At 45.1% G+C, this 288,358-nt stretch overlaps 1 protein-coding gene across 1 annotated transcript; it reads left to right on the top strand.

Moving 5' to 3' along the window:
- Positions 1-108,962: 108,962 nt before the first annotated feature.
- On the top strand, positions 108,963-238,862 carry VIL1 (villin 1). The gene is made up of 20 exons (XM_088472416.1): positions 108,963-109,064; positions 122,038-122,136; positions 123,204-123,278; positions 124,425-124,621; positions 127,849-127,957; positions 129,869-129,979; positions 130,270-130,469; positions 134,772-134,850; positions 139,105-139,203; positions 142,414-142,567; positions 151,872-151,972; positions 154,562-154,699; positions 156,633-156,791; positions 168,606-168,785; positions 175,136-175,281; positions 183,217-183,361; positions 210,865-211,053; positions 223,352-223,420; positions 227,231-227,371; positions 238,464-238,862. Exons 2-20 carry the CDS (start codon positions 122,062-122,064, stop codon positions 238,575-238,577), a joined length of 2,481 nt encoding a protein of 826 aa, XP_088328542.1. The 5' UTR covers positions 108,963-109,064; positions 122,038-122,061; the 3' UTR covers positions 238,578-238,862.
- Positions 238,863-288,358: the final 49,496 nt, after the last annotated feature.

Below are 288,358 nucleotides of genomic sequence, written 5' to 3'. Positions count from 1 at the left end.
AACTAGCAAAATAGACTCCAGGGGGGTCCCCAAGTATGCCCCAGGTGTTTTTTCAATTGCAGGTGCTTGCGGAAGGTGGATTTTTCACAATTTTTTTGAATACACTTTAGCAACTTTTAAGTATGCTACCCCCCATTTTCAAGTACCCCAAATTTGTTGGGACTAGTTATTTTCTTCAAAAAACACTGCTAAATGGTATTCTTCACCACTTCTGCAAAAACGCTATATAGCACCCTTTGAGACCATTTAAAGTGGCCAAATACCTTCAGCACGGCTATTTGGGGGTCTCCATACTGATCCCCCAGTGTATCTTTTGGGGGGTGTCAGGCTAATTTCCCCAAAAATGACAGAACTTTCCGTTTAAGTTTCGCCGGGTCCCATTTTCGCGTCCTTTCAAATTGAATACGGGGATACGTGGGGACGAGCGTGATACTTTTCCGTCTGCAAAATAGGTGAAGTAGGCGGAAAGTCTGGGAGGCGAAAAAGTATCGTGGGTGCGAAACATATTGAATACGGGCCATAGTACTGTATCTCTTACAAAAACAACCTTATTTTATGCCAGACCCCTTCCATGAGAGCACAGCTCCCACAGCATGCATTCTGGCCCACTGGGTACATTTGGTAGCAGACCACAAGGGTTAGTTAAATCAGCAGATTATATTTTAATTAGTTGCTTATTTCCTTTGATTTATTCGTTTACTATGGTAAACAAAGACAGTTTTAAATATTTAAACTTCTAGTGTTGCCTGAGTGATAAAAATAGAAAGTAGCTTTATAATGCGGGCGTATAAAGCAGCTACTTACTAGTTCTTCTCCATCTGGGTGAGGGAGAAGCTCAGTCTCACGATGTTAAGATCACCACTGTTGGCCACTTCGACACCCAACCCCCTTCTGTGCAACTAAATGCCTCTTCCCCTGCTAGTTAAATACTGTAAATAAAAACCAAGCATCTAGATGGGGGTCCAACCGCAGAAATGTGTACAACTCTGCATACGGGTAAATAACTACATTTAGTTCTAAGCACATAATACGAGAACATTTATGGACTCTGCATTGGCCCCACAATGATAAATCTGTAGCTTGGGACCAAATATATTTGAAATCAGTCAACCCAATAAAACAATTTAAGATCTAGAATAAAAGCTGATATAGCTTCTAGAGGCAGCAACGATGAGGGCAAGGGCACAGATTATGCGCCCCTTACTTTTTCCCTTACAGTGCGTCTTATTTGTACAGCAATGTGAATAGGAGCACAAGTAGCTTCTGCTGATTAAAATTATATGCATCATGCCTATATTCTGTGTGCGACTGTGGTTATGAAGTGAGTGCATAAATTAGCCACTGCGTCCTTGTTCGCAGCAGGAGAGCCCTCTGTATGTCTGGAGACCCTCTGTGTCTGCAGCATCTTAGACTTACTCAGAAGGCTGAGTTTTGTGCTTGAGTGGCGGATGTGAGATGCTTTCAGTGGGCGTCTCTCAGCACTGGCCGGCAAGTGAGTCATTAGCATACATCTCTGAATCAGGCCCTGAGTCTACAGCTTATCATTTCTATGTAAAAACTTTTTCTTAGTTGGTGTGCATAAATGTGCAGTATCTTTATATTGCCACAAGATGTCACTACAGGTCAATAATGTTAAAGAGCTTTCCTCAACCTTAGACTTTTACATAATATGACCAGCAAAATCAAAGACTATGGGCCTGATTCAGAGCCGTTCGCTATTTGTGGTCGCTCGTTTAAAAACAAGGGGTGGCTATTCAAATGATCCGTACGCACATTTCAGTCTGTTCACACCTCTAAGTCTGAACGAGCGAGCAAAACATACGCTCGTTTATTTGTTAAAAACGCCCCCTGGCCGCTCGCATCCTACGTCATGTCCGCTATTTATTAGATTAATCGAGTACATCGACCAGCGTATGAACTGCTCGCTATTCTTGTGGTTGGTGTTTGCTACCACAAATTTGCGAGCAGTTCTGGCTATAAAATAACCCAGTGACGTGGTCAATGACGCTGCTGTTTTAAATATGCACACCCATAAAACGCCCGTTTTGACCTTTAAGCACGCCTGCGTTCGGATCTCCACTCCCCATTTTCAAGCACCTTCCCCTGTTACCACCCACATACGCCTCATTCTGTCACTCAAAATAGCAGGCCCTCGCTATATTGCGTACCAACGATTTTCGGCCGCACTGACTGGTTCGCGCATGCGTACTAAAAACCGTACGCATGCGCAGATGTGCAAACATCGCTCGGAACGAGCGTACTGCCGCTAACGAGCGGCTCTGAATGAGGGCCTATGGCCCCTATTTATCAATGATTCATAACCCCTTTAGCGCTCGCTAAAGGGGTTATGCCACCCTTTCTTGATTTGACAAACAGCGGTAATCTGTTTGTCAAGCATCACACTCACCATCTTTTAGATGGCGAGAGTGTTGCGGGCCCTATTGCTGGCAATGGAGACCCGGCGGTGCCTTTTTGGCTTCAGCAAAGCCTTCCAGGCACTGCCGGATCCCCGTTTCATGCACATGTACAGGGGGAACACTGGAGCCCCGTCGCTGGCAGCCAGCAGCCCAGCGGAGGACCTCGTAGAGGAGGAGGACTTCGCAGGACCTCACCGGGTGGGTAAGTATTGGTAAATAAATACCTGTAAATCTTTCTTTTGTATCACAGTGATACTAAATGAAACATTGCGCTAGTGTTTACCATCGTTGATAAATGGGGGCCTACGGACCTGAGGTGCATACAGTGTCAATGCCACACTCTATGTTTTCAGTCTGCACATGCATCCGAGTCACACCACCAGGAGAATGACACAGAGAATGGCAATTTCAGTGGGCATTTCAGGGTGGCTAGCCAGACGTGGGCGTGTCATGGTCAGCGACTGCATCTTAAGATACATTTACACTGACACCGGCTGCCATGTTCAGATGGAAAATTGCACCTGCCATAGAGCTGATGCAATCTCCAATAGTGCATCTGATGGTGCTACTGATGCGGCCCATGGTGCGTCTTAATACACACAGCAGCAGATTAGTGCCAAGGGCGTGTCTGTATAAATTCCATCAGCTGCAGCATTAGTATAAAGATGCAGCCATCTGGCTGTGGTTTGGATACAGCAGTCATGTGCTACCACACTGGACCCAGACTGTCTGACTAGTAATCACCTGACTTGACACAAAATGGCGGCACCCATGTTTCCAATGCAAAGGATTTATAGAAAACATGTCCTGCAGGGACAGGTGAATGATGAAGTGCTAGAAAGCGAGAGCGCTTAGTAGAGTAACAGGTTTTTGTTAGTCCGGTTTGTGACAACCAGCTTACCTGTACTCCTTTTTCCAGCCATGTTACAATTGATTCCTCCTAAAGGAAGCTTGGGGCTGTCCTGTCACAAGCTCTTCTAGTTACAACCACACCTGTGACAACTGCCCAGATTATCTGGGGTGCAGAGTCTTCCAAAAAACAAAGAAGGATGTTCAGGTGGCAATGTCCACTGAGGACAAACTATTTTTGGAAATAATGGAGAACAAACTAGTGTGTCGTTCATCACATCTTCAGATCTACCTGCAGTGCAGGCCAATCTGAAGATCCGGCGACCGACACCGTTCTTCTGGAAGCGGCAGAGGAACAACATATTGGGCAGTCGTACACCAGATTGTACAGTGTGCACGGACCGCCCGATATATCGTCCGGTTGCACCTGCCATTGCTGGGTACACACATCGTCTAGTGTGTACCCAGCATAAGAAGACTGCACAGATCGTGGTGATCTATGAATGCTTCTTTTTTCTATGTATTTCATTTAAATTTTAAGGTTCTATTTGCATTTGGTTTTGAACAGTAAGATCAAACTCAAATGTATTTACACCTGTCAAAACTGACTAACATCAATTTAGATTTTTTAAATCAAAATCGAGTATTAGTAAATGAGCTTTTGGCAGTGCATCACACAGTCGATTCTGAATAGATTTCAGTCAATTTGAATCGACCCCAACATTGACCTTTAGTAAATGTACCCAGGGCCGATGCTACCATTAGGCAGCCGCCTAAGGGCGCCAGCCACTGGAGAGCGCTGCTGAGTCCACAAAAATACATTTAATTGCATAATTCATGACTGTGTGGCATATTATGAATTTGCGGCAGTGTTATGAGGTACATTATAATTTGGTGCTTTGCTGTGTAGCATATTCTATATAGTAAATTCTGATTTTGGGACACCACTGTGTGGCATGTTATAAACTGGGGAGACTGATGAGTGGCATATTATGATTTGGAGGGAGCAGGGGCAGTTGGTGAAATCTTGCCTAGGGTGGCAGGAAATCTTGCACCGGTCCTGAATATACTCCTAGATGTGAAAATCAGAAGAATGGTGTTTATTGTAGTAAAAGGATCCATGAAGCAATTTAAATTGAATTTAATGAATTAAGGTGGCAAAACTGTAATACAAATAATAGAATCTGATTACTATATGCACTTCATGTAATGCAAACATAAACACATGCAACAAATACAGTATAAGTTATGACAATGGGGTCAATCCAATTAGGTGCGAATTGCGAGTAGCAAGTTTGTTTCTTGAAACTCGCAGACCTCGCAGCGAATCCGATTCGCACTACTCGCAGCGGAGGTTTGCAAATTGACAGCCAAATGAGATTTGAGAGAAGTGCATGAAAAAGTGGGGAGACCATCCTGGACCCCACAAAATGGATCATTTTATTAGCAGGACTGTATAGAAGGCTTTTTGTGGGCATTGGTTGATTTGTGCTTTTTTAAAACAATGCAAGAAAATTATGAAACACTAACTTTTTTAAATTAATCTGAAACAAATTAAATGAAAAATAAAGTAGGAAAAAAAGGTGATTTGAGGGTACTTTGAGGGCACCTTGAAAAAAAAATAAAATAAATATATATATATATATATATATATAAAAAAACACAATTATTTTTCAATTAAAAATATTGTAATTAAATTTGGGGTGCCTAAACTAACAAAAAAGTTGATTTTGGGGTAATTTGAGGACTTTTTTGTACCCCCCAAAAATGTCATAATTATTGGACTAATTAAGCTAATTGGAAACTTCCAATTGAATAACTAGTCATTAGGGGGGGTGTCCAAGGGGTTCAGCACAATGTCCCAACATTTTAACCTGAAGATAAAGATTTTCCTTTCTATCTTTAAAGGTGCCTACACACTTGGCGATTTTTTATACGATCTGGCCGATTCCGACGCGTTGGAACAACAGATCGTGTAAAAAATGCCCAAATCGTGAGTCCCCACTCACGATGCAATGCTCGTCCCCGCTTTTCGCACATCGCATCGTCAGATCTGCCATGCTGTAGGGCAGTTCTGTCAATTTAGGACAGATGCGCTGGAAAAAGTCTGGATGCAGGAGAGATCGTTTAAAGATTGGACACAAAATCGTGTGCAGAGCTGCCGGAGAGAGTTTCAAGGGAAATCGTGCACAATGTCGAATCATCAGCAAGTAAGTGTGTAGGCACCTTTACCCTCAGGGAGTTGCGAATGGAAAAATGTTAATTCAATCTGCTTCAGTGCGAGTTGCTAATTGGATTGCAAAATAAATTCGCTATGCGAATTTGAAGAGAAAATAGCAATTCACACCTAATTGGATTGACCCCAATGTATGGAAACCACATGAAATACATACATGAGAAACTGCACGGTGTACTGGTTATTAACACAACAATCCCTAAGGTCTGAACTGACAGCAGGCCAAATTGTTGCAAATGTCAGGATTCTTACCATCGTTGCTGTTACAAAGCAGAGAATATAATTGCACCTCTTGAAATGTTAGGCCTGTACTATCATCTGCCCAGTGTGCATTGGGAAGCTGCTGTACGATGAGAACCTGAGAGGTTCAAATTAAGCAGTTATGAGACTGACCACTAGGTGGAGCTACTACAGAATAATGGTGCATATACATGCTCAGATATGTCAGATGAACGATTTTACCAACGATTTGAATGATTTTAGACTGTATTAAAATCAATAGAATTGTCGAAATATGACTGCAAACATATCAGATCTCATATATTGTTATCTGACCAGTGGGAACGCACATCGTTCATCGTTGCAGGCTCACATGTCAGATTTTCTTTCAGATATGAACAATTGAACGATTTTTAAAATCATTATCATTCAGATCTGACAGAAAATCTGACCGTGTATATGCACCATTAGTGTATAATACTGCAAATATAAAATGATGTTGAAAGTATGAAACTTGACACCACCCCTAGCACCAAAAGATAGATCACTGTAAGCAGACACACCTTCTGCACCTATTATTGTATTGTCCATTTACCATGATAGTCCAGAATATATTGTTCTGGTAATAATGTATGATATACAGTATGAAACCATACAAATGCAAAAAAAAACATACGTAATAATCTTAATAGCTTTGCACATGGCTAATCTTTGCTTTATTCCTCAACAGGACATACACTAATAATAAACTCGTATTTTAAATGGCTATTGTTAGATAAACTGCAGTGCATTTAATTAGATGATAGTGGATATTGTACAGGGTAAAACTATGTACCACAAGTTACAAGAATAACTCCTAATACTGAGTTTTAAACTCAAGTCAGTTTTTGGAAGAACTTTATTCAAATGTGAAGAGTTCTAGTACCCAGTGTAATGATTTTATCCCATCAACAGCCACTATTGGTGGAGTCACCCTCTATTTTCTTATTTTATTGTTATGTTGAATCTCATTTTTAATTTACTGCAGGATCTAGATGCACTTTTTCCATTGGTGTCAATTGTTCAGAAAAAGTACATCTCATGGCACATATTCTGTGTTATGGTCAATGATGTCCCAATGCTCCCTTAAGGTCTGGGCTACTGAAGAAGTTGACCAGGCGGTATAGGCTCCATTGCTCACAGCTGAAAAAGGAGAGGTAGTCCCCAGCAGCAGTGGTTTCTAATGTGAATGCGTAGTGCAAAGAAAGTTACACAGAGCGCTCACCTGTGCAATCTATATAAAACTCAATCTCAATGTAAATATACAACTGTAAACCTATGACAATGAATATGGAGTGCCTCACAAATGTATAACATCAATTTATTAGAAAATAGAAGACACAATGCTCCAATAGGTAGAATTGTGGATTAAATGTAGCATGGGACTGTGGGCCTGATTCAGAGCTGGGCGCTCTGACAGAGAGCTTGCTCTGAATCAGGGCCGGCCTTCTTTTTTATTAGAGCGGCCTCCTGGCCGCTCGCATAGCTGTGGGTGACCACCCACAGCTATAGCGAGCGGCCAGGAAGATGGTCAAGACCATCGCGACCATCGGGCTTGCGACGAGACCCTTATGGTAGGGTCTCGTTGCCGCAAGCCCAAGAGTGCTTTCGGCTCTAACAGAGCCGAAAGAACTTCCACTGACATCACTTGTGATGTCAGTGGGGCCGGCCCCAGACGGTAGGCGTTCCCATGGGAACGCCTCCGTCTGGGCAGCCACGCCCCCGGCCCTCCCACCAAAGGGGGCATGCTTTCACTCAACATCGACAGCACGCCCCCTTTGGTACGAGACCCAGAGCGACGGTTTGCCCGTCGCTATCCGGGTCTCGCACATGCGCACGACGGAGCCAGCTCCGTCGTGCGCATGCGCACTGGGCCACCATTGACCCGCTTGCGAGCGCATAGCGCTCGCGAGCGGGTCTGAATCAGGCCCTGTGGTCGGTGTGTGGCCCGGGAGATTAGTGGGCTCTTTTAGGGAGCCTCTATCTGTAGCCTTCCTTCATTTCTCTGGGCCACAGTGTTCAGCTGAGAGAATTCCAGACCCCTTGATGATATGCTAGCCCAGGTGTGTCTGAGGGGCACCTCTAGGTCTCAAAGTAGGTGGTGAGTGAGCCCCTTTAGAGGGCTACTTGCCATATGGTACTTTATACCTACGTTACTGTTGTGGTGCTGGGTACCAACAACCCTCCTATTGTGTACGCCCTGGGGTGGTTAAGAAATCTGGATATCCAGTTCCTTTCCATATGCTGAGATGGCATACGTTACCCCAGCATAGGTGTATTCAGATATAGGGTATGGTGTCACACAATGTCAATTAGGTGTCTACAGTCACGGCGTCCCGTGCTGAGTCCATGTCGAGGGAGAGAGAAAGTCCCTGCTGGACACAACTGATCCTCCTGTGTTGCTGGCCACTGGTGGAGGAGAGGGTGCCCGGATACTGATGGTATTGTCTGTATCTCTGGAGCCTTTAGAGTCCCAAAGCTGCATCCGGCTGAGAGACCTAGCGGTGCTGTAACAGAGTGAGCTGCACTTCCTGGTTCATTTGGTATTCACCATCAAAGTCTGTGTGTGTCACATATCCAACGCATTTCAGCCAATCACGGCCTTCATCAAGGGTGAGTGTGTGTCTTAGAGGGTTCGGCTAAGTAGAGCCATCCGGCCAATCCCTATGCTGGCGTAGTGAGCTGCCAGCTTTCTGAGCTTGCGTCAATGGCCCGTAGTGCCATAAAATGGGATCTCATCTAAGCAGTCAGTGCTAGGTGATTGCATCCTGTTCCTCAGAACCTGCATAGCATGCTCCTGTGATAGGTAGCAGTATTTTTCTACTTATAATAAAATCAATTTCTCTGATTCCATCGGAGACACTGGAACATTGGTGTATAGATGTTGGTGTGTGGTGCATGGCACTTTTAAACTTGAATTATTTTGAACAGGATTCTTCCCCTCTATACCACAGATGGCCTAGTCACAGACCTCAGTTAATTCTATCCTAGCCCTAGACAGAGACAGGGAAAGAGAGAGAGAGAGAAAACAGAACTAAACTGTCCCAACAGAACTATGGACAGAAAAAAAGGCACCCAGTGGAATATGCAGAAATGGATTTTACAGTAAGTATACAAATTCTGCTTTTTCTTCCACTGGGGGACACTGGAACACTGGGAATGTCCCATAGCAATACTTACAGCAGTGAGCGCTCTGTAGAAGCGCAAAAACCTTACGACCAAACCTCACATCTTTGGACATAAAGGTATCAAACCTATAGAATTGTCAGACATGGACAGATAACAAGGTGGCTACCCTGCACAATGGTTCAGTGGAAGCCCTATAACATGCAGCCCAAGAGGCGCCCACTGGCCTAGTAGAGTGTGTTGTAATCTTGGGAGGAACCGCCCACCTAATGTAAGCCTACCGAATGACAGCTCACAGCCAATGAGCAAACACTCATTCAGATGCCAGCCAGTCCCACATGTGAAAGTCATAGAGGACAAACAAATCAACCATCCTATGCAAGTCTGAAGTATGCTGAATATAGAACTTAGGGCCTTATTCAGACCCGGTCACAAGCGCTGAGCGCTCGCAACCGGGTCGATGTTTTCCCACTGGGCATGCGCACATCGGAGCCGGCTCCGACGTGCGCATGCGCGAGACTAGCACTCCGTCGCTACGGGTCTCGCACCAAAGGGGGTGAGCTGTCGATGGTGATTGACAGCTCGCCCCATTTGGGAGGCGGGCAGGGGGGGTGGCCAAACAGGCGTTCCCGATGGAACGCTTGCCGTTTGGGGGCGGCCCCACTGATATCAGCAATGATGTCAGTGGGAAGCTTCCTGCTCGATTAGAGCAGGAAGCTCCCTGGGGCTTGCGCTTGCCGAGACCCAACCTTAGGGTCTCGTCGCAAGTGCCGATGGTTGCGATGGTCTTGATCATCGCGACCATCACCCTGGTCGTTGGCTAGGCTGTGGGTGGTAACCCACAGCTTAGCTAGCGACCAGGAGGCCGCACTAAAAAAAAGAAGCGGCCGCACTCATTCAGAGAGAGAGCGATCACTTCTTGCGACCGCCTCTGAATGAGGGCCTTAGTCTTAGGGCCTTATTCACATCCGCATGCAAATGCCATTACAGCTGCGATCTCTCACGGATCACAATTGCAAAAATATGCTAATGACTCACTCGCTGTCCAGTGCTTACAGATGCCCACTAAAAGAATCCCATATCCGCCGCTCACTCACAAAACCGTAAACATCAAACGCAGATCAGACGACCATCAGCCTTCTAAGTCTAAGCTGTCGCAGACATAGACGATTTTCAGACATGCAGAAGGTTCTCCTGCTGCGGGCAAGGATGCAGTAGCTACTTTATGCATGCCCAGAAAACATTGTTTAAACACAAACGACACGCAAGAGTTTCTCAAGCCATCCCCCATTACCTCCCCTAAACGTTGTCACTCAGTTTGCGAGTGAATCCTCTGTGCAAGAGTAATCACAATTCAATCGCTGAGTATGTGCAGTGCAGCTTTTGGGCATGCACAATGGCTAACAATCTCTCAGTTTGTGTATACATTTGCATGCAGATCTGAATCCGACCCTTAGAGCACAAATAACACCCAAACATTGAAAAGAATCTCAGTCTATAGGGGACTGTCCCCTCATTAAAGCATGTGTCTTTTTAACACCATCTTCTGTAACAAGGAAACTTTGGCCCTGACAGAGCGCTCGCTCTGAATCAGGGCCGTCCTTCTTGATTTTCAGAGCGGCCTCTTGGCCGCTCGTATAGCTGTGGGTGACCACCCACAGCTATAGCGAGCGGCCAGGAAGATGGTCGCGATGGTCAAGACCATCGGGCTTGCGATGAGACCCTTGTGGTAGGGTCTCGTTGCCACAAGCCCTAGAGTGCTTTCGGCTGAAACAGAGCCGAAAGCACTCCAACTGACATCACTTGTTATGTCAGTGGGGCCGGCCCCAGATGGTAGGCGTTACCATGGGAACGCCTCCGTCTGGGCAGCCACGCCTCCAACCCGCTCACCAAAGGGGGCGTGCTGTCACTCAACATAGAGACCTTTGGTACGAGACCCGGAGCAACGGTTTGCTGTCATAAAACACTAAAGAAAGAAAACAACAGCACTGAGGCCCTGATTCAGAGCCGGATGCTCTGACAGAGCGCTTGCTCTGAATCAGGGCCGTCGTTCTCTTTTTTTAGAGCGGCCTCCCGGCCGCTCGCATAGCTGTGGGTGGCCACCCACAGTTATAGCGAGCGGCCAAAAGATGGTCTTGACCATCGCGACCATCGGGCTTGCGACGAGATCCTTGTGGTAGGGTCTCGTTGCCGCAAGCCCTGGAGTGCTTTCGGCTCTATCAGAGCCGAGAGCACTCCCACTGACATCACTTGTGATGTCAGTGGGGCCGGCCCCAGACGGTAGGCGTTCTCATGGGAACGCCTCCGTCTGGGCAGCCACACCCCTGGCACGCCCACCAAAGGGGGCGTGCTGTCACTCACCATTGACAGCACGCCCCCTTTGTAGCGAGAACCGGAGCGACGGCTTGGCCGTCGCTATCCGGGTCTCGCGCATGCGCACGACGGAGCTGGCTCCCTCGTGCACATGCACACTGGGCCAACATCGACCCGCTTGCGAGCGCTCAGCGCTCGCGGGCGAGTCTGAATCAGGCCCTGAGTTCCAAATCCGATAACCTTCTGGTAGAGGCAATGGCAAAAATATAAACAGTCTTCCATGGCAAAAATTTGAGATCAGTGGAATCCAATGGTTTAAAGGGTTCCTGACGTAAGGAACAAATAACCAGATTGAGGTCCCATGGAGCAGTAGGAGGAACAAATAAAGTCTGTACATGCAAAAATCCTGTGTAGAAAGGTTTACACCTCTTGCATCAAGGCAAGCCAATGCTAAAAATATAAAGAGCTTACACCTGTACCTTAAGGATACCAAATGTAAGCCAGCATCCAAGCCCTCCTGCAGAAACAAAAGAAGAAGACGACGCAAGCAAAAGATAGATGTGGGAAAGTCTTAGTCTTGCACCAGGCTTTCTTTCTTTGAGCATCATCTGGATGACACCCTGTGGAATTCCTTTGAATCTCAAGGTGGTGGGCTCAACAGCCACGCTGTTAAATTTTGCTAATGTAAAGTGGAATGTACGAATGGACCTTCAATGAGCAGTAATGATCTAACTTGTGGAATAGCCAAGAAACCTTCCTGTTGATGTCTGTAAAACTACCTATCGACAACCTGGAAGACACCTGAATGAATGGACCACGTAGGGGAGGGGGGGCGATCTTGAAGGTTGAGGTAATCAACTTCCCAATCCTCGATCCCAGGAATAAAGTGGGCCAATTTGGCAGCCCCATGTTGTTCATCTCTTTCATGGGCAGAGAACTTCTCGTGCTTCTTGGGTGATTCAGATAAATGCCATTTCACGGCAATGGGGCTTTGTAGATTCCTATCGAGACCTTGGAATTAGCTTTAGTAATGTAGAAGAGTGGACAAAGCTTGGGACCTTTATAAGGCTCTTCATAAGAACTAATGCTACTGGTTAGTGTTTGGATGACTGACAGTGAACAGATATGGGTTTATGATTAGCCTGAGTAGAGATTGAGCACTGGTATAGTCTGTAGGTATACAGAAGGGAGTGCCAGTAGCACGAAGAATACATTCTACAGCAATAACTGGTCTCAGGATTGCAGTACTGCAGAAACAGGTCATAGGTGTAATTGGAAAGGAGTGCTTGTAGTACTTCTGATAGACTGCAGGAGATGTAGATATCGAGTGCTGAGCACAAATGGACGCAGGCTGTAGATGATATTAAGTCTACGTGCTGTAGAACACCATCTGAATAGGTGCAGAGTACAGTAACATTACTTTAGATAAATAAATATAATGTTTTGCTGAATGCTGTATACTACAGTCTGAATCAGATGCAGGATACACTTGATAATGCAGGTAACTCTTGACTGAAGGCCTGATTCAGAAATGGAGTGTTTGGTGCTGCATATTCGGCCACAGTGAAAGTTGTGTTAATGCAGTAGGAGGCCAGCTTGACTGGAACCATGGATAATGTAATTAGCTCTGTTTGCATAAGAATTATATGGCAGTGAGAACTGCCTTTGATGATAGATGACAGGAACAGGTAACGCTGGAGTGGAACCAGAGGGAAACTTGGAGGAACCGGACTGGGACCGGCAGGAAGGCATGTTGAGCTGGATGGGATATCAGTAGGTAGATTTGGTGCGACTGGGAAGCTGTATGGAGAATGAACTTGGAATTGACTCTGGACTGGAGTAATGTGGAATGAACTTGGAACTTGGAGTTGGTTCCGGACAGGAGCAATATGGAATGAACTTGGAACTTGGAGTTTGCTCCGGGCTGAAGCAATGTGGAATAAACTTGAAACTTGGAGTTGGCTCCAGGCTGGAGCAATGTGGAATTAACTTGGAGCTTGGAGTTGGCTCCGGGCTGGAGCAATATGGAATGAACTTGGAACTTGAATCTGACTCCGGACTGGAGTAGAATGGAATGGGTAGCTTGGAACTTGGAACTGACTCTGCACTGGAGTAGAGTGGAATGAACTTGTAACTTGTAACTGACTCCGCACTGGAGTAGCGTGGAATGAACGTGTTGCTTGGAAGCAAAGGTTTCACACTAGGAACTCAGGAACACAGATCATGCTGCAGCAGGACCTCTGGATATGCCAGGTATTGCTGTTAGCAGGATTTCTGAATATGCCAGGTATTGCTGTAAGCAGGATTTCTGGATATACCAGGTACTGCTGTAAGCAGGATTTCTGGATATACCAGGTATTGCTGTAAGCAGGATTTCTAGATATACCAGGTATTGTAGTTAGCAGGATTTCCGAATATGCCAGGTATTGCTGTAAGCAGGATTTCTGGATATACCAGGTATTGCTGTAAGCAGGATTTCTGGATATACCAGGTATTGCTGTAAGCAGGATTTCTGGATGAACTGGTCTAGGAACCAGCAGGAGCAAGAGCCTGGGATACCCTTGTACTCAGAAGTAGCATGAACTATACACCACAGGAAGTAACGAGATGTTCAGGCCCAGACTGCTATCAGAGGAGGATGTATATACCCTGGGTCTGGCAGGAATTGGTGGATAAGGTCAGTTGGTCTGGTAGTAGCACTCTGAGTGGTGGAGGGCACAACATGCAGAGGGAGCAATCATCTCTGCAGTACTGAGAGTCAGAACTACGCCTGTGATTCCAATCAAGGCTTAGCAGTGCTCACAGACAGAGGAGGGCCCAGGTGAATAATCACTGTGGAAAGGAGAGCACAGTCCAAATGCATACACAACACAGAAGTGTTACAGCCAGTATGATTTAGAGCAGATCTCCCAGGCGAATTGCACACACAGATCCATGGAGCAGCTGGCAGAGGTAAGTCTCAAGGCAAAAGGTAAAAACTAGCCAGGGTTGTGACAGTACCCCTCTCTTCATGGGTGGACTCTGAACACCCACATAAATACAAAAGAGGACATGACAACATGAGACACCAGGAAAACTGAAAAACTTTCTTCCAAACATGACATTCCAGGAGCTTCAAACACAGGGACACCATAACTCTTGAAAACATCTTCCCAATTCTCACATTTTTTCGGGATACCTGAAGTGGAAATTCTTCAAAGGAGATAGATCAAGACCTTCACCGATTCTTTTTTTTTTGCTGCGAGAATGTTTTGTACCAACTAACGGACATGGCATCTCTGGTAACTCCTGTGGAAATACATGACTGGGAAGAGCAGGGTCAAATGACAGATGGTCTTCAGGGAATGGACAGTTATCGTGTGCATGATCGAACTCAGATTCCAAGTCAGCATCTAAAAGTAGAATGGAAGGCTTAATAGGACTTGAAAAATGATAGGACTCCTGGGAGGAACTAAGCTAAACATGACCAATTTTGATGGTTTTAGATGGTTGCTTCCTAAAGGTTCCTCAAGACTTCTTCTCCTGGAGCGATTGATTCTGTACCTTACAAGCGGCTTATTGGAGCCTAACCTCAGAGTGTGACCACCTCTCACTAGAAACTTTGTCAGAGTCTGTATTTTGGGAGGTACAGTTGTAAGAAGGGGACAAGGATGTGTGCGCACATCTCATGTTCAGGGATGCCGATTCTATAGTGCCGCTTTCCTTGGATGCTTGGAATTCAGCATGCTCGCCCTTGAAAACTTGACCTTCAGAGGAATGGAGGACTGAGCAGAGGATGATTTCTTGGTAGAACAAACAGACTGCTTGGACAATATTTTGGAACTGGGAACTTCGTTAGAATAAAGATTGTCAATAGACTTTTATTTTACAGGTTTAGGACCAAATTTTTTAACAACAGCTTCACTGAAAGTCTTTATGTTTAGAAGCATTGGATCATTAGACTCGATGACAGAATTGGCCCAGTCAAACGCCTTATCACTAAAGGAAAGGAAAAGGAACCTAGCAATGTTCATAGGAGTGATACCACAAGTTGGATCTGTTTCCATGATCGCAGAATATTGTTTCAGTAATGCATAGTATTGCGATAAGTCCCCATCAAAATAATTGCATGTTGATGTATCCGACGAATTCTGTGTGTTCGAGGATTGTGGAACACATTCAGGTGCAGGGCTGGAGGAAACTTGAGGATATTCCGATCAATGAGGAGTCAAAATAACTGAAGCTGACAGATGTTCAGTATTTGGACCAATTGATGGAACTGGAAGAGGTCCAGAGGAGCTAGAGCCAGTAGCATCAACAATCAAAGCAGGGAACAGATTACAGAGATTGTCGTCCACTGGAACGATATTCTCAGGAGATGCTGAACAGGAACCATTATCAGAATTAGTAGTACAAGACACTCCTCCCTGAGAACTGGAACCTGAAACCCGCTCCTGGGGTATGAGAATTTAAATCTCCTCCTGGAGTATGGAAGTCAAATCCCTCTCCTGGGGTGCGAGACTTGAGACCCCCTCCTGGGGTGCAAGACTTGAGGCCCCCCCTGGGGCTGAGCCTCTGGAGACCCCTCCTGGAATTGGTGATTTAGACACCCTTCCTGGGGTTGCCAACTGGAGTCCCCTGCTGGGACAAACAGAATCCGAAATGGGACTGGAACGGGCAGAATCCAGAACGGGACCAGAATGGACAGAATCTGGAATGGGACCAGAACGGGCAGTATCTGGGCTGGGACCGGAATAGGCAGAATCCAGGCTGGGACTGGAACAGGCAGAATCCAGGCTGGGACCGGAACAGGCAGAATCTGGGCTGGGACCGGAACTGGCAGAATCCGGGCTGGGACCGGAACTGGCAGAATCCGGGCTGGGACCGGAACTGGCAGAATCCGGGCTGGGACCGGAATGGGCAGAATCCGGGCTGAGACCGGAATGGGCAGAATCCGGAATGGGCAGAATCTGAGCTGGGACCGGAACAGGCACTGAGACGTTGACACTTACTGTTGGAGCTGCAAAGGGAACAGTCTTTAATGAAGTGGTCAGAACCCCCACAATAGAGACAGAGCTGTAAATCTTGCGCCACTGGCGTTCAGCCACAGAGAGCATGGGGCGCGGGTAACTTCGATGTCTCACTTTACTTGGTATGGAAGAATCTTTGGTTCTTAGAGATTCCAAGGTAGAGATTTTAGTTGAAACAGAGGTAGCTCTAAGAAACTCGGGAATGTTCCGAAAATTTTGATGAGTAGAGCTTGTAGCTGTTCCAGCAGTTGATGGAAGGTAGTTAGGGGTTCAGGTATGATTTGAGTATCATCTAGCCGATTAGCCAGGATTTGCAAAAGCTGTAGCACTTGATGCTGTACCGCCTCCTGTGAATCCAAGCGAGCGACCAGGTTACGGAAAGCATTTGGTCCAATATTAGGTGCTTGATCCGCCACCATCGTTAGACCTGAACATGCTGTCACAATTGGTGTCTCAGTGTTACCTGACTCAGGTGTTGAACTGGATTCAGCGGAGACCGGCTTAACTGCAACCATGGATAATGTAATTAGCTCTGTTTGCATAAGAATTATATGGCAGTGAGAACTGCCTTTGATGATAGATGACAGGAACAGATAACGCTGGAGTGGAACCAGAGGGAAATTTGGAGGAACCAGACTGGGACCGGCAGGAAGGTTTGCTGAGCTGGATGGGATATCAGTAGGTAGACGGTGCGGCTGGGAAGCCGTATGGAGAATGAACTTGGAATTTGCTCCGGACTGGAGTAATGTAGATGGAACTTGAAACTTGGAAAGTCTGGAGTAATGTGGAATAAACTTGGAACTACTATGAATACCTAATGGTCTATACACCCTAAATGTCGCTATTTAACATTGTAAGTCGCACAAGAAATATTTGCTTTCCAGACTTTGATTGTGGTTCCAAAGCACAAAAAGATATTATTCACCAAAAAGGCATATAGTTACATGCTGTGATCTAAATACAATTAGCGCAAGCAAATTATACAATCACAAGGTACAGTCGACACATACGCATGCGCTCTGGATCCAGATTTCCCGGCATCAACTATGAAACCTCCGTCAACAGAAAAGAAAGATGACTAACTACCGGATTCAAGGTGCTTGCTTATGTACCCTTGCAGAGATAGGTAATACAATAGAACGAGTTGGCATAATCCTATTGGTTCTTCCTCTTGCCTCTTCTGTAACGATGCAGTCCATAGGCCAGTTTGTACAGTATGGGTCCAGCCCTCCAATGGCTCTTTGTGTGTGTTTTCCGGCCGAAGTCTAAACTGGCTAATAAACATTACATTACAGAGTACATTTCAATGCCTAACTCGCTATGATCCATAATTTGCAGACACATTTTGCGATCTCCCTGCCAATGGAACCAGAGAACTGCAAATAAACAGTGGTTTAGAATAGCACCAAACACGGTCTGCTTATCATGTACTAAATATTAGATCTTAAATATAGTCGCTTCATTACATAATTAATAATGAATAAAACCTTGAATATTAACCTTAATGCTAGGTATCCTTTCTATGTAAGTGTGCAATGTGTAAGTGTAAAGATATTAAAAAAAGACGCTAGTTAGCGTTGTGTGTCTATGTGTTTGTGGAGTACACTGTGGTACGTGTTTTGCAGGATTGTTCATATTATATGTTTTAGGAAATGTATGTATTTATATAATGAGGACTTTTAACATTGTTCTGTTGCATGGGAAATGCACGACGCAAAAAAATAACATTGCCGTATGTATTGATATTGTGTGAGATTCGCTAAAATGGCGTTGGGCGGCCATTCGCAAAATGGCATCTTGTTGCCATTCGCAAAATGGCGTCGAGCAGATTTTAATTTTAACAGATTCTGTCTCAGCCAATTATCTGGCTTCGACAGTCCACCCTTTGATAACAAACAACACGCTATCACACTCTGATTTTAAAATTTAATTTAGGCTTACACTATGACATATTAGTTAATGTTATATTATGGGATGGCACAAGGTGGTTCTTAAACCATCAATAATGTGTCTCTAGGAGGGACATAAAACTACCCTTATATGCACACCACAGATCTTGGGAGATCATGGGAAAGATGTGGGGATGCATCTAACCCAGGGGTTCCCAACCACGGTCCTCAAGGCACACTAACAGTTCAGGTTTTAAGGCTAGCCATAGCTGGGCACAGGTGACTTAATTAGTACCTCAGTTATTTTGATTTAACCATCTGTGCTTAAGCATGGATATCACTAAAACCAGGACTGTTAGTGTGCCTTGAGGACCGTGGTTGGGAATCACTGATCTAACCTATACAGTAAGTCTTGCAGGGGATAGGGACACATTATTTAATATGTTTAAAAATAACATTTCATAATACATTTAATGCATGGCTAAATCTATGCATCATCTGATGGTACATTCTAGTTCAGGGTTGTAATGCAGTCCTTCATTTACCTCAGTATTCATATTGTTACTACTGACCACCATCATAATTTCATTCCTTTGATTTACCTCATCTTTACATTTTCCACATTTCAACACAGTAGGAACACATTTGACACATAAGCCAATTACTATGATGACAACCAATATGAGGATCAGGAGTTTACCTATGCTAGCAACTATTTCCTGGACCCACTCTCCTAGACCAGAGAACCATTTCCCTGGGTTCAACCAAGAAACCCATTCCTCTACTTCAGTCACTGAAGCATTATGGTTCTTCCAAAAATTCCCATTTTAACTGCAGAATTTCGTCCATATTCCAGTCTATCACCTCCTTGGGGTCACTAGTATCGTTTGTGATGTATGTGCAACACTTTACACCAAATTGAGTGACTGAGGTCACACAGTACCCTCCAGTGACAGCTGTTAGATAATTTAAAACTAGTCTATGTTGCACCAGTTCTTTCTTGTAGGCCTGTATCTCCTTACCTGTGTACCTAAACGTGTCATCATACATCTCGGTGATATTATCTATTAATTTAGCAAGATCTTGAATATATCTGAAAATTAGAGTACCCCGAGCAATCTTGGTGGGATCCAGTGCTACTAAAACTTGAAAGCCAGTTGTTTCACTAATTAACTGTGTGGCTTTATGTACATCACCAGGTATCATATTTATTTTGTCTCTATGTTCATACTGTGTGTGAAGATATGGTGATGGTGTGTTTTTATGAATACCAAGCATTTCACCATGTGTAAGGGTCATAACCTCTGGGAGTACTCTTCCCAGATAACACAAACCTTCGGAACTTGGAGAGTGCCACTTATATGCTTTCCTTCCACATATAAAATTTACATCATCGGGGAGAACATAAGGAATAGAATGCATCATGATCATCCAACACATTTCCCTAACAAATGATCCTATCTCAGGTTCTCCCATCTGGCTAACACGCGTTTCTGGTTGTATAAACCTGGCACAGTACCCTTCTGGTACTCTGCCAACCATTTCTTTGATATTACTTAGTGTGTACCGATACCGGAAGTGTCTCCCACTTAACCTAATTATGCGTAACAGTTCAAAATTTATAGGCTCATAATCAGCTCTTAGTGAGAAGGTCATTGTCTGGTTATTCCCAGTCACCTCCCAACTTCCTGGTTTATTGAAGTTGGTGATGTTCAAACATAAAAGTGATTTATCCACTGGTACTGGTGGAGTTTAAAATGCGGTGGTTTGGACATAAGAAATTTTCCATCCAGCATCTTCCCTTGTTGTAATTCTAAGACCTCAGAGACATTTAATGGAAATGGCACTAACCCTACATTATGCTTCCTTGAGGCACGTGAGAGCACACCCAACAGTCAGTCTGGTTTAAAACTTAGCCCACCATGGTATGATAATCCTCTAAAGTATACTTACCCCAATACTGGTTATACTTAGGTTGGCACCGTTGGATGCAATTCTCATCAACTAGGGACCCACAAAACTCACAAATACAATAGTCCTCAGACGAAAGACCTTCACACTGTCTCCGAGTTTCAGACATAACAGATCTCTTAACAATTACTGTACTGGGTTTGGTCAGATACCGCCCTTGTGACTGTATTGCTCCTTCTCCCAACTCCACACCATAGATATCACCATCAGCTCCCCTCTCCATCCTCTGTCCTCCATCACAGAAACCAGAGATCCCGAAACAACCCATGATGATGAGAACTCTGGGAGAAAACACAAAGATAACCACAGCAGACCACTCCATTGCTGAAAACAATGATCTACAAATTTCTTTAGCTCAGGTATCTCATTGTAACCTTTAACCCTCCCGGAACAGACTCGCAATTGACAGGTCTACGTTATCTGCCTTGATTCCGCCTTGTCTCTCCACCGGTTGGTTGATCTTCTTACAGTGCCACTTTCAAGGAAGTTGTACTTGTCAGCAACACCTGATAAGGACCTTCCCATCAATCTTTCAAACAACCTGAATGCAAGAAATTTCTGATCATAACAAATTCTCCAGGTTCAACATCATGACAGTTTGTTTCAGGCATATCATGTGACAACAATTTCAGTTTCTGCTGTTGCTGCTTTAACTGTTTACTCATTGTTATAAGATACCTTACAGTAACCTCGTTGTTACTTTTCAAATCTTCCTGCGGACTTATAATCAAAGGGGGACAGATTGAGAGGGGGTCTAGGAGTTGTCTTGATACTGTGGAGGACAAATGGTAGTGCTTCTGGCCACCCCAGTGCAGTTTCTGCCATGATTTTACTTAATTTATTTTTAATAGTACCGTTCATCCTCTCCACCTTGGCACTGGCTTGCGGTCGGTAGGGGGTGTGAAGTCTACTATTAATACCCATCAACTTACACATGTTTTGGAAAACAACACTTGTGAAATGAGTACCCCTATCACTCTCAATAATTCTAGGTATACCGTATCTGCATACAAACTCCTGAACTATTTTCTTAGCAGTAAATGCAGCAGTATTAGTGGCAGCTGGGTATGCCTCAACCCAATTAGAAAACACATCAGTGCACACTAATACATACTTGATATTCCTGCAGGGTGGTAATTGGATGAAATCAATTTGTATTACCTGAAAAGGTCCGTCAGTCGGAGGAATGTGGGATGGATCGGTAGGGATTGTTTTCCCAATGTTTTTCCTCAAGCAGGTCAAACAGGACATTGATCTCTTTTCCACTTGGGAAGAAAAACCCAGTGCACACCAGTATGCTCTCACCAATTTGCACATACCTTGCTTTCCCAAGTGAGTCACGCCATGTGCTGCCTCAGCCAGGCTTGGGTAGTACACCTTGGGAGCCACTGGCTTACCTTGTCCATCTCTCCAGAGTCCAGAGGACTCTTGCCCACATCCCTTGGACCTCCAGACTGCCTTTTCCTGAATGGAACACAAATTTTGCATCTCAATTAATTTCTGCATATCAATCATTTGAAACATCATTTGGTTAATTGGCATGTTCACTTTTAACCCTGCTGCCCATTTGGCAGCTTCATCTGCCCTGTTATTGCCCTCATCCTCACATGTGTGGGCTTTACACTTAATTACGGCCACTGCCTTAGGCAATTGGATCGCTGTTAGTAGTACTTTTATATGTTTTGAGTGTGCGACTGGTGTGCCTGCTGCTGTCATAAAATTTCTCAGGCGCCATAGAGCACCAAAATCACGTACTACCCCAAAGGCGTACCTAGAGTCAGTGTAGATATTAGCAGATTTGCCTTTTGCTAATTCACATGCTCTCCTTAGTGCCACCAGCTCCGCCACTTCGTCCGAGTGAGGTGGACCAAGAGGTTCAGCTTCTATGATGTCTTCGTCATTTACCACAGCATAACCTGTACATAACTCTCCAGTGTCAGTCTGTCTATGACAACTCCCATCCGTGTAAAATGTCACATCTACATTTTCTAAAGGTGTATCCCGTATGTCAGGTCTTGCAGTAAAGGTCTGATTCAGATATTCCATACAATCATGTGCATCAATATACCTGCAGAACTCACCTTCCGCCAGCGACTCACCTCTCTCCACCCTTTGTGCATCCTGAGGCTCATATGGTAAATACGTTGCTGGATTTAATGTACTGCACCGCTTAATGTTTATGTTTGCAGGTGCTATTAGGGCTAGGTCCCATTTCGTGAACCTAGCTGAGGAGACATGTCTGGTTTGAGCAGAATTTAGCAAAGCATATACAGCATGGGGAGTATAGACAATCATATCATGGCCTAATACTACATCCTCACTCTTACTGACCAATAGAGCAGTTGCTGCTACACTGTAGTAGGCTACGGGTCTACTGGCATCACCATGTTTTTTTGTGAGGACACCTGCTGCGCAACCATTAGCTTGCATACAGTACAAAGCAAAAGGTTTTTCATAATCAGGTATTCCCAATGCAGGTGCTCTTGTCAGAATATCCTTAAGGTTAAGGAAAGCCTGCTCTGTTCCTCTGTGTGTACGACATGATCGGGCTTTGAGGAAGAGACTAAGTCCTGTCATGGTAAAGCCAAAATAGAAAAACCTGGGATCCACATTCTGCAGTATCCACACATTCCCAAGAAGGTACGGATTTGCTGTTGGTTCTGCGGCAGTGTCATGGTCTGTATGGCCTGGATTCTGACAGTAGTCAGATGTTGTAACCCCTGGGTTAGGCAGTGTCCCAAGTATTTAACTCTGGACTGGCATGGCTGTAGTTTGTCCTTAGCAACCTTGTGCCTGTTTGCGAGTAATGAAGCAATAAAAGTTTAGTATCATTTAAACATGACATAAATGAATCAGAACACAACAATAAATCATCCACATATTGTATTAGAACAGATCCATTGGCAGGTTGAAAAGATTGTAAACAGTCGTGTAAGGCCTGGGAGAAGATACTGTGGCTGTCTATGATGCCCTGGGGAAATCGTGTTCATGTGTATTGTACCCCCCTGTATGTAAATGCAAATAGGTACTGACAGTCAGGATGAAGAGGGACAGAGAAGAAAACAGAACAGAGGTCATGGACAGTAAAATGGGTTGCATTTTGTGGGATCTGCATGAGGATGACAGCTGGATTCGGCACTACGGGGGATTGGCCTTCTACTACCTTATTAACCTCTCTAAGGTCTTGTACCAGCCTATAACCCATCCCACCACTCTTCTTCACAGGAAAGATGGGACTGTTGGCTACACTCGCTGTATGGGCTAAAACTCCCAGTTGTAATAACCGCTCAATTATGGGATAAACCCCTAACTCTACCTCCTGTTTTAACAGGTACTGGGGAATTTTTGGAGCTTGCCTACCACTTTTTAGATTTACCATTACGGGAGCTACGTTTGCCATCAATCCAGTGTCCTGTCCATCTTTGGTCCAGAGGGACCCTGGTATCTGGGATAACATTTGTTCTACTTGACATGGATTTTTATCTAAAACAGTAGAGTGAAATATTAACCTTTGGGGAGTGTGCAGTATATCCCTTACCTCATGCGCAACTCTCTCTGGGATATCTAGAAATATACCATCAGGGGTACAATAAATGACACATCTCATTTCACATAACAAATCCCTTCCCAGTAGATTAATAGGGGCTGCTGCTGCCAGGAGAAAGGTGTGCCTGGTATGCAATGGACCGATAGTAACCTCTGCAGATTTGGTTAAAGGATAATATTGCACTTTACCCGTTACACCCATTCAGGGCCGTTTCTAGGGGCGGGCGACCCGTGCAATCGCACGGGGCGCCTCCACCCTGTCACTGATCTCAAAATACGCGGCCAACGTCCAATCACCGCCTCCCTGCACTCGTCATGGGTGGCACTGTCACATGACAGGAAGCCGCTCTTCCCGCTCGGCGTTCATCACAGCAGCCGCACTGACACTCTGGGCGCCGGCTAAGAGGGAGAGACCTTCGTCCTCCGCTCCACCACTCCCCCCGGGTCGCAGCCGGACTCTGAGTCCTGAAGGAGGGCCCGCTTCCCTGCCCTGTCTGGCCTCTGCCTCCGCTCCGTCTGCTGCCGCCTGCCGCTTCAGATTGAGTCCCGTGGCGGGCGCGGCCGCCGCCTCATTCAGGTCTCAGCGCCCTACACAGTGACTGAGTCACATGGTGCCCCGGCTGCCCTACCGCTCCCATCTGCCGCAGTGCCGCACTCCGGACTGGCTGGCCTGGGACAAGCAGCTTCACCAGGTAAGGTAACCCTCCGCGAAGGGGGAGGGGGTGTAGGCTGCTTGTGTGTGCGCACTGCGCAATATCAGTTGGGGGGGGTGCAGGCTGTCTGCAGCGTGTGTGCGCGCAATACCAGTTGGTGAGGGGTGCAGGCTGTCTGCAGCATGTGGATGTGGGTGTGCAATATCAGTTGGGGGGGTGCAGGCTGTCTGCAGCATGTGGGTGCGCAATATCAGTTGGGGGGGGTGCAGGCTATCTGACTCTGCAGCATGTGGGTGCGCAATATCAGTTGGGGGGGGTGCAGGCTGTCTGACTCTGCAGCATGTGGGTGCGCAATATCAGTTGGGGGGGTACAGCCTGTCTGCAGTATGTGGGTGTGCTGTGCAATATCAGTTGGGGGGGTGCAGGCTGTCTGCAGCATGTGTGCGCAATATCAGTTGGGGGGGTGCAGGCTGTCTGCAGCATGTGTGCGCAATATCAGTTGGAGGGGGTGCAGGCTGCCTGTCTGCAGCATGTGGGTGCGCAATATCAGTTGGGGGGGGTGCAGGATGTCTGCAGCATGTGTGTGCACAATATCAGTTGGGGGGGTGCAGCAGGCTGTCTGCAGCATGTGGGTGCGTAATATTAGTTAAATGATTGCCCTTTGACCATTTTTAGATTTGGAGCACTTAGTGCAAGTGATGTCTTTGGAACTTTTTAGTCTTAAGATTTCAATATAGAAGTTCTTGACCTCTTTCTTGTGATTAGTGTTTTTGTCTTAAATAACCTCTTAAGTACTACAACATTTATCTTGGTTTTGAACTGAGGTTTTATTTGGAGCACTTAGTGCAAGTGATGTCTGTGGACCTTTTTGTCTTATGGTGCACTATAGAAGTTCTTGACCTCTTTCTTGGGATTCAAGTGTTTTTGTCTTAAATTACCTCTTAAGTACTACAACATTTATCTTGGTTTTGAACTGAGGTTTTATTTGGAGCACTTAGTGCAATTGATGTCTGTGGACCTTTTTGTCTTATGGTGCACTATAGAAGTTCTTGACCTCTTTCTTGGGATTCAAGTGTTTTTGTCTTAAATTACCTCTTAAGTACTACAATATTTATCTTGGTTTTGAACTGAGGGTTTATTTGGAGCACTTAGTGCAAGTGATATCTGTGGACCTTTTTGTCTTATGGTGCACTATAGAAGTTCTTGACCTCTTTCTTGGGATTCAAGTGTTTTTGTCTTAAATTACCTCTTAAGTGCTACAACATTTATCTTGGTTTTGAACTGAGGGTTTATTTGGAGCACTTAGTGCAAGTGATGTCTGTGGACCTTTTTGTCTTATGGTGCACTATAGAAGTTCTTGACCTCTTTCTTGGGATTCAAGTGTTTTTGTCTTAAATTACCTCTTAAGTACTACAACATTTATCTTGGTTTGGAACTGAGGGTTTATTTGGAGCACTTAGTGCAAGTGATATCTGTGGACCTTTTTGTCTTATGGTGCACTATAGAAGTTCTTGACCTCTTTCTTGGGATTCAAGTGTTTTTGTCTTAAATTACCTCTTAAGTACTACAACATTTATCTTGGTTTTGAACTGAGGTTTTATTTGGAGCACTTATAGCAAGTGATGTCTGTGGACCTTTTTGTCTTATGGTGCACTATAGAAGATCTTGACCTCTTTTTTTGTGATTAAAGTGTTTGTCTTAAATTACCTCTTAAGTACTACAACATTTATCTTGGTTTTGAACTGAGGGGTTTTTTGGAGCACTTAGGGCAAGTGATGTCTGTGGACCTTTTTGTCTTATAGTGCACTATAGAGGTTCTTGACCTCTTTTTTGTGAATAAAGTTATTTAATTTTGAACATGATAAAAGATGAACAAATTTTGTCCTGGGTGCATGCATAAAGTAATTATTAATGTGCATTTAATACAAGTGAAACATGTTGACTTTTTATTTTAATTTAAGAAGTATATATTAATAAATGTAAACTATATAATATATACCAAGTGAACTTGAATAAAGATTATAAATGTTTTTTTTGCAACTAAAGGCTTTTGACTGTTTTGAATAAACTATCTATATTTCAAATTCTATTACATTATTTTTAAACAATTTTGACAAAATCACACAACAGAGGTTTTAGTGAAAATATTATAATGGGGGGGGGGGCGCATTTTGAATGCTCGCACTGGGAGCCAAATTGGCCAGAAACTGCCCTGCACCCATTGCTGGTACTGTTTCGCTGGTCACCTGTAAATTAGATGGAGATTTTATCACTGATCTGGTCGCCCCTGTGTCTACAAGAAAATAATGTTTAGTGCCAGCTACATCAATTAACATTACAGGTTCTTCTCTAACATCCCTAGTTAACCTGACTAACTGTAGACTAAGGTGTGACCTGACCCCTAGAGCTGACTATCTTCTTCCAGCACAGCATTCACTGCTGTGACGTGAGCAGGTGATGGCTAGAATTGTCCTTTCTGTTGTGGGTGCCCCTTCTGTAGGTATGTCGGTGTTCCCTGGTTTGGTGTTTCCCATTTCTTAGCCTTACAGAACTTACTTATATGGCCCTCCTGGTTACATCTATAACACCTTCGTGGTTGATGTGTTGTGAAAGGTTGTTGTTGTGTGGGTTGGGGAATGAGGAAAGATTGTGGTTGTGTATAGGGATAAGGGTTTGGAGGTTGTGTGGGATGAGTGTATTGTGGCTGAGTGTAATTAGAGTGCTGCGCTGTTATTTGCATTCCTTCCAGAGCTTGAATAGTAACAACCATTAGTTTCTGCCTCTGTATTTCTCTCTTCCTCAAGATGTTTTTATCATGTTCAATTGTAGATTCCCTGTGTGTGTCTACTGTAACTCCCCTCCACCCAGGAAGTGAGGTCTGAACCGTGGCTTTTAGAGTGTCCTTAAGACCATCCAATGTGGGTTATATTGTCCCGATTACCTTCATCAGTTATGGGACTATCTCCATCCAATACACAGGCCGTGATAAACTGTTTCACGTCGGTATTGTGCGGAAGACATGCTCGTAATACCACTCGCCAATCTTTGTTGGTTGGCTCATGAGCATTACCTAAATACTTTACAAATCTCTGGCACTTTGCTAGTTCTTTCCTAGGGTCAGGGAAATCTGTCATTATAGAGCATAGTTCTGCTCTTGTCCATGGACAATGCATCGCTACATCCCTTGTGGCCACTACACCATGTGCGTCTGGATTCCCAGTGGGAACAGTTATTGTCCGGACGGGATGGATGCCTACCACACTGCTACCTTTGGCCTGATTACCTAGTTGAGGGTTCAGCCTACTACTACTACGTATGGTATTAACAACCTCTGCTACTGTTAAAGTGGGTGTTAATATTTCCTGCACTGGTGGGCTACCTCCATCTCTGGTACTAGCGGGGCAGCTACCTGTGCTTGCTGTGGTGGTACATTTAACATTTGTGTAACATGGGAGAGAGCGGACATCACAACAGGTTCATCATCTGCATCATAAACATGTTCCTTATAGTTACTTAGAAGAGGGTACAAGTTACTTGTTATATTTTTATGAGTTTTTAGATTGACTGTACCTTCACCCCATCCACATAGGGCGGTGGTGGTGCGAGTGCACTACTGACATTACCTTCCACAATGCTACCTTGCTGTGCGTGTGCGCTACTTTGCAGCATGCACGCAACATTATTTGCATGCACGCTCCCTTGCGTCATGCGCGAGACGCTAGTTTGCGTCGCGTGCACACCGCTAAGCCACATATCCCCCTCGTGCTGCCACAACTTCAAGCAATCATTAAACTTTATCCTTTTCTTCAGAGACTTCACTAAACATATACTGTCTCTGAGATTGTTCAGAACCTCCGAATCAAAGCTACCAATCTTAGGAAAAGGTGTTCTACATTTCTTGGTCATTTTGACCCATATGTCGCAGTACGCTGTAGCGTATGCACCATGTTACTTTTTAAACATAACAAACCTAGCCGATCCTAATGGCTCTTCCATCTGCAGCACATCATCGACCATTACTAGAGATTGCTTCGCACGCATCTGGGAAAATGCTTAGCAATTTCTAGAGAATTTCGATTGATGAACAATTTTCAAAGAGCTCCATTCACGCACTCACTCCTGTTATACCCAGCTGACCTGCCTGGGGTTACAGTCGGCTTGCACAACGAGGAGCAGACTAACCACCTATTGTAAATTATTCTACCTGCGACGGTATTAAAACCGAGCTTCCGCCGCTCGCTCCTTCCTGCTATTCACCACTTTCCCCCTTAAGTGATAGGGTCCATGTGCATAAACGAGGAGTTATTACTGGTGATGAATTTAACCCAAGCTTCACCACTAGCTTCCTACTTTGAGTTAACTCCCACTGATAGCATCTAGAAGTTCCAATAACCCCTAACCTTGCCAGCAGTTTCACTCCCACGACACCCACTTCACAATCACGAACCTACCGAGTTTACACTGAGGTTTAACAGACAGTAACCTCCACTTACACTTAGGTTTAACAGACAGTAGCCTCCACTTTGCAATCACACGTTTCAATTAAACACTCCTTTTCTGCACAGAAAATAAAACCCTTTTTCCCTTAATATAGCAGTATAATTCAGAGGTTTTAACAAGCAATCATGCTATACATACAATTACCATTGAACACGTGGCAGCAATACAGGAAATATGCATACGCTATTGTGCGGCTTCCCCTTTTTAACACGAACCTTTATCAATAAAGGAAAACAAACTTTTTCCTTCCTTGTCCCTGGCTTCTAATCAGAGCTCCTTGAACTCACACAATAATGGATAGCGGTCTCTCAGCATCAAGTGGTAGCAGGTTTTCGAAGGCACAATGCGTTCTTTCCTGCGTATGGCGCCTCAACCCTTTTATGAGGATAACCATGTGTTACCATGTAAATTGGCAGCGTGATCTCACTCTATGAGCCCCCAACTATGACTACCTAATGATCTATATACCCTAAATATCGCTATTTAGCGTTGTAAGTCGCACAAGAAATAATTGCTTTCCAGACTTTGATTGTGGCTCCAAACAACAAAAAGATATTATTCACCATAAAGGCATATAGTTACATGCTGTGATCTAAATACAATTAGCACAAACAAATTATACAATCACAAGGTACAGTCGATACATACGCATGCGCTCTGGATCCAGATTTCCCGGTATCAACTATGAAACCTCCGTCAACAGAAAAGAAAGATGACTAACTACCAGATCCAAGGTGCTTGCTTATGTACCCTTGCAGAGATAGGCAATACAATAGAACAAGTTGACATAATCCTATTGGTTCTTCCTCTTGCTTCTTCTGTAACGATGCAGTCCATAGGCCAGTTTGTACAGTATAGGTCCAGCCCTCCAACGGCTCTTTGTGTGTGTTTTCCTGCCGAAGACAAGTCTAAACTGGCTAATAAACATTACATTACAGAGTACATTTCAATGCCTAACTCTCTATGATCCATAATTTGCAGACACATGTTGTGATCTCCCTGCCAATGGAACCGGAGAACTGCAAATAAACAGTGGTTTAGAATAGCACCAAACACGGTCTGCTTATCATGTACTAAACCTTAGATCTTAAATATAGGCGCTTCATTACATAATTAATAATGAATAAAACCTTGAATATTGACCTTAATGCTAGGGAACCTTTCTATGTAAGTGTGCAATGTGTAAGTGTAAGGATATTAAGAAAAGACGCTAGTTAGCGTTGTGCGTCTACGTGTTTGTGGAGTACACCATGGTACGTGTTTTGCAGGATTGTTCATATTATGTTTTAGTAAATGTATGTATTTATATAATGAGGACTTTTAACATTGTTCTATTGCATGGGAAATGCACGATGCTAAATATCAACATCGCCGTATGTACTGATATTGTGTGAGATTCGCTAAAATGGCATTGGGCGGCCATTCGCAAAATGGCGTCTTGTTGCCATTCGCAAAATGGCGTCGTGCAGATTTTAATTTTAACAGATTCTGTCTCAGCCAATTATCCGGCTTTGACACTTGGAATTGGCTCTGGACTGGAGTGATGTAGATTGAACTTGGAACTTGGAGTTGGCTCCGGACTGGAGCAATATGGAATGAACTTGGAACTTGGAGTTGGCTCCGGGCAGGAGCAATGTGGAATGAACTTGAAACTTGGAGTTGGCTCCAGACTGGAGCAAAATGGAATGAACTTGGAGTTGGCTCCGGGCTGGAGCAATATGGAATGAACTTGGAACTTGGATCTGACTCCGGACTGGAGTAGAGTGGAATGGGTAACTTTGAACTTGGAACTAGGATCTGACTCCAGACAGGAGTAGAGTGGAATGGGTAGCTGGAGACTTGGATCTGACTCTGGAGTAGAATGGAATGACCTTGTAACTTGGAACTGACTCTGCATTGGAGTAGCGTGGAATGAATGTGTAGCTTGGAAGCAAAGGTTTCACACTAGGAACTCAGGAACACAGATCATGCTGCAGCAGGACCTCTGGATATGCCAGGTATTGCTGTAAGCAGGATTTCTGGATATACCAGGTATTGCTGTAAGCAGGATTTCTGAATATACCAGGTATTGCTGTAAGCAGGATTTCTGAATATACCAGGTATTGCAGTTAGCAGGATTTCCAAATATGCCAGGTATTGCTGTAAGCAGGATTTCTGGATATACCAGGAATTGCTGCCAGCAGGATTTCTGGATGAACTGGTCTAGGAACCAGCAGGAGCAAGAGCCTGGGATACCCTTGTACTCAGAAGTAGCATGAACTATACACCACAGGAAGTAATGAGATGTACAGGCCCAGACTGCTATCAGAGGAGGATGTATATACCCTGGGTCTGGCAGGAATTGGTGAATAAGGTCAGGTGGTCTGGTAGTAGCACTCTGAGTGGTGGAGGGCACAACATGCAGAGCGAGCAATCATCTCTGCAGTACTGAGTCAGAACTACACCTGCGATTCCAATCAAGGCTTAGCAGTGCTCACAGACAGAGGAGGGCCCAGGTGAATAATCACTGTGGAAAGGAGAGCACAGTCCAAATGCATACACAACACACAAGTGTTACAGCCAGTATGATTTAGAGCAGATCTCCCAGGCGAATTGCACACACAGATCCATGGAGCAGCTAACAGAGGTAAGTCTCAAGGCAAAAGGTAAAAACTAGCCAGGGTTGTGACAGTACCCCCCTCTTCATGGGTGGACTCTGAACACCCACATAAATACAAAAGAGGACATGACAACATGAGACACCAGGAAAACTGAAAAACTTTCTTCCAAACATGACATTCCAGGAGCTTCAAACACAGGGACACCATAACTCTTGAAAACATCTTCCCAATTCTCACATTTTTTCGGGATACCTGAAGTGGAAATTCTTCAAAGGAGATAGATCAAGACCTTCACCGATTCTTTTTTTTTTGCTGCGAGAATGTTTTGTACCAACTAACGGACATGGCATCTCTGGTAACTCCTGTGGAAATACATGACTGGGAAGAGCAGGGTCAAATGACAGATGGTCTTCAGGGAATGGACAGTTATCGTGTGCATGATCGAACTCAGATTCCAAGTCAGCATCTAAAAGTAGAATGGAAGGCTTAATAGGACTTGAAAAATGATAGGACTCCTGGGAGGAACTAAGCTAAACATGACCAATTTTGATGGTTTTAGATGGTTGCTTCCTAAAGGTTCCTCAAGACTTCTTCTCCTGGAGCGATTGATTCTGTACCTTACAAGCGGCTTATTGGAGCCTAACCTCAGAGTGTGACCACCTCTCACTAGAAACTTTGTCAGAGTCTGTATTTTGGGAGGTACAGTTGTAAGAAGGGGACAAGGATGTGTGCGCACATCTCATGTTCAGGGATGCCGATTCTATAGTGCCGCTTTCCTTGGATGCTTGGAATTCAGCATGCTCGCCCTTGAAAACTTGACCTTCAGAGGAATGGAGGACTGAGCAGAGGATGATTTCTTGGTAGAACAAACAGACTGCTTGGACAATATTTTGGAACTGGGAACTTCGTTAGAATAAAGATTGTCAATAGACTTTTATTTTACAGGTTTAGGACCAAATTTTTTAACAACAGCTTCACTGAAAGTCTTTATGTTTAGAAGCATTGGATCATTAGACTCGATGACAGAATTGGCCCAGTCAAACGCCTTATCACTAAAGGAAAGGAAAAGGAACCTAGCAATGTTCGTAGATCCTGGCATGGTTGTGGATGAAAATACAGAAATGGTTACAAACAACAACCAGCAACTGAACCACACATCACCAGAGCCTACACCTACACCTCAACAACCCCCTTCTGTTGAGGAAATAGCTTTGTCCCTTGATAGCTTTAGAACTAAGCAGGTCTTCTTTATGGAGAGACAAACATAACAAATGGATTCCATAAATCATTTGTTAAAAAAATATCTAGTGCTAACAGAGTGGCGGAGGGTACACAAATTAGAATGGCTAACAATATTGATTTAAGGCTGCTTCACCTCACTCAGGCTATTCGGTCACAGACTGAGGCACTTATAAACCTTCACAGAGAGTTAGTAGGCCAGAGGGGCCTAATAAAGGCTACATCAGCTTCCACTATTAGTAGTGTGTGTACAACTTCACTTAGTCCATCACCTACCATTCCACCCCGGCGCAGTGTACGCACACATGGTGGTGTGCTTAAAGCAATAGTTAGAGGTAGAGTAGGTTCAGTGGCCAAAAAGTAAATGTTAGACATGTTACACTATGTTTAAATTGTTTGTTGCACTTTTTGATTGCTATGCAAGTTTGAATGCAGTATATATATATATATATATATATAGAGAGAGAGAGAGAGAGAGAGAGAGAGAGATAGAGAGAGAGAGAGAAAAAAAAAAAAAAAGAAAGTGTAACAAACCTTCTTACTCAAACTCAGTTCAAGCGGTAGGGTGCATGACCATAAAAGATTTAAATAGAGCTGCAGTCCAGAACAGAGGATCAGCTCACCAAAGTTCATGCAAAAAGAGAGGCCTTTATATTGTACAATAAGGCATATGTCCCACAATCAGTTCCACAAATGTGCAAATAATGCATAAAGTGCAATTTCCAAACAGTGCTTCATATTGTAAAATTGGGGTCTGGCAGCCCAAATGCCCGACGACCGTTTCGCTGCACATAGGCACCTTCTTCCAGGGGCAGTGTGCTAAACAAACAACCCACAGAACTTTATATACTCATCTGGCCACCCATCTCCTCCCTCTACACTCCTCCAACATGCGCTCACCTGTGGCAAATGCAATCAGACACCGGGAGCTTCATACAGGCTATATCGCATCCACTCTCCAAAACCGGAAGTGCCACATTACCGAACTTCCTGTCTGAGCTTGGAACACAAGCCACAGTAAATGTTGCCAAGCAAGATCCGGCTTGCTATGTAAACTAGTCGTATCCTGGCGCAAGCTAAAGTTTATGCTATAATAGAGTTTACAAATAAGTACTAAGGTGTTGACCACCCACTAAAATATTACAGATATATTACTATTGGAGCGCATGATGCCATGAAAGAAAAGGGGAAGGGTCTAAGTGGACAGATATCGTATCACATATGAAAATTGTACACTAATGAATAAAAAAGGAAAGAAAAGAACAAAAACATGAGAAATTACTTATTATAAGAAACAAGACAAGTTGAGCTCTTCATTTAAACCAATGTACAACTTTATTTAAGTTGTAGATTTATCTACTTTCACACTGCAGCAGAATTTTATAAGTAATTTCTCATGTTTTTGTTTTTTCTTTTTTCAAAATATATATATAGAATGCAGCATTTTTCAAAGATAGAGCTCAGTCCCTCGTGTAATTTTAAGTAATCTATTTGTAGGTATACAACTTGAACACATACACATTCTCTAAGACTGTGTCAAAAATACGTGAAAAATACTGCTGGATGATCCTCTAACGAACCTCATTCCCGCCCTCTGTATTGACAATGCCCTCTGATGGGAAAGGGTCTGGCTCCTCAACTGCTGCAGGTCATCATGGCCTTGCCCAAAGGCCATGTTATGGAGCATGCAACACGACTGGATGATGTCACACACTTTACGCACATCGTAAAAGAGGATGCCAGGCGACCGGTCCAAGCAACGAAACCTGCTTTTCTAAAGTGAAAGGTACGCTCTATTACTGACCGTTTAGCAATGTGTGCGTTGTTGTACCGGTGCTGTGAAGGGCCTTGTGGTCACAATAGAGGTGTCATGAGCCAAGTCTGACACCCATATCCTGAGACACCTGAATGATTAAAGAAGGTGTCTAAATGATTTAATTAAACATGCTCAACATTTTAAAAATGCTAACACTTTGTTTAAATGTAAAGATAAACTCAGTACTTATTGCGGTTCTTACATTTTGGGATTGGCAAAAACATGCTAACAAATAGAAATACCATCAGTACAGCAATAGAGAGAAACACACACCTATTACAGCTTAAATGTAAGATATTTTATACAGGCAAAATAACATACCAAGTAGCCAGCCCTCCGGCATGTGTCCTTCTTAAAACCTCTCCTACAGGGCTGACTGGCACAGGATATAGGCATCATGGGAAGACCCTGGTTAACCTGCAACCACACTGAGAATCTTGAGGTTAGCATCACAGATCACCTGCACATTAAGGGTGTGGTAGCCATGTCTATTTACATAGTGTGACACAGTTAGGTTAGGGGGTCCCTCTCCTGGGTAGAGGACTCCTTCCTTCACACACAGCAGCTGGGAAACAGTACGCCAGACTGGATGCAAGTACAAGCTGGTCGGCGCCAGTCTTTATTGTGCAATGTCAGAAATAACACAAAGAAAACATAAACGTAAATCCTAGCACTGTCGGGACACTAACTTCACAGGTAGTTCCCTCACTACCAGAACCTGGCAGGGCCTAATGCCCTCACCAGCAACAAAAGCACAGCACAACACTACAGTTAGGTTTTCAAGTGTCTCTGAGCAAACTCCCTGTCTGCTCTCCCAGGTGAGACAATCAGCCCTCAACACACTAGGCTTATATTGGCCACTCTCAGGTGGAAACCCTAACAAGCCTGTTACACTGCAGACTTTCTCCTGGGGATTTTAAACACATAGGACAGGAATCTGGGATAAATGTCCCTGCCACAGACCACTTTACCAGTGATCCTATCACATATCCCCCCCCTTTGTTTTGACCTATGGGGCGGAACAACTGAAGCCCCCAAACAAGGCCCCCTGGCCTGTGTTCCACCGAAAATGTAAAAGTTTGTAACGCCCACTTTATGGCCAACGCCTCCTTCTCCACTGTGGCACCGGGTAGGCATCGAATTTTGAAACACTGTTCAACTTTCGGAAGTCATTGCAGAAACGCACACTCCCGTCAGGCTTTGGAATCAACACAATGGGACTTGACCATTCACTATGTGATTCTTCAATAACCCCTAACTCTAGCATATTTTTAATTTCTTTCGACACCGATTCTCTTTGTGCTACTGGTAACCTATAGGGCTTTAGATTAACTTTAACCCCTGGGTCAGTGATGATGTCATGTTTAACGACCGAGGTTTTCCTAGGTACGTCAGAGAACGGCACCCTATTTCTAACCAGAAACTCCTTGACCTCTCGTTGTTGAATTGCCGACAGGGTTTTTGCCACTGTCACTTCGGGAACTAAGGGCCCTGGACTTACTGGAGGGGCTCGGACGGCCGACAGTACCGTTCTATCTTTCCAGGGCTTTAACAGATTTATATGGTGTATCTGTTCCGGCTTTCTTTTCCCCGGCTGGTAAACTTTGTAATTGACCTGTCCCACTCTTTCTAAGATTTCAAAGGGCCCTTGCCATTTAGCCAAAAGTTTATTTTCCACAGTGGGAACCAACACTAACACTCTGTCCCCAGGAGCAAAGGTGCGTAACCGAGCATTGCGGTTGTATACCCTCTGCTGTGCCTGTTGAGCCTGTTTCAGGTGCTCTCTCACTATCGGCACCTCTATAATAGGCAATGGAACTAGTGGTCCCTTAAAACGTGGTCTGGGAGCATGATACTGACACTCAGGGCAGGATGCGCAAAAGTCAGATACCTCTTTATGAAGCCCGGGCCAGAAAAACCTCTGCATTATTCGCTCAGTGGTTTTCTCTACCCCTATATGACCTGCCGTTATACGACCATGGGCCAGATCCAACACTGTTCTTCTGTAGGCTTTGGGAACTATTAGTTGTTCCACAACATCTTCCCCCTTCTTAGTCACCTGATACAACCAATCCTGACACATTACCATGTGGGGATAGGACAAAGGACTATCAGGGTCTATGGGTTTACCATCAACTACTTTTACATTCTCCCTGGCTTTTACCAAAGTAGGGTCATTGAACTGCTCCACGGCAAAGACCTCTCTTCTGACCTCTAAATCAGGCAGATGATCCACTGGCCCAACAACACTTCCCACCTCAATGGGAGGCACATCAGTTGGCGGGCCACCGTCACGCTCTGCATTCTCTAGTTTCGCCAACCATAGTAGGAAAAGGGAATAACTCTGACTCAGAAGAAACTCCCTCCTCCACTATATCGACAACCTTCTCAAGTGGACCGGGGTTGTTCACTTCTGGAACAAAACGGCTTTCCCACAATTTCCAGAAGTGAGCAAAGTCTCTCCCCAATATTGCATCGTACATCAGACCAGGTACCAAACCCACAGAAACTATAGCAGAGCCACATGGTGTCTCGATGTTCACCTCGGCAGTAACATAATATCGATTATCCCCATGTATGCAGGTCACAACAACAGTTTTCCCCTTATACCTCGAGGGGTTCACCAGCTCAGCTTTTATAAGTGTCACCAAGCTACCAGAGTCCAACAGTGCCTCTACTCGGTTGCCATCTACAGTGAGTACACACATGTGCTTATCAGTCTCAGCCTGCCGGTCAGCCGTACAGGCTGTCTGTGCAAAGAAAGACCCCCTGCGGTAGACGTGAGCAGTATCACATTGCATAGGTTCAGTTGTAAGTGAACAATTAGCGGAAATATGGCCGAAGTCACCACACCGGAAACACTGAATCATATTAATGTCTAGTCGTTTACGGGGCAAGAACCTTCCTGGCCTGGCAGGCCTGTCTCCAGGTTCTACACCCTCAGTCTTAGGTACATCCCACCGCCCATCACCCTTCTCCCCTGGAACAGTCTTACCAGTGTCTGTGGGAGTTCGCCGGTGCGCCATCGGGGCTTGGTGGGGCATACTCCTCAGCTCCTCAGCCGCCACGTACCTCTCCACTAGCTCGACCAACTGGTCCGCGGTCTTAGGGTCTGCATGGCTCACCCACTTGCACAGAGTCATGGGTAATGATCGCAGGTACCGGTCCATCACGACCCTTTCCACGATCTGTGGTCCCGTCAGGGTCTCGGGCTGTAGCCATTTTGAGGACAGATGGACGAGGTCATGCATCTGTGAACGTGGAGGCTTGTCCATATGGAACTCCCAGTGGTGGACCCATTGGGCACGAACAAAGGTGGTGACTCCCAAGCGAGTTAGGATCTCCTGTTTTAGTTTTTTATAGTCCTTGGCATCAGCCAGGCATAAGTCGAAATATGCTTTTTGTAGCTCCCCAGACAAAAAAGGTGCCACCAGACTTGCCCACTGCTCCTGGGGCCAACTCTCTCTTTCGGCCGTTCTTTCAAATGCGGCGAGATAGGCCTCCACATCATCGCCCGAAGTCATCTTTTGGAGGAAGTGACTGGCTCGTACGGAGTGAGTGGTGGTGGGAGGACCAGTATTAACATCTCTGGGCCGGGCGACCAGGTGCTGTACCACCTCTCTTATGGCCTGGCTGTTTTCCGCTAAGGCCTGGCGGGTTTCCTCAATGGCGACCTGTTGAAGTCTGTTAGTCTCCTGCTGAGCTCTGGTAGCTTCCTGCTGAGCTCTGGTAGATTCCTGCTGAAGTTGGTTCGTCTCCTGCTGAAGTTTGTTCGTCTCCTGCTGAGCTCCTGTAGCTTGGAGCAAGGCCTTAATAATTTCCTCCATTTTGTTATGGGGTGTAGGTTGGAAGCTGAACCTTGCCTCTCTGAGCATTGGCTGATGCCTCCTCTATGGGACTTCAAGGACACAGTGTTATTTCCACACTCACAAATTGGGTGTCTGTCCCTTTAACTTTTAAACGGAAAGTTTTCCTCTCGCTGCAACTTCAGTGTGTGTGGTTGCCCGCATTCTCCACCATATTGTGACACAGTAAGGTTAGGGGGTCCCTCTCCTGGGTAGAGGACTCCTTCCTTTCACACACAGCAGCTGGGAAACAGTACGCCAGACTGGATGTAAGTACAAGCTGGTCAGCGCCAGTCTTTATTGTACAATGTCAGAAATAACACAAAGAAAACATAAATGTAAATCCTAGCCCTGTCGGGGCACTAACTTCACAGATAGTTCCCTCACTACCAGAACCTGGCAGGGCCTAATGCCCTCACCAGCAACAAAAGCACAGCACAACACTTACAGTTAGATTTTCAAGTGTCTCTGAGCAAACTCCCTGTCTGCTCTCCCAGGTGAGACAATCAGCCCTCAACACACTAGGCTTATATTGGCCACTCTCAGGTGGAAACCCTAACAAGCCTGTTACACTGCAGACTTTCTCCTGGGGATTTTAAACACATAGGACAGGAATCTGGGATAAATGTCCCTGCCACAGACCACTTTACCAGTGATCCTATCACAATAGACATAGACATACCCCCTCAAGTGCGGTGACCTGATCCCAATGTGGGTGCAGTCTATGGCTCCCAGCACATTAGGCAATGCTGAGAGCCGATAGAAAGCTACCTTAAGGTCCTGCCACTTGGACTTACAACGAGGGAATAAGATATATGTTCGACAAAACGTATTCAGGGCAGATAACACTTGAGATAAATGCCTAGAGAAAGTGGCTTGTGTAATACCCAGCACTCTAGCGCTCACTGACTGAAATGAGCCAGTGCCAAAAAAATGCAGCCCATACATTTATGCAGCCCAGGCACTGCATAGTTGCTACCAGCCAAAGGCTCCAAATCATCTCTCACCTACTCATATAGGGTCATGAGGTTTGTGCGGTTCAATCTAAATAACTGAACGACCTCATGATCTGAGAGGGAGTCCAAGTTCATCCTTAGTCTATATCCTCACCTGGCACGTAGCCTAATAGGGACCTGGATCTGGTGATGCTCCTGCGCCCTCCTCCTGCACAGCTCCTCCATAGAATGCATCCCACAAGCATACAGCTTCAATGAAGTCTCCATTTCTCAATCCCTCACAGGTGCAATGGCTGTAGGTGTGATTTATATAGGGATGTGATTATGATTTTTGGAGTTCACATGGGTAATTTAGCCTCAGATTTTTATAATTTATGAAAGTGTCATTAAACTCGCTTATCTGAACCTGGTCTAATTATTTTGTAGTCTAATGTCTAATGTGCAGAGAGATTTAGATCTGGGAGAGGTGTGTCCAAACTCACATCTAAATTACAGTGTAAAAAAAAAAAAAAAAGCTGTCCAGCATTTGTGGGCCGCATGCAAAAGCAGCCAGTATTTGCTCTGCATGCAAAAACAATAAACATATTTGCTTCTTCAATGGAACTTCAGTCTCATCAGACTAACACGTTAGGGGCCAAATGTAATTTTGCTATTTTCAAACTTGCATCCAGATGTTTTCCAATTTTAAAGATACATTTGGCAAGTTGTATCTTTAACATTGGAAAACATCTGGATGCAAGTTTGAAAATCGCTAAATGTTGGAAACATGCAAAATTGCCTGTTCTCGCACCCTATTACATTTGGGCGTTATAAAAAAATGCTAATTTATCGTCAAACTCGCAAAAAACACAAAATCACGACTTATTACATTTGGCCCCTAACGTGTTAGTCTGATGAGACTGAAGTTCCATTGAAGAAGCAAATATGTTTATTGATTTTGCATGCAGAGTAAATACTGGCTGCTTTTACATGCAGCCCACAACACTGTAATTTAGATGTGAGTTTGGACACACCTCTCCCAGATCTAAGGGGGTCATTCAGACCCGCTCGCGAATAAAGTTCGCTCGCAAGCGGGTCGATGTTGTGAGAATGCGCATGCGTACGACGGAGGGAGCTCCGTCGTGCGCATGCGCGAGACCCGGCGAACGATGAGAAATACTTCGCTCGGGGTCTCGCACCAAAGGGGGCGTGCTGTCGATGGTGACTGACAGCACGCCCCCTTTGGTGGGCGTGTCGGGGGCATGTCGGCCAGACGGAGGCGTTCCCATGGGAATGCCTACCGTCTGAGTCCGGCCCCACTGACAGTAATGATGTCAGTGGGAGTGACTTTGGCTCTGATAGAGCCAAAATCACTCCTGGGCTTGCGGCAGCGAGACCCTACTGCAAGGGTCTCGTCGCAAGCCCGATGGTCGCGATGGTCTTGACCATCGCGACCATCATCATGGACGCTCGCATAAGCTGTGGGTGGTAACCCACAGCTATGCGAGCATCCATAAGGCCGCTCCACATTTAAATAGGACGGCCCTGATTCAGAGCGAGCGTTCTGCTCAGAGCGTTCAGCTCTGAATCAGGGCCTAAGTCTCTCTGCACATTTTACATCTGCCCCGACTGCAGCAGCATAGTATTACCAAGGTGCACAGTTATTTGCTCTCTTTTTACTTTGCTCCCAACCCAAAATTATCCCCAAAATCTTACAAAACATAACAAAGAAGATCTATTTCCCTGTAAAACAGAGCACATGTACTGCTGGGAATGTCATTTTTATCTAAACACTAAGGCCCTGATTCAGACCCACTCGCAAGCGGCTGTCCGCTCGCAAGTGGGTCGATGTTGTGCACTGCGCATGCGCACGACGGCGGGAGCCAAGGGAACGCCTACCGTCAGAAGCCGGCCCACTGACATCACTAGTGATGTCAGTGGGAGTGATTTTGGCTCTGATAGAGCCAAAATCACTCCGGGCCTTGCGGTTGAAAACCTCAACTGCAGGCTCCGGCTCGCAGTTTCAATGGTCGCGATGGTCAAGACCATCGCGGCCATCAAACTGCACGCTCGTATAGGCTGTGGGTGGTAACCCACAGCTATACGAGCGTCCAGCGTACAGCTCTGAATGAGGGCCTAAGCCCCGTTCCCAAAATCTTGAAATATCTGCTGTTTATAATTGTTTGTCTCCATTTTTAGCCACAAAATATGGCTATTTTGCTTTATTTAAGTTGTGTTTATTACCACGCAGGTCCACAAACCAATTCTCGAGCCTCACCATGAGGCCAGGATTTCTGGATTTCCTCACATGAGCACAGGCATATATATCAGTGTGCAGTGAAATTGTTCTACCTCTGTTTTATGAGGGTATTCACAAAACATGTACTGTCATGTAGGCCACAAGACTGGTTTAAATAATATTCCAACACATTATGATAATATCGGGGATGATCCTATTGACATCACTATTTTTCCACTGTCTATTTAAATGGAACATCAAGAGGCTGGGAAATCTCAATTGTGGCCCAAAGTTCCAATGCCTTGACGTAACTTCAGAAGTAATGTTCATTGTTTTGTGCTTGTGTTAATGAGCAGATCTTTGTATCCAGTCTCAGTAATTATTAGTTTCCCTCATTAGTGCACATAATAACATGCAGGTCACTGAGGCAGAATTGATGCCTTCTCAGTATGTTCCGCTCTGATGCTTGTACCTTGGCTGTAAATGTCAGTAAATAACTGACTGACTTCAGCACACAGAGAGAGGATCCATGCAAACTTTGCTTAGCCATTTAATCACTGAGACCGTCCTCAGATCCAATATGCACTGTGGAGGATAGAGACAGAATCTAGAAGAGGTAAGTGTTCTAATGGCTATGTTGTGGCTGTTTTGCATGTGTTGCAGCGTGCGTGTGCAACTTCTCTATACAATGCGACCTGGGAGAAGTGCATGAAAAAAGTGGGGACATCATCCTGGACCCCATAAAGTGACAACTGAGTTAGCAGGACCATATAGAAGGCTGTTAGTGGCCATAAGGGAATTAATGAAGGTTTTTAAAAGGTGTCAAGGATGATTTTTGTACTTTTTATTAATGGTTGACCAGTGACAGCAAGCAAGTGTTTTACAGCAAATTAAGGTCTTCCCAGCAGTTTGGGGTACTGAAAAATGTCTGTATAGTAGTTTTTCAGTGTTTTATACAAGTCTGTAAAAAGTTAGACTAAACACTTTTCTCTGATACCTGCTGCGATCCCTCCATTGCCGCCAGCAGCTGCCTCCCCCATAGGTTTCTATGGGGGATGCGATGCTGCCAAATGTATCAATATGTACCATCTGAAGATAGCGTTAGCCGCTGTAGTCTATGAGGACTTACTGCATGTTAGCCGGCGGAGGGATCTCCCAGATCCCTCTGCCGGCAATGCGCGCCACTCATGTGCAGTCCGTGGGACTGCGCATGCGCAGCAGTCCCGCATGCACTCCGGCCACATCGCAGGGACGGGCTCCTTTCGGAGCCCATCACCCTGCATGTGCTGGTACATACATTCAGCCGCTATGATCACATTTTGCAATGTGATCATGGGCGGTACTGGATGCCCTGATCCAGGGGCTGGCTGGCAACTTTTAGTCTGGGGGGCAAATGCATGCAGGTTGCCCTGGCAGAGGAGTAGCATGTAGCTAGGGTGCCCGGACCACGTGCTTAGACACCCCCCCCTCAAGTGTTCCAGGGAGGAGGTGGGTCCATATGGAATTAATGTGAAGTAAAAATAAAGATATGGGGCAGCCCCCTGTAGTGGTGCCTATATGCAGTGCCCCCTGTGCCCCAAGAGAGGACCCCCTTATACAGGCCACCAGTAGTGATCCTCCTATGCAGTGCCCCTTATACAGTGCCCCCAGTAGTGGTCCCCCCTGTGCAGTGCCCCTTGTGCCCCCAGTAGTAAGCTTCTTATATTGTGCCCCCAGTAGTGGTCCCCCCTGTGCAGTGCCCCTTGTGCCCCCATTAGTAAGCCCCTTTTATAGTGCCCCCAGTAGTGGTAACCCCTATGCAGTGCCCCCAGTAGTAGTCCCCCCCTTGTAGTGCCCCCAGTAGTAGTCCCCCTCTTGTAGGCCCCCAGTAGTAATCCCCCCTTGTAGTGCCCCCAGTAGTGCTCTCCCCCTTGTAGTGCCCCCAGAAGTGCTCTCTCCCCCTTATAGTGCCCCCAGTAGTAGTCCCCCCCTTGTTGTGCACCCAGTAGTAATCCCCCTTGTAGAGCCCCCAGTAGTGCTCTCCCCCTTGTTGTGCCCCCAGTAGTAGTCCTCCCCCTCCCACAGTACATACACACGCGTAATAAATAAATAAAAAAATCTCCGCTCCCGCCGCCGAATCTCCGCTCCCGCCGCTGCTGCCATCCGCTCCTCCGTCTGTCCTCCCGGCTCCCGGGCCGGGCCAATCTGCATTATGGGAGAGATGTCATATGACGTCATGACATCTTTCCCATTACCCACTGCAGGAGCTGGAAGATGGAGCGGTTCCTACAGTGGTCGCATCGGCAGTCATTGAGAGTCTAACAGACTCTCATTGGCTACCACTCAAAACAAACACACAGCTGCCGGAGCTGGCAGCTGTGTGTTTGTCAGTCACAGTGTAGCGCTGACCGAACTCCGTCCGGCAGCGCTACACGTGCGGCGCAGTCTGTGTCGCAGAGACACAGATTGCCCGCGGCCCGCATGGCGCTGCGGCCCAGGGGGCACATGGCACCCTGCTCCCCGGCCCAGCCCCCCGCTGCCCTGATCGCATTGCAAAATGCAATCATTAATAAATGGGTCCGAGTTAATGTGTAAACTTCACAGCAAGATACAGTACTTATGTTGAGAAATCCTTTGATATAGAAAAACAATCACTTAATAGCTAAGGCCCAGCACCAGCGCTAATAAACACACATGAAGTATTTGTGGCTGTCTCTTCCCTCTCTTGCGTCATTTCCTCAATAAGTCACTGGGATTCTGTTCTTGTTTTCTGTGAATATAAAAGGCAAAACATTGTTACATTTAGCAATAAAATTACAACTGTAGAGCAAAGTGATACATAACAGTAATAGATAAAATTAGAACTGTAGAGCAAAGCTATAGATAACAGTAATAGATAAAATTAAAACATTTTCTATATTCACAATTTTGGAAAGTTGACTTTATTTCAGATACCCTTAACATACAGTACAGTGTCCTAATGATTTGTTCCCAAGGCCACACTTGAAGCAGCCATGTTGCTGAATGTAGTCTATAAGGTACACAAGTCCGTTTTGTGAGCAACTCTAGAGGTATTTTTTATTATATTAGCCAATCATACATAAGTTTGAGCAATTACAGGCAGTTCAGAGGTGTATGCATCTCTGCCACAACTCCATAGTGCATCTGATTAGGAGTTACTGCATGGTCACCGGTAGGCCAATTGTGTTGTGGGCGTGTAGATGGTGCTGTAGGTTTATCGGAGTACTGCGTATGCAGAGATAAGGCTGATATCAGAATGATCTCTGGATAGGGCTGGTGCTGATAGTGATAGTACTTCTACAAGTGAATAGATGGGGCCAGTGTGGAAGCACAGATAGGGCTAACTCTGCATACAGGCAGAGATCTGCAGTTATTTCTGAGCACACAATGGGCGGGATGCAGCAAAGGTAGAAATGTGGTCAAACCCCCAAAATGCGGGTTTGACCCGCACTCCGGGGCTTGGTTGCGGTGGTTAAATGCCATCATCCTGATGGCGTTACCCTATAGAAGCCTATGGGGTTCTATCAGGAGAGTGCTGAGAGGGATCCAATCGGATCCCACCCAGCACCCCTGCGGCACGTGCGTCCTTCTGTGCATGCAGAAGGACGCCAGAGGGGCTTCTGGGTCATAGACCCGGAAGTCCCTCCATCACAAAGGGACGCTCCTATCGAGAGAGTGGTCCTTTGTGCACTTCATAGTGTGTAGCTGCGTTGCTAACGCTGGTATGCAGGCGAAGTATGGCGGGTTGCATCGCATCCCGAATGCTAACGCCGGCATGCATGCGAAGTATGGCGGGTTGCATCGCATCCTTAATGCGAGGCGTCATGCATACTGCCCAATGTGTGCTACTCTGATGCAGCCTCTATGACATTAATAGGATCTAATGACACTACAGAGGCATAACACACATAGGGACCCATTATTCATTAAATATTTGCAGCATATTCCCCAAAACACCCAATTTCGGGGGATAACGGCAAATATTTAGGGGTCTATTTACTAAGCTGTGTTAGGAGATAAAATGAACGGTGATAAGGTACCAGCCAATCAGCTCCTAACTGCCATTTTTCAAACAGCCTGTGACATGGCAGTTAGGAGCTGATTGGCTGGTACCTTATCACCGTTCACTTTATCTCCTAACACAGCTTAGTAAATAAACCCATTAGTATCCCTCAGATGTATTATATCTGATAGCAGCCACAACCCCCATAGGTTTCCATAATCTGCTATCAGACTGACCAAGCTCCAGAATGCAAAGCATTCCAGAGTTTGTCCCCCACAGCTAATGCCATCTAAAGATGGCATTGTGCTGCTGTAGTCTATGGCTGCACATCGCATAAATTACCAGGTTATGGCAAAGGTCGCTGCGCATGACTGGTCTGTAGACAGTGCATGTGCTGGAGTCCCAGCACAGGAGGGAAGAGACAGCTGACATGATCACTTCACTCCTTTCTGGAGCCCCTGTCACTGTGGGTGCTCTTTAATACATGTGGCCGGTATGATCGCTGCAATGCGATTATGGGCACTAATATAACTCCCAGATCGCAATGAGCATGTGATCACTGATAAATGGGCCCCCTAGACCTTACAAGAGTATCCACCCGAGGCACTGTTATAATCCTAGTTACTAGTGTACTGATTCATGACTATAAGCCCATCCCTTACAATTTCTTTGTACACAGGGCCTGATTCAGACCCACTCGCGAGCGCTATGTGCTCGCAAGCGGGTCGATTATTAGGCAGTGCACACGTGCGGCATGAGCACTGCGTGAGCCCCGGAGCGAGCGAGAAATCACTCACTCCGGCACTCGCATCCAAAAGGGGCGGCTGTTGATATTGATCGACAGCTCGCCCCGTTTGGTAGGCGGGTCGGGGGGGTGGCTTGCCAAACTGAGGCGTTCCCGAAGGAACGCCCGCCATTTGGGGGCGACCCCACTGACATCACGAGTGATGCTCACTGGGGCTTGCGGCCCCACTGACAGAAGCTCACTGGGGCTTGCGGCCACGAGACCCTACCACAAGGGTCTTGTCGCAAGCCCGATGGTCGCGATGGTCTTGACCATCTTGACCATCACCTGGCCGCTCGCATAAGCTGTGGGTAGTCACCCACAGCTATGCGAGCGGCCAGGAGGCTGTCTTTAAAAAAAGGGGGATGCCCTGATGAGCGAGCGCTCTCAAAGAGCGTCCGGCTCTGAATCAGGCCCTCAGTGTGCATGCAGCCGGTTAACAGTAACTCATGTGTTCGTGAATTATTACTACACATACTGTATATCATGTCACTTATTTCTTACAGAATGTTTTTTTTTATGTTTTTTGTTGATATCGTACATCTATTATGCAACTGAGTGGAAGGTATTGTTCTCTTTTGTCAGTAAGGGTATACAATCAGGAAACCGGCTGCCTTAATACCGACAGCCGGCTACCCGACTGTCATATCCCGGCGAGGGTGAAATGCCAGGCGTCTAGATGTAGATGCCTGACATTTCCCCGACGCCGTTAGACAGGCACCAGGCATCCCGATCGAAGGGAGGGGGAGGAAGGGTTAGGGTTAGGCACCTCGGGGGGGACTTAGGGTTAGGCACCCTCCCAGGGGACTTAGGTTTAGGCAGCGGGGAAGGGGGGGGTTAGGGTTAGGCACTTGGGGGGGGAGGTTAGGGTTAGGCACCCCTAAGGAGGGTTAGGGGGTTAGCTTAGGTTAATTTATACTTACCTTAGCGACGATCGGGATTTCCAGCGCTGTCGGGCTTCCTCTGCCGGGAACTCTGCTTTTGTCGGCCAGGCGCTGCCGGGAATCAGTATTTCATACCGATTCCCCAGTAAGTAAGTAAATCCCACTGTCTGCTCCAAAGACATAAAGACAAGAACTCAGCTCTGCATAGGAAAACAAACATCCCCTCCATGATCAGAACCTTATCTGAAATATCTCCCCTTCTGGTAGCCTCCAGAAACTTTATGTATATCATTCAGAATATTTTTTGCATATGTGGTTACTTGTGTTATATGTTAATTGGTCCTTTATCCAGTTCAAAAACATTTTAAACAGATCTTCAGACTGTGCTGTCTGCAATTTGGCTGCCTGACACTGTAGTCATTATTGCAAATGTTCAGTCCATAGGTTACTGTGTGTTTGAAATGCCAGATAAGAGGCTCATAAATTGTCAGAGTAATAGGATGTGTTGTGGTTAATATTTGGCCAGATATGTATCAGTGATCTGTCTTTTATGGCTGGGAGAAGTGATAATAGAATACGCTTTACTAACGGCAGTGTAACAGAAGCCCCAGTATCACATGCTGTAGTTGTGTAATGAGGGCATAAGGTCATTATTTTAGGATGGCCTTACAATTATGTCCGGCAGGTTTACATCTCCATCTCCCTAATGATGTATTTTGGCCTTCCAAATTATAAACTTTATATTTTCCACAGGGTGCTTGAGGGTCTCTTGTACAGATACAAGTGTGAGCCCTCCTCCAGTTGTCTTTCCTGTGGCATTGCCCTGCACCTCTCCATCATTGGACATGGTTACATTGTTAATAGCGGCATGTGGAATCAGGCATGACACGTTAGTAATGTGATGTAAAGCAAAAGCATCAGGTTCTAAATCATCACGGTTACAATGCTTTAAATCACATTATTACCATGAGCCTGATTCAGACCCGTTCGCAAGCAGCCGCACGCTCCTGATCGATGTTATGCAATTTCGCATGCGTATGCATCGCAGTGCGTGCGCGCGAACTAGTCCGAGCGAATGGGAAGCAATCGCTTGCCCAGCAGAGACAGCCCAGCTGAATGAGTAACAGGAGAAGCCATTTTTGGGTGGTAACAGGTGCAGGCCACTGGAAACGGGGGAGTGGAGGTGAAAACGCAGGCGTGCCAGAGCATCTTAACGCCATTTCAGAGGTGTGCATAATTAACAGGCAGCGTCATAGTACACGTCACCTGGTTGAATTATACACTGAAGTGCTCGCAGTGCTTGTGGTAGGGTACAGTCAACCGCAAGAGCTGCGGTCAGTTCCAATGGAACTCGATGTACGGATGGTTGTATATACTTCCTGGAGATGAGGTTCGCTAGTGGGCAGCTAAAGACAGGCTGGTGGGCATTTGCATACACAAAGTGATCGCACGCCAAGTCATAGTGGGCGTGCTTATGCCTTGCCGTGCGATCGCCTGCCTTGACGTCACAGCTGAATTTGCATACTGGGAGTGAGCGTCCGCATCTAGCGAGTGGGTCTGAATCAGGCCCCTTGTCAGCATGCTGGGCTCCACATGTCACTGCCGACCTTATCACTATCCACAATACATACTGATCCCTCCATCATGCCTCTCTGTTCAGGTTTTCTTGTTGATCTTTTATTTTTATTTGAGTCCATTTTCTAATTTCCAGATTTCCTGGTCTCTACCTGATTTATCCCTGTCAAAATTCGCATTGGTACTGTAAATATAACATGAGAGCTAACAATACTCAGCACAGAAAACAAAAAATCAAAGCTGAATACGTAACTTTACCCTATTTCTAAACATTTCAAGAATAAACTTTCTGGAGAATAAAAGGTCTGGAGAAAGTACCAGCAGCAACCATGATGCTGCACCTCCCCCTTGCACCTCTGGTGCTCTGTGAAATTGGCTCTGCTGTGTTTGGTAGTTCAGCAGCATCAAGTCTCTGGACTACCAATCACAGTAATTACTTCTTCAGGACATGCAACTGAATTTTCCACATACTACCCACTTCCTATAATAGGAGATATAAAAAGTCGGCAGGTATGCTGTATACACTACCCAATAATCGTTTAGTTATAACGATCCTTTAATCTCTTTAGGGGAATGCTAATTTATTATCAGAGATCGGGTCGAGGTCCATACACGATGCACTTTCTGAATGATGTCAATATGATTGGACCGACATAGCGCGTGCAGCACACACTATGTCGGGAGCCGATCTACTGGGTTTTAGTCCGAACGTCAGGCTCTAGTGCTGCCTACACACTACACAATAATCACCCCTATCTGAGAGATATAGCCATGTCGGGCTGAGAATCACATAATGTGTACCCAGCTTTAGTTTTGCCGGATTCCTGCAGTCCCTCCCACAGCTCATCCAAGCAGAGCTGCTGTGCGCCGATTTATAAAACCAACAGCCAGTCACAGGAATAGGAGGAAGAAACACAATATAGGACTGATTGCAGGGAAATACTTAAACAACAACAATAAAAAAAAATCTATAAAAAAGGATTCAAATAATCCAGACCCCATAGTGACCAGTTGACCATAGGCAGGAGCCCAGGTTGCATTGTTGGTTATCTGGCACTGATGCTGATATATTGTTGTGTGTTACTGTCACTGCTGGCTTGTTACTACTTAATACTTCTACTGCTGTATACATTAGTGGCCATTACCTCTATTCGTGACTTATTAGTGAACCTTATGGTGCGTTCACACACAACGATGTAAGTAATGGATGATTTTAGTAAACAATTTTAGGGCCTGATTCAGAGCCGGACGCTGTTTGCGGACGGTCCTTCTGAAAAAGGGTCCGGATATTTAAATTAAGCGCTCGCTCTTTGCGGTCTGTTGACGCCTCTATGTCTCAACGAGCGAACGAAACATGCGCTCACTATTTTGTAAAGACGCACCCTGGCCGCTCGCATCATACGTCATCTCCGCTATTTATTAGATTAATCGAGTACATCGAAAGGCGTATGAACTGCTCGCTATTCTTGTGGTAGCATTTTCCTACCGCAATCAAGCGAGCAGTTCAGACTGAAAGACAACCAAGTGACGTGGTCGATGACGCTGCTTTGTTAATTATGCACACCCTTAAAACGGCCGTTTTGACCGTTTGGCACGCCTGCGTTCGGATCTCCACTCCCCGTTTTCAAGCACCTTCCCCTGTTACCACCCACAAATGCCTCATCCTGTCACTCAAATTAGCAGGCATTCGCTATTTTGCGAGCACATGATTTCCGACCGAACTGACTGGTTCGCGCATGCGCATTACAACCCATACGCATGCGCAGATGTGCGAACATCGCTCGGAGCGAACGAGCGGCCGCTTACGAGCAGCTCTGAATCAGGCCCTTAGTTCATTATTTCAAGGGAAAACTGAACGAAAATCGTTTACTAAAATTGTTCATTTACTAAATGTAATGAACGTTTTTTGTTGAACTATAAACGATTTTTGCATATTACCTTACTGAAAATCGTTGAGTTTGTCAGTCTGACTGAACTACAAACTACAAACATGAACGCGCATGAACGATAATCGTTCATAGTTTTAACTCAGAAAGTGAACGATATTTCCAACGATTGAACGAAAAACAATATCGTTATCGATAATCGTTCAAAAAATCGTTGTGTGTGTATGCACCTTTACTGTTGGCATACTGTATACAATGTAATGTCTATATTATGCTCACCAAAAACTCTTAAATTAAAAGTCAGGTGTAATATGGGAGAACAATATGTTCTTGTTTTTGCTAAATATTGACCAAATTCCTATTGCACAGTGAGCAGGTCCTCTCCAGCTACTACGATAATTCCCTCAGCATATAATAAAGTTGCTACTTGTCTTGAAAAGATGAGACTCTGCACATGTGTAAAAATCCTAAGGTTAATTGTGCTGAACTTCTGATTGAATTAATGTTTAGCTGTTTATCGGGACTGGTCAGATGACGACAGTCAGCTTAACGTGTATTGCAACACATGCATCTAAGGTTCCCTGTTTTTAATACAGATTGCATTTTAATGTATCTAAATAGCATGAAAAATATTGTAATGTTCTTTGATATATTGCCAAAAGTGATGCAAAGGATTAATTTCTTTATGTGTGTAATGTTATATAAGTTGAAATATGAAGTAATAAAATAAAATAATTTGTTCAAATTGAACATGTGCAGCGATTTATTTGCACTTTCCTACAGCAGGGTCTGCTAAAGATACAGAACATATCCAGCCCCTCTAGGGTAGAGGTTCTCAAACTCAGTCCTCAGGACCCCACCCAAGTCACATTTTCCAGGTAACCCAGCAAGTGCACAGGTGTATTTATTACACATTGACACATTTTACAAGAGCCACAGGTGAAGCTAATTATTTCACTTGTGATTCTGTGAGGACACCTAGAAAACATGCACTGTTTGGGGTCTTGAGGACCGTTTGAGAACCTGTGCTCTAGGGGCATTCTACTCATATGTGCATACTTCCCAGTATCCCTATGTTTTTTGGGCAGTGCTAATTTTTGGCAGCTAAAAGGTATGTGGCATGGAAAGAAGAGGGCAGGATCCAATGTGAAGTGGGTGTGGTTTGTTACATACATGTAATGGTGCATACACACGGTCAGACGGGGGGACGGTCAGATAACAATAACGATTGTAATCTGATCGTCCAACACATGCATTAACCCCCTAATGACTACAACGACCCGCGATTAACAATCGCGGGTCCCTATAGTAAACAGGCTAACCTGGTCGATATCGACCAGGTTGGCCTGCGAGCACGGACTATGGACGATGGTCGATAATGACCATTTGTGCCCGCGCATCGAACATCATTTGCAGGAGGGGCAGAAACTGTCAGATTTTAACAATATGATCGTTATCGTTAAAATCTGACAGGTTATCTGACCGTGTGTATGCTGCATTAGGCATGATTGATTGTGTCCCAAATTTCCATTTGATAATGTATTTGTCTGAGGATTGCTCCAACATTCAGGAAAAGTGGATAACTAGGGGCCTGATTCAGATCCAGATGCAAATGCCAATGTTTGCGCAGATTGAGCGATTGTTAGCCATCGCGCATGTGTGAAAGCCGGCACTGCACATGTGCAGCAATTTATTTGCAATTACGTTCACACAGAGGATGTTCTTGCAAACACTGACAGGTAGTCAGCATTTGGGGGGCGGTAACAGGAGGTGACAAGGCAAACGCAAGCATGTAGGGATCATTTAAACTTATTTTCATGTGCGTGCATAAATTATCCATTGCGATCTCCTTCGCAGCATGAGAGCTCTCAACGTGTCAGGAGAGCTGCAGTGTTTGAGACAGGTCAGACTTACTCAGAAGCTGTGTGGCTGTCCGATCTGCGTCAATGTTGCCGATGTTCACGCTGTTGTATGCCGTGGGATAAATATGAGGAGGCAGCAGTGGGTGTCCCTAGGCTTGGGTAAGCTTTGGAGACATTATCATATTTTCGCTATTACTCTCCGTGAGAGATCGTAGCTGCGTTGGCATTTGCGTTCCAATATGTAGGACCAATGTTGGTACAGAAGAATGTCTTGAAGGTTGTAAGGCGGGGTACAAACTTGAGCAACGGCCATTTATTCCGACATTGGAACGAATGCCCTTGAATGTGGATTGCTCGTACACACTTAAACGAGTTAATGAACAATGGAACGATAACTGTTCTGTCCTTCATTAACTTACTACAGGTCACTAGCGTTATCGCTAGGTTTGATGTGCAGCACATCAAATCTAGCGACCATCACTAGCGACCGCGGTAGCATGCAATTGCTCATACACACTGAGCGATGTAAGCGATTTGTCGTTACGAAACGACAAATCCTCCCAACATCACTCTGGTATGTACCCAGTTTAAGACTACTCAAATGCTATGAAATATGAACAGATACAATTATTCTTCATTAGTTCCTAAAGGCCACAACTTTCACCCAATCAGAAATGTTCTCCAGTTATTCTTATTTGCACTAGAATCTCTTTGGTTACTAATTCCACTCTAAGACATTTCTGCTACAGTATCTCTCTTATGAAGTAAGAAGATTGAAATGTGTCTTTATGGAATGTTCTCTATTTCTTTACTAATAATAATAATATGAAGTTGAACAGTCAGATAAACTGGCACAATAACCAGAGAATGACTGTCCCTTTGAGATATAAAGATTTATAGCCGTATATCTCTTCCTACATATGAGATATAGTGAAATACCTCAGATAGTCAAGTTCACAGTCCGAGGGCTCGTCTAATGGTTTACTAGTCACCCACCTTCATGAGATCCAAAGTCAGTCACCCTATCACTCAATAAAGATAGGTGTGGAGAACCTAAAGAAGTACAGTATTATATAGTATGGTTTCTCTATTTGTTTATAGAACATTGTTTATAATAGAGGCAGTGCCTTGATTTAAAAAAAGAGCTATGACTTATGTTCATGTTTTAGTGACAGTATCTCTACACTATCAGATTTACGACAGTTTAAGAGCCTGGACAAACATACACACTTTTCCATAGCATTTTCCTCACATACAATGCCTGTCTACTTATTTATAAATATTTTCTGTAATACATATTTCTGAATATACAGTATTTTTTTGTCCATAATCTTGAATTATATTGCTGTAATATATTTGTATGACATGTGGCCTGGATTGAATGAAGCCTTAATTGTTGCAGGTGTCATAATTGGAAGTTTACAGCTAGTCTTTTGGCTACGAATGACTGAGTATAGTACTGTAATTCATCTTACAGCAGCCTGCAGCGTAGCTCTGGCACTGCAGGAGAGATGGTCGGAACTACCTTCATCTTCTGGCCAGAAAGTTAACATAGGTGATGCCATCCAAAGTCACCTGAAAATGACTAGTGAGTGTTAAACCTTATTATGAAAAGATGGGCACAGCTGGATAATGTCGCATACACTTTTCCCTCCTTAGGGCTGGCCAAGATGGATTTCTAGAATTCCAGCAGCAGGGCTGGAGCTGATTTAGCACTTTATATTATACACGAGTCCAAAGCCTAAAGATCAAAATGCTTACATACTTGTGTATCTCTTCACTCTACTGATGTGTTTCTCCTTACCTACATAGAATGCTCTCTAAACTATATGGCTTCAAGCAGACAGATTTAAAAGGTATTCTCTAGTATGTATACAGTATTGGATGATTAAAAAATGTTTTTCAACATAACACAATGCCAGATACAGTATATGTTATATACTGCTTAAACAGATTCCATCATACAGATAATGCAACATAAACACACATTGAGGGGCCTATTTATCAAATAATATCCCCTGGAAGTACCATGGTGATATTCAACAGCAGAAGCAGCCCACATTCAGTGGTGTAAGCCTGTTGTAGCATATAGGCAACAGTCTTTACCATAGGATCCCTCCCCACTGCTGCCCACTTGCACATTCGCCTCCAGACATCAGCGCCTGCGTAGTAGTGCATCAGCTCGCCAAAGTAGAAAGTAAAGTGATCGCAGATGCGATCACTTTACTTCTACTTATCGCCGAAACACCCGGGCTTGTCCTGGTGACTCAATAATATTACTTTCAAGCAAATAAGGATTCTTTATTGCTGCAAATTCCAGCTATAAGGAATCCTTGTTATCAGAGGCACACCATAAGAAATTATAAATATGCCACTGAGTACAACAAAAACAGATACAGCCAATGTTCCGTAGGCTGGTCTTGTTCACACAGACTATGAAGGCAGCAATCTCACAAAGTTTTTTTTTCTTTAAACATGAAGTTAAGTAACTTTGAAGCATGTCTTTTCATTTTTCTTAGCTGTCCTAAGCATCATAATCTCCTTTTCAAAATCTCACTGGAAGTCAAACAAGTATGACTGCAGACAACCGACTCTCAGTATGACACATGATGGCAGAGATAGCTCTGAGGGCATTATAAAGCCATTCTGCTCACGACATCATGTGCCATGTAACTGTGGTTTCCATGGTAATCACATTATGCTGTACAGAATTACAAGTCATTAAAAGCGGTCTGAAGAAACAAACCAAGCAAAAATGTAATTTCACAACATTCTTCTCATAACGTAAAACAGTGATGTATGTTTAAAAAAAAAAAAGAAAAGCTACATTTTCCATGAGATTACTGCTATAATATTAAGCACTGATTCACTGGATTGATTGAGGAGTTCAGAAAACCGCCCGGTGAATACACAGTTTTACTATTATGTTATGGATCTTGTATTTTCAATAAAGAGGGAGAAGTTGGAGTTATAAATGATGGGGCTACAGGCAAACAAACAACACCTGAATAAACATTCATCTTTAGGAAAATCTTTGCTGCTACAACTGCACTTACAGGAACCCACTAGAATTATCATAAATGAGACCAGTTTTTACCTGAAAAAGAAACAAAATATCCAAAACAAACAGATTAAATAAAACTTCACACTTGTTTTTTTTTTTTAAAAAATCTGAAACATTCAGTTAGGGCAGAACACTACAGTGCCAGGAGCCATGGCGAAAGTCCTAGGGGGTATTAGCATCACACAGTCCATCCTCCATCAGACCTGCTCTGCTCTTCAGCACGTGTGTGCCTCTTCTGCACATGTGTGCCTCTTCTCCACATGTGTGCCTCTTCTGCACGTGTGCCTCTTCTCCACATGTATGCCTCTTCTGCACGTGTGGGGACCAATACATGCACAGTGATGATGTCCTGTTTTGTCTTTGCTCCACTTGCAATGAACTAGTAATGGTAAGAAATACTGCCATTGCATGGAATACATTGAGCATGGGCTCCCTCTCATCTATGGACCCACTTAGCCAGTGTAACCATGCAACGGCGATAGCTCCACCACTGCATCAAGTTAAGGCAATAAGTCCGATCTCTCTTCTGAAGTCACAATAACAGGGGTGAGTTAAAGGTATCCATACAAAAGGGTAAAACATCAGGAACAAAAACACAGGATTATTGTGTAAAGAGTTTGGTTTCATCCTCTGCTTTACCCAATGAGGATAAATTTAGGGGACAGAGCCTATTTAGTAACTGACATCAGACAGGGTTAAAACTTGATTGGGAATCTGAATATACCCACTGCCAGCACTGCTATATAGTGCTTGGTGCCAGCGATACAGGTATACCAATAGAAAGGGGCACTGGGGGTATGTAAGTTATTGGGAAAATTATAGCTCTTCAAAGACATATATTTATCACATATCCATGTTAAACACTTTACATGTAAGTAGGGGATGTAGTTAAAATGCTGGTGGACAGGATACCGGCCATCGATATACCGACGCCGGAATCCTGACCGCCGGCAAAATGCAGACGCCACTATCCCGAATTACATCAGGATACCGGCATTGGCATCCCGAATGGTGGAATGCCGAACGTCCTGTCGAAGCCAGATGACGACGCCATTTTGTGTTGCCCTTGACGATGCCATCTTGCGTCGTCAGCACGAAACCATTGTGTGCGATGCTATATTTGATGATTAGTGTTGTGCGTCTGCTTTGCTACCGCTTATTGTTGAAAGTCCTACTATAAGCTATATGCATATTAAATAATACATATAAAATATACAAGATGCACAACGCACAGTTGCGCTGTTTATCAATGCACAGATAAGCACAAAACACATAGACGCACAACACATACTAGCGATTTTACACAATAGTCTCACTCTCACACATACAATCTCTTATAAAAAGGTTCACAAGCATTAAGCTTAATGTTAAAAGTTTTATTAGCTAATACTTATGTTATGAAATGTAAAGTATATACTGTTTAAGGTATAGAGACTAAGAGACAAGTCATGTTTGGTACCATTCTGAATCACTGTTTATTTGCAGACTTCGGTTCTATCGGCAAGGAGATCGCATCATGCGTCTGCAAGTTATGAATTATATGAAATTAGTGCTTAGAATGTAGATCTGTATGTAGTGTCTTTTACTAGTTTAAACCAGTTCTTCGACGGGAAAGATACATAAAGAGCCATTGGAGGGCAGTGGACCTACATCTTATCAGAAGAACCAAGAGCAAGAACCAATGGAATTATGCCAGCTCATTTCTATTGTATTGTCCACTCTCTGTAAGATATATAAATTAGCGCTCTCGGTCCTATAGTCAGTCATCTTCTTTCTTTCTTTGATGGAGGCTTCACGTTTGATGCCGGGAAATCTGGGTCCAGAGCGCTAGCGTATGTATCAGCTGTACCGTTGTATTTAATTGTATCTTGTGCTAATTGTGTTAGATCAAAGCATGTAACTTTCTTTTTATTGCAATAAGAACTTTTGTGCTTTGGAACCACAATATAAGTCTGGAAAGCAATTATTTCTGTTTAGCGATTTATGGGTATTCATAGTCCGGACGGAGGTAAGTAGCGCACTGTGCTGTACTGTCCCCGGGGATGGAGGGGGTTAGGTTTAGGCACCACCGGGGGCATGTTAGGGTTAGACACCCCAGGGCAGGTTACGGTTAGGCTGCAGGGAGGGAGGGGGGGTTAGGGTAAGGTACCACTGGGGGGAGGTTAGGGTTCGGCACCCCCGGGAGGGTTAGGTTTAGGGTGCAGGAAGGGGATGTAAGGATTAGGCAAAACTGGGGAGGTTAGGGTTAAGCACTATGGAGGGAAGGTTAGGGTTAGTCATCACTACTGGAGGGTTAGGGTTAGGGGGCAGAGTGGGTTAGGGATAGCATACTTACCACCCCTGTCAGGATCTGGACTGTGCGGGGTTCCGGCATCGTCATTTGAAATGGCGGCTATTGAGCCGCCAGTATTTCATACACAACCCATTAGTAGTAGGTGATACCACTTTTGCGCTCAGAGTTGGTGTGCAATTTTCCTCTGTGACTAGTTTGTCCTTTAGTCTTCCAGTTAAGTTTCTTTTGGTTACTTATTATTATTATTATTATTATTATTATTATTATTATTATTATTATTATATTATACCTCTCTAGAAAAATTAACAACACATGTGAATAGGCCCAGATGCTATATGTTGCTGGACTTTGTACATGGTTGGTCTCCTTCCTTATATAACAGTCCAGCTTAAAAGGAGTAGGGTGATCCCAGATCTATTGCTATCCTCCTTGGCAACAGTCATATATTTACCAGAAGTGACTCACAAGTCCAGTCTTTCCTGTGATCCAATGGTAAAGGTGTATACACATGTAAGGATTTTCTGTCCAACCATCCAACCAGTTGATTGGTTGGATTGAAAATCTGGTAACGTATGGGAGTAACTGATGATCAGCAATTATTTCCTAAATGCCAGAAAACAGATTAAAATGGCCGTCAGACAAGTTTGTTAAATGTTTGATCTAAACAATTTGTTCAAACAACAGTTTTTGTCCATTTTCCGGCATTTGGGAGCAAATTGCTGATTGTCATTTGCTTTCATACCATACCAGATTTTCTTTCCAACCAATCAATTAGTTGAATGGTTGGACAGAAAATCTTTACGTGTGTATGCACCATAAGGGTCTAATGTGGAATGTTATTTCTCTATGGTCATCACTTACTCACCAATGGGTTTGGCTGCATTCCTGCAGCTTTCTTAGTGGGTAGTGGTGGGTGAATGTGTGATTACTAGCCCTTTTATACCCCTGGATTCTAGCCCAGCATTTACAGGCTTTTACTAAGAATTCTTTATTTATATAGCAACTTATTTCCCAAAAGGACTCAAAGCACCTTACATTATTGTAGAAGGTTAGTCAACCATCTAGGGTGTGCTCAGAATTCAGTGCTATAAAAGAGCTAGTAATCACACACAATCTCGCCCACTACCCACTAGGGATGGTCATCAAAGAGCAATATTGCTGTGCATTTATATGTTTATCGATGGCATTCATTATTGAATCAAGATGTAGATGTCCATATTATGAACTCTACTTGCCCACCATAATGGTTTCCATCAGTATAAAATAAATGCTTGGAAAATGATAAAAGCCGTGATGGAGTGCACAAAAACAAAGAAATTGTAAATTCAATGATGTGGGAATCAGGGGCCTCCTATAGCTGTCAACCAACAAACTGATATTATCAAGTCACTTGCTGGTCTGATTCAGGACAGTAAAGAAAAAAAAACAAGCAAACAAAACATTAAAACTAATGTTGCGTCTATCAACATTGGGGCTGATTCAGGGTTGTATGCTATTGTCCGCTATTCTGATGGGTACGGAGTTGAGCGATTATGATTAAAGCGCGCATGCATCAAGGACCATTACCGTAGTCACCAGGAAGCGTTTGGGAGAGGTAATGGGGAGTGGCAGCAAGGAATGCAGGCGCGTCAAGGTCATTTCGGGGGCGTGTCTCACCTTGAAACTGCAATCCCATACGCCAGGAATATGGCTCCGGCATCTCAATGACCACGTCTATTCTGCGCGACCATAGACTCACGTAGGACTGCAACAATCTAATGGTCTGCGACCGATGCTGTGTCTTTGTATGCAGATGCTGTGGCATTTTACGTAGATGGTTGGATCTGCAAAGCAGCAGGTGGGTGTCTCAATACATCTCCCGGTGGCTGTGAAATTTACATATTTTTGCATAGTATCTGCATACATATTCGGAGCTGCGATGGCATTAATGTACAACGCTAAGACCCATTGTTCATCCAGCACAGTGGCCTAATCACAACAGTCATCTCAACATATGAGGTACGTGGGCTGGAATGTGAACTGCTGATATCATATGAGGCAAATACTAGACTCCCTTTGCAGCACATTGATTGTACAAGCCTCCCAGACAGGGGTTGATTCAGATTCACATGCAAAACCACACGCAGCTGCGTCGATTGGAGGTCGCCCATCTGTGACTTTATGCAAAAGCCGCTTAAAACTCCTTCCCTTGTGTACCTCCATTCAGCTGGATGTGCAAAGACTGAAACGCCCACTTTTAGCGCCTGTGCTCATTGTAATACCAATCGGTACATTCTTATACGCCACCATCGGTCTCACCATCAAAACTTGCACCAGCCCTATGGCAGGTGCAGGTTCTCCATCTGTGCATGGCCTCCTGTGCTCTGTGACTGCAGCCATTTGCATTGACACGCCTGTTACACTCCCATAATACACCCATTGAACTGGCCATTTTACATGCACTACTAGCCACCCTCCAGTCACTGCTCAGGACACCCATCACTTTTCAGCCACATTTCTGTTACCGCCTGAATTGATTGCAACAGCACCTTTGTATGTACACTCTGTGTAATATAAATGTCCCCTCAAGTGCAATTGCAAATACTCACTGAGCTACGTGACCATCGGCATTTTGTGCAGCTCAGAACCAGGCCCACAGTCCTCATGTGGAATACACCACATACTAAGAACCCGCCCAGGTGAATGTGTGCACTGCTGACCCTAAATAGAGCACTACCTGTCTGCATTGGATAATTTATATCCATCTCTTTATTGCTGAGCTTCTAAATTGTATAGCAAATCAATATAGATGTTGTCAATGCACCAATCACAGAGGTCTGTAATGTTAATTGGAATAAATGTGTCACCTGATGGTATGACAAACCCCTCGGGTTGGAATTGGTGTGGCCCGCTGATCATCACGTCCACTACTCCTGGAGACACTTGAGCATTGATGTGCGGTACATCGATATTTCAAAATATTGTTGCTTTTCCAATTATGATTGGCTGTCATTGATGCACTGGTGTATATCTTGTATCATTGCAGAATATTGACCCAGAACCTTTGATTGTCCATCCCTACAACCCACTTAGGACCACAGAGAGAGATAATAAGATAATTTTGAGTGGCAGTCACAGGACCTACAGTACAACCTTTCCAATGCAAACAGTGGTCCAATTAAGCCCTAGGGCCTGATTCAGCAAGGCACACAGTTGCTAATGCGCATGCAATAGGCCGATTGTTATGTACTATGCATGCGTATGTATCGCAGTGCGTGTGCGCGAACTAGTCAATACGATCAGGACTTAAATCGCAGTGGCTACGCAGATGACCCATCGCAGAGTGATTGACAGGCAGTGCCGTTTGTGGATGGTAATGGGGAGTGGTCGGCCGAACGCAGGCGCGCTAGTGCGTTTGAACGGTAAAGTGGGTGTGTAAGGTACAGTGGGCATGTAAGGTAAAGTGGGGGTCCTTATGTAGTGCTGAGATTACATTGCGATCGCAATGGATTAGCTTACTATCGCAGTGAGACTGTGTGCGTAATTGCTATTGCAAATTAACTTGTTGTTAACGGTTCTTGCTGTTTATTTCAAACTACCTGTATTTTATATGTTGGTTGATATATTGGTTTGTGTTCTGAAGCAAATTGAAAAATAAGGCTCTCTGTAATTTTCTTAAAAGTGTTGAACTTACATTGATTACAAATATGCTAGAAAAGGACACATTTCACTTGTCACAGTTTAATAGATCCAACACTGTTTACATATAATACAGGCCCTTGCTGACAATAATGTAGGACTACAAAGTGCCTTGGAATATTATAGGACTGATGATATGGAGCCTTCTGTACCCTAATTTGTAACTGTTGCACACAGGTAAAGGAGATGTAAGGTGAATGTAAAGGCCCCCATACATCAGAGATTGATTACAGCAATCGTGCAATTTGCAATCGATTGTGTATAAAAATCTTTCCCTTTTTCAATCGACTGTGGAAAGAGTTTTATACACAATCGATTGCAAATTGCACGATTGCTGCAATCAATCTCTGATGTATGGGGGACCTTTATATACTGTACTTCCTTCTCTTGAGTCTGTTCCGTGTTGATGCTGCTTAATTCAATATTATTTATAGTATCTCACCTTTAAAAACATTTACTATCCATATGGCCATAATTACTTTGTTTGTACATGCCCTCATGCTACCCTATTATAAGCCAAGGTGTTAATATCATTCTGATGACCTTGAATGACACAATAATATATATCTGTGCATGGCCGTAGACAGCCAGCCTGGGCCCGGGTGAAGGGGTTTGTGACCTATTCACAGGAGGCATTGCCACGCCCCCTCAGAAAAAGACTGTTTTGCGCGCTGGGGAGGATGGGGAGGGGGGTGCTGTGAGCTCCCCAGCCCGGCGCACACCCGGGGGGGCGTGTTCAGTGTTATTGCTCCACCTCACAGAGAGAGGAGACTGCTGCTGCTGCTGGGCTGCTGACATGTAGTAGGTAGGGGGGAGTGGTGTTGGACCCAGCCCCCCCTGCTGGGCCCCTCCAGCAAGCCCGAGCCCCTGTAATTAGTACCTGCTCCCCCACTTCTCGGCACCCCTGTGTCTGTAGTTACAACTAGGGCTAGTGCAAGCTTATTCGGCACCCTAGTAAAAATGTCAAGCTTCCTTCCCTACTCCACCCAATACCCTCGCACACATACCTTTTGTAAAATAAAAATAACAACTCTTATCTCCTTCTGGCTGGTTGGCAAGGCTTGCAGTCCAGACATACAGATGCCTGATGCAGAACATTGTACATGCTCAACTGCTGTCCAGGGGAAGACATATTCGATTTCAGAATAAACCAATAATTATAATACAGGAACAGACACTTTTACAATGATTTGTTTTAGCCTGATTTATCGAATGCAGTTTTTCTAAATATTCAGGTTCTATCTTCATCGGTAAGTTACAAACAAGCGTATTTAGTAAAGGCAAGCCCTTGGGAAACTGTTGAGATAACCGATATTTAATACATTTAAAAAATATGTGTGCACAGGGACGGCTCTTGTGATGTTCGACCAGTGCGGTCGAACAGAGGCACCACCCTATAGAGGGCACATCCCTCCCAAATCCTGATTTCAGCGGGACAGAAGTGTCCCGCTGTTCCACCTGTGGGCAGAAGCAGTGGCGTAACTAGGGTATTTGGAGCCCCTCCCCCATGTGCGTGTGGGGAAAATGGGGGTGGTTACTTAAAAATGGGGCGTGTTAACATGACACACACCCCTTTATCGTCATTCTGAACATTCCTTTCCATATGCACATTAATCCCAGTAGTGCCCCTTATACAGTACCCCCAGTATGCAAAGTCCCCAGTTGTGGTCCCTCTTATGCAGGCCCATAGTATTGCCCCTTATACAGTACCCCCAGTAGTGGTCCCCATTATGCAGCCCCCCATTAGTTCCCCTTATACAGTACCCCAGTATGCAATGCCCCCAGTAGTGGTCCCCCTTATGCAGCCCCTCATTAGTTCCCCTTATTCAGTGCCCCCAGTAGTGGTTCCCCTTATGCAGTGCCCCATGTACCCATGTAGTGCCCCCCTATGAAGTGCCCCAAGTAGTGGTCCCCCTTATGCAGTTCCCTTTATATAGTGCCCCCAGTAGCAGTCCCCCAATGCAGTGCCCCTAGTATTGCTACCCCCTTATGCAGTGCCCTTTATATAGTACCCCCAGTAGTGGTCCCCCCTATGCAGTGCCCCCAGTAGTGGTACCCCCTATGCAGTGCTCTTTAAATAGTGCCCCCAGCAGTAGCCCCCCCCATGCAGTGCCCCCAGTAGCGGTCCCCCTTATGCAGGCCCCCAGCAGTGATCCCCCCTTATCCAGTGCCCCTTATACAGTGCCTCCCTATTTAGTGCCCCCAGTAGTGGTCCCCTAGTAGTAAGCCCCTTATATAGTGTCCCCAGTAGTAGTTTCCCTTGTGCCCCTAGTAGTAAGCCTCTTATATAGTGCCCCCAGTAGTAGTCCCCCCCAGTAGTAGACCCCAGTAGAGGTACCCCTACCGATGCAGTGCCCCCAGGAGTAGTCCCCCCAGTTGTAGTCCCCAGTAGTGCTACACCCTCAGTAGAAGTCCCCCCAAGTAATGGTGCCCCTAGTAGTAGCCGCCCCCCCCGTAGTGCTGACGCGCTCTGCATTAGGGGTGAGACGTCATAACGTCTCTCCCATTATCCACTGCAGGAGCCGGAAGATGGAGCTCATGAGTGAGCTCCAGCCCGGCTCTTGCAGTGGGCGTTGCAGTAGTCAATGAGAGTCTGTCTGACTCTCATTGGCTGCTGGTTAACACACACATCGCTGCCACGCTGGTGGTGATGTGTATGTTAAACTGCAAAGCCTGAGCCCACCTCTCACCCTCCTCCTGGCGCTATTGGGTAAGTGCTCAGGGTGAGGGAAGGAGCTTGGCTATGCAGCACAGGACCGACGCTGGGCGCAGGGAAGCCTAACGCCGGTCCTGTGTAAATGTGTAGCGCTGACCGCACACACTGTGGTAGGTGCTACACTCCCTAACTAGGATGGGCCGGACCATGGCCGGCGGCACGCATACACACACACACCCCGCGCCGCCTATCCTACTGTGCCCACTGCACGTGCCCCGCTCACCCTGCCCTAGTTACGCCATTGGGCCAAAGTGTCCCGCGTGTGGTCTGGTCAAGAGTTTGGGAACCCACTCCACTGCAGCATGTGCACGGCATCCATTCAGTGCCGGTAGAGGGCTAGGGGAAGCCCAGCTAGTGACGAAGTGCTGGGCTCGCTACCAGTCTGACGTTACATGGGAGGCATTCCATGCGGGCATGCCCCCAAATATCGTCACTTAGGGGGCATGGTCTATGGCAATTAGGCCATGCCCCCATTTTTGGTCTAGAGGGTGCTTTAGAGTTCTCCGGCACAGGACGTGGCTTCTCCTGGAGCTGGCCCTATGTGTGCAGGTTTGTAATAGACTTCCAGTACTCACCAGTGGATGTCTTGAGAAAACAAGCAGCCCAATTGCTTAGCTAGTGGAGTGGCTTTATTGGTGTTATATGAGATACAGCCATACTCACTGTTATACGCTTGTTGGATGTGGATTAACAGACAGACAGTAAAAAGATTACTAGTGTCTAGATATACACCAGATGTTAGATTGTCAATACATCGACTGGGACAAAAGGTTGACAGGGACAAAAGGTCGACTCACTAAATGTCGCCATATAAGAGGGTCTACAGGTACAAATGGTGGACACAAAAAAATGGTTGACACAAAAATGGCCGACACATGATTTTTTTTTTTTTTTAGTCCTGATCTTCACTCTAACCCTTCCCTTGGTGCCTAACTCTAACCCTACATCCTGGTGCCTAACCCTAACCGTCGGGGTAGGTACCTGACCCTAACCATCTCTTCTAGTGCCTAACCCTAACCCTCCAGTAAGTGCCTAACCCTCCCTCCTGGTACCTAACCCTAACCATCGGGGAAAGTGCCTAACCCTAACAAACTTAAAACAATCACGTGTCGACCAATTTTGTGTTGTCAATTTTCATGTCGACCTTTTGACCCTGTTGTCCATTTGTACATGTTGACATTCCTACATGTCGACCTTTAGTGTGTCGACCATTTGTCCTTGTTGACCTTTTATCCTAGTCGACCTATTGACTGTCTAACATCTGGTCCGGTACCCCGCTGGCGTGATGGAGCGGAGCAGGATGATATACCGGTGAGTGTATCTGGTGACCGGTGAAACTGCACCAATGTACATAAGAGGGGCAGGGGAGAGGATGGAGTGCAGGGCCCCTCTCTCCATTGTTGGTTCTTCCTCCATACACATGTGGAACATGCTGCCTCTGCTGTTGCTGTGGGAGCAGCAAATAGCAACAATGGAAGACCCTGATCATCAACACGTAGTGTTTGTGTGCTGGGGTATTGGTAGCTAATTGGGGGAGGAGTGTGTGTGTGTGTGCTGCTGCTGGGATGTTGGCAGTGAATGCAGGAGGGGAGATAGTGTGTATCAGGGTGCTGCTAAAGTATTAGTAGTACATGCAGGGGATGGGGAGAGTGTGTCTGGGTGCTGCTAGAGTGTTAGTAGCAGGGCCGGATTAAGGTCTGTGGGGGCCCCTGGGCAAAAAACTTGTGGGGGCCCCTATATACCACCGTCCCCTGTAGTAATGCCCCTTATGCAGTGCCCCCAGTAGCGGTCCCCCTATGCAGTGCCCCCAGTAGCGGTCCCCCTATGCAGTGCCCCCAGACCCAGTGGTGGTCCCCCCTTTGCAGTGCCCCTTATATAATGCCCCAGTAGTGGTCCCCTATACAGTGCCCCCATTAGTGCCCCTTATATAGTGCCCCCAGACTCAGTAGTGTCCCCCCCTATGCAGTGCCCCCAGTAGTGCCCCCAGACCCCAGTAGTGCTCCCAGACCCCTATATAACTCCCCAGTAGTGGTCCCCCTATACAGTGCCCTCAGTAGTGCCCCTTATATAGTGCCCCCAGACCCAGTAGTGGTCCCCCCCATGCAGTGCCCCCAGTAGTCCCCTCTTATGCATTGCCCCCAGAAGTAGTCCTCCCCTATACACTGCCCCCAGAAGTAGCCCACCCCTATTCAGTGCCGCCAGTAGTTGTCCTATGCATTGCCCTCGGTGCCCTCATGAAGCGGCCCCCCCTATGCAGTGCCCCTTACACACACACACACAAAAAAAACCCCACAACTTACCTGAAACCCCACTCCTGAAGTGACCGCCGCTGTCCGCTCTGGCTCCTCTTCTCCTGCAGTATGGGAGAGACGTCAGCATCATGACGTCACTCCCATCATCACCCGGGGGGAGCCGGAAGACGGAGCTCATAAGTGAGCTCCAACTGGCTCCCTCCATTGAAGCAGCAGCCAATGAGAGTGTGTGACTCTCATCGGCTGCTGTAACAAACACACAGCTGCCGGCGGCGGCTGTGTGTTTGTCACTGTGTAGTGTGGCTGCGCTCACTGCGCGGTCTACACTACACTAGCGGCGGGGACACTAGCGGCGAGTGAAGCCGCCGGCTGCACCGCTGCTAGTGGGGGCCCCTCTGTGTCTGGTGGCCCAGGGACGACTGCCCCTGTTGCCCCCCCCCCTTAATCCGGCCCTGGTTAGTAGTAAATGCAGAGGAGGGTGTGTGCCTGGGTGCTGCTGGAGTTTTGGCAGTGAATGCAGGAGGAAGAGATGAGATGAGAAGGTTGTATGTAGTTCTTGCTCATGGGGTAAACAGATAGCCCGGCACACTAGTGGCTTTGAAAGACTGCATATAGGTAAACATAAATAGACAATTTAATAAAGTCATAGAGGAATGGCTGAAAACCACATACCAATTTATTGCTAAATAAGTATACATTCACAATAATAATAGCAGCATATTGAGCAAGTAAAAATATACATATAAAACCACAATAAGAAATGTTTAATAAGATAATGAATGAGAAAAGTCTTTTGACCTTATTAACATAATATAGACATTGGGGACTCCTATAATAGGTAATATCGATCAGGTTTCTTTAGAAATCTGATTGATTTCAAAGAAAAAGTTCTTCTTTATTTCAAAGTGATGAACAAGGATCCACAGATACTTTGTTTGTTTGTTTGTTTGTTTGTTTGTTACAATGTAACTTGCGAAAACATTAACTGATGTTAGTAGTGAGAAAGATTAGGTATCCTATACTCACCAGCTGCTGCACTGATCCCATGTGCTATAGGAGCGGCGGTGGAAAGTTATTTGCAGTCGCTTTCTATCCAGGACGTCCAGGATACTTAATCTTGTTCACTACTAACATCAGTTAATGTTTTCACAAGTTACATTGTAACTAACAAACAAACAGTAAAGCAGTATGTGTTAAAATGGTATGTTGTATTCAGCCATTCCGCTACAAGTTTATTAAATTGACTATTTCTGTGTAATGGCGCAGTCTTTCCTAAAAATATTTTCTAGACATTTCTCTGATTATTATGGACTTCTTGCAATAAGTTTTCAAAGACGTGTTGCAGGTGGAACATATTTATATATTTGTATTCATATAAACAAATTACGTTATTTTTACATGCTATTCTTGTTATTTATAATACTGTGTTTGCTATTAATTTTTTATTAGAATTGGAGATTTTCCATCTGTTAACCCTTGAGCACCGGGATTTGGAGTGTTGCATAGTCTTTGTGGATATTAGTTGTTGTTACACTAGTGGCATTGACTAGAAGCAAGTGGCCAGAGTTATGCAGGGAGAAGGACCTGAAACTGAGGAGTGTCAGCCTGAAGCCTTCTGGGTGTAACTTGGCTCACTGACCTGGAACCAGCACCACATACTCAGAACCAGCCCCAGACGGGAACACACAGCACAGGGAAACCAATACTCAGCCAGTTAGTGTAACTGCTAACCTAAATAGACCGGTGGTGAGCTGGCTGGTATACTGCAGAATATCAGAGGATATGCTGGGGTCCACATAGTACAGGCACTGGAACCGGAGGCACAGAGACGGGCTCTGCAGGAGTGGAGACTAGTGATGTTCACAGCAGCAGTTGGTAATAACCCACAGATGTAATACTAGAACTGGTGATGTTGGAGAAGGTGGATACAGTGGCACCTGGATGCAGCAGCAGATGGACTATGCCGGCAGATGAACGCAGTTACTGAAGTCCACAGGAGACGCAGGTAACAAAGTCCACTGGAGACACAGGAAACCGTACATTCTGAGGCCTGAAGCCTAGAACAATCCCCGGAGGAATGAAGTTGTCCTGGCAATTGTTCAGCTACAGGTGCAGGTTAATATAGGGAGTGATTCAGAGCTATTGGTCTAATAAACCAGATGAGCACTCAGGTGAATCATCTGATGATTTGTTTACCTTGGGAATTCTCAGAGGTATTTTTCCAGCAGAAATGTATGATTGTCTGAGTTTAAAGGAGATGCTAAGATCCTGATTTATGACAGGGGAGAATGTGTGTCTGGGTCTGGTGGGGGTGCTGTCAGTGAATGCAGGGGAGGGTGTGTGTCTGAGTGTGTGGGGGTGATTCAAATGTTTAACCGGCGGCTTTTTTTTTTAAGACGCCTGAGAGAGCAATTCAATTGTTGCTCTGTCAGGGCACGATAGCCGGCATTTCTACACGCACTCAGGAGGGCACGAGCAGAAATGTGTGTGAAACACCCTGGTTAGGGTCCACTAACTGCAGATAGGAGCCCTAGCCAGAAAACAAGACGGGTTTAGCCGTTTTACACAGCTAAACCTCGTCTCATAGTTGACGAAAAGGGTGATGAGCACCCAGAACAATGAATTTGCAAACTGGGCGCTCATTAATTATCACGACCCAAAAAACATTTGAATCACCCCCTGTGTGTCTGAGTGGTGCTGTGGTGTTGGTAGTGAATGCAGGGGTGGATGTGTGTCTGGGTTCTGCTGGGCTGTTGGCAGTGGATGCAGGAGGAGGGTGTATGTCTGGGTGCTGTTGGAGTGTTGGCAGTAAATGCAGGGAGGGAGAGTGTGTGCCTGGGTGCTGCTAGGTTGTTGGCAGTAAATGCAGGGGAGAGTGTGTGTCTGGATGCTGCTGGGGTGTTGGCACTGAATGCAGGGGAGGGAGAGTTTGTGGGTTCTGCTGGGGTGTTGGCAGTGAATGCAGGGGAAGGAGAGTGTGTGACTAGGTTCTGATGGGCTGTTGGCAGTGAATGCAGGAGGCGAGTGTATGTCTGGGTGCTGCTGGAGTGTTGGCAGTAAATGCAGGAAGGGAGAGTGTGTCTGGGTGCTGCTGGAGTGTTGGCAGTAAATGCAGGAAGGGAGAGTGTGTCTGAGTGCTGCTGTGGTGTTGGTAGTGAATGCAGGGGTGGATGTGTGTCTGGGTTCTGCTGGGGTGTTGGCAGTGGATGCAGGAGGAGGGTGTATGTCTGGGTGCTGTTGGAGTGTTGGCAGTAAATGCAGGGAGGGAGAGTGTGTGCCTGGGTGCTGCTAGGTTGTTGGCAGTGAATGCAGGGGAGGGTGTGTGTCTGGATGCTGCTGTGGTGTTGGTGCTGAATACAGGAGATGGAAGAACTAGAAGCCACTTAATGATTTCCATTACTGTTGGACTGACAACCTAATATACACCCTAATAAAATACCTAGCGGGAGTGAAGGTTATGAAAGCTAATGTCACAGAAAAGGGTGACCATTAGTAGTTTGCTTTCAGCTTCTAAAATTAAAGTTTGACAGAATGACATGTTGCTAGTGACAATACCACTTTTTTCATTCACTAGGAAGGGGCAGGATGCGGGAGATCCGCCTACTCTTCCGGTGGTGCGGGGGGCTATCCGAAAAATTGGGAGCCTCCCACAACTTCCTGGAGAGTAGGCAAGTAACGGTAGAAGCATTGTCCTTTTAAATATCGGGTATAAACACAATCAGAAGCTTCGTAAATAAACCCCAAGAATCAGTGGTACATGAAGGGGAATGGGGTCTATTTTGTCCAGATTTTCCAAAGAAAATATTTGGCAAATATGAAATTACAGCATGGTAAATCTGGACTGATCACATTTCCTATTAGAGGTATGGGAAATGCGATCAGCATTTTGAAGGACTGCAAATTTAGGGCATGGATTCCAAAAGCCTTTGGATAATATTAAGAGAACCTTAATTTGTATGGAAAGAGTGTGAAAACATCCGTGTTCACAAAATATTAGTAAAAACTTTCTTGATAAATATGCCCCTATGAAAGTTATGTACAGTAAGTTAGAAAATCCTTTATGCTTTATTTGAGTTTATCTATTGTATAGTGTATGTAGTATTCTGCACTTCAAAATTGTACTATTATTCTTTCAGATGTTTTTGGCTCACCTATGTATTCAGTAAACATACTTCTTCCATTTAGATCACATGACCTATTCTATATCTACTCATGAGACTATCAGAAGGAGAAGAAATAAGTAGCAGTTTGTCCCAGCGTGATAGGCAGACATCAAAGTCAATAGGATCTATATGTCACTGAGCATGTTAGGCAGAGGTACTGTATATCCTGTGAGTCAATAAGTACTGTAGATGGCTTGGGGTGTCATGGTCATACCTATAGAACGCCTATAATGAAGGGATTTGAGGAATTCAGGATCTATCTAGGATACATATAAAAAAAAAGAACAATATTACAATATTCATGCTATGGATGGTTCAGGAAATCCTTCAGATGTAGAATTTTTCCCAAATGTAGTTTCCAATATGTAAAAAACATAAACAAATATACAATGGTGTGATAAGGTTTAGAGTCCAAAATCTTTTACACCCTTCTTGTTAAATTCTACAGAAAGTGGTGAAATAGTCCTTATCCAAGAATATACCATATGTGGTTAACACCAGGTACACTGTAATTAGATGAACGCAGTTACTGAAGTCCACAGGAGACGCAGGTAACAAAGTCCACTGGAGACACAGGAAACCGTACATTCTGAGGCCTGAAGCCTAGAACAATCCCCGGAGGAATGAAGTTGTCCTGGCAATTGTTCAGCTACAGGTGCAGATTAATATAGGGAGTGGTTCAGAGCTATTGGTCTAATAAACCAGATGAGCACTCAGGTGAATCATCTGATGATTTGTTTACCTTGGGAATTCTCAGAGGTATTTTTCCAGCAGAAATGTATGATTGTCTGAGTTTAAAGGAGATGCTAAGATCCTGATTTATGACAGGGGAGAATGTGTGTCTGGGTCTGGTGGGGGTGTTGGCAGTGAATGCAGGGGATGGTGTGTGTCTTGGTGCTGCTGGGTGTTGGCAGTGAATCCAGGAGGGAGGAGAGTGTGTGGGGGTGATTCAAATGTTTAACCGGCGGCTTTTTTTTTTAAGACGCCTGAGAGAGCAATTCAATTGTTGCTCTGTCAGGGCACGATAGCCGGCATTTCTACACGCACTCAGGAGGGCACGAGCAGAAATGTGTGTGAAACACCCTGGTTAGGGCCCACTAACTGCAGATAGGAGCCCTAGCCAGAAAACAAGACGGGTTTAGCCGTTTTACACAGCTAAACCTCGTCTCATAGTTGACGAAAAGGGTGATGAGCACCCAGAACAATGAATTTGCAAACTGGGCGCTCATTAATTATCACGACCCAAAAAACATTTGAATCACCCCCTGTGTGTCTGAGTGGTGCTGTGGTGTTGGTAGTGAATGCAGGGGTGGATGTGTGTCTGGGTTCTGCTGGGCTGTTGGCAGTGGATGCAGGAGGAGGGTGTATGTCTGGGTGCTGTTGGAGTGTTGGCAGTAAATGCAGGGAGGGAGAGTGTGTGCCTGGGTGCTGCTAGGTTGTTGGCAGTAAATGCAGGGGAGAGTGTGTGTCTGGATGCTGCTGGGGTGTTGGCACTGAATGCAGGGGAGGGAGAGTTTGTGGGTTCTGCTGGGGTGTTGGCAGTGAATGCAGGGGAAGGAGAGTGTGTGACTAGGTTCTGATGGGCTGTTGGCAGTGAATGCAGGAGGCGAGTGTATGTCTGGGTGCTGCTGGAGTGTTGGCAGTAAATGCAGGAAGGGAGAGTGTGTCTGGGTGCTGCTGGAGTGTTGGCAGTAAATGCAGGAAGGGAGAGTGTGTCTGAGTGCTGCTGTGGTGTTGGTAGTGAATGCAGGGGTGGATGTGTGTCTGGGTTCTGCTGGGGTGTTGGCAGTGGATGCAGGAGGAGGGTGTATGTCTGGGTGCTGTTGGAGTGTTGGCAGTAAATGCAGGGAGGGAGAGTGTGTGCCTGGGTGCTGCTAGGTTGTTGGCAGTGAATGCAGGGGAGGGTGTGTGTCTGGATGCTGCTGTGGTGTTGGTGCTGAATACAGGAGATGGAAGAACTAGAAGCCACTTAATGATTTCCATTACTGTTGGACTGACAACCTAATATATACCCTAATAAAATACCTAGCAGGAGTGAAGGTTATGAAAGCTAATGTCACAGAAAAGGGTGACCATTAGTAGTTTGCTTTCAGCTTCTAAAATTAAAGTTTGACAGAATGACATGTTGCTAGTGACAATACCACTTTTTTCATTCACTAGGAAGGGGCAGGATGCGGGAGATCCGCCTACTCTTCCGGTGGTGCGGGGGGCTATCCGAAAAATTGGGAGCCTCCCACAACTTCCTGGAGAGTAGGCAAGTAACGGTAGAAGCATTGTCCTTTTAAATATCGGGTATAAACACAATCAGAAGCTTCGTAAATAAACCCCAAGAATCAGTGGTACATGAAGGGGAATGGGGTCTATTTTGTCCAGATTTTCCAAAGAAAATATTTGGCAAATATGAAATGACAGCATGGTAAATCTGGACTGATCACATTTCCTATTAGAGGTATGGGAAATGCGATCAGCATTTTGAAGGACTGCAAATTTAGGGCATGGATTCCAAAAGCCTTTGGATAATATTAAGAGAACCTTAATTTGTATGGAAAGAGTGTGAAAACATCCGTGTTCACAAAATATTAGTAAAAACTTTCTTGATAAATATGCCCCTATGAAAGTTATGTACAGTAAGTTAGAAAATCCTTTATGCTTTATTTGAGTTTATCTATTGTATAGTGTATGTAGTATTCTGCACTTCAAAATTGTACTATTATTCTTTCAGATGTTTTTGGCTCACCTATGTATTCAGTAAACATACTTCTTCCATTTAGATCACATGACCTATTCTATATCTACTCATGAGACTATCAGAAGGAGAAGAAATAAGTAGCAGTTTGTCCCAGCGTGATAGGCAGACATCAAAGTCAATAGGATCTATATGTCACTGAGCATGTTAGGCAGAGGTACTGTATATCCTGTGAGTCAATAAGTACTGTAGATGGCTTGGGGTGTCATGGTCATACCTATAGAACGCCTATAATGAAGGGATTTGAGGAATTCAGGATCTATCTAGGATACATATAAAAAAAAAGAACAATATTACAATATTCATGCTATGGATGGTTCAGGAAATCCTTCAGATGTAGAATTTTTCCCAAATGTAGTTTCCAATATGTAAAAAACATAAACAAATATACAATGGTGAGATAAGGTTTAGAGTCCAAAATCTTTTACACCCTTCTTGTTAAATTCTACAGAAAGTGGTGAAATAGTCCTTATCCAAGAATATACCATATGTGGTTAACACCAGGTACACTGTAATTAGATGAACGCAGTTACTGAAGTCCACAGGAGACGCAGGTAACAAAGTCCACTGGAGACACAGGAAACCGTACATTCTGAGGCCTGAAGCCTAGAACAATCCCCGGAGGAATGAAGTTGTCCTGGCAATTGTTCAGCTACAGGTGCAGATTAATATAGGGAGTGGTTCAGAGCTATTGGTCTAATAAACCAGATGAGCACTCAGGTGAATCATCTGATGATTTGTTTACCTTGGGAATTCTCAGAGGTATTTTTCCAGCAGAAATGTATGATTGTCTGAGTTTAAAGGAGATGCTAAGATCCTGATTTATGACAGGGGAGAATGTGTGTCTGGGTCTGGTGGGGGTGTTGGCAGTGAATGCAGGGGATGGTGTGTGTCTTGGTGCTGCTGGGTGTTGGCAGTGAATCCAGGAGGGAGGAGAGTGTGTGGGGGTGATTCAAATGTTTAAACGGCGGCTTTTTTTTTTAAGACGCCTGAGAGAGCAATTCAATTGTTGCTCTGTCAGGGCACGATAGCCGGCATTTCTACACGCACTCAGGAGGGCACGAGCAGAAATGTGTGTGAAACACCCTGGTTAGGGCCCACTAACTGCAGATAGGATGCCTAGCCAGAAAACAAGACGGGTTTAGCCGTTTTACACAGCTAAACCTCGTCTCATAGTTGACGAAAAGGGTGATGAGCACCCAGAACAATGAATTTGCAAACTGGGCGCTCATTAATTATCACGACCCAAAAAACATTTGAATCACCCCCTGTGTGTCTGAGTGGTGCTGTGGTGTTGGCAGTGAATGCAGGGGTGGATGTGTGTCTGGGTTCTGCTGGGCTGTTGGCAGTGGATGCAGGAGGAGGGTGTATGTCTGGGTGCTGTTGGAGTGTTGGCAGTAAATGCAGGGAGGGAGAGTGTGTGCCTGGGTGCTGCTAGGTTGTTGGCAGTAAATGCAGGGGAGAGTGTGTGTCTGGATGCTGCTGGGGTGTTGGCACTGAATGCAGGGGAGGGAGAGTTTGTGGGTTCTGCTGGGGTGTTGGCAGTGAATGCAGGGGAAGGAGAGTGTGTGACTAGGTTCTGATGGGCTGTTGGCAGTGAATGCAGGAGGCGAGTGTATGTCTGGGTGCTGCTGGAGTGTTGGCAGTAAATGCAGGAAGGGAGAGTGTGTCTGGGTGCTGCTGGAGTGTTGGCAGTAAATGCAGGAAGGGAGAGTGTGTCTGAGTGCTGCTGTGGTGTTGGTAGTGAATGCAGGGCTGGATGTGTGTCTGGGTTCTGCTGGGCTGTTGGCAGTGGATGCAGGAGGAGGGTGTATGTCTGGGTGCTGTTGGAGTGTTGGCAGTAAATGCAGGGAGGGAGAGTGTATGCCTGGGTGCTGCTAGGTTGTTGGCAGTGAATGCAGGGGAGGGTGTGTGTCTGGATGCTGCTGTGGTGTTGGTGCTGAATACAGGAGATGGAAAGTGTGTGGGTTCTGCTGGAGTGTTGGTAATGAATGCAGGGAGGGGAAGATTGTGTGTCTGGGTACTGCTGGGTTGTTGGCAGTGAATGCAGGGAAGAGTGTGTGTCAGGATGCTGCTCGAGTATTAACTGAATTCAGGGTAGGGAGAGTTTGTGGGTTCTTCTGTGGTGTTGGCAGTGAAGGCAGGAGGAAGAGAGTGTGTGACTGGGTGCTGCTGGTGTGTTGGTAGTAAATGTGGTTTATGGGTAGTGTTTGTTGGTAGTGAATGTGAGCAGAGGGGGACACCAACAACTATCTCACCTGTGGGCTCCAGGTATGAGCTTACGCCCCTGGATAATGGGGCATATTTATCACAATTTGCATTTTAGATATGATTGTGGCATGAAATTATTATCCCTACAAAAATTGTAATAATGAAAAGGCTGAATTTAGGACACTGAAGCTGCTGGGACAAAGCTGGCGAATAAGTACCTAAAGGAGAACAGCAGCACCAAGGTACAGTAGTTAAATTTTTTACATCTGTTTACATTTTGTTTTGTTGTACTTGCAGGAACATTTTGTGCAGCGGCAGCATTGTTCGGGAAGGGAGGGCAGCAGAGGAACAAGGGGAAGGATCAAAATCAGAGGTAGATGGCATTAAAATGGTTTAGAGGGTCGGCTAAAAAAAAACATGTAATTGTGATATATTTGTGCTTCTTCAGAAAACTAGAAGCCACATAATGATTTCCATTACTGTTGGACTGACAACCTAATATACACCCTAATAAAATACCTAGCAGGAGTGAAGGTTATGAAAGCTAGTGTCACAGAAAAGGGTGACCATTAGTAGTTTGCTTTCAGCTTCTAAAATTAAAGTTTGACAGAATGACATGTTGCTAGTGACAATACCACTTTTTTCATTCACTAGGAAGGGGCAGGATGCGGGAGATCCGCCTACTCTTCCGGTGGTGCGGGGGGCTATCCGAAAAATTGGGAGCCTCCCACAACTTCCTGGAGAGTAGGCAAGTAACGGTAGAAGCATTGTCCTTTTAAATATCGGGTATAAACACAATCAGAAGCTTCGTAAATAAACCCCAAGAATCAGTGGTACATGAAGGGGAATGGGGTCTATTTTGTCCAGATTTTCCAAAGAAAATATTTGGCAAATATGAAATTACAGCATGGTAAATCTGGACTGATCACATTTCCTATTAGAGGTATGGGAAATGCGATCAGCATTTTGAAGGACTGCAAATTTAGGGCATGGATTCCAAAAGCCTTTGGATAATATTAAGAGAACCTTAATTTGTATGGAAAGAGTGTGAAAACATCCGTGTTCACAAAATATTAGTAAAAACTTTCTTGATAAATATGCCCCTATGAAAGTTATGTACAGTAAGTTAGAAAATCCTTTATGCTTTATTTGAGTTTATCTATTGTATAGTGTATGTAGTATTCTGCACTTCAAAATTGTACTATTATTCTTTCAGATGTTTTTGGCTCACCTATGTATTCAGTAAACATACTTCTTCCATTTAGATCACATGACCTATTCTATATCTACTCATGAGACTATCAGAAGGAGAAGAAATAAGTAGCAGTTTGTCCCAGCGTGATAGGCAGACATCAAAGTCAATAGGATCTATATGTCACTGAGCATGTTAGGCAGAGGTACTGTATATCCTGTGAGTCAATAAGTACTGTAGATGGCTTGGGGTGTCATGGTCATACCTATAGAATGCCTATAATGAAGGGATTTGAGGAATTCAGGATCTATCTAGGATACATATAAAAAAAAAGAACAATATTACAATATTCATGCTATGGATGGTTCAGGAAATCCTTCAGATGTAGAATTTTTCCCAAATGTAGTTTCCAATATGTAAAAAACATAAACAAATATACAATGGTGTGATAAGGTTTAGAGTCCAAAATCTTTTACACCCTTCTTGTTAAATTCTACAGAAAGTGGTGAAATAGTCCTTATCCAAGAATATACCATATGTGGTTAACACCAGGTACACTGTAATTAGATGGAGCCCAGGTATATCACTACAGTGACAATGTCAATCCAGACAGGCATGCGATCCCCCCATGTGTACAAACACTCTATCAACGTGTTTCAGCGCACTTCAGCGTCTTTATCAAGATAAGTGTCTCTAAAACACAAACTTCAACACGTTTCATATAGCCACCATATTGTAATGGTAGAATAAAGTTTTAGCTGGATGGTCCATTCAGCTAAAACTTTATTCTACCATTACAATACCACATATGGAATGCAAGTTTTTATTAATAAAATATCCTTTTATCTTCAATATCCACACCATCTGATTCCATTCCTTCTTTTGTTTGACGGTGTTCATATATATCACAATGAGGAATTTGGTCGTATAAACTAAGACTTTGGAGGAAGATAAAAAGAAACCTTTGTGTGTGTGCATCATATTGCTAGCAAGTAAGCATACATGTAAGCATTCTTACTGTATGGTGGACTGTCTGCGCACTGGGTGCCTTCTAAGGAAGTTGGATACAATAACGATGAAGATATTCTTGGATGAGGACTATTTCACAACTTTCTGTAGAATTTAACACGAAGGGTGTAAAAGATTTTGCACTGTAAACCTTATCACACCATTGTATATCTGTTTATGTTTTTTACATATTGGAAACAACATTTGGAAGAAATTCTGAAGGATTTCTGGAACCATCCATAGCGTGAATATTGTAAGACCGTTCTTTTTTTGTACGTATCTTGTTTGTATAAGTGGGTGACTTACTTTACGGTCTTTATTTGCTGCTTGTGGACTGCAGCGCCAAAGGTTAGAACTTCTTTTTGTACTAATTTGACCATCTATGCAGTGATGACCATCAATGGCTCTGCCATCGCTGATCTTCCACCATCAGTAATTAACGATCGATTATCGTCCATCAATGGTTAGGCTATACCAGTGGTTCCCAAATTGTGCGCCGCAGCACCCTGGTGTGCCTCGAGACACTTGCAAGGGTGCCTCAGTTTGGTGGTCCAGCACCAAATCAAATTATTTAAGGTCAATGTAATGTAAATATGTGAACAAACAGACAGGGGTGTATCTAGGGGTCCGGGTGCCCCTGGCAAACTAAGGGAATGGCGCCCCCCTCCAATGACTGCTTCTGCTAAAAAAATAAAAATAAAATAACACACACTGGGGGTAGTTTAATTCACACATGTGAAGAAATAGGCAAAGTATAATTTTTATTTCTCTGTGTAATATATATATATATTTTGTAGAATTTACTCTATTGCAAACCACTATATATACATTTATTTATGCAAAAAAACACAGGAAAAGCTTAAAAACATTGAATCAAAAACAAACAAAATGCATTATGGGTAACATAATTTACATATATTCAAATTGAGCTATCTATACTGCATTACGCTTTTTAACAACTGATACCTACACTCCACCTTTAATTTACTGGGATGATAGATCTTTTATATTTTCCAACATAAGAATGAAGACAATCCATATGGATCATGTCTTATTCCCAACACAGGGTTAACCACAACCCATAAAGATCATAGCCAGTCCCCCAAACTAAGGAAAATAAAAATATATTACACTTACACTGGGGGTAGTTCAATTTACATGCCTGTAGAAATAGGGAGACAATATATATATATATTTTTATATAATATATATATATATATATATATATATATATATATATCGCAGGACAAGCGGCACTCAATGAGACTTCTCATTCGTCAAAAGAAAAACTCAGCAATACTGTGCATCTAAGTCTTAGTCTTTGTGGATATTAGTTGTTGTTACACTAGTGGCATTGACTAGAAGCAAGTGGCCAGAGTTATGCAGGGAGAAGGACCTGAAACTGAGGAATGTCAGCCTGAAGCCTTCTGGGTGTAACTTGGCTCACTGACCTGGAACCAGCACCACATACTCAGAACCAGCCCCAGACGGGAACACACAGCTCAGGGAAACCAATACTCAGCCAGTTAGTGTAACTGCTAACCTAAATAGACCGGTGGTGAGCTGGCTGGTATACTGCAGAATATCAGAGGATATGCTGGGGTCCACATAGTACAGGCACTGGAACCGGAGGCACAGAGACGGGCTCTGCAGGAGTGGAGACTAGTGATGTTCACAGCAGCAGTTGGTAATAACCCACAGATGTAATACTAGAACTGGTGATGTTGGAGAAGGTGGATACAGTGGCACCTGGATGCAGCAGCAGATGGACTATGCCGGCAGATGAACGCAGTTACTGAAGTCCACAGGAGACGCAGGTAACAAAGTCCACTGGAGACACAGGAAACCGTACATTCTGAGGCCTGAAGCCTAGAACAATCCCCGGAGGAATGAAGTTGTCCTGGCAATTGTTCAGCTACAGGTGCAGGTTAATATAGGGAGTGGTTCAGAGCTATTGGTCTAATAAACCAGATGAGCACTCAGGTGAATCATCTGATGATTTGTTTACCTTGGGAATTCTCAGAGGTATTTTTCCAGCAGAAATGTATGATTGTCTGAGTTTAAAGGAGATGCTAAGATCCTGATTTATGACAGGGGAGAATGTGTGTCTGGGTCTGGTGGGGGTGCTGGCAGTGAATGCAGGGGAGGGTGTGTGTCTGGGTGCTGCTGGGTGTTGGCAGTGAATCCAGGAGGGAGGAGAGTGTGTGGGGGTGATTCAAATGTTTAACCGGCGGCTTTTTTTTTTAAGACGCCTGAGAGAGCAATTCAATTGTTGCTCTGTCAGGGCACGATAGCCGGCATTTCTACACGCACTCAGGAGGGCACGAGCAGAAATGTGTGTGAAACACCCTGGTTAGGGCCCACTAACTGCAGATAGGATGCCTAGCCAGAAAACAAGACGGGTTTAGCCGTTTTACACAGCTAAACCTCGTCTCATAGTTGACGAAAAGGGTGATGAGCACCCAGAACAATGAATTTGCAAACTGGGCGCTCATTAATTATCACGACCCAAAAAACATTTGAATCACCCCCTGTGTGTCTGAGTGGTGCTGTGGTGTTGGCAGTGAATGCAGGGGTGGATGTGTGTCTGGGTTCTGCTGGGCTGTTGGCAGTGGATGCAGGAGGAGGGTGTATGTCTGGGTGCTGTTGGAGTGTTGGCAGTAAATGCAGGGAGGGAGAGTGTGTGCCTTGGTGCTGCTAGGTTGTTGGCAGTAAATGCAGGGGAGAGTGTGTGTCTGGATGCTGCTGGGGTGTTGGCACTGAATGCAGGGGAGGGAGAGTTTGTGGGTTCTGCTGGGGTGTTGGCAGTGAATGCAGGGGAAGGAGAGTGTGTGACTAGGTTCTGATGGGCTGTTGGCAGTGAATGCAGGAGGCGAGTGTATGTCTGGGTGCTGCTGGAGTGTTGGCAGTAAATGCAGGAAGGGAGAGTGTGTCTGGGTGCTGCTGGAGTGTTGGCAGTAAATGCAGGAAGGGAGAGTGTGTCTGAGTGCTGCTGTGGTGTTGGTAGTGAATGCAGGGGTGGATGTGTGTCTGGGTTCTGCTGGGCTGTTGGCAGTGGATGCAGGAGGAGGGTGTATGTCTGGGTGCTGTTGGAGTGTTGGCAGTAAATGCAGGGAGGGAGAGTGTGTGCCTGGGTGCTGCTAGGTTGTTGGCAGTGAATGCAGGGGAGGGTGTGTGTCTGGATGCTGCTGTGGTGTTGATGCTGAATACAGGAGATGGAAAGTGTGTGGGTTCTGCTGGAGTGTTGGTAATGAATGCAGGGAGGGGAAGATTGTGTGTCTGGGTACTGCTGGGTTGTTGGCAGTGAATGCAGGGAAGAGTGTGTGTCAGGATGCTGCTCGAGTATTAACTGAATTCAGGGTAGGGAGAGTTTGTGGGTTCTTCTGTGGTGTTGGCAGTGAAGGCAGGAGGAAGAGAGTGTGTGACTGGGTGCTGCTGGTGTGTTGGTAGTAAATGTGGTTTATGGGTAGTGTTTGTTGGTAGTGAATGTGAGCAGAGGGGGACACCAACAACTATCTCACCTGTGGGCTCCAGGTATGAGCTTACGCCCCTGGATAGTGGGGCATATTTATCACAATATGCATTTTAGATATGATTGTGGCATGAAATTATTATCCCTACAAAAATTGTAATAATGAAAAGGCTGAATTTAGGACACTGAAGCTGCTGGGACAAAGCTGGCGAATAAGTACCTAAAGGAGAACAGCAGCACCAAGGTACAGTAGTTAAATTTTTTACATCTGTTTACATTTTGTTTTGTTGTACTTGCAGGAACATTTTGTGCAGCGGCAGCATTGTTCGGGAAGGGAGGGCAGCAGAGGAACAAGGGGAAGGATCAAAATCAGAGGTAGATGGCATTAAAATGGTTTAGAGGGTCGGCTAAAAAAAAATATGTAATTGTGATATATTTGTGCTTCTTCAGAAAACTAGAAGCCACATAATGATTTCCATTACTGTTGGACTGACAACCTAATATACACCCTAATAAAATACCTAGCAGGAGTGAAGGTTATGAAAGCTAGTGTCACAGAAAAGGGTGACCATTAGTAGTTTGCTTTCAGCTTCTAAAATTAAAGTTTGACAGAATGACATGTTGCTAGTGACAATACCACTTTTTTCATTCACTAGGAAGGGGCAGGATGCGGGAGATCCGCCTACTCTTCCGGTGGTGCGGGGGGCTATCCGAAAAATTGGGAGCCTCCCACAACTTCCTGGAGAGTAGGCAAGTAATGGTAGAAGCATTGTCCTTTTAAATATCGGGTATAAACTAGGGGTGAGCGGGTTCGGATTTCTGAAATCCGAACCCCCCCGAACCCCCCCGATCCGAGTCCGATCCGAATCAGGCTCGACTTTTCCCGCCTGACTCGGATCTGAAATCGAGGCAAAACGTCATCATCCCGCCTTCCGAGTCTCGCGGGTTTTGGATCCTATATAAGGTACCCGCGTCGGCATTTTCTCACTCGGCTGTGGACAGTGAAGAGGGAGGGTGGGAGTTAGGGCTGTGTAGTGTAGTGTTGTGTAGTGCTGCTGTTGTCCACTACTTCAAAGTCCATAGGGGCTGGCTGTGTTGTGCTGTGCTGCTGTTGTTAATAGGGGCTGTGTCCACTACTTCAAAGTCCATAGGGGCTGGCTGGACTGTGTTGTGCAGTCAGTTCTCCATAGGGGCTGTGTCCACTCCAAAGTCCTGTGCAGTGTCCCAGTCCTAAAGGGGTGCTGTAGTGTTGTCCAGGGGGTGCTCTGTCCATCAGGGGTGCTCCCCCCAAGTGCTAAAAAAATAATATATTTTCTGTGTTTGTGAATTGTGTGCGCAGTAGCCGCACGTGCATCAACAAAGTAGTACCAAGCGTGCGCCTGTGTCATAAGTAAAGGGCCGGCTGGCTTGACCGTTAAAGGGTGCTGTAACCCCCGAAAGTACACTCCAATCCAAACCAAAAAAAAATTATTTTCTGTGTTTGTGAATTGTGTGCGCAGTAGCCGCACGTGCATCAACAAAGTAGTGCCAAGCGTGCGCCTGTGTCATAAGTAAAGGGCCGGCTGGCTTGACCGTTAAAGGGTGCTGTAACCCCCAAAGTACACTCCAGTCCAAACCAAAAAAAAAATTATTTTCTGTGTTTGTGAATTGTGTGCGCAGTAGCCGCACGTGCATCAACAAAGTAGTGCCAAGCGTGCGCCTGTGTCATAAGTAAAGGGCCGGCTGGCTTGACCTTTAAAGGGTGCTGTAACCCCCGAAAGTACACTCCAATCCAAACCAAAAAAAAATTATTTTCTGTGTTTGTGAATTGTGTGCGCAGTAGCCGCACGTGCATCAACAAAGTAGTGCCAAGCGTGCGCCTGTGTCATAAGTAAAGGGCCGGCTGGCTTGACCGTTAAAGGGTGCTGTAACCCCCAAAGTACACTCCAGTCCAAACCAAAAAAAAAATTATTTTCTGTGTTTGTGAACTGTGTGCGCAGTAGCCGCACGTGCATCAACAAAGTAGTGCCAAGCGTGCGCCTGTGTCATAAGTAAAGGGCCGGCTGGCTTGACCGTTAAAGGGTGCTGTAACCCCCGAAAGTACACTCCAATCCAAACCAAAAAAAAATTATTTTCTGTGTTTGTGAATTGTGTGCGCAGTAGCCGCACGTGCATCAACAAAGTAGTGCCAAGCGTGCGCCTGTGTCATAAGTAAAGGGCCGGCTGGCTTGACCGTTAAGGGTGCTGTAACCCCCGAAAGTACACTCCAGTCCAAACCAAAAAAAAAATTATTTTCTGTGTTTAGCCGCACGTATATATCAAATCGATATAACATAAATGGAGGACCAAACTTTCTCCGATAAAAATAAAATAGAGAAAGATCAAGAACCACTTCCTCCTAGTGCTGAAGCTGCTGCCACTAGTCATGACATAGACGATAACATGCCATCAACGTCGTCTGCCAAGGCCGATGCCCAATGTCATAGTAGAGGGCACATACAATCCCAAATGGCAAAGTTCAGGAAAATGACCTTGAAAAAGACATTTAAATCAGCTGAAGAGAAACGTAAACTTGCCAATATGCCATTTACGACACGGAGTGGCAAGGAACGGCTAAGGTCGATCCCTAGTATGTTCATGACTAGTGGTTCAGCTTCACATGACGATGGAAGCCCTCCTCCCACTAAAAAAAATCAAAAAAGTTAAGCTGGCAAAAGCACAGCGAAGAACTGTGCTTTCTAAGAAGATATCACAAATCCCCAAGGAGAGTCCAAGTGTGGTGGTGGTTGCGATGCCTGACCTTCCCAGCACTGGACGGGAAGAGGTGGCTCTTTCCACCATTTGCACGCCCCCTGCAAGTGCTGAAAGGAGCACCCACAGTCCACTTGCTGATATGCAAATTGAAGATGTCACTGTTGAAGTACAACAGGATGAGGATACTGGTGTAGCTGGCGCTGAGGAGGAAGTTGGCGAGGAGGATTCTGATGGTGATGTGGTTTGTTTAAATCAGGCACCGGGGGAGACAGTTGTTGTCCGTGGGATGAAAAAGCCCATCACGGTCATGCCTGGGCAGAAGACCAAACATTCCACCTCTTTGGTCTGGCAATATTTCTATCCAAATCCGGACAACAACTGTCTTGCCATATGTACCATATGTAAAGGTGAAATAAGTAGGGGTAGGGACGTCAACCACCTAGGAACATCCTCCCTTATACGGCACCTGCAGCGCGTTCATAAAAAGTTACTGTCAAGTTCAGAAACTTTGGCTAAGACCGTAAGCAGTCCAGGGACACCTAAATCCCGTTGTCCTGTTGTATCCAAGCGCCTGCAAACCACACCGTCAACTCCCTCCTCGTCAATTTCCTCCTTAGTCAGGATCGGAAGTAGTCCTGCAGGCCATGTCACTGGCATGACTGACTCTCCTATCCGGGATTCCTCTGGAGGATCCTGCATTGCTACGCCTACTGCTGCCGCTGCTGCTGTTGCTGCTGCTGGGAGTCGTTCATCATCCCAGAGAGGAAGTAGGAACACCACTACTTTTACTAAACAATTGACCCTCCAACAGTCCTTAGCGAGGAGGATGAAGTACGACAGCAGTCATCCTGAAGCAAAACGTATAACTGAGGCCTTGACTGCTATGTTGGTGTTAGACATGCGTCCGGTAACCGCCATTAGTGCAGTGGGATGTAGACAATTGATGGAGGTAGTGTGTCCCCGGTTCCAAATCCCGTCTAGATTCCACTTCACTAGGCAGGCGATACCGAGACTGTACAGAAACGTCAGAAAAAGTGTCCTCAGTGTCCTGAAAAATGCCGTTGTACACAATGTCCACTTAACCACGGACATGTGGACAAGTGGAACAGGGCAGACTAAGGACTATATGACTGTGACAGCCCACTGGGTAGATGTATCACCTTACGCAGCAACAGCAGCAGCGTCACCAGTAGCAGCATCTCAGAAACGCCAGCTCGTTACAAGGCAGGCTACGCTGTGTATCACCGGTTTCAGTAAGAGGCACACCGCCGACAACCTCTTAGAGAAACTGAGGGAAATCATCGCCCAGTTGCTTACCCCACTTAGACTCTCCTGGGGATTTGTGATATCTGACAACGCCACCAATATTGTGCGGGCATTACATCTGGGCAAATTCCAGCATGTCCCATGTTTTGCTCACACAATAAACTTGGTGGTGCAGAATTTTCTGAAAAGCGACAGGGGCGTGCAGGAGACGCTTTGGGTGGCCCGAAAAATTTCTGGCCACTTTCGCCATTCAGCGTCTGCGTGCCGAAGACTGGAGCACCAGCAAACACTCTTGAACCTGCCCCGCCATCACCTGAAGCAAGAGGTTGTGACGCGGTGGAACTCAACCCTCTATATGCTTCAGAGGATGGAGGAGCAGCAAAAGGCCATACAAGCCTATACATCCACCTATGACATAGGCAAAGGAGGGGGTATGCACCTGACTCAAGTGCAGTGGAGAATGATTTCCGTGTTGTGCAAGGTTCTCCAGCCCTTCGAACTTGCCACACGTGAAGTCAGTTCAGACACAGCCAGCTTGAGTCAGGTCATTCCCCTCATCAGGCTTTTGCAGAAGCAGCTGGAGAAAGTGAAGGAGGAGCTAAGACGGAGCGATTCCGCTCGGCATGTGGGACTTGTGGATGAAGCCCTTCATTCGCTTTGCCAGGATTCCAGGGTGGTCAATCTGTTGAAATCAGACCACTACATTTTGGCCACCGTGCTTGATCCTAGGTTTAAAGCCTATGTGGTGTCTCTCTTTCCGGCCGACACAAGCCTGCATAGGTGCAAAGACCTGCTGGTGAACACACTGTCAGCTGAAGCGGAACGTGACACGTCAACGGCTCCTTCTTCATTTTCTCCCGCAACTGGGGCTGCCAGGAAAAAACTTAGGTATCCTAAGCAACCCGCTGGCGGTGATGCAGGGCAGGCAGGACCAAGTTTGGACATCTGGTCCGGACTGAAGGACCCATCAACAATTTCTGACATGTCTACTGTCACTGCATATGATACTGTCACCATTGACAGAATGGTGGAGGATTACATCGGTGACAGCATCCAAGTAGGCATGTCAGACAGTCCATACCTGTACTGGCAGGAAAAAGAGGCAATTTGGAGGCCCCTGTACAAGCTGGCTCTATTTTACCTGAGTTGCCCCCCCTCCAGTGTGTACTCCGAAAGAGTGTTTAGTGCAGCTGGGAACCTTGTCAGCGAAAGGCGTAGGAGGTTGCTTCCACAGAATGTGGAGAAGATGATGTTCATCAAAATGAATTATCAGCTCTTCCAGGGAGACCAGCCTCCAGAAGGTACAGAGGGACCTGTGGTTGTGGATTCAAGTGGGGACGAGTTAATACTTTGTGAGGATGAGGATGTACACACTGAAGAGGGTGAGGAATCGGTGGATGAGGAGGATGAGGATGACATCTTGCCTCCGTAGAGCCAATTTGTGCAGGGACACATTAATTGCCAGCTTGTTTTGTGGGGGCCCAAACGAACCAATCATTTCAGCCACAGTTGTGGGGCAGACCCTGGCGCTGAAATGATTGATTTGTTAAAGTGTGCATGTCCTGTTTATACAACATAAGGGTGGGTGGGAGGGCCCAAGGACAATTCCATCTTGCATTTCTTTTTTTTCTTTGCATTATGTACAGTTTGGGGCCTAGTTTTTCTAACTGCCATCCTGTCTGCCACTGCAGTGTCACTCCTAGATGGGTCACGTGTTTGTGCCGCCCACTCGTGTCGCTTAGCATAGTCATCCAGCTACCTCGGTGCAACCTTTTGGACATAAAAACACTATTGTGAGGTGTGAGGTGTTCAGAATAGACTGGAAATGAGTGGAAATTAAGGTTATTGAGGTTAATAATAGCATAGGAGCAGAGAAACCAACAAATTCTGTGATTTTAGCTGTTTTTATGCTTTTTTTAAAAAAAATACAGATCCAAAACACAAAACCCAGAACCCAAAACACGGAAGGGTGGTTTTGGCAAAACCAATCCAGATCCAAAACACGAAGAAAGATCCAGATCCAAAACCAAAACACAAAACACGAAAAGTGGCCGGTGCACACCCCTAGTATAAACACAATCAGAAGCTTCGTAAATAAACCCCAAGAATCAGTGGTACATGAAGGGGAATGGGGTCTATTTTGTCCAGATTTTCCAAAGAAAATATTTGGCAAATATGAAATTACAGCATGGTAAATCTGGACTGATCACATTTCCTATTAGAGGTATGGGAAATGCGATCAGCATTTTGAAGGACTGCAAATTTAGGGCATGGATTCCAAAAGCCTTTGGATAATATTAAGAGAACCTTAATTTGTATGGAAAGAGTGTGAAAACATCCGTGTTCACAAAATATTAGTAAAAACTTTCTTGATAAATATGCCCCTATGAAAGTTATGTACAGTAAGTTAGAAAATCCTTTATGCTTTATTTGAGTTTATCTATTGTATAGTGTATGTAGTATTCTGCACTTCAAAATTGTACTATTATTCTTTCAGATGTTTTTGGCTCACCTATGTATTCAGTAAACATACTTCTTCCATTTAGATCACATGACCTATTCTATATCTACTCATGAGACTATCAGAAGGAGAAGAAATAAGTAGCAGTTTGTCCCAGCGTGATAGGCAGACATCAAAGTCAATAGGATCTATATGTCACTGAGCATGTTAGGCAGAGGTACTGTATATCCTGTGAGTCAATAAGTACTGTAGATGGCTTGGGGTGTCATGGTCATACCTATAGAACGCCTATAATGAAGGGATTTGAGGAATTCAGGATCTATCTAGGATACATATAAAAAAAAAGAACAATATTACAATATTCATGCTATGGATGGTTCAGGAAATCCTTCAGATGTAGAATTTTTCCCAAATGCAGTTTCCAATATGTAAAAAACATAAACAAATATACAATGGTGTGATAAGGTTTAGAGTCCAAAATCTTTTACACCCTTCTTGTTAAATTCTACAGAAAGTGGTGAAATAGTCCTTATCCAAGAATATACCATATGTGGTTAACACCAGGTACACTGTAATTAGATGGAGCCCAGGTATATCACTACAGTGACAATGTCAATCCAGACAGGCATGCGATCCCCCCATGTGTACAAACACTCTATCAACGTGTTTCAGCGCACTTCAGCGTCTTTATCAAGATAAGTGTCTCTAAAACACAAACTTCAACATGTTTCATATAGCCACCATATTGTAATGGTAGAATAAAGTTTTAGCTGGATGGTCCATTCAGCTAAAACTTTATTCTACCATTACAATACCACATATGGAATGCAAGTTTTTATTAATAAAATATCCTTTTATCTTCAATATCCACACCATCTGATTCCATTCCTTCTTTTGTTTGACGGTGTTCATATATATCACAATGAGGAATTTGGTCGTATAAACTAAGACTTTGGAGGAAGATAAAAAGAAACCTTTGTGTGTGTGCATCATATTGCTAGCAAGTAAGCATACATGTAAGCATTCTTACTGTATGGTGGACTGTCTGCACACTGGGTGCCTTCTAAGGAAGTTGGATACAATAACGATGAAGATATTCTTGGATGAGGACTATTTCACCACTTTCTGTAGAATTTAACACGAAGGGTGTAAAAGATTTTGCACTGTAAACCTTATCACACCATTGTATATCTGTTTATGTTTTTTACATATTGGAAACAACATTTGGAAGAAATTCTGAAGGATTTCTGGAACCATCCATAGCGTGAATATTGTAAGACCGTTCTTTTTTTGTACGTATCTTGTTTGTATAAGTGGGTGACTTATTTTACGGTCTTTATTTGCTGCTTGTGGACTGCAGCGCCAAAGGTTAGAACTTCTTTTTGTACTAATTTGACCATCTATGTAGTGATGACCATCAATGGCTCTGCCATCGCTGATCTTCCACCATCAGTAATTAACGATCGATTATCGTCCATCAATGGTTAGGCTATACCAGTGGTTCCCAAATTGTGCGCCGCAGCACCCTGGTGTGCCTCGAGACACTTGCAAGGGTGCCTCAGTTTGGTGGTCCAGCACCAAATCAAATTATTTAAGGTCAATGTAATGTAAATATGTGAACAAACAGACAGGGGTGTATCTAGGGGTCCGGGTGCCCCTGGCAAACTAAGGGAATGGCGCCCCCCTCCAATGACTGCTTCTGCTAAAAAAATAAAAATAAAATAACACACACTGGGGGTAGTTTAATTCACACATGTGAAGAAATAGGCAAAGTATAATTTTTATTTCTCTGTGTAATATATATATATATTTTGTAGAATTTACTCTATTGCAAACCACTATATATACATTTATTTATGCAAAAAAAACACAGGAAAAGCTTAAAAACATTGAATCAAAAACAAACAAAATGCATTATGGGTAACATAATTTACATATATTCAAATTGAGCTATCTATACTGCATTACGCTTTTTAACAACTGATACCTACACTCCACCTTTAATTTACTGGGATGATAGATCTTTTATATTTTCCAACATAAGAATGAAGACAATCCATATGGATCATGTCTTATTCCCAACACAGGGTTAACCACAACCCATAAAGATCATAGCCAGTCCCCCAAACTAAGGAAAATAAAAATATATTACACTTACACTGGGGGTAGTTCAATTTACATGCCTGTAGAAATAGGGAGACAATATATATATATATATTTATATAATATATATATATATATATATATATCGCAGGACAAGCGGCACTCAATGAGACTTCTCATTCGTCAAAAGAAAAACTCAGCAATACTGTGCATCTAAGTCTTAGAAGCACAGTATTGCTGAGTTTTTCTTTTGATGAATGAGAAGTCTCATTGAGTGCCGCCTGTCCTGCGAGCTATACATTATTATTTGGGAAGGCACCTGAGCGCTTGCTGTGGCATCAGGTTGAGTGCCGTATTTGGAGGATATGATATATATATATATATATACATTTTTTTTTTCAGTTATAACACTTACTACATGCAAAGCACTGTTTATTAATTTCTATATGTCAACAACACAGGAAAAGAGGGCATCAATAACAAACAAGATGCATTGTGGGCAAGATAATTTGCATATATGCAAATTACCTTGCGAATAGAGCCTTGTGATTGATGTGGTGCTTGCACTGTTTTCTATGCACAGTTGACATATTGGAATTAGTGAGTGGTGATTGGTATGTGTTGGGTATTGTGGGGGAAGAGATATATTAGGGATAAAAATAACAAAAATTTACTCTCCCTAATTTTAAATGTTTCTGATATAAAGGGACATATAAGAAGGCTAATACATTGTAACATTCAATGGAGAACACTGGTAAGAGCAGAGGAGACAGAAGGAAACCAGGGATCTTTGCTGCAGCTGACTGTGGGACACTGCTAAGAGCAGAGGAGACAGGAGATCATGTCATTGTTATTTCATTCACCTGTAAAGGTTTAATAGGAGGGTATTGTGTTGGTGGTATGTTATAGCACAATAATTTGTGGATATTCTTTTCTTCTTGAGGTAGGTCAGCCCTATGAATGGAAGGGTGGGCACTGCTTATACGTGACATAACTACATAACCAGATATTCGTGAGTGGTCTCCATCCTCATTACTTATCTGGCCCAATCCTGCTTAGCTTCCAAGTTCGGAAGTAGTTGGGCATATCCAGGGTGGTATGTATGTAGGTATCACAAGCAGGCCTAAACCTTCTCATTGGGGCTCAATCTCTCAAAAATTCCAAAAATTCAAAGTCTATATTGAGACCTTTAGGTGTGATCGTTTTCAGTTTGTAGATCCAGCGGGTTTCTTCCTGGGACATGGATCTTAGGTAATTTCCACCTCTCCATGCTGCTTTCACTTAGGTTATTGCTGTGTAGGTTGCTGTGTAGGTTAAGATACTTGGGTCTCCATTATGTGCTTTACTGAAGTGGTCGGATACACTGTGCGAATCCAATCTATATTTAATATTCCTTATATGTTCTCCTAGTCGCAGGCTTAATTTCCTGGCTGTTCTGCCTACAAATTGCAGGCCACATGGGCAGGTTATTAAGTATATTACTCCTTTTGTATCGCATGTCATTCTGTCTTTGATTTTGTGGTTCCGGTGACACTTGATATGACTTCTGTTGTGGGAGCAGTTCTTCCATGTGTCGTTGTACTGCATGCTGTACATCTATTGCAGTGGTAGAAGCCTTGATTTCTTTCTCCCAACCACGTTCCTCCTTCAGGGATCTCTTTCTCTTCTTGTTGTAGATGGTTCTTCACTAATTTTTGTTTGATACTTTGCGCTTTTGTGTAAGTGAACTGTAGTTTCTTTGGGATAATATCTTGTAAGGAATCAGCTTTCATAAAGAGGTGCCAGTGTCTGCGTACAATTTTCTCAATGTGTTTATGTTGATCATTGAATTGAGTAATGAATCTGGGGCAGATTGTATCATCTGTCTTTTTTTTATATGTGAGGAGGTTGTCTCTGTCAGTGGTCCTTGCTGTCGTTAGTGCTTTGTTAATGACTTCTTGATTGTAGTTTTGACTCAGGAATTTTGATTTAAGATTTGAGGCTTGTTCTTCAAAGGTGTTTAGATTTGAACAGTTGCGCCTAATTCTTATAAACTGTCCCCCAGGAATGCTGTTGAGCCTGTTCTTGTGATAATTACTAATTGTGGGTATGAAACCATGGCAATCTACTGAGTTAGTGTAGGTTTTTGTTTGTATTTTTCCATCTTCAATGTATATAGTTAAATCTAGTAAATCGATGGATTGAGTATTGGATGTTGCTGTGAATTCTAGATGCCTGTCATTCTGGTTAATGGATTCCACAAATTTGTCAAATGATACAGGTCCACCTTTCCATATTATGATGATGTCATCTATGTACCATCTCCACACAGACAGATGCTCTCTGTACTTGTTGTTTGTCCAGATGGCATTGTTCTCCCACTCTGCCATAAACAGGTTCACGTAACTGGGGGCAAATTTAGTCCCCATGGCAGTCCCGCAAACCTGTCTATAGTGGGAGTTGCCATACCAGAAGTTATGAGTCAGAATGAATTCAATACTCTTTTTTATAAAGGCTATTTGCTCTTCTTTAATGTTGTGGTCCATTCTTAGGATTGTTTCCACTCCTCTACACCCTTGTTGGTGGTCAATACAGGTGTATAGGGACTTGACATCCAGTGTGGCTAATAGGAATCCTTCTTCCCATTTAGTTGTGTTTAGTAGGGCCAGAACTTGTGTCGTGTCTCTAAGATACCTGGTCTGCTTGGTAACATAGGGTTGAAGCATAATGTCCACATATTCGGAAAGTTTGGTGGTGAGTGATCCAATTCCAGACACTACTGACCATCCTGGTGGGTTATTGTAGGTCTTGTGAATTTTTGGCAGAAAATAGAAAACTGGTAAAATTGGATATTGTTGAGTAATGTATTCATGTTCAGCCCTGTTTAATATTCCTGTGCTTCTTCCCTCTGTAAGAAGGAGGTTAATTTCTCTCTTATAATGCTCTGTTGGGTCTTTTTGTAGCAATTCATAGGTATCTTGATCGGATAGTAGTCTGAGTGCCTCTTGATTGTAGTAGTCCCTGTCCATAATGACAACTCCTCCTCCCTTATCGGCCGGCTTAATTACAATTGAGTTGTTTTTTTTCAAATTGATATAATATAAATGATCATTTAGTAAAAAGTATTAAAACCATACATAAGCAAGGTGTATATGGTTGTAACAATTATACAGAATTATATAAAAGAAAACTGAAATAACATTTTTAATAATACCATTGAATTAAAACAATCTTAAAATATCATAAACCTGAAAATAAATTCTATCTACCAGAAAAAAGGGGTGTGTTCTTAAAAAAGTGATATGTATATATCCATTGCTTATTGATATGTAGACATAGGGGCGTATTTATAATGGGTGCAGGGTGGCCTGCAGCGCACACCCTGCACCCATAAAACTTACCTCTCCGGGGTCCCATGTCGGCTTCGATGTCTGCGCTGTAAAAAACAGCTGGATTATGTCCGCTGCAGCCATTTTCCTGTCATTTGCGCATGCGCAGTATAGGGAAAATGGCCACGGTGCCCAGAGTCTATTAGTGTGGTGCTGGCCGCGCACCGCTCAGTTCGCAGCCAGATGCCGGACGCAGAGGAGGGGGCCCATGACGGAGACTGCACTTGGGCCCCATCCTCTCTAGAAACGCCCCTGTATAGGCAGTTATATATTGATATTGTCTCGTATTATTTAGTATGCTGGAAATGATCTGTTTTAAATGCAGCTGCTGCTAAGGATTTTTATAGTCCTTAGAGTAAATAATTTAAAATGGAATCGTTATGTAATACCGACTGTCGGGATGTCTCCTGTCAAAATATAGACAGTGGTATCCTGATGGTCGGGATCCCAACAGGGGTCGGGTAAGTATACTAACACTCCCCCCTACTCCCCCTAAGCCTCCCTTCTTGTACCCTAACCCTCCCTGTTAGTGCCTAAACCTGTCTCCCACCTTCATGCCTAATCCTAACTCCCCCCAGTGGTGCCTAACCCTAATTCTCCGCATAAGGAGTGTCTAAATTGGGGCACTGTATTATGGTACATATAATGTAACATTGATTATATTAATAAATAATGATATCTGTATACATCAGCTTTAGCAATGTGTTAAAAATTTTCCACTTCAAAATTAAAATGTGCCCTCCGCAGTGGTCAACGCACTACCCCAAAATATCCTAGACTGAAGACTAAAGTATAGAAAAGGATGAAATTCAACTATGTATCCTGGAAGCAGTGTGTAAAAACTGTGAGGTTCCATTTATAAATGATCTCTCTTTTTGTCTCTCACTGTGTGTGTCTCTTTCTGTCTCCATGACTTTTGCAAAAACTATTTCATACGGAGGAATATATAGGGCATGCTTATCATACACAGAGATAAAGAGTGGACTGTGGAGCTCTCAGCCATAAACCCTTCATCACTTTCCACTAGTAACCTCACATCAATACCTGACTAGAAGGAACCCAGTACTCGCCTTGTACCAGGCACAAGTGTGGGAGTGTCGAATAGTGAAACATTTACACTAGAATTGTACCATTTCAGGAAGCTTGTTACAGGTGGGTGTTCTAATTCCCACCTTCATTTAATGTGTAATTAAAACACATGTACATGTATCTCCTATTTCACACGTAAGTGTTCATGATCAATAAAGATTTACTAAAACCATTACATTCTAACTGTATAAGTACAGTATAAACTATATCATTCTGTATGTATCTACACTACGTGCTGCTTTCCCAATAATTAGGCAGCCCTCTGCACATAAAATGGAATATGTTATGAAACAGGCAATAAAATGTACACTCAATACAGGGAGAAGGGGCAATCATTTAGTGAATGAATATTCATGGGAATACTGGCTGCCTATCTATTCATGAGGCAGCCATTATGTAAAATCAGGACTGGATTATGGCTTGTGGGGGCCCCAGGGCAACTAAGTTGTGGGGGCCCTCTCCAAGCCACACGGAGCCTACCTGCCCAGGCCACATGCAGACAGGGACAAAATCAGGATTTTCTTGGAAGTGGGGTTCTAAATGTAAATATACATATATATTATATATATTTAACACATATATACACAGAAACACATACATACACATATATATGTACACCTACATACATACATACATTCATGCATACATACATACTGTCGAAGCTGGATAATTGGCTGAGACAGGATCGGTTTAAAATTAAATCTGCACAACGCCATTTTGTGAATGGCAATGAGACGCCATTTTGCGACTGGCCGCCCAGCGCCATTTTAGTGAATCTCGCCCATTATAAGTACATACAGCGATGCTATTATATAGCGTCGTGCGTTTCCCACGCAATAGAAAGAAGTTAAAAGTCCTCATCATATAAATACAGACAGTCACTAAAACATATAAAATGATTAACCCTGCAAAACACGTACTATGGTGTACTCCACAAACACGTAGTCGCACAATGCTAACTAGCGTCTTTTCCCAAAACCCCAATACGTACACACTGCACACTTACATAAAAGGTTCCCTAGCATTAAAGTGTAATATTCAAGGTTTATTCAGTATTATTAATGTTGTGAAATAAATGTAATTTGATATTTAAGGTTTAGTACATGGTAAGCAGACCGTGTTTGGTGTTGTACTGATCCACTGTGTCTTTGCAGATTTCCGGTACCATCGGTGAGAAGATCGCAACATGTGTCTGCAAACTATGGACTATAGAGAGTTAAACATTAAAATGTACTCTGTAATGTAACCAGCTTAGATTTAGTATGCAGCAGGGAAAAGGACACAAAGGGCTGTTGGAGGCTGGTTTGTGTCCATTCGAATTGACCTATGAACTATACTGTAACAGAAGAACCAGGAAAAAGAACCAATGGAATCATGCCAAACAGTTCTATTGTATTGCCTATCTCTGCTAGAGTATATATGTGGGCTCTCTAAACTTGGATCCCAGTCTTCTTGCCTTGCTGTTGACGGAGGTTTCTATATTGATGCCGGTATCTGGGTCCAGAGCGCGTGCGTATGTAACAACTGTACCTTGGGTCTGTATGATTTATTTGCGCTAATTGTATTTAGATCACAGCGTGTAACCATCTGTTTTTATATTGAGTAATAACTTTTTGTGCTTTGGAACCACACTCAAAGTCTGAAAGCTTTTATTTCTTGTACGACTCATAACGCTAAATAGCGACAATTTTAGAAGGTATAGGTAGGTAGGAATCGATAGGTAGGAATCGATAATACATACATACATACATACAGACACAAAAAAAGTACACATAGATACTTACACATTACACTTAATGCAGCAGCTGCGGCAGGTATAGGTAGCACCAGGGGCCAGGCACCTCGGTTCATTAGGCCCCGCCCCCTAGACATAATGTTGTAATTAGCGAGGATTTGGGGATGGGGCTTGCCTTATTGGCTCTGCCCCAATACGTTCAGTGTAGGGGGGATTGGTGTGTCAGGGGAGATTTTCTAGGTACTCAGAACCCCCCCCTGCATCCGCTAATGTAAGTATAATGCCAGTCCCTCTCTCCCCAGTCAGTACTGCTGCATGCAGTAGAACAGCCGCGTCTGCTTGAGCCTCCAACCAGGAAGAGGTACCGCTGGACACCTGTTCTCGGCACGGTCACATCGAACCTGTGGGGGGGCCCCTCTGTGTGTGGGGGCCCCGGGACATCCGCCCCTGTCACCCCTTCCTTAATCTGGCCCTATGTAAAATGAACCAACATTTGGCAAATTATAGCCTGTCAGCTGACTAGAAAACAGATTAGGCCCCCATATTTGGTGCGATTACCAATCGTGTAAAAAGTGCAGTGTATGGGGATGATCACAATACCGATGCGAGCCCCCGCCGTCGTACATCGTCGTCACTGATCAATTGAACCTGCAGAAAGATATCGACCTATCTTTTTACAATTTGACACACATCGTTTCATGTGTGTGCATGATGAACGATGCGATGGATTATATGTTGTCACTTTTCCTCCCATTATTTAAATTCCAGCATCATGAGGTTGTTTGCTGCAAACGATATATCGCTTACGATCTGCAGTCACTTACGACCCATCTATATCGTTTGGTCGTTTGTACAATCGTTCCGTGTGTGGGTACAATATAATTTGACCGGGAGAGTTCAGGAATTCAAGGGAAATCGCAAACAAGATTGGATCGTTTGCAAATCACACCATGTATGTGGGCCTTAACATCGCTGAGGCACAATTTTGATGGCTCCTTGCTGATAATATACGGCATAGACAATGTAATGCACTATACTAGTATTGCCAACCGTTACCCAATTTCAGTCTTTACTGATTAGGAGCTGCCATGATGCTCTTACATATAATGAATGATATTGTGTTGTAATATAACAAGAAATATGGTAAGAACTTACCTTTGTTATCTCTGTTTCTACGTGGTCCATAGGGTCCACAGGGTTGACTTTGGGGTATAGCTGGATATGGATCCATGGGCACCATGCAGTTAAAGCTTTGCTGCTCCCAGGATGCACTGGGTCCATCTTCCTATATACGCCGCCCCAGCCACAGGCACCTTAGTTGGTAAGTAGCCAAGGCCGGAGGAGAAAAAACAGAGAGAAGGAAGACTGGAACACACAAGAACCATACTCACAGAAAGGGAGATGGAAAACCGGTGACCAGCCATATAGCCCATTTGAAGCCAGGTGCGTCAGGGTGGGTGCCCTGTGGACCCTATGGACCTCGTAGAAACAGAGATAACAAAGGTAAGTTCTTACCATATCTCTTGTTTTCTACTTGAGGTTCCATAGGGGTCCACAGGGTTGACCTTGGGGATGTCCCAAAGCAGTTCAACTACGGGCAGGGACGCTCCTGTGCTGAAAGGAGAATCCTGCGCCCGAAGGATGCATCATGAGAGGTGAACGTGTCAAACTTATAGAATCATAGAAAAGTCTGTATGGAAGACCAAGTGGCCGCCTTACACAGCTGAACAGCCATGGCGCCACGGCCAGCAGCCCACGAGGGACCCACAGACCGAGTGGAATGAGCCCTAACAGAGGCAGGAACAGGTAACCCCGCCTGGGAATAAGCCTCACAAATAACTAAACAATGCCAACGGGCCAAAGTTTGCTTGTTGGCAGGCCAACCCGTCTTGTGAAAACCAAAGAGGACAAACAAAGAATCAGATCTACATAAACCTTGAGAGTGTGATCAACATAAACCTTGAGAGCACGGACAACATCTAAGGAAGCCTTACCAGCCGAGAGATCAGGAGACTGAAATGCCAGCACCACAATTTCTTGATTAATGTGGAACTTGGAGACAACCTTAGGAAGAAAACCCGGACAAGTGCGAAGAACTGCCCTGTCCTGGTGAACAATTAGAAAGGCGAACGGCAAGAGAGTGTGTCTAGTTCTGACACTCATCTGGCTGAAGCAATTGCCAGGAGAAAAACAGTCTTAAGTGTCATCCACTTGAGCTCCACTGACTCCAAAGGCTCAAACGGAGGACCCCGAAGGACCACCGCCAAATCCCAAGGAGCCACTGGTGGAACAAAAGGAGGTTGAATCCGGAGGACACCTTGGAAAAAGGTACGGACATCAGGCAGAGTAGTGATTCTACGTTGGAACCATACCGAAAGTGTGGACACATGAACTTTCAATGAAGCGAGGCGTAAACCCAAGTCCAAACCAGACTGGAGGAATGCCAAAATCCTAGAAACCTGAAACGCTTGTGGATCGTAGTTCCTGGACTCACACCACTGAAAATAAGTATGCCACACCCTGTAGTAGATCCTGGCGGAAACTGGCTTACGCGCCTGTAGCATTGTGGCGATGACTGAGCTGTAAAAATCACGGGCTCTTAAGACTGATGTCTCAAGAGCCACGCCGTCAAAGACAGACGACCCAGGTCCGGGTGTAGGCAGGGCCCCTGATACAACAGGTCCCGACATTGAGGCAGAAGAAACGGAATGTCGATGGATAGACCCAGAAGAACGGAGTACCAGGGACATCTGGGCCAAGCTGGTGCCACCAGCAGAAGCGTGCCGCCATCCTGTTTGAATTTCCGAAGGACCCGAGGCAGCAAGGCTATCGGAGGGAAGAGATGCGCTAGTTGAAATGTCCATTTCACTGATAGCACATCCACTAGGCTTGCGCCGGCATCTCTTGTCCTGGACCCGTAAACTGCCAATTTGTAATTGTGTCGGGAAGCCATGAGGTCCACCTCCGGCAGTCCCCATTTTTCCACGAGCAATTGAAAGACCTCTGGATGAAGGGACCATTCCCCGGGATGCACATCGTGACGGCTGAGGAAGTCCGCCTCCCAGTTCAGAACACTTGGAATGAAGACTGCCAAGATGGCCAGAAGGTGGCACTCCGCCCAGGACAGAATATGTGACACCTCCGACATTGCTGCTCGAGTCCCTTCTTGACGGCTGATGTACGCCACTGTGGTGGCGTTGTCGGACTGAACTTGTACTGCTCTTCTGTGAAGAGCGAGACCAGACAACTGGAAGGCCCTGTACACGGCCCGAAGCTCGAGAATATTGATGGGAAGAACTGTCTCTTCCGCTGTCCAATGTCCCTGAAGTGAAAGGGGACCCGACACTGTCCCCCAACCCCAAAGACTGGCATCTGTCATCAGAAGGGGCGGCCCTTGGTAAGATGAGTTGTCTGTAGCCACCAGGTCAATGATAGGTGGACCTCCAGCGGCAATATAAGCATTTGCATCCTGATTCGGTGAGGCAACCCGTTCCACTTGGGTAGAATCAGCCCCTGAAGGGCCCTGGAATGGAATTGGGCATACTCACCATGTCGAATGTCGACACCATGGACCCTAGAACTCTCATTGCCGCGTGCACTGACACCTGGGAACTCTTTAGGCAACTGCTCACTCGCAATTGTAGAGAGGCAACCTTTTCCGGAGTTAGGAAGATCCGTTGCTGACAGGAGTCTAGAAGGGCTCCCAAATGAACCATCCTCTGTGATGGAATGAGAGAGGACTTCTTCCAGTTTACTAGCCACCCGTGCGCTTGGAGACAAGCGATCGTCCAGTGCAGATGTTGTAAAAGGACCTCCAGAGAGCCAGCCAGCAAGAGGAGGTCATCTAGATATGGTAGAAGCCGTATACCTTGGCTGCGCAGATGTGCCGCCATGACAGCCATTACTTTTGTGAACACCCTCGGAGCCGTGGCAAGACCAAAGGGTAGAGCCTGAAACTGGGAGTGAAGATGTATACCAAACCTGAGATACTGCTATAGGAACCTGGAGGTAGGCATCCTGGATATCCAGGGAGACCATATAATCCCATGATTCCATAGCCAGAATGATGTAACGCAAAGTTTCCATCCTGAACATAGGCACTTTGAGGTACCTGTTCAATGATTTCAGGTTGAGAATGGGCCGATGAGACCCACTGGGTTTCGGAACCAGAAATAGAGAAGAGTAGTAACCCGTCCCGCGTTGGGATGGCGGAACGGGAACAACTACCCCTGCTTTCAGCAAGGACTCTATAGCATCCTGGATCAACAACGCCTTGGTCTTGTCTAAGGAAAGGCTCATGCAGAAGAATTGCTGAGGGGGTCTGTACCGGAAGGATAGGGCATACCCCCCAGAGACCACTTCTTGTACCCAAGCATCCGTGGTTGTATTGCACCAGCATTGGGTGAAGCAAAGAATTCGGCCCCCCACTGTGGGAACCCCCAGAGAGAGGCCCGTCCCATCAGGCTGAAGGCTTATCCTCAGGTTTGGAAGCCGGATGTCTAGTGCTCCAGGCTTGCTTTTTTGGTTTAGGAGCAGTCTTGTTTGATGACTGTCTCAGGAAAGCTTGACCCTTGGACTTACCCTGAATCTGGAAAGGACCGAAAGGCTGATGTCCGAGCTTTAGAAGGCGCGACAGCTGATGATAAAAATGCCGACTTAGACTTCGCTAAGGTATCCACAATTTTGTCAAGGTCGGGACCGAATAAAATTTCCCCATTAAAGGGTAAGGCCTCTAAGCCTTTCTTGGAATCCGCATCCGCCCTCCAAGAACGAAGCCACAAAGACCTGCGAGCAGATACAGCCGCCACAGACACCCTAGAAATGAGCAGACTAGCATCTAAAGATGCTTCGCCAATATAGGAAGTGACCAATTTGACCAATTAAAGCTCTCTGAACTTCCGGTGCTTCCTCAGGAAGCGTATCCTCTAGTACATTGGCCCAACTCTCAATGGCTTTAGCCACCCAAGAGATGGCCATGGACGGATGGGCTACTACCCCTGAGAGAGAGTAAATGGACTTTAAACAAGTCTCCACTTTCCTGTCTGTAGGGTCCTTTAAGGACGAAATAGACGGCATCGGTAAGGTAGCACTTTTGATTAGGCGAGTGTCGTGAGAATCCACCACCGGTGGAGTTTCCCACTTCTTGCAATGACTAGCAGGAAACCAATAACTACTGCTTAAACATTTCTGCGGCTGAAACCTCTTACTAGGTGACTGCCAGGCCTCCGCCATATGATCAGTAAGTTGGTCAGATAAAGGAAAAACAGCCGATGTCATCTTCGCCTGTTTAAAGTTGGGATATTTGGACTTAGGGGCCGGAGCATCATCCTCAATATCCAAAATTGACCGCACTGCCCACACTAAGGCTGGGACATTAATGGTAGACTTTATCTCCACTTCCGGAGCCGGGGAATCTGAATCAGAATCCTCATGCAACTCGCCCTCATCCGAGGACGCATCTGAGTCTGATAACTGCACAGACTGGGATGACGGAACAGTGCGTTTTGACGCCTTGTGAGGCTTGTCACCAGTGGCGTAACTAGGGTATTTGGAGCCCAGGGCAAATGTAAAAATGGAGCTCGCCCCCCCCTATGTGCGCGCACTTAAAAATGGGGCGTATCAACATGACACACCCCTTAATCATCACATTATTTTCCATATGCACCTTAACCCCAGTAGTGCCCCTTATACAGTACCCCCAGTATGCAATGTCCCCAGTTGTGGTCCCTCTTATGCAGGCCCATAGTAGTGCCCCTTATACAGTACCCCTAGTAGTGGTCCCCCTTAAGCAGCCCCCCATTAGTTCCCCTTAGACAGTACCCCCAGTATGCAATGCCCCCAGTAGTGGTCCCCCTTATGCAGCCCCTCATTAGTTCCCCTTATTCAGTGCCTCCAGTAGTGGTCCCCCTTATGCAGGCCCCTAGCAGTGTTCCCCCCCTATCCAGTGCCCTTTATACAGTGCCCCCTGTAGTGGTCCTCCCTATTTAGTACCCCCAGTAGTGGTCCCCTAGTAGTAAGCCCCTTATATAGTGCCCCCAGCAATAGCCCCCCATGCAGTGCCTCCATTAGTGGTCCCCATTATGCAGGCCCCAGCAGTGATCCCTCTTATCCAATGCCCCCTATACAGGGCCCCCTGTAGTGGTCATTCCTATTTAGTGCCCCCAGTAGTGGTCCCCTAGTAGTAAGCCCCTTAAATAGTGCCACCAGTAGTAGTCCCCTCCAGTAGACGTTCCTCCTCCTGTAGTAGCTCCCCCCAGTAATGGTGCACCCAGTAGTAGCTCCCCCCAAGTAATATAGTCCACAGTAGTAGTAGCTCCCCCCAGTAATAGTGTCCCCAGTAGTAGCAGCCCCCCCAGTAATAATGTCCCCAGTAGTAGCAGCCCCACCCAGTAATAGTGTCCCCAGTAGTAGCAGCCCCCCCCAGTAATAGTGTCCCCAGTAGTAGCAGCCCCCCCAGTAATAGTGTCCAAAGTAGTAGCAGCCCCCCAAGTAATAGTGTCCCCAGTAGTAGCAGCCCCCCAGTAATAGTGTCCCCAATAGTAGCAGCCCCAAGTGATAGTGTCCCCAGTAGTATAAAGCCTCCTCAGTAATGGTGTCCCCAGTAGTACCACCCCTCCCAAGTTATAGTGTCCCCTGTAGTAGCAGCCCCCCAAGTGATAGTGTCCTAAGTAGTAGCAGGCCCCCCCCAGTAATAGTGTCCCCAGTAGTAGCAGCCCCCCCAGTAATAGTGTCCCCAGTATTAGCAGCCCACCCCAGTAATAGTGTCCCCAGTAGTAGCAACCCCCCCAGTAATAGTGTCCCCAGTAGTAGCAGCCCCCCCAAGTGATAGTGTCCCCAGTAGTAGCAGCCCCTCCCAGTGATAGTGTCCCCAGTAGTACCAGCTCCTCCTAGTAATAGTTTCCCCAGCAGTAGCAGCCCCCCAGTAATAGTGTCCCCAGTAGTAACATCCTCCCCAAGTGATAGTGTCCCCAGTAGTAGTAGCCCCCCTCCAAGTGATAGTGTCCCCAGTAGTAGTAGCCCCCCCCCTGACACACAAGTTACAAAAAAAATATATATATATACACTTACCTGAATCCACGCTCCTGATCCGGACTCTGCTCCCACCGCCGCATGTCAGTCCTCCCGAGCTGGCGCGCTCTGCATTATGGGAGAGACATCATGACGTCTCTCCCATTACCCCCTGCAGGAGCCGAAAGGGAGCAGGCTCTTGCAGTGGGCGCGCAGTAGTCAATGAGAGTCTGCCCTAGGTGCCGTGGAGGCGCCGCCGGCCACGGTACCAGCCCACCCTAGTTAGCCAGTGTAGCGCCGACCGCAGTGAGTATGGTCAGCGCTACACATTTACACAGGACCGGCGCTAGGCTTCCAGCACCGGTCCTGTGCTGCACAGCTGAGCCCCTTCCTTCCCCCTGAGCGCTTGCCCAATAGCGCCAGAAGGAGGGTGGATCCTGTACCGAAGTTGCAGGATTAGAGGGACCCGGTAACTGATGGCACCTGACACACACACCATCCTGCGCTAAATCCTCCATACTCCCCACTGCAGCGCAGTGTCTACAAGTGAGCAGATTGGGAGCCCCCGAGCGCTCAACTTCCTCATCAGACATGCTAAACAATAGATATAACTATATATACCCAAAGATATATAGCAAAACAATCTGGGAAGCTGTCGCTTACAAGTATGCAGCACAGAAGTCCTCAAATATGGCAACGTGTAACACACAACAGTATGTGACCGACCTCATAAATATGTGATTTATATAACTGAGATCATTGATAAAGCCCTTCCCACACACACCTGCTGGGGCTGGAGGAGAAGGAAAGGGACAGGTATAGATTGACAGTAAAGAAATACAGCAGATACAGTCAGGACTAGCAAAAGTAACATACAATGCAGAGTTAAACAGCCTATAATCAACCTGCCCAGATTCAGTGTATGGGAGGGCTATAGCGCTGTGTACACTAACCTTTAGGAGGGGATAGGTACACAACGGGATCGACCACACACCGCTGGAGAGATCTGCACTGCCCACCCAAGCAAAGATGGCCACCGGAGAACTCAGTGGGGGAGTGGCCGCAGGAGGAGCAGCTCAGCGTCGCCAGTACACATGAGAAAAGGCATGCTTAGCTGAGGGGAGGAGCCGCTAAACAGGGAATACTCTCTCCCCTGGCTAGTGTCTAACCCCCCGGACGCCGGTTCCCGCTTACCGGCACAATGTCCCTGGTGGTCTAGTGGTCGGCGGGGAATGCCGACATAGGGGGAGCCTGCCGCCACTTACTAGCGCCTCTGGTCTATCCCCTGAGACCGGAGGCAGAGGACTGCATATAAAAGGCATGAATACCCGCGGATCACCGCAAGCAGTGACCCACGGCTTACCTTAACCCCGGCGCGTCTGGCAGCAGTCCAGGGAGCACCCAGAGCCCGTGCTAGTGCAGACTCTAGGGTCCCGCCACGATCCCCAGATCTGTACTGGCGTCGCGGCGCCAGCGGGGTTTGGAGGAGCGGCAGCTTAGACGTCCAGTGGACAGTCTGAAGCTGCCACTCAATAGTGTTAAAAAAGAAATATAAATTGAAACTAAAGTTAAGCTTAGGGGCTGTTCCAACAGCCCCCTTGCGCTAGGGTGACCCGACTCCGGCCGGGCACCAACTAAAACTGAGGTGCCTATGGCAGGGTATATAGGAGGATGGACCCAGCACATCCTGGGAGCAGCAAAGCTTTAACTGCGTGGTGCCCGTGGATCCAGATCCAGCTATATCCCAAAGTCAACCCTGTGGACCCCCTATGGAACCTGAAGTAGAAATTTCTATTACAGGAAGGTATCTACAATTCAGCAATGGGAGTCAGTGTGAGAACATAAAGTTGACGGAGAAAGTGCAGACATAAGACAGACGGCCTGATTAAGAGGTGCATGCGGACACGGCAGCTGCTTCTTTTTCCGCATCAGCATCTGTGTCTTTATGATAATGCTGCGACCGATTCTGAGCCTGCAGAGACTCCCACTTGCTGTAGTGCTATTCCATACTCAGATGCACCATCGATCACAACATTGAAGATTGCACCTACCCTATGACAGCTGCAATTTCTCTGTCTGCACATGGCCTCCTGTGTCAGTGCAACTGATCTTTTGCTGCAGTCACTGTCAGCGTCACGCCCACGCTTGGTTGCTGCCCCCCTTGTTTCCTCCCAGGAATGCCCACTGAAAATCAATCTCTCTGCATGCAATTTGATCTGCGTCTTACAGCAGTAACCATCTGGATAAATGTGCACTGCGACTCGGACACGTGCGCATACTGGAAACATTGGCATCTTGCGTCCAACATCACTACTGTGTGCACATTAGATTCAGGCCCAGAGACTTTCATTCTGGCATTTCATTACCAGCCTTTAACCGACATCCCTACATCATAGGAACCACTTTTTTTTATGTTAACAGCCATAGCCCCTTTACTGACCCTCACTGTGTGCTTAGAGCCTGATTCAGGTGTGGATGGTAATGCACAGCCACAAAGCTAAAATACTGCAGGAGGCGTCTTTAAGAAGCAGACGCCTCCTGACAGCAATAGCGTTCCGAGTGCAGCGCCACTGGTGGCGATGGCGGCAGCACTGTCCAGTCTGAGTAAGCTTCAGTCTACTCAGGCTGGCAGCTTGCAAGGCCCAGGAAATCTGTGTTCAATGATGCAGACCCTGGCCTCGTCACTCCTAGAAAATGGGGGCAACTCTGGCCAGGCACACGCCCGCTCCACCCCCCAAATGCTGTAACATGCCAATCATGCTGCATCTTGGGGGATCTGGGAGCGAGATCGCAGAACGGGTCCTATGTATGCACAGTTTTCCAATAATCAGAAAACTGCAATAAGACTTGCTACACCATTCGTTCTTGAATCAGGCCCTTAGTGCAGTATATTTGAAACATCAGAACACCATAAATCGATTAAAAACATAGATTTTTACCATTGGAAACCATCAGCAGCATGTGTATGAATGTATATGCAGCTCCGGAACAATACAGTTTGTGCGCTCTCTTGAGAATGTAAATGCAGCTCTGGAGCAGTAATGGTATGGGACAGCTTAAGCCCCTTGCCCACAATTTTCCTCTGTGTGTTTTCTTGGCTTGATATTAAGCAGTAGGTGGGGCTGAGCCAATCAGCTGATAGTTACACAGCATTGGAAAGAAACCATCGATGGTGAGCAAACATTGCAAACTCACCATCGATTACAAAAACATTGATGGTTTTATTCCAATGTTTTATCATTCGATTCTCATCCCTATAATACCCAATCACAGTCAGTACCACATATTTATGCACTGGGTGAGCAGTGGGGGCTGCCAACCCCAATCCTTCACTCCTAAGGTGGAAAACCACTTACATATTGTTGTAATACTATTGCAAATTGTGATTAGTTACGTTAAGATATTAAAATCTTATATTTCCCTAGTTGATTTATTTTATGTTAAATTCCTCCCTTTACATGTCTCATGGTGACAGCACCACTATAATAACATTATAGATTTGGGGAAGTGTCAGGGACAAGATCTGATACTTATCCCCCAGGAACCTGCATGACAGGAGAGGTGTCATGTACAGTCGCTGTGCTCAGGGGACAGACACATTTGGGGAGCTGCACAGAGGAGAAACAGTTACTTACATAACAATTCCTGCTACTGTTTTCCCTAGAGGTCTACAGTAACAATCTGGGTCATGTTGGAGTTTAGCAAACACTTTTATCTCTCTGATATCAGACAATACATGTTATATGCTGGAGAGGAACTGTGCCAATTTCTCTTTGTATTAACAAATTCCACAGTATGGTATATAAATTTGCAAATAACAGTAAATATATATTTTTTAAAGTTTAGCATTCAAGGAGCAAACATAATATCAAGAGATTTTGTGACATTTTATAAAAATTGTTCAATGAACAATAATTAACATAAATAATATAGTTTGCACTGGGTCATACAGTTTAGTGATATTAGCTATATAAATACAGGTTTAGACAATCCAAAGCCTTTCATCACATGTTTATGTCAAATAACTGAGTTATATGGTTTGCTCTTCTCGTAGTTATGTTGTTATTGGTTTAGTATGTGGTCTATTATTGTATTTTATTCTGCAAAAAAAAAAAAGAATCACCCATTCTGTGGAGCTATTGGAAATGCTGTGCATTTGATTATTTAAAGGACATTTCCTCCCTTTTAATTTTTTTAGATTAAATTGACAATTAAAAGAAGACATTAACCTTCTTGTATAATAACTGCTCATGCCAGAACTATTGTCACTTAGAGCAAATGATTCTTTGCAAATACTGGTCAGAAGTTATTTCATGTCTTCATAACCAGATACATTTATGTATAATTTATTCTAGTATGTTTTAGATTTTTGTTGATTTGTATTTTTTACCATGGCAAGTTTAGCAGTGATTATATGCAATACTGTTTTAGGTGCAAAACGTGTTCACAACCATACTAGCCATTCAGAAACTTTTATCTGGCTAGTACAAGTTAGACAAAAGCTGTTTTCTGCTATAGTTCAGAGCAAATTTGACACCTAATTATAATGTCCGTTAATGAGCTATAGGGTGTGCAGGGAATAGTCATATTGCAGTTGGTTTACTTTACTGTCATCACTGATCTTGCTTTTTACCATTAATGTAACTTCTACTGAATTTAATACACAATATTTGAAAGAAAAAACATTTCTGAAGAAAAATCACAATGTTTGCTGACCACTTTATTGTGCAACCATCATTTGCTAATTTCTTATGGGCAGTATTGTACTTTACGTTTTGGATAAATGAATAAAAGTTTCTAAGTATCACAAATATTCTTAAATGTCTGTGTAGCTCAAAGAGACATAAGCCCTTTAACATTTCCACTATAGTTTGTTATATCCCAGTATATTGTTATGCGATTGGTCTGAATCACTATTATATATCACTAATATATATGTATATATATATATATATAATGCAATTGCATGAAAGTGACTTATTCAAACTGATATTATTGATTATTGCTAACTTGATGCCCCCAAATGGGATGTAGTCAGCATCCCGGCATATATACTGTATATAGGTATATACATGTTAATGTATATAATATAAATAATATTAATGGGCATATTATCTTTATAAATAAATTATGAATTAGCTTCATGAGCAGACTGTCAGTAGATGTAGCAGCACAGTTTGTCTCACTCACAGACAGTCACTCCTTTAAACACCGGTGCTACTCCGAATCCGCTGCCTGCTGTGCCACACTACCAGTCCCTTCCTGCCGCCCCCAAAGAAGAGAGAGGCTTGCAAGATGATGATGTCATCATCTCGTGAGACCAGTCGCTCTGCACGTCGGGTGGAAGTCGGACAGTGTCAGTGAGTGACACCCAAAGCCCCCCGCCCCCTGTCAAGCATTTGCCCACGGTCAGCGGAGTTTAAATAAACACTGTGGGAAATAAAATGAAAGTCAGGGTACAGTGGGTTGCTTGCTGGGCCGCGGACCCCCTATGTCACTGTCCAATTGTACCCATAGAATAAATTAAGTAGACTCAAACTTTATTTCAAAGTTTTTCTGCAGCCTTGCTCAGCTAACAAGGTTACATACAATTAGAACATTCATGTATTAATATTTTGTTAATGCTGAAAGCTGACTATTCATATTGGATCACCCTTTATTTTAGGCTTAGAGGACTCTGTTTGAAGTCTATTTAAGATTTTGTGAACTATTGTTGCAAAAAGATCAGGTGCTTGGTTCCTCTTTCTCATGGACAGTACTGATGCCTTAACACCTCATCCATCTCTTCAGCAAAAGCTACCTGCACAGGTAGATGCAGGTATAAAAAGAGAACAAGCTGATGTAATAAATAAGCAGCAATTAATAGAGTGAGTCTAATTAGCATAAAACACAAGGGAGAGGTTGGTGACAGCCTCCTATGCACAGCTGAGCGCATGCCCTTATATGGCAAATACAGATTCTTATTGAAGGAACAAAGGTCAGTGCTCACTGCCAGGAGAGGCCGTACAGGTACAGGTGCACTGTACAGGTCTGCTCTGCTCTCCTGACAGCCGGCCACACCTGACACACAGGTACGTTCTCCCCTATGCTTTCTCAACTTGTCACCTGTGCAGGTGCAAATATCTTCTATGAATAGGAGATTTATTGTTTTCCTTCTCTGTGTACTCTGCAACAGTTAGAAGTCACCCTCAATACCACTAAATCTCAGACTGTAGTATGATGTTGTAGAAATGTATTCAGCAAACATTCACTAATTCCAGTAATGGATACAGCAGTTGTGAAGATTAACCTAACAATCTGTCACTGGCAAATTTAGTGCAATCGGTCTGATTCTGAGATCAGTAAGGGACTGATTAGGGCACAATCAATCTACAGTACAGTATATTCATCCTTGCAGTGGATTACTGATGGTATGTGGATTAACAATGATTTAATAGCACAAGTCTCTGAGAGTATGAGAAGGAAGTTGGGATGCTCCTGTGTTCCTCTAACACAATTTTTATTATGATAATTATAATCATGATAATGTAATCACAGAATTGTAATGCAAGATTAATACAGAACTGGAAACTTTAACTGCAAATAACTTTAAAAGAAGCATTAGTAGAAAAGTAGCAATTAGTTAGTTTGTTATAAGGTATTTTGAGGAAGTAGTGATCTTTTTGCAAACAGAAGTAATTCAAATTTGTGACATATAATGGTATAATAGGAAATCATGGCAGGCTGTCAAGGCTCCAAGACCCTTATGTTTGACAGATTTACTTGATGATGGTGCATACACAGGATCTTTGATAGGAAAACTCTATGGACTTAAATACAGGAAGGTCCAAATATGTAACAAGGTCTTTCTGTGCAATGCAGGCAGTGGCACATTCCTTGATGTGACTGTGTAATAAAAGCTTCTAGGAATTGATGCTGAGTTGAATGTACATTGTGTATTTTGCTTATTTTCGCCCTGCGCATGCTCTGGAAGTAAGCGCATGCGTGCATAGTTTATGTCATACGCATTTAGATTGCATCTACAGTTAAGGGGCTATCCATTAGCATATCGTTCATTATATCTGCTAATGGATAGGCCCTGAACCATGACAGATGCGCACTCCTGCGGCTGATAAATCGCATCTATCATCTCTCCAACATGTTGGTCAATTATCGCATATAGCTGTACGATATTAGCAATATCGTGCAGTTTATATGCGGTAAACGATGAACGACGAAACATATTTTTTAGAAAGCCACTCCCAGGATGCTCCAAATTCTTTCTTTAATAAATATTCAAACAATCATTTAAAAAAATCCACTCCCTGAATGATGTCATGCGATATTGTTCATCATTCGTCGTTTGCTATATCGTTTGCAAAATCGGTCATGTACATGACCGATATCGTTCAGCGCAGCCACCGGAATTTTCAAGGGATATCTTTTGTCTTTCATCGCTCAGAAATACATGTGCTAATGGATAGGCTCCTTTAGGATGGAAGAGGCTGTACCAGGGTGTTCTTACACAGCAAAGTTCACTGAGGACGTGTAGACTGGCCTTCAGGCTGTGCAGAGCGGGAAGTAAGCATAAATGTAGCCGTTTGCGGTGTATTATTTGTACTTAGTATAGGGAAAGTGCATGAGCACACTGATGATAATGACTAGTAGCACACCAAGCATGCACATAGGGGCAGGTGCTCCACAAGATGCATACAGTTCAGCAACACATAGGCCAGATTCCCCTTCAGCTCCGCATCAGGCCTCTGGGGTGTACTTTACAGGCTCATTCATCCCAATGTGCTTCAGATTTTAACAAAAATATCTGAATAAAAACACTTTTTTATGATGATTTGACATGAATGAGTAAAACGCCGGTTAGTAGCTGAAAGCTGATGCCATAACATTGTCTTAATGCACTGCTGATGATAAAGAAAGGAGGGTGGATGCACTCTAACAGCAACAACAAAAAAAACACGTACAGAACACCTAGGGAATCGAGTACTTGCCACGGCAGGCTGGTAGTTGGCCCCACCATACTGCCGCCACCAAAAGCAGCACGATTCCGGGGCACCTATTCCTGGCTGATAAGGCACCAAATCTGCTTTAGGGGTTGTCCCAATGGCATTCCTGAGAAGCAGTGAAGCCGGCTCTATACGGCTCACGGCCACTGCAGGGCTGTGTTCTGGATTAGCAACAGAGTAGCATAAGTATCAAGAACGATCCCAAGTGTACATGTAACAAAACAAGGACCATGGATACTTTTATATCTATACCATTAGCTTTAAGCGATCACCGATGAGCCATTCTTAGACACTGCAAGAGTGGACATTTTGAGAGCCCACTCTTTGTTATTTATTTTATATTTATATTTTTATATATTTCTGTTTTGTACATTTTATATACAATATTTACTTTTATATTTTTCTAATTTTTTCATATATTTTATATCCATCCATTTTTCTGTTATTAAATATTTTTATTTATTTTTATAGTTATATTTTTTCATTTATGTATTTACCCTCATATGTCCACCCCCTTTCCTCTTGTGCCAATGATATATTCCCCCATTAACAATATTAGAACATAGTTATCAAGTACAAAAGGAACCAACCGCCCCCCCCCCCCCCACCGTCAATTTCACTAACTTTTAAACTAGGACTTTAAACAAATGATAACAATTGAATAAATTAGTTTGAAACATTTCTAAAGCTGTTTTGATTATTGTATTTACTCTATTCAACATTTTTCAACAAGATTACACACACAAAAAATACACTAGCCCAGAAGTTCCCAAACTTTTTTGGATTACGGCGCCCTAGAGTAACAGCATTGTTTTCACGGCACCCCTAAGTTTAAGCTTTTATTAAGAAATTCAGAAAAAAATGAAGTAAAGTAGTAAAGTGAAGTAAATTGTGCTGACCTGTCATCCTTAGGTTCAGTTATGTGGTGTTGGACAGGTTTGTGCTTCTGTTTGTCCACATACTTACATTACATTGACCATAAATAATTTGATTTGGTGCACCAACCTGAGGCACCCCTGCAAGTGCCCCGAGGCACCCCAGGGTGCCACGGCACACAGTTAGATAAAATTGTAAAAAATAAATTAATAACCAATCAGCTCCTCTCTCCCAGATTTGATAAATACCCCCCTATGACAGAGGTCCTATGCCTTTTCATGGTCATCTGTATTGATCTATGTGCATAAACTTAACAGGTGTGTGTGTGGTCTGTGTTAGAGGATCCATCCTGTGTTATTTTGTCATGTTTAATGACTATGGTATTTTAGCCGTGTTTAGTAAGCTGTGTCTTAATGTTATTTATGCAATGTACTGTCAAGGTGTATGCATGCATCTAAAAACATAATCAACAGAACATTGCTTTATACATAAAGAATTGGATACTTCTGGCTGCATTTGAATATTTATCACAATTGACCAGAGGACCCTCCAGCAGCCGCAGCTGTGTGTAACTAGTAAAAGAAGAAAGGATTTGGGCATCATTTGAGCATCATGTGATTGGATTACATCGTGTCCTGAAGCACCATCTTGCTGCTGTTGAATTTCCTGGCAATTGGACCTACAGTCAGGTGCATAAATATTGGGACATTGACAGAATTTTCATATTTTGGCTCTATTCACCACCACAATGGCTTTGAAATTAAACAAACAAGATGTGCTTTAACTGCAGACTTTCAGATTAAATTTGAGGGTAATTACATCCAAATCAGGTCAACGTTGTAGGAATTACAACGGTTTCTATATGTGCCTCCCACTTTTTAAGGGGCCAAAAGTAATGGGACTATCAACTCAAAAGCTATTTCATGGACAGGTGTGGGCTATTCCCTCGTTATTTCATTATCAATTAAGCAGGTAAAGGTCTGGAGTTGATTCTAGGTGTGACATTTGCATTTGGAATCAGTTGCTGTCGACTCTCAATATAAGATCCAAAGAGCTGTCTCTATCAATGAAGCAAGCCATCATTAGGCTGAAAAATCAAAACAAACCCATCAGAGAGATAGCAAAAACATTAGGTGTGGCCAAATCAACTGTTTGGAACATTTTTAAAAAGAAAGAACGCACCAGTGAGCTCAGCAACACCAAAAGATCCGGAAGACCACGGAAAACAACTGTGGTGGATGACAGAAGAATTATTTCCCTGGTGAAGAAAACCCCTTCACAACAGTTGGCCAAATCAAGAACACTCTCCAGGAGGTAGGTGTATATGTGTCAAAGTCAACAATCAAGAGAAGACTTCACAAGAGTGAATATAGAGGGTTCACCACAAGATGTAAACCATTGGTGAGCCACAAAAACAGGCCAAATTAGAGTTTGCCAAACAACATCTAAAAAAAGCCATTACAGTTCTGGAACAACATCCTATGGACAGATGAGACAAAGATCAACTTGTACCAGAGTGATGGGAAGTGAAGAGTATGGAGAAGGAAAGGAACTGCTCATGATCCAAAACATACCACCTCATCAGTGAAGCATGGTGGTGGTAGTGTCATGGCGTGGGCATGTATGGCTGCCAATGGAACTGGTTCCCTTGTATTTATTGATGATGTGAAAAAAGCAGCAGAATTCATTTTGAAGTGTTTCGGGCAATATTATATGCTCATATTCAGTCAAATGCTTCAGAACTCATTGGACAGCACTTCACAGTGCAGATGGACATTGGGCCTGATTCAGAGCTAAACGCTCTGACCAGAGCGCTCGCTCTGAATCAGGGCCCTCCTCCATGAAAATGGAGCGGCCTCCTGGCCGCTCGCATAGCTGTGGGTGACCACCCACAGCATATGCAAGCGGCCAAAAAGATGGTCGCGATGGTCAAGACCATCGCGACCATCAGACTTGCGACGGAGGCCCTGCGGTAGTGTCTCCCTGCCACAAGCCCAGGAGTTATTTTGGCTCTATCAGAGCCAAAATCACTCCCACTGACATCACTAGTAGGCGTTCCCATGGGAACGCCTCCGTCTGGCAGACACGCCCCCGGCATGCCCACCAAAGGGGGCGTGCTGTCAATCAACATTGACAGCACGCCCCCTTTGGTGCGAGACCCGGAGCGATGGAAAGCCCGTCGCTCCCCGGGTCTCGCGCATGCGCACGACGGAGCTCCCTCCGTCGTGCGCATGCACAGTGGGGACCATCGACCCGCTTGCGAGCATACTGCCGCTCGCGAGCGGGTCAGAATGACCCCCATTGACCCAAGCATACAGCAAAAGCAGCCAAAGAGTTTTTTAAGGCTAAAAAGTGGAATGTTATGCAATGGCCAAGTCAATCCCCTGACCTGAATCCGATTGAGCATGCATTTCACTTGATGAAGACAAAACTGAAGGGAAATGCCCCGAGAACAAGCAGGAACTGAAGACATTTGCAGGAGAGGCCTGGCAGAGCATCACCAGGGATGAAACCCAGTGTCTGGTGATGTCTATGCGTTCCAGACTTCAGGCTGTAATTGCCTGCAAAGGATTTGCAACAAAGTATTAAAAGTGAAAGTTAGATTTAGGATTGTTTAGTTTGTCCCATTACTTTTGGCCCCTTAAAATGTGGGAGGCACATATAGAAACCGTTGTAATTCCTACACCGTTCACCTGATTTGGATGTAATTACCCTCAAATTAAATCTGAAAGTCTGCAGTTAAAGCACATCTTGTTTGTTTCATTTCAAAGCCATTGTGGTGGTGAATAGAGGCCAAAATATGAAAATTCTGTCAATGTCCCAATATTTATGCACCTGACTGTACGTTGAGATGCATCCTGGAGTTTCTATTAAAGCTGTGTCTACTATGGGTGCTTGGTGTGCTGTGCACATTGGACCTTGAGTCAAAGGGAACCCACACCATTATCTTATATTGCTGGTCTTCTGCACCCAGAGTGACACAGCCAAACAGGCAGTTATAATACTGATGACTTCAGGTTCTAGGAGTGCCAAAATTACTTTAACTGTATCAGCACTGGTCCCACCATCATCTCCTCCAATTGGGGAAGGGTAAGCATTGCTCTTGCATAAAATCCCACTCCAATTAAAAAAAAAAAAAAACACCCCTGGTTTCAGTTCTCAATAAGTGACACTGTTCTAACAATTTTATTGTTGGTAGTGATATTCCTACATATGACATTGTGGTCAAAGTGACACTTTCCAAGGTCTGTAAGAGACTTAAAGGGAGAAATATATCAAACCTCCTATAGATTGTAAGATTACGAGCAAGGCTCTATTACCCATACTTGCCAACTCTCCCTGATTGTCAGGGAGACTCCCTGAGATAGTAGCAATCTCCCTGACTCCCTGAAGAGTCTAGTAATCTCCCTGATTGCACCTCACCTCCGTTATGTAGCTGTTATATAAAAAAATAAACAGAGATATATACATTCAAATATGATCATTAATATCATTTCCCTGCATTGGTTATAAGGCACGATGATCCCTATGAAAATTATCAGCGTGTTTTTATCAACAAATAGATCTTAATAACTGCTTTGGGGCACATATACATTTGGATGGAAGTCAGTTATATGACACACCTCTCAGATGTAGCAGTACATGCCCACTTTACCGCTGCGCTCATAGGTGTTACATTTACAATCTCCCTGAAATGCTTTTTCAAAAGTAGGCAAGTATGCTATTACCTCTTTGTCTGTTTGGTATTACCCAGTCTTGTTTTACTACTGTTTTGTTCCCAATTGTAAATTGCAACGTAATATGCTGGCGCTATAATGAGGACAAGTGGAGGTCTAATCCATAGCAACCAATCAGATTCTAACTAATTTTATAGATTGTAAAAATAAATGTTAACAAGGATCTGATTGGTTGCTATGGGCACATAACTGTATTGCCTTAGGGTGAGAAACACATTTTTGTACATGGGCCTTGACAGGAGAGGCCGCTGCTTCCTGCTACTAAACTGTGTATAATAACTGCATTATATATTATACAAAACTTTACTCCACATCCGTGTGAATAGCTGTTGTCAGCATGTTAATAGATGCAACGTGCCCTGGTCTTGTTCAATCCCCTGTAGCCAACACCTTCATCTCCATTAATAAAAAGTCAGCAAAAATAAAATGAACATAACAAACCATTTTTCTGTTGCTGTTTGAACACCTGAGTGTGTACCTCGTTGGCTTATACATTACATACAGACTCGAAAAATGTACGTAATTTGTAGGGGTTTTTGGGGTATGGGCAGAGCAAAGTGAGCGGATACATTGGTCAAGACCCAGTAACGCGACCGACCAATTCAGACTAAACTCTTTTTGAATGGCACTTAGGCTTAGCCATCTGATCCATCTGCTCGTGAATGGGCATTAGTCAATAGTATATAAGCAATATTCAAGGAGGTGTCAGAAGCTGCGTCATATTGGGTTCTGTGAAATAATCAAATGTTCATAACTTAATTAAACAATTAATGAAACAATTGACAGAGATAGAGGGCCTGAAAGTGCAGCAACTGCATGATTTAATACCTTATGCTAATGCGCGGATCCGTTTAGTCAATGTGAGGATCCTTGTAGCTATGCAAGGAACTGTGTGGCTAATGCAAGGATCCGTAGGACTTGAAGTGAGAGTTGCATCGCCCACTGTTTTCTGTCCACAGACGCAACCGTCATTATTAGTATCGTCACTTACACCAGGCCCATGCTGGGTGCAAGAGATCCGTCAGAAACAGACTCCCCAACTCAGAATAGCACGGTATTCTGGCTACACGGCCACGGCACGCCCATCACTCTCTTGTAAGCCACCGCAACATTGCCATCCTGAGAGATCCGGACAAAATGTATCCAACTCACAATGGCGCTGAGATACATAAGAATACATACATTTGCTTCGGCACATGCGCAGTTTGCTAAAAATCGCTCATTGCAGGCATATACAGAGCTGAATCCAACTGAGAATCAGGCCCAGAATATTTATTTTTATAGTAACACAAAGAATACACTTCTTGTTACTTTTGTGGAACAGGGCAAATTCCTTTTCTGTCCTGCCTTCAACAATCAGAAATGGGGTCAAAGTATCTAATTATTACATGATAATAGATAGACTACATATAATTACAATATAATAAAGGTCAGATTTCTTCTCTTTCTTGCAAGAATAGTGCCAAGTTCCATAGCAGCACAAATAAAGCAGAAATCCCATAAGAAATTAAGGGGTAGATGTACTAAGCCTTGGTGAGAGACAAAATGGATGGAGAGAAAGTACCATTCAATCAGCTCCTAACTGTCAATGTACAGGTTGTGTTTGAAAAATGACAGTTAGGAACTGATTGGTTGATACTTTATATCCTTGGTACTTTATCTCTCTCCAAGGCTTAGTACATAGGAGTCAATCCTATTAGGTGCGAATTGCAAGGTGCGAGTAGCTACTTTCACTTCGAATTCGCATATCTAATTAATTTTGCAATCCAATTAGCAACTCGCACTGAATCAATCAGACTGAATTCGCAGCTTTCCACTCACACCTGCCTGAGGGTGAGAGATGGAAAGGAAAATCTTTATTTTAAGATTAAAATGTCGGGACACAGGGCCTGATTCAGACCTGCTCGCGAGCGCTGAGCGCTCGCAAGCGGGTCGATGTTGGCCCAGTGCGCATGCGCACGATGGAACCGGCTCCCTCGTGCGCATGCACGAGACCCGGAAAGCGACGGGCAAGCTGTCGCTTCGGCATGCTGTCGATGGTGAGTGACAGCACGCCCCCTTTGGTGGGCGTGCCGGGGGCGTGGCTGCCCAGATGGAGGCGTTCCCATGGGAACGCCTACCGTCTGGGGCCGGCCCCACTGACATCACCAGTGATGTCAGTGGGAGTGCTTTCGGCTCTGATAGAGCCAAAAGCACTCCGGGCTTGCAGCAGACAAAACCCTACCACAAGGGTCTTGTCGCAAGCCCGATGGTCGCGATGGTCTTGACCATCGCGACTATCTTCCTGGCCGCTCGCTATAGCTGTGGGTGGTCACCCACAGTTATATGAGTGGCCAGGAGGCCGCTCTAAAAATTAAGATGGACGGCCCTGATTCAGAGCGAGCGCTCTGTCAGAGCGTCCGGCTCTGAATCAGGGCCACTGTGCTAAACCCCTTAATTACAATATTTTTTAATTGAAAAATAATTGTTTTATAATTTAAAAAAAAAAATTTAAGGTGCCCTCAAAGTACCACAAAATCACCCTTTTTCCTACTTTTTTTTTTGCATTTTTCGTTCAATTCATTTGAGATTAAATGAAAACAGTTTTTCTTTTTATCATTTTCTTGCATTTAAAAAAAAACACAAATCAGCCATTTGACACCATTTAAAAACCTACAGTATCTTCCTAATGTCCACAAACAGCCTTCTATATAGTCCTGCTAACGAAATTATCAATTTTGGGGGGTCCAGGATGGTCTCCCCAAATTTTCATGCACTTCTCTCAAATCTCAATTGGCAGTCAATTCGCACCCCTCCACTGCGAGTAGTGCGAATAGGCATTTTTTTTTATTGGATTGGAGAATTCTCGGGAACGCGCTTCGCTGTGAAGTGTGCGAGTTTCAAGAAACAAACTAGCTACTCGCCATTTGCACCTAATTGGATTAAGCCCATAACAGTAACAGACCTCCCTTATTGGGAATCATCAACTTTGTTCTCAGCCTTTTTAATGTCCCTGGCCCCACATACTGTATACAAATGTGTCCTCATACACCTACAGGGGCGTTTCTGGAGAGGAGGGGGCCCGTGGGCAGTCTCAGACATGGGCCCCCTCCTCTCCGCCCGACGGCCGGCAGCGCACTGAGCTGTGCGTGCCCAGTGCCGGAGTTATAGACTCTGGCCACTAGAGTGTGCCCAGAGTCTATAGTGTATGCACAGGTCACCGGGAAAATGGCTGTGGAGGCCATTTTCCCTGTACTGCGCATACGCAAACGAAGGGAAAATGGCCGATGCGGCCATTTTCCAGTCGTTTTACAGCGCCGGACACCCGCGCCGACGTGGGACTCTGGAGAGGTAAGTAATATTATGGGTGCAGGGTGTGCGGTGCGGGGCCCCCCTGGACCCAGGGGCCCGTGTTCCCGCACACCCTGCACCCATTATACATACGCCCCTGTATACCTAGCCATAATACACCATACAGCGTGAGACTCCCGTCGCTGCTGTAAGAGGAGTAGCATACCGTCTCTTTACATTTTGATTCTTATTCGTATTGCAGATGATGCAGCAAAAAGCCGGTCACAGTGTACCAGAGATACTAGGCTGTGACTTTAACCGCACTGGAATTAATTATAAAGACGTACAAAGTTGCAGATAAAACTTGGAGTGAGAAAAAGTTGCGGCCACTGCATCGTAGCATTTCATATATTGATTCAGACTCAAAATGTTGCACATCAAACTGATCAGTGCAGCCTAGCAAAGTATTTTGTTGCTTACGGGTATTTCTCCTGGTAAATTCCTGGGTCGAAGTCCTGGGAATTTAGACCCGGGTTGACCCTTTCAGACAGAAAAAGGACCCGTGTTAATCAGCAAATTACCGGGTTGAAATGTTTAACCCGGTAACTTGATTTTCTATCTGAAAGGGGTATTAGGGGTATATTTATTAAAGTGCGGGTTTTTAGAAGTAGAGATGTTGCCCATAGCAACCAATCAGATTCTACTTAACACTTATCTAGCACCTTTTAGAAGATAATAGCTAGAATGTGATTGGTTGCTAAGCGCAACATCTCCACTTCTAAAAACCCACATTTCAGTAAATTTACCCCTTATACTCAAGGTGATGATACGGAGCCAGAGAAGAAAGGGGGATACAGTAGAAGGGTGTTACTGAAGTAAAGGTGGGAAGAATTCTACAGAATTATTAGAACAATAGGACATGCATTAAGTCTGGAGGGTTACAGGAAGTTGTAGGAAGTAAAGGGATATGTGGAATGGCCTTCCTACAGAGGGGGTAAAGTCTAATATGAAAGTGAAATAAAACATTCTTGGAATAGAGATAAGGCTGTTCTAAGTATGGGAAAAACAGTCACATAGGATGGAATGTTTGTACAGTCACATAGGATGGAAGGTTTGTACAGTCACATAGGATGGAAGGTTTGTACAGTGACATAGGATGGAAGGTTTGTACAGTCACATATGGAAGGTTTGTAGGGTTAATAATAGGTCATTTATCTGACATAAAATTCTGTGTTCCTTTCACATTATCCACTATGAAATGATGGAAAACAGGCTGGGGTGATAATACCAGCCCTTGTATACATGAAGGTGCAATGTCTCTGGGCTCCTGCACACCACCATTGAAAAATATGGGCTCTATTTACTAAGTCATGGAATGTAGATAGAGTGAACGGAGATAAAGTACCAGCCAACCAGCTCCTAACTGTCATTTTTCAAACACAGCCTGTGACATTGCAGTTAGGAGTTGATTGGTTGGTACTTTATCTCTGTTCACTTTATCTCCATCCAAGGTGAATAGACCCCACAGTCTGTTAAAATTGTATAAGAAATGTTGTACTTTGTCCTCACTTTTAACAGTATGTTCAGCAAATGCCCCCAATAATCACTGCCTTATACTGTAGTGAGTATTAATGTCAGTGAGTGGATGTGGAAGACAATGATGAAATTGAACAAAACAAAGGGAGTACTTGTGTATGTACAGGTCCATTCGTCCTGTATCATTTTGGGGGCAATCAGATATAAAGCGCATTTAGAAGACTTTAACAACATGCATTTAAACAAGTGTTAACCGGAGTTAAGACATCTGCTTTCACTATGTAAATTGTACTGGAAACTAAAACAGGTCTTCTCAATAACTGCAATGTACATAGGTATGTAGGCCAGTGGAAGTGATACAATAAGCATTATATTGACTATATATTCTAGACCAGTGATGGTCAACAAGCGTCTCTCTGAGCCTCACGCGTGGCCCTGCTACTTCCTGCTTTGTTGGCATATATGTTATTGCTTGCAATACTTCTTCAAAATGCCTGCTATGTTATTAGACTAGTGTTACGGAACCATCATATACTGGTTTGCTAGCTGCTCCCTCTCTTTGTTCCCCCACCATTTCTATGTCCATCCACCTATTGTTCCATGTATTTATTTATCTCTCCTCCTGTCCTATCCCTTATCCGGTTCTTCCCCCCCCCCTCCCCCCTCCATTTCCCTGTTTCTTGTTACCCGTGTTCCCCCATCTATCCCCATTATGCACCAACTTTCTTTCCTCTCTCTCTCCCCCCAACATGTTCTACTCCCACTCTCTTCTCTACTTCTTTCTGATATAGTCCAAAATATCGGTTGGATATTGGTGAAATCTCTTTTGTTGGGCTCTGTGCCCTGAAGGGGGCATTCTGTCCAGAGTCACTGATAGACAGCCTTGATGTTTTGCAGTGGGTGAGGGATTGAATTGGTGGTGGGAACGACGGGAGAGCTGTCAGTTAGGTGGTAGAGAGGCTTTGGTATCCGGGCATTAAGTGAGAGCTTTGAGAGGGGGGAGGGGGCGGAGGCTCACTGCAGCCCTTTACTGTGCAGCCGTTAGACACACCCCATACAGAATGATATAATAGGTGTCTATTTCATTGATTAAATGCATTGATTTATTACTGAGATTAAGAATAAAGTGTGGTCTTTTTGAAGGTTAGGGGGCTGCCCACTTATGCCACTGAAGTATATCAGCCTGCTAGTCACTGTGCTAGGCCCTGTGGAGCAGGCCGGGCTAGTCAGAAAACCTAATAGGTTTCATAACTCTGGAGAAGCACACATGCTATGTAAAATTAGGCTGCTATTTAGGCACCAGCCAGCTACTTTTAAAAATGCACAGGGGCCCATTTATCAACGAGTTTTAAAACTTGTTTCGTATTATAATGGTGCTCCAGCCAATCAGCTCCTAACTGTCATTTGTTTGAAAAATGACAGTTGGGAGCTGATTGGCTGGGGCACCATTTATCATACGCAACAAGTTTTAAAACTTGTTGTGTATTATAAAACTCGTTGATAAATGAGGCCGATAATACTGAAACTTTCACAATATCTATGGCAGCAACTCAATGTGAATAAAACATCTAAATACGTAACTCTCACTGGCTCATCCTGAAAGTTATTTTTCTGCTTTTTCCCAGGTTTCCCAGGACTTTTGATCCAACATGTCAGAACTAACGGAAAAAGTAACAAAGGTTTTGAATAAAACCACCCCGGGACTGCAAGTATGGAGAATAGAGGTAATAAGAAATTATTACAGAATGATTAAAGGTGTAATAAGCTACATGGCTTCTAACTGGCACTGGCTAAACAAGTGGTCCTGTAGGAAAATGTTATAAATATATAATATTTTTTTAACTACTGAAAGATATGTGTTTACACACATGGATGACCAAATTGCATAGCTCTGGCTGTCAAAGCCATCTGCTAAAAGTGCTCAGTAATTTCTAGTTGCACCCTGATTAACACGACAGACAAGTAACATGTCCTGTATCCCATATCCTGAAACTAGTGCTGTATGACAATCTGCTGACAGTAAGCAAATGTTTGTGTAACATTAGCTGCATTTATCACAAGAAAAATGTATACAATGTATTACATCCTACTGTAAATTATATGAATATTATTGGTCGCCGAGGAGATTTGTGACCCTATAAAAGCACAAGGCTGTAGGATGTCCCAGAAATCCAAGAAAGGGGTACAGTAGGGAATGATTTATTCTTTATAATAGGTTAATTTTCCTATTATACATTGAAGTGATGACATCAAAACACTCTGACTAGAAGTGATTACATCAGAAAATACTATTACAGATATTATTTCCAGGTGTTTAAACATGTAGTAACATGACTAGTATATTATAATGTTAGTAAAAGTGACAGAGCAATGAGTATCTTGGGGGTCTATTTACTAAGCAGTGTTAGGAGACAGAGTGAAAAGTGATAAGAAAGTGATAAAGTGCCAGTCAATCAGCTCCCAACTGTCATTTTTCAAACACCGCCTGTGAGAGGACAGTTGGGAGCTGATTGGCTGGCACCTTATCACTTTCTTATCACTTTTCACTCTGTCTCCTAGCACTGATTAGTAAATAGAGCCCTTAATATGTTAACCTGTCCTAACCATTCACTTCTCCCTAATAATAGAAATACAGTTTATTAAAAGATACATTTTATTGTATAAAAGAGAATACATATATCTACATTCTGTATTATAGTGAAATAAATAGCTTAATGTGCTATATATATATTTGAATATATTTAAGTCCATCTGTTACATGTAACTGTAATGCTGGTTCTTACACTTTTAGAGTATGGAGATGGTTCCTGTTCCGGAGAAATCAAATGGGAACTTTTTCGATGGAGATTGCTATGTTCTCCTGATGGTAGGTTCAACATTATTTCCAGCTTATGATTAGCAATGTGTATAATACATATATAAAAGGGGTCATCTAAACATTTATCACCCAACCCAAATATTAAGTTACTGAAAATAACGACATATCTTGCTGTATCAGCCATGTCTGTCTGTGCTGCAGATTGTTCTGTCCTTTAGATAAAGCGGGTAAATGCCCAGAGAAATATTATGGGGGTGGATGCCATCTTTTAAAAGGCAAATCCTCATGCAGTATTATTATTATTATTAAAATCTTTAATATACTGTACAAAGCGCTAGCATATTCTGAGTCGTGTAGAGATAAAATAAACAAACATTGCAGCACAGGAACAGTGTAAATGCCCTGCCCCATGGAGCTTATATTCTAATGGAAAATAATATGAAATAAAAGTAACAGGTCCATGTTTCGAGCAATGGGTCTGTCGTGTAGAAATGTATAATGGTATAGTGTGAACGTATAGTGGTATAATATTGTCAAGTACTCCCGATGGACTGGAACGGGTCCTGCGTGATCAGACACAGAGCGGCAGCAGGCTGTCAGTGATTCTCCAAAACGGAGGCGTGTCGTCGCCGATGGGGGGGAGGGAAGAGGCCAGGACATCTGAAATGACCGGCATGTATGACCCCATGGTCACTCAGCTGGCTAAGAATCAGGATGCTGCTGCATTCGTGGAGGTAGCTCGGATCATTAATGCATGCAGCAGGTGTGAAGCCTCCTGCTGCATCAATATAAAGCCAAGGATGGAATTACAAAGCTGCTTGCATGCAGTATTGCAATTCCGCCCAGTACTGAATCACCTCCATTCAGTACATTCATTTTCCCATTATAATACACATTAATAGAAATATATATTTGGTTATGCTACAATGACAAACTGAAATCTGAATCATCGTTATTCTCTTTGCCACAACAGTGAACAAAGTGATAGAACTACCCCACAGAGAAATTAGATTTGTCTGTGATTAGTGGCTATGTAGCTCTCCAGCAATACCAGTATTCCAGCAATACTCATACATAAAGGCAGACGTCTTAGTAAAATATTATTGGTAACCAGCAGACAAAGCTGAATGGACTTTGGGCATGTTCATACAGTATTAGTCTGTATTTGTAACTTTCTGTATTAATGGATTACAGACGCACAAAACTGCCAATAACTTCACCTATAATATCCACTTCTGGGTTGGGAATAATTCCTCCAATGATGAGCAGGGAGCAGCTGCCATTTACACCACACAGATGGACGATCACCTTGGGGGAGTAGCTGTCCAGCACCGTGAGGTTCAAGGACATGAAAGTGACACATTCAAGGGTTACTTCAAACAAGGCATAATGTGAGTATCAGACACACTATCATACACTGTATTTATACCAAGAACTGAGTTCAGGAATCCTGATGCTGTTGAACTATCATCCTCCGTGATGCAGGTGCAGCACCTTTATGTGTGTCCAGCTATAAAGTGAGGGACTCTCTCCATTCTGACAGTCAGGGGATCGGGTGGGTTTGTATGAAATGTTCTTCCTTGAGCTGATGTCAGTCACCTGTTATCTGGGGGATCCCTAGCAGCAGAAAAGTTTCAAGGAAGTTCCCAAGTTAATACTTTATTACTTCACCAACAATTGTGGTGCCAAAGATTTCACATCCTGGACTTATATTAAAGATTGTATCCATGTACCGTGTTCTGTATGTTAATGAACATTACCATGATCTGGTTTGTAAATAGGAAGCTGGCATTTAGAAAAGAAGTTTAAGATTTGAAAACCATTGTTTTTAATGACGCACATTGTTTCAATAATCTACTGAAAATGTAAATATCCTGTTACTGCTTTATGAAGTAGAGCCAGAGAGGTTCTGTTTGGCATTTACGTAAATAAAGTAACCACTGAGTATAAATTTTCGCTTTAAATCAAGCAGAATGCATTGGCTATATCCCATCTAGACAGGGGGGCCTATTTATCAAGCTTTTTTAATAAAATTATGTAGAAACTGCAGTTTCTGCATAATGTTATAAATTGTTCCTATGTACAATATCACAGAAATCTCCAGCAGAATGCTAATTAGAACTGCAGATCGTAGTCCCCATTATTATCAATGGGGACTACGATCTCAGCCCTATGTACCAAAATCCAAAAAGCAAAGCTTTTTGAAGTTTGGCCCCAGTAGTTTACACTATCTTCAGATGGTGTAAACTGCTTGAAGACTATGGAGGCTTGCGAGCAGAAGAGTGATTGGAGGATCTCTCTCCCACAGCCTCTGCCAGCGGCGGAAGCTGACACTGGGCCTGATTGAGCATGGATCGCAGTAGCAAAGACGCACGGTTGATTAATTCGCATTGCGCATGCATATGCATCGCAGAGTGTGCGCGAACTAGCAATTGCGATTGGAAATGCGTTTGCAGAGGCTACGCAGATTCAAAGGAGAGGGATTGACAGGAAGTGCCGTTTGTTGGTGGTGATGGAGGAGAGGGGTGGTCGGGCGAAGACAATTGTGCCAGTGCGAGCTTAAATTATCCACTGCAATACCATACGCAGCATGAGGGCTCATAGTGTGCGCTGAAGTTAGCAATTCCTGAGTGAGGTCTAATCTGCTTTAACTGTGCATATGGGTCCAATGTTACTTGATGTTACCCAGTGGCGTAACTACGGAGGGTGCAGGGGGTGCGGTTGCTACGGGACCCGGCAGCTTAAGGAGCCCGCCGGCCCAGCGATCGCACCCCCTGCACCCTCCATTTGCCGGGCGCCCACTAAGATTGTGTTACCAGCGGGCGCCCGGCTCCTTCTCTTCTCTCAACCCCCCCACGGCGCCAGCAGAACCCGGATGACAGAGCTCACTCCTGAGCTCCGGCTTCCGGGTCCTGCAGTGCACTATGGGAGTGACGTCATGACGTCACTCCCATAATTCCGAGGAGCAGGCGCCGGGGATGGACGTCAGCAGCAGGCACTGGAGCGGGGTTTAAGATAAGTATGTTTTTTTATTTGTAAGTGTATGTCGGTGTGCGGCGGGGGGGCGGCCTTACTACTGGAGGCATAATATGGGGGCATTACAGGGGCCTGCCTTGCTACTGGGGCATAATATGGGGCATTACAGGGGCCTGCCTTACTACTGGGGGCATAATATTGGGGCACTACAGGGGCCTTACTACTGGGGGCATTACAGGGGCGTGCCTCACTACTGGGGGCATAATATGGGGGCACTACAGGGGGCATAATAGGGGCTTTACTACTGGGGCATAATATGGGTCACTACAGGGGGCATTACAGGGGCCTTACTACTGGGGGCATAATATGGGTCACTACAGGGGGCATTACAGGGGCCTTACTACTGGGGGCATAATATGGGGGCATCACAGGGGCCTTACTACTGGCGACGCTGCAGGGGGCACTACTACAGGGGGCATTACTTTTAGGGGCATTATTACCAGGGGGCATTATTACTTCTGGGGGCACTGCGTAAGGGGCACCATTACAGTGGCCATTGCATAAGGGACACCATTACAGTGGGCATTTAGTGTTTTAGGGGAACTACTGTGGGCAATGTGTAAGACCTAAGTTAGGGGGGGCCCCTTAAAAATGTTGCTATGGGGCCCAAAAAGTTCTAGTTATGCCCCTGATGTTACCGATTATTTCACTATGTTGCCCAAGTATACAGGTGTGTGTAAGGGGAAGTGGTCAGCTGTGATTGCAATGTGATTGCAAACATTTGCATTTCACCGCTAATATTAGCAACTGCGGTGCATGCGTTCTAGCAGAATAGCGATCCTAGCTGAATCAGGCCCTGTGTGTGTGTAGGTGTGAAAGACTTCAACAAAATTCCAGGGATATAACTTGCAGGGACAGCAGTTACCACAACCACTGTCCCTGCGAGTTTCCCTTTGCATATATCAGGTATATTCTCAGTAAAAATTTTAATATCCGTTGTGGCAGTTTCGTGATTATTAATATATAGACCCAAGAATGAGAGGGAGTAATAAAAAATTGTTTATTGATGTCTCATCAGCAGCAATTACAGTGTGACAGCACAGTACTTTGCCTACAACCGAGCATCTGTCTCAAACTAAAATTTTAATTAAAACAAATACTCAAGAATAATAAGTCTGTGTTTAGAAGTGTGAATGAAAGATTTATAAAGACTAAAATCTCTGGTGTACAAAAGATTCATTAAATATAACTCAGACGTCTGGTAAAAATAATTCAATTTTAGTTCATATTTCATGTTTTTTTTTAAGTGAAACTCGTTACTTTGCTTTGTACAGGACAGCGAATTCCTACAGTGAAAAAAAAACCACAGGTCACTTTATTCTGCTGTGATCCTAGATTTACTAAACTGAACTAAACAGTGGCCTTGTATTTTACTTAAAAAGCTCTTTTAATACCACAATCATCAACTGCTAGATTTACAAAATGACATGCAGTTATATCTTCTGGTATTACACCTAGTTTCAGCAATCACATTTAATACGCTAATATTATTAACAATTGTTACATAATTTTTGTAACCGACTGTAGGTCATTAGGGCAAAAATCTAAGAAGATTTTAAATTATTTATCAATTTTATCCTAGTTATAAAACTGGTGGAGTAGCTTCAGGAATGAAGCAGGTTGAGACAAATACATACAACGTGAAACGCCTCCTACACGTCAAAGGAAAAACAAACGTTTTGGCTGGAGAGGTAAGTCTTGCAGCTTTCTATTTCCTTTTGTTTCCATCAAGATTCTTTGTTTGAGACATCTGAGACCATGCCTATTCTGTCATATACAGTGGTGAGCCCCGAGGCCGGGCTGCAGTGCAGTCCAAAATTCAAATAGGGGAGCCACACCAACTGCCAGTGATGGTTGGTACAGTAGCAGTTGGGGTGACTCCCCTATTTGAATTTTGGACAGCGCTGCAGCCCCACCTCTGGAGCTGCTACTGATCATACTGTATATAATATAATAAACTTCCATTGTTGAAATCTTTTAGGTTTCTAACATTAACAATTAGCTAATACAGCATTGCTAGATTCCTGATTCTCAGCACATGTGCAGAATGAGTCCTGCGTAGACGCTCGCAGCCCCTGCTATGCCTCTTCCTGACAGGCAGAGGCATTTAAGGGGGGGTGCGGGGGTGGGGACCAAGGCCATCTCCAGGGGGAGCCGTGCCCTGTGCAGGACAAGTAATCGTCGCCCCTTTCTTGCTCGCTGGTTCGTGGGCAAAAATGAGGGCGTGGTCTAATTACCATAGGCCATGCCCCCAAATGGCATTATTTGGGGTGTGTCCGTATGGCATTCCTCCTGTTAACGTCAGGCTGGGGGTGAGCCCAGCACTATGTCAGTAGCTGGGCTGCCCCCAGCCCTCTTCCTGCATTGAATGGATGCCGCAGGCAGTTCCCCAAAAAACGGGACTGTCTCGCTGAAATCGGGAATGGCTGGGAGGGGTGCGCCCTCTATGGGGTGGCGCCCCTGTTCGACCGCACTGGTTGAACATGCCTCAAGCCGGCCCTGGTGGGGTTGTGTCAGCCCCCTTTTCCTGGAGTGGCAAGGTCAGGGGCTGCATCCATGGATGCAGTTTCCTGGCCTCGCAAGTCTAAGCTGAGGCTTACTCAGCTGGCCAGTGCCGCCCACCATCGCGACAGATGGTCGCAATGTTTATCCCAGCCTGCGATTAGCGATGCAGGGGGTGTCAGACACCTTCTCCTGCATTTGTATATTTACAAGGACAGAATTGCAAAGCTGCTTGTGTGCCACTTTGCAATTGCGTCCTGTGCTGAATCACCGCCACTGTCTGCTTCTTGCTTACATAACCTGTGAGGAAATGTAATAAAAAGGGGTTAGGCTCTTGGGCACAAGTGTACCATCTTATCCAGGTCTTATCTAGGATGAAATTCTTGAGTGAAGTGAATACTACTGTTCTCACGAATGCCATCTAAATGGTACAGCTGTGCCCAAGAGATAGTAACAGTTGATGATGCTGCTTGGTGACACCATATGAGGGAATGACACCAAAATAACAGAGCAGCTTTTCTATTTTGGTGTCACACCCTCGGATGGTGTCAGCCTATTCGCCTGCATCCCCCTAGTGACACCACTGTTACCCAGTCTTTATTAGGATGTGCAGGCTCGGATTAGTTCAGGTTTTCCAGCCAAATTCAGATTTTTCCCACCAAAAATTGGGTCTCAGAAAGAGGCAAAACGTTATCTTTCATGGACAAACATCATCTTTCATGGACTTTTGTCCAAGAATGATGATGTTTGTCCATGAAAGATGATGTTTAGTATTAGTGGAGTGAGTGGATCATACCCTCCAATATAACTTGTAAGGACTCCACACTGATTACTCACCAATAAAATCGTCTGAAGTTTATGTGGACAGATATTTATTGTGTAAAGGTTTTCAGAGCTGAGTACATTTTCTTTTTCCGCATTTCAATTTCTGGACTATGTACAGTATATTATTCTGCTGGTGGGCATAAAGAAAATTATTAAATGTTTATTTCCCTACAGATATAAATGATTTACTTTACTGATAAATGATGACTGTTGAGAGGGTCATTTACACATTAGTGAAACACGTCTTATCTACCACCCTGCTTTTATTTTTATAGGTCCCTTTAGAGTGGAAAAGCTTTAATACCGGTGATGTCTTCTTGGTGGACCTGGGAAAGTTAATCATCCAGTGGAACGGACCTGAGAGCAACAGAAATGAAAGACTAAAGGTATGGAGCATTTTGAATTTAATGAAATGTTTTTTTTTTTTTATTATTATTATTATTATTATTATTATTATTATTATTATTAATAAACTTTTGTTTATATGGTGCCACTAGGGTTACGTAGCGCTGTACATAGGGGATACAGTATAACACAAAAAACATAATTACATAAATTCATGAGACAGTTACAGACAAGTTTACAAATGTACATATAGTATTTACATTATTACAACCAGAAAGTTGTTGTGATACATTGCATAGTGTACAACAAACTATATGAATATTGATTGTAGGGCATGAACCTGGCTAAAGATATCCGTGACCGTGAGCGTGGCGGGCGTTCCAATGTGTACGTGGTGGAAGGAGATAATGAAGAAGGTTCACCTAAGCTGATGGAAATCATGAATCATATCCTGGGAGAAAGACGGGAAATTAGAGCTCCCATACTTGATGATACGGTGGATCAAGCAAGCAAAGCAATAAAACTGTACCAGTAAGTAGACATGCAAATGCCACCAACTTGTTGTCTCCCCTTCTGTTTAATAAAAAACCTGTAGAGTAGATGCTCCCACCAAGATCTAAACTAGCTGCAAGTGGAACTAAGCCTCAAATAACAATTCTGGTAATTTCCTTAGTTGTCAGAACAGCTTTGTACAACTGGATGCAGCCACATTTCTGTCAAAGTTGGTCCCATACCCATAGTCAGTGATTTGTATTAATAAGCAAACATCAGATTTCTTCTCCTCTCGTAACATTTTAGATTTCAAATATTTATGTTCTTGTTTTGTGTAATTTTTTTGTAGCGTAGAATCATTTTAATTTTCTTCACACTCATTATATAATGCAGAAAGTTATTGTAGTTAGGAGGACATTACATCAACTTTCATACTTTTAAAGGCATGAATAGCAGCATGGAATTGCAATAAACATTTTTTTTTACATTTATTGGTAATGTAACAACTAATAGTAAAACCAAAAGCAATATATGAAAGATTCTACTTGCAATTACTGAAAAGTCAGAATGAGATTTGAAATTATACTAATAATAAAAATAAATGTGTGTGTGCACAATGTCGACATGCTCACAATATCACCATGTGAAATGCCAACATTTTGCCTGGACCGGCAGTGGAGGGTCAGGGTTAGGTTGCGGGAGGGGAGGATATGATTAGGCAACAGGGGAAGGTTAGCGTTAGGGGTCAGGTATACTCACCTCTGCAAGTGCCGCTGGATCCACCTTCTAAGATGACTGCAGGACCCAGAAGGCACCACTTGTGCAACCGGACCAGGTAAGTCACCACTAGACCACCAGGGGGAGTTTTGTCGACATTGCAGTCATGTTGCCATTTAGTCAGTGTCGACATGATGACATACATGCCTACCCTCCCGGTTATCGCGGGAGGCTCCCCATTTTTCGGGTAACCCCCCACACCCACGGAAGGGTAGGTACTTCTCCCGCATTCTGCCCACTAGTGAAGTGGGCAGAATTGGGAGAACTTCTGCAGCGATCACAGCCCCCGTGTAGGGGGCAGAGCCTAATGACGCAAATCTTCATGAATCGTGTCATTTAGCTCCGCCCCTTATTTAAATTTGCGCCAATCGTGGCAAATTGCTGCGGAGGGGGCATGGATTAATGGCGCAGATCATCAGGTCCCGCCCCCGTCGTGACCCATCTGTTTCTCCTCCCCGGGTTCTCTCGGGGAGGAGATAGAAAAAGTAGGCAAGTATGCATGATGAATGTTGACAAAATATACCACACACAGTGGCGTAACTACCGTGGGTGCAGGGGGTGTGGCTGCTATGGGGCCCAGACCAACCCGGGGCCCACCCCCTGCACCTATGGTGCCAGGTCTCTGTCCGCGGCCCTTCCCTCCGCACCTTCGTCACTCCCCCATCGCTCTCCTCACCTACCCTCTACTCCACTTACCTGCTCCGTGGTCGGCGCCCCCGTTCCGTGGTCGTGCCCCCCCTGCTCCGTGGTCACATCTTCCCAGTCAGCTCCGCCTCCGGCTCTCCCCATTAACTGATACTGGGAGAAGGCGTGGTCGCCTCCTCCCAGCATTAATTAGTGAGATGGAGCCGACCGGGAGAGAAGATGCGTCTGCCTTGCACAGCACGACCATGGATCAGGTAAGTTAGGGAGTGAGGAGGGTGCGGAGGGGGGCCTCAGGCCAAGGGGGGTTCACGGGATGAGAGCGGGGGCGGTAGGCTGAGAGGGGGGCTGCGGGCTGAGAGGGGGGCCTGTATAATTTTTTCCTAATGGGCCCCCGTAGGTATAGTTACGCCCCTGACCACACAGCACTTTACTGAATGACCATGAATCACATGGTGTTGCAGATATATCCTACCCTCCAACATGACCCCTTCTATCAGGTACAAAATGCTCTGCTCCTGGACTTCCCACCTAATGTATGATTGCAGCCACCTGTGTTGAACTAGGTAATTGCTTCAACACAGGTGGCTGCAATCATAAATGAAGAAGAAAATCCAGGACCAGAGCATATTGTACCTAATGGAATGGGTCATGTTGGAGGGTCTGACATATATATAAACATTTCAGGATCATATAGTTCTCTTATCAGAAATGATAATGTTTGAGATAGAGAGGGAAGACATTTACCTACACACAGCAGATTTCCTGTCAGTAATATTGTTGTATGATACTGCTTGCAGCCTCTTTAACAGAAAAGTGATTAATAACAGTGAACAATATTTTATATTAAAGTTGCCACCTTTTGCTAAACTGAAAACCAGGCAGGTGCAATGTGGCTTAATTAGTTAGCATGCTATAATAAGGGAATAATAGTACCTTTATTGTGCTTTTCTTAGCAACCTGCTTTTTCCTTACTAAACATTACTGCTCTAATTTTGACTGCTAACTCACTAAAATCTCTGCACTTTCAGAATCCGGCACCCTCTTACATTTGGCCCAATAGGTTGAAAAAATACTGTGTGCAATATGGCAAAAGGAAAATACTGTACAGAAACCATATTCTGATGACCACAGTGCAATGCAGAGCCCTATTTTGGAAAAGAACACACAAATGATAATCCTCGTGTTAATAGGAACAGCTAGTCCTCTCACAAACACACAAAATAAGAAATACTGCAATGCATGCACATTTATTAGGATCTTAATAGTGAGCAAAAAAATAGCCATACATGCGGGAGATAACGCCCAGTCTGTGTGCAATCAGTCACCTCACAAGCCTAATGTGGCCAGCAAGTTATCCCCCAACTGTACAGGATAATGTAATTGTGGCAGACTGTATACTGCCGCTCCAAATCAGCAGCAATCCTTCCTGCGTGGGTTGAGCTGACACCAGCCGCAATAGATGTGCCAGCGGTGGTAATCAGCAGTGCCGAGCACACTGAGCGGCACATTTATTAATGATCTCACTTGCAATGCAATCTGGGCATGACATTACCGCCCATGATTGCATTGCAAACTTCGATCATAGTGCCGGAATGTATAATCTGGCCGCCACAGGGACAGGCTGTCCAAAGGAACCTTGTCCCTGCGATGTGCCAGGAGTGCTGCTGGGGGGCTGACTACACATGTACGGCCACCATTGCCGGGGGAACTCTCTGCCGGCTAATTATGTGATGTGCAGCTCATAGGCTCAGCGCCTAACACTATCTTCAGATAGCGTTAACTGCGGGGGCCAATCTCCAGAATGCATAGCATTCCAGCTATCCCCAGCTGCTGAACTATGCCCAGCTTCTCCCATAACTAAATGGATGCAGAGCAAAGTGGGACACTGAAACAGTTCCCAAACACTACATAATCAACCCAGCACCCACCGCCCCAGGGGTGCCGGGGATAGCCCCGGGCTATCAGCCTGGGCCTGGGGTGCCCTGGAGGGGGGGACCCCTTTATTGGGGGGTCCCCAGCTCCACAGGGATCCACATCCTGGGATGACTAGCGGTCAGGGCCTGGTGAAAGGGCTCCCCTGGCTGTGACATTAGCCCCCCGCTAGAAAAGGTCCGGTGCTGGTTCTGATAAATACAGGGGGTCCCTATGCATATTTTCCCCCTGTATTTCCAGAGCAGGACCAGATTAGAGCCCAATGCAGGTTGCACAGGATAGGGGGGACCCCTACGTCATTTATCCCCCGTATTTTGGCAACCAGGGCTGGCTCTGACTAACCCAGTTCTGGTTGTGCTTACATACGGGGGACCCCTACATCATTTGTTCCCGTATGTTGCCCAACCAGCACTGGGTCACTAAAAGCCCGAAGCTGGTTGCTCTTTGGTGGGGAGGCACGCCATTATTTTTTAAACACTTGTTTTTTCCATAGATGCACGGATGGTTCTCACTGAACCATCCCTGCATCTGTGTTTATTTTATTAAAGACAGATGCATGCATCATGGATCTCCCCATGCGTGCATCAGTCTTTTTTTTTAAAGAAATAACGCCGCTCGGACGTCTAACGCATGATATCGATGTATCGTATCATGATATCGTTATGTACATCGTGTGTCAATCGTGTGGCTGGAACTGCCAGGGGGCTGCCAGGGAGTTCAAGGGAAATCGTAAGATGAATCTTATCTAATGCTGGTCGTACTAGTGTATAGCCCAGCATACGATACTCAGCAAGAAGAGATATACAAAATGTGCACTGTTTTCAAGTTCCATGTTTTTGCACACTATCCCTTAGAAATAAAGAGATAATAATAAGCATATGTGGCTCTACAGTTGTTGTACATGTCCTGCCTTTCAGTCTCTGCATGGAGTACCGTAATATTTGATGCGGAATGTATAATGATGTTTATCTTCACAATCTTACACAGAGTATCAGATTCTAGTGGCAACCTCATGGTACAAGAAGTGGCCACCACACCCTTGACTCAGGACTTGTTGAATAACAATGTAAGTTCTTTACCTGGAAATCCATACATAATTTTGTGCTACCCGCGTTCAAAACATGCAGAACAATAGACTGTAGTCTCACTTTACTGGAATCAGCCAGGTGTAGAGTTTCTTATCAATCTTACTTAAATTTGCCTCAGATGAGAGCCTATATTATTTATGTGTGTGTGTGTGTTTTTAATACAAATTTGTAATTATTTATATTTTTTGTTAAAAAGGGTCTCTTCTGCCTACATGAACATCTATAAGTCTTAAAGGGACACTATCCTAACATTTTGTTTTATTTGTTGCCATTAGGCCTCATTATAACAAATTGGCATAAACAATGTCAATGGAAAGCGATCTTATATGTGTATGTAGACTAACATGTAACTTAGAAGTGTCCAACTCAAAGCTTGTAGGGCTGCTATCAGAAAGGGGACTGACAAAATAGGCAAAGGCCCCCCTCCCCCCTAAAAAATATGTATCAAGTCTGACACCATGTCAAGATAGACTCTTTAGGCAAATAACAAAGTCTATATTCGTGGCATAAGAAACAGATAGATCAGCAATCCTACCACCTCTGTGCACAAGCATCACTACCAACATCCACATGAAAGCTATAGAGCTATAGATCACCATTCTGTCATGCACAATCAGAATGAAAGCTATCTACTATCTCTCTGTCTGTCTCTCTATCTGCAGTATGCACAGCTATCGATAATTCTCCCCGTGTCTAGTACACATAGCTCTCTTCTCTCTCCCCCTCTGCCTCTCATCCCCACTCTCCATCTCCAGCCCTAGCCAGGTAGTCTCCACTCCTTGCATGCTGCAAAATATGACTTACCAGTCCTTCTCCTGTTCTGGCTGGTGCTGCTCCTCAAGCACCGCTGCTCCTCTGTCTCTCTCTTTCTCTCCAGTGGCACGCATGACGTCACGCGCGCCGGCTCAAAAGAAAAAAAAAACCTTTATTGAAAAGCCGAGCAGGCCCCTTTGTCCTGTCATTCATTTTTATTGAGCGTGCCACAGAGGTAGTTGCGTGCGGCACACAGGTTGGAGCTGCCCCTCTTGACTTTTAATTCAAAGGGGTAGGAGTGGACGGAAGAAGCAAACTGACCCCCTCCTTTCTGCTGAGTGTCCAGGCCCAGGACTCCAGTCCCGGCAGACCCTCCCTGATGGTGGCCCTGCCTGTAATATTTGTGGCAAGCATATATCAGGCTTACAAGTAGATATAGAGAAATGAATGGATATTCAGCGCTCCCTAAGTTAATAATTAGCAGCTATCAATATAATCAATGAAGGATTATTAATGGTTAGGTATAAAATGAAAGTGCTTCATATGTAAGTCAACCCATATCTAAATGTGCTAAGCAAACAATAAAGAACTGCACATAGACATATAACCCATAAATGTTTATAGCCCCTTTTGCAATAAAATGCAGGGAGCCTCACAGACACTGATTACAGAAATGTGGGTGCTTTATCTTGCCCTACCATTCCCTACTGCAAACTGCTGGGGTCTGGAGTGTTTGGCGTACTACTCCTCTGGTGGTTCAAAGGGTTGTGAAGTACAGTACCAAGATGTCATTCAGACACACCAGTTCCCTTCTTACTCCTGGACATCTCTACATGAGCCGCTGGCAGTGTGACGTCAGTGCTTCGGCAGTGTCAAATTGAGTACAGCTTATACCATCCCATTTCATCAATCTTCCAATGACTTTGTCAAGGCAACCTGACTGTCGTTCACACAATCCTTAAAACGCCATGTCTGAATTGCAATTGGTTGCATGGGAAAACACCAAAGTTCAATGCAGACTCCTTGGTCCATTATCTAATAAATAAAAATAAATATAAAGTTCCAGGTTTAGGGATCTGCCTGTTTGTTCAGGCTAATCTCTTGAACCACTGGATGGATTTTGATGGGGTTTTCACTATTCTATACAGCATTGATCGAGGAAGGTTTTTTAAAAAAAAAATTCATCTGTGATGATTTTAGTGAAGCAAAGTCACAAAAAAAAAATCTTGCACCGAGCTGCTGGCCAGGGTGCTGAATTAGCAATAGACAGTGAGAGCCAATGTGCCCTGTTGCCAAGCAGCAGCCTAGAGAGGGGAGGGAGTCAAGGACAGCAGGGCAGGGGCATTTCTAGAGAGGAGGGGCCCCGTGTGCAGTCTCCGACACGGGCCCCCTCCTCTCCACCCGGCAGCCGGCAGCGCACTGAGTTAAGTTATAGACTCTGGGCAATAGAGTGTGCCCAGAGTCTAGTGTATGCACAGATCACCGGGAAAATAACCGCGACGGCCATTTTCCCCTGTACTGCGCATGCGCAAACAATGGGAATATGGCCACCGCGGCCATTTTCCAGTCATTTTACAGCGCCGGACGCCATCGCCGTCGTGGGACTCCGGAGAGATAAGTAATATTATGGGTGCAGGGTGTGCGGTGCGGGGCCCCCCTGGACCCAGGGGCCTGTGTTCCTTGCACACCCTGCACCCATTATAGACAGTTACCAATGAACCCATGACGATGCTCTGATGCAGACACAGTAGACATAATGGAGCCAGGGGAGGCAAAGCTATCAGGAATTTTAAAAAATATACATCGGAACACCATCAAATGATTTCCATTTGATGGTGGAAAACATTGGACCACCACCATCAAATGGCAAAAGCACTACCAATGGAACAAAAACAGTGATGGTTAGTAACCATCGGATTCCAATGTCCATCTTACGCTGAACCTGCAGACGGACTCCGGTTCCCACTCCTCCACCGTGAAGTGCTCGCTCTCCAACGTTATGTTGCTGCTCAACCACACACCCCCAGTGAACAGGAGTCACCTCCCATGAAAGTCAGCACTGTTCTCAGACAGTGGCACCACAGCGAGGAAGCTCAACAGGAAGACCAGGAAATACAGGGTACATTATGCAAAGAGGACATTGCTCATAGCCATGTTTGTCAGCCGGGAAGGGGTGCGCATGGAGGGTGCGGAAATATGCACAGGTGTCCCTGCCCTGGAGACATGCTGCAGAAAATGCTTATGATAGCTGCAATACAAATCTTTCATCCATGATCCTCCTGCCCTTCCCAGCAAATCCCAGTTCCCGGGACTCAGCCAGCTGCAGGGCAGCAGTAGTATGAGTTGTGGTGACACTGATGGGATGCAGAGGGCAAGAGTGAGAAGCAGGGGTGAGTCACTAGTTTGGAATAAAATAAAAAAGTTAAAAACGGGACCATCTTCCCAAAGGTAAAAAATATGAAGAGACACACACCGTGCACACATACATACAATTACACACTAATGTATACAGTCACACACTAATACATACACACATTTATATGCAGTCACACACTTATACACATACATACAGTCACACACTAATACACACAAACATATATACAGTCACACATATACATACAGTCACACACATACATAGAAACAATATGAAACTCAACAGGCAGAATAGTTCTCATTCCTCTGGGTACACAGGGCCTCTTTTCACCAAAACGAAAGATAAATGTCACTGTGTATGATAATGGTGCTCCAGGCAATCAGCTCCCAACTGTCAACTGTTAGAAAAATGACAGTTGGGAGCTGATTGGCTGGAGCACCATTTATCATACACATTTATCACTCGTTTGGGTGATAAAACTCGTTAGTAAATGGTGGCCAGAGTATGTAACATCTCCCTTCCTCTCTCCCATGCTGCTTTGGCACTGACTGTACAGTGCAGTGTAGCCCTGCCCCCTGCTTCGACTCCACCTCTCTCCCAGCTGAAAGCCTTGCAGTGCAGTCCTTGCCCTGCACTGCAACAATAATCAGTGGCCAGGGGGCCGCTGAGGGAGAGTGGACCTAGGCACATGAGCCCACTTAATTTGGCTCTAGGTGTGATATACTTACATGAACATGTCCTTGCTGTACTTAACTTACAATTACCTGCCCCCATTCCACCTCTGGAGGCATAGCAGGATACTATAATACACAGAAATCTAGAAATACGCATATAAAAATATACATACACTTAATTTTATTTCTGGTGTGAAAAATCTGTCTTTGGATGAAGTCATTACTGTGGGAGACAATGAATTGGGTTGCAGACACTCATGAGTTGTTCTCAAGTGTCCTTTAAGGGAACTCCGTTCATGCTAGTAATTTCTTATCTAACTTTAATACCAACCACTGAGTAATAGTAAAACTTATGTCACAGAGTATGTCTCCATAATGTAATAACTGTATGATGTTTTTAAGGTATCATCTCTGTTTCTTATTTCCATCAGGACTGCTACATCTTGGATCAAGGTGGAATAAAGATCTTTGTGTGGAAAGGAGATGAATCTTCAAAGGAGGAAAGACAACAAGCAATGCCGAGAGCCTTGGTGGGTACCATAATGTAATAGCTCAGTCGTCATATGTCTACTTTAGACAATTTCACCAAAAACACTTTTGAGGCATGTCACACTTACATGTTACATGCGTAACTTACACACAGATTCTGTGTATAACAAAATAATCACTGAACAGGGCTGGCGGAGACCTTTGTCCTGCTCAGGGCTTTCTTTTTGCACTTTGGTGCAGTTCAAAAGTGGGAACACACAAAACTTACTGATACTGCTTTTATACCTAAATTCCGGGTCTGACCCGGAGGTTGGAACAGGGTTCCAAACCGGATCAGACCCGGAATTTAGTCGGCGCCAACCCAGGATATTCCCGAGTCGGTGCCATTCACACCGCAGCAGGGTCTGCAGTGACCCGGCTTTTCCGGCATTGAAGTGGATGCTTGGAGATGACGTCATCTCCAAGCGCCACTGAAGCCGGCCATTCGGCAGGCATGTGGCACGATCCAGGTCATTGTGACCCGGATCGCGCCGTTTACACTGCAGGTTTTTACGGGTTATTCCCGTTTAAAGCCCTGCAAATTACCTGGGTTGGATTGCCGGGTCACTCCACCCAGGAATCTATCCCTGTCCCCTTTTATACCGAGGAGCTACCCGGGTTAACCCTGCAATAACCCGTGTTTTAGCTCTGGTATAAATGGGGTATGACCTGAAAATGAACACAATAGGTACTGACAGTTTAAGAGTAAACAGCAGAACTTGTTGACTTTTGCATTGCATATTGTTATTTATTTTATATGGAATAATTTGAAAATGAGTGATGTCACTGATGGGCATACTTATTAATTACATGGGAAAGTCAGTCTTCTTCTTGCAGGTACATACAATGCGCCTTTCACAAAACAGACTTAAATGACAGATGTTCATTGTCATCTTAGTGGGATACAACACTGTCTCTGCCTATGTTATATGTAATACCTTTAAATAGACAGCAACGAGCAGCTTAAGTTTCTGGATGGAAAATAAATCTTAAAGAGGAAATAGAGGCCCTCATTCAGAGCCGTACGCTCTGAGCAGAGCGCACGCTCTGCATGAGGGCCGGGCTCCATTTTCACCACCCACAGGCTATATGAGCGTGCATTTTGATGGCCGCGATGGTCGTGACCATCGCGACCATCGAAATTGCGAGCCGGAGCCTGTGGTTGAGGTTTTCAACCGCAAGCTCCGGAGTGATTTTGGCTCTATCAGAGCCAAAATCACTCCCACTGACATCACTAGTGATGTCAGTGGGCCGGCTTCTGACGGGAGGCGTTCCCGTGGGAACGCCCCCGTCAGGGAGGCACGCCCCCGGCACGCCCACCAAAGGGGGCGTGCTGTCAATCAACATTGACAGCACGCCCCCTTTGATCGGACACAACGAGCGAAGGAAAGTCCTTCGCTCGTCGTGTCTGGCGCATGCGCACGACGGAGCTCCCTCCGTCGTGCGCATGCTCAGTGCAGACCATCGACCCACTTGCGAGCGGACAGCCGCTCGCGAGTGGGTCTGAATCAGGCCCAGAGTTACAATAAACATAACACATGCACTAAACATTTTTTTAAATTGACTCTACTGCAAAGATAAATTTAAGCTGTATTTTACCAATCATATGGTTTATTTAACCCTTGAAAATAGTGATTTATATAATCCAGTGCATAATATTTTAGATTTTTTTTTGTAATACCTATCAAATTGTTCCAGAAAACTCCACATAATTAATATTGTTATAAAGAAGAACACTGTCTCCATGTCTTTTAATTCATCATTCAATTAATCATAGGGTGATTTTATGGTGCCACGTGGTTGAAATACATAAACAATAACACTATTTGTTTTAACTCTTATTGTATTTTTTAGGGAGAATAATAATAATAATAATAATAATAATAACAACAAAGTAAAGAGATAGAGAAACCCATCATATCAGTCCTGTTTTCATACCTCTTACTTACCTGATCCGGGTGCGCTGGTCTGCCAGGGCTGCAGAGGTTTTGTTGCTGGTCAGTGCAGTGAAGGTTTCCTTGGCATCCTCAGGTCTCTCTGACTGCAGCAGTGGGCAATTCTCCCCTAGCTCAATAATACAAATAGGGATAGGGGAATGGGAGTCCGTTGGCGCTGTCCCTAAGCAGCTTGTTCAGATGGAAGGTGTCAAGCACCCAATAAGACAGATAGAAAAACAAGGAGTTGAACAACGTTAATAGACCCAGATAATTATACCATAAGTCAATCAACCAAAAAATTCATTAGTTAGAACTTGTATAACAATTGAATATACACACCATAAAATATAAAATGCTGGAAAAAAAATGTATGCCTCTTTATTTTTCCAGCATTTTATATTTTATGGTGTGTATATTCAACAAGTTATAAAGAATGAATTTTTTGGTTGATTGACTTATGGTATAATTATCTGGGTCTAGAAGCGCTGTTCAACTCCTTGTTTTTCTATCAGTTTTCCCCTAGCTGGTTGCTGTGGGCAGATGTTTGATTCCATGGAATCATGGCTCCCATAGGAGTGCGCACATGCCTCTTTGCTTGAAATTAAAGCAACAGGCATGCCAAACGTGACATCATATTTGGTACCAAATTTGAATCCCCTTCCTATATAATGGAGTCTCTGGGCATTGCTCAGTGCCAGAGTATTAGGCTCCATACCTTTACTTCAGTATCTGTTCCCGTTTGTACTCCAAATGTGATTCCTAGTGTTTTGATCCGGTTCGTCTGACAATTCTCCTTCCCTACTCCCTGATTCCACTTATAGTGAGTCCTGGTTCTGACCTTTAGCTATTCCTCTGACCTGATACTGCTCAACCATTGGTACTGCACTGCCCATCTGGTTCTAACCAATTCCTGTTAACTATACTCCAGTACACCTCCTGGCGACCAGTCTCAGTGCCAGTCCTTTGTTCGTTCATACCCATCAGCTTGTACATTGGAATCCAGACCTGCGTATCGGGTGCAGTGAAGCCCAAACCCCCTTGCGGGAGTCCCTGGTGAGCATCCATACCACACATGAAAGAATTGTTGGCACAAAGTGGAATCAGCCATTTTGACATTGTAGCCTATTAATTTAATAGCCATCATTGGCAAAAAGTCTCTTTTACTTTGTGCCTTATGCCTCAGCAATGCCTTTTGTTTCAGAGTAGTTTCTGTAATTATATTTTCCACATCATCATTTCTTTTTAATTACTTAACATCAACTTGTTCATTAACAGAATTTTATCAAAGCAAAGAACTACCCCCCTTCCACTAACATTGAGGTGCAGAACTCCGGGTCAGAATCCGCAGTCTTTAAGCAACTCTTCCAGAAATGGACCACAAAGGATCAGACCACCGGCCTCGGCAAAACGAGTACTGTCGGTAAAGTGGGTAAGTGCATCATAGAAGTATTCACAAAAGCAAGTTTACCATTTCTACTTGCGTTACAGACAACATAAATAATAGTAATAGATGGTACATTGTTAACACTAGGGGGTAAATTTACTAAAGTGAGAGTTTTTAGAAGTGAGTTTTAGAAGATGTTGCCCGTGGCAACCAATCAGATTCTAACTATTGTCTTCTAGAATGTGCGAGTTAAATGTTAAGTAGAATCTGATTTTTTGCTATGGGCAACATCTCTTCTAAAACTCACTTCTAAAAACTCTCACTTTAGTAAATTTACCCCTAATAGTCATAATACTATGAATGTGCTCTAAAATAGATTCCTTACGTTTGGTGTAGCTTCATGTGGTTAATAGACATTTCATTTTCAAAACTCTATTTTTATTTATAACACTTTCTAACTATGACTATTTAAGCTTTGATCTATATTATTCTAAGGCAGTCTATCTCAAACCTGGTTCTCAGGGAACAATGCATTTTTTCACGGTCTCCTCAAGAATCACAAATAAAATACGTAGTGCCACCTGTTGATCTTTTTAAAAATGTAAATCAATGATTAATACATATACAGGTATATTTACTAAAGTGTAGGTTTTTAGAAGTGGAGATGTTGCCATACAAACCAATCAGATTTTAGCTATTATCTTCTAGAAGGTGCTAGATATATGTTAAGTAGAATATGATTGGTTGCTATGGGCAACATATCCACTTCTAAAAAACCCCACTAGACTCCAGGTAAATAATATGAAAAACATGCACTATCAGGGTTCAACAAGAATCACTTTTGAGAAACATTGCTCAAAGGCAGGGTTTCCCAAACCTGGTCCTCAAGGACTCTAACAGTCCAGATTTGAAGGATATACATACTTAAGCACAGGTGACATAATTAGTACTTCAGTCAATTTGATTGTATCATCTCTGCACAAGCACAGTGACATTACTCTCCCCCTCTAGGGGTGGGCACCCTACACCCCAAATGGCTTGCCAGGGAACCTCAGTTTAAATGTTTGGAGAAGTTGTGGTGCATGGACCACTGATACTTTGACCCACCAACGTTCCTCGGGCCCATATCCTTTCCAGTCCACAAAGAATTGGACTGTACCTCTAAAAACTCTGGAGTACAAAATCTCTTTCACCTTATACACCTCCTGATGATCCACTGGAATAGCCAAAGGGGGTTCACAGGATGTTGAAAACCAATTCAGAACCAATGGCTACAGGAGTGAGATGTGGAAGACAATCAGTATCCTAAGCGTGCCAAGAAGTTTCAGGCGGTATGCCACCGGGTTGACCACTTGGAGGATCTGAAATGGCCCAATGAACCTGGGAGTAAATTTTAATCGTCGGCATATTCAATCGCAGACGTTTGATTGAAAACCAAACTCTGGGCCTGATTCAGAGATGGACGCTGATGCAATTTTCTCGCAGATTGATCGATTGTTTGCCATTGCGCAAGCACCGCACTCAGAGCCGGCCCAATTTGGTGCCCTAAGCAAGATTTTGGCTGGTGCCCCCAGCAGATAATCCCACCACCAAATTTAGCGCTTAATTGCGGACACCAAAAATAACACATTGGTGATTGACTTTTGCACATACACACATTATCTATCTATCTATCTATCTATCTATTTATCTATCTATCTATCTATCTATCTATCTATCTATCTATCTATCTATATATATATATATATATATACTGTACATAATGAATTATTGATAGGTATATACCAGGGAAATAGGTGTCATTTATGTAAAAAGATACAAAATTTATTCAGATTACAACATTGGATGAATAAATGTGGATTTTCAGAAAATTAAAAAAAAAATTAATAAATAAAACTTAATGAAGGGTATACAATATAAAACAACAAGCACAATTATCAATGCAGTTTTAAAAAGCTATTTCATTTTGAGCATGACTAGTGCAAGGTGAAGCAAATAAATAGATAAGAAGAATGTATATATAAGTGGCCAATGTGCCAAGTGCTTTGGAGCTCCCAATGTGTTGGAGCAACAAACGCGTTTTGTCTGATCCACAGACTTCTTCAAGGGAAAGAAGTCTGTGGATCAGACGAAACCCGTTGGGAGCTCCATATTCTTGCCTAAGAAACTACCAAATAAAATAAGCACTTGGCACATTGCAGTGCCCCCAGAAGTGGTCCACCCTACGCAGTGATCCCAGTAGTAGTCCCCCTATGCATTTCCCCCAGTAGTAGTCCCCCCTATGCAGTTCCCCCATTAGTAGTCCCCCCAATGCATTGCCTCCAGCAGTAGTCCCCCCTATGCATTGCCCCAGTAGTAGTCCCCCACATATAGTGCCCCAGTAGTGACCACCCCCCCATACAGTGCCCCCAGTAGCGGCCCCCCTTATACAGAGCACCTAGTAGTGGCCACCCCCCCTATACAGTGCCCCCTGTAGCCCCCCCATGCATTGCCAGTGTCAGTGCCCGTGCCCCTTACACACACAAACACAAAAAAAATTACACGCAACTTACCTGAATCCCCGCTCCTGCCACGACCACCTCTGTCCGCTCCTCCCGGCCCGCTCTGCACATGACGTCTCTCCCATCACCCGCTGCGGGGTGAGCTGGAAGACAGAAATCATGAGTGATGATCCCTAATTCGTCACTGGGAAGGCCTCATCCCAGAACCATTTAATCCGTCGTGATGCGAATGGTTTGTTTCTGCCCTTTATTATTTTCTTTATTTTTTGGAAAGTGTAGGTAACTGTGTGATTCTTCTTTAACATTATTATATTCTTTGTAACTTTTTGTACATACGCTTTGAAAATATTGTAGAATAATCATTAATTCTAGTTCTGGATCTGTGTTTTTATGACCCAAGGCCTCATATGGCTCATGTTACCTATTTTTCTAAGTTTAAATAATTGTGTATGCAGGTAGGAGCAGAAGCCTTATCTTATGCTTTAGCATTATATTCTTCTTCTGCTGGTGGCTGTAACCAGGTTTAGTTAACCACACGTGCTGAGGTAACCTGTAAAAGTCACGGGCGGCGATTCTCAGATTGGCATATCTGGAGGGTCAGCCCGCAGGACCGTGACAATACTGACCAAAGGGTTGGTCATTCCAGTAATACAGAATATGACCATACTGGATGAAGAATGGAGAGTGACCTGATGTCTCATGGAACAGATTGTTATGAGCGATTTCATGTCAGCAAGGAGACCCAATCATCTTGATTGGCCCACACATTCAGATGATTTTCTCCAAATCCTGATTCACTCGCTCCATCTGACCGCTACTCTGGGGATGGTAGGATGATGAAAAGCTCAGGTTAACCCCAAACACTTACACAATGCCCTCCAGAATTTGGAGGTAAATTGCACCCCATGGTCTGCAAACAATGTCCTTAGGGAGCCCATGCAACCTGAAGATCTCCCTTATGAAAACTAGCTTTGGAGCCAAAGGTATGCTTTTTATGGAATGAAGTGAGCAGCTTTGGAAAACCTGTCCACTACTACCCAGATGGTATTGAAACCTTCAGAAAAAAAGGGGATTTTCCCTCCAGCACACTGCAGCAAAAACAAAAATACTTGAATCCTACATGATAATAGAAATTCAGAGGTATTGGTTTACATACATTTGCAAATATATGAATAAGCGCTGGGCCAAACGTCAAGGCTCCTCTATACCAGCGTCCCTAACATTATGGGGTTCACGTCCGAGACGCAGGGAACCCCAAAAGAATCCAGCCAAGGACCATCCCCAGGGCATCACACGAATAATGGAAAAAAGGGTGAAAGTGAAGTGTAAAGTATAGTTGTGTAAAGATAAATCAATAAGTGTTAATGGTAAGGGGTTAAAATGACATAAATAATAGACAAACAAATAGAAAAGTGATAAAAAATACATGTATAAGCTGAGAGCAGACTCACCTAGAAGGTACCCCAGAAACCTCCTAATGGCACTATTCAGACCAACACATCCTCCCAATGCTGGCTCCTTTCATGCCTATACATGTACTGTTATTATGCAGTACATTAATTTGTAATTATATGACCCAGAGTGGGTGCTACAATTAGGTAGCAACAATTATTTTGGGGTGAGCATTTGGGCGTGGGGCCCCCAAGGTTGCTCTGGCTGGGCCTTTTTTCAGGGCATCACCACTTAATTCACATAGATATTTTTTTATCACTTTTCTATTTGTTTGTCTATTATTTATGTCATTTTAACCCCTTACCATTAACACTTATTGATTTATCTTTACACAACTATACTTTACACTTCACTTTCACCCTTTTTTCCATTATTCGTGTGATGCCCTGGGGATGGTCCTTGGCTGGATTCTTTTGGGGTTCCCTGTGTCTCGGACGTGAACCCCATAATGTTAGGGACGCTGGTATAGAGGAGCCTTGACGTTTGGCCCAGCGCTTATTCATATATTTGCAAATGTATGTAAACCAATACCTCTAAATTTCTATTATCATGTAGGATTCAAGTATTTTTGTTTTTGCTGCAGTGTGCTGGAGGGAAAATCCCCTTTTTTTCTGTAGCTCAGTGTAAACCCCACCCTTTACGAGCACCTGTGCAATATCATTAAGTTGATGTGAGCGACCACCATACTTTTTGTTTGCGGTATTGAAACCTTGACAGGACGGCAGATTGGTGACAAAGTCCATGGAAATATGGGTCCAAGGATGGTCAGGCACTGGCAATGGATGCAGGGGACCGAAGGGCAAATGAGGTGGAACCTTGTGTTGAGTGCAAGTAGAACAGGCTACCATGAAGTCCTTAACATCTTTACAGATTGTTGGCCACCAATAACCCCTAAGAATTAGCTTCAAGGTTCTTTTCACACCGGTGAAGCGCAAACCATGTGCCCATTGTAGAAGTTTTGCACACAGCTCAGGTGCTATGAATGTCTTCCCTGGAGGAATGTTAATCTTGGTGCTACCACTGTAAAGCAAGCTGGGTTCAGAAAGGGCTTATCTTCTCGAGCTTCGTCCTCCTACACAAAACTAAATGCTCGGAATAATGCGTCTACTTTGATGTTTTTGCTGCTTGGCCAATAAGTGATCACCAGGTTGAAGTGGTCGAAGAACAGCGACCATTTGATTGACAATAGTTTAGACAGTGAGCATTGAGGTAAGTAAAGTTCTTGTGGTTGGTGTAAGCAGTCACAGGGAATTTTGCCCCCTTCAACAGATGTCACCATTCCTGAAGGGGCAGGTTGATGGCTAACAATTCTTTATCCCTGAGGGTAGTTTTTCTCTGGAGCTGAAAACTTGCAGGAAAAGAAACCACAAGAGTACCACTTTCCCTCCTTGTCCTTCTGCCTCAACCACAACCATAGAGGCATCCATCTCTAGAATGAATGGTTGTTCACAATCATGTTGCCTCAGGATGGCAGCCGAGGTAAAACACCACTTCAAGCGGTCAAATGCTTCCTCTGCATCAGGAGGCCACAACCGGGTGTCTTGGCTCTTCTTGATGAGAGCGGTGATGGGAGCTGCAACAGATGAATTGGTTCTGATGAACTGCCGGTAAAAGTTACAGAAGCCCAGGAAAAGTTGTATCACCTTTAACCCCACCGGAAGGGCCAGGTGACAATGGTGGAAAGCTTCTCTGGATCCATTTGGAGACTAGAGCCCGAAATGATGCACCCCAGGAATGGCAGCTTCTTTTGTTTGAAAGAGCACTTCGCTAACTTGCAGAAGAGCTGGTTGTCCCGAAGTCATGACAATACTTCGCATACGTGCTTACGATTACTCACTGTGTCCTTAGAGAAGATCAGGATGTCGTCCAGATACACCACTACATACTTGTATAACAGGTCTCGAAAGATGTTATTCAAGTACTTTTGGATGAGCTGGGAGGGTTTCAGCTACCTTCTTACTGAATACATCCCTGAAGGACTGGTATGGAGGTGAAGAGAGTCCTCTGGAGAGATAGACAAACTCTGGATGACATGATGTGGAGGTCTAATAGCTGGCAAGCACGTCTGATGGCACTGAGCCCCACACCAGAATATAATGTGGGAGCATGCTTGCGTAGCTGCGGAAAATCCAGGATAATCAGAATCTCGGCAAATGGGAGTAAGTAAAAGGATAGCAATTCCCAATGGAGAGCGCCCACATGCATGGTAATTTTTTGTTCAGGAGTGGATGGTAGCCATGGAAAGTTTTTTCCCATCCACTCCTTTGATACAGAGTGGCATCTGTAGCGGCACACTACTAATTCCTAACTCATGAACCTTCTTTGCTAAAAATGAAGTTGCCGGAGTCTGAGAAGGCCTTGAGAGTCTCCAGGGTCTTTCCTAATAACAGGGTCACATCAATGGGAAGGACTGCCCTCTTTTGGGGTGCAATTAAATGCACCTAACCTCGATCAGTTAGGGCTTCTTGTTTCCTGGACGCTTGGAACAGCTGGCAAGGAGGTAACCCGGTTCGCTGCAGTACAGACATAGCTGATTTTTAATTGTCCTTTCACTTCCTATTGCAGGGAGATGAGCCTTCCCAATCTGCATGGGAAGGCTCATGGAGACTCAACTGTAGCTGTGAAATGCGGGACAAGCTTGAAGCTGAAGCGCCAAGACTGTTGCCTCTCTCTTGCCCTCTCTCTGTAGTGAAGGTCTACCCGGATACACAAAGATATCAGGTCATGCTGAGATGCTGGCAATTCTCTGGACACCAGTACATCCTTGATTTGCTCCGACAGATCTTGCATGAATGCGACAACCAAAGCTTAATTGTTCCACCCTAACTCTGAGGCAAGGGTTTGGAATTGCACGGCATATTGTCCAGCAGCTTGGTTGCCTTGTTTCAACTGCAGAATATCTGACCCTGCGGAGGATACTCGCCCGGGCACATCAAAGACCTTCCGGAAGGCTGCTAGGAATTCAGCGCTGTTATTGACCAGTGGGACACTCCATATCCATAATGGAGAAGCCCATGCCAATGCCTCAACAGCGAGATAACATAAGCCACCTTCATCCTCTCAGAAGGAATGTTCACCTCTTGGAACTCAAACTGAATCAAGCACTGATTCAGAATCCTCAAAGGATTTGGAATCCATAGTGGTGTGGAAAAACCTGCAGCTTGAACGCAACCACAGGAGGTGGTGCTGGTTGTGGCAGTGGCGGCTGAGCTACACAGACTCGTTGCATAAGTGTCTGTAGGCACTGCATAATCTGGGCCTGGTCATGTTCTTGCTCCTCAACTCTTTAGCAGATCTCGGGGTGAAACGATTACCAGTGGCACTGTTGGCCAGAGTATTCTGTCACAACTCATGGACAGATAATGGATGCTAGCCCATACCTCAGGGTCAGAGAGACCCAGTGCTGAGACGCAGAGCCTACATACTGGGCGGTATTCAAAAGGGACCCATGCAAAGGGGTTTGGACTTAGCTGCGTCCAACACGCAGGTAATGGCCCTCAGACTTGGGTCCCTTGTACAGGTGCTAGTGTTTTCTGGATTAGACCAGAGTACAATGCAGGCGTAAGTCGGATCAGAACCAAACAGACAATCCGGTACCAAGGAGCAGACGTAAAACAGGTCACGGAGGGGAGCCAAGGTCGAAACCGGAATACCAAGCGGATTACCAGGAAGGAGACGTAGTCAGATCACAAACAAAGCCAAGGTCAGGAAAGAGCAAACCTAATCACTGGGATGCTGGAGTATGGTTTGGGAGACTATACTCTTGCACTTGACTAGTGCCCAGGGACTTCCTTTTATAGAGAGGAGTTTGATTCTCATGCCAAATGTTACGTCATGTTTAGCGCATCTATCTCTTTAAATTCCCTTGCAGAACAGAAGCCATGACACTAGCAGTGGGCATCGGGGACTCCCTGTCCGCTGCCAGACCCGGTAAGTGAGAGTTGGGTTTGGCCATACTGTGACAGATATTCTTAATACCTGGACTGTTAGGGTACCTTAAGGAATGAGGGCCTGATTCACTACGGAACGCAATATTGCATACACATGCAGTTCAACTGCGAAAGTATGCCAATCCTTTGCAATCGCAATGCAAACTCAGCACTACATAAGGACGCCAACTTTACATTGCACACATCCAGCAAAACCATCGGTACAATCGAGTACCATCGCAGCCTCACACACACTAGCACAAGTTCTGACCTTACTCAGAAATTGCTAACAACCACGCACTCTATGAGACCTCAGTCTGCATATGGCATCACAGTGGATAATTTATGCATGCCCCTGCAACGGCGTGCGAACGCACTGGCATGCTTGCATTTTGCCGACCACACCCCGTCACCACCCACAAACGGCACTTATTGTCAATCACTCTGCGATGGGTCTGTGTAGTCACTGCAATCGCAGTCCCCATCAGAGCTGCCAGTTTGCGCATTCACACTGCGATGCGTATGCAAGCGCAGTGCGAAACAATCGGCAGATTGCGTGCATATTCACAGTTGCGTACGGTAGTGATTCAGGCCCTGAGTTTGGGAAATAATGCTCTAACGAATTCTCCACCACCTTTTCGTGCTCCTTGAAAACTTCTCTGCACCTGCGCTGGAGGGTACAAGGGGGACAACTGTAATGGGCCCTAGACTTCCAGGGGCCCCGGCCACTCAGAGTCCAGGCCAATACCTGACAGCCGTTGCATGGCCGGCCTGCCTGTTTTGCTGCAGTGATTAGTGCAGGGCACTGGCATGAAGAGAGAGCCCGTCCCAGCGATCAGTGCAATAAAGTTTTTGCAGCACTGATAGAAAGAGAAGCCACAGATGACAAACAAGCTATGTGTGGGACCTGGGCAGGAGACACATGAGGGGGTGTGCTGGAGTCACAAAGACACTGGGGGTACAGATGTGCCGGAGAGGAATGGGTGTGTGTGTGCTGATGCTGGAGAGACATGGGGAAGGGTGATGGGGTGTGCTGCTGCCGGCAGCCATGCCCCCTTATAAAAGAAAATAAAAACCTTAGTTGCAGCGCTGCAACTAGGGGAGGATGGCGCTGATAGCCTCTCAGCCAGGTGTGTTCATTGTGATCTCTCCCCCCTACAGGCAGGGGAGACTGCTCTGCTGCTGAGCAGCAGCGGGCAGTCTCTCACTGCAGCCCAGCACACAGCAGCGTGTGCTGGGCTGCTGTCACATAAGTGTACCGAGCCCCGAGATTTCTATTGCTGACCCTACTGTAAGTAAGATGCTGTTACAATCATATGGCTTTTTTTGTCAACTTCACTTTTTTAATGACTGCTTATCTTGTCAGTGTAAATGGTCCTCTGCATCTACCATCTGTGTGAGATGTATTAGTTCCTAACTGCTAATTTATAAATAACTCCAAACTCTGATTTATCTGTTTGAATGCAGCAAAAGTTGAACAAGTGAAGTTTGATGCCACCTTGATGCACGCCAAACCTGAAATAGCCGCACAGCAGAAGATGGTGGACGATGGATCTGGGGAAGTAGAGGTGATGACATCCTGGATTATGCTTGAAGGCTAGAGTTACCTAGGAGAAAGACCTGCCATCAAATTGACTTGTACATCTAGTTGGCCCTTTGATGGCAGGAAAAAGACCTGCCATCAAAAAGACCTGTACATCTAGTTGGCCCTTTAACTATGTTTTTTTTTTTTTCCAAGTCTTAACAATAGGCATATTTATGTCCCATGCATTGATTAGCAAATTTACCCCCTGCCGTGCAAGAATTAGGTAAAGTGAGGGTTTTTAGAAGTGTGTTTTAGAAGAGATGTTGCCCGTGGCAACCAATCAGATTCTAGCTATTATCTTCTAGATGGTGCTAGTTAAATGTTAAGTAGAATCTGATTGGTTGCTATGGGCAACATCTCTTCTACAAATCACTTCTAAAAACTGTCACTTTAATAAATTTACCCCCAGGAGTCCCCACCATAAATCCTGGAAGTTTATTCCATGTATCTATTACCCTTTCTATAAAACCGTTCTTACTCACTACAATTCCAAACTATGAGCCTGATTCAGAGATGTACGCAAACCTGATTGTTCCCGTACGTCTCTGATGTTGAGTTGACTAGGCATGCGCCGGAGCCGCAGTGCACATGCACTTAATTGACAGGCTGAGGCTGTTTGGGGCAGGGCGGATGCAGTCTGCTTCCCAGAAAACAAGGCCGAGGCCAGCGTTTGCGTCTTTCTTCGGCCCCGCAGAGGAGTTCCAACGGCAAGTCTGAGTAAGCTTATGGTGTGTACACACGGTACGATAAAAATTAACGATATGAACGATAACAATGTTAATTTTTTTGTGCTTTCCAACCCCCAACGATGCGCGGGCACATATGGACGATAACGATATCGTCCATCGGCCGTGCATGCAGACCAACCTGGGCGATATCATCCAGGTTACATAGGGCCCGCGATTAACCGCGATTAACCGATGGCCCGCCCATCCAGCACACTGGGAAGGTGCAGGGAGATCAGTCAGCGATATCGTAATCGCACCATTAGGTTTACTCAGATGGCTGATGACTGCCCGATAGTGATCTGATGCTGTGTCCTCATATGTAGCAGCAGAAGACAGAAGCTGGCAGGAGGCATCTGTTTACACAGGACGCCTCCTGCGGCATTAGCATATGTTAGCATCACTGCTGCATCCAAAGATGCAGCAGAAATGGTAACCACATACAACTCTGAATCAAGCCCTATGTTTGTAGAAATTCTTATTATTAAACATGCCTTCCTGAGCCCCTTTTAATACCTTTTATATATGTGAATGTTTGTATTGTATGATCTTTGTCCCTTCCCTCCTCTAAACTGTACATGTTCAGCTTTCGCCTCTCCCTATAAGCATTCTTAATTATGCAGACTATGCAGTATTTCTTCATACTTATGGGCAGTTTAACATCCATCTGTAGCCCACAGGGCCGCCAAGAGCTGTGCCGTCCCCGGGTTACAGAGGGCATGGCCTAACCATGGGAGGCATGACCACGCCCCCCCTTAGGGGATAAAAACAGAAAAAAAATTTTTTTAGCAGCACCGCTTCGGCTGGGAGGGAGGCGCTGTGAGCCCCGCAGCCCGGCGCACAGCCAATGGGGGGCGCGATCAGCGTGATCGCTCCCCCATAGGCATAGGAGACTGCTCCAGCTGCTGCTTAGCAGCTGCTAGCAGTCTCCCACTGCAGCCCAGCACACAGCAGCATTTGCTGGGCTGCTGTGATGTAGAAGGGAGTGGGGCGGTGCCGGGCCCCTGCAGCAAGCCCGGGCCCGGGTAATTTGTACCTACTCCCCCACCTCTCGGCGACCCTGATAACCCATTACCTGCTGTGTAATCGCTAACATAGCTGCGGTGTGGTCTATACAGATATAGTAGGAGGAGCATAGTGATACATCAGTGAATGACCATGGGCGGCATTCATGAAAGCTTGGAGAGAGATATAATTGTGAGAGATAAAGTAACAACCAATCACCTCCTAACTGTTACTTTATAGGCTATATTTGAAAAATGACAGGAGCTGACTGGTTGGTACTTTATCCATAAAAGCCTACTCTCCTGATTTGGTTCGGAGCCTCCCGAAAATCGAGTGCTGCTCCCGGTCCCCCGGAGAAGTAGGCATGCCTCCTGGCCCCTCCAGTCCCCCCTACAATACCTACCCAAACACCCGCAGCGGGGGGGGGACTGATGACGTGATTCTCGCTGAATCATGTAATCATGACCCCGCCCCCTGCTCCACAATGCTGTAAATCTCGGCATTGTGTAGCGGGGGCGGGGCCAAAATTACGTGCGTATGTGGCTCCGCCCCTAAACGGCACGTAATGTCCTGACCATGCCTCCGGCCCCCCTCTCCCCCCCTGTTAAGCCAACCTGGCTGCTCCCTCCCAGAAGGGGCAGCCAGGATATCGGCAAGTATGACTTTATCTCTTATAATTTTATCTCTCTCCAAGCCTTCATGAATACCCCTCCCCATATCTGTGTTCTTAGACCCCTCTCTCTTTATTTTGGTGAAAGGTAAAGGTGTTACCCACCCACAGATGCTCTTCAGATCTATTATTTGCTTTTTTTCTGATGGCAGATATTGGTTTTCTATTTCAGGTCTGGAGAATTGAGAATCTAGAGCTGGTGCCAGTAGAGAAACAATGGCTGGGCCATTTCTATGGAGGTGACTGTTACCTGATTCTCTACAAATATCTTGTCAACAACAAATACTATTATATGATCTACATATGGCAGGTAAGGGCTGTAATGACTGCCTTCTTCTATGTACCTCTGTTCTGTGTATATCCAACAGAGATAAGATATATCATGTAAAATAGTATAATATAACATTATGATAGAGGTACGCCAGCACCACCTCCAGTTTAAAATAATGTATTCATGCTTATTTTGGAAAATAACCCCCACCCCCAGAAATGTAAAAACGATGACAACTAAGTGATTTATTATAATAATAATTATAATCATTATTATTTTGTAAAATGTATCAAACTGTTTTTCATATTTACAATAGGGGAATATTAGTAGAAATATGTGAACATGGAAATTTGATGGATCTTCTTATTTCCGAGGTTTAATAAAACAGTTATTAACCACTTGTCTGACGTTGGCGCATCGTTCGCGAGCATGCCAGGCAGTGCATTAACTGACATAGGGCCTGATTCAGTAAGGGACGCAAGTGAGAGAACGCACGCACTCGGCCGCTGAGATAATATGCTAATCAGAGCATACACACTGCAACCGCAACATAGAATGCAGACACCCAGCACTGCATAATGCTGCCCACTTCCCTATACTCAAGGTTGAGTAGTTCTCAATACTGCGTAAACATCGGAAACATCGAGAACCATCGAACCCATATGCACAATAGAGGTTGCTCCTGTGTGCATGGAGTCTTCTCACTATGTACGTCCGCGCACTGCCTTAATTATGGACGCCCCTAAAATGTTGTTCGGACGCTCAGACATGCCTGCGTTCACCCAACCACCCCCCAATACCACCCATAAACGGCACTTCCTGTCAATCAACATTGGCAGGGTCTTCGTGCCCACTGCGTATGCTGTGCGTCTTCTAACCCGCTGCAGTTAATTGTCCGCCCATTTGCACTGCTTCTTATACGCATGCGCAGAACCAAATAATTGCTGAGTGCGTGCATTCTCTCACTTGCGTCCCTTACTGAATCAGGCCCATACTCTCAAACAATCATCCAGCAGCCACCAACAGCAGAGGGGCCTCCCGACTCCTCTGCAGCCCAGTGTTTGCCGTATTACTGATCAAAGCTTATAGGTCAGCACGGCTTGACCACCCTCTCGGCAGCTACAGAGTGGAGTAGCTGCCAGGGAAATAATATAAATTCACCACCCCTCAGCCCCCCAGTGTGTGCCTCTCAGAGGAGAAGCCGCTGGGGAAATCAAAATGGCGATGGTCGCGGTGTTCTTTTAAATAAAATAGTGTTGGATAAGTGTTAAATATATGTTCTTGACCCAATTAATTCATAAAAAAAACCTGGTAGAAAAAAAATCGCCAGTTAAGTGGTTAATGTAGCTCACACATATTTTGCAGCAATTTACAGAGAATAATTAGTCATTCTGATCAGTCCCTGCCACGTTTCTCGGCCATTTAACTTACCAATATGTTTTTGGATTGTGGAAGGAAATGGGGGTGTAGTTACCATCCCGGTGCTCAGAGAACCGGCGCCGGAACCTCTACCGCTGATATCCCAATGGTAAGTATTAGGGTTAGGGGAAGGGATTAGGTTTTGGCTTAGGGACTAGTGGATGGGTTAGGCTGCGACTGTCGAGATGCCACTGTCGGTGTTCTGACCACCGTCATCCCGACCGCTGGATCCTGTACCCAACGAGAAACATGATTACCCTGAGGAAACCCACATGAGAACATATAAACTCTACATAGATAGGGCCCTGGTTGAAATTTAACTCATGACCCCAGTGCTGTGAGACATTAATGCTAATCACTGTGCCATTGTGCTGCCCATGCTTCCCTTATAATTATTATACCAATCAACTCTTTCTTTTATTTAAAATTGGTTGATTGTGAATTATTTCTAAAGAGATGCTCATTCATCTTTACTCAGTTATGAACTGTGGCATTAATTCAACTTGCCTAGATAGTATAACCTGGTTTCACACTCACCTGTGACTCTGAACAGGGCCGCCACGCCACTCAAGATGAGATTGCTGCATCCGCGTATCAGGCTGTGATCCTGGATCAGCAGTATGATGGGCAACCTGTTCAGGTGCGCGTGACTATGGGAAAGGAGCCCTCGCACCTCATGGCTATGTTCAAAGGGAAGATGGTGGTGTATGAGGTAAGGAACACTCTATGGACAAGGGAATAAAATAGTTCAAGGCTATATGACCTCACACTCAGAGGTTGTAGTCATGGAGAGAATTATCTTCCTCCCTCCCTCCCTCCCTCCCTCCCTCCCTCCCTCCCTCCCTCCCTCTATCCTTCCCTCTCCTCCCTCTCCCTCAGCCCTCTTTCTCCCTCTCTCACATGGAGAGAGTCATCCATTCAATGGTCCATTCCACCCCTCAATTACTCTATTTGGTCTGTTTTGATGTTTGCCTTGTTTTCTAATATACACGTGTGAATCTCATGTACATTGATAGGAGTAAGCTGGTAGCATTATCACTTATTCACATGCTACCTTCAGGGGTGGCTAAAAGGCCGATTGTCTGGAGCACCGTAGCATGGAAATGCACAGCCCTGCGCCCCCAGGCGGCGGCTGAACCACTGGTCAGGGCCGCACTGGGCTCATCTTCGGGAACAGACGTCGCCCAGGTTTTCCACAGAAATTTTCCCGGGAATACAAAGGTGCTGTGCTGGTGATGTCACTGGTAGTGTGTCACAGGCTGCCCTTCCTACCACTTCAAGGTCGCACCACAGCCTACCTCCACCTTCTCCTCCTCTACATTGCCGGGCTGCGGGCTGACTCCTAGCTCACCACAACACAGAATAATGCAAGGCTAAGGGGGCAGTGTGTGTGAGGCTAAGGGGGCAGTGAGTGTGTGAGGTTATGACTCAGTGAGTGCGTGAGTCTATGGGGGCAGTGTGCGTATGTGAGGCTATGGGGACAGTGACTGTGTGAGGCTATGAGGGCAGTGTGTGTGTGAGGCTCTGGGCGCAGTGTGTGTGAGGCTATGGGGGCAGTGTTTGTATGAAGATATGTGGCAGTGTGTGTGTGTGTGTGAGGCCTTTGGGACAGTGACTGTGTGAGGCTATGAGGGCCATTGAAAGATGGGGTACTGGGGGGGGGCTGTGGCTAAATAAAATATTTAAAAAAACACTATGCTCTGCATAAGTGTATTGCCCTAGGTGTGCCAGCTCTGAACTTCTACCAAAAGTGGCACTAAGGCAGCAGTGCCATGTCCCACTCCCCGCGCATGCACACCCCGTCCTGAGTCCAACGCGTCTGGTTCGTTCCAAGCCTTATTGTCATGTAGGGCACATGACAATCCACAATAAGATTGGTCAGCTTCCAGGCGAGGGTGTGGCTGACACAAGGGAATGGTTGGTACCTGATAATGTTCCCCTCACCTCCAGGGCAATCATCGGGCCCCTCCAGCAAAGCCCGGGCCAGGGTAAATAGTACAAGCACCCCATCCCTCTCGGCACCCCTGAGTGTGTGAGGATATGGGGACAGTGAGTGTGTGAGGCTATGGGGGAAGTGAATGTGTGTGAGGCTATGTGGGCAGTAAGTGTGTGTGCGGCTATGGCAGGGCTGTAACTAGGTTGGTGCAACATGTGCCATCGCACAGAGCGCCGCAAGGCAGGGAGCCCTGTTTGATGGCACCTGTCAAATTTCAGATTTTATTCAATTTCACTTGCAGTGTTTCTGGTAGCCCAGCTGGCCCCTGCAGAGATCGATTTCTGCCATTCCTCCGCTCTTCTATCACCGGCATTGTCTTGGTCTGTTTCTGATCACTCCCCCACCCCTCCCCTCCTTCCCATCTCCTCCCTGGCTGACTCCCACTCCATCCCCTCTGCTGCCTGCAACATCCCCAAAGCAAGGTTAACACAGCCAGAGCAGAGGACAATGAAATTGAGCTGTGATTTTGGTGTGCCCACTGCTCGCCCCCCGCAGGCCTGGTCTCCAGCGCATCCCATTACTATATCTAAGTCTGTGTGTGGAAACTGCCACGGTGGGCGGGATGTCCAAGATGGCGGCATGTGAGCCGGAGCATGGTGTCTGTGAGAATGTCCCTTGGGGAGAATGCACCCAGCCCGGTGGACAGGGAAAGTGCAGGGGGTGGCTGGGGAGTTTCTCTACACACACACTTCAGAGATCTAGAGTGGGTGTTCCCCGGTACCTCTGAAGTGCCCTGACACATGGGGATAGGCATGGGGCAGACTAGTGAGTGGTCCACAGACACTGCTTCCCGTGCCTCCCCACATCCACCTGTCAGCACAGGTTCCTCTCCTACACTAAAATAAAAATGCAAAGAGATAAATCTGGCTCTGAACACAGCCACCGTTTTCCGACCTAAGAGCAGTATTACCAACACACCACATCGAGTACCCTTGCTGGTGAGTTCAGCTGCTGGTGCAGGGTACATACACTACAAGCAGCACTCTTTCTATACCTTCCGTCAGTGATCTACACTGCTGACTTCGTGGCTTCAGACTCGGGCACGGTTGTTCTGATGGAAATAATCCCGCTGCAGGTGCAGCTTCACCAGCTTTCTCCTAAATCTAGAGCTGGTGATTTATTATTTGCATAATTATTGTGTATCACCACTGCAGCCATTGGATTCACACTGTATTTGGCAGTGACACCCGGATAACAGTGGCTCTGGCAGTTTGTACAAAGGGAATGGTACCCTTTAATCTTTGTATGGAACAAATTGGATTTGTCACACCCCTTACCCTTGAGGCCACGCCCCCTTATTGCATTACTAATGTCCATATTTTAAAAAAAATGGGGGCGCGGGGCACCAATACTCTTTCTGGCACAGGGCACCAAACTGTCTAATTACGGCTCTGGGCTACGGGGCAGTGAGTGTGTGTGATGCTATGGGGACAGTGGGTGTGTGCGGGGGGAGGAGATGTGAAAGGTAATTCTTGCTCTGGGCTTCACTTGCTCTAGAACTGGCCCTGGCTATGAATGATCCATTGTGAGTGCTGCGTGCCAGAAGAATCTCTATCAGGGCAGATATGACAATATGAACACCCAAAAGCAGTATTTTGTTTCCTAAAATTCAAATCTACAGTCATGTAATTCAGTCTTATGCAGCTTATAAATCTTCATATATAGTTGATCTACAAATCCCAGTAGGCTTATATTGGGTACACACTGGCCAACATATCGGCCCTTCAAATCAACAGTATATATTTGAAACATTTTTGGTGTGGAACATTTCTCTGCCTGGCTCCCTCACTTCCTATCCTCAGACATCTCTGCCATCATTATGGGTGATTTCGATATCCCCATTGACAGTCCACAATCTCCTCATGCCTCCAAACTACTCTCCTTAACCCCCTCTCTTGGCACCTCCCAATGGACTGATGGTCTCATTCTTACCCAAATGCACATGCGCACGACGGAGGCTGCTCCGTCGTGCTCATGCGCGAGACCCGGCGAGCGACGGGGAAGCCATCGCTCGGGGTCTCGCACCAAAGGGGGCACGCTGTTGATGGTGATTGACAGCACGCCCCCTTTGGTGGGCGTGCTGGGGGCATGGCTGCCCAGACGGAGGCGTTCCCATGGGAACGCCTACCGTCTGGGGCCGGCCCCACTGACATCACTAGTGATGTCAGTGGGAGTGCTTTTGGTTCTGATAGAGCCAAAAGCACTCCGGGCTTGTGGCAGACAAGACCCTACCACAAGGGTCTTGTCGCAAGCCCGAGACCATCGCGACCATCTTTTTGGCCGGTCGCATAAGCTGTGGGTGGTCACCCACAGCTATGCGAGCGGCCAGGAGACCGCACCAATTTTAGGCAGGACGGGCCAGATTCAGAGCGAGCGCTCTTGTCAGACCGTCCGGCTCTGAATCAGGCCCTGACTCCTCTACTCATCAGGATGGCCACTACCTTGATCTTGTATTCACCAGACTATGGGCCTGATTCAGAGGCGCTCGCTATTTGCGAACGCTCGCTCTGAATCAGGGTGGATTTAAAAAAAAAAAAATCCGCCTCCAGGTCGCTCGCATAGCTGTACCTTGTGGTAGGGTCTCGGTTCCCGCAAGCCCGAGTGAACTTCCTGCTCTAATAGAGCAGGAAGTTCACTACTGACATCACAAATTATGTCAGTAGGGCCGCCCACAAATGGCAGGCGTTCCTTTGGGAATGCCTCCGTTTGTCCAGCCACCCCCCCCTCCCCGCCTACAAAACGGGGCGAGCTGTCGATCAACAGCGACAGCCGCCCCGTTTGGTAGTGAGCCCCGGAGCGAGAGACGTTCTCACTCGCTCCAGGGCTTGCGCATTACGGATGCCGCGCATGCGCATTGGCCCACCATCGACCCGCTTGCGAGCGCAATGCGCTCGCGAGTGGGCAGTGGTGGGCTGAGCCGGGGGGCAGGGTGCCATGTGCCCCCCGGGCCATGTGACACAGGCTGCACCGTGCGTGTAGCGCTGACCGGACGGAGTTCGGTCAGTGGTAAACAGTGACTAACACACAACCGCCGGCGCCGGCAGCTGTGTGTTTGTTTTGAGTGGCAGCCAATGACAGTCTGTCAGACTCTCAATGACTGCCGCTGCGCCCACTGCAGGAGCCGCTCCATCTTCCGGCTCCTGCAGTGGGTAATGGGAGAGACGTCAGCCCGGGAGGATGAACGGAGGAGCAGATGGCGGCAGCGGGAGTGGGGATTCAGGTAAGTGTTTTTTTTTTTATTACGTGTGGCACTACAAGGGGGAGAGCACTACTGGGGGGCACTAAAAGGGGGAGAGCACTACTGGGGGCACTAAAAGGGGGAGAGCACTATTGGGGGTACTAAAAGGGGGAGAGCACTACTGGGGGAACGACAAGGGGGGGACTACTACTGGGGGCACTACAAGGGGGAGAGCACTACTGGGGGGCACTACAAGGGGGAGACCACTATTGGGGGCACAACAAGGGGGGCTACTACTGGGGGAACTACAGGGGGGGCTACTACTGAGGGCACTACAAGGGGGGGACTGCTACTGGGGCCACTACAAGGGGGGCTACTACTGGGGGCACTACAAGGGGCGGGACTACTACTGGGGGCACTACAAGGAGGAGGCCCCTACTGGGAGCACTACAAGGGGGTACTACTACTGGGGGCACTATATAAGGGGCTTACTACTGGGGGCACAAGGGGCACTGCACAGGGGGGACCAATACTGGGGCACTATATAATGAGTTTACTACTGGGGGCACTACAAGGGGGGCTACTACTGGGGGCACTACAAGGGGGGACTACTACTGGGTTCACTACAAGGGGGAGACCACTACTGGGAGCACTACAAGGGGGGGACTACTACTGGGGGCACTGCATAGGGGGTACCACTACTGGGGGCACTATGGGGGCACAAGGGGCACTGCACAGGGGGGACCACTACTGGGGGCACCATATAAGGGGCACTGCATAGGAGGATCACTACTGGGGGCACTACTGGAGGCCTGCATAAGGGGGTCCTCTCCTGGGGCACAGGGGGCACTGCATATGGGCACCACTACAGGGGGCTGCCCCATATCTTTATTTTTACTTTACATTAATTCCATATGGACCCGCCTCCTCCCTGGAAGACTTGAGAGGGGCGGGCGCTGTAGCATGCACGTGCTCCGGGCACCCTGGCTACACGCTACTCCTCTGCCAGGGCCACCTGCATGCATTTGCCCCCCAGGCTAAAAGTTGCCAGCCAGCCCCTGCGAGTGCATTTGAATCATGCCCTAAGCTCAGTTTCTGATTTCACTAATGCACCTTTCCCTTACTCAGATCACAACCATATCACCTGCATACTCTCCTCCATTACATCAACCTCAATGTCATTAAAATCAACCAAGCCTCTTCAAACCCGCAGAAATATTATTGCTATTAATTTCCAACAACTATCCACCTCTCTACAACAACTACTCTCACCAATTTCTACATTCACTTCTCCTGAGACTGTGCATCACACTTAATCAGATTATAGAAAAAGCCCTCAATGATGTAGCTTCAGCTACCCATCACAGTTCACGTAGACTTAGGTCTGTATCCAATTAGAGACGAAAAGTGCCATTTGGTCAAAAGCTTCTGCGGATTCTGACTTTCCAAAGTATCTCCATATTCAATTCCAGGACTAATTCGTATAAGCGGATAGTCAATGCAATGTACTTGGCGGAAAAGTATCTCCTATGATTAGCAGGTGAAAAAAAGTGCAAAATCGTTATTTTGGGGTACAAACGTGGGGAATCAACTCAGAACCCTTGGGACAGCCCCCCAAAGGACAAATCAACCAAAAAATAAAAATAACAGAACACCCCCAAAAAAATACTTTAGTTTTGGGGGCAAAAAAGCAAAAAGTGGGGGGACAATTATAAAAACTAGCGAAATAGACTTTACTTGGCTGTAAGGAGGGGCCAAGTGTTTTTGAGATTGCAGGTGCATGTATGAGGGTGGTTTTTCACTTTTTTTTAATAAAGTTCACTTTAGAGACACAAAAATACTCATTTTCAAGTACCCCAAATTTGATTGGACTACCTATTTCCACCAAAAAATACTGCTTTATGCCATTCTTCACCACTTTTACAAAGACGCTAATAAGAAGCAATTTAAGCTATTTAAGTACCCTAAACACTTTTATTAGGGCTATTAGTACACATCTACATTGGTTCCCTTTGTTAGTGCATCTTTTTTGGGGTAACAGACTGATTTCCCCACTTCTGACAGTGCTTTCCGCCTGTTCCGCATTCGCCACTTTCTGTTTTCGTGTGTTTATGAATTGTGTAGGGCGAAAAGAGGGGACGCTCACGAAAAATTTTCGCCTCTGAAACAGACTAAGGAGGCGAAAAGTCGGACAGGCGAAACTTCTCTGACTTTTTGCCTCTAATTGAATACAGGCCTTAGACGTCAACCGTGGCATTCTGAATTAACAAGTCATCTAAAAAAGCTCTCACGTAAAGTAGAACATCAGTGGCGTAAGTCTCGTACTCCAAGCGACCTCCTTACATATAAGACTATATACAACTCTTATCGTAATGCTCTGGACACTGCCAAACAAACTTTTTTCTATTCTCTGCTCAAGCCTCTAACCCCAAGCGACTTTTTAATACATTTAAATTACTTCTTACATCTCCCTCACCCAACTCACATGCTACTATCTGTGCACACGATCTTGCTTCCTTTTTCAAGGACAAGACTGATAAGATCCAAAATTAAATGGTATGCACTTCCTCAGCCAGTGACCTACTCAATTCCCTACCTGAACCCTCTGGCATATTCTCTTAATTTGACCCCACAAATAAAGATTAAATATCTACGCTATTTTCATCCTCCTACTCTACTACCTCTCCTCTTGACGCTATACCCTCACAAATTAGTAAAGCTCTGCCTCCTGTGCTCATCCCAACCCTAACTAAAATCTGTAATCTCTCTCTCTCTACTGGCATCTTTCCATCTCTGTTCATGCATGCAGTGATTACTCCAGGAGCGTATCTATAATGGGTGCAGGGTGTGCAGGGTACACGGGCCCCTGGGTCTAGGGGGGCCCTGCACCGCACACCCTGCACCCATAGTATTATTTACCTCTCTGGAGTCCCACATCGGTGTGGGGGTCCGGCGATGTAAAAACGACTGGAAAATGGCCACTGTGGCCATTTTCCCATCGTTTGCGCATGCGCAGTACAGGGAAAATGGCCGCCATGGCCATTTTCCCGGTGACCAGCGCATACTTTATAGACTCTGGGCGCACTCTAGTGCCCAGAGTCTATAACTCTGTTGCTTTCCGCGCACAGCTCAGTGCGCTGCTGGCCCCCGGACAGAGAGGAGGGGGCCCATGTCGGAGACTGCACACGGGCCCCCTCCTCTCTAGAAATGCCCCTGGATTACTCTCATTCTGAAGAAACAAAATTCTGACTCTAACACACTCTATAATTACCATCCCAGCTCCCATGCCCCTCCAAGCTACTTGTTTACACCTGTCTCACACACTTTCTTAACTAACACAACTTATTGGACCCACTTCAGTCTGGCTTTCATTCCCAACACTCCACAGACTGACTAAGGTAGTGAATGATCTGGTCACTGCCAAGGCTAAAGGCCATTGCTCACTCCTAATTCTTCTAGATCTCCCTGCTGATTTTGATACTGTTGACCACTCTCTACTCTTAGAAATGCTACAATCCTTACGTCTTAAGGACACAGCTCTTTCTTGGTTCTCGTCCTACCTATCTAATCACTCTTTCACTGTTTGTTTTTCTGATTCTGCCTCCTCTTCGCTACCTCTATTAGTTGGAGTACCGCAAGGCTCAGTCTTAGGTCCTCTGCTTTTCTCACTCTATACCACCTCTCTTGGCAAACTAATCAGCTCTTTTAGATTTCAGTACCATCTGTATGTGGATGATACTCAAATTTACCTATCCTCCCCAGATTTGTCACCATCTGTATTGGTCTGTGTCACTTAAAGTCTTTCTGCCATTTCATCTTGAATGTCATCTCGCCACCTCAAACTTAATATTTCTAAAACAGAATTAATTATATTTCCACTGGCCAACAACAGTTACAACCTGATCTCTCTATCACTGTTGATAACTTGACAATCCACCCTACCCCACAAGCTCGCTGCCTAGGTGTCATCCTTGACTCTGAACTGTCCTTTATTCCCCACATTCAATTTGTCTAAAAATTATGTTACATACATCTAAAGAACATATCCAAAATGCGACCATATCTCACACAAGACAATGCAAAACTCTAATAATTCATGCACTAATTTTTTCCCACATTGACTATTGAAATAGTCTCCTTACTGGTCTTTCCAATAACAGGCTCTCGCCATTACAATATAAAAATGAAGGGGAAAAGGGAAGTGGAAGATCAGTCGGCACTGACGACCAAGCGGCTGGTTCAATGGAGTGGTCAACTCCCAACAAGAGCTTAGAACAAAAGGAAGGGTGTGAACCGCGCTGGATGTATCTAATAAATTACAATCTTTTATGAATGCAGCTGCGAGGCTGATCTTCTTTGCCAAATGTTCATCGTCTGCTGCTCTGCTCTGTATGTCCCTCCATTGTTTGCCAGTTTTAATAGTTTTACCGTATTCAATACAAATATACTTTTACTTACGCATAAGGCTATTAACCAAACCACACCAACATACATCTCTTCACTCATTTCAAAATATCTTCCAACTCGCCCACTCCTTGTGTACCCTCCGTGACCGGCTCCTGGCAGGATCACAGATCACAGTAACTCACTGATGAACTTCGTTTTCATTTACGATGGAGATAGATTTTCTCCATCTCTACAGTTGGTGGCCCGGCAATGACATTGACTGTTGATCAAAGTCCCGCCCCCCTTCGATGATAATGCCACGATTCGCCGGTGTATGGGTAAGGGGCGGGTCATGCCCGCCCCTGTCAGAAACATGAAACTGAAACAGGTAGTGTGTGTGCGTGTGTGTGATCGTGCTCTCCCTCCCTCTTTCTCCCTCTCTCTCCCTTTGTCTTTCCCTCTCTCTCGCAGGGTGGAATGCATCGCATCGCAAGTGCGGTTGGTAAAGCCAGTATGCATGACGATTCCTGCAAAGGACCGCTCTGTCGCTAAGAGTGGCCCTTTGCGGTGGAGGGGCTTCCGGGTCTATGACCCAGAAGCCCTTCTGGCGTCCTTCTGCACATGCTGCAGGGGGTGCTGGATGGAATCCAATTATATCCCTCTCTCAACAATCTCCCGATAGAAGCCCATAGGCTTTTATGGGTAACGCCATCAGTAAGATGCATTACCCACCGCAACCATATGCTTAGTGCATATGAGTAATGCAGACAAACCCGCATTTTCAGGGTTTTACAACATTTCTCGGCTTGCTGCATCCCGCTCTTTATCTTTCTCTCCCTCTCTCCTCTCCCTCTTTTCCTCTCTTTCTCTTTCTCCCTACCTCTCTCTTTCGCCCTCTGCCTTTCTCTATGCTCTCTCTCTTTGTCTTCTTCTTTCCCTCTGTCCCCCTCTTTCTCTCCCTCTCCCTCTATGTCTCTCTCTCTCTCCCTCCCTCTTTGCTGCACTCTTCTTCTCTCTCCCTCTCTCACCCACCACTCAAAAACCTGTTTTTGCCCCTGGCAGTGTACTAGATTATGTTCGCAATGCTGCTGGGAGTCAGTTTCCAGGAGTGTTACGGACATGATGTATTATGCGGTGACCTTGCCAGTCAGTGGAGAGTCTGGAGACAAGGTAAGGGGTATAGTAGTAGCTGCGAGGGGCCATGGAAATTTTATTGGTAGTGGCTCCCACAACTTAGTTGCCCCGGGGCCCCTGCAAGCCTTAATCCAGCCCTGTTCAGTGTGTATGAACAACCATCATCTGCAGATATATCGTTCAGGTGTGTACCCAGCTTAAGAGCTTTAGTTCAACAACTGCTGGAGAACCACAGGTTGTCTCTCTTTAATTTTAATGGATACAAATCAGAGCAATGATGTTTATTAATCTTATATATAAAATGAATTGGTCTCTTTGTTTGTTATGCATTTGGACACCCCTGCACTGATTGGGATGAAACCAACGTGAGGTGGTCCAGTTGGATCCTGACCAGATTTTTAGGGGGTTAGGGTCCCAGTTGGACCTCCCGTTGATGTACACTGGGCAGAACTTTGACCAGAGGAGCCTTTTCTGAGCCTGGATGAAAACTTCACAGAGTCGTAACATTGGATCCCAGAAGACATACTAGGGGGTTGAGGTCCTGGTCAGACCTCCCGTTGGCATACGCTGAGCAGAAGTTTGACCTGAGGACGCTGGCCAGAACTTTGACCCGGGGAGCCTGTTCTGGGTCTTCCACTTGATGGATTTGGATGAAAACTTCACAGATGGCTGGCAGTCTGGGATGCCTAATGGAGTGGTTTGGGTCCTGGTCGGACGTCACAGCGGAGTGGGCCGTGCAGAGCTTTAGCCCAGGGAGCCAGTTCTGGGCCTTCCACTTCTGGATTTGGACGACAACACATAATAAAACTTAATAACTTCAAGATTTAAACCCGGGCAATGCCAGGTACTTCAGCTAGTTACATATATGGATGCAAACTGATCAGATAAGCACTATGGGTAATTCTTGTTTATGGTAATCAGCTAAAGTTGACTCTTTGTACTTGTGTTTTAATGTAGTTTTAACATTGTTTTAATGTAGTTTGTTACTTTGACAGTGGTAGTAGGAAAAACTTAAGCTAGGTACACACCTAAAAGATAAAAGGAACTATCCAAAAAACAAAACAAAAAAATTCTGACAGCTGAACTTCAGGGAACATACAACTTCCTGTATACGTCGTACACTATCAGGACCAACAAATGTTGTGCAGCTCTCCTGATGTCGTGAGCCATTGTAAGGGGCTTGAGAGTGACAGTCGGCTCCGTGTGCTTTGTACACACTGTGCACTAATCAGACCAACCAGCCACGAATTGTATACCTAGCATAACGCTGGTCTATTAAAACACACATCACAACGTGTGTAGAATGGAAACAAGCAATAAGAATAATAAATCACATCTTGATACATAAACCATATGGCATTCAATCATACTAAAAAATTTTTTACCGCATCTTTGTCTAAATATAAGGTAACTGTTATACAGTTTCTTCATTAGAAAGCACAAAATACGATTAAGTTACGATAGCTAATGGTTAAGAGATAGGACTAAAAGCTCATTTAGCAAAGATACTGTAGGTAAGTTAACATGCTTACATTCACTTTGTCTACAGGTTTGCAAACCCTTGACATTGTTTTTAAATTAAAAATGTATTTATTTTATAGCATTTTTCTGTGATGAAGATGCTGTTTCAATATTTGCCTATGGAGTAGGATCAGTATATACAACACAATTGCTCTCAGAAAATGTAATTACAAGATTTAGGACTCTGCACATACTCAAAATCATACTTATTAAACTTCTGTGAGTATTTTATGTTGTGATTGGAGAGGGACTCATTTTTACTGAATAGTGATTGAAAAATGATTAATATTTATATTTCATTCTATATTCAGGGTGGTACATCCCGCGCAGACAATGATGAGATACCCCCTGAGATCAGATTATTTCATGTCCACGGAACCAATGAATATAACACCAAGGCCTTTGAAGTACCTGTTCGGGCATCATCCCTCAACTCCAATGATGTATTTGTGCTGAAGACTAAAGGAATCTGCTATCTGTGGTGTGGAAAGGTAATACCGAGGCTTTATGGTAATTTGAGCAACAATTATAGGACAATTAAATGCTCAGATGTGAAGCATGTGTCACTGCATTGGGGTTTTGGTGATTCGGATTGGGACCCCTGAGGCCCACTGCACTAGTGGGAGCTAAGCCAGCCCCAGGTCTAATAACACCCTGTGCAAGAAATTTTGGAGTGTCCCTTCCCTCCCCCTCCCTAAACCAACGACAGGCAAAAAAAATACACACTTGGCCCTGACAGGAAAAAAATAACAGACATTCATTGCCCCCACAGGAAAAAATATAAAATACATATTGGCCTCACAGGAAAAAATGAAAACACATTTGGGGGAATTCGATTCAACGCGACTTTGTTAAGCTCTGGGGATAAGTTTTTGGAACTATTCAATTGACTGCATCTCGAACGGCACTTAAATTGGGAGATGCAGTTTATTGTGATTAAAGCCCGGGCATTACATTGGAAAACTGCATTTTCCAATTTAAGTGCCAGGGCGCGATGTTGTTAAGCTGGGTGTACACTTGTCAATGCATCATTTGAACAATATATCAGTAGTGCATTGGTAGGTGTGTACACTCGATATGTTTGAGAACTACATAGTTCATAGACATAGCATGGCAGACCTGCTTGTGTGTACGGGTGACCCACTGACGGACCCATATTCCGGCTGCAGGAACCATTGACAGTAACATCACTTCTGATTCCTGTGGCCAGGCATGTTGGGCGGCAGATTGGTAAGTGTATATGCACAGATCGTTTGTGTAGGAACACTTACCAAATCTTTTAAACGGACGCCCCATCAGGCAGCTGTGGTGTGTATCCAGCATTAGCGCACATGTTAGGACTGCAACTAGCCCCGAGGCACTAGTCAGCGTAGATTTCAGGTTGCACCACATGAGCTTGTGAGCAGAAATCCCCCAGTCACGGGTTTACAGCACGTTTAATTGATTAGATCCAGGCACTCATCACCAGAGCTTAACAAACTTGAGCTGAATTGAATTCCCCCTAATGATTCAATGATTGCCCCCACAGGAAAAGAATGAAACATTTATCAATGATTGCCCCCACAGCCAGAAAAAAAATCTAAAACACACATTGATTAAGTTTCATTGCACCCCCCCACCCAATAAATTGTCCCGCAGATGGTTGACTGGACACTTTATGCTGGGCACACTTGGAGCAGGCCGCCGCAAATAGCTTCACATCCTGATGGGCCACTATTAGCCTTGGAGTAGTTATTCTTGGGTTTTACGAGCTCCAGCATGTCCAGCAAATCGAGAGCAGTGAGCCCACTGAAGTAATTTTTTGCAAAGATTTGCAGATATGAAAGTCTTCCCCTGAGGAGAGGTGGAAACTTGAGTGACAGCTGCCACACAATGCGGATTGACTATGGTACAGTATGTTTCTCTGTGGCCGAGAGACTCTCGTCCTCCACCATGGATTATGATAAGGCATCAGCCTAATGGTTTCTGGAACCCAGGCAAAAAGATACTTGCATGTCAAACCGTGAAAAGAGTAGGGACTAGCGGGCTTGATGCAGATTCATGCATTGAGCTGATGAGATGAAGAAAGTTTGTGTGGTCCATTTAGATAGTAATTGGATAACATGCCCCTTTAACAAGTGCCTCCATTCTTCAAGTGCCAACTTCATGGCGATCAGTTCTTTGTCCCCAATGACACAATTTTTCCAAGTCGGTAGAAACTTTCGAGAGATGAACCCACAAGGATGTAGCTGACCATCAGGTGCTCTCTGAGAGAGGACTGGCCCCACTACGATAGATGAGGCATCTACATCCAACAAAAAAGGCATTGTAATATCTGGCTGGCTGAGGATGAAGGGTTGGGTACGCAATCCCGACACTGATAATGCCAGTGGTCAGAATCCCGGCATTGGAATCGGAAAGGTGGAAATCCTGATGCATGCAGGTAAGTATTCTATCTCTTCCCCTAACCCTAACCCAACCCTCCCACAGCCAAACCCTAACCTTCCCCTTCAGCATTGAAGTACCCCTGGATAAATGTGCAATGATAGTTCGCAAAGCCTAGGAATTGCTGAACTGCTTTCAAAGTGGTGGTTTGAGGCCAGTTGATAGTCACCTGGACTTTTTCTGGATACATTTGTAAACCAGAGCCAGAGATGATATACCCAAGGAATAAAATGGAATCCACTTCAAACACACAGTTTTCAAATTTACAGTACATGTTGTTCTATCTGCTCTGTCCGAGTACTTCTTTCACATTCTGGCACTGAGACTGAATGTCAGTGAAGAAGGTGAGGATTTCATCTAGATACACAACTACGTTGACATAGAGCAGGTCATGATGACATAGAGGAGGTCATGATGACATAGAGCAGGTCATGATGACATAGAGCAGGTCATGTTGATACAGAGCAGGTCACGTTGATGAAACTTTGAAAAACAGCAGGAGCATTGCACAGGCTGAATGCCGTCACTAAGTACTCATAGTGCCCATCTGGTTATTAAAAACTGTCTTCCACTCATCACCCTGGAGAATTTGGATAAGATTATTGGCCCCTCTGAGATCTAGTTTCGTGAAAATGGTGGCGCCTTTGACCCTGTCGAAAAGTTCTGATATCAGAGTCAAGGACGGTACCTATTTTTAAATGTGATATAATTTAGGTCCCGATAATAAATACATGGCCATAGTCCTCCATATTTTTTCTTGACAGGTGCAGGAGAGGTAGATCAGCGAATGAAGCCTCTATCTAGATTCTCTACTATGTAATTAGACATGGACTGAGTCTCTGGAAGAGAGAGGATAAACTCTACCTCTGGGCGGAGGTAAACCTGGAGTCAAATTGATAAGGAATATGACTCCCATCCACTGCTGTGAGATAGATAGGGGTGGAGGTTGTAATTAATTGAATGGCTAATTTCTTAATGGAATGGCTAATTTCTTAGCCAATGTTGCTGTCATTAAATTCCCAGCTGCTTATGAGTCAAGAAGGATTGGTAAATATTTTCTCTGAAGCGCCCCTCACGTTCTTCTGGAGTGAGGCAGGAGCTCATATGTAAGTCCCGGGCAGCCATTTCATCTTTAATTCGATCTGAGAGGCCTTGCCAAAAGACAGTGACAAGCCCAGAGTTTGGAATTGCACTATGTATTATCCCACAGTATGAGAACCTTGACATAGTTACAAAAAGCAGTTGAGGTGGTTCTCCCTGGCTTGTTGAACATCCTTTGAAAAGTGTCTATGAATGTAACATAATCTGAATGGATGGGATCAGATTTTTCTCACAGCTGGGATGAGTAGTGATATGACATAGGTGATCTTAGTTCTTGTTGTAGGGAAATTCCATGTGTGTAGTTCAGTGGATGCTACATCGATTCAAGAATCCTCTGCATGTTTTGGGATTCCCATCTTTTTTGGCTGGTGAACGAAGATAAAACCTGGATGACGAGGATGGAGAATGAGACCTCACTTGTTCAATCATAGGAGGTGTGGTTTTTCTGTTCAGACATGCTTGAATAGAGTCCATATGAGTAGGCTTTGAAGGATTTGCATGGTTTGGCCAGGTTAGCTTCTTGATTCTCCACTCGGCTAGCCGTCTTTGGGGTCTGATCCCCGGCCAAATCCATTTGGCCAGAACAAACTGTCATGGCACAGGGGTTTTGATGATTCGGATCGGAACCCCTGGTGCCAGCTGCACTAGTGGGAGAGTGTTAGAAGTTTGAGGGCCTGTAGATACTTCTCTTTAAGCAGGTCACTGTAGCAAGTATTATAGTGTATATGATTTGCAGAATTCTGAGCAGAGACAGGTATCTACAGCGGAGGCAGGCTGCTGCTGCTGATATAGGAGTTGGATACTATGCACACTGGAGGCAGACTCCAGATGGTAATAGAGTCTAATGCATTGCACAATTGAAGTAGACTGCAGATGATGTTTGAAGCTGCTTGGCAGCAGTGTATACAGAAGACAGACTGCAGATGAGATTTGTAGCTGCTTGGCAGACTGCAGGTAAGGTTTGAAGTGCTTTGCACACTGAAAAGAGGCTGCAGGAGATGCTGGAATCTGAATGCTGTAAACAATGCAGGAGACGGGATGCAGTCAGGATGCCGGCGGACGGGATGCGGGACTTCAGAATACTGACCGCAGGCATCCCGAAGATAAGTATGCGGGCAAGGTTTATGGACCCACCGGATTGGGGTAGGGTTAGGCACTGAGCGGGGAGGTTTGGGGTTAGGCTGTGGAGAGGGGGGGTTAGGGTTAGGCACCACCGGGGGAAGGTTAGAGTTAGGCACCGCCTAAGGACTGTTAGATTTAGGGTGCGGGAAGGGGGGGTTCGGTTGAGGCACCACCAGGGGAAGGATAGGGTTAGGTACCACTGAGGGGAGTTGAAGTGAAAAGGAAAGAACTCTGTTTTGTGATAACTCTGTATAGAAATTAAAATATTATAAGGATTTACTCTGTATAGAAATGAAAATCTTATAAGGATTTAATACCACTAAGGGGAGGTTAGGGTTAGGCACCACCGGGAAGAGTTAGGGTAAGGGAGGAGGGTTAAGCCTACTTACTGACCCCTGTTGGGATCTTCAACATCGGGATGCCGCTGTCGGTCTTCTGACGGGCATCCCGTCTGCTGGTAAATCATACTGATTCCTAGGAGACGGATGAGTCTGAATACTGTATAGCAACGCAGGAGACAGGACTGGATCAAGAGCAGAATGCAAATGGAGCCAGGAGCCAGAAGACTGAACTTCAGGGAAGAAAAGTTTTTCTGGCAATGATCACAGTGCAAGTCCAGGTTTAAATAGGGCCCTCTGAGTACTGATAGGCTAAGCAGAGCAGGTGAACAATGTTGCTGGACTCTGGGTGGTCAGTGCAGTCAGGTAATCGCAACCAAGATGGTGGCGCCCATGCTCAGCAAATGTGATGAATGAATCTGGAGAGAATGACAACTACTATGCTGGTTGGAAAGTTCCCAGGGGTGTGGCCAGTGATGTCACAGCAGCTCGAATGAAAACATTCTCTGCTTTTTTTTTAACTGTATCTTATTTCAGTCTCATAAATAGAAGGGGTTGATAATACTTTACATTGTTTAACAGAGCTGCAGTGTGTTTTACTTTCATGGTTCAATTCATATATCAAATGTGAATCTTGGGGTTTACAGTGGTCCTTAAAATATGTGTACACAACAGGCATAACAATTGGACAGTAAGCTTCTCAACAGTCCAGGACAACAAACTACCACCAACACTCCCATTTATGTCATCCCTTTTATCCCCAAACACACACTTATCACTATGTACTTTCTCATAATGTATTCATTCCACTATGTCACCCTCTTATAGCAACACCCTGGTTATAAATTATTATGACAGTTTTGTACTGTTTAAGATGTTTTTTTTTTTTTAAAGAGAGAGCACTATTCAAAAGCAAATTGGATATCATATGGATCCAGTATTACCTTTTCTAACAGGTTATGTTTCAATCTATAAATTATAAACACTTGTGCTAGGATCAAACTCACAACCTGTGCCACCAAGTATGATTCTAATACACTGGAATTAAGATAACCCGTAGTATGGGTGAATATTGTAATCTGCTAACTTCCATTAATATACAGTAATTGTAAATTGTAATAAAGTTGCATTTTGTTATATTCATATTTCTACAGACAATGGCCCTCATTCAGAGCCGTTCGCTATTTGCGGTCGTTCGTTCAAAAACAAGGGTGGCTATTCAAATGATCCGTTCGCACATTGCAGTCTGTTCACACCTCTAAGTCTGAACGAGCGAGCAAAACATACGCTCGTTTATTTGTTAAAAACGCCCCCTGGCCGCTCGCACCATACGTCATGTCCGCTATTTATTAGATTAATCGAGTACATCGAGCAGCGTATGAACTGCTCGCTATTCTTGTGGTTGGTGTTTGCTACCACAAATTTGCGAGCAGTTCTGGTTATAAAATAACCCAGTGACGTGGTCAATGACGCTGCTGTATTAATTATGCACACCCATAATACGCCCGTTTTGACCTTTAAGCACGCCTGCGTTCGGATCTCCACTCCCCATTTTCAAGCACCTTCCCCTGTTACCACCCACATACGCCTCATTCTGTCACTCAAAATAGCAGGCACTCGCTATATAGCGTACAAACGATTTTTGGCCGCACTGACTGGTTCGCGCATGCGTACTAAAAACCGTACGCATGCGCAGATGTGCAAACATCGCTCGGAACGAGCGTACTGCCGCTAACGAGCGGCTCTGAATGAGGGCCAATGATCTCCTGATATTAGGTATTTAAATATAAAATGCAATAAGCAACCTTTAGACAGTAAATTAATTCTGAGTGTATCTTTTTCTTTTTGTCCCACAGGGCTGTAGTGGTGATGAGAGAGAAATGGCCAAGACTGTTGCTGACCTGATTTCCAAGGGTGAGAAGGTGGTGTTAGCTGAGGGCCAGGAACCAGATGAGTTCTGGCTGGCTCTGGGAGGCAAAAGCCAGTATGCCAGCAATAAGAGGTAAAGAGCTGATACTTGATGGCCATAGTAAGTTCACCTGTAGATACTAAGAAACGGTTAACATAAAGGCCCGTATTCAATTTGGAGCGAAAAGGCAGTTCGCCGTCATCGCTGGTTTTGGGTGCGAAAAAGTATCGCACTCGTCCCGGCTTATCCCCGCATTCAATTTGAAATCAGCGAAAACGGGACCCAGCGAAAGTGAAATCGGCAAAAAGTTCTGTCAGTTTTGGGGAAATCAGCCTGTCACCCCCCAAAAGATGCACTGACATGGGGATCACTATGGGTACCCCCGAATAGCCCTGCTAATGGTAAGTGGGGCCTTTAAACGGTCACAATAGGTGCTGTTTTGCGTTTTTAAGAAGGTGGTGAAGAATAGCATTTAGCAGTTTTTTTTGGCAAAATAACTAGTCCCATCAAATTTGGGGTACATACAAATGGGTGCTAGCATATCTTGAAGTTGCCAATGTGAAGTTTTAAAAAACGTTAAAAATCCACCTGCCGCAAACACCTGCAATCAAAAAAAACACTTGGGGCATACTTGGGGACCCCCTGGAGATTATTTCGCTAGTTTTTAAGTTTGTCCCCCAAATTAGATTTTTTTTTTCGCCCCCAAAATGAAAGTACTTTTTTGGGGTGTCCAAAGTTACTTTTTAATTTTTTTGACACAGATTACTTTTAGGGGACTGTCCAAGGGGTGCAGGGTGGTTTTTGGAAGTCTGCACCCCAAAACCCCAATTCTGCACTTTTTCTCGCCACTTATTCAATGGGGATACTTATTCGCCAGGTCTGTTGCATTGACTTTTCGCACCGGCAAAAAGTCAGCCAAATTGAATACGGGGATAAATGAAATTACGTAATCGGCGAAAAAGTATCGCTGAAAAGGGCTTTTCACTTCTAATTGAATGCGGCCCAATATGTCCAACTGTAAATGGTAAGAACTAGTGACCACAGTAAGTCCAACTCTACAAAGAGGGTGATTTAGAAGTGGACAAGGTTGGAGCTACTACTGCATCTTTATGTTAATGCCGTGGCCACTTGGCGTCCTATTAAGACACCCAGTATCAGCGGCGCAAATCTGCCACTGTGTGTGCAAAGACGCACTATCGACGGACCATCGGCTGCACCTTCAGACATTGCACCTGCCTATAGCAGGTGCAGAATGTTGAAGGGACCTTGGCTGCCTTTGTCAGTGGAACTGCGTCTTTAGACGCAGTCGCTGACACCCACCCGCGCACGCAGGGGGGCTTTCTGAGTACCCAGAAACCCCCCCCGACGATCCAAAGTTTTTTTTTCAGAGACAGAGACAGCACTCCGTCTCCGACCTCTGCGGCTCCCTGCACTGTGAACACTGGCCACTGAAGCTACCGGAGGCTAAAGATGCCTCCGATCACTTCAGAGGCCAGCGTTCCCAGTGATGCACTGCGCGGGTGACGTCATGACGTCACCCGCGCGATGTGAGGAGCCTGCCCTGCTGGATCTAGACAGATCCAGCCAAAGCAGCGGCGAAGCGGGAGCCAGCCGGAGTGGGAGCCAGCGTGGAGGTGAGGTAAGTACTGGGGGCAGAGGGGCACTGCATAACGGACACTACTTTAGGGGGCCATGCGTAACGGACACTACTTTAGGGGGCCATGCATAATGGGCACTACTTTAGGGGGCCATGCATAAGGCGCACTACTTTAGGGGGCCATGCATAAGGTGCACTACTTTAGGGGGCCATGCATAAGGGGCACTACTTTAGGGGCCTTGCATAATGGGCACTACTTTAGGGGGCCATGCATAAGGCGCACTACTTTAGGGGGCCATGCATAATGGGCACTACTTTAGGGGGCCATGCATAAGGTGCACTACTTTAGGGGGCCATGCATAAGGGGCACTACTTTAGGGGGCCATGTATAATGGGCACTACTTTAGGGGACAATGCATAAGGCGCACTACTTTAGGGGGCTATGCATAATGGGCACTACTTTAGGGGGCCATGAATAATGGGCACTACTTTAGGGGGCCATGCACAAGGCGCACTACTTTAGGGGGCCGTGCATAAGGGGCACTACTTTAGGGGGCCATGCATATGGGACAAAACTACAGGGGGCACTGCATAAGGGACAAAACTACTGGGGGCCATGCATAACGGACACTACTTTAGGGGGCCATGCATAATGGGCACTACTTTAGGGGGCCATGCATAAGGCGCACTACTTTAGGGGGCCATGCATAAGGGGCACTACTTTAGGGGGGCCATGCATAACGGGCACTACTTTAGGGGGGCCATGCATAACGGGCACTACTTTAGGGGACCATGCATAATGGGCACTACTTTAGGGGGCCATGCATAAGGAGCACTTATTTTAGGGGGCCATGTATATGGGACAAAACTACAGGGGGCGCTGCATATGGGACAAAACTACTGGGGGCACTGCATTAGGGGCACTGCATAAGAGTCACAATACAGATACACATAACTAAAAATGGGGGTGTATCCCCCATCTGTTAGCCACCCCCTCAGTTACTACCCAGAAATACCTATCAAAATTGCATGGATCCCCATGCAATATTGATCTGCGTCTCCCTGTGGTAATCATCAAGACGCATGCGCTGTGCACCTCAGATGCATGCTCAAAGGGGAAAACTCCCGATGTGCCCGATGCTTTCCCTGCATCCGGCTCAGAATCATCCTCAAAGTGTGGGTAACCATAATGAGGCTGATGATGAGTTGAACACATATTGGGCCTGATTCAGATGTGCATTTAGTGGCATTGTCAGGTGCAAGCAGCCGATGTTTTATGTCTGCACACGCTTGTGAGTTGCACTATGCATAGTTTTCCGATGGTTAGCGCTCGGAGAGGCAGAACGATTTGGACGCAAGGAGTGAATTTCTATGGGCGTTCCTGGGAAGTAATAGAGGTGGCTAGCCAGACGTGGGCATGTAGTGGGTGTGTCGCTGCCAGCGAGTGCTGCTTTTTCCACAGTTGCACAGATTTTGGCAGCCATGTTCAGAAGGATTTTCTGCGCCTCCATAGGGCTGGTGCAATGTCCGATGATGTCTGTCCGATGGAGCAACTTTTTGTGCAAAGCGATTAGCACAATTAATGGGCACTTAATCTACACAGTACAAATTCCATCGGCTGCAGCATTAGCAAATAGCTGCAGTCGCGCTGTGTAAAAAAACATTGTCCATTTGCATCCGATCCCACAACATCGTCCACCTTTGAATCAGGCCCAAGATGTGCTCCACCACCAGACGTATCGACAACTCAGCATCTGGCCGAACGGAGGAGAGGGGGCAGGCTGTATATGCTATATATTTTATATGCCCGGCCTTATCACAGTCTGGGTCAGCGGCGTAACTATAAATTTTGCTTCCCCCTGCCAGAATGTTTCAGGCGCACCCCCAAACCAAAAAACAAACACACCAAGTGACAACATTTAAAGTGTGTGGTTTCAGGATACAGTAATGTCCCTTACACATTATGACACACTAAAAGTAATGTCCCTTATAACAAATTATGACACACCTTAATTCCCCTATAACACATTATGCCACAATGTAATGACCCTTACAACACATTATTCCAAACAGTAATGCCCCTTACACATTATGCCACACAATAATGCCACGTATAACACATTATGACACACAGTAATGCCCTTTTAACAAATTATGCCACGCCGTAATGCCCCTATAACACATTATGCCACACTGTAATGCCCCTTACAACACATTATGCCACACCGTAATGTCCCTTACACATTATGCCCCTTATTACACATAATGCCACACAGCAATGCCCTTTCTAACACATTATGCAACACTAAGTAATACCCCTAATAGCACATTGTGCCACACAGTAATGCCCCTTACACATTATGCCACACAGTAATGCCCATTACATCTGACCCTGAAAGATCTACTTCACCAACCCTCCTCTCCACTCCTGCCAGTCTGTCACCTCAGCTCAAGACAGGTTGCACAGTTTCTATGTCCGTGTAGAACCAGATTATTAGGAGCATAGCTTATAACCTGTAAACTCTGCATGTATCAAGTTAGTACCCTTATACAGCGCCCCATGTAGTAGTCCCCCTGTAGTTGTGCCCCTTATGCAACGACTCCTGTAGCAGTGCCCTTTATGCAATGCCCCCTGTAGCAGTGCCCATTATGCAGGCCCCCCTGTAGCAGTGCCCCTTATGCAATGCCCTCTTTTGTAGTGCCCCTTTTGCAATGCCTTCTACTGTAGTGCCCCTTTGCATTGCTCCCTGTAGTAGTGCCAATTATGCAATGCCCCCTGCGGTTGTGCCCATATGCAGTGCCCCATGTAGTTGTGCCCATATGCAGTGCGCCCTGTAGTTGAGCTGAAATGCATTGCCCCCTGTAGGTGTGCCCATATGCATTGCCCCCTGTAGTTGTGCCCACCTGCAGTGCCCCTGTAGTTGAACCCATATACATTGCCCCCTGTAGTGGTGCCCATATGCCATGCCCCTTGTAGTTGTGCCCCTTAAAGTAGTGCCCCTGTAGTTGAACCCATTAAAGTAGTGCCTACCCAGTACTAACCTGATCCCATTACTTACCTGACTCCATGTGGCATTCGTCCTGGCTGTCGCTCGCGCTGCCGTGCTGACTGGATCTAACTTGATCCAGCAGGCATGGTCGTGCATGCTCCTCATGTCATGACGTCACCCGCGCACTGCATCATGGGGATCACTGGCCTCTGAAGTGATAGGAAGTTTCCTTAGCCTCTGATCAGTTCAGTGGCGAAGCAACGGTCCCCAAGCAACCGTGGGGGTTACGGGGGGCCATTGTTACGCCACTGGTCTGGGTTGTCACTAACTTTGGTCCTACAGGGCTTCCATAGCCCTGTAGGACAGAAAGTAGCTGAAAGCCACCCGCCGCTTACTGAAAGGTTAGGTTAAAGGAATTTGTGTGATGCAGCAGCTTCATGCGGCTATAAATGCCGACAGGCACAGTGACAGTCGGATCTCGGCCGCAACCACATCAACCACTGGACCACCAGGGTTTTCCTGCTGAGGCAGCGGCTCGGGGAGCACATGGCACCCTGCCCCAGCCCGCCCCTGGTAAGAGTGTACAGTATTGGTGCACCTTATGAGTGATGCAAAGTTGAAGGAGTCATAGGAGTTCCTTCTTGATGATGACAATCGCCAGCACGGATCTTGCATGGGAAGAGATAGATCCCCTTCTGTTTCTGTATGATGACGTCATCTCTCAGTGTCCAACGTCATTCCTACCATCCAAGTGGGCATAGAGGGGGAATATATTCTTGTGGTGAGTGAAGCGAGCCACCGAGCCCGCAAGGGGCCAACTTTCTAAATTCCCCATCGTCTGATATGTGCTCCCTCTTACTAACATGGGTAAAACATCTTAACACTTTAACCATAATGAAAGAAAGACACGGAGACTTACTTAAGGGGAAAGAAAGGTCAGCTTTATTGAATTATAAACTATTTAACTATTTAACCTACTGTACTATTTAGGTTTTCAATTAACTAAGTAAAGGTAGAAGAAGGAAAGAATAGACATAGTATGGTGGCGCAGGAAGAACGGCCCCACTAAGCAATATCACTATCTGAACACTCATTCAGATCTACCAAATGGGTGGCGAGCAGCCAGCCCATTACCATCCTCCCACCCCAATGACACAACATAAGGCCCACCTGGCTAGGTGGTTGCCGCTGACCCCAGTAGGGTATAATCAGCCTAAGCCATGCATTGGAAGGGAGAGCACCTCAAGCTCCAAAGACAGATAGCGACTGCAACCGTTCTGTCCCGCCATAACAAAGCCGACACCTAACAAAACAAAAATTCAAGGGATGGCGGGCAGGAACTGATTTCCAAGCTAGAACACACTAAAATGGATTCTGAATCACTCCACAATATGGCCCTGAAACCCCTCCCACAACACCATTCAATAGGCTGACCCCCTCTTAACTCCTCCCCCCATTATCTCACTAAAAACCTTAATCCATAATTGTCCGGAGGCAGACCACAGACTCGGAGGTTTAATTTACTACTTGCATATAAAATGCATTCTGTCTCTCTTATTTTCGTGGAAAGTGTGGGCAGAAACCTCCACTTTCGTCCTCACTCACGGGGATTTATACTCTTCCGATCTTGCATGCGCTCTGAAAAAATAAATAAATAATAACCCCACCCCAGAAATACAACCAGCACTTTAAAAATGTGGTGTCCCCCCAAAATTCGCACTACAAACACTAGGCTTTGGCACCCAAGGCTGCTGGCCAACCAGCCCTAAGCGTAAAGCATGGAGTTGTATTCCCTATGTAGAGATTTCTGTAACCACATTTTTTTTGCACTGCACAAGCATAAAAATACTCTTTCCTTTTGTGCATTCTTCAGAGGTATTTGCACTTCTGCCTCCTTACAAAGAGGCGGAATGGCCAATATGGAGGATGTGTTCACGTAAATATATCCATAGCAGATGATTGGTCCATGGCAGGAAAGAAAATTCCCATTTACATTTTTAACTGAGAGGACAACAAGTGTTTGTATTTAATTGAACTCAACTAGTACTTTCATTTTGTATGTACATTAATATTTAAATGATGGCATATCTACAGTACTTTTCTGTCCTAAAACTGACACAGATGCTGACCTGCTGGAGCTGGACTCATTTTACACCCACAGGACTTGACATAGACTTTACTAGACATAAACCTACTTATTCATTTAACAGCACAATGTTTGCACACTGCATTGCAACAAAAATACATCATAAAAGAAAACACAAAAACACACATCAATAAAAAGGCACACTACAAAATATTAAAAACAAAAAGTGTCCTGTACACAAAGGCTCACACTCTACCTGTATGATTGAAGAAACGTACAATTGATTAGGAAGGAGTTGTGTAATTTATTACCAGTTATTTATATAGCACAGACATGTTTTACAGCACTTTACAGAGAATATTTGGCCATTCACATCAGTGCCTGCCTCAGTGGAGCTTACAATCTACTGTACATTCCCTATCACACACACACACTCACTGTAGTAATAATTTTTTAACCTACCATTATATTTTTGGATTGTGTGAGGAAACTGGAGTACCCAGAGAAAACCCAAGCAAGTGCCGGGAGAATATTCATACTCCACACAGGGTTATGGTGGTAATTGAACCCAAGACTTTAGTGCTGTGAGGCAGTAATGCTAACCATTACACCAACTGCAAATAAGCGTTTGCTAAATCTATGCCATGCCTTTCAGTGACCGCAATGTGTCAAAAAAACACACTAACACCAAGTTCATTCTATTAACTGTTGTTTTAAATACAGATAGGTCAACACAGATTAGGAGGCGCATAAAGGGGCCTAATCGATAAGTCAATATGTTCCTGCCAGAATGCTGGTATTTTGGGCAGAATAACCTTGCTCGTTTCGGCTCGCACCCCATAGAGTTGCATGGAAAAATGAGCGATGTTTCCCTCCCACAATTACCCTCATTGTGTACTTTCATTGAATCTGCCACAAAGAGGGGGATCACATTTTAGAGAAAGGGTGTTTTAAATAAATAAATACAAGGAATGTTCTATTAACAGAGTAGTGAATGCCGCAATAGAACATTTACGTCTTCACATGGCATATCCTTTATAATATACCTATCATCTGCGAGCAGAGAAGGCAGACACTTTGTGGCCTCAACAAATAGTAAAGAGAGGGCAGTCTATGAATATGCTAAAACTAGTGACATCACCGAGGCATGAGGCACTTTTTATTTAGGCTATGTTTTCTGAGTGATGTTGATACTCATGTATTCTCATTTGTTCATCACAAAAAATGTCTGCCTCCAAAGGTAATAAGGTAATTGCAAAACTTTAATGCAAAAGGTGACTCTGTGTGTGCCACAGTAATGAATTTCTAAATAAAAAAAAAAAAACACTTTTGAATAATACTTTGTTCCCCTACAGGCTGCAGGAACAGACACTCAGCATTAGCCCACGCCTATTTGAATGTTCTAATAAAACAGGAACCTTTGTTGCAACTGAAATCACAGATTACATCCAAGACGACTTGGCTGAAGATGATGTATTCCTGCTGGATGCTTGGGATCAGGTGAGAGAGTGAAAATGAGCCACCTTGTGCAGTGTATCTTGCTTGAATTTGCACTGCATATGCAAGCTGATCGGTGGGAGGGTATGCTGGGATTTGTAGTTTCACAACAGCTGGAGAGCCACAGGATGGCAAGGCCTGCAATATAGGTACATAGGTACAATGGGGTTGATTCTGAGTTTTACCCAAACTCAATGGTTTACATCCAACTTTGATGTTTGGATATCTGCGTATGCGCAGGATCTGTACTGCATATGTGCAGATCTCCTTCTGCGAGATCTCTCACAGTGCCCGGACTCCGCAGCCTGATTGACAGGCTGAGGCCATTTAGGGGAGGAGCTGGGGCGGCGTCAGGCACATCATGACAACGTAATTTGAATAATCTCTTCCCTTACAATCCATAGCGATTGAGGATCAGGCTGCGATACAGACATATTGAATCAATTTATCAAGAGGTCTGCTGAGAATTTTAATAGGGTAGCATAATAACATAACACAGGGATCGGTAGGTATCGTGGTGCAAACCTTACCCCAAATGCAGATACCAGGGTACATTCTCACCAAATGTGAAAGGTACCAATGCAGCCACAGTGCCTCCAGCATAGGCCCGTATTCAATTACAGGCAAAAACCCAAACGTCATTTTCGCCTATTGTAATTTTCCCCGTATTCTATTACAAAGGCTTTTTGACGGTGCGAAAAGTCTTTGTAAAAAAACAGGGATAAGTTTTCTCCAGAGGTTAGCTGTCGAAATAAAGTGCAGAATTGGGGTTTAGGGGTGCAAGCTTTAAAAAAATAGCCTGCATCCCTGGGAATGGCCCCTAAAATTAATGTATGTAAAAAAAAAGTTTAAAAAAAAAAAAATCGGGACACCCCACAAAATGTACTTTAATTTTGGGGGTAAAAAAAAAATAATTAGGGAACACACTTTTAAAATAGCCAAATTAAATCCAGAGGGGTTCCAAAGCATGCGGCAGGTGTTTTCTTCATTGCATTTTTGAAGAATTTTTAAAAATCATTTTAGGGACTTAAAAATATGCTTGCACCCATTTTCATGTACCCCAAATTTGATGGGCATAGTTATTTTAAAAAAAAAAAAAAAGCTAAGTGCTATTCTTCACCACCTTCTTCCAGGCGCATTTATGCACCTGCCGCGGCTGTTTACTAACCGGACTTCCCTTCAGCAGGCAAAAATGGGGGTACCCATAGTGATCCCCCATGTCTGGACATCTTTAGCGGGGTGCCAGGATGATTTCCAGAAAATTCCCAATTTTTTTTGCCGCTTGCAGTTTTGCATGGTCCATTTTTCGCGTCCTTTGTAATTGAAAACAGGGATAATCGAGCATAAGCGCGATACTTTTCCGCCTGAAGGGGCAGTCCAAATGGTTCCTGGTCATGTGACAGGCAAGGTGGAGAGGCAGCCCTGAGGTATCCTCACCCGCTGATGACAGCCCTGTACGCCTGCTTCACTTCCTGTGTTACATCAGTGTGGCTGTTACTATGGCAGCACAGCAGGCATACAGGGCTGTCATCAGCCCTGTGACACTACTATGGTATGTATGTACTGTGGTATGTATGGTGTGACACTATTCTGGTATGTATATCGATGAGAGAAGCAGTACACACATGGATGGATGGATGAGATGAGCAGCACACATATATATGTACTGCATATAAATGAGATGATCAGTGCACATATGTATGTATATAGACGAGAGCAGCTGTGCACACGTGTATGTAAGTGAGAGGAGCAGCATACATATAGAGATAGTTATAGTTTGTACAGCAGGAGGCTCTTGAAGCCCTTGTCTCCTTTCTTCCTGTTCATGGTGACAGCTCTGAGCCACGTTGAGTCACTGCGACTTTGGGAACTCTTCCACCGGCTCCCGAGTAACCGTGGTTCACCAGGGGGCTTTCAGCCTGCACGGCTTGGGCCCATTGCTATGGTGACCGGTCACTCTCCCCGATATCCAGTCTCCTTCCCGCTTCCCCAGACATAGGCAACCATGAACCGCAGCACTTCCACTTCCCGCAGCCGCCGGCTCTCAGGAGTCCACAGTTATGGGAGGGCTGGACCAAATGATTTCTCGGGCCGTATACGCTCCCCACCGCTGTAATAGGTGAATGGACACTGCTACTTTCTCATTGATGGGTGAGTAAGGAGTCCTCAGTGATCAAAGCAAATTTGGTGAGGAGTAACTGGTAAGGATCCTCAAGATGGGACCCATAGTGCTCTCCCCATATGATGTTTCTCTTTCTGTTCAAACGTACAATGAGTACAGCCCTGTAACCATAGGCTGGTGCTTTAAATACCAGTCTTGTAATTTACAGGGGTGCTCTTTATAACGCACTTTCCTCTGGTTCCTGTAGGGCCCTGGGCAAGCATCTTTATGCACTTCGGGTGTGACAGTGCTTGTGAGCTGAGCACTGTGATAATATTCAGTGAAAGCGGTTACTGTGGGAGCCAGTTTAAGAGGGCTGTGCAGGGAAAGCCTTTCCTTAACCGAATTCCATGGGTCTTTGCCGGTGGTACGACTTTCAGGAGGTAACTGCCTCCCCGGCGGTGGGAGTGAGGGCAATTTTGCTGCCATCACCAGCCTACACAGTTAACTAATGTTTATCATTAAATTTTGCTGTATACTCCCTGAAATACCCATTTTTGGGGGATACCCGCAAATATTTAGTATCACCCCAATGTATGAAGGAGGGCCCGTAGCAGATATAGGAGATATCTGCTGCAGTCCCTCCATTTACAACAGCAGCCACAACCCCTATAGGTTTCTATGCTATTTAATACAATTAACAAAATATATGTGAATGCAGAGAGAGATTGTGGTGATATTATTAACCTGTTAAGGTGCCCATCCACTAGTAGATTAGGGAAAGACGGTACGATTACGACATCATAATCGTACCGTCGTTCCCTAGGGGGTGCAGTGCCTACACTGAACGATTGATCATTCAGTGTAGGCACATCAATCATCCCCGAACATGACCAATCTGTCATTATCGACAGATTGTCCTGCATTTTTGGACGATGATTGATGTCGGAAACGACCAGCGGGAGCGTGCATCACTGATCGTTTTCGACATTTGGATGCATGATTTGTGCACGATTTGCGCCGATTACTGAGCGATTGCATGATTACGATATATCGTAATCGAGCCGTCGTACAGTGTAATCGGCTAGTGGATGGGCACCTTTAGTTAGGCATGCTTGCCTACCCTTCCAATCACCGCAGGAGCCTCCTGAATTAAGATGGGAGCTCCCATGATCCCACAAGGTATAAACAATTCCCCGATTTCCCCATTGCACTGCAGAAAATTGTACCTGCGCATGCACGATGGGGCCCGGGCTTCTTTACAAGAAAACGCAGGGGCAGGGAGTCAGGGCCTGATTCTGACCCGGTCGCAAGCGCTGTGTGCTTGCAACCGGGTCGATGGTGGGCCAGTGCACATGCGCACGATGGAGCCGGCTCCGTCATGCGCATGCGCGAGACCCGGATAGCGACGGGCACTCTGTCGCTCCGGGTCTTGTACCAAAGGGGGCTTGCTGTCGATGTTGAGTGACAGCACGCCCCCTTTGGTGGGCGGGCCGGGGGGGGTGGCTGCCCAGACGGAGGTGTTCCCATGTGAACGCCTCCGTTTGGGGGCGGCCCCACTGACATCACGAGTGGTGTTAGTGGAAGAGATTTCGTCTCTGTTGGAGCCGAAAGCTCTCTGGGGCTTGCGGCAATGAGACCCTACCACAATGCTCTCGTCGCAAGCCTGATGGTCGCGATGGTCACCCACAGCTATGCGAACGGCCTGGAGGGCGTTCTAAAAAAAAATGTGAATGGGGGAATCTGTTATTATTATTATTATCGTTTATTTATATGGCGCCACAAGTGTTTTGCAGCGCCTTATAAAGTACATAAACAAATAGATTGATTTACAGTGACTTACAGTACAGTACAATACAATACATTACAGGACATGGATAAATACATTGCTACATTCGCGACCATAACACCCAGATAAGCAACAATGCAAAGCAACCAAGTGTTAGGTGCCCTGGTAGAGAGTAAGAAGTAGATGAAGGTAGAGTAAGGAGAAGCACAAGAGGGTAGAGGGCCCTGCTCATAGGAGCTTACATTCTAAGGGGGAGGGACAGACAAACAGGGGTGAAACAAAATGGGGTAGGCAGGGAGGAAGGAGTATGTAGCAGCAAGTTAAGATGAGAGCTGGAAGGCTTTGAGGAAATAGTGGGTCTTGAGAGCCCGTTTGAAGGATTGAAGAGAGGTGGAGAGTCTGATGGGAAGCGGGAGATAGTTCCAAAGGTGGGGAGAAGCGCGGGCAAAATCTTGGAGGCGGGAGCGGGAGGAAGTAATCGATTGGCATGAGAGGCGGCGTGCACTTGTTTAATGAAGAGGGTGGACAGGAGTGTGAAGGGAGATGAGATCAGAGATGTAAATGGGAGAGGAATGGCTGAGGGCTTTGTAAGTGAGTGTGAGAACCTTAAATTGGGTTCTACAAGGGAAGGGGAGCCAGTGGAGAGCTTGTAGCAGAAGGGAGGCAGATGCAGAGCATTTTGAGAGGAAGATGAGCCGAGCAGCAGCATTGAGGACAGACTGGAGAGGGGAGAGAAGGGATTTGGGGATGCCAACTAGGAGAAGGTTACAGTAGTCCAATCTGGAGATGACCAATGAGTGTATGAGGGTTTTAGTGGCATCCTGGGTGAGAAAGGGTCTAATCTTGGAAATATTTTTAAGATGAAAACGACAGGACTGTGAGAGGTTCTGGATATGTGGTTTGAAGGAGAGGGAGGAGTCCAGGATAACTCCAAGACAGCGCACTTTGGGGCTAGAGGAGATAGTTGTGCCTTTGAACCTCTATACACCCCTGCTTATACCTTCTGATATCCTGCCTATAAACCTCTAAGGATGACGTTATTTTGCGTACGCAGTCATACAGTAAATAAACACTCCAGACCTAGAACTTGTGGTTCCAAAGCACAAAGTATTATTCAAGTAAAAGTACAGTCAGTTACATACGATGATCTTAAATTCTAGCGCAAAGGAATTATACAGACCCAAGTACAGTTATACATACGCAGCGCTTTCTGGACCAGATGTAGGCATCAGCAAGAAATGCCCGTCAATCAGCATTCAGCACGAAGACAAGAAACCCAGGGTCAGAGCACACATATTTATACCCCCCAGAAATAGACAACACAATAGAGAAGTTTGTTGCTAATACCATTGGTCCTAAAGGAGAGGGCATATGTTACAAGGCATCTAACAGGTTGGTTCAAATAGACACAGTCCAGCCTCTAACAACTGGTGGTCTCTGGTTTCCCGCCTCATGCAAATCCTAACAGTTGGTCATATAATGTACATTTTGTTGCTTGAAGTCTCTGAGGTCCATAAGTTGAGAATGCCTGTTGCGATCTCTACATCGATGTTACCGGAATACTGTTGACAGAGTACGTATCAGTACAATACCAAACATGGCTTACTTATCAAATATAAAACCTTAGTTACAAAATAATTTTTATTTCATAGCAATTATAGTAAATGTGCATACTTGAATCTTATACCTTAAAGCTTATGGAACCTTGTATGTGAATATGTAATGTGTGAGTATGTGGGGTTTGATGTAAAGACGCTAGTTAACATGGGGCAGATGCGGGTGCATGAAGCTAATATTCAGCGTTTTCATACAGAATCTTATGTATTCACTAATATGCGACTAGTTAACTGTGCAATTGTGCGTATTAATGTGTGTATGAGAAATGGTGTAAGATGCAATTGCATAATGCTAATAGTAATATCGCCACATGTACTAAAATGTGAGTTTATCTAAAATGGTGCTTGGGCGGCCATTCGCAAAATGGCGTCTTGCGATTTCATTTCCAAGATGGCGTCTTGTGGCCAGTCGCAAGATGGCGTCGCTGCGATTCAATTTTATACTGATCTTGTCTCAGCCAATAATCCAGCTTCGACAGTCCACCCTTTGATAACGAACAACATGCTATCACAATCTGATTTTAAAATATAATCTTTAGACTTACATTTATATACTAGTTAGTGTTATTATGGGATGGCACAAGGTGGTTCTTAGTCCACAATAATGTGTCTCTGAGTGGGGACATAAAACTACTATTATACGCACACCACGGATCTTGGAAGATCATGTGAAAGGTGTGGGGATACACCAGTCCTATAAAGGCAGTCTTGAAGGGGAAATTTGAGACTTTACATTATCTGAGGTGTTTTAAAATAACATTTCAATAATACATTCTATACATGTCTAAATATAATACATTAAATGATGGTATTTCCTAGTTCAGGGTTGTAATGCAGTTCTGTATTTACCTCAGTATTCATACTGACCACCATCATAATTTCGTTCTTTCGTTTTACTCTATTTTTACATTTTCCACACTTCAACACAATAGGAACACACTAGACACATATGCCAATTATTATGATGACAGTCAGTATAAGGATTAAGAATTTGCCTATGCTGGCGATCACTTCCTGGACCCATTCCCCTAGACCTGAAAACCATTTCACTGGGTTCAGCCATGAAACCCATCCTTCTATCTTCTCCCCTACTTCAGCCACTGAAGCATTATGGTTCTTACGAAATTCCCATTTTAGCTGCAGAACTTCATCCATCTTTCGGTCTATCACCTTCTTGGGGTCGCTGGTATCATTGGTGACATAGGTGCAACATTTTACTCCAAATTGGGTGGCCAAAGTTATGCAGTACCCTCCAGTAACAGCAGTTAAATAATTTAACACTAGCCTGTGTTGCACCAGTTCTTTCTTGTACGCTTGCAATTCTCTCCCTGTATACCTGAATGTGTCATCGTACATCTCGGTGATATTATCTATTAATTTAGCAAGTTCCTGAATATATCTAAAATTTAATGTACCCCGAGCGATCCTGGTAGGATCCAATGCGACTAAAACTTGAAAGCCAGTTGTCTCACTAATTAACTGAGTGGCTTTATGCACGTCATCTGGTATCATATTTCGTTTGCCTCTGTGTTCATATTGCGTGTGAAGATATGGTGATGGTGTGTTTTTGTGTGTTAACAGATATCTATTAATTTAGCAAGTTCCTGAATATATCTAAAATTTAATGTACCCCGAGCGATCCTGGTGGGATCCAATGCGACTAAAACTTGAAAGCCAGTTGTCTCACTAATTAACTGAGTGGCTTTATGCACGTCACCAGGTATCATATTTCATTTGCCTCTGTGTTCATATTGCATGTGAAGATATGGTGATGGTGTGTTTTTATGTACACCAAGCATTTCAACATGTGTGAGGGTCATAACTTCTGGGACTACTCTTCCCAGGTAACACAAACCTTCGGAACTCGGGGAGAGCCACTTATACGCTTTTCTTCCACATATAAAGTATCAGGGAGAACATAAGGAATGGTATGCATCATTATCATTAAGCACATTTCCCTTGCAAACAATCCTATTTCTGGGTCTTCCATCTGGTACATGCAAGTCTCTGGCTGTATTATTTTAACACAATAACCATCTGGCACCTTACCAATAATTTCTTTGGTGGAACTCAATGCATACCGGTACCTAAAATGTCTACCACTAGATTTAATTGAGCGTAACAGATCATGGTTTATGGACTCATTATCAGCTCTTTGTGAGAAGGTCATCGTCTGATTATTCCCTGTCACTTCCCAACTCCCGGGTTTATTGGGGTTGGTTATGTTTAAACACAAAAGTGATCTATCTACTTGGAATTGATAGAGTTTGAAATGAGGTGGTTTGGATGAGAGGAATTTTCCATCCAATGTCTTCCCTTTCTGTAATTCTAAAATTTCCGTGATATTTAGCGGAAATGGCACCAACCCTACATTATGCTGTCCCTGTGGCACATGTGAACACACCCAGCAATCAGTTTGATTTAACACTTTGCCTACCATGCTATGATAATCCTCTAAAGGATACCCACCCCAGTACGGGTTATATTTAGGCTGGCACCGCTGGATACAGTTCTCATCAACTAGCTCACAAATACAGGAATCTTCAGACGATAAACCTCCACACCGTCCCTGAGTATCCGGAATAACAGCTCTCTTAACAATAACAGTTCTAAGATTGGTCAGACACTCCCCTAATTGGCATTGCACTTCTTCTGACTCCACTCCATCAGCACTGCCATCAACTCCCTTCTCCACAATCGGTCCCCCTTCACAGAAACCGGACATTCCTGAACTGACCAGGATGGTGAACACTCTAAAAGAGAACATGAAAATGAACACAGCAGGCACGTCCATTGCCACAAAAAGACCTGCAGATTTCTTTTAGTTCAGGTATCTCACTACGACCTTTTCAATCCTCCCAGAACAAGCTCACGAGTGACAGGTCCACGCTATCAGCCTTGTCTCCGACTCATTTCTCCACCGGTTGGTTGACCTTTTTGCAGTGAGTGGAATAGACCCAGGTATCTCTCTCAGCCACCTTCAAAGATGTAGTACTTGTCAGTAGCACCTGGTACGGACCTTCCCACCGATCAGTCAAACAACCTGAACGCAAGAAATTTCTGATCATAACATATTCTCCTGGTTCAACATCATGACAGTTAGTTTCAGGCATATCATTGGACAACAATTTGAGTTTCTGCTGCTGTTGTTTTAACTGCTTACTCATTGATATAAGATACTTTACAGTTACCTCGTTGTTACCCTTCAAGTCTTCCTGTGGACTTATAATCTACCGAACAGTATTTCAAATGGGGACAGATTTAGAGGGGGTCTAGGAGTGGTCCTTATACTATATAGGACCAAAGGTAACGCTTCTGGCCATCCTAGTCCAGTCTCTGCCATGATTTTACTCAACTTATTTTTAATAGTCCCGTTCATCCTCTCTACCTTGGCACTGGCTTGCGGTCGGTAGGGGGTGTGAAGTCGACTATTAATACACATCAGCTTACACATATTTTGAAAAACATCACCTGTGAAATGAGTACCCCTGTCACTCTCAATGATTTTAGGGATACTGTACCTGCATACAAATTCCTGAACTATTTTCTTGGTAGTAAATGCAGCAGTATTAGTGGCCGCTGGGTAAGCCTCAACCCAATTAGAAAATACATCAGTGCACACTAATACATACTTAAGATTCCTGCAGGGTGGTAATTGGATGAAATCAATTTGTATCACCTGGAAAGGTCCATCAGTCGGTGGAATGTGGGACGGTTTGGTAGGGATCGCTTTACCTATGTTCTTCATCAAGCAGGTCAAACAGGACATTGCTATCTTTTTTGCTTGTGAAGAAAAACCTGGTGCGCACCAGTATGCTCTCACCAACTTGCACATACCTTGCTTTCCCAGATGAGTCAGACCGTGTGCTGCCTCAGCCATGCTGAGGTAATATGCCTTGGGGGCTACTGGCTTACCTTGTCTGTCCATTCAGAGCCCAGAGGACTCTTGCCCACATCCCTTGGACTTCCACATGGACTTTTCCTGAATTGAACACAAATTTTGCATCTCAATTAATTTCAACATATCAATTGTTTGGAAGACATCATTTTTTCAGTGGGAGAAAACATTTTTAACCCTGCCGCCCATTTTGCAGCTTCATCGGCTTTGTTGTTGCCCAATGACACCGGATCATCCTCACATGAATGTGCTTTACACTTGATTACTGCCACCGCTTTGGGCAGTTGGATTGCTTCTAAAAGGTGTTTTATGTGTCGGGAATGTGCAACTGGTGTGCCTGCTGCTGTCATAAAATTTCTCAGACGCCATAGAGCCCCAAAATCATGCACCACCCTGAACGCGTACCTCGAGTCAGTGTAAATGTTAGCAGATTTGCCTGCTGCCAGTTCACACGCTCTTGTTAGTGCTACTAACTCTGCCACCTGGGCTGAGTGAGGAGGACCAAGAGGTTTAGCTTCTATGATGTCTGTGTCATTTACAACAGCATAACCTGTACATAATTCACCTCTGTCTGTTTGTCTATGACAACTCCCATCCGTGTAAAAAGTCACATCTACCTTCTCTAAAGGTGTGTCGTGTATGTCAGGTCTAGCAGTAAAGGTCTGATTCAGATATTCCATACAATCGTGTGTATCATTATGTCCGCTGAACTCACCCACCGCTTTTCAAATTTACCATTACGGGGCTTACGTTTGCCATTAATCCAGTGTCCTGTCCATCCTTAGTCCAAGGGGAATCTGGAATTTGGGACAACATTTGATCTACCTGGGATGGATTTTCATTTAAACTAGTAGAGTGATACATTATCCTTTGGGGAGTGTCCAACATATCCCGCACCTCGTGCGAAACTCTCTCAGGGATATCTAAAAATACACCATCAGGGGTGCAATATATAACACATCCCATCTTACATAACAAGTCTCTACCCAGCAGGTTAGTGGGAGCCGCAGCAGCCAAAAGAAAAGAATGCTCGGTATGCAACGGCCCAATAGTAACCTCTGTGGACTTTGTTAAAGGATAATGTTCCACTTTACCTGTTACACCTATTGTTGGTACTGTCTCGTTGGTCACCTGTAAATTAACGGGAGATGTTATCACTGACCTGGTCGCCCCTGTGTCTACAAGAAAAGGATATTCAGTACCAGCTACATCAACCATCATGACCGGTTCTTCCCTAGTACTTCCTGTTAACCTGACTATCTGTAGACTACAGGTATGACCTGACCCCTAGCGTTGGCTACCATTCTCCAATAAAGCATTAACGGCCACAATTGGAGCTGGTGCCTGCTGGACATTTGCTGTTCTCTGTGCATATCCCTTATGGGGAAATCTAGGTACTCTCTGGTTTGGGAGTCCTACCCTTTTTACTCTGCAGTTTTTAATTAAATGTCCTGGCTGGTTAAAATTAAAACATATTCGTGGATCGGATGAAGACACGGGTTGTGGGGGATATGAAGTTTGTGAGTAGTGTGGGACCTGTGGTTGTGTAGGGATAGTAGAATAGAGCTGTGTTTGCTGTTGCGTGGGGTTAGTGAGGGCATATAACTGTTCAGGTGTAGGTGTGTGTGTAGATGCAAGTGTGTCTGTTGGCTGTGATGTTACCGTCATTCCTTCCAGAGCTTGAATACTGACAGCCATTAGTTTTTCGCTCTGGGTCTCTCTCTTCTTTGAGATGTTCTTATCATGTTCTATGGCAGATTCTATGAGTGTATCTATTGTGACTCCCCTCCAGCCAGGTTGTGATGTTTGAACCCGAATCTTAAAGTTTTTCTTAAGACCGTCCATGAGTACCGTGACTATCATTCCCCTGTGGTGAGTGCTATCTTTAATATCTTCTATCCCAGTGTACTGGGTGATAGCCTGCAGAGCCCGGTCGCAATACTCCTATGCAGATTCACTCTCCTTTTGCTTTATGGTGAAAATTTTGTTCCAGTTAACTACCACCAGAAAATATATACCCAATTGCGTAGGGTTAGTAGAATAGAGCTGTGTTTGCTGTTGCTTGGGGTTAGTGAGGGCATATAACTGTTCAGGTGTAGGTGTGTGTGTAGATGCAAGTGTGTCTGTTGGCTGTGATGTTACCATCATTTCTTCCAGAGCTTGAATACTGACAGCCATTAGTTTTTCGCTCTGGGTCTCTCTCTTCTTTGAGATGTTCTTATCATGTTCTATGGCAGATTCTATGAGTGTATCTATTGTGACTCCCCTCCAGCCAGGTTGTGATGTTTGAACCTGAATCTTTAAATTTTCCTTAAGACCGTCCATGAGTACCGTGACTATCATTCCCCTGTGGTGAGTGCTATCTTTAATATCTTCTATCCCAGTGTACTGGGTGATAGCCTGCAGAGCCCGGTCGCAATACTCCTCTGCAGATTCACTCTCCTTTTGCTTTACGGTGAAATTCTGTTCCAGTTAACTACTACTGGAAAATATATACCCAATTGAGTTACAATGCGGGAAATGTTACCTTGGTTTACTTGGTCTGTTAAGCGAACATCACCATCCAATACACAATCCGTGATAAATTTTGTCATGTCGGTATTGCGCGGTAGACAGGCCCTTAACACCACCCGCCAATCTTTATTAGTTGGCTAATGAGAACTACCCAAATTCCTCAAAAATCTTTGACATTTGGCTAGTTCCTTTTTGAGATCGGGGAAATCATTTATGATGGAATTTAGTTCTGCTCTTGTTCAAGGACAATGCATTACCACTTCCCTCGTGGGCACTACACCGTTCGCATCTACATTTCCATTCGGAACGGTTGTTATCCGAATGGGATGCAGACCGGTAGTGCTGCTACCTTTGACCTTGTAACCTTGCTGGGGGGTTTAATCTGTTGCTGCTACGTATGGTATTAACAACTTCCTCTACGGGTGCAGAGGGTGTTAGCACTTCCCTTGCTGTTACCGATGGAGATGGCGGCACCACTCGTGATTGTCGTGGTGTAGCATCTATCATTTGTACAGCATAGGAAATGGCAGACATTACAATAGGCTCATCATCCACATCATGAACATTTTCTTTATAGTTGCTTAAGAGAGGGTACAAATTGCTTGTTACATTTTTATGGGTATTTTTGATAGCTGTACTTGCACCTCCATCCACATAAGGTGTGGGTGGTGCGCGTGAACTGCTGGCAATACCTTCTGCAACGCTACCTTGCTGCACGTGCACGCCATTTTGCGGCTCGCCCGCATTGCAATTCAGCATCGCGGATGTATTCTCTGGCAATGCGCTCGCAACGCTAGTTTGCGTCGCTTGCGCATTTTTAAGCCACACATCCCCTTCATGCTGCCACAACTTGAAACATTCATAATATTTGACCTTTTTCTCTCGGGAGCTCATCAGACTGATGTAATCCCGGAAATTATCTAATACATCTTTATCAAAACTACCAATTATGGGAAACGGTCTAACACTCTTCATCATCATTTTAAACCATACATCACAATACCTTATTGCATAAGTACCATACTTAGTATGCATAATACGACGGGCCGATCCAAGTGGCGCTTCCATTAGCAGCACATCATTGTCTAACATCTCTATTGTTTGCGTGGCTCCCATTCTGAGACAACTCCTACATTTTTCAATATAGATTTAAACTGGTGAAAGACAGTCAAAATACTTTCATTTACCTGCGAACGTCTCGGAAAAAAGGCGTATTCGCAAACCTTATGGAGGACCTCTAGACGCTTCCACTCACCTACGGAAGTAAAGGCCGCTTCCGCTCAGCAATCCCTTTTTGACTACTTCTCAACTGCTAGGGGGCAGCAAAGTACCCTTTGTGTTCCAGTTGATTTCGTCCACTCTCCGACCAGCTCACAATCACAATCTAGCCAAGATTATGCGGTTCAATTATAGTGTTCAAATAAGCCTAACAGAACACACACATTGATTACTGAACGCTATAATCACGCTGGGGGCCAAACCCTAACAAAAATAACAACCATACACCTGCTTTGTGTAAAGTAAACGGTAAGCTGCTACCGAGTCACTAGGACAACTCCTGCGTCTAGCACTTAAGGGTCCTACGATACCCTTAACATTTAGGTCCCGTGTTACACCCTAAACAAACACTCACAGTTACACACTTTTTTCCTGCGTAGAAAAATACACGTTAACCCAGATATTTAGCAACAATTGATAATGTAAACTCAATGGCTTTGTATAAACATGTGGCAGCACAATCGGAAGTACGAATATGCTATTGTGCGACCAGTCGCATACACAATAATGCGACTACCACACAACCGTATGACAACCTTTAGCTGCGTACACAAAAGTGCGTCTTTACTGTGTGCAAAACTGCGACTCAGCCGCGTGTTCAATACTGCGGCACCCCTTTAAATGTTAGGTTCTATCAACAAAGGAAAACAAACTTTTTCCTCTCTTGTCCCTGGATTCTAGTCAGCGTCCCTGGTCCACACGAAAACGGGTAGCGATCTCTCAGCACCGAGCGGTTGCAGGTAAACCCTGCATGTGGCCACTCCACCCTTTGGTGAGATATCGATAACCGTATGTGCCGTGTGAGTGGGTAAGTGACTTCACTACGAGCCCCCAACTAACGATACCGCCTTTGAACCTCTATACACCCCTGCCTATACCTTCTGATATCCTGCCTATAAACCTATTTTGCGTATGCAGTCATGCAGTAAATAAACACAAAAGAGTAAATAAATGTGATTTTTGTGTGTAATCACATTTATTTACTCTTTTGCACACTTTACTCTATACTATCTATTGTATTTTAAACATTTCGCCTCATTGGTAACCCTATATGGTATCAATTTTAACAATAATTTAATAAAGATTGAATATTTTAACAGTATAATGAAATGCTCTATGTGAACTAAATGTATGTGCACCAGAACAAAATACTCTATCTTTTCTTTTGGTTTGTTTAATGGACATATAATCTAGAGTATATGGTAGCACCTCAGTGATATAATTCTGTGGTATTTTAACCCTTTACCCTTATCAACTGAGTTATTGTTTCACACATATATAATTAAGAGCTAATATCGAACAATACAATATATACGATTAACTAGTGCGGGATCTCATTCAATTCCTATGTGGGGTTTGATGTAAAGATGCTAGTTAACATGGGGCAGATGCGTTTGCATGAAGCTAATATTCTGCGTTTTCATACAAGATCTTATGTATTCGCTAATATGCGACTAGTTAACTGCGCAATTGTGCGTATTAATGTGTGTATGAGAAATGGTGTAAGATGCAATTGCATGATGCTAATAGTAATATTGCCACATGTACTAAAGTGTGAGTTTATCTAAAATGGCGCTTGGGCGGCCATTCGTAAAATGGCGTCTTGCGATTTCATTTCCAAGATGGCATCTTGTGGCCAGTCGCAAGATGGCATCACTGCGATTCAATTTTAAACTGATCTTGTCACAGCCAATAATCCAGCTTCGATATGATAAAGAAATGGTGGGAAGTGTGGTTATGTAGGGGGGAGGGAAGATTTTTAGCTCAGTCTTAGACATATTAAGTTTAAGAAATCGCTGGGACATCCAGGAAGAGATGGCAGAGAGACAGATGGAGACACGAGTGAGGAGAGAGGGAGAGAGGTCAGGGGAGGAAAGGTGGATCTGAGTATGATCAGCATAGAGATGATATTGGAGGTCAAAAGAGCTGATGAGTTCACCTAGTGAGGATGTATAGAGTGAGAAAAGGAGAGGTCCAAGAACAGAACCTTAGGGAACACCCACTGCAAGAGGCTGTGGGGGAGAAGAGGAGTCATGAGAGGAGACAGAGAAGGATCGGTCAGAGAGGTAGGAGGATAGCCAGGAGAGGGCAGTGTCACGTAGACCAAGGGAGTGAAGGATTTGCAGAAGGAGAGGGTGGTCCACAGTGTCGAAAGTAGCAGAAAGGTCAAGGAGAATGAGCAGAGAGTAGTGGCCCATGGATTTAGCAGCAAGGAGGTCATTGCTGACTTTTGTGAGGGCAGTTTCAGTGGAGTGGAGAGAACGGAAGCCAGATTGAAAAGGGTCAAGGAGGGAATGAGAGGAAAGAAAGGTGGTAAGACGATTGTAAACATGTGAATGTGGCAGGGGGAGATCTAGCATTAATGTCAGTGTGGCAGGGCAGATATATTAATGTCAGGGGGGGCTAGGGTGTCAGCGTATAGTAAGATGTGTTATATGATCATTTGTGCTGGTGAACACTACAGATGTCATCTGAAATACTGTGTGGTCATCTACAGTATATATTACAAAATTGAAGGTTGAAGCATTTTAATTAGAATGGTTGTGGAGGAGAATATTTATATTTTGTCCACATTTCATGTTGCCCCCTTATGCCCCTGTCTCCATATGGAAATATACTGACACCAATTTGCCTCCATTGTCAGCAATACAGAATATTTCAGTAACTTAAGCTGCATACACACGGTATGACTTAAATGGACGATATGAACTATATTGATATTGTGCATTTTTCAAGCCACCAACAACCTGCGATGGGCGGGCACGTATGGTCGATATTGACCATCGCCCGTACATGCAGGCCAACCTGGTTGATATCGATCAGGTTACTATAGGGAAGCACATTATAGTCGTTGGTAGGTACATGGTGTGCTGCATGATCGATATCGATCATCCAGCACACCCGGGAGATCGAACAATGATATCGTTATCGTTGTTGATTGTCCCGTGTGTACGCACCATTACATGAAGTCATTGTAATTTCATTTGGTCCAGAACACACCCAATTGGCAATAGATACGCCCATAGGTGGATCTAGACACGCCTTTTGGCCGGTGCTGGGCACGGCCCTTAATGGCGCGCCGTGCATGCTCGTTTGATAGTTCCGGAAATGATCTCCCTGAAACTACTTTTCAAAAGTAGGCAAGTATGAAGTTAGGGTTAAATCAACCAGTGAAGAAAAGCAAAATGATGTGGGTTTAAAAACTGTTTAAGCATACTCAGAGTCATGGAAGAAATTGTCAAGAGTTAATTGGTGTGTACAGCAGATTTGCTGTCAATGTGATTCATAGCTCAAAGGGGTATATAGAAGTATTAGTACTCTTCAGTTGATCATGTACATGTACAAACTGCATACATCTCTGTGTTATTGGGGCTAAATTGGCCTGCAGTTGTTAAAATAAATCAATGGGGTGAAACACAATAATAGTACTGAGTTAAGAATTTTATATATTGACAGGTGCCTAATGCTGGGTACACACTAGGGGTGTGCACCGGCCACTTTTCGTGTTTTGTGTTTTGGTTTTGGATCTGGATCTTTCTTCGTGTTTTGGATCTGGATTGGTTTTGCCAAAACCACCCTTCCGTGTTTTGGGTTCTGGGTTTTGTGTTTTGGATCTGTATTTTTTTTAAAAAAAGCATAAAAACAGCTAAAATCACAGAATTTGTTGGTTTCTCTGCTCCTATGCTATTATTAACCTCAATAACCTTAATTTCCACTCATTTCCAGTCTATTCTGAACACCTCACACCTCACAATAGTGTTTTCATGTCCAAAAGGTTGCACCGAGGTAGCTGGATGACTATGCTAAGCGACACGAGTGGGCGGCACAAACACGTGACCCATCTAGGAGTGACACTGCAGTGGCAGACAGGATGGCAGTTAGAAAAACTAGGCCCCAAACTGTACATAATGCAAAGAAAAAAAAGAAGTGCAAGATGGAATTGTCCTTGGGCCCTCCCACCCACCCTTATGTTGTATAAACAGGACATGCACACTTTAACAAATCAATCATTTCAGCGCCAGGGTCTGCCACACAACTGTGGCTGAAATGATTGGTTCGTTTGGACCCCCACAAAACAAGCTGGCAATTAATGTGTCCCTGCACAAACTGGCTCTACGGAGGCAAGATGTCATCCTCATCCTCCTCATCCACCGATTCCTCACCCTCTTCAGTGTGTACATCCTCATCCTCACAAAGTATTAACTCGTCCCCACTTGAATCCACCACCACAGGTCCCTCTGTACCTTCTGGAGGCTGGTCTCCCTGGAAGAGCTGATAATTCATTTTGATGAACATCATCTTCTCCACATTCTGTGGAAGCAACCTCCTACGCCTTTCGCTGACAAGGTTCCCGGCTGCACTAAACACTCTTTCGGAGTACACACTGGAGGGGGGGCAACTCAGGTAAAATAGAACCAGCTTGTACAGGGGCCTCCAAATTGCCTCTTTTTCCTGCCAGTACAGGTATGGACTGTCTGACATGCCTACTTGGATGCTGTCACCGATGTAATCCTCCACCATTCTGTCAATGGTGACAGTATCATATGCAGTGACAGTAGACATGTCAGAAATTGTTGCCAGGTCCTTCAGTCCGGACCAGATGTCCAAACTTGGTCCTGCCTGCCCTGCATCACCGCCAGCGGGTTGCTTAGGATACCTAAGTTTTTTCCTGGCAGCCCCAGTTGCGGGAGAAAATGAAGAAGGAGCCGTTGACGTGTCACGTTCCGCTTCAGCTGACAGTGTGTTCACCAGCAGGTCTTTGCACCTCTGCAGGCTTGTGTCGGCCGGAAAGAGAGACACCACATAGGCTTTAAACCTAGGATCAAGCACGGTGGCCAAAATGTAGTGGTCTGATTTCAACAGATTGACCACCCTGGAATCCTGGCAAAGCGAATGAAGGGCTTCATCCACAAGTCCCACATGCCGAGCGGAATCGCTCCGTCTTAGCTCCTCCTTCACTTTCTCCAGCTGCTTCTGCAAAAGCCTGATGAGGGGAATGACCTGACTCAAGCTGGCTGTGTCTGAACTGACTTCACGTGTGGCAAGTTCGAAGGGCTGGAGAACCTTGCACAACACGGAAATCATTCTCCACTGCGCTTGAGTCAGGTGCATACCCCCTCCTTTGCCTATGTCATAGGTGGATGTATAGGCTTGTATGGCCTTTTGCTGCTCCTCCATCCTCTGAAGCATATAGAGGGTTGAGTTCCACCGCGTCACAACCTCTTGCTTCAGGTGATGGCGGGGCAGGTTCAAGAGTGTTTGCTGGCGCTCCAGTCTTCGGCATGCAGTCGCTGAATGGCGAAAGTGGCCAGAAATTTTTCGGGCCACCCAAAGCGTCTCCTGCACGCCCCTGTCGCTTTTCAGAAAATTCTGCACCACCAAGTTTATTGTGTGAGCAAAACATGGGACGTGCTGGAATTTGCCCAGATGTAATGCCCGCACAATATTGGTGGCGTTGTCAGATATCACAAATCCCCAGGAGAGTCTAAGTGGGGTAAGCCACTGGGCGATGATTTCCCTCAGTTTCTCTAAGAGGTTGTCGGCGGTGTGCCTCTTACTGAAACCAGTGATACACAGCGTAGCCTGCCTTGTAACGAGCTGGCGTTTCTGAGATGCTGCTACTGGTGACGCTGCTGCTGTTGCTGCGTAAGGTGATACATCTACCCAGTGGGCTGTCACAGTCATATAGTCCTTAGTCTGCCCTGTTCCACTTGTCCACATGTCCGTGGTTAAGTGGACATTGTGTACAACGGCATTTTTCAGGACACTGAGGACACTTTTTCTGACGTTTCTGTACAGTCTCGGTATCGCCTGCCTAGTGAAGTGGAATCTAGACGGGATTTGGAACCGGGGACACACTACCTCCATCAATTGTCTAAATCCCACTGCACTAATGGCGGATACCGGACGCACGTCTAACACCAACATAGCAGTCAAGGCCTCAGTTATACGTTTTGCTTCAGGATGACTGCTGTCGTACTTCATCCTCCTCGCTAAGGACTGTTGGAGGGTCAATTGTTTAGTAAAAGTAGTGGTGTTCCTACTTCCTCTCTGGGATGATGAACGACTCCCAGCAGCAGCAACAGCAGCAGCGGCAGCAGTAGGCGTAGCAATGCAGGATCCTCCAGAGGAATCCCGGATAGGAGAGTCAGTCATGCCAGTGACATGGCCTGCAGGACTACTTCCGATCCTGACTAAGGAGGAAATTGACGAGGAGGGAGTTGACGGTGTGGTTTGCAGGCGCTTGGATACAACAGGACAACGGGATTTAGGTGTCCCTGGACTGCTTACGGTCTTAGCCAAAGTTTCTGAACTTGACAGTAACTTTTTATGAACGCGCTGCAGGTGCCGTATAAGGGAGGATGTTCCTAGGTGGTTGACGTCCCTACCCCTACTTATTTCACCTTTACATATGGTACATATGGCAAGACAGTTGTTGTCCGGATTTGGATAGAAATATTGCCAGACCAAAGAGGTGGAATGTTTGGTCTTCTGCCCAGGCATGACCGTGATGGGCTTTTTCATCCCACGGACAACAACTGTCTCCCCCGGAGCCTGATTTAAACAAACCACATCACCATCAGAATCCTCCTCGCCAACTTCCTCCTCAGCGCCAGCTACACCAGTATCCTCATCCTGTTGTACTTCAACAGTGACATCTTCAATTTGCATATCAGCAAGTGGACTGTGGGTGCTCCTTTCAGCACTTGCAGGGGGCGTGCAAATGGTGGAAAGAGCCACCTCTTCCCGTCCAGTGCTGGGAAGGTCAGGCATCGCAACCACCACCACACTTGGACTCTCCTTGGGGATTTGTGATATCTTCTTAGAAAGCACAGTTCTTCGCTGTGCTTTTGCCAGCTTAACTCTTTTGATTTTTTTAGTGGGAGGAGGGCTTCCATCGTCATGTGAAGCTGAACCACTAGTCATGAACATACTAGGGATCGACCTTAACCGTTCCTTGCCACTCCGTGTCGTAAATGGCATATTGGCAAGTTTACGTTTCTCTTCAGCTGATTTAAATGTCTTTTTCAAGGTCATTTTCCTGAACTTTGCCATTTGGGATTGTATGTGCCCTCTACTATGACATTGGGCATCGGCCTTGGCAGACGACGTTGATGGCATGTTATCGTCTATGTCATGACTAGTGGCAGCAGCTTCAGCACTAGGAGGAAGTGGTTCTTGATCTTTCTCTATTTTATTTTTATCGGAGAAAGTTTGGTCCTCCATTTATGTTATATCGATTTGATATATACGTGCGGCTAAACACAGAAAATAATTTTTTTTTTGGTTTGGACTGGAGTGTACTTTCAGGGGTTACAGCACCCTTTAACGGTCAAGCCAGCCGGCCCTTTACTTATGACACAGGCGCACGCTTGGCACTACTTTGTTGATGCACGTGCGGCTACTGCGCACACAATTCACAAACACAGAAAATAATTTTTTTTTGGTTTGGACTGGAGTGTACTTTGGGGGTTACAGCACCCTTTAACGGTCAAGCCAGCCGGCCCTTTACTTATGACACAGGCGCACTCTTGGCACTACTTTGTTGATGCACGTGCGGCTACTGCGCACACAATTCACAAACACAGAAAATAATTTTTTTTTTGGTTTGGACTGGAGTGTACTTTCGGGGGTTACAGCACCCTTTAACGGTCAAGCCAGCCGGCCCTTTACTTATGACACAGGCGCACGCTTGGCACTACTTTGTTGATGCACGTGCGGCTACTGCGCACACAATTCACAAACACAGAAAATAATTTTTTTTTTGGTTTGGACTGGAGTGTACTTTGGGGGTTACAGCACCCTTTAACGGTCAAGCCAGCCGGCCCTTTACTTATGACACAGGCGCACTCTTGGCACTACTTTGTTGATGCACGTGCGGCTACTGCGCACACAATTCACAAACACAGAAAATAATTTTTTTTTTGGTTTGGACTGGAGTGTACTTTCGGGGGTTACAGCACCCTTTATCGGTCAAGCCAGCCGGCCCTTTACTTATGACACAGGCGCACGCTTGGCACTACTTTGTTGATGCACGTGCGGCTACTGCGCACACAATTCACAAACACAGAAAATAATTTTTTTTTTGGTTTGGACTGGAGTGTACTTTGGGGGTTACAGCACCCTTTAACGGTCAAGCCAGCCGGCCCTTTACTTATGACACAGGCGCACTCTTGGCACTACTTTGTTGATGCACGTGCGGCTACTGCGCACACAATTCACAAACACAGAAAATAATTTTTTTTTTGGTTTGGACTGGAGTGTACTTTCGGGGGTTACAGCACCCTTTAACGGTCAAGCCAGCCGGCCCTTTACTTATGACACAGGCGCACGCTTGGCACTACTTTGTTGATGCACGTGCGGCTACTGCGCACACAATTCACAAACACAGAAAATAATTTTTTTTTTGGTTTGGACTGGAGTGTACTTTGGGGGTTACAGCACCCTTTAACGGTCAAGCCAGCCGGCCCTTTACTTATGACACAGGCGCACTCTTGGCACTACTTTGTTGATGCACGTGCGGCTACTGCGCACACAATTCACAAACACAGAAAATAATTTTTTTTTTGGTTTGGACTGGAGTGTACTTTCGGGGGTTACAGCACCCTTTAATGGTCAAGCCAGCCGGCCCTTTACTTATGACACAGGCGCACGCTTGGCACTACTTTGTTGATGCACGTGCGGCTACTGCGCACACAATTCACAAACACAGAAAATAATTTTTTTTTTGGTTTGGACTGGAGTGTACTTTGGGGGTTACAGCACCCTTTAACGGTCAAGCCAGCCGGCCCTTTACTTATGACACAGGTGCACTCTTGGCACTACTTTGTTGATGCACGTGCGGCTACTGCGCACACAATTCACAAACACAGAAAATAATTTTTTTTTTGGTTTGGACTGGAGTGTACTTTCGGGGGTTACAGCACCCTTTAACGGTCAAGCCAGCCGGCCCTTTACTTATGACACAGGCGCACGCTTGGCACTACTTTGTTGATGCACGTGCGGCTACTGCGCACACAATTCACAAACACAGAAAATAATTTTTTTTTTGGTTTGGACTGGAGTGTACTTTGGGGGTTACAGCACCCTTTAACGGTCAAGCCAGCCGGCCCTTTACTTATGACACAGGCGCACTCTTGGCACTACTTTGTTGATGCACGTGCGGCTACTGCGCACACAATTCACAAACACAGAAAATAATTTTTTTTTTGGTTTGGACTGGAGTGTACTTTCGGGGGTTACAGCACCCTTTAACGGTCAAGCCAGCCGGCCCTTTACTTATGACACAGGCGCACGCTTGGCACTACTTTGTTGATGCACGTGCGGCTACTGCGCACACAATTCACAAACACAGAAAATAATTTTTTTTTGGTTTGGACTGGAGTGTACTTTAGGGGGTTACAGCACCCTTAACGGTCAAGCCAGCCGGCCCTTTACTTATGACACAGGCGCACGCTTGGCACTACTTTGTTGATGCACGTGCGGCTACTGCGCACACAATTCACAAACACAGAAAATAATTTTTTTTTTGGTTTGGACTGGAGTGTACTTTCGGGGGTTACAGCACCCTTAACGGTCAAGCCAGCCGGCCCTTTACTTATGACACAGGCGCACGCTTGGCACTACTTTGTTGATGCACGTGCGGCTACTGCGCACACAATTCACAAACACAGAAAATAATTTTTTTTTTGGTTTGGACTGGAGTGTACTTTGGGGGTTACAGCACCCTTTAACGGTCAAGCCTGCCGGCCCTTTACTTATGACACAGGCGCACTCTTGGCACTACTTTGTTGATGCACGTGCGGCTACTGCGCACACAATTCACAAACACAGAAAATAATTTTTTTTTTGGTTTGGACTGGAGTGTACTTTCGGGGGTTACAGCACCCTTTAACGGTCAAGCCAGCCGGCCCTTTACTTATGACACAGGCGCACGCTTGGCACTACTTTGTTGATGCACGTGCGGCTACTGCGCACACAATTCACAAACACAGAAAATATTTTTTTTTTTGGTTTGGACTGGAGTGTACTTTGGGGGTTACAGCACCCTTTAACGGTCAAGCCAGCCGGCCCTTTACTTATGACACAGGCGCACGCTTGGCACTACTTTGTTGATGCACGTGCGGCTACTGCGCACACAATTCACAAACACAGAAAATTATTTTTTTTTTGGTTTGGACTGGAGTGTACTTTCGGGGGTTACAGCACCCTTAACGGTCAAGCCAGCCGGCCCTTTACTTATGACACAGGCGCACGCTTGGCACTACTTTGTTGATGCACGTGCGGCTACTGCGCACACAATTCACAAACACAGAAAATCATTTTTTTTTTGGTTTGGACTGGAGTGTACTTTCGGGGGTTACAGCACCCTTAACGGTCAAGCCAGCCGGCCCTTTACTTATGACACAGGCGCACGCTTGGCACTACTTTGTTGATGCACGTGCGGCTACTGCGCACACAATTCACAAACACAGAAAATAATTTTTTTTTGGTTTGGACTGGAGTGTACTTTCGGGGGTTACAGCACCCTTTAACGGTCAAGCCAGCCGGCCCTTTACTTATGACACAGGCGCACGCTTGGCACTACTTTGTTGATGCACGTGCGGCTACTGCGCACACAATTCACAAACACAGAAAATATTTTTTTTTTTGGTTTGGACTGGAGTGTACTTTGGGGGTTACAGCACCCTTTAACGGTCAAGCCAGCCGGCCCTTTATTAATGACACAGGCGCACGCTTGGCACTACTTTGTTGATGCACGTGCGGCTACTGCGCACACAATTCACAAACACAGAAAATAATTTTTTTTTTGGTTTGACTGGAGTGTACTTTCGGGGGTTACAGCACCCTTAACGGTCAAGCCAGCTGGCCCTTTACTTATGACACAGGCGCACGCTTGGCACTACTTTGTTGATGCACGTGCGGCTACTGCGCACACAATTCACAAACACAGAAAATAATTTTTTTTTTGGTTTGGACTGGAGTGTACTTTCGGGGGTTACAGCACCCTTAACGGTCAAGCCAGCCGGCCCTTTACTTATGACACAGGCGCACGCTTGGCACTACTTTGTTGATGCACGTGCGGCTACTGCGCACACAATTCACAAACACAGAAAATAATTTTTTTTTGGTTTGGACTGGAGTGTACTTTCGGGGGTTACAGCACCCTTTAACGGTCAAGCCAGCCGGCCCTTTACTTATGACACAGGCGCACGCTTGGCACTACTTTGTTGATGCACGTGCGGCTACTGCGCACACAATTCACAAACACAGAAAATAATTTTTTTTTTGGTTTGGACTGGAGTGTACTTTGGGGGTTACAGCACCCTTTAACGGTCAAGCCAGCCGGCCCTTTACTTATGACACAGGCGCACGCTTGGCACTACTTTGTTGATGCACGTGCGGCTACTGCGCACACAATTCACAAACACAGAAAATATATTATTTTTTTAGCACTTGGGGGGAGCACCCCTGATGGACAGAGCACCCCCTGGACAACACTACAGCACTCCTTTAGAACTGGGACACTGCACAGGACTTTGGAGTGGACACAGCCCCTATGGAGAACTGACTGCACAACACAGTCCAGCCAGCCCCTATGGACTTTGAAGTAGTGGACACAGCCCCTATTAACAACAGCAGCACAGCACAACACAGCCAGCCCCTATGGACTTTGAAGTAGTGGACAACAGCAGCACTACACTACACAGCCCTAACTCCCACCCTCCCTCTTCACTGTCCACAGCCGAGTGAGAAAATGGCGCCGACGCGGGTACCTTATATAGGATCCAAAACCCGCGAGACTCGGAAGGCGGGATGATGACGTTTTGCCTCGATTTCAGATCCGAGTCAGGCGGGAAAAGTCGAGCCTGACTCGGATCAGACTCGGATCGGGGGGGTTCGGGGGGGTTCGGATTTCAGAAATCCGAACCCGCTCACCCCTAGTACACACCTGTCCAATCCGTGGTAGATACGACTCCCGACCGAGGGGTCTGACCAATATTGGACAAGTGTGTACCCGCCGCCGACCGTTCCGCAGACCAGATCCAGGTCGTCTGTTGGGTATCCTTGTTTTTAAACATGCTTAAAAACTCGGAGACCCGACCACCGACCAGGCGACCAACATTGTAGTGTGTAGGCTGCAGAGACCGGAGCTGGTGACTGATCTCCATTCCCGACAGCCCAACTCACCATCAGCATGGCGGCACTGCTGCGGGATGCGGTGGGAATGGCGGTGGTAATGCTGGCGGGACTCGGCAGGAATGGAGGCTGGACACAGCGGGCATGGGGGGGTGGCGGCGGTGGTGGTGCAGGACGCAGCGGTGGGATGATGCAGGAGGTGGCTGTTATCTTGCAGAGTTCGGCAGCAAGCGATGGCGTGGCTGGCATCCCATTTCAAAAATGGCATTGCAGCGGCATTTTTTAAATTCAAGATGGCCGCGGAGAGCCAATTATGGCTCGCCTCATCATCGCCAAGCCCCTTTATGCTGGCTTATATAAGCCAGCGCGAGGCAACAGGTGTCCGTCTGATGGCGGAGGAGGAGCGATGAAGAGCTCCAGAGGACAGAAGACACTTAGGAAGCCTTTAAGCTCTTTTACATGGCCGCCGCCCTCCAGGTGAAGATGCCTTGGAAGTCCTGTGGGAGGCACACAATCAGCTGCGCTCCTCATTGCACTTAATAAGACCCCTGCACCTTTCTTCTGGGCCATCGTATACTTTTGTCCAAATGCTATTTTTTTTTTTTTAATTATATATTAATGTACATTTGGGACCTACTGTGGCATAATGTGAACTTGGGTTTTAATGTGTGGCAATATATGTATTTGTTCCTACTGCGTGGCATAATGTGCATTTGGGCCCTACTGTTTGGCATAATGTGCATTTGGGGCCTGATTCAAACCCGTTCGCTATTTGCGGCCGCTTGCTGTCAAAAAGGGGCTGTCTATGCAAATCATGTGCTCGCTCTTTCCAGTGTAAGGACGCCTCTATGTCTAAGCGAGCGTCGGCATATTGCGCTCGCAACTGTTTAAAGACGCCCCTTGCTACTCGGTACACACGTCATCTCCAGGAAATGTAGGATTAATCGGGAACATCGGGAGCCATTGGAGCTGCTCGCAGCGCTTGAGATAGACCCTAACCTCCCCCAAGCACTGCGAGCAGTTCAGGGAAAAACCAACCAAGTCACATGTTCAATGACGCTACTTTGCTAATTATGCACACCCATTAAACTCCGTTCTGACGGTCAGGCACGCCTGCATTTGCACATCCACTCCCCCGTTCACAAGCACCTTCCCCTGTTCCCACAAACGGCGCTATCTGTCACTCAAAGTAGCGGCCAGGCTGTGTACTACGAGTGGACGATTTCACACCGCAGACGCTTGTTTGCGCACGCGCACTGCGACTTATACGCATGCGCAGTTGTGCGACCATTGCTCAGAGCGAGCGCAGCTTAGCGACCGGGTCTGAATCAGGCCCTTGGGTCCTACTGTGTGGTATAATGTGCATTTGGGCCCTACTGTGTGGCATAATGTGCATTTGGGTCCTACTGTGTGGTATAATGTGCATTTGGGCCCTACTGTGTGGCATAATGTGCATTTGGGCCCTACTGTGTGGCATTATGTGCATTTGGGCCCTACTGTGTGGTATAATGTGCATTTGGGCCCTACTGTGTGGTATAATGTGCATTTGGGCCCTAGTGTGTTTCCTAATATGAATGTGGGCCCTACTGCATGGCATATTTTGAATCCGGGGCAGGCATGGGCATGTGGCAGAATCTGCTGACCATTGAAGAGGCATGTGTGGCAGTCTAATGGCATATGGAGAGCTTGAGGGGTACTGAAGGGGCATGTGTGGTGGTCTATACAAGTTTTTATTTTGGTCACAGTCTGGCTCCTAAACTTTTAAGATGGCTCCTAGATTTTACAAAAAATTGATGAGCCCTGATGTAGATGGTCCATAGGTTTTGGAAAAAAACAAAACGAATAACCCAAGCCCACCAGACTTCGTACTATACTGTACTATGCTGTAGGTACAGTTATACGCAAATCAAGCTTCAGCCGTATTCTTCTCCATAGAAATCTATAGGCGGACCGTTGTTTGGCTAAGAGAGCCGAGTCCCCGGCTCGCAAAACTGCAAGTTTCGGAACAAACTCGCAGATGATGCGAGTCCATACTTGCACTAAATATTGTTGCTATGTTGAAATTTATTTGAATGCTGAATAAGCCAGAAAATGCTTTGGATACAGAGTATTTTACCATTGGTCTGGGAAACATTTCTCTGCTTGTTCATTGTACTTTTTTTACTCTAGGTCTTCTTTTGGACTGGTAAAAATGCAAATGAAACAGAAAAGAAGGATGCTGCGTTCACAGCTCAAGAGTATTTAAAATCTCACCCTGGTGGTCGGGATCGCGACACCGCCATAATTGTAGTGAAGCAAGGATTTGAGCCCCCCACCTTCACTGGCTGGTTCCATGCGTGGGATCCATTTAAATGGGAGGTATGTGATTCGTTAACAATTTTCTGTGTGCCCAGTCACTAGCAAGCAGAAAACAGGGGCATTAAAACCTACTTTGTTACATGCCATAAATGTATTAAAATGTTCTAAATAGCCCCATACTTTCTGAGTTCTAATATCACTTGTGTATGTCAGTAACATCACACAGGAAGTCATGACATTCCCAAACCTCTAAAGTCTATTTGCAAGTTTGCCTAATCTATCCCAGGATTATCGTATGTTATGGAAAGGATTACCACCTGTCCAGTTTCCATTCTGACAATGTGGGACTCTGATGTTCTGTTAAGCTTACTAATACTTCTTTTACACCAAAGTTCCGGGTCTGACAAGGGGTTGGAACAGGGGCCTAATTCAGAACGCTCGCAAGCGGGTCGATGTTGGCCCAGTGCGCATGCGCATGAGGGTGCCGGCTCCATCGTGCACATGCACGAGACCCGGATAGCGATGGGCAACCCATCGCTATGGGTCTCGCTACAAAGGGGGCGTGCTGTCAATGGTGAGTGACAGCACGCCCCCTTTGGTGGGCGTGCCGGGGGCGTGGCTGCCCATATGGAGGCGTTCCCACGGAAACGCCTACCGTCCGGGGCCAGCCCCACTGACATCACAAGTGATGTCAGTGGGAGTGCTCTCGGCTCTGACAGACCCGAAAGCACTCCAGGGCTTGCGGCAACGAGACCCTACCACAAGGGTCTTTTTGGCCGCTCGCTAGAACTGTGAGTGGTCACCCACAGCTATGCGAGCGGCCAGGAGGCCGCTCTAAAAACTAAGAGGGACGGCCCTGATGCAGAGCGAGCGCTCTGTCAGAGTGTCCAGCTCTGTATCAGGGCCAGGGTTCCAATCCGGATCAGACCCGGAACTTAGGGCCTGATTCAGTGCCGCTCGTAAGCGGCTACTCGTTCGCTCCGAGCGATGTTCGCACATCTGCGCATGCGTATGGGTCGTAATGCGCATGCGCCAACCAGTCAGTGCGATCGGAAATCGAGCACTCGCAGAATAGCGAGTGCCTGCTAATTTGAGTGACAGGATGAGGCGTTTGTGGGTGGTAACAGGGGAAGGTGCTTGAAAACGGGGAGTGGAGATCCGAACGCAGGCGTGTCATACGATCAAAACGGGCGTTTTAAGGGTGTGCATAATTAACAAAGAGCATCATCGACCACGTCACTTGGTTGTTTCTTAGCCTGAACTGTTCGCATGATTACGGTAGGAAAATCCTACCACAAGCACTGCGAGCAGTTCAGACGCCTTTCGATGTACTCGATTAATCAAATAAATAGCGGAGATGACGTAGGATGCGAGCGGCCAGGGGGCGTCTTTACAAAATAGCGAACACATGTTTCGTTCGCTCACTCAGACATAGAGGCATCAACAGACCGCAAAGAGCGAGCGCTCAATTTAAATAGCCGGCCCCTTTTTCTGAACGAGCGAGCGCAAATAGCATCCGGCTCTGAATCAGGCCCTTAGCCCTTTCATACTGCGGCGACGACCTAGGATATTCCCGAGAAGGCGCCGTTCACTCCGAAGCGTGGTCTGCAGTGACCTGGCTCTTCTGGCACTGCAGTGGATGCTTGGAGATGATGGCCACTGAAGCCGGCCAATCGGGCGACATGCGGCAGGATACGGGTCATCGTGACCCAGATAGCGCCATTTACACTGCAGGGTTTCCCGGGTTATTCCTGTGTTAAACTCTGCAAATTACCAGGGTGGGATTGCCGGGTCACTTGACCCGGGAATCCAAACCTGGCCCCTTTTACACCCAGAAACAACCGAGGTTAACCCTGCAATTACCTAGGTTTTAGCTCTGGTGTAAAAGGGGTATAAGATTTGCTGGGGTTTTAGGTGTTCTGTGAATTGTACTCAACACTGACTAGCCTACCCCTCCCTACATAATGGGGAAGATGCACTAAGTCTTGAAAAGTGATAAAGTGGAGAGTGATAAAGTACCAACCAATCAGCTCCTAACTGTCACTTTACAGGCTGTGTTTGAAAAATGGCAGTTAGGAGCTGATTGGTTGGTACTTTATCACTATCCACTTTATTACTTTTCAAGGCTTAGTACATCTCCTCCAATGCTCTATTCAGTCTATGAAACTATGGTGAGAATTCAATTAGCCATGATAAGCCACTTTTTCACCAAAAACGGTTTATCGTGCAAATTTGTACTTATCGCGCTATTCTATTAGTGGCGGTTTTTGCTTATGCGAATTCTGACATGCATTTTGTACAAATTGGTTTTCACCACCTCCTGAGTAGGTGAAAAGTTGGGGAAAATTCCTATTGCTAGGTAAAAATGTCAGTTCAGAACCACTAGGACACACTCCTGATTGACAAATTAGGCAAAAATAATTTTCTAATTAGCTTCATTTAGCCAATAATGATATGTAATTTTTCGGGTGAAAAAATGCAAAGTGCTGGAAAATAGGTTAATTGATTTTCAAAATTTTAGATTGTGTCATTAAATGACACAAATATATACTTATATACATTTTTATGTACCCCCAATTTAAAAAGAATTTTTTTTTGGCCAAAAAATCACTTGCTTTCTATCGATATTTGACAGCTTTAGAAATATGCATAAAATAGCCATTTGACCCCAAATACTTTTATTAGGGCCACTAATATACTTCTATATTGTTATTCCATATCACTTTTCTTTTTTGTGGGGTACAGGCAGATTTAGCATTTTCACCTATAGTTATCATGGGTAACACCAGGAAGAATTTTCATGCGAATGCCGCATCTCTACTTTTGGAATTGAGTTCCACGAAAAACGGAAGCGTGCATAGACGCGAAAAGCAACATTGACACGTAAACTGTGCAAAAATTTAGCCCAAAATAAGTTTTCACATTAAAGCACAATTCCCCCTAAGCAGTGGCGTCACAAGGTGGGTGAAGGCCGCACCCGGGTGTCACCCATCGAGGCGTGACACCAAAGTGCCGACTCCTCCTCAGTGACAGGAGCCGGGTGCTGCACTGTAGCATTACGTGCAGCACTCGGCTCCTGACACAGTGAGGGAGCTGGTACTGGACACAGAGTGGTCCCTGGGGGCAGTCCACGTCTTCGGGACACCTGGAGGGATTACAACAGGGATTCGGGATGAGAGGCCACGCCCCTATCCAAAAGGCCACGCCCTGCCCATGAGGCCATGCCCCTGCCTGCAAGGCCATGACTCCTTTTTCCGGGCGCGCGACTTCGCTGCGCGCACTACAGCCCTCCCAGCACCGGGTGCCCCTAAGCATGTTCATCCAGTCAGAGGTGAGAAGAAACATTTCCTTGGCAGTACAGAAGGAATTATCATGCTGAACTATTGCATGAGTGCACAAACCTCTAAAAGTATTTTCAGCACTATAATAATTCGCAAGAAAATATGAACTCTGCATTTTTACTTTAGTCACCAAAAAAGGGCTTTGTAGTTTCTCCTGTATGCTGTGGTCATCTTGATATGAGCTTTATAGGTTTTACATTGGGGCTGTGGTCAATCGGTGTAGTAACTACGGCCCCCGCGGTGGCTTGGGGATGCCGGGGGCCATTGCTTCGCCACTGCAACTGTGAACGCTGGCCTCTGAAGTGATCAGAGGCTAAGGAAGCCACCGATCGCTTCAGAGACCAGCGTTTCCAGTGATGCAGTGCGCGGGTGACATCATGATACCACCCGCGACGTGAGGAGCCTGTGCGGCCACGCATGCTGGATCAAGTTAGATCCAGTCAGAATGGCAGCAGGTGTGACAGCCCGGTAGGCGACCGCATGGAGTCAGGTAAGTACTGGGATGAGGTAAGTTCTGAGAAGGGAGTAGGCACAACTACAGGGGGATGTAGTTTGGAAGCCGACGGTCTAAATGCCAACCGCCGGCTTCCAGACTTTCTAATCCCGGTGTGGTACTAATGACAGGCGTCGAAAACTCGACACCTGTCATTAACCAGACGGCGGAAGACCGACGCCCGGCATACCGAATGAAGGTAAGCCGGGCGCCGCGTGCAGGCAGCCGCCAGGGGGGGAGAGTTAGGTTTAGGGCTCCCGGGGGGACTTAGGGTTAGGCACCCGCTGGGAGGGTTAGGTTTAGGCTAGGGGAAGGGGGGGGTTAGGGTTAGGCACCACTGGGGGGAGGTTAGGGTTAGGACCCCCCTCGGGGACTTAGGTTTAGGCAGCAGGAAAGGGGGAGTTAGGTTTAGGCACTTAGAGGGAGGATTAGGGTTAGGCACTTGGGGGGGAGATTAGGTTTAGGCACCCCTAAGGGAGGGTTAGGGTTAGGGGGTAGAATTAGGTTAGCGATACTTAGGGACGATCGGGATTTTCACCCTTGCCGGGCTGCCTAATACAGGGGGCATGGCATATGGGCACAACTACACAGGGGCACTGCAGATGGGCACAACTACAGGGGATACTGCATATTGGCACAGCTACAGGGGGCACTGTATATGGACTAGGGGTGTGCACCGGCCACTTTTCGTGTTTTGTGTTTTGGTTTTGGATCTGGATCTTTCTTCGTGTTTTGGATCTGGATTGGTTTTGCCAAAACCACCCTTCCGTGTTTTGGGTTCTGGGTTTTGTGTTTTGGATCTGTATTTTTTTTTTAAAAAGCATAAAAACAGCTAAAATCACAGAATTTGTTGGTTTCTCTGCTCCTATGCTATTATTAACCTCAATAACCTTAATTTCCACTCATTTCCAGTCTATTCTGAACACCTCACACCTCACAATAGTATTTTCATGTCCAAAAGGTTGCACCGAGGTAGCTGGATGACTATGCTAAGCGACACGAGTGGGCGGCACAAACACGTGACCCATCTAGGAGTGACACTGCAGTGGCAGACAGGATGGCAGTTAGAAAAACTAGGCCCCAAACTGTACATAATGCAAAGAAAAAAAAGAAGTGCAAGATGGAATTGTCCTTGGGCCCTCCCACCCACCCTTATGTTGTATAAACAGGACATGCACACTTTAACAAATCAATCATTTCAGCGCCAGGGTCTGCCACACAACTGTGGCTGAAATGATTGGTTCGTTTGGGCCCCCACAAAACAAGCTGGAAATTAATGTGTCCCTGCACAAACTGGCTCTACGGAGGCAAGATGTCATCCTCATCCTCCTCATCCACCGATTCCTCACCCTCTTCAGTGTGTACATCCTCATCCTCACAAAGTATTAACTCGTCCCCACTTGAATCCACCACCACAGGTCCCTCTGTACCTTCTGGAGGCTGGTCTCCCTGGAAGAGCTGATAATTCATTTTGATGAACATCATCTTCTCCACATTCTGTGGAAGCAACCTCCTACGCCTTTCGCTGACAAGGTTCCCGGCTGCACTAAACACTCTTTCGGAGTACACACTGGAGGGGGGGCAACTCAGGTAAAATAGAGCCAGCTTGTACAGGGGCCTCCAAATTGCCTCTTTTTCCTGCCAGTACAGGTATGGACTGTCTGACATGCCTACTTGGATGCTGTCACCGATGTAATCCTCCACCATTCTGTCAATGGTGACAGTATCATATGCAGTGACAGTAGACATGTCAGAAATTGTTGCCAGGTCCTTCAGTCCAGACCAGATGTCCAAACTTGGTCCTGCCTGCCCTGCATCACCGCCAGCGGGTTGCTTAGGATACCTAAGTTTTTTCCTGGCAGCCCCAGTTGCGGGAGAAAATGAAGAAGGAGCCGTTGACGTGTCACGTTCCGCTTCAGCTGACAGTGTGTTCACCAGCAGGTCTTTGCACCTCTGCAGGCTTGTGTCGGCCGGAAAGAGAGACACCACATAGGCTTTAAACCTAGGATCAAGCACGGTGGCCAAAATGTAGTGGTCTGATTTCAACAGATTGACCACCCTGGAATCCTGGCAAAGCGAATGAAGGGCTTCATCCACAAGTCCCACATGCCGAGCGGAATCGCTCCGTCTTAGCTCCTCCTTCACTTTCTCCAGCTGCTTCTGCAAAAGCCTGATGAGGGGAATGACCTGACTCAAGCTGGCTGTGTCTGAACTGACTTCACGTGTGGCAAGTTCGAAGGGCTGGAGAACCTTGCACAACACGGAAATCATTCTCCACTGCGCTTGAGTCAGGTGCATACCCCCTCCTTTGCCTATGTCATAGGTGGATGTATAGGCTTGTATGGCCTTTTGCTGCTCCTCCATCCTCTGAAGCATATAGAGGGTTGAGTTCCACCGCGTCACAACCTCTTGCTTCAGGTGATGGCGGGGCAGGTTCAAGAGTGTTTGCTGGCGCTCCAGTCTTCGGCACGCAGTCGCTGAATGGCGAAAGTGGCCAGAAATTTTTCGGGCCACCCAAAGCGTCTCCTGCACGCCCCTGTCGCTTTTCAGAAAATTCTGCACCACCAAGTTTATTGTGTGAGCAAAACATGGGACGTGCTGGAATTTGCCCAGATGTAATGCCCGCACAATATTGGTGGCGTTGTCAGATATCACAAATCCCCAGGAGAGTCTAAGTGGGGTAAGCCACTGGGCGATGATTTCCCTCAGTTTCTCTAAGAGGTTGTCGGCGGTGTGCCTCTTACTGAAACCGGTGATACACAGCGTAGCCTGCCTTGTAACGAGCTGGCGTTTCTGAGATGCTGCTACTGGTGACGCTGCTGCTGTTGCTGCGTAAGGTGATACATCTACCCAGTGGGCTGTCACAGTCATATAGTCCTTAGTCTGCCCTGTTCCACTTGTCCACATGTCCGTGGTTAAGTGGACATTGTGTACAACGGCATTTTTCAGGACACTGAGGACACTTTTTCTGACGTTTCTGTACAGTCTCGGTATCGCCTGCCTAGTGAAGTGGAATCTAGACGGGATTTGGAACCGGGGACACACTACCTCCATCAATTGTCTAAATCCCACTGCACTAATGGCGGATACCGGACGCACGTCTAACACCAACATAGCAGTCAAGGCCTCAGTTATACGTTTTGCTTCAGGATGACTGCTGTCGTACTTCATCCTCCTCGCTAAGGACTGTTGGAGGGTCAATTGTTTAGTAAAAGTAGTGGTGTTCCTACTTCCTCTCTGGGATGATGAACGACTCCCAGCAGCAGCAACAGCAGCAGCGGCAGCAGTAGGCGTAGCAATGCAGGATCCTCCAGAGGAATCCCGGATAGGAGAGTCAGTCATGCCAGTGACATGGCCTGCAGGACTACTTCCGATCCTGACTAAGGAGGAAATTGACGAGGAGGGAGTTGATGGTGTGGTTTGCAGGCGCTTGGATACAACAGGACAACGGGATTTAGGTGTCCCTGGACTGCTTACGGTCTTAGCCAAAGTTTCTGAACTTGACAGTAACTTTTTATGAACGCGCTGCAGGTGCCGTATAAGGGAGGATGTTCCTAGGTGGTTGACGTCCCTACCCCTACTTATTTCACCTTTACATATGGTACATATGGCAAGACAGTTGTTGTCCGGATTTGGATAGAAATATTGCCAGACCAAAGAGGTGGAATGTTTGGTCTTCTGCCCAGGCATGACCGTGATGGGCTTTTTCATCCCACGGACAACAACTGTCTCCCCCGGAGCCTGATTTAAACAAACCACATCACCATCAGAATCCTCCTCGCCAACTTCCTCCTCAGCGCCAGCTACACCAGTATCCTCATCCTGTTGTACTTCAACAGTGACATCTTCAATTTGCATATCAGCAAGTGGACTGTGGGTGCTCCTTTCAGCACTTGCAGGGGGCGTGCAAATGGTGGAAAGAGCCACCTCTTCCCGTCCAGTGCTGGGAAGGTCAGGCATCGCAACCACCACCACACTTGGACTCTCCTTGGGGATTTGTGATATCTTCTTAGAAAGCACAGTTCTTCGCTGTGCTTTTGCCAGCTTAACTCTTTTGATTTTTTTAGTGGGAGGAGGGCTTCCATCGTCATGTGAAGCTGAACCACTAGTCATGAACATACTAGGGATCGACCTTAGCCGTTCCTTGCCACTCCGTGTCGTAAATGGCATATTGGCAAGTTTACGTTTCTCTTCAGCTGATTTAAATGTCTTTTTCAAGGTCATTTTCCTGAACTTTGCCATTTGGGATTGTATGTGCCCTCTACTATGACATTGGGCATCGGCCTTGGCAGACGACGTTGATGGCATGTTATCGTCTATGTCATGACTAGTGGCAGCAGCTTCAGCACTAGGAGGAAGTGGTTCTTGATCTTTCTCTATTTTATTTTTATCGGAGAAAGTTTGGTCCTCCATTTATGTTATATCGATTTGATATATACGTGCGGCTAAACACAGAAAATAATTTTTTTTTTGGTTTGGACTGGAGTGTACTTTGTGGGTTACAGCACCCTTTAACGGTCAAGCCAGCCGGCCCTTTACTTATGACACAGGCGCACTCTTGGCACTACTTTGTTGATGCACGTGCGGCTACTGCGCACACAATTCACAAACACAGAAAATAATTTTTTTTTGGTTTGGACTGGAGTGTACTTTCGGGGGTTACAGCACCCTTAACGGTCAAGCCAGCCGGCCCTTTACTTATGACACAGGCGCACGCTTGGCACTACTTTGTTGATGCACGTGCGGCTACTGCGCACACAATTCACAAACACAGAAAATAATTTTTTTTTTGGTTTGGACTGGAGTGTACTTAGGGGGTTACAGCACCCTTTAACGGTCAAGCCAGCCGGCCCTTTACTTATGACACAGGCGCACGCTTGGCACTACTTTGTTGATGCACGTGCGGCTACTGCGCACACAATTCACAAACACAGAAAATAATTTTTTTGGGGTTTGGACTGGAGTGTACTTTCGGGGGTTACAGCACCCTTTAACGGTCAAGCCAGCCGGCCCTTTACTTATGACACAGGCGCACGCTTGGCACTACTTTGTTGATGCACGTGCGGCTACTGCGCACACAATTCACAAACACAGAAAATAATTTTTTTTTGGTTTGGACTGGAGTGTACTTTCGGGGGTTACAGCACCCTTTAACGGTCCAGCCAGCCGGCCCTTTATTTATGACACAGGCGCACGCTTGGCACTACTTTGTTGATGCACGTGCGGCTACTGCGCACACAATTCACAAACACAGAAAATAATTTTTTTTTTGGTTTGGACTGGAGTGTACTTTCGGGGGTTACAGCACCCTTAACGGTCAAGCCAGCCGGCCCTTTACTTATGACACAGGTGCACGCTTGGCACTACTTTGTTGATGCACGTGCGGCTACTGCGCACACAATTCACAAACACAGAAAATAATTTTTTTTTTGGTTTGGACTGGAGTGTACTTTCGGGGGTTACAGCACCCTTAACGGTCAAGCCAGCCGGCCCTTTACTTATGACACAGGCGCACGCTTGGCACTACTTTGTTGATGCACGTGCGGCTACTGCGCACACAATTCACAAACACAGAAAATAATTTTTTTTTGGTTTGGACTGGAGTGTACTTTCGGGGGTTACAGCACCCTTTAACGGTCCAGCCAGCCGGCCCTTTATTTATGACACAGGCGCACGCTTGGCACTACTTTGTTGATGCACGTGCGGCTACTGCGCACACAATTCACAAACACAGAAAATAATTTTTTTTTTGGTTTGGACTGGAGTGTACTTTCGGGGGTTACAGCACCCTTAACGGTCAAGCCAGCCGGCCCTTTACTTATGACACAGGCGCACGCTTGGCACTACTTTGTTGATGCACGTGCGGCTACTGCGCACACAATTCACAAACACAGAAAATTATTTTTTTTTTGGTTTGGACTGGAGTGTACTTTCGGGGGTTACAGCACCCTTAACAGTCAAGCCAGCCGGCCCTTTACTTATGACACAGGCGCACGCTTGGCACTACTTTGTTGATGCACGTGCGGCTACTGCGCACACAATTCACAAACACAGAAAATAATTTTTTTTTGGTTTGGACTGGAGTGTACTTTCGGGGGTTACAGCACCCTTTAACGGTCAAGCCAGCCGGCCCTTTACTTATGACACAGGCGCACGCTTGGCACTACTTTGTTGATGCACGTGCGGCTACTGCGCACACAATTCACAAACACAGAAAATAATTTTTTTTTGGTTTGGACTGGAGTGTACTTTCGGGGGTTACAGCACCCTTTAACGGTCAAGCCAGCCGGCCCTTTACTTATGACACAGGCGCACGCTTGGCACTACTTTGTTGATGCACGTGCGGCTACTGCGCACACAATTCACAAACACAGAAAATATATTATTTTTTTAGCACTTGGGGGGAGCACCCCTGATGGACAGAGCACCCCCTGGACAACACTACAGCACTCCTTTAGGACTGGGACACTGCACAGGACTTTGGAGTGGACACAGCCCCTATGGAGAACTGACTGCACAACACAGTCCAGCCAGCCCCTATGGACTTTGAAGTAGTGGACACAGCCCCTATTAACAACAGCAGCACAACACAGCCAGCCCCTATGGACTTTGAAGTAGTGGACAACAGCAGCACTACACTACACAGCCCTAACTCCCACCCTCCCTCTTCACTGTCCACAGCCGAGTGAGAAAATGGCGCCGACGCGGGTACCTTATATAGGATCCAAAACCCGCGAGACTCGGAAGGCGGGATGATGACGTTTTGCCTCGATTTCAGATCCGAGTCAGGCGGGAAAAGTCGAGCCTGACTCGGATCGGACTCGGATCGGGGGGGCTCGGGGGGGTTCGGATTTCAGAAATCCGAACCCGCTCACCCCTAATATGGACTCAACTACAGGGGGCACTGCATATGGGTACAGCTACAGGGGGCCCTGCATATGGGCACAACTACAGGGGGCACTGCTACAGGGGGCATTGCATAATGGGCACTGCTACAGGGGCCATTGCATAAGGGGCACAAGTACAGGGAGCATTGCATAAGGGGCACAACTACAGGAGGACTACTACAAGGGGCACTGTATAAGGGGCACTAACTTGATACACGCAGTTTACAGGTTATAAGCTATGTTCCCAATAATCTGTTTCTACACGGACATAGAAACTGTACATCCTGTCTTGAGCTGAGGTGACAGACTGGCCGGAAAGGAGAGGAGGGTTGGTGAAGTAGATCTTTCAGGGTCAGATGTAATGGGCATTACTGTGTGGCATAATGTGTAAGGGGCATTGCTGTGTGGCACAATGTGCTATTCGGGGTATTATTTAGTGTGGCATAATGTGTTATAAAGGGCATTAATGTGTGGCATTACGTGTTATAAGGGGCATAATGTGTAGGGGCATTACTGTGTGTCATTAAGTGTTATATATGGCATTGTTGTGTGGCATAATGTGTAAGGGGCATTACTGTGTGGCATAATGTGTTGTAAGGGGCATTTACGGTGTGGCATAATGTGTTATAGGGGCATTAAGGTGTGGCATAATTTGTTATACGGGAATTACGGTGTGGTATAATATGTTATATGGGACATTACTTAGTGTGCCATAATGTGTAAGGGACATTACTGTGTCATGAAACCACACACCTTAAATATCATCTTTGGGTGTGTTTGTTTTATGGGTCAGGATTCTGACTGCCGGCATCCCGTACCCATCCCTTTACATTGTACTATGGGCCTGATTCAGAGCCGGACGCTCTTTGAGAGCGCTCGCTCTGAATCAGGGCGTCCCTGTTTGTTTTTAAAGATGGCCTACTGGCCGCTCGCTAAGCTGTGGGTAACCACCCACAGCTTTAGCGAGCAGCCAGGTGATGGTCACGATGGTCACGACCATCGCGACCATCGGGGCTTGCGACGAGACCCTTGTGGTAGGGTCTTTGTATTGTACTGTGGCCACCAGAATATTACATTTATAGGTTTTCCATTGTACTATGATTACTAGAATATTTCTAAGGGTTACCAGAGAATATGGAATCTAAAATTTACAGACAGCAAAATAAGGGCCTGCTGTGCTTTGTAGTTTGGACACCAGAATAGAAGTTCCTTGTACTGTGCACACATGAACTTGTGCTCTGCATAATACTGTGGTCATCTGAAAAATGGTATCTACACTGCACTGTGGTCACCAGATAAGGGATTCTGCTTCACTCTATGGTCACCAGAATTTGCAGGAGGCATGGAGAACATGTTTGTTTATATTATACCATTGTGCTCATGATTCACTTTTTCAATGTAAGACATCCATTTTCCCTCTACCACTTGCCAAAATATGTACATTTTCTCTAGACAGTGCTCCCCACGCACATCAAAGATATCCTTTTTCATCACAGGCTTGTGTTATCATTTGAGAGTTTGTTACAGCAATGAAACCTGTCTGGTTTTATTCTTAAAAAATGGCAACTCTAATTATGGCTATTTTATTCCAAAATGTATTGTGAAGAGGATGAGAATCGACTATTTGTGTTTTACAGAATACAAAATCTTATGAAGAGCAGAAAGCAGAACTGGGAGATGAAAGCGAGCTTGATCAGATCTCCTTGGTACGTAAATTAATTTAACCACTTAACTGACAATTTTTTTTTCCAAAAACCGCTCCGAAATTGTTGGGTTTTTTTATGACTGAATTAGGTAAAGAACATCTTTTTAAAACTATTTCAACTCATTTTTTTTTTTATAAGCACCATATACCATAAAAATTAAAATTTTTATGGTATACTGTAGTTCTGGTCATTGACAGCTGTACCATCGACGGCCGATTGGTTCAGCCATCGATAGAAACAATCGATTGTTTGACATCGGTTGGGGGGCTACACACACACTATATATATATATATATATATACACAGTAGATGTATATATCCATGTGTATAGATCACACGTGTGTGTGTATATATATATATATATATATATATACACACACACATTATATATATATATATATATATATATATATATATATACACACACACACACACACAAAGGCTCACACTCTACCTGTATGATTGAAGAAACGTACAATTGAATAGGAAGGAGTTGTGTAATTTATTTATTACAAGTTATTTATATAGCGCAGACATGTTTTACAGCACTTTACAGAGAATATTTGGCCATTCACATCAGTGCCTGCCTCAGTGGAACTTACAATCTACTGTACATTCCCTATCACACACACACACTCACTGTAGTAAAAAAATTTTAACCTACCATTATATTTTTGGATTGTGTGAGGAAACTGGAGTACCCAGAGAAAACCCAAGCAAGCGCCGGGAGAATATTCATACTCCACACAGGGTTATGGTGGTAATTGAACCCAAGACTTTAGTGCTGTGAGGCAGTAATGCTAACCATTACACCAACTGCAAATAAGCGTTTGCTAAATCTATGCCATGCCTTTCAGTGACCGCAATGTGTCAAAAAACACACTAATACCAAGTTCATTCTATGAACTGTTGTTTTAAATACAGATACAGTCAGGTGCACATAGAGAAACCATTGTAATTCCTACACCGTTCACCTGATTTGGATGTAATTACCCTCAAATTAAATCTGAAAGTCTGCAGTTAAAGCACATCTTGTTTGTTTCATTTCAAAGCCATTGTGGTGGTGAATGGAGGCCAAAATATGAAATTTCTGTCAATGCCCCAATATTTATGCACCTGACTGTATATATATATATATATATATATATATATACACACACAGTATATGTATGTGTATATATATATATATATATATAAATAGGGGTTTGCTGTTTATACATGGGGTGGGGCTTATGGGGGGGAGAGGAGGGGTTGGCTCTTCGGCCAGCAGCTGCTCCCTCTACTGTTTGCAGCCGCTGGGGAGCCACAGGGCGTTGGGACAGGGAGGGGGCAGAGAAGAGGTCAGTGCTGAAAGCGCTACCTTCTATTTGCCCGTTGGCTGCTCTGTCTAGTTTGCAGCCGCCGGGCTGCTAGAGGGGGTGGAGAGAGAGAGAGTGACAGCACTGATAGCGCTGTCCTTCTCTGCCCGGCGGCTGCTCTGCTCTGCTATCAGCCGCCGGGCTGCTGCTATGGAGGGAAAGAAGGACAGCGCTATCAGTGCTGCCTTCTCTGCCCTGTCAGCAGCCGCCGGGCTGCTGGTAGAGGGGGTGGAGAGAGAGAGTGACAGCACTGATAGCGCTGTCCTTCTCTGCCCGGCAGCTGCTCTGTCTAGTTTGCAGCCGCCGGGCTGCTGGTAGCAGGGGTGGAGAGAGAGAGAGAAGGACAGCACTGATAGCGCTGTCCTTCTCTGCCCGGCGGCTGCTCTGTCTAGTTTGCAGCCGCCGGGCTGCTGGTAGCGGGGGTGGAGAGAGAGTGACAGCACTGATAGCGCTGTCCTTCTCTGCCCGGCGGCTGCTCTGCTCTGCTATCAGCCGCTGGGCTGCTGCTAGCTCCGATGGAGGGAGAGAAGGACAGCGCTATCAGTGCTGCCTTCTCTGCCCTGTCAGCAGCCGCCGGGCTGCTGTCGGGGGTGGGTGCGCCTTCGTTGGGCTGTCCGATCACTGCTAGCAGTGATCGGCTGGCCCGCGGGGAGGGACAGTGTGCAGAGGGACCAGGAGGTCCCTTTGTGATTGGCGGCTGCTAGTAAATTATTTTCCAGCAGCCGCCCACAGAGCTTTCCTGACTGGTCGTATCAGATACGACCATGTCAGGGAAAGCCCAGTCTGGTATGGTCGTATCTGATACGACCATGCCAGGCAAGTGGTTAACAGACATTACTCACCTGTACCTCATATAATCTGATTTCTAATTGCTCAATATGCAGACTTAAGGTGCATACACACGGAACGATTTTGTAACCAACGATTTTCTGTCAGATTTTCTGTCAGATCTTCCCTTGATAAAGTGAACGATTTGTTGAAGTGTAATTAACGATTTTTACAATGATGAACGAAAAATGTTCCTTCCCTTAATGACAATCATTATGTTGGACAGTCTGAAATGGATGATGAACGATAACTACAAACTACAAACGGAAGCGCGCTTGAACGATTATCGTTAATCATTATAACTGAGAAACTGAACGATTTTTTGAACGATTGAACAATAACGTCGTTAACAACAAATCATTCAAAAAATCGTTACGTATGTATGCACCTTAAAGGACAGAGGCCCTGATTCAGAGCCGGACGCTCTGACAGAGCGCTCGCTCTGAATCAGGGCCGGGCTATTTTTTTTTAGAGCGGCCTCCTGGCCGCTCGCATAGCTGTGGGTGACCACCCACAGCTATAGCAAGCGGCCAGGAAGATGGTCGCGATGGTCAAGACCATCGTGACCATCGGGCTTGCGACAAGACCCTTGTGGTAGGGTCTCATTGCCGCAAGCCCCAGAGAGATTTCGGCTCTAACAGAGCCGAAATCTCTCCCACTGACATCACTCGTCATGTCAGTGGGGCCGCCCCCAAACGGAGGCGTTCACATGGGAACGCCTCCGTTTGGGCAGCCACTCCCCCGGCCCGCCCACCAAAAGGGGCATGCTATCACTCAACATCGACAGCACGCCCCCTTTGGTACGAGACCCGGAGCAACGGATTGCCCGTTGCTATCCGGGTCTCGCGCATTCGCAAGACTGAGCCGGCTCCGTCGTGCACATGCGCTCTGGGCTACCATCGACCCGGTTGCGAGCGCTTGCGACCTGGTCTGAATCAGGCCCAGAGATCAAAACTGAATAATGAACAGAAAAAACTTTTTTGTTTCTCTCAATGAGGTGCACAGGTTTTCAAACTTGGTCCTCAGGACCCCAAACATTGCATGTTTTCCAGGTCTCCTCACAGAATCGCAAGTGAAATAATTAGCTCCATCTGTGGATCTTTTAAAATTTGTCAGTGAGTAATGACTGCACTTGTGCACCTGCTGGGTGACCTGTGTGGGGTCCTGAGGACCGAGTTTGAGAAGCACTGAGGTACAGTACATGCTTGCAACCCTGTACAGTAGTGCTATGTGCTTTTATTGGCTACATAGCCCTTACCCAACAACACCTCCACAGACAATTAGTAGACTCTGCAGATCATTAATTAAATACTATTTCTTTGTAAATAATCATATTCTGGTTGTTGTGCACAGCATAGATTTAGCAGAGTTCCAGCGATTGCCTTCAGTGGCAATTGTCTCTCTCCACGACAAAAAAAGGCATTCAGGGTAATTGATAGGTTTAGAACTGATAAACAGCTATGGAGGAACTGTACTTCATAAAGCTGCAAATTAATACTATTGGGAAGGGATTTAGTAAACTTCCTAAATAAAGTTAAAGACACTTTAATGTATTTAATTACAAATACTGGGATTTGGAAATCTCACTATCAGTCACAATCAAACGTTCATCTTTCCGTGGCAGGACTTTTCCAATATGCAGCTGAACTCTTTCACAGCTCTGACAAATTTTGGGTCCCTAATTACCCAGACGCACCCAGCAGAAGCACTGATTAATAAGACCCCGGATGAATTGCCCCCAGGAGTTGACCCCTCCAGGAAAGAGGTAAGAGTTAAGCCACACATCCACTACCCGATTCTGGAACGACAGTACGATTACGACATCATAATCGTACAGTCGTTTGTGATCCCCTGTAGTGCCTACACTGAACGGTATGTCGTTCAGTGTAGGCACCCTCCCTCATCCCCAAGCATGGCCAATCTGTTGTTATTGGCAGATTGACCTGTATGTTCGGGCGATGATTGATGTCGGAAATGACTAGCGGGAGCACACATTGCTGGTTGTTTCCGACATGTTAGTGCCCGATTCATGCACGATTAATGAGCAATTTAACAATAACGATATAGTTATCATTCAATCGCTAATTAAAATCGGCAAGTGGATGCGCGGCTTTAGGTGTTACTAAATTTGATATTCAGAATTATTTTTCCATGTAAAACCAGCTTCTATCAATAATTTACAATGTATTTTCACAATGTCCTCCTATACCACAGGGGATCTATTTGCAGGGAATGTATCAAACTTTCTAAAGAGTGGAGAAGTACAGAAGTTGCCCTTAATAACCAATCAGCTTCTACCAATCATTTTATAGAATGTACATAATAAACATAGGCAAAACTACACATTTGGTAATGGGTGGTCCCAGTTCCAACCCCTCACTAGAATAGAAAACATGTTTTAGAGGCAGTGGAGGCACACGCCCAAAAAATAGGCGTGGCTACATGGCACAAGGGGCGTAGTCACTTGAAATGATGGTGTCATCATGACACTCCACAATAGTGCCCCCAACTCACATTACACCATACAGTAGTGCACCTTATTCACATTATGCCACATAACTCCACACAGTAGTGCCCACAATGCCACATAGTAATGTCCCTTATTCACATTACACCACAGAGTAGGGCCCCTTATACACACTATGCCACACAGTAGTACCCTTATTGCACATTATGCCACACACTGTACCCTTTATTCACATTATGCCACACAACAGTACCCTTATTGCACATTATGCCACACAGTAATGCCCCTTATTCACATTATGCTACACAGTAGTACTCTTATTACACATTATGCCACACAGTAGTACCCCTTACTTACATTATGCCACACAGTAGTTCCCATTATTCACATTATGCCACACAGCAGTACCCTTATTGCACATTATGCCACACAGTAGTACCCTAATTCACATTATGCCACACATTAGTTCCCCTTATTCACTTTATGCCACATATTTGTTCCCTTTATTCACTTTTTCATCCACCTTATGACACAGTAATGCCCCATATTCACATTATGCCAGCAACAGTATAGCCCCTTACCTATTCATCTTATTTCCTCTGATAAAGCCCCCCCTCTTTTTTCCTCTCTCCAGCCCCTTGGGTTCCTGGGAAAAGAAACCTTGGCTCCCCATTGGTCAACGGCGGCCATCTTTAAGTAGCCTTCTATGAGGGCAGCCATTTTCTGTTAGCCCCTGCTATTCAGAAAGATGATCTCTCCTGGCTGACAGCCACAGGGTTACAGCAGCACAGAACAGCTGGGTAGCAGGGGAATGGGCGGCTGAGGCTAATGGGTGGTCCGGGGCACCCCCAGACCACCCCTTAGTTTCGCCTTTGATGATAAATGATAGTTAGAAGCTGATGAGTTGCTATGGGCAACTTCTCCACTTGTTTACTCTTTAGACACTTTAATAATACATTAAGTGAATTCAGAACTCTATAAATGGTCACACAACTTACCCAATATTATATTCCTAAGCAAAATAGTCAAGCAAGAACATGGAGATGTAGTCACCATCCAAGTGTAAAACTAATACACAGCCAGTGTCTCTGCCCTGTATATCATTCATTAGGTAGATAATTAAATAGGGTAAAATGTCCTAGCTAGTAGAAGAACACATGACCAATATAATAAAAAATAATAATTTTACAGTGTTCAATAAGAAAATAAAAATAACTAATACAAGAAATGCCTGATATGTGATTGCTACCATTTAGTATAGAGGAAAATAATTCCCAAATGTTTCAGAATTACACGGCTGGCAGGGATTGCTGGAGAGTTATAGGATTCCTAAACCTGCGTTAGTTTGTGGGTGACACACACGAAAAAGATACTTATGTAAGCAGAGACCAGAGATTTGCTGCCTGGGACAATGGGACTGTTCAACCTCCGTTCCTGTGGATGTAATAGTGATGAATAGGATTTCTCCTAGTGCTTTCTCTTTCTTAATTGTGTTGTATGTACTCCTCCTCGAAGTGTGTTGTGAAGAGAGGAGAAAAATATATGTCGTGTACACTGTTGATATTCATGGAAAGGATATAAATGGGAAACATAATCACTCTGTGTATGACTCAGGTAGGCTTTGGACAAACTTCACACCGTTGTCCTATGGTGGTTGCTCGTGCAGTGGTGTTTTCTCAGCTTGTCCAGATGTTTGTGATGCAGAGTCTCGTATGCTCAGGAGAGAAGTGACAAAGAGGACAACATAGTGTATATCTGTCAAACAAGATGGGACCTTGTCTGTCTGCCCCTCCCCTTTAGAATGTAAGCTCTCACGAGTAGGGCCCTCTTCCCTCATGTGTTTTTCCTTCCTTTACTTACATCGTTATCTACTCTATACTCCAATGTTTATATACCATGTACTGCTCCTGCAATGTCTTGTACTGTATGTCACTGTTTTCTTGTTTTGTTCAAATGTTTATGTACTGTTTATGTACTTTATGTACTTTGTAAGGCGCTGCGGAACCCTTGTGGCACCATATTAATAAAATAATAATTATTATTATTCCTCTAAGTGGTTGTACTCACCTACTGTTGGTGAATAAGAGACTTTGAACATTTATATCTCAATGTTTGTTGTGGTACTTTTTTTTAGATAACAATGGGCCTGATTAATGTATACACTATGTTGTCCGCTTTCTCACTTCTCTCCTGAGCATACGAGACTCTGTATCACAAACATCTGGACAAGCTGAGAAAACACCACTGCACTAGCAACCACCGTAGGACAACAATGTGAAGTTTGCCCAAAGCCTACCTGAGTCGTGCACATGGTGATTATGGCCCTCATTCAGACCCACTCGCAAGCGGGCGCACGTACGTTAGGCGTACGTACAAAAATATTTAAATTCAATGGCTCGCTCGTATTTTCGTTCGCATCTAAAATTCCTCCCAAAACTCTGACGACCCCTCCTCTAACTAACGAGCGTACGAAATAGCGAGCGTACATCCCCGAAATGGCTTGAAAGGAACGCACGCACAAGTATAAACAGGAAGTGGCCTTGTCAGATGTCGATTACCTGCTCCTTTATTCTGCCTACCTCCATCAATCGTATCATGCCAATCAATGTATCAATTAGCTTAATTGTTTGTTTTTTTCAACACAATGCAAGAAACTTTACTCTTGTCCGTGTTTGTGTTTACCCGCAGAATACGTACGGATGAAACATTCGCTTTTATTGTTCAAAAAACATGTGAACCACAATTAAACAATTGTACTATTGCTGTGGATCCCCGCATATTTCCCTGGGTTAATTTCTTTATTTAAATTTGCTTACGCATGTCACTGCATCAAGCCTATCCTAACTCTCCAGAGATTTCTGGCCCTGTCGAACACATGACTCATACACTAACCAATAAAATTGCTCCTGTTAATTTCCAAAATACATTAGCCAATCAGAAAATTTTTACACACTTTATCAAAAATGATTTTTAAGAAAAACACCATTGCCATCATGAGAGCCTCCGCATTCACCAGGCGCGAGCTGCTGGTGCTTACGGAGGTCATGGATCGCCGGATCACCAGCCAGCCTCAACCCATGAACAACCGGCAGAAGCTCTCCGCGTATGCGGAGGCACGGTCCCGCCTGCGGTCCTTCGGCTCACGCCGCAACATCGGGCAGCTGGAGCGCAGGTGGTCCGACCTGCAACGGCGAACGCCCCGCTTGCTGGCATGCTTTCGCATGCAGATCCTGGCAAGTAAGTGTTATGTATTGTGGTTTTAATGTTTGTGTTTGTGGGGCAAACTGCGTGTGCATGTTTTCCTGTCTGTTCTATTTATTATTTGTACTCATATCTGCGTGTACATGTTTTCCTGTCTGTTCTATTTATTATTTGTACTCATATCTGCGTGTGCATGTTTTCCTGTCTGTTCTATTTATTATTTGTACTCATATCTGCGTGTGCATGTTTTCCTGTCTGTTCTATTTAGTATTTGTACTCATATCTGCGTGTGCATGTTTTCCTGTCTGTTCTATTTAGTATTTGTACTCATATCTGCGTGTGCATGTTTTCCTGTCTGTTCTATTTATTATTTGTACTCATATCTGCGTGTGCATGTTTTCCTGTCTGTTCTATTTATTATTTGTACTCATATCTGCGTGTGCATGTTTCCCCTCTATTTCTGATTTATTAATTCTACTGCTATTTGGCTTTTTTTTTTTTTTTAGTTTGGTTGCCCGGATTTGTCCATAAACGAAACGCAATTTCTTTGACATATTTTAGGGGGACAGCCAAGACTCCGCCGTCACCGTCCGTCCAGACGGCGTTCCCGGCCACTATCCCCAACCCCCAGCCAACACTCCACCCCAAATCTTTCCCCTATTCCCCACTCCTCCCCATCCTTCCCAGACCCTCTCCCGGAAATGTCGGGCCTCCTTCCCCTCCGTCCCACTTCCCCCTCTCCTCCACCCACCCCTCTTCCAATTACCCCCTCCCCGGAGTCCATCATAACTCTGCCCCATTCTTTGGGTAATGACGGATCCTCCGAGGAGGATCATGGAGGTTTGCCCGGAGCTCCCGTTTTGTCTCCCGGTATGTTTTTTTTTAGTTTTTTTTAAAGCACAAACTGTTTGTATGTAATCATGTGTCGTGCCTTTCTTCGTGTTTTTGTGGCTTGACTTTTGGTGATTGTGAAGGTTTGCCTTTACCTCTTCCTGGTGATTTAAACATACACATATCATACCTGTGGGAATTTGTACCTAGGCCTTGTATTTTTGCCAGCCCCCCCTTTTTTTTTTTGGTTTTGGGTTTAGGAGTGATTTGGTTGTGTTTTTTTTTTTTTATGTGGATTCCCTATTGTTGTATTAACCCACACACTTTTCTCACCCACAGAGGAACAGAGGCGTCGGCAAGAGGTGGCGGATGTTGTGGGGCAGATGCGCCAACATGTCATCGGCATTCTGGTGGCCCTCGACCGGCTGTCTGGCCTCCTTCGGCATTAGTTTTTTTATTTTTGTTCTATTTTCCAATTAAATTTATTAAGACAAATATACGTTGTGGCTCATTTTTAAAAACCCAAACCAAGATAGTTTAGCCTGACATAAGTAGACTGTTCCTGCAAGGATTTCCCTTTTTTAAAAGTTAGATTGTGTTTTGTCTTTGTATGTTAAACAGACACAAGAAACACATAACAGTAACAATGTCATTTCCCTTTTTGGGTGTAGTGTCAATTACATATTTCTACATTTTCCAGGTTCCTACTTGGTGCGCAAGCTGCTTAGGCCAATCTTACAAATCCCAAGGTTGGCCCAGGCTTCCTTTTGGTGTGGATTGGGAAGCTGAAAACATATTTCAGTTTAGCTCAACTGGCGTCAGTACTGGTTTACCCCTTAGTCAAATGTAACTTGTGTTAACCTGGTTACACTTGCTGTTAACGTCCCAAAAAAGGAAGACCATTTCACTCTCCAAACATTTATTCACAACATAACAGAGAAAACAAAGTGGTCACTCCCAAAAAAAAAACACAGTGATAAATTCAAATACAACACATACCAAGAAATAATTAAATAAAAACACAAAATCAAGAACTGGTTGACGAAGGACCATGCCAACATGATTCCACAAACATGGCGTTGCGATATGGGTTCCAGAATATATGCCCAAAAGGACCAGATCCAGGTTTGGTAAGGGTAGCAGGAAGTAGTGAGCGTTGGAGTGCCAAAGATTATGTGAACAAACAGAAGATGGTGAGAAAAATAAAAATAAATTAGATGTTCGCAAACAAACACAAACACATTAGGTATAAACACTGGAGTTTTGTTCAAACTTACCTAAAAAATCTGGCCACCACATCATCGCGTATGGCCCCCCCACATACTGACCTTCGACCAACCTCGGGGGGGCCATCCTCAGGTAAGGCATCCTCTGGCTGCATTGGGACACCACTCCTTATGGCAATGTTGTGAAATATCCCACACAGGACCACAATTTTAGACACCATATCTGGCACATACATGAACTCGCCACCAGAGCGGTGGAGGCATCTGAATCGGCCTTTTAAAAGGCCGATACAGCGCTCCACCACTTGCCTGGTGGCTGTAAGTGCGGAATTATACGCACTTTGTGGCCCTGGTGTGGGAGCCAAATAAGGAGTGAGCAGCCAGGACATGCAAGGGTATCCACTGTCTCCTGTGAACAAAAATAGACCACATCAGGAACACTGTGTATCAAGCTTAACATTGTTATGTACTAAAGGTCTCCACTTACCCAGAAGCCACGCATCACCAGCTTGTAGGTTGGTTAATTTCTACCATATCCCTGATTGCCGGATGACGAAGGAGTCATGAGCACTTCCGGGTAATTTAGCATTCAGGGACAGGATCTGGAGGGAGGCATCACATACCACCATTACATTCAGGGAGTGATAGTGTTTCCTGTTTCTAAATATTGCCTCCAGCCGTGCTGGAGGCTGAAGTGGTATGTGAGTACCATCCACAACCCCTATGATGTGTGGGAAGCCAGCTATTTGGTAAAAATTGGCCTTGGCCACACTAAGGGCACCCATATCCAAAGGCATTTTAATAAAATGATGGAGGTGCTTGAAAAGTGCCTCCATCACTGCCCTCAGGATCCTGGAAAAGGAGGATTGGGAGATGCCCGCCACTATTCCCACCGTTGTTTGAAACGATCCTGAGGCACAGAAATGTAACACCGCCATAAATTGCGTCAGTGGTGGTATTGCTGTTGGACTGTCAATTTGCCGCTCAAGATCACTTTCTATTAATGAGAGAGTGTCTATGATGATTTTGGGAGGTAGACGGTAGCGTCTTAAAACCTCATCATCGGGCATTCCAAAAAGGGTGACACGTGTTCGAAATATCTGGGGCCTTGCATGCCTACGATGCCTACGCCTGGGACGAGTTTGAGGTTGGTCGTCTTCCGGGAGCAGGGCCAGAACAATTCGCCCCAGATCTACCTGAAATTCAAAGTTTACAATGTAAGGCTTTTGAGCCACCCCAAAAGTAAGAAAAAACAACTTAGCTTTCTGATGCCATCCATAGCTGCTTACATGCCGGGGTATTGTCATGATACGTATAAACTGTAAAAAAGCCAAAAATGAGACTTCAAAAATTTAGAGGGTGAATTTTTTTTTTTCAAATTGTTGCAAGCCAACACAGAAAATAGCCGAAACACACATTTGGCCATCGATGAAAACGACATTGCACACCGTACGTCAAATAGGGTTCAAATGGACCCCAAAAATGGAAAAGGGAAAAGCAAAACTGGATTACATGATGAATAAGCCGCCAAAAATGCGTTAATTAGTTCGCAAATGCAAGTCACTACACCAACAGTCAAAAATGCGGTAATTAATTCGCAAATGCAAGTCACTACACCAACAGTCAAAAATGCGGTAATTAATTTGCAAATGCAAGTCACTACACCAACAGTCAAAAATGCGGTAATTAATTCGCAAATGCAAGTCACTACACCAACAGTCAAAAATGCGGTAATTAATTCGCAAATGCAAGTCACTACACCAACAGTCAAAAATGCGGTAATTAATTCGCAAATGCAAGTCACTACACCAACAGTCAAAAATGCGGTAATTAATTTGCAAATGCAAGTCACTACACCAACAGTCAAAAATGCGGTAATTAATTCGCAAATGCAAGTCACTACACCAACAGTCAAAAATGCGGTAATTAATTCGCAAATGCAAGTCACTACACCAACAGTCAAAAATGCGGTAATTAATTCGCAAATGCAAGTCACTACACCAACAGTCAAAAATGCGGTAATTAATTCGCAAATGCAAGTCACTACACCAACAGTCAAAAATGCGGTAATTAATTCGCAAATGCAAGTCACTACACCAACAGTCAAAAATGCGGTAATTAGTTCGCAAATGCAAGACAAAAAATGGACTTACCCAACTCGAATATATAAGATTTCCAAAAAAAAGGTCTTTGGGTCCGAAAGCCAAAAAAAACTAAAAAAGATGAAATTAGTGTTAAAAAAATTAACTAACCACAAAACAGAAGAAGACACCAATTGGCCACAAATTTGACTGCACAAAACTTACCAAATCAGGAAAGGATGTGGAAAAAAGGAAAAAAATGCGAACGGAAAAACAAAAGAACTGTAGCAAAAACAAACAAAAAACCAACTCTGCCAAATCCTCCAACCGCAAACAACCAAATCCAAACAACTTAACCGCCAACAATCCAACAACCCCACCTCGACTCCACACACACCAAGCCATAAATAGTGTTTATTTTCCCGCACAAATTAAGGATGAATCATAGGGACGCACAATCAATGATGCGGCCGCAAACAAAGGACGCATGTATAAATACGTCACGAAATCACATTGAATTTCTGGTTGATTTCATTCTGGAAGCAGAAACATGGCTTCAGACCAGGGAAACAATGGCCAAAAATCCGGCGGTAAGGCCTTCATGCATTTTGTCTCCATGATTATTTTAAAACAAATATATTGGTCAAGTTGTGAAGTGCCTAAATCTGCATATTTACCCAAATAGGTGAGGAGGATGACATGGAAGAGACTGCTGGCCCCAGTCAACCCGCCAAAGCTGCCAAAAAAAAAGGCAGCCACATTTCACAAGCAAGGAGATGGAGGTTTTGATCCAGAAGTGCGTTGACATCCTGCCCCAGGCAGCCAGGAATATGAGCCAAAGCCAGAAGTGGAGAATGTGGGAGGAGGTCGCCGTTGCTGTCAATAGGGTGGGTGATTATGTCCGTCTAGCCCGGGATGTCAAACGGCGGTAAGTAAACACTTTCCCATCCTATAAACAAACCCCATTGTAAAAAAAAGGATAATGGTTCCAATTTCATTCCACAGATGGGCAGACTTCAAATATCGTCTCAAACAAAAACTTGCCGACAGGGCTAGGCATGCAAGGGGGACAGGTGGGGGTCCCACCCCTGTGTCATTGGAGTTGACAGACTTAGAAGAGATGGCACAGGGGTGTGTGCAGGCTGTGGAGGTGTTTGGCGTGTCCAACATGGATACGGACATGCCAGACTTTGCGGCTCCTCATGTTGGCCAAGGTAAGTCTTGTGATGTCACCAACTCTGAAATGCTATTGTGCCAATATGTAGATTCTAATGTGAGTCTTTTCTCAAATTTCCTAACAGAGACAGAGGCGGATGAGTCTGCTCCAGAGGGGAGCCTTGGCCGCAGAATTTCTGCTGGCTCTGCAGGGGAGGAACCAGTACATCCGGCTGAGGACCCTGCAGAAGCCAGTCCAGGGCGTGCCCCCTCGCAGGCAGTGGGCCTCCTCACAGAACTCAATTTTAAATCGGATTTCCATACGGAGATTCTGCAGAGGATGGACGCCAGTCTGATACGGGTGGCTGAGGCCCTGGAGCAAAATGCTGCGGCCAACGTGACCATTGCTCAGGCCCTGGCGGAAAATACCAGGGCCAACATCCGCATCGCCGATGCCCTGGAGCAGCTCGTTCGCCAGCACATGGTGGAGCCGACCTCCCTTCCTGCCGGAACATCCGGATCCTCCACCTCTGGCACAACATCAGCCAATCCTCCAAATGTGCCTAGCCCTGTGCCTAGTCCAGAGGCCACAACATCTGCCTCTGGACAGGCCAGCCCGATGGCATCCCGGACCCGGTCTGGCGCCCACCCTCACCCAGCCCAACGGGCGAGAAAACGGTGACAGCAATGGCGACTTTTCCCACACTCCTTCTGTGCTTGGCTCATATTCCTTTCTGGTCAAAACTTCCCTCTCCTTTCTTGTGAAATGTTTTTAAATTTTGTATTTACGCTTATGTTAGCAGTTATGGTTTGTTTTTTTTTGGATCAAATATCTTTGCCACAAAAAAAGGCAACAAAATATTAGGCCAATTTGTTTGTGTTTAAACAATAAATTAAAAACAAAAAACTGACATTGTATTGTGACATTATTGTACAAATGGGTTACATTTAATCCTGGCCCTAAAGGCAAAAACTGACCCTCTTAAAACAAATAAAAGGCCTCTTTAAGGAACGTTTCAAAAATCACATAGCGATGCAAATTCCACAGTAAACCAAAAAAAGGGGAGCTAATTAAAAGATGATGACATTATTGTTACAATAGGCCATAACCAACAAATTGTGGCCAAAATAAAACCCCAAAAATGTACGCTAATTGATTGTGTAATCATGACATTAGCAGCTCTGATTTCCACCTGCGTACGCTTTTGTGCTATCCCAATAAACTGCTTTCCAAACACATACCAAGCCGGATTTCAATCCAACACTAATTACTTTACTGACCAGCCGCGATTAATCGCAGCACCATCGTGGAGTCCCGGGACGGAGGAGAAGGCCATCGCCAATGTGGTCGAGTAATCCTGACCCTAAGCTGTGCGAGCATTTTGAAGGGAAAGCGGATGTTCCAGTGACGTATGAGACGGTCCGAACACATTTGACGTTCGCATCTGCTAATGTATGTACGCCCCAAAAACGCCTCGCCACGCCTGCGTTTTTTCATCTCCACCCCCGTCAACACCCAAAAACGCCCTGTTCTGTCAATCACATTTGACATGTCACTTCCTGTACGCTATTTTCGGAACGAGAGAAAAAAAAAACGCAATCTGCCGTACGCACATGCGCAGTGTAACACCGACGCATGCGCGGTTAGTCAACATCGGAACGCAACGAGCGTACTGTTGTTAACGTGCGGCTCTGAATGAGGGCCTATATCTCCCATTTATTTCCTCTCCAAAAACTTCAACAATATATTTTTCTCTTCTCTTCACAACGCATTTTGATGAGGAGTACAAACAACTTTATTAAGCCTGAAAAGCACCAGGACGAATCCTTTTCATCATTACTAAACATACGGTAGACAGCAGAACCACAATGTAACAATTGTGCTTTCTGTTTCAGGAATATCTGTCCACGGAGGATTTTACAAGTATATTTGGGATATCTCGCAACGATTTCCAAGCTATGCCGGAATGGAAGAAACAGAACATCAAGAAAGGAAAAGGACTGTTCTGATCTTTTCATGACTGTTTGCTTTTGTTATTTTTGAAAAAAATTTTGGTCCCTCAGAAATACGATCTTATTCTCGCATGGGCAGATCAGAGAGCTCAGGCAATATAAAACCCTTTACACATAATTTCAGAGTTTTTACAGAAAGAGTAATAAAATGGCATTGTACTACACATACAGAGTAGATTATTATCAAATGTGAGTTGGGGGGGGGTTAGTCTGGGCATCCAGAAACCAGTGAGAGCTGTGAGGGGGGATGTGTTACCTTCCAGTGTATGTCACCATGTTTGTACTAGACCAGGCCTGGCCAACCTGTGACTCTCCAGCTGTTGTGAAACTACAATTCCCAGCATGCCCTGCCACAGTTTTGCTATTAAGGAATGCTAAAAATGTGGCAGGACATGCTGGGATGTGTAGTTTCACAACAGCTGGAGAGCCACAAGTTGGCCAGGCAGGCACTAGACAGATACTTAGAAAGCTGTGCTGAATAATAGTGAAATAAAGTGTTTATACTTAGATGTCTCCTCCATGTACTGTTTCATTGTGCTGGCAATGAGAGACAGTTGTCTCCAGGGCTGTAACTAGGGTAGTGCGACCTGTGCCATGGCACAGGGCACCGCAGGGCAGGGGGCGCTGTTTGGGCCTGTCAATGTTCTTTTTATTATCATTCTCACTTGTAGCTTCCTTTTCTTTTATCCCCAGCATCTCCTGAGGACATGGCCCTTTATTGAGTGCGTGTCTTATGTCCCTAGTTGAAAAATAGGAAGGGGGGGGCACCAATGCTCTTTCTGGCACAGGGCACCAAAAAGTCTAGCTCCGGCTCTGGTTGTCTCTCCTAACTAAAGAAGTAGCGTGACTCACAGCTTGGAAGACTTTCTTGGATTGTTGCTTTATATATGGGCACGGTCGGCAATTTCACAATTACATTCTGACCTGTATTAAATTCCATTAAAACACTGTTCTAATTATGTCAGAGGAGCTTCAGCTAATGAAGAGGGGATTTTTAAGAGATATGTAATGAAATATAAGACATATGTAATGAAATATAAGATTAACAGTGTTTTTTATTCTTTTTAATTTAGTGTTTTTATTAAGGTTTTTTACCCATACAAAACACAACATGAAGCACAAAAAAAGCCCAACTAAACAATACACATACATTAACTAGATTTCCCAGCGCACAGTCATCCAAGGTGCATGAAAAAAGTTCATGGAAATGAATGTCAAGACAAACAGGAGAAAACTAATCAACAGGACTGATGGAGAGCTCTTTAGTAAAACATTGGCAGTGCTTAGACTCATGCTGGCACGGGTGTCAAACTTTGGCTTTGGCGCTCACATGTAGCAGGCAGTGGGCGGGTACCAATTACACGTGCCCAGATTTGTTAGCGGGACCCAAGTAAACTGCTGAGGGGACCAAAAGTCCCTTTTTACAGCGCTGCTAAGGGGGAGAACTAATGTCCCTCTTTGCAATGTGAAGTGGAGCAGTGCATAGTATTTTTTAAATATTTTTGGGAGGGGGCGTGGCTACAACTACCTGCTTTGGATACACCCCCAGTACCCAGGCCCTTGTCAGTTCTCAACGGCCCTGGTAGCAGGGCATCAAAGTCGGTGGAGGGCTCCTGTTCCAGTGCATAGAAGGAATTTTGCTATTTGGACCAAATTTGATCAAATTTAGGAAGGCATTTCTATCATAGACAAAATGCTTGTACGTCATAATGGAGTTGACTAAGTCAATCCATTCTGAAATAGTCAAGGGTTGAGGAACCATCCAGCGCTATGCAGTACAGATCTTTGCTAATATACAGGAATTATTCACATAAAGCTGGAGAGCAGCATTCAGACAATTATTAATACTCTACCTAGACCAAATATACAGTTCTAATTAAACAATTAGTGACAGCAGACCAGACTTGAGATTGTTTCAGGCAGGTCCACGACAGATGCCAGAAGTCTGCTCTAGATACACTATGCTTATGACAACTAGTGGCAGTGCCCCTTCCAAGTTTAGCAAGTCTAATCGGGGTCCAATACACTCTATGGAGTATGTATGTTTGTATCTGCTATAACCTCGATGAGGCTGTAGCCAGATGAGGTGACACCAAGACAAGATTCCAGTCACCATTGTCAAGCACTCCAAGATCATCTTCCCTTCTGTCACAGACGCCACACAAGGTGTCTATCGTGCATTCATGTAAAATTAATAAACAGTAAAAATAAATGTACATATATCCAGAGGGGATACGTTCAATATTCCCCGGCAGATGGGATTCCGGCGGCCAGAATGCCAGTGCCATAATCCCAACACATGTCAGAATCATGGCACCGGCATCCTGACTGCTGCAATCTCGAAGGTAAGTAGCTGGTGGGGGGGGTTAGGGGATAGGAACTAGGTGGAGAGTCAGGTTTAGTGTGCGGGAGGGAGAGGTTCGGTTTAGGGTGCAGGGAGGGGGTGGTTAGGTGTAGGCACCAAGAAGGGAGGTTGGGGTAGGGAGAGGGGGAGGGTTAGGATACCGAAGGGCAGGTGTCGTTATCCTAACCCTGTAGGGATGCCAGCATCAGGATTTTGAATTCCGGCATCTCATACCCATCCAGAGATTGTAACAACTGTCTTATTGGGGGAACAGATAAAAGTACCCCAGCAAATTTAGCAGAGAGCATGCTGGGGCTGGAGGGTATGTTAAAACATGGAGCTAATAGTCCCAAAAGTCAAACTCAGCTACTCAAAACTCCCCAGCACTCCCGTTTCATACAATTGACCCATGACTATGATACCATAATGTCCAAAGATACGACCACTCAACTGAGTCAAATGCTTTAGCTGCAGCTTGATCAGAAGGATTTAAACGCACATATAAATGCCTCAAATTTATGCAGGTGGATTTCCCAGGCATAAATCTAGTCTGTTCGGGATGGATGACCTCGCTAATAATAGCAATGAGTCTAGTAGTCTTTAGTTTCACAAGAATTTTGACATCAGTTGATATGTATGAGCAGCGGTGTCACTATGTCAGGGTTCAGCCTAGGATTGGCTATCTCTTACCTCCGTGCCAGCTTCCCCTGACTTCCTTGTGGTCAGACGCCTGGTACAGTGAGGGGTGAGATGCTGAGTATTCTACCTTAGGTGCTTTTGCGGACTTCCATGGTCGGCTGTGTGTTTTGGGGATCGGAGTTCCCATCATGGGCGCCACCATGACAGTTCCTCTCATGTGACAGTCCTCCTAACCAATGGTAGCATGATCTCAGTCAGCTGATGCTGTGCTCCAATAATCTGCTACCCCTGGGTATAAATCCGCCCCCAGAACTTCAGGAAGATGCTGTTCAACTTCTTTGTTCCAGTGCCTGTGATACTATGTTGCTCTGTGCTATTCCTGCAGAGAGTTGCTTCGGCCTGCTCACAGTTCTCTCCAGTTTCCAGGATTAGTTTTCATGCTAATCTCAGTCTGAGAGATTAATTCTCTCTCAGTATTCTACCTTTCATGTTTTCTATGTCTGTGTGTCTTGTATATGTGCTGCTAGTTCTATTGCAGCTTTCTGTGCTACTGAGGTGTCAGATTACCTGCTAGTACTAATTAGCTCCCAGCTGCCTCTTTGAGCATTCCCAGCCAGTCTACAGCTCTGTGTTTGTCTGTGTTTATCGGCACCTGCATATGTAACATTCTCAGCATATGCCTGTCTACATCTCTGTGTATTTCTGTGCAAATCTGCACCTGCTTTGTTACAATTCCCAATATATGTGTCTGTGTCCACTTCTCTCTGTGTCTCACTGTGCTAATCACTAGTTAGCTCTCAGCTGGTCCTCCCAGCACTTTCCCCGTATTTGCCTTTGTCCACTCTGCTCTGCGTCTTGTCTGTGCAAATCAGCACCAACATATTTAACTGTTTCCAGTCCACGCCTGTCTTCTAGCATTCAGATCCATCTCCAGAGTTCTAGCATTCCATTCACCTCTAGTATTATAGCATTCATTATAGTCTCGGTCTTCATTCCCAGGTACCTGTCCAGAGGGCTGCGACCTGCTCACTTGGTGCAGCGGAAAACCAAATCCCAATTGGAGTGGTCACTGGAGAGAACCAACAAGTGAGTTAGACTCCGCGCCTCTGGGCAGGTCTAGCCAAACCTGGGTTTGGCCGCAACTAGGAGACCTAGTCCAGTCACTCCCATAGTCACCCGAACCCCCTGGCTCACCGTCCTCCACAGAGGAACATTTGCACTGGATCGTGACACACTATAGGTGGTATAACCCAGTGCGGCACTGTAAACTGTAATTAGGTGAAATATAGGTTCAAAAGTAGTTGAACAATATATTTGTAAAATAGAACATAAAAAAATAGCTGCCTCGATAAGTGTGATGTTAAGGTAAGTATATTTTATGCAGCTGGTTAATACAACGATATGTGTTGGACTATAAGAAGCCTGTTAAAAGAAATACTATCAGGATCCCAAACACAATTTCTCAAAGTAGCTCATGTGACTGATAATAAGTATGATGTAGTATTACAGATAACAATCCATTCCTCGGATTCAAGTACATTCTGTTTCAATAGAGTATCTGGTGATTTGGAGGATACTATAAAGGTATGGAAAACAGAACAGCCAATAATTATAGGCAGGGCATACAAGTTATTAATATAATGTATAGAGGACTCTTCCCATATGCTGATGGATCCCGGGTGTGAGACAATTAAACACAGTGTAACACCGGATCGTACACAGATTGCCTAAAAAAAAACCTTTGTGGGAACTACTGTCAGCATACAAATGTAGTTTGTTTCTGTCTATTGATAAAAGACAAAGAAGTATTTTTCGCTGACACAGAGCAAGGTTTTTGAGAAGGAAAGAGAAAAGAAACCTTTATGGGCATATAGGGTAAGGTATAAATGTGAGTTCCTTTATATTATTACTCTGGGAACAAAGTCTGGTTGGAGATTTCAGACCATCCGTATCATATAAAGAAACCCTTATGTGCACATAGGGTTTTGTTATATATGTAAGTTATTTGTTTTATTCATACAGACTTCTGCAAACAAAAAGTAATACAGTTAATGCAGGAACTGTGCAACTTAAAGGTTTTCTTTCTGGATTTTTTTATTTACGTGTATTGATATATATATTAACCTCTTTAAGATCCTAGCACTGAGGTCCTCTATACATTATATTAATAGTCTTGTAAGGAAATTGGTGGATTCCAATAAAGGAACCAGCTGCTGAGTAGGATTGCGCTGTGCGCAAGGATCAAAACATTTTATTTTATATTAAGGGCATACTAGTTGCCAGCAGTCCAGGGTTCACAAAGAAATAACATCTAATACACCAAGAAACATATTTAGCAAATATTCTCAGTCAACCCAGCAAGAAATAAATGCTTAGGGTTGAATTCACACATGGTCAAATTGCATTTGGAATTTATTGCATAGACATCAGCTGAAATCAGGACTCTTCTCTGCTTCATGCTATTCATGTAGCAAGTTTATAGTGGAGAAGTGTATTACCTCTCCAGCGGCAACCCCACTCCATGCCTGCATACTTTTGTATGGTGAGTGCAATTCAGAAAGGAACGGAAAGCTCAGCTTTCTGTTCCTCTCCTGCGGTACAGATTCGCCATATGAGGATGGCATACTCTGTACCGCAAGCTGAACAGAGCAGGGAAGTAGAATACAGTGCATCCGGAAAGTATTCACAACGCTTCACTTTTTCCACATTTTGTTATGTTACAGCCTTATTCCAAGATGGAATAAATTCATTTTTCTCCCAAAAATTTTACACACAATACCCCATAATGACAACATGTAAAAAGTTTTTTGAGATTTTTGCAAATTTAATTAAGAAAAGAAAAAAAAACACTAAGAAATCACATGTACATGCCTTTGCCATGAAGCTCAAAATTGGCCTCAGGTGCATCCTGTTTCCACTGATCATCCTTGAGATGTCCCTACAGCTTAATTGGAGTCCACCTGTGGTAAATTCAGTTGATTGGCATGATTTTGAAAGTCATACACCGTCTATATAAGATCCCACACTTGACAGTGCACGTACGAGCACAAACCAAGCATGAAGTCCAAGAAATTGTCTGCAGACCTCCGAGACAGCAACTGCGGGCACCTTCCCAGGTCGGCGCGTACGTTGCCTGGTGACTGAGGAGGCTGTCAGATCCTGCGGCCTGAGGATATGGCGTGATGGTACCCCCCTCTTGATGAAAGGTTAAGGAACCCCTAGAACCAGGTTTGTCTTTTCAAGGCTCCGGAGCATGCAGAAACCTCTCTTTTCTGCAAGAGGGAAATGTTTGACCCAGTCATTGTGACACTTGGACATGTAACATTGGAGGTACTGTTCCAAGGACTGATTTGCTCTCTGTTTGCCCGTTGAGGGTGATAACCAGAGGAGAGGCTGTTGATGCCTAATGAAGTACAAAAGAACTGGGCAATTGGGTACCTCGGCCCAAGACAATGTCTTGTGGTAGACCATGGAGATGGAGAATATGCTGCACAAACAGAGAAGCCAGCTCCTTGGCAGTGGGGAGTTTGGCCAACGGGATGAAATGGGCCATCTTACTGAACTGATCCACCACTGTCTAAATGGTGTTACATCTTGATGAAACAGGAAGATCTACCACAATGTCCATCGCGATGTGCGACCAGGGTTTTGAATGTACTGGTAGAGGAAGCAGATATCCAGCAGGAGTGGCACAGGGAACCTTATTCCTGGCACAGATGTCACACGCCAGGATGAACTCTTGAACATCTTGAGTAATAGATGGCCACCAGACAGATCGGGAAAATAACTCAAGAGTCTTGGAGACCCCCCCCTGGCTGGCCAGAGGCCCTGATGGAATGGAAGTCCATGATAACTGCTCTTCTGAATTCTCGAGCACGAACAAAAGACCAGAAGGTTTATCTGGAGGGGCCTGAGATTGACACGACTGAATCTGTTCCACAAGCGTTTGTGCAGACCAGCGCAGAATGCGTGTACTAGGAATGATCAGGTCGTTCGAAGGCACTGGCTGTTGAACCAGAAGAAAGCTTTGGGCCAGGACATCCACTTTGGTATTCTTGGTTCCTGGTGTGAATGAAATGGTGTTCTTAAAGCAAGTTAAAATTAGTCTGCCTTGTATCAGTCTTGTAGCGCCCTCGATGTAGGGCAAAGTGTTATGGTCTGTGTAGACTTTGTAGCACCTGTTTGACATGGTGGTGATCTAGGCTCTGGGAGTAGGTCATCCAGGTAAACTACTGCAAACTTTCCCAGAAAGTCTCAGAGAACATCATTAATTAAGTCCTGGAAGATGGCCGCAGCATTGTAAAGGCCGAAGGGCATGATCAGATACTCATAATGTCCCAACAGTGTATTAAATGTCGTCTTCCATTTGTCACCTTTTTTTAATGTGGAACAAATTATATGCTCCTGGAAATCGATCTTTGAGAAGATGGTCGCTTCTGCCAGCTGGTCGAAACAATACCGAGATAAGCGGCAATGGATATGAGTTCTTAATAGTGACCTTGTTTATCCCCCTATAATCAATACAAGGCCGAAGTGATCTCTCCTTCTTCTAAAAAAATAAATAAAATCCAGCTCCTTAGATGGTTGGATAATGCCTTTGGCGGGGCTCTCTTGAATATACTCCTCCATTGCTTGACTTTCCGGAATATACAGTATAGAGCATAAAGTCTACCTTTTGGAAGCTTGGCGCAGGGATTAGATTAATAGCACAGTCGTAAGACTGATGAGGAGGAAGCGAATTGACCTTCTTTTTAGAGAGCACGTCTGAAAAACCGTGATATGGCTGTGGTAACTCTGGGGGAGCGGATTGCTGAGGAGATTGTACTGCCCAGATAGGAAGTGTGAGACACCTGGAGCTGCATTCAGAACCACAGCGGATGACTTCACCAGATCTCCAGTGCAGAATGGGGTTGTGTGTCCTGAGCCAAGGCAGACCGAGGATGACTGGAGCCAAGGGACACTGGAGGAGGTAGAAATAAATACGTTCCGAATGCAGAGCACCAACTGAGAGATGGATGGGCGGTGTCTGCAGTGTATCTCGGTCATTAGAGAGCTTCCATCAAGCCCGCAGATGCAGATTGGGCTATCCTGGTCTTCAGATGGAACTCCCAAGGTCTGAAAGAAGGAGGAATACATTAAGCTGATTTATGCCCTTGCTTTAGTAACCATAGGTGGGCTTCAGCCAAGGCCGAGGTGCGGCCTTGAGGGCCAAGGTGTAGCTTTGTGACAGCAGTGTGACCCTAAGGGCTGTGATGTGGCCTTGAGGCTCGAGGTGCGGCCCTGGTGCCGAGGTGCAGCCTTGAAGGCCAAGGTGCCAAATTGCCACCGAGGTGAAGAAGGTAGCTAGGCCACAGGCAGTGGACATCCGGCGTCTTAGTCTACCATTTTAGTCTCCCAGCAACCACCGGCACCGTTCCAGTTCAGCGTCCACGTTTCCTGTGACCGGAGAGGCTGTCAGACCATGCGGCCGAAGGATGCAATGATGGTAACAAGCCGTGACGGCAGCTTATGAAGCTGAGAGAAGGATGTCCCTCAGATAGACTTGGAGAAACAGATTTAACAGTGAGAACCAAAAATCCTGTTCTCTTTATTATCAACTCTGGTGGATACTGCTACATTAGAAACCTTCCAAAGTAATCTCTAAGTGAGGATACATTCAGGAAGTGCTGCCTGTAAAACTTTACAGTCAAAATCGGTGTCTTTAGCCCCAAAGAAATTACATTTGCAAAACTTTTAAAAGTATGAATGGAGGATTAGGTAACCACCCTGCATAGCTGTTTCAATGAAGTGTAATACTGCGCAACCCAAGAAGCACCCAACGAGTAGGTAGAGTAAGCTCTAAAGCGCTCAGGAACTGGAATACCCTCAGATATATCCCCTCAGATATAGAAGTCTGTCTGATGGTAGAAGTGATCCATCTGGCCACTGATTGTTTTGATGCTGGCTAACAATGTTTTGTTGCAACTTCAATTTTAAAAGACTGTCTTCCTCACTGGAGGAGATCAATCCACATAAATTTTAAGTGTGCAACAAAAGCTAATAACTAAAGGGCATTTCCACTAGTGGAAGCCAAATCTTGGACCAGAGATGGGGTCACAATATCCTGAATTAGATGAAACTGGTTAGAACTTTGTTGGACCGAAAGGACAGAGCCACAAAATTTGAAACACATGTTGCTAAAGTAATGGTGAGTATAAACATCACCTTCCACGTAAAGAATTTAAAATCCAGAGAAGGTAAAGGTTCGAAAGGAGAATTCTGCAAAGGATCCAAAATCAAATTTGGATCCTACAAATGAACTGGAGGGAAAATGATAACTGAACATGTAACAATCCTTGAAGATGTATTTGAGGAATGTTAGCCAATTTATTTAAAAAAAAAAAGCCCATTGTCAACATCTTACTATAAGAAGATGTGGGGATGCAATTAGATTAACCTTGGGTATATCCCTACATATCCCACTTCTGAATGGAGAGATTGATCCCTAGGATGGATGTTTTGTTGACTGAGAAAGCCAGTTTTCCAATTCTAGATGGCTGGAATAAAGATCGCTGATATAACTGGGACATGAAGCTCCACCCAGCTAAATATTTTGATTGTCTCCCATTGCCAGGGAGCAGCTAGTGCATCTCTAGTAATTTATGTATGCCACAGCAGTGGCTTTTCTCAAATAAGAGTACCATTTCTGACTAGCAGGTTTAGAAACCTTAACTGGAAGTAACATAGCACTAGCTGAAGTAACTATATATTTTTGACCAACCACTGACATCGCCTATCCCCACTGTCCAAGAAGAAAATGGATATATCGACTGAAACCCCCAAGGAATTTAGAAACAACTGTCTGGTTTTTCCCAAGCTTCCTTTAAGAATTCAGTCAAATGGGAAATCAGACTGTTTAATAAATCTTTTGAGTAAATAAACACCTTCAGTCTCAGGTTCCACAAGATCCTCCCTGTCTACTTTTTATGTTATCCTCACTGACTGCCAGATTGTCATATTCAGAGTTTTCTAGTACCTCTTCAGTCTCCTTAGCTGAGAGATCTGACTCGGACTCACCAGGAAAGGTATCCCTTGCAGAGCTGACGTACTTGCAGGGACAAGAGAATGATGAGAGTCTGAGAGAGTGAATCCAGGGAAGAGGTGATTAAAGCTAAAGTCTTCTGCATAGAAGTGACCCAAGGAGGGTCCTGCTAGTGTTCTTGCAGAATAGAAGACTGGGAATACATGGTTTGGGCAAGAGGGCATTAGCTAGGGATAGATTTCCTAGAAAGCCTGATATCTTGTCGCAAAGAAATTAAGGGTTTACAATTTTGCAATAGATGGCACCAGACCATAAGCCTGGTTTTTGAAGGTGTGAGTTGGTGCCGGGACTCACAAATGTAATAGCCTGCAAACTTTTGAGCTTGAGGCTACTACACTATGCGAATGTGTGAGAGTATTTCCTAGGTAAACTCACACCTTTTAATGCGACTAGCATTAAAAGGTGCGACTTATACAGAAGCCTTCACAGATCAGTGAGATTTGTGAAGGCTTCTGTCTGCTAAAAAAGAAGTGACTCTAATTTATTTTATTTTTTTAAACGATGTGCACCCCCCTCCCAATAAGCATAATGTAAAGCCTGTCCTGGTTCTAAAAATGCGTAAAGGTCGCCTGTATTTTAAGTACCAGCACCGGCTTTTCTGATCCAGTATAGGTTGTGGAAATACAAGGGACAATATGAGTAGGGGTCCCCTGTAATTTCCATAACCAGCGCTGGACTCTTTCTAGAGGGGGGTAATGCCACAGCCAGGGAAACCCTTTCATCGAGTCCTCGGGCCAAAGCATTACCCCTGACCGGTAATCAGCCCAGGCTGGGGATCCCTGGGGAGGTGGGGCCCCCCCAATAAAGGGATCCCGCTCTCCAGGGCACCCCAGGCCTGTGAGTGCAGTTGATAGTGTAAATGTGGTGTAAAAGATAGATATATTGTCCTTTACAATAGAACTACAGGTCCCAGCAAGTCTTCCCCGCATGCTGGGACTTGGAGAATCAAAAGTACCAGCATGTGAGGCATTACGGTCCCACTGGTACCTGTAGTTCACCTGCAAAAGACATTAAAATAAACACAGTACACACACACAACGTGATAGTACAATTTTATTTAAACATACATGCACACTCACCCTGACACATACTCACCTAGAATCCCTGTAGCCAGGGCCGGATTAAGTTCTGTGGGGGCCGCTGGGCAACAAATGTGTGGGGGCCCCTATATACCACCGTCCCCTGTAGTAATGCCCCTTATGCAGTGCCCCCAGTAGTGCCCCTTATATAGTGCCCCCAGATCCAGTAGTGGTCCCCCTATGCAGTGCCCCTTATATAATGCCCCAGTAGTGGTCCCCCTATACAGTGCCCCTATGCAGTGCCCCTTATATAATGCCCCAGTAGTGGTCCCCCTATACAGTGCCCCCATTAGTGCACCTTATAAAGTGCCCCCAGACCCAGTAGTGTCCCCCCCATGCAGTGCCCCTTATATAATGCCCCAGTAGTGGTCCCCCTATACAGTGCCCCCAGTAGTGCCCCCAGACCCAATAGTGGTCCCCCCTATGCAGTGCCCCTTATATAACTCCCCAGTAGTGGTCCCCCTATACAGTGCCCTCAGTAGTGCCCCTTATATAGTGCCCCCAGACCCAGTAGTGGTCCCCCCCATGCAGTGCCCCTTATATAGTGCCCCCTGTAGACTCCCCTTATGCATTGCCCCCAGAAGTAGTCCCCCCTATACACTGCCCCCAGTAGTAGCCCACCCCTATTCGGTGCCACCAGTAGTTGTCCTATGCATTGCCCCCAGTGCCCCCATGAAGAGGCCCCCCCTATGCAGTGCCTCTTACACACACAAAAAAAACCACACAACTTACCTGAAACCCCGCTCCTGACGTGACCGCCGCTGTCTGCTCCAGCTCCTCTTCTCCTGCAGTATGGGAGAGACGACAGCGTCATGACGTCACTCCCATCATCACCCAGGGGGGAGCCGGAAGACGGAGCTCATAAGTGAGCTCCAGCCGGCTCCCTCCGTTGAAGCAGCAGCCAATGAGAGTTTGTGTGACTCTCATCGGCTGCTGTAACAAACACACAGCTGCCACCAGCGGCTGTGTGTTTGTCACTGTGTAGTGTGGCCGCGCTCACTGCGCGGTCTACACTACACTAGTGGAGGGGACACTAGCAGCGATCGCAGACAGCGAACTGCTGCTAGTGGGGGACGACCGCCCCTGTCACCCCCCCTTAATCCGGCCCTGCCTGTAGCCAATCACGTCCACTTCATGTAGCATCCACGGGTATCTGAAAAAAAAAAAAATCCATACTCACCTCTCCTATGCGTTTATCATGTCCTCTTCTGTCCTAATGTATGGGGAGTGTGGAAATTAACGCAGGGGAACTTAGCAAGGAGATATCTGTGATATCTTCTGTGCTAAGTGACTGCATGAATACCAAAATAACGTTATTTAAGGAAAATGTCCTTAAAAACGTTATTTTAGTGTTGATGAATAGGCCCCTAAGTCCTCTGAATGTCTATTTCACACTTCTCGTGAATGAGACCTCACATACTTTATCGCTTTGAAAATAAGACACAATATTTCCCACTCATACAGAGCAGTACAAATGGACTATACAGATGGAGTGCTCTGATTACCAATGATTGCAGAGCCTGGAACTTTTCATCCAGAAAAAAAATACCTTCAGCTGCCTGTGGGCTAAAATAAATGAAAAAAAAAAAAAGCATCCTCTGTCTCGAAACAAGGTTTGATTGTCATTATGGAGAGTCTAACAAAGCTTTTCTAAGATCCTGGCCCCTTTCAAGGATACTGGACTGCAGCAAGGATGCAGAACTGGTCTTCTGAAGGAGGCTGTCTAAATACAGGATGATAATTACAGCACAAAATTTTATCACACTTGCCATTAGCTCCATTATTTTTGTAGCATGGCTAGACCAAAAGGGAATCCTCTGAACTGAGAATGGGTGTCTTGGAATGCAAACCTTAGTAGTGAATGATCACCTTCCCAAATCAGAATGTGTAGATATGCTTTTTATGCAGTATGATAATCACTGCTAAATATTTGTTTGCTTCTATGCGATTTGTTATGGATCTTAATGAATCCATCTTGAATCCAATTACTGAAAGTTTAATGTTTAAAGATTTTTTTATTTATAACTAGGGGTGTGCACCGGCCACTTTTCGTGTTTTGTGTTTTGGTTTTGGATCTGGATCTTTCTTCGTGTTTTGGATCTGGATTGGTTTTGCCAAAACCACCCTTCCGTGTTTTGGGTTCTGGGTTTTGTGTTTTGGATCTGTATTTTTTTTTAAAAAAGCATAAAAACAGCTAAAATCACAGAATTTGTTGGTTTCTCTGCTCCTATGCTATTATTAACCTCAATAACCTTAATTTCCACTCATTTCCAGTCTATTCTGAACACCTCACAATAGTGTTTTTATGTCCAAAAGGTTGCACCGAGGTAGCTGGATGACTATGCTAAGCAACACGAGTGGGCGGCACAAACACGTGACCCATCTAGGAGTGACACTGCAGTGGCAGACAGGATGGCAGTTAGAAAAACTAGGCCCCAAACTGTACATAATGCAAAGAAAAAAAAGAAGTGCAAGATGGAATTGTCCTTGGGCCCTCCCACCCACCCTTATGTTGTATAAACAGGACATGCACACTTTAACAAATCAATCATTTCAGCGCCAGGGTCTGCCACACAACTGTGGCTGAAATGATTGGTTCGTTTGGGCCCCCACAAAACAAGCTGGCAATTAATGTGTCCCTGCACAAACTGGCTCTACGGAGGCAAGATGTCATCCTCATCCTCCTCATCCACCGATTCCTCACCCTCTTCAGTGTGTACATCCTCATCCTCACAAAGTATTAACTTGTCCCCACTTGAATCCACCACCACAGGTCCCTCTGTACCTTCTGGAGGCTGGTCTCCCTGGAAGAGCTGATAATTAATTTTGATGAACATCATCTTCTCCACATTCTGTGGAAGCAACCTCCTACGCCTTTTGCTGACAAGGTTCCCGGCTGCACTAAACACTCTTTCGGAGTACACACTGGAGGGGGGGCAACTCAGGTAAAATAGAGCCAGCTTGTACAGGGGCCTCCAAATTGCCTCTTTTTCCTGCCAGTACAGGTATGGACTGTCTGACATGCCTACTTGGATGCTGTCACCGATGTAATCCTCCACCATTCTGTCAATGGTGACAGTATCATATGCAGTGACAGTAGACATGTCAGAAATTGTTGCCAGGTCCTTCAGTCCGGACCAGATGTCCAAACTTGGTCCTGCCTGCCCTGCATCACCGCCAGCGGGTTGCTTAGGATACCTAAGTTTTTTCCTGGCAGCCCCAGTTGCGGGAGAAAATGAAGAAGGAGCCGTTGACGTGTCACGTTCCGCTTCAGCTGACAGTGTGTTCACCAGCAGGTCTTTGCACCTCTGCAGGCTTGTGTCGGCCGGAAAGAGAGACACCACATAGGCTTTAAACCTAGGATCAAGCACGGTGGCCAAAATGTAGTGGTCTGATTTCAACAGATTGACCACCCTGGAATCCTGGCAAAGCGAATGAAGGGCTTCATCCACAAGTCCCACATGCCGAGCGGAATCGCTCCGTCTTAGCTCCTCCTTCACTTTCTCCAGCTGCTTCTGCAAAAGCCTGATGAGGGGAATGACCTGACTCAAGCTGGCTGTGTCTGAACTGACTTCACGTGTGGCAAGTTCGAAGGGCTGGAGAACCTTGCACAACACGGAAATCATTCTCCACTGCGCTTGAGTCAGGTGCATACCCCCTCCTTTGCCTATGTCATAGGTGGATGTATAGGCTTGTATGGCCTTTTGCTGCTCCTCCATCCTCTGAAGCATATAGAGGGTTGAGTTCCACCGCGTCACAACCTCTTGCTTCAGGTGATGGCGGGGCAGGTTCAAGAGTGTTTGCTGGCGCTCCAGTCTTCGGCACGCAGTCGCTGAATGGCGAAAGTGGCCAGAAATTTTTCGGGCCACCCAAAGCGTCTCCTGCACGCCCCTGTCGCTTTTCAGAAAATTCTGCACCACCAAGTTTATTGTGTGAGCAAAACATGGGACGTGCTGAAATTTGCCCAGATGTAATGCCCGCACAATATTGGTGGCGTTGTCAGATATCACAAATCCCCAGGAGAGTCTAAGTGGGGTAAGCCACTGGGCGATGATTTCCCTCAGTTTCTCTAAGAGGTTGTCGGCGGTGTGCCTCTTACTGAAACCGGTGATACACAGCGTAGCCTGCCTTGTAACGAGCTGGCGTTTCTGAGATGCTGCTACTGGTGACGCTGCTGCTGTTGCTGCGTAAGGTGATACATCTACCCAGTGGGCTGTCACAGTGATATAGTCCTTAGTCTGCCCTGTTCCACTTGTCCACATGTCCGTGGTTAAGTGGACATTGTGTACAACGGCATTTTTCAGGACACTGAGGACACTTTTTCTGACGTTTCTGTACAGTCTCGGTATCGCCTGCCTAGTGAAGTGGAATCTAGATGGGATTTGTAACCGGGGACACACTACCTCCATCAATTGTCTAAATCCCTCTGCACTAATGGTGGATACCGGACGCACGTCTAACACCAACATAGCAGTCAAGGCCTCAGTTATACGTTTTGCTTCAGGATGACTGCTGTCGTACTTCATCCTCCTCGCTAAGGACTGTTGGAGGGTCAATTGTTTAGTAAAAGTAGTGGTGTTCCTACTTCCTCTCTGGGATGATGAACGACTCCCAGCAGCAGCAACAGCAGCAGCGGCAGCAGTAGGTGTAGCAATGCAGGATCCTCCAGAGGAATCCCGGATAGGAGAGTCAGTCATGCCAGTGACATGGCCTGCAGGACTACTTCCGATCCTGACTAAGGAGGAAATTGACGAGGAGGGAGTTGACGGTGTGGTTTGCAGGCGCTTGGATACAACAGGACAACGGGATTTAGGTGTCCCTGGACTGCTTACGGTCTTAGCCAAAGTTTCTGAACTTGACAGTAACTTTTTATGAACGCGCTGCAGGTGCCGTATAAGGGAGGATGTTCCTAGGTGGTTGACATCCCTACCCCTACTTATTTCACCTTTACATATGGTACATATGGCAAGACAGTTGTTGTCCGGATTTGGATAGAAATATTGCCAGACCAAAGAGGTGGAATGTTTGGTCTTCTGCCCAGGCATGACCGTGATGGGCTTTTTCATCCCACGGACAACAACTGTCTCCCCCGGAGCCTGATTTAAACAAACCACATCACCATCAGAATCCTCCTCGCCAACTTCCTCCTCAGCGCCAGCTACACCAGTATCCTCATCCTGTTGTACTTCAACAGTGACATCTTCAATTTGCATATCAGCAAGTGGACTGTGGGTGCTCCTTTCAGCACTTGCAGGGGGCGTGCAAATGGTGGAAAGAGCCACCTCTTCCCGTCCAGTGCTGGGAAGGTCAGGCATCGCAACCACCACCACACTTGGACTCTCCTTGGGGATTTGTGATATCTTCTTAGAAAGCACAGTTCTTCGCTGTGCTTTTGCCAGCTTAACTCTTTTGATTTTTTTAGTGGGAGGAGGGCTTCCATCGTCATGTGAAGCTGAACCACTAGTCATGAACATACTAGGGATCGACCTTAGCCGTTCCTTGCCACTCCGTGTCGTAAATGGCATATTGGCAAGTTTACGTTTCTCTTCAGCTGATTTAAATGTCTTTTTCAAGGTCATTTTCCTGAACTTTGCCATTTGGGATTGTATGTGCCCTCTACTATGACATTGGGCATCGGCCTTGGCAGACGACGTTGATGGCATGTTATCGTCTATGTCATGACTAGTGGCAGCAGCTTCAGCACTAGGAGGAAGTGGTTCTTGATCTTTCTCTATTTTATTTTTATCGGAGAAAGTTTGGTCCTCCATTTATGTTATATCGATTTGATATATATGTGCGGCTAAACACAGAAAATAATTTTTTTTTTGGTTTGGACTGGAGTGTACTTTCGGGGGTTACAGCACCCTTAACGGTCAAGCCAGCCGGCCCTTTACTTATGACACAGGCGCACGCTTGGCACTACTTTGTTGATGCACGTGCGGCTACTGCGCACACAATTCACAAACACAGAAAATAATTTTTTTTGGTTTGGACTGGAGTGTACTTTCGGGGGTTACAGCACCCTTTAACGGTCAAGCCAGCCGGCCCTTTACTTATGACACAGGCGCACGCTTGGCACTACTTTGTTGATGCACGTGCGGCTACTGCGCACACAATTCACAAACACAGAAAATAATTTTTTTTTTGGTTTGGACTGGAGTGTACTTTCGGGGGTTACAGCACCCTTAACGGTCAAGCCAGCCGGCCCTTTACTTATGACACAGGCGCACGCTTGGCACTACTTTGTTGATGCACGTGCGGCTACTGCGCACACAATTCACAAACACAGAAAATAATTTTTTTTGGTTTGGACTGGAGTGTACTTTCGGGGGTTACAGCACCCTTTAACGGTCAAGCCAGCCGGCCCTTTACTTATGACACAGGCGCACGCTTGGCACTACTTTGTTGATGCACGTGCGGCTACTGCGCACACAATTCACAAACACAGAAAATAATTTTTTTTTTGGTTTGGACTGGAGTGTACTTTCGGGGGGTTACAGCACCCTTTAATGGTCAAGCCAGCCGGCCCTTTACTTATGACACAGGCGCACGCTTGGCACTACTTTGTTGATGCACGTGCGGCTACTGCGCACACAATTCACAAACACAGAAAATAATTTTTTGGGGGGTTTGGACTGGAGTGTACTTTCGGGGGTTACAGCACCCTTAACGGTCAAGCCAGCCGGCCCTTTACTTATGACACAGGCGCACGCTTGGCACTACTTTGCTGATGCACGTGCGGCTACTGCGCACACAATTCACAAACACAGAAAATAATTTTTTTTTTGGTTTGGACTGGAGTGTACTTTCGGGGGTTACAGCACCCTTAACGGTCAAGCCAGCCGGCCCTTTACTTATGACACAGGCGCACGCTTGGCACTACTTTGTTGATGCACGTGCGGCTACTGCGCACACAATTCACAAACACAGAAAATAATTTTTTTTTTGGTTTGGACTGGAGTGTACTTTGGGGGTTACAGCACCCTTTAACGGTCAAGCCAGCCGGCCCTTTACTTATGACACAGACGCACGCTTGGCACTACTTTGTTGATGCACGTGCGGCTACTGCGCACACAATTCACAAACACAGAAAATAATTTTTTTTTGGTTTGGACTGGAGTGTACTTTCGGGGGTTACAGCACCCTTTAACGGTCAAGCCAGCCGGCCCTTAACTTATGAAACAGGCGCACGCTTGGCACTACTTTGTTGATGCACGTGCGGCTACTGCGCACACAATTCACAAACACAGAAAATAATTTTTTTTTGGTTTGGACTGGAGTGTACTTTCGGGGGTTACAGCACCCTTTAACGGTCAAGCCAGCCGGCCCTTTACTTATGACACAGGCGCACGCTTGGCACTACTTTGTTGATGCACGTGCGGCTACTGCGCACACAATTCACAAACACAGAAAATATTTTTTTTTTGGTTTGGACTGGAGTGTACTTTCGGGGGTTACAGCACCCTTAACGGTCAAGCCAGCCGGCCCTTTACTTATGACACAGGCGCACGCTTGGCACTACTTTGCTGATGCACGTGCGGCTACTGCGCACACAATTCACAAACACAAAAAATAATTTTTTTTTTGGTTTGGACTGGAGTGTACTTTCGGGGGTTACAGCACCCTTAACGGTCAAGCCAGCCGGCCCTTTACTTATGACACAGGCGCACGCTTGGCACTACTTTGTTGATGCACGTGCGGCTACTGCGCACACAATTCACAAACACAGAAAATAATTTTTTTTTTGGTTTGGACTGGAGTGTACTTTGGGGGTTACAGCACCCTTTAACGGTCAAGCCAGCCGGCCCTTTACTTATGACACAGGCGCACGCTTGGCACTACTTTGTTGATGCACGTGCGGCTACTGCGCACACAATTCACAAACACAGAAAATAATTTTTTTTTGGTTTGGACTGGAGTGTACTTTCGGGGGTTACAGCACTCTTTAACGGTCAAGCCAGCCGGCCCTTTACTTATGACACAGGCGCACGCTTGGCACTACTTTGTTGATGCACGTGCGGCTACTGCGCACACAATTCACAAACACAGAAAATAATTTTTTTTTGGTTTGGACTGGAGTGTACTTTCGGGGGTTACAGCACCCTTTAACGGTCAAGCCAGCCGGCCCTTTACTTATGACACAGGCGCACGCTTGGCACTACTTTGTTGATGCACGTGCGGCTACTGCGCACACAATTCACAAACACAGAAAATAATTTTTTTTTTGGTTTGGACTGGAGTGTACTTTGGGGGTTACAGCACCCTTTAATGGTCAAGCCAGCCGGCCCTTTACTTATGACACAGGCGCACGCTTGGCACTACTTTGTTGATGCACGTGCGGCTACTGCGCACACAATTCACAAACACAGAAAATATTTTTTTTTTGGTTTGGACTGGAGTGTACTTTCGGGGGTTACAGCACCCTTTAACGGTCAAGCCAGCCGGCCCTTTACTTATGACACAGGCGCACGCTTGGCACTACTTTGTTGATGCACGTGCGGCTACTGCGCACACAATTCACAAACACAGAAAATAATTTTTTTTTTGGTTTGGACTGGAGTGTACTTTGGGGGTTACAGCACCCTTTAACGGTCAAGCCAGCCGGCCCTTTACTTATGACACAGGCGCACTCTTGGCACTACTTTGTTGATGCACGTGCGGCTACTGCGCACACAATTCACAAACACAGAAAATTATTTTTTTTTTGCTTTGGACTGGAGTGTACTTTCGGGGGTTACAGCACCCTTAACGGTCAAGCCAGCCGGCCCTTTACTTATGACACAGGCGCACGCTTGGCACTACTTTGTTGATGCACGTGCGGCTACTGCGCACACAATTCACAAACACAGAAAATAATTTTTTTTTGGTTTGGATTGGAGTGTACTTTCGGGGGTTACAGCACCCTTTAACGGTCAAGCCAGCCGGCCCTTTACTTATGACACAGGCGCACGCTTGGCACTACTTTGTTGATGCACGTGCGGCTACTGCGCACACAATTCACAAACACAGAAAATAATTTTTTTCTTGGTTTGGACTGGAGTGTACTTTGGGGGTTACAGCACCCTTTAATGGTCAAGCCAGCCGGCCCTTTACTTATGACACAGGCGCACGCTTGGCACTACTTTGTTGATGCACGTGCGGCTACTGCGCACACAATTCACAAACACAGAAAATAATTTTTTTTTGCTTTGGACTGGAGTGTACTTTCGGGGGTTACAGCACCCTTTAACGGTCAAGCCAGCCGGCCCTTTACTTATGACACAGGCGCACGCTTGGCACTACTTTGTTGATGCACGTGCGGCTACTGCACGTAACGGTCCAAAGGGCATTTAATGGGAGTGCATAATTAGTAAAGGAGCGTCATCGACCATGTCACTTGGTTGTCTTTTAGCCTGAACTGCTCGCAGTGATAGCGGTAGGAAAAAGCTACCACAAGCACTGCGAGCAGTTCAGATGCCTTACGATGTACCCGATTAATCTAATAAATACCGGAGATGACGGGTGATGTGAACGGCAAAGGGACAAAATATAATTTTTTGTTCATTCGCTCGCTCAGACATAGAGGCGCCAACAAATACCCAAAGAGCAAGCGCTCAATTTAAATATCCGGCCCCTTTTTTGAAATGACCATCCGCAAATTGCGTCCGGGTCTGAATCAGGCCCTCAGTTTGCTTTTCTGAAGGTTTAGGGGCCTCTCCTATAGAAGAAGTCTGAGTTCTTTGGTTTCATATATCCACTGCCTAGACTTGTCGATCAAAGGAATCCAGAAAGGAAAGAAACTGGAGTGACTTACATTTAAAAACAATAAATAGAAGAAAGCTGCCTTTACTCCTGTCTGGTTGACTAATCATCCTGTTAAGCTCTGGTCCAAAAACAATTGTTCCTTCAAAAGGCAGGGCTTACAAGAATCTTTTGCTCTCTAATCAGCAGATTTAAGACACAGGTTCCTGAAATCTTGGAACTGATTAAAGATTAATCAATGGCAGCCTCACTACAATAATCAGAAGCTGAGAGGGGTGTGGCTTGATATAGCATGGAGTAGGTAGCCTAGTGCTGGATTTCCAACTAAAATCCTGATCTATTCTCCATTGCTTTTGGAGTGCCCAGGCTGTGTTCTTCCCTACTAAGGGGTGATTTTCCCTTGAGCCCCATTCCCTGCCACTGTGTTCCTGACTGCTGGGGAGACTGTACTTACCTGCTCTATGCATCCAGCCCTGGTCTACGGTGCCTCCGGTGGTGTGGTTCCTCCAGCTCTCCTGCCTGAATTCAGTACCCATTTTGGCTAGTGAGAATCTCCAATGCTCTTGGGTGCTGCTTGGCTGCTTCTCCAATGCCCTTGTGGTCTTCAGTGGTGACTGCCATCTTGGATTGCTGCTTGAAGCTCAACTGCCACAGGCCTCCTGCTGCTCCCAACCATGGTCCTCTGGTGCTTCTGCCTACTACTCCTGATCTATATCCCACAATGATTGCATGACGCCTTATTCCCTGCTGCAGTGACCTGACTGGGATTCCTGTGCTCTTTCCTTTCATGCCTTCTGGATTAGATGCCTCTGGCCTTTTCTTCCTGTGCCCACCAGATTTTCCCTGCTGCTTGCTGAGGCAATTGGTGACATTGGTTTGCTCTCACAGGTTCCCTTCTGCTGGCATGCCCTTGCCCATATTACCTATCAACCTGCTGAGCTTCTTCATGTTAACTTATCTGCATATTCTAACTATCCCTAACTGGTGCTCCCAGTGTGTTACTATGAGCAAATCAAACCATACCAGGAGTGCTGTCTCCAGGCAGGATAAATTTGCCCACTTCTCTACTGCTGCCTCTAATTCTGATCCCTCTGTGTGGGATCAATCTCCTCCCTCTCAGAGTATTGGTCTGAGGGAATTGGTTTGTAATGCTGGAGGCTGAATAGCTGCCAGATCATATACCGACACTAGAAGCCCGAAGGAGCCAAATCCCGACTAGGGTTGGTAAGGACACTAACCCTCCCCTACCCTAACTCTCCCTTAGTGGTGCCTAACCATAACCTCCCCCCCTAGTACCTAACCCTAACCTCCCCCCATTAGTGCCTAAGCCTAAGTCCACCCCTGGGTCCCTAAACCTAACACCCCCTCGCCCCACGGCTAGAACCTAAGGTATTCGGCTTACCATTGTTCGGTATGCCAGGTGTCTGGATTACGTAGTGGAGCTAATGATAGGCATCAGGATTTTGATGCCTATCTTTAGTCCCATGTCTGGCTTGCAATGTCAGGATATCAGGAGGGGCTCTAGACTGCACACCCTACTTGTAATGAAAGGTGCCTTCATGCTTAGATTTTAAAGTAACATACACAAAAACAGAGTTGCAGCTGCACTATGCAATTTTACATTTAAATACAATTTCAGAGGTAGTTTGCATATCAATGGCCAATGATACGGGTCTGCCCACCAGCATCAAGGTCACCTCACTGAGCAGGTCCCTAACACTCTGGGGTTCACATCTGGGACGCAAGGCACCCCAAAAGACAGTCCAGCCAAGGACCTCCCCAGGGCATCACATGAAAAGAAGGGTGACAGTGAAGTGTTAAAGTATCAAGTGTGTAAAAGTAACTAATGTGTGTTAAGATAATAATAAAAGTAGAAAATGTGTGAAAAAATACATAAATAATAAACAAACATGAAGGTGATATACAAAGTGACTATGGCCCTGATTCAGAGCCGGACGCTCTGACCAGAGCGCTCGCTCTGAATCAGGGCCCACCTCCATTAAAATGGAGCGTCCTCCTGGACGCTCGTATAGCTGTGGGTCACCACCCACAGCATATACGAGCGTCCAAAAAGATGGTCGCGATGGTCTTGACCATCGCGACCATCGGACTTGCGAGAGAAACCCTGTGGTCGGGTTTCTCAACCGCAAGGCCAGGAGTGATTTTGGCTCTATCAGAGCCAAAATCACTCCCACTGACATCACTAGTGATGTCAGTGGGGCCGGCTTCAGACGGTAGGCGTTCCCATAGGAACGCCTCAGTCTGGCAGGCACGCCCCCGCAACGGCCACCAAAGGGGGCGTGTTGCAATCAACATCGACAGCACGCCCCCTTTGGTGCGAGACCCGGAGCGATGGAAAGTCCTTCGCTCGCCGGGTCTCGCGCCTGCGCACAACGGAGCTCCCTCCGTCGTACGCATGCGCAGTGGGGAACATCGACCCACTTGCGAGCGGATTGCCGCTCGCGAGTGGGTCTGAATGACCCCCTATATGTATTAAATGGTGATGCCCTTAAGAGGTCCAGCCAGAACAGCTCAGGGGGCCCCATGTACAAATGCTTACCCCAAATAAACTGACACTAACAATATAAATAGGACTTACTTAAGATTATGCCTGTTGCCTGGTGCAGTCAAATGCTAGGTCCCTGCTTAAAAACATATATGAGGGGGTGGGGGGGAGGGGTGCAAATCTAGACTGGAGCAATCTCAAGCTTCAGATGTGTGTATAAATACACAATATGGAGTATAGGGAGGGGCTCTAGACTGCACACCCTACTGGTAATGAAAGGTGCCATCATGCCGAGATTTTATGTCAGCATATCGGCAGACAGGATAGTGCCCGCCGGTATCCTGACTGCATCCCATTCCGAGGGTGCAACAAATCCTTCAAGCAATTGCCTCCTTGCAAAAGAGGGTCACTGGCAAAATTGGTGAGGTGCATATGGATATTTCTTTTATTTGTCATGATCTCCAAAGAATGCGTGAGAGGGTTAGAGAGGCCTGAGCACCGTATTGTAACTCTTGATGATTACTGCGCTTGTTCTGTCCTCTCTAAACATTTCCTTTCTCGTCTAAGCATAAGAGACAAACAGCATAACCACTGCTGCTTTTCAACAAATCCAATCTAGATGTGAAAATCTGAAGAATGGTGTTTATTGTAGTAATAGAAAATTGTAAAACTGTAATGTAAATAAACAATAGAATGCAATTCGAGTATTAAATAAAGCAGCGAACAAATAAAACATAACTGATAATGATGGCAGATTTAGGTCAGAGTCCTTACCATCAACGATGTGCTGAGAGGACCATGTGAGATCTAAAATGGAGCCCTGCACTATGACCTACCCAGGGTACACTGGGAAGCTTACTATGGAGGCCTGAGATGTTCACTTTAAGCTATTAGGCTGACCACTAGGTGGAGCTTACAAAGAACAAATGCATATAACAAATATATGATGCTGAAGGCATGACGGTGCCTATGCCAGCTCAAATTGCTGATTGACCTCTCAGTTGACATCCTGTAAATCTAATCTGACACTGAAGGCAGTCTACACAGGAACACCTTGCACTTTGTTGGCCTTTCTGAGCGAGATGAGGGATCCACTCCCAAAAGGCTACAAGAAGTAAAGATGCTTTCTCCTCTCACTTCATCATGGAGCAGACCGAACGGCTTCCCTCACAGGCACTTCCACCTGGGGCCCTCTTGAGAACCTTCATGGCCCATCTTCACTTCAAGACCAGGGATGCTGTTCTCCGGCTGGTGTATATTCAAGGTTCTCTGAAGCTGGATAACCATTCCGTGTCGATCTATCTGGACTTTGCAATAGACGTTCAGAAAAGTCATTTGTAATTTTTACTAGTTAAGGGGAAGCTCAGGGATTTACAAATTCGATATTCCAAGCTGTTCTCTGCTTGTCTGATGGTGATAGCCGATGGCACTACTCAAGTCTTTAACTCGCAGACACTTGGTTGGAGCACAGGACTAAAGCTCCTTGTTAATCCTTCCTGGGTATCGTATGCCTCATTCCCTGCCACATATTGTTTTTTACATGTTGTCGAGGCTGAATAATTGGCTAAGACAGAATAAGTTTAAAATTAGATTGGAATGACGCCATGTTGCGAATGGCCACAAGACACCATCTTAGAAAATGAGATCTGCACGACACCATTTTGCGAATGGCCGCTCAGCGCCATTTTAGAGAAACTTACACTTAAGTACATACGGCGATGCTATTATTAGCATCATGCGATCGCATATTTCACCATACCCCATACACACATTAAATACACACAGTTGCGCTGTTAACATGATGCACATTTTCAAATACATAAAATCCTGCAGGTGAACGCTGTTTATTAGCTTCATGTGTATGCATCTTCCCTAAGTTACATACAACTAACTAGCATCTTTTCCCAAACCCCCTCATACCTACACACTGCACACTCACATAAAAGGTTCCATAGCTCCAAAGTGTAATATTCAAGGGTTATCCATTTATTACTTATGTTGTGAAACAAAGACTATTTTGATATCTAAGGTTTAGTAAATGATAAGTAAACCGTGTTTAGTGTTGTACTGATCTACTCTGTCTCAACAGCTTTACAGTATCATCAGTGAGAAGATCGCAACATGCATTCTCAACTTATGGACTGTAGAGAGTTAAAACACTAAAATGTACTGTGTAATGTTAGCAGCTTAGATTTGCATGCGGTGGGAAGAGGGATACAAAGGGAGGTTGGAGACCGTTTGTATCCATTTGAAATTGTCCAATAAATGATCCTGTAACCAAGACAACTTTAAGAAGAACCAATGGAATCAAGCCAAACTTATCTATTGTATTCCCAATCTCTGCAAGGGTATAAATGTGTAGTCTTCTTGCTGATGCTGTTGACGGAGGTTTCTTGCTGATGAGGGTAACTGGTTCCAGTGCGCGTGCGTATGTATAACTGTACCTTGGGTCTGTATAATTTCTTTGCCTAAATTGTCTTTCGATCACAGCGTGTAACCTACTGTTTTTATGTTGAATAATATACTTTGTGCGTTGGAAACACATTTCAATGTCTGAAGGCTTTTATATTATGTATGACTGCGTACACAAATAGCGTCAACTTAGAAGGTATAGGCAAGGAGCGTATAAAGGTTTAGAAGGTATAGGCAGGATTGTACAAGGTTTAATTACGTTATAACAATGTCTTCAGTGACTTTTCTTTTTTTATGTACTGTATGTGTCTTTTTCACCCTAAGCGGATGAGCTCCTGCAAAAGATAGCTTAAGACTCTGTGTTCCGATTTGCTCTATTTTGTTTTTCTGATTATTGCTGTTTCCTTGCTAATGTTGCAGCCTACTGGCTTGAACTGCTCATTGCTGCATTAATGAGGAACACTGTAGTATACTCTTAGCGCTGGGATAGATAATGTCAAAGCTGAATAATTGGCTGAGACAAGTTCAGTTTAAAATGTAATCTCGACGACGCCATCTTGCGACGGGCCGCAAGATGCCATCTTGAAAATGAGATTGCAAGACGCCATTTTGCGAATGGCCGCCTAAGCGCCATTTTAGATAAACTCACATTTTAGTACATGTGGCGATGATACTATTAGCACCATGCAATTGCATTTTTCACCATTTCTCATACACACATTAATACGCACAATTGCGCTGTTAACTAGTCGCATATTAGCGAATGCATAGGACTTTGTATGAAACCGCTGATTTATTAGTTTTATGTGCACGCATCTGCCCCAAGTTAACTAGCGTCCTTATATCAAACCCTGAATACCCACACATTACATATTCACACATAAGGTTCAATAAGCTTTAAAGTGTATGATTTAAGTTGGTTCAGTTAGTTTAAATGCTGAGAAATAAAGTTATTTGATAACTAAGGTATTATACATGCTAAACAAGTCATGTTTGGTCTTGTACTGATGCGTACTCTTTTTACAGTATTCCGGTGTTATCGGTGGGGAGGTCGCATCATGCAAACTCAAGTTATGGATCGCAGAGCCTACAAGCAACAAAATGTATATTTCACGAACAACTGTTAGAATGTTGCAGGGGGCGTGAAGAGGAAGATCCCCAGCTAGGGATAGTCTATTTGAACCAGCCTGTTAAATGTGCTGTAACAGATGCTTCTCCCCTGGGAACCAATGACATCAGCAACAAACTTCCCTATTGTCCTGTTTATTCTGGGGGGGTATAAATATGTGTGCATGAACGTTGGTTCTCAGTCTTCGTGCTGAACGCTGTATGACTAGGGGTCTCTTGCTGATGCCTATCTCCGGGTCCAGAAGCGCCTGCGTATGTATACTGTATAATTTTCCTTTTGCACCTAAATTGTGTCTAGATCAATTGCGTGTAACTGTCTGAACTTTTAACTGAATAACACTTGTGCTTTGGTACCACAGATTCCACGTCTAAGTCTTTATTTATGGTATGACTGCATACACAAATTAGCGTCATCCTTAGAAGGTATAGGCAGGATATTAGAAGGTATAGGCAGGACACTAGAAGGTATAGGAAGGTGTGTATAGAGGTTCTGATCCAGTATCGTTAATTGGGGGCTCGTAGTGAAGTCACTTACCTGCTCACACGGTACATACGGCCATCGATATTTCAGCAAAGGGTGGAGTGGCCACATGCAGGGTTTGCCTGCAACCACTTTGTGCTGAAAGATCGCTATCCGTCTCCGTGTGAATCAAGGAAGCTGACTAGAATCCAGGGACAAGAGAGGAAAAAGTTTGTTTTCCTCTGTTGATAGAACCTTACGTTTAAAGGGGTGTCGCAGTACTGAGTACGCGACTAATTTGCAGGTTTGCGCATGGCAAAAGACACACTTTTGCGTACGCAGTTAAAAAGCCATTATACGGTTGTGTGGTAGTCGCATTATTGTGTATGCAACTGATCACACAATAGCTTATACGTACTTCCGGTTGTGCTGCCACATGTTTGAACAAAGCCATTGAAGTTTACATTTTTTTCTATTAACAATATCTGGGTTAACGTGTATTTTTCTGCGTAGGAAAAAAGCGTGTAACAGTGAATATTTGTTGAACAAAGTTAAGGGTATCGTATGATCCTTAAGGGCTAGGTGCAAGGGTCAGTCTAGCCGCTCGGTAAGCAGCTTTACTGTTCTATACACAGTAGCAGGTGTACATGTTGTCTTTGTTGTAGAGAGGTGCGTGAGAGTAGCCGACATATAAACTCTCATAGGTGTGGAAGTTGCCTTACTAAATCTTATCCGGGTGTGGGATAGATTTTTCAAATCTTATCCAGGTGTGGAAGTTGCCTTACTAAATCTTATCCAGGTGTGTGGGCGCCGCCGACTTAAATCGTCCACAGGTAAGTGAAAGTGTCTTGATTGTCTTTCACCGGTTTAAATCTTTATTGAAAAGCGTAGGAGTAGGGTAGGCAATGATCTGCTGCTAATGGAAGCGCCGATCGGATCAGCCCGTCATATCATGCATACCAAGTACGGTACTTATGCAATAAGGTATTGTGATTTATGGTTTAATATGACGAGGAAGAGTGTTAGACCGTTTCCCAGAATTGGTAGTTTTGATAAAAAATGTGTTAGACAATGTCCGGGATTACATCAGTTTGATGAGCTCCCGAGAGAAAAAGGTTAAATATTTTGTAAGTTTAAAACTGTGGCAGCATGAAGGGGATGCGTGGCTTAAAAATGTGCCAATGATGCAAACTAGCGTCGTGAGCACATTGCCAGAAAATACATCCGCGAAGCTAAATTGCAATACGGGCGACCCGCAAAATGGCGCGCACGTGCGGCAAGGTAGCGTCGTGGAGAGTATTGCCAGCAGTTCACGCTCACCTCCCCCACCTTATGTGGATGGAGGTGCAAGTACAGTTACCAAAAATACCCATAAAAATGTAACAAGCAACTTGTACCCTCTCTTAAGCAACTATAAAGAAAATGTTCATGATGAGGATGATGAGCCTATCGTAATGTCTGCCATTTCCCATGCTCTGCAAATGATAGATGCTGCATCACCACAATCACGAGTGGTGCCGCCATCTCCATCGGTAACAGCAAGGGAAGTGTTAGTGTCCTCTGCACCCATAGAGGAAGTTGTTCATTCCATACGTAGCAGCAGCAGACTAAACCCCCAGCCAGGTAATCAGGTCAAAGGTAGCAGGGCTACCTGTCTGCATCCCATTCGGACAATAACTGTTCCAAATGGAAATGCAGACGCAAACGGTATAGTGCCCACGAGGGAAGTAGTAATGCATTGTCCTTGGACAAGAGCAGAACTAAATTCCATCATAAATGATTTCCCCGATCCCAAAAAGGAATTAGCCAAATGTCAAAGATTTTTGAGAAATTTGGGAAGTTCACATGAGCCCACTAATAAAGATTGGCGTGTAGTGTTAAGGGCCTGTCTACCACGCAATACCGACGTGACGAAATTTATCACAGATTGTGTATTGGATGGTGACGTTCCCTTAACAGACCAAGTAAACCAAGGTAACATTTCCCGCATTGTAACTCAATTGGGTATATATTTTCCAGTAGTAGTTAACTGGAACAAAATTTTCACCATTAAGCAGAAAGAGAGTGAGACTGCAGAAGATTATTGCGATCGGGCTCTGCAGGCTATCACCCAGTACACTGGGTTAGAGGATATTAAAGATAACACTCACCACTGGGGGATGATAGTCACAGTACTTGTGGACGGTCTGAAAGAGAGTTTAAAAACTCGGGTTCAGACCTCACAGCCTGGCTGGCGGGGACTCACAATAGATACCCTCGTAGAAACCGCCATTGAACATGATAAAAACATCTCCAAAGAGAGAGAAGCCCAGAGCGAAAAACTAATGGCTGTCAGTATACAAGCTCTGGAGGGAATGACGGTAACATCACAGCCAACAGACAAACTCGCACTTGCACACACACTCACGTCTGAACAAGTATGTGCTCTCACTAACCCCACTCAACAACAAACACAACTCTATCCCACTAACCCAATGCAACCACAGGTCCCAGGCTATCCACCAACTTCTTATCCCCCACAATACCCTTACCCTCCCTAACCTTACCAATATCCACCACCTTTACCCTCTGCGCAAACCTCAGAACACCACATGTCTTCACCCGAAACATAAACATGTTTTAACTGTAAACAAACAGGACACTTAAGTAGAAACTGTACAGTAAAAGGAGTAGGGATCCCACATCAGGGAAGACCTAGATATCCCCATAAGGGATATGCACAGAGGCCAGCAAATGTTCAGCAGGCACCAGCTCCAATTGTAACCGTAAATGCTTTATTGGAGAATGGTAGCCAATGCTAGGGGTCAGGTCATACCTGTAGTCTACAGATGGTCAGGTTAATGGGAAGTACTAGGGAAGAACCGGTCATGATGGTTGATGTAGCTGGTGCTAAATATTCTTTTCTTGTAGACACAGGGGCGACCAGGTCAGTGATAAAATCTCCCGTTAATTTGCAGGTGACCAACGAGACAGTACCAACAATGGGTGTAACAGGTAAAGTGGAACATTATCCTTTAACAAAGTCCACAGAGGTTACTATTGGGCCGTTGCATACCAGGCATTCTTTTCTCCTGGCTGCTGCGGCTCCTACTAACCTACTGGGCAGAGACTTGTTATGTAAGATGGGATGTGTTATATATTGCACCCCTGATGGTGTATTTTTAGATATCCCAGAGAGAATGGTATACGAGGTGCGGGATATGTTAGACACTCCTCAAAAAATAATGTATCACTCTACCATATTAAATGAACTCCATCACAGGTAGATGAAATGTTGTCCCAAATTCCAGATTCCCTTTGGACTAAAGATGGACAGGACACTGAATTAATGGCAAACATAAGCCCAGTAATGGTAAATTTAAAAAGGGGAAGGCAAGCTCCAAAAATTCCCCAGTACCCACTAAAGCAGGAGGTAGAATTAGGGGTTTTTCCAATAATTGAGCGATTATTGCAACAGGGAATTTTAGTTCGTACAGCTAGTGTAGCCAACAGTCCCATCTTTCCAGTGAAGAAGAGTGGTGGGAGGGGTTATAGGCTGGTACAAGACCTTAGGGGTGTTAAAAAGGTAGTAGTAGGGAGCCAATTCCCTGTAGTGCCAAATCCAGCTGTCATTTTGATGCAAATCCCACCAAATGCAACCCATTTCACTGTCATTGACCTCTGTTCTGCTTTCTTCTCTGTGCCTCTCCATCCTGACTGTCAGTATCTATTTGCATTTACATACAGGGGTTTACAATACACATGGACACGATTACCCCAAGGTTTCATAGACAGCCCCAGTATCTTCTCCCAGGCATTGCACGACTGTTTACAATCTTTTCAACCTGTCAATGGATCTGTTCTAATTCAATATGTGGACGATTTATTGCTATGTTCTGACTCGTTTATGTCATGTTTGAATGATACAAAACTTTTGTTACTTCATCTCTCACAAACAGGACACAAGGTGACTAAGGACAAACTACAGCCATGTCAATCCAGAGTAAAATATTTGGGACACTGCCTAACCCAGGGGTTACGACACCTCACAACAGATAGAATCCAGGCCATACAAAACATGACACTGCCGCAGAATCAACAGCAAATTCGTACCTTCTTGGCAATGTGTGGATATTGTAGAATGTGGATACCAGGTTTTTCTATTTTGGCCTTACCTTTACAGGAATTAGGCTCTTCCTCAAAGCCCGATCGTGTCATACACACAGAGGAATCAGAACAGGTTTTCCTTAATCTTAAGGATAGTCTGACAAGAGCTCCTGCATTGGGAATACCTGATTATGAAAAACCTTTTGATTTGTATTGTACGGAAGCCGATGGTTGTGCTGCAGGTGTCCTTAAACAAAAACATGGTGATGCCAGTAGGCCCGTAGCATACTACAGTGCCCAATTGGACACGGTAGCAAGATCACTCCCCACCTGTTTGAGAAGTGTAGCAGCTACTGCTCTATTGGTGAGTAAAAGTGAGGACGTAGTATTGGGCCATGATTTGATTGTCTACACTCCCCATGCTGTATCTGCTCTGTTGAAATCGGCTCAAACCAGACATGTCTCCTCGGCTAGGTTCACCAAATGGGAACTAGCTCTAATCGGTCCTGCAAATATTACTGTTAAACATTGCAGTACGCTGAATCCAGCAACATATCTACCATATGTACAACATGATGTACATAGGGTGGAAGGAGAGGAGTTGCTGGCGGTAGGTGAGTTCGTCAGACATAATGATACACACGATTGTATGACATATCTGAATCAGACCTTTACTGCTAGACCTGACATACATGATACACCTTTAGAGAATGTGAATGTAACTTTTTATACGGATGGGAGTTGACATAGACAAACAGACACAGGTGAATTATGTACAGGTTATGCTGTTGTAAATGACACAGACATCATAGAAGCTAAACCTCTCGGTCCTCCTCACTCAGCCCAGGTGGCAGAGTTAGTAGCACTGACTACAGCATGTGAACTGGCAGCAGGCAAATCTGCTAACATTTACACTGACTCGAGGTATGCGTTCGGGGTGGTGCACAATTTTGGTGCTCTATGGCGTCTGAGAAATTTTATGACAGCAGCAGGCACACCAGTTGCACATTCCCAACACATAAAACATCTTTTAGAAGCAATCCAACTGCCCAAAGCAGTGGCAGTAATTAAATGCAAAGCCCACACATGTGAGGATGACCCGGTGTCACTGGGCAACAACAGAGCTGATGAAGCTGCAAAATGGGCAGCAGGGTTAAAAATGTTTTCTCCAACTGAAACAATTATGTCATTTCAAACTATTGATATGCTGAAATTAATTGAGATGCAAAATTTGTGCTCAATTCAGGAAAAATCCATTTGGAAGTCCAAGGGATGTGGGCAAGAGTCCTCTGGGCTCTGGAGGGACGGACATGGTAATCCAGTAGCCCCAATGCATATTACCCCAGTCTGGCTGAGGCAGCACACGGTCTGACTCATCTGGGTAAACAGGGTATGTGCAAGTTGGTGAGGGCATACTGGTGCGCACCAGGTTTGTCTTCACAAGCAGAAAAGATAGCAATGTCCTGTTTGACCTGCTTGAGAAAGAACATAGGGAAAGCGATCCCTACCGAACCGTCCCACATTCCACCGACTGATGGACCTTTCCACGTGATACAAATTGATTTCATCCAATTACCACCCTGCAGGAACCTTAAGTATGTATTAGTGTGCACAGACGTATTTTCTAACTGTGTTGAGGCTTACCCAGCGGCCACTAATACTGCTGCGTTTACTGCCAAGAAAATAGTTCAGGAATTTGTATGCAGGTACGGTATCCCTAAAATCATCGAGAGTGATAGGGGTATCCATTTCACAGGTGATGTTTTTCAAAATATGTGTAAGCTGATGGGTATTAATAGCCGACTTCACACCCCCTACCGACCGCAAGCCAGTGCAAAGGTAGAGAGGATGAACGGGACTATTAAAAATAAGCTAAGTAAAATCATGACTGAGACTGGACTAGGATGGGCAGAAGCGTTACCTTTGGTCCTACATAACATAAGGACCACTCCTAGACCTCCTCTGAATCTGTCCCCATTTGAAATATTGTTCGGTAGACAACTTCATTTGATTATAAGTCCACAGGAAGATCTAAAGGGTAACAACAAGGTAACTGTGAAGTATCTTATATCAATGAGTAAGCAGTTAAAGCAACAGCAGCAGAAACTGAAATTGTTGTCTAATGATATGCCTGAAACGAACTGTCATGATGTTGAACCAGGAGAATATGTAATGATCAGAAATTTCTTGCGTTCAGGTTGTTTGACTGATCAGTGGGAAGGTCTGTACCAGGTGCTGCTGACGAATACTACTCTTTGAAGGTGGCCCAGAGAGATACCTGGGTCCATTCCACTCACTGCAAAAAGGTCAATCAACCGGTGGAGAAACAAGTCGGAGACAAAGCTGATAGCGTGGACCTGTCGCTCGCAAGCTTGTTCCGGGAGGATTGTAAAGGTCGTAGTAAGATACCTGAACTGAGAGAAATTTGCAGGTCTTGTTGTGACAATGGACAGGCCTGCTGTGTTAATTTTCATATTCTCTTTTAGAGTGTTCACCATCCTGGTCAGTCCGGGGATATCCAGTGTCTGTGATGGGGGACCGATTGAGGAAACGGGAGCTGATGGCAGTGCTGATGGAGTGGAATCAGGAGGAGTGCAATGCCAATCAGGGGAGTGTCTGACCAATCTTAGTACTGTTATTGTTAAGAGAGCTGTCATTCCGGATACTCGGGGAAGGTGTGGAGATTTATCGTCTGAAGATTCCTGTATTTGTGAGCTTTGTGGGTCCCTAGTTGATGAGAACTGTATCCAATGGTGTCAACCTAAATATAATCCGTACTGGGGTGGGTATCCTCTAGAGGATTATCATAGCATGGTAGGCAAAGTGTTAAATCAAACTGATTGCTGGGTGTGTTCACATGTGCCACAGGGACAGCATAAAGTAGGGTTGGTGCCTTTTCTGCTGAATATCACGGAAATTTTAGAATTGCAAAAAGGGAAAACATTGGATGGAAAATTCCTCTCATCCAAACCACCTCATTTCAAACTCCATCAATTCCAAGTAGATAGATCACTTTTGTGTTTAAACATAACCAACCCCAATAAACCCGGGAGTTGGGAAGTGATGGGGAATAATCAGACGATGACCTTCTCACAAAGAGCTGATAATGAGTCCATAAACCATGATCTGCTGCGCTCCATTAAGTCTGGTGGGAAACATTTTAGGTATCGTAGGATTATCATAGCATGGTAATCAAACTGATTGCTGGGTGTGTTCACATGTGCCATAGGGACAGCATAACATAGGGTTGGTGCCATTTCTGCTGAATATCACGGAAATTTTAGAATTGCAAAAAGGGAAAACATTGGATGGAAAATTCCTCTCATCCAAACCACCTCATTTCAAACTCCATCAATTCCAAGTAGATAGATCACTTTTGTGTTTAAACATAACCAACCCCAATAAACCCGGGAGTTGGGAAGTGACAGGGAATAATCGGACGACGACCTTCTCACAAAGAGCTGATAATGAGTCCATAAACCATGATCTGCTGCACTCCATTAAGTCTGGTGGGAAACATTTTAGGTATCGGTATACATTGAGTTCCACCAAAGAAACTATTGGTAAGGTGCCAAATGGTTATTGTGCTAAAATAATACAGCCAGAAACTTGCATGTACCAAATGGAAGAACCAGAAATAGGATTGTTTGCAAGGGAAATGTGCTTAATGATAATGATGCATACCATTCCTTATGTTCTCCCTGATAATGTATATTTCATCTGTGGAAGAAAAGCGTATAAATGGCTCTCCCCGACTTCCGAAGGTTTGTGTTACCTGGGAAGAGTAGTCCCAGAAGTTATGACCCTCACACATGTTGAAATGCTTGGTATACATAAAAACACACCGTCACCATATCTTCACACACAATATGAACACAGAGGCAAAAGAAATATGGTACCTGGTGATATACATAAAGCCACTCAGTTAATCAGTGAGACAACTGGCTTTCAAGTTCTGGTTGCATTGGACCCCACCAGGATCGCTCGGGGTACATTAAATTTTAGATATATCCATGAACTTGCTAAATTAATAGATAATATCACCGAGATGTACGATGACACATTCAGGTATACAGGGAGAGAATTGCAAGCATACAAGAAAGAACTGGTGCAACACAGGCTAGTGTTGAATTATTTAACTGCTGTTACTGGAGGGTATTGTGTAACATTGGCCACCCAATTTGGAGTAAAATGTTGCACCTATGTCACCAATGATACCAGCGACCCTAAGGAGGTGATAGACCGAAAGATGGATGAAATTCTGCAGCTAAAGTGGGAATTTCACAAAAACCATAACACTTCAGTGGCTGAAATAGGGAGAAGATAGAAGGATGGGTTTCATGGCTGAACCCAGTGAAATGGTTCTCAGGTCTAGGGGAATGGGTCCAGGAAGTGATCGCCAGCGTAGGCAAATTCTTAATCCTTATACTGATTGTCATCATAATAATTGGCATATGCGTCCGGTGTGTTCCTATTGTGTTGAAGTGTGGAAAATTTAAAAACAGAGTGAAACGAAAGAATGAAACTATGATGGTGGTCAGTAATCACAATATGTATACAGAGGTAAATATAGAACTGCATTACAACCCTGAACTAGGAAATACAATCGTTTGATGTATTATATTTAGACATGCATAGAATGTATTATTGAAATGTTATTTATAGAACACCTCAGATAATGTAAAATCTCAACTCCCCTTCATGACTGCTATTATAAGACTGGTGCATTCCCACACTTTTCACATGATCTTCCAAGATCCGCGGTGTGCGTATACTAGTAGTTTCATGTCCCCACCCAGAGACACATTATTGATGGATTAAGAACCACCTTGTGCCATCCCATAATAACACCAAATAATATGTAAATGTAAGCCTAAATTAAATTCTAATAGCAGATTGTGATAGCATGTTGTTTGCTATCAAAGGGTGGACTGTCGAAGCTGAATAATTGGCTGAGACAACTTCAGTTTAAAATTTAATCACGACGACGCCATCTTGCGACTGGCCGCAAGACGCATCTTGAAAAATGAGATCGCAAGATGCCAGTTTGCGAATGGCCGCCTAAGCGCCATTTTAGATAAACTCACATTTTAGTACATGTGGCGATGATACTATTAGCACCATGCAATTGCATTTTTCACCATTTCTCATACACACATTAATACACACAATTGCGCTGTTAACTAGTCACATATTAGCGAATGCATAGGACTTTGTTTGAAACCGCTGTTTTATTAGTTTTATGCGCATGGATCTGCCCCAAGTTAACTAGCATCCTTATATCAAACCCTGAATACCCACACATTACATATTCACACATAAGGTTCAATAAGCTTTAAAGTGTATGATTTAAGTTGGTTCAGTTAGTTTAAATGCTGAGAAATAAAGTTATTTGATAACTAAGGTATTATACATGCTAAACAAGTCATGTTTGGTCTTGTACTGATGCGTACTCTTTTTACAGTATTCCAGTGTTATCGGTGGGGAGGTCGCATCATGCAAACTCAAGTTATGGATCGCAGAGCCTACAAGCAACAAAATGTATATTTCATGAACAACTGTTAGAATGTTGCAGGGGGCATGAAGAGGAAGATCCCCAGCTGTTAGAGGCAGGGAGAGTCTATTTGAACCAGCCTGTTAAATGTGCTGTAACAGATGCTTCTCCCCTGGGAACCAATGACATCAGCAACAAACTTCCCTATTGTTCTGTTTCTCAGTCTTCGTGCTGAACACTGTATGACTAGGGGTCTCTTGCTGATGCCTATCTCCGGGTCCGGAAGCGCCTGCATATGTATACTGTACTTGTGCCTAGATCAATTGCGTGTAACTGTCTGAACTTTTACCTGAATAACACTTGTGCTTTGGATTCCACGTCTAAGTCTTTATTTATGGTATGACTGCGTACGCAAATTAGCATCATCCTTAGAAAGTATAGGCAGGATATTAAAAGGTATAGGCAGGACATTAGAAGGTATAGGAAGGTGTGCATAGAGGTTCTGATCCAGTATCGTTAATAAAAAAACAGAGAATGGTGTCTGTTCCAAAGACAATAAAGTTTAATAATCACATTCACAATGTATTCACAAAAGTATAAAACCAATGAACACATAACAACAATTCAATCCACAATATGTAGCATGTGATGCTACACGAAAATAAAATCCAAATCAGATCTATGATAGACCTGGTTTATAACATATATAAAGCTCTACCTCAAAATTATGGGGAGCAGATGAAGTATAATAGAATGTACCCAGGTGTTGAGCAGTGGGACCCCTAGGTCACTGGTTCCCTTGAAATTCCGGGTCCCAAAGCTTGCAGACGTCCTGGGAGGTTTTCTTAAAAGGTCCACACACCTGCCTCCAACGCATTTCGACTCACCAGTCTATATCATGGCATGCTGGTGTGTGGAATCTGTGGCCTTAAATAGGGAAGGTGACAAGTACTTCCTGTGTGATCCCGGAAGTGGGGCATGTTCATCGTGGAAATGAAAAAATCTCTACAAATATGATTTAAGCGAGAAAAGCTGTATAACAGAATGTTAGGTCTAGTAAGTAAGGCTATTATTATGTAATCCTCGCTGCACTCTCATGTAGGGTACTGAGATACTGTAGCTGACTGGGTACAATGGTCATTGCAACACTTCCTCTTTTAGAAGCAGCTGGTTGGTATCCATTTAAGTTTAATTATATTTAATTGTAGCAATTCTTCCTGGCTACATTCTCTGTAGTTTAGCTGTGAGTATGACTGTTCCCTTATGTATATACAGTCCCAATTCCTGTCAGCAGAATAAGCAAGTCTAAGCACTATACTCTCCCTGATGGAGCATACACACAGTCAGATTTGTCAGATGAACGATATCGTTCAACGATTTGAGCGATTTTTTGAACGATGAACGATTTGAACAATTTCAACAATTTTGTCAATGATTTGAACGATTTTTATGAACGATGAACGATTTGAACGATTTTGGACAAATCTGACACTATTTTAATGAGGGTAAATCAAATGAGAATGATTGGTCCAACCACAATGATTGACAGGTGTGTGTGTGTGTGTGTGATATGGTGGGTGTGGCTACCCTGAGGGAATAAAAAGGTGGGGGCCATTTTAAAACTTTGCATTTCTTGCTCTGTAGCTAGTTTGGTTTATACCAGCTAAACGTCGTTGCATTGCCAATTTGCTCCGCTTTGTTTTTGGCTTGCCTTTTACAAAGTGTGTTTAGTGTGCAATTTTGACATGGAACCCATTAGTCAGCGAATGATGGTGGCCTACGCAGGAGTCGCAATTTTGTCTGAGAGGGAGAGGGCCGAGAGGAGGAGGAGGAGGCCTCGCTCTTGCTGGACAAAGGAGTGGCCACTGCGGAGGGATACCATGTCCCATATGCCTTTGTTGATGGAAATCCATGAGAATAATTCGGATGACTACCGGAATTTCTTGCGGATGGACGATGTCGTCTTCTAGGAGTTGCTGCGGCTTGTGACTCCTGTTATCCAGCGAGAGGATACGAATATGAGGAGGGCCATATCGGCTGAGGAGAGGCTGGTGGTTACTTTACGATATTTGGCTACCGGAAGATCCTTGGCTGACCTGAAATTTGGTTCCCTCATTTCACCACAGGCTTTGGGGCGTCATCATATTGGAGACGTGCAAGGTCATATACCAGGCCCTCAAGTCCCAGTACTTAAAGGTAATTTAAATTGGTACTTTTTGTCCTAACTTAATTGCATGTAATGACACACTGAGGCTTTTTTTTGGCAAAGTATTGTTTTTTTTTTTTTTTGTGTGGTAAACTTTATTTGGTGATTGTAATTTTCACTTTCAAAATGTATCCACGTATTAATTTCTTTAGATAATTATGTTGTGAGGTAAATATTTGCACTAAAAATGCATTAATTCCTTTGTGTATCAATGGAGTTATGCAAAAATTGCTGTTTTTTTGTTTGGGAGTTAGAAATGTTAGGGAACCCCCATGCAGCCTTACGCCAGAGCAATAAAAGAAATATGTTGTATTTCCAATCACCTGAATAACAACAGAACATGTGGCCCTTTTTTGGCAATGTCCCTAGTCATGGTTCACCCTAATAAGTAGTGTCTTTTTTATTAGTACCCCTATGCAGTACCCACAGTAGTATTCCACCCCTATATAGCACCCACAATAATAGGCCACCGTATGCATTGCCCCCAATACTAGTGATCCTTATGCAGTGCCCCCAGTAGTAGTCCCCCCTATGCAGTGCCCACAGTATTTTTTTCCCCCTCCTATACTGTGCCCCCATGAAGTGGCCCCCCTATACAGTCAGGCCTATAGTGGCCACCCTATGATGTGATGCCTGTTTTTGCACCCCCCTAATGCAGTGACAGTGCCCCCTATCACACAGATCAAAAAAACTGTTCACATAAACTGACCTTAATTGCCGCACCAGACACAAATGTAAATGACCGCTGCAAAACTCAACTCTTCTCTTGCACTACAGTATGGTTGAAATTTCATGACGTCTTTCCCATTATCAGTTTCCGGGAGAAGCTGGATTGTGGGGCAGCTGGTGGCTGGGTGTATGTAATTTTTTGTTTGTGTGGCCTGTGCTCCCTGCGGTCTACTCTACACAAGCGGAGGGGACACTAGCGGCAGGTGCAGACATGGGCCGCTAGTTTGGGGAACCTCTGTGTTTGGGGGCCCATGTACAACCAACAGACCAGGGTGTAATGTCAAAGCTTTAGAGACCCAAACTCCTGGGCTCTAGGTGCAAACCATTAACATCCTAAGGCCCGTATTCTATTTGAGGCATTAAGTCCGTATCAGGGGTAATTTACCGACAATTAAGTCATTTTTGCCTGTTTTCATTTTACCCCGTATTCAATTAGAAAGACTTTCCACCTAGGCGGAAACTTAACACAATGTAATAGGCGGAAAAGTCTCGTCTATGAATATCAGGCGTTAAAAAGTGCAGTTTGGGGTTTTGGGGTGCAACACTGCGGGTCCCCCCTTGCAGCTTTCAGATAGTCCCCCTATGGTAAACTGTGTCTATAAATTTGGAAAAAACACTTTAGCAAATTTAAAATATGCTGACCCCCATTTTAAAGTACCCCAAACCTGATGGGCATAGTTATTTTTCCATAAAAAATCAACTAAATGCTCTTCTGCAGCACTTTCTTCCAAGCTGCATTTATGCACCTCCCGCGGCTATTACAGACCCCGACTTCCTTCAAGAGATAATAATGGGGTACCCATAGTGATCCCTTATGTCTAAACATCTTTAGGGTGTCCCCTGGAATATTTCCTGAAAATTCCCGTTATGTTTCTACCTGTACAAAAACGGGATAGCATATTTGTTAAAAATTGACATAGGCCCCCCCCAAAAGCCAAACCAGCCCCAGGCTTGGCAGCCAGTGGTGCTTTCTAAAAATACGGGGAACAAAATGTGCCTCCGTGTTTATCTGTTGAAGGAAGACGGGGTTTCTAATAGCAGCGCCAGGTGCATCAATGTGGCTTTGAAGAAGGTGAAGCAGAAGAGCATTACTAATTTTATTAAGGATAATAAAACTATGGCCATCATATTTGGGGAACTTGAAATTAGGGATCAGTAAATTTTAAGTTCGTAAAGTCATTTAAAAAAAAAAATGGAAAATCCCCCCTGCCGCAAACAGATGCAATTATTAAAAAAAACTGGCCCATATTTGGCCAACCCCCCCAGAGCCAAGTTGGCTAGTTTTTAACCTTGTCCCCTAACAATGTTTTTTTTCACCCCCAAATTAAATTGTAATTTTTTGTGCTCTTCCGATTTGTTTTGTGAATGCTTTTTAACATGGCCTCCTGTGCGCTCATTAACCTGTGGGTGACCACCCACAGCTTTAGCGAGCAGCCAGGATGACGACCATCGGGGCTTGCAACTAAACTTTTGTGGTAGGGTCTCGTTCCCGCAAGCTCAAAATGAGCCGGAAGTTCCCCACTGACATCAGTCGCAATGTAAGTGTATCCGCCCACAAACGTTCAGCTTTCCTTGAGAAACGCCTACGTTTGAACAGCCACTCCCCCTGGCCGACTCCAAAATGGTGCAAACTGTCGATCAAGAACGACAGCCGGCCCGTTTTTCTGCGAGACCCGGAGCAACGGAGTGCCCGTTGCCGGGATGCACATGCGCAGAGGGGGAACATCAATGTACTTGCAAGCTTTGTGTGCTCGCAAGCAGGTCTGAATCTGCCCCACTGTCTGGTCACTGATTTCAATTTATTTTTTTTATTTTTACATTCCAAAAACATTAATAGTTTTCATAAAAACATTTAAATAAAATATGTTACAAAATAAAGACAGACAATTTTTTACATTCCACAAAATTTTTTAGTTTATTTATCGAAAACAATGAAATAGCCCTGGAATACTGGATAGGATTTTCATGGTTGTACCAAGCCAATGAGTGCCTTGTAAACAAAGAATACTCAGATCGGGGCAACAAGGCTTCATCAGCTGCTGCTGAAGTATTGCCAATAAACAAATGCACCCATAAGTGGGTAAAGCAGAAGATAGAATAATATTCCAAACAATGTCAGCGGAAGACAACACAAAATATGAAATGCCAAACATTCTGAAGCAAGGGCAAAAATAAGGTTAAGAAAGTCCAACATTATGATATTATGACCAAGTGTCCAACATCCTAGCAAAGAGAAGGAGAAATCGGGCTAAAAAAAATTAAACAATCATGCCATAAAAAACGTGTGTAAAAAAATTAGGACTCATAAAAATCGTCATGGTCAAGGGTGGCTAATGCACTCCCAACAGCAGAGTGAAAGCCAAATGAGGAAGGGCCTGGAAGGTTGGATGGTGGTGTATGGGATCCCGATGCAGAACGGGGAGAGGTTTGTAGAGGAGAATTTAGGGGAATCGGCGCAAGGAGGTGACTGGTACAGGTTTCCGTGGGAACACTTTGCTGGGGTATGTATGGGCTTATCGTCATGGTTTCATCCACCTCATCTGCCATACCACGATAGATAACTCCATTTATAAGCTGCCTACAAACATGTTGGGTTCGGGGCTTCATCTTCCTCAACTCATTGCCCATGTTGAGTCCAAAAACTGTAAAATCGTCCGAACTCGTCTGAAGATCCTCCTCAGCTCGTGTTAAAAAATTTTCAGCCCGACCTGGTGTGGAACTTGAGGCTTGCGCCACCTTGCCACCCGACCTCTGCTTCTTGGCTGGTGGCTGGGGAGGTAATGGTGATGGTAGCACCTCCACAGTGCTCGCCTCAAGTTCCACTAGCTCACTGGCCGGAGGCCCAGGATCCACTTCCTCCGTTGGATGAATCTAGGAGAGATAAAAAAAAGTATTATCTATTTAAAAAAAAAAAAAAAACTTGCAGGAGAAAATGTTGTTTGCGGTTGAAAAAAAAAACATTTCTAGTGGTACCAACATCATTACATTAAATCTGCAAACTAAATTTAAAAGTTCCAAAAAATAAGTAAAATACCATATAATAATCTATCTACTTACGGAATCCTGAGTCTCCGGTACTTCAACTGGAGGAACCTCCTCCACGTCCTCATCCAGTGAGCTAACAGACCCAATCTCCGGCTCTAATGACAGGACGAAGGACAGAATGTCATAATGCTATAATGTTGGTTTCTTCACCTCATCTGTCCCTGCTCCCGAACGTTTGGCATTCTCATATTTTGTGTGGAACGTGGTTTGTAAATTATTTATCTTCTGCTTTACCCACGGAATGGTTGCATCTTTCTTCATGATCCTGCAATACTCCAGCAGCTTGTCGTACGCCTTGCTTTTCAAGCCCCGATCTGAGTATTCTTTCATCTTTCATCTTTAAATTCCACAGACACTCATTGGCATGGTACAGCTCCAGAAATCCTGTCCAGTATTCCTTGCTACCAGCCATGACTGAAATATAAAAGGTTATAAAAAAAACATTTAAAAATACGGAAACTAAAATTTTAATTTTAAAAAAAAAGTAAGAAAACAAGGCAGATTTGCCATAAGCATGGCAGGTTGTGTATGACAGACCAGGTTTTTTTTATAACATAGCGTATTTAAAAATACAAACAAGCCAGGTTTTGCTTGCATTTGTATACATGCAGTGTTTTCCACAGATATTTTTCCCACCTGGGTGGCATGAAAAAGTCGCCATTAAGGGCCTTCCCAATTATGTGCACGGTAGGAAAAGGGGAATCTCCCTTACCAATCCAGCTCGACAGGTCTCAGGCTTCTCCCCCACTGGGTCTCAGTCAAAAGTGCCCATCATACAGTGCCCCCTGTAGTTATCCCCTTATGCAGTGCCACAAGGGTTAATAGTGCCCCTTATGCAGTACCTGCAGGCTGGTCCCTTATGCAGCGCCCCCAGGGTTAATAGTGCCCCTTATGCAGTACCCCCAGGCTGGCCCCTTATGCAGCGCCCCCAGGGTTAATAGTGCCCCTTATTCAGCGCCCCCAGGGTTAATAGTGCCCCTTATGCAGTACCCACAGGCTGGCCCCTTATGCAGTGCCCCCAGGGTTAAAAGTGCCCCTTATGCAGTATCTGCAGGCTGGCCCCTTATGCAGCTCCCCCAGGGTTAATAGTGCCCCTTATGCAGGGCCCCCAGGGTTAATAGTGCCCCTTATGCATCGCCACCAGGGTTAATAGAGCCCCTTATGCAGTACCCCCAGACTGGCCCTTTACGCAGCGCCCCCAGGGTTAATAGTGCCCCTTATGCAGTACCCCCAGGGTGGCCCCTTATGCAGCGCCCCCAGGGTTAACAGTGCCCCTTATGCAGTACCTGCAGCTTGGCTCCTTATGCAGCACCACCAGGGTTAATAGTGCCCCTTATGCTGTACTTCCAGGGTGGCCCCTTATGCAGCACCCCCAGGGTTAATAGTGCCCCTTATGCAGTACCCGCAGGCTGGCCCCTTATGCAGTGCCCCCAGGGTTAATAGTGCCCCTTATGCAGTACCCACAGGCTGGCCCCTTATGCAGCGCCACCAGGGTTAATAGTGCCCCTTATGCAATGCCCCCAGGGTTAATAGTGCCCCTTATGCAGTACCCCCAGGGAGACCCCATATGCAGCGCCACCAGGGTTAATAGAGCCCCTTATGCAGTACCCCCAGAATGGCCCCTTATGCAGCGCCCCCAGGGTTAATAGTGCCCCTTATGCAGTACCCCCAGGGTGGCCCCTTATGCACGGCCTCCAGGGTTAATAGTGCCCCTTATGCAGTACCTGCAGCTTGGCTCCTTATGCAGCACCACCAGGGTTAATAGTGCCCCTTATGCTGTACCTCCAGGGTGGCCCCTTATGCAGCACCCCCAGGGTTAAAAGTGCCCCTTATGCAGTAGCCGCAGGCTGGCCCCTTATGCAGCACCCCCTGGGTTAATAGTGCCCCTTATGCAGTACCCCCAGGGTTAATAGTGCCCCTTATGCAGTACCTGCAACCTGGCCCCTTATGCAGCACCCCCAGGGTTAATAGTGCCCCTTATGCAGTACCTGCAGCCTGGCCCCTTATGCAGCGCCACCAGGGTTAATAGTGCCCCTTATGCAGTACCCGCAGGCTGGCCCCTTATGCAGCGCCCCCAGGGTTAATAGTGCCCCTTATGCAGTACCTGCAGCCTGGCCCCTTATGCAGCGCCCCCAGGGTTAATAGTGCCCCTTATGCAGTACCTGCAGCCTGGCCCCTTATGCAGCGCCACCAGGGTTAATAGTGCCCCTTATGCAGTACCCGCAGGCTGGCCCCTTATGCAGCGCCCCCAGGGTTAATAGTGCCCCTTATGCAGTACCTGCAGCCTGGCCCCTTATGCAGCGCCCCCAGGGTTAATAGTGCCCCTTATGCGGTACCTGCAGCCTGGCCCCTTATGCAGCGCCCCCAGGGTTAATAGTGCCCCTTATGCAGTGCCCCTTATGCAGTACCCCCAGGGTAGACCCTTATGCAGCGCCCCCAGGGTTAATAGTGCCCCTTATGCAGTCTCCCCAGGGTGGCCCCTTATGCAGTGCCCCCAGGGTTATATACAGTGGCCGCTGGTGAGGCCTCAGACATGGGCCCCGCTGGTGTCTCCATTCCCTCACCCCCCACCCTCTGCTGGGGAGCCCCCCCACCATTCATTCAAGGCACCACAAAAAGTGCCCCCATGGTGCCTGCCCCTGCTGCTGCCACCCTCCACATAGTCCCGTTTGGTCATGCTGGATTAAAAGTGAAAAAAAAAACTTACCTTATTATGAGGTGTCTTGGGCTTCGTGACTTCTGCTGTGCGTCGCATTGAACACAAAATGGACCCCGGGGAGTGGCTACCTAGGCAAAAATCGTTCATATCGTTCATTGATGAACCATTTGAATGATTTGAACATGTCAGATATCGTTCTCAGACAAACGTGAACGCGCATCGTTCAAATCGTTCGTCTGACTAATCTGACAAACATGTCAGATATGTCAGATTTCCCATCAGATATGAACAATTGAAAGATTTTTGAAATCGTTATCGTTCAGATCTGAAGGAAAAATCTGACCGTGTGCATGCACCATGAGTCTGATATACAAATACTGCTGGGAGCTGTTTCACTCAAGATCCCTTATATACTGGAGCTTAGCTTTAGCAGGATTCTATGAGTTCAAGCTACAGTATAGGTGCTGAACATAGTTGCTGACTGTCTTGAATACAACATCTATTGTAGCAGTGGTACTAATGAGGATCTGACTCTGATTACTTTCTGCAAAAAGTAATGTGTGGCAATAACAGAGGGTAACAGGAAAGTGATACTGGGAGTCTATATTAGTTATTTGGCTGAGTGAGTCTATTCAATGGACACTGGGATTGTTGAGTACTTGTAAGAGGGTGTAGTCAAATGTTCCTTATCCCTCCAGCATGTCCAATCTTTACCTCCTGCTCACTTACACACTATAGCTCTGTCGCTCACTCTGTAGCTCCACCCGGGTCCGCGCCTCTGGGTCCCAGCTGTCAGTCACCAGCCCTGGGGGAGGTCTCTGGAAGGCTCCCACTGACACAGCTTCCTGCCGGCAGCGTCCTCACAGCTCTATGGCTGTCTGTATTCCGGCTGACACCATCCAGCTGTGATGAGACCACATAGCGGGCATCGGTAAGTCCCGGTAAGTGCCCCTCCGGTCAGTGCGTTGCTCCCACTCCGCTCCTCTCACCACAGGCACTCAACACACCTCTCCCAGCAGCCCCCACGGGTGTCTCTTTATAGTAGTGGTTGCATGCGGGGCTCCTTCCCGCCGACCGCACGTGCCGCTCTCTCCACTGGCCTCCTGTGAAAGTTCATGGGGAGCAGGTTTCCCCTCTGTAGCGGCCATAATGACCTGCCCCTGGCGCATGCCTCCATTGTTTCTCAATCCAGCCAGGGCAGGCTGCACCATATTCCCCTCCATTAGGGGGTCAGACAAGTGTCACTGGTGACTTTCCATATAAAGTTTATATAGTTAAATCAATTAGCATCTCCAGCTATTTAATACAGTGTAAATACATGAATTGGCCAATAAAAATACTTTAGGGGTATCACATAAATGCACCTACTGCTAATTTCTTGCCCAAAAGAGCAGGCTGTTTCCCTTGCAACAGATGTATCTGTTGCAAATACATGGAGAAAAAAACTTTTTCATGGAAATTAGACAATGGAGTATTATATAGTCTCAAAGATGTGATGACATGTATCGAAGCTGGATAATTGGCTGAGACAGAATCTGTTTAAAATGAAATCTGCACAATGCCATTTTTGCGAATGGCAAAAAGATGCCATTTTGCGACTGGCCGCCCAGCGCCATTTTAGAGAATCTCACACATAAGTACATACGGCGATGCTATTATTTAGCGTCGTGCGATTCCCATGCAATAGAAAGATGTTAAAAGTCCTCATTATATAAATACAGACAGTTACTAAAACATATAATATGATCAACCCTGCAAAACACGTACCACGGTGTACTTCACAAACATGTAGTTGCACAACGCTACCTAGCGTCTTTTCTCAATACCCCAATACTTACACACTGCACACTTACATAAAAAGGTTCACTAGCATTAAGGTTAATATTTAAGGTTTTATTCATTGCCAGTAATGTTGTGAAATACATGTTATTTGATATCTAAGGTTTAGTATATGATAAGCAGACCGTGTTTGGTGTCTTTCTGATCCACTGTGTCTTTGCAGATTTCCGGTTCCATCGGGGAAAAAATCGCAACATGTGTCTGCAAGTTAAGGATCATAGGCCCTCATTCAGAGCCGTACGCTCTGAGCAGAGCGCACGCTCTGAATGAGGGCCGTCCTCCATAACTATGGAGCGTCCTCCCGGACGCTCGTATAGCTGTGGGTCACCACCCACAGCCTATACGAGCGTGCAGTTTGATGGCCGCAATGGTCGTGACCATCGCGACCATCGAAACTGCGTACAAAAGCCTGTGGTTGAGTTTTTCAACCACAAGGCTCGGAGTGATTTTGGCTCTATCAGAGCCAAAATCACTCCCACTGACATCACTAGTGATGTCAGTGGGCCAGCTTCTGACGGGAGGCATTCCCGTGGGAACGCCCCTGTCAGGGAGGCACGCCCCCGGCACGCCCACCAAAGGGGGCGTGCTGCCAGTCAACATCGACAGCACGCCCCCTTTGAAGAGACACTACGAGCGAAGGAAAATCCTTCGCTCGTCGCGTCTGGCGCATGCGCACGACGGAGCTCCCTCCATCGTGCGCATGCTCAGTGCAGAACATCGACCCACTTGCGAGCGGACAGCCACTCGCGAGTGGGTCTGAATCAGGCCCATAGAGAGTTAGGCATTGAAATGTATCCTGTAATGCAGCCAGTCTAATTTGTTATGCAGTGGGAAAATGGACACAAAGAGCTGTTGGAGGCTGGAATGTGACCATATGAATTGACCTATGAACTGTACTGTAACAGAAGAACCAGGAAGAAGAACCAATGGAATCATCCAAACTGTTCTATTGTATTGCCTATCTCTGTAAGAGTATATATACAGGCTCTCTGAAATTAGATGCTAGTCTTCTTGCTCTGCTGTTGACAGAGGTTTCATCTTTGATGCCGGGATCTGGATCCAGAGCGCGTGCGTATGTACCTTGTATCTGTATAATTTGTTTGCGCTAATTGTATTTAGATCACAGTGTGTAAGTATCTGTTTTTATGGTGAATACTAACTTTTTGTGCTTTGGAACCACAATCAAAGACTGAAAGCACTTATTTCTTGTGCGACTCATAACACTAAACAGCAACAATTAATTTAGAGTGTATAGGTAGGTAGGAATCGATAGTTGGGGGCTCGCAGTGTGAAATCACACTAACAGTCACACGGTAATACTCGGTCAGCGATCTTTCAGCAAAAGGGCGGAGGCGAAATAAGCAGGAAAGAACGCATTGTGCCTTCGAATACCTGCTACCACTTTGTGCTGAGAGCCCGCTATCCATTATTGTGTGACTTCAAGGAGCGCTGATTAGAATCCAGGGACAAGGGAGGAAAAAGTTTGTTTTCCTTCATTGATAGAATTTCATGTTAAAAGGGGAAGTCGCACAATAGCGTAAGGGTAATAATACGTTTTGTGTAGCACTCGCATTATTGTGTATGCGACTAGTCGCACAATAGCGTATACATATTTCATGTATTGCTGCCACGTGTTTTAAACAAAGCCCTTGAGATTGCATTGTGATATTGATAGAGTGATAGCATTGTTGTAAATATCTTGTCGGTGTTGCCAAAATCTGGGAGAACGAGAAAAGAGTGTGTAACAGTGAACGTGTGTTGGTAGGGGTAACATGTTCACTAGTTAAGGGTATCATAGGACCCTTAAGTGCTAGGCGCCTGGTGTCGGCGTAGTGGCTCGGTAGTAGATACTGCAGTCTATATACATATAAGCAGGTGTAGTTGTTGTCTTGTTGTAGGTATCGGCTCTCAGTGTGATTGCAGCATTCAGTGATCAGTTAGGGTTATTGAGCATTGTAATTGAACCGCACAGTTGTGGCAAATTGTGATTGTGAACTGAGCAGAGGGTGGACGAATCCACTGAAAGGGGTAGGTGTTATTGGAATGCCTACATGCTAGCAGTGAAAGGTAGTCAAAAAGGGATTAGGTGCGTGGAAGCAGCCTGGTTATTCTTCCATAGGTGTGTGGGCGCATCGTGTTAATATCGTCCACAGGTAAGTGAAAGTAGCCTTGACGTTCTTTCACCGATTTAAATCTCTATTGAAAAGTTTAGCGTTATTTTCCCAAAGATGGGAGCCAAACAAACGGTAGAGATGTTAGATGATGTGCTGCTGTTGGAAGCTCCACTTGGGTCGGCACGGCATATTATGCATACTAGGTACAGTGCTTAT

Source organism: Taudactylus pleione, unplaced genomic scaffold (assembly GCF_031769625.1).
Source record: "Taudactylus pleione unplaced genomic scaffold, aTauple2 ptg000122l, whole genome shotgun sequence".
Taxonomy (NCBI): Eukaryota; Metazoa; Chordata; class Amphibia; order Anura; family Myobatrachidae; genus Taudactylus; species Taudactylus pleione.
The sequence above is the reverse complement of the archived record's forward strand: the minus strand, read 5'-3'. Positions and strand labels throughout refer to the sequence as shown.

Excerpts from the sequence above, each read along its gene's own strand:
- VIL1 (XM_088472416.1), top strand. The coding sequence starts at position 122,062 with ATGTCAGAACTAACGGAAAAAGTAACAAAGGTTTTGAATAAAACCACC. Across the intron at positions 134,851-139,104 it reads AGGACTTGTTGAATAACAAT|GACTGCTACATCTTGGATCA; the intron begins GTAAGTTCTTTA and ends TATTTCCATCAG. Across the intron at positions 156,792-168,605 it reads GGAAGATGGTGGTGTATGAG|GGTGGTACATCCCGCGCAGA; the intron begins GTAAGGAACACT and ends TTCTATATTCAG.